Source organism: Meles meles, chromosome 2, assembly GCF_922984935.1.
Source record: "Meles meles chromosome 2, mMelMel3.1 paternal haplotype, whole genome shotgun sequence".
Taxonomy (NCBI): domain Eukaryota; kingdom Metazoa; phylum Chordata; class Mammalia; order Carnivora; family Mustelidae; genus Meles; species Meles meles.
In genome coordinates, this window is record NC_060067.1 from 141,789,625 (window position 1) to 142,077,982 (window position 288,358).

The 288,358-nt window shown below is 43.9% G+C and overlaps 1 protein-coding gene and 2 pseudogenes across 11 annotated transcripts; 1 reads left to right on the forward strand and 2 right to left on the reverse strand.

The window, feature by feature from the left end:
• Window positions 1-37,395: 37,395 nt before the first annotated feature.
• On the reverse strand, window positions 37,396-198,782 carry TRIM2 (tripartite motif containing 2). 11 transcript variants are annotated; one of them, XM_045994594.1, is made up of 12 exons: window positions 198,578-198,782; window positions 90,643-90,824; window positions 87,024-87,261; window positions 74,436-74,587; window positions 73,073-73,253; window positions 71,265-71,988; window positions 57,903-58,006; window positions 57,509-57,676; window positions 51,484-51,652; window positions 50,331-50,401; window positions 45,970-46,110; window positions 37,396-41,974 (listed from the first exon to the last, which is right to left on the reverse strand). In XM_045994594.1, the coding sequence occupies exons 2-12, from the start codon at window positions 90,774-90,776 to the stop codon at window positions 41,822-41,824; spliced, it is 2,235 nt and encodes a 744-aa protein (XP_045850550.1). In that variant the 5' UTR covers window positions 90,777-90,824; window positions 198,578-198,782; the 3' UTR covers window positions 37,396-41,821. The 11 variants fall into 11 exon arrangements, with proteins under 11 accessions (XP_045850550.1, XP_045850534.1, XP_045850543.1 ...); XM_045994578.1 differs by having other exon boundaries at window positions 90,643-90,827; XM_045994587.1 differs by lacking the exon at window positions 198,578-198,782 and adding an exon at window positions 197,886-198,361.
• Window positions 93,444-93,542, forward strand: LOC123937803 (annotated as a pseudogene).
• A 13,498-nt stretch (window positions 198,783-212,280) lies between the features above and the next one.
• Window positions 212,281-214,465, reverse strand: LOC123934484 (annotated as a pseudogene).
• Window positions 214,466-288,358: the final 73,893 nt, after the last annotated feature.

Consider the following 288,358-nt stretch of genomic DNA (forward strand, 5'->3'; position numbering starts at 1 on the left):
AATCCAAAGTAGGCTAAGGGTTAGGGTATAGGGGCATGGCAGAACGAATCTATCGGCACTGAGGCAAACTCCCCGGGGGGAGGGGGGTGGCGCTGAGTTGAGGGCATGTGTCAGGCTGAGTGTCAGGCTCTGAGTTTGTGTCCAGGAGGCTGCTGAATGTGAGGGTGGCCTCAGGTGGGTATGCAGATTTCTCCTGCTCTGAAACCTTTGCAGAGTTCCAAAAAGCATAGCTTCCTTCTGGGTGGCAGATGCAGTCCTGCAGTATGGCTAAGGTTCCCAATGTGGAGGCCTTGAGTGCCAGCCGGACAGAAGACAGAAAACCCACACTAGGGTGAGTGTTAGGGCATAGGGGCATGGCAAGCTCAATCTGCCTCCACTGGTGCGAGTTTCCTGGTGTATGTGTGTGTGTGGGGGGGGGGGGGGGCTGCTGAGTTGAGGGTGTGGGTCAGGCTGAGTGTCAGGGTCAAGGTTTGTGTCCAGTGGGGCTGCCTCTTGTGATGGCGGCCTCAGGGGAGCATGGCAGATTTCTCCTGCACTGAGCATTTTGTGAAACTCCAAATGGCACAGTTTTCTTCTGGGTGGCAGGTGGGGGTCCTCTGTTATGGGTCCGGTGTCTCTGGTAGGACCTGGGAGCCAGGCCTCTAGAGACAGAAGCCTGAAAACCTAACCTAAGGTTAGGGTTAGGGCTTAGGGGCAAGACAGGCCCAATCTGCTGGCACTGAGGCGAACTCCCCAGGTGGCTGAGTTGAGGGCATGGGTCAGGCTGTGTGTCAGGGTCTGGGTTTGTGTCCAAAGGTGGCGCCACAGGTGATGGTGGCCTCAGGGGGGCATGGCAGATTTCTCATGCTCTGATTGTTTTGTGGAGCTCCAAATGGCACAATTTCCTTCTGGATGGCAGGTGGACTCCTCTGATATGGCTCCGGTGTCCCCAACTGCTAGGGCTTGGGGACCAAAACCCAACCTAGGGGGAGCATTAGGGCCTAGGGATATGGCAGGTCTGATCGACCAGTGCTGAGATGAGCACTCTGGGGGAGCTGATTTGATGGCGTAGGTCAGGCTGACTGTCAGGTTCTGGGTTTGTGTCCAGGGGGCTGCTTCAGTTGTGGTTGTTCTCAGGTGGGCATGGCAGATTTCTGCTGATCTGAATGTTTTACAGAGCTCTAAATGGCATGGTTTCCTTCTGTGTAGCAAGTGGAGTCCTCTGGTGTGGCTTTGGTGTCCATTAGGGCCTAGGGAACAGGCCTCTGGGGACAGAAGCCTGAAAACAAAACGTTTGATTAGGGTCAGGGCAGGCCAAATCTGCCAGCGCTGAGGTGAGCACCCCAGGGACCTGAGTTGAGAGCAAGGGTAGGCTGAGTGTAAGCCTCCGCATTTGTGTCTGGGGCAGGGTGGGGGTGGGGGCGCCATTGTGGGTGTGGCCTCAGGTGGGCACGGCAGATGTCTCCTGCTCTGAGTGTTTTGTCAGAGCTCCAAATGGCACAGGTGTATGCTGGGCGGTACTGCCAGTGCTGAGGGAGAGCTCTGGGGGACTGAGTTGAGGGTGTGAGTCAGCATGACTATCAGGCTTGGCGTGTATGTCCGTGGCGACCACCTCTGGTGGGGGTGGCCTCAGGTGGGCATGGCAGACTTCTCCTGTCCTGAGTGTTTTATGGAACTCCCAGTTTCTTCTGGGTGGCAGGAGGTGTCCTCTGGTCTGGCTCCAATTTCCATGACCACTGGGGCGTGGGGCCATGATTCTGGGGAAAGAAGCCTGAAAACCCAACCTAGGGTTAGGATGAGGGCTTAGAAGCATGGCAGGCCTGTTCTGCCAGTGCTGAGATGAGTGCCCTGGGGGCTGAGTTGAGGGCATAGATCAGGTTGAGAGTCAGGCTCTGGGTTTGTGTCCAGGGGGGCAACATCAGGTGTGGGTGGCCTCAGGTTGGCATGGCAGACTTCTCCTGCACTGAGTGTTTTGCAGAGCTGAGAATAGCACGGTATCCTTCTGCATGGCAATTGGACTCCTCTGATATGTCTCTGGTATCCCCAACCACTAGGGCCTGGGGCCAGGCCTCTGGGGACAGAACATGAAAACACAACCTAGGGTTAGAGTTAGGGCCTAGGGGCATGGAAGGCCTGATTTGCCATCTCTTAGATGAGCACCGTGGGGGGCTGAGTTGATGGCATGGGTCAGGCTGTGTCATTTCTGCATTTGTGTCCATGGCAGCTGTCTGAGGTGGGGTTGGATGGAGGTGGGCATGGCAGATTTCTCCTTCTCTGTTTTGTATAGCTCCAAAAGGTACGGCTTCCTTCAGGGTTGCAGATGAAGTCCTCTGGTATAACTCTGGTATCCATGAGCTGTAAGTTCTGGGGGCCAGGCCTCTGGGGCCAGAAGCCTGAAAACCCAACCTAGGGGTAGGGTTAGGGCCTAGGGATATGGCAGGTGCAATCTACCGGTGCTGAGGCCAGCAACCGGGGAGCTGAGCTGAGGGCGTCGGTCAGACTGTCAGGTCCTGGGTTTGCACAGAGTTGACGGTGGGGATCAGGCAGCATGTCAAACTCTGGACTTTTGGCCAGGGCAGCCGCCAATACTCAGCATGGCCTAAGGGAGGCATGCAGGTTTCTCCTATTCTGAGGGCTCTACGCAGTTCCAAACTGCACAGTTTCCTCTGAGTGACAGGTGGGGACATGCAGTGTGTCTCATGGGTCCCCAATCTGGACAGCCTTGGGGCCAGGACTCTGGGGATGGAAGCCTGATAACCCAACCTAGGGTAAGGATTAGGGCTTAGGGGCATGTCTGGCCTGATCTGCCGGCACTTCAGTGGATCCTCTGGGGGCTGAGTTGAGGTTGGGTTCAGGCGGCTCGGCAAACTCTGGGTTTTAGGCCGGGGGGCCACAGAATTGGGTGATGGCATCAGGGGGCATGCAGTTTTCTCCTGCTGTGATGGTTCTGCACAATTCCAAACGTCATGGTTTCCTCCAGGATGGCAGGCAGGGTTCCAGTTTATGGCTCAAGGTTCCCCAATCTAGAAGACTTGGGGACCAGGCCTCTGGGTCAGATGCCTGATAACCCAACTGAGTATTAGGGTTAGGGTCTAGGGCCATGGCAGGCCCGATCTGAGAGTGGGGATCAGGTAGCACAGGAGACTACGGGTTTGTGGCAAGGGTGGCCACTGAAACTGGGGGTGGCCTCAGGGGGCATTCAGATTTCACCCGACCTGAGGGTTCTGCACAGCTCTAAATGGCAAGGTCTCCTCCTGGGTGGCAGGTGGAGTCCTGGAGTGTGTTTTAGGCATCCCCAATCTAAATGGCCTTGGGGCCAGACCTCTGAGGATGGAAGCCTGAATACCAAACCTAGGGTTAAGGTTAGGACCTAGAATCATGGCAGGCCCAATCTCATGACACAAAGGCAGGATCCACCAGTTTTTCAGTGGAAAATCCACGGTTTTGCACAGCTCCAAATGCATGGTTTCTTCCTGGGTGGCAGGTTGACTCCTGGGTTTGTCTTAGGCATCCCCAATCTGGAGGGCTTGGGGGCCAGGCCTCTGGCGACAGAAGCCTGATAACCCAAACTAGGGTTAGGGTTAGGGAGTAGGGGCATGGGAGGTCTGATCTACACACGCTGATACTCAGAGCAAGAGAAACCTATAGGCCCCGCTGAGGCCACACTCAACTTCAGAGGTCTCTGTGGCCATAATCCCACGGTCAGATGTGGCCTCAGACCCGTGCCCTCAACTCACCCACCAGTGGAACCTGGCTTTGCACTGGCAGATCAGGCCTGCCATGCCCATAGAACCTAACCCAAACCCTAGGTTAGGTTTCCAGGCTTCCATCCCCAGAGTCTTGGCCCCCACGCCCTCTAGACTGGGGAAACCTAAGACACACCACAGGAGCTGACCTACCACCTACGAAGAAATCATGCCATTTGAAGCTATGGAAACCCCTCAGAGTGGAAGAAACCTGCATATCACCCTGAGACCACCCCCAAACTCAGCAGCCTCCCTGTCCAAACCCAGAGTGTGACAGGCCCTTAGACCCGCACCCTCAGCTCAGCCCCCAGTGGAACCTGGTTTTGCGCCAGCAGATCAGGCCTGCCATGCCTGTGGGACCTAACCCAAACCCTAGGTTGGGTTTTCAGGCTTCCATCCTCAGAGTCCTGGCCCCAAGGCCATCCAGATAGGGGACCCCTGAGACACACTCCAGGAGTCCGCCTGTTACCCAAGAGGAAGCCGTGCAGTTTGGAGCTGCACAACACCCTCAGAGTGGGAGAAAACTGCATGTCGCCCTGAGACCACACCCAAATTCGGCAGCCCCCCGGGCCCAAATCCCAGAGTCTGACACACCAACAGAACAGCACCCTCAACCCAGCCCCTCAGAGAGCCCTCCTCAGCATGCGTACATCGGGCCTCCCATGCCCCTAGGCCCTAACCCTAACCCTAGGCTGGGTTATCAGGCTTCTGTTGCCAGAGGCCTGGCCCCCAAGTCCTCCAGATTGGGGACACCTAAGACATACCCCAGGAGTTGGTCTGCCACCCAGGAAGAAACCATGCCATTTGGAGCTGCGCAAAACCCTCAGAGCGGGAGAAACCTGCATGTCGCCCTAAGACCACCCCCTCATTCAGCAGCCCCTTTGTCCAAAAACCCGGAGTCTGATGGGCCCCCTGACCCATGCCCTCAACTCAGCCCCCTGCACCCCCCCCAGAGCAGACACAGATTGAGCTGCCCATGCCCCCAGGCCCTAACCCTAACCCTAGGTTCAATTATCAAGCTTCTGACCCCAGAAGTCTGTCTGCCAAGCCCTCCAGATTTGGGACCCTGAGACACACACCAGGAGTTCGCCTGCCACACATGAGGAAACCATGCTATTTGGAGCTGCGCAGAACCCTCAGAGCTGGAGAAACATGCATGCCCACCAAAGCCAACGCCCATATTCGGCGCACCCCTGGCCACAATCTGGAAGTCTGACGTGCTGCCTCACAGCTACCTTCAACTCAGCTCCCCAGGGAGGCCGCCTCAAGACCGGAAGATAGGGCCTGTCATGTCCCTAGGTCCTAACACTAACCCTAGTTTGGATTTCAAAGCTTCCATCCCCAGAGGCCTAACCCCCAAGACCTCCAGATTGAAGAACCCTGAGACACAGCCTAGCACTCTGCCTGCCACACAGGCAACAACCATGCAGTTTGGAGCTGCGCAGAATCCCAAGCACGGGAGAAAACTGCATGCTCGCCTGATGCCACCCCCACATTCTGCAACCCCCATGGCCCAAAACCCTGAGTCTGACACACTGCTTGACACCTGCCCTCAACTCTGTCCCCAGGGAGACCACCTCAGGGCTGGCAGATCGGACCTGCCATGCCCCTACTCCCTAACCGTAACCCTAGGCTGGGTTTCCAGGCTTCCATCCCCATATGCCTGACCACCAAGCTCTCCGGAATGAGGAACCCTGAGTCACACCCCAGGACTCTGCCTGTCTCCAGGGAGGAAGCTGTGCTATTTGGAGTTGCACAGAACCCTCAGAGCAGGAGAATCCTACGTGACCCCTGAAGCGACACTCAACTTCAGAGGGCCCCATGGCCATAAACCAGGAGTCTGATGGGCCCTCAGACCTGTGCCCTCAACTCATACCCCAGTGGAACCCGGCTGTGCACCGGCAGATTGGGCCTGCCATGTCCATGGGACCTAACCCAAACCCTAGGTTGAGTTTTCAGGCTTCCGTTTCAAAGTCCTGGCCCCTAAGCCATCCAGATGGGGGACACATGAGACACACTCCAGGACTCCACCTGTCACCCAGGAGGAACCATGCAGTTTGGAGCTGCGCAACACCCTCAGAGTGGGAGAAACTCGCATGCCCCCGACCACGCCCAAATTCTGTGGCTGCCTGGCCAAAACCCAGAGGCAGACATGCTGCCAGAACAGCGCCCTAAACTCAGCCCCCCAGGTAGCCCGCCTCAGCGTGGGTAGATTGGGCCTCCCATGCCCCTAGGCCCTAACCCTAACCCTTGGTTTGTTATCAGGCTTCTGTCGTCAGAAGCCTGGTCCCTAAGTCCTCCAGATTTGGGATGCCTAAGACACGCCCCAGGAGTCTGCCTGTCACCCAGGAAGAAACCATGCCATTTGGAGCTGCGCAAAACCCTCAGAGTGGGAGAAACCTGCATGTCGTCCTGAGACTACCCCCAAATTCAGGAGACTCCCATCCAACAACCCAGAGTGTGATGGGCCCCCTGACCCACGCTGTCAAATCAGCCCCCTGGGAGCCCACCTGAGCAGGCACAGATGTTGCCATCCATGCCCTTGGGCCCTAACCCTCACTCTAACCCTAGGTTTGGTTATCAAGCTTCTGACCCCAGAAGCCTGTCCGCCAAGCCCTCCAGTTTTGGGACCCCAGAGACACACACCAGGAGTTCGCCTGCCACGCATGAGGAAACCATGCAGTTTGGAGCTGCGCAGAACCATCAGATTGGGAGAAACATGCATGACCCCCATAGTCCACCCTTATGTTCAGCGCACCCCTGGCCACAAACCTGGAGTCTGATGCACTGCCTGACCCCCGCCCTCAGCTCAGCTCCCCAGAGAGCCTGCCTCAGTGCCTGCCAAGCCCCTAGGCCCTAACCCAAACCCTAGGTTGGGTTTCAAGGCTTCCATCCCCATAAGCTTAGCCCCCAAGCCCTCCAGACTGAGGTCCCTGGAGATAAACCCCAGGACTCTGCCTGCCACACGGGTGACAACCATGCAGTTTGGAGCTGCACAGAACCCTGAGAGGGGGAGAAACCTGCACTCCCGCCTGATGCCATCCCTACATTCCAAGGCCCACATGGCCAAAATCCCTGATCTGACGCACCACCTGACAACTTTCCTCAACTCAGTCCCCTAGGAGACCACCTCAGGGCTGGCAGATTGGGCCTGCCATGCCTCTACTCCCAACCCTAACTCTAGGCTGGGATTCTAGGCTTCCATCCCCATAGGCCTGGCCCTCAAGCCCTCCAGAATGAGGAATCCTGAGACACCCCCCAGGACTCCACCTGCCATGCCGGTAGAAACTATGCAGTTTGGAGCTGCAGGGAACCCTCAGGGCAGGAGATAACTTTATGGGCCCCTGAAGTCACCACCGCCTTCGGTGACCCCCGTGGCCACAAACCCGGAGTCTGATGGGTCCCCAACACCTGTCCTCAACACAGCACCCCAGGGAGCATGCCTCATCGCCAGCAGATCGAGCCTACAATGGCCCTAGGTCCTAACACTAACCCTAGGTTGGGTTTTCAGTCTTCTGATCCAGAGGCCTTGAACCCAGGCTCAGCAGTCTGGGGACCCCTGAGACATACCCCAGGACTCTGCCTGCCTCCCAGGAGGAAACTGTGCTGTTTGGAGCTGTGCAGAACTCTTAGAGTGTGAGAAAATTGCAGGCCCTCCTGAGTCCACCCCCACCTTTGGCAGCTCCCATGGCTACAAACCCGGAGTGTGACGGGCCCCCTAAACCACGCTGTCAACTCATCCCCCAGTGGTTCCTGCCTCTGTGCCATCAGATCAGGCCTGCCACGTCTCTCAGTCTTAACCCTAACCCTAGGTTGGTTATTTAGTCTTCCATCCTCAGAGGCCTGGCACAAAAGCCCTCTAGATTGGGGACCCCTGAAACACACCCCAGGACTCCACCTGCCACACAGGAGGAAACCGTGCTGTTTGGAGCTGCACAGAACCCTCAGAGCTGGAAAAATCGGCAGGCCCCCTGAGGCCACCCCCAGGTTTGGTGGCCCCCCTGGCCACAAACCCAGAGTCTGACATGCTGCCTGAAGCCCAACCTCAACTCAGACCCATGAGGAATCCACCTCAGCACTGGCGGATTGGGCCTGCCATGCCCCCAGGCCCATGAACATGGCAGGCCTTATCTGCCAGTGCAAAGCCGGGTTCCACTGGGGGCTGAGTTGAGGGCACAGGTCTGGGGGCCTGTCAGACTCTGGGTTTGTGAACACGGGGCCCCCCAAAGGTGGAGGTGTCCTCTGGGAGGCATTTAGGTTTCTCCTGCTCTGAGGGTCTGTGCAGCTCCAAACTGCATGGTTTCTTCCTGCGTGGCAGGTAGAGTCCTGGAGTGTGTCTCATGGTTCCACAATTTGGAGGACTTGGGGTCAGGCCTTGGGGATGTAAGCCTTGAAACCTAGCCTAGGGTTAGGGTTAGGTCGTGGGAGCATGGCAGGCCCAATCTTCCAGCGCTGAGGCGTGCTCCCTGGGGGGTTGAGTTGAGGACCGGGATCAGGTAGCCTGTCAGACTCCAGGTTTGTGGCCACGGGGGTCAAAAAGGGAGGGATTGCCTCAGGGGGACATGCAATTTTCTCCCTCTCTGCAGGTTCTGTGCAGCTCCAAACTGAATGGTTTTCACCTGCATGGCAAGCAGAGTGCTGGGGTGTGTCTCAGGGGTCCCCAATATGGCAGGATTGGAGGTCAGGCCTATGGGGATGGAAGTCTAGAAACCCACCTTAGGTTAGGGTTAGAGCCTAGGTGCATGACAGGCCTGATCTGCAGACCCTGAGGCGGGCTCTCTGAGGACTGAGTTGAGGGTGGGGTAAGGCGACAAATCAAAACCCAGGTTTTTGACCAGGGGACTACAGAGTTTGGGGGTGACATCAGGTGGACACTCAGGTTTCTCCTGTTTTCAGGGTTCTGTGCAGCTCCAAACTGCACAGTTTCCATTTGAGTGGCCACTGGAGTCCTGGGGTGTGTCTCAGGGGTCCCCAATCTGGAGGGCTTGGGGCCCAGTCCTCTGGGGACAGAAGCTTGATAACCCAACCTAGGGTTAGGGTTAGGGCCTAGGGGCATGGCAGGCCCATTCTGCATACATGGAGGTGGGTTCCCCAGTGTACTGAGTTGAGGGCAGGGGTCATGCAGTACGTCAGACTCCGGGTTTGTTGCTAGGGGACTGTCGAATGTGGGGATGGCCTTTAGGGTGCATGCAGGTTTCTCCCACTCTGAGCTTCTGTGCAGCTCCAAACAGCACGGTTTCATCCTGGGTGGCAGGCAGACTCCAGGTGTGTGTCTTAGGCATCTCAATCTGGAGGGCTTGAGGTCCAGGCCTCTGAGGACCGCCTAGGGTTCAGGTTAGGGCCTTGGGCAGGGCAGTCCCAATCTGTGCATGCTGAGGTGGGCTCCAAGGGGGCTGAGTGAGGGCAGTGGTCTGGCGATGCGTCAGACTCCCAGTTTTTGCCAGGGGTCCGCTGAATTGGGAGTGGTCTCAAGGGGGCATGAAGATTTCTCCCACTCTGAGGGTTTTGCAGAGCTCCAAATGGCATGGTTTCCTCTTTTGTGGCAGGCAGAGTCCTGGACTGTGTCTCAGGGTTCCCCAATCTGGAGGTCTTCAAGGCCAGGACCCTGGGACTGGAAGCCTGAAAACCCAAACTAGGGTTTGAATTAGGTCCTATGGGCATGGCAGGCCCGATCTGTTCTCTCAGAGGTGGGCTCCACTGGGGGCTGAGTTCAGGGAATGAATCAGGGGGCCTGAAAGACTCCGCGTTTGCAGACACTGGCCCTCCAAATGTGTTGGTGCCCTCAGTGTGGCATGTTTTTTTTTCTCCCGCTCTTAGGGTTCTGCACAGCTCCAAACTAGACAGTTTCCTCTTGGAGTACTGGGTTGTAGCTCAGGATTCCCCAATCTGGAAGGCATGGTGGTTAGGTATCTAGGGACAGAAGCCTGATAACCCAATTTAAGGTTAGGGTTAGGGTTAGGGCTTAGGGGCATGGCAGGCCTGATCTGCCAGCACTGATGTGGGATCCCTGGAGGGTTGAGTTGTGCGTGGGGGTGGGCGGTGCATCATACTCTGGCTTTGTGGCCAGGGGGCCTCTGAAAGTGGAGGTGGCCTCAGGAAGGCATGCAGGTTTCTCCTGTTCTGAGGGTTTGCGCAGCTCCAAATGAAACGGTTTTCTCCTGGGTGGCAAACAGACTCCTGGGGTGTGTCTCCAGTTTCCCCCATCTGGAGGGCTTGGAGGACAAACTCCTGCGGATGGAAGCCTGAAAACCCAACCTAGGGTTATGGTTAGGTCCTAGGGTCATGGCCTGCCTGATCTGCCATTACTGAGTACTGAGGTGGGCACCCCATGGGGCTGTGTAGAGGGAGGGGACTGGTCACGCGTGCACCTGACGTTGAGTTTGCTTTCTTGCAGGGTTTGGGCCGCGAGCTCTCAAGACCTCGGGCCAGGCCCAGGCAACTCCCCTGAAGGCCCGTGCTGCCGGAAGTGAGTTCTCCAGGGGTTTCCGGCCAGTTCTCACAAGAAATCGATATCGATTTGGGCATAAAGTTCATGAGAATTCACTGAAATAAATAAATTAATTAAAAAAAAAAAAAGAATTGGCTGGCGTTTTGCGGGGTTTGGGGCCATGTACCCACCCAGGGTTTGGAGCGCAATCTCGCTAGGTTCCTGTTGCGACTGTCCAGGATCACGGGCCGGGCCCACATGGCTCTCCTGATGGCCCCTCCATGAGGTGAGCTCCTGGGGGCAGAGTTGAGGGTGGGGGTCAGGCTGAGTGTCAGGCTCTGGGTTTGTGTCTGAGCGGGGACCCACCGCCCGTGGGGGTGGCCTCAGGGTGTCACGCAAGTTTCTCCTGCTCTGATAGTTTTCTGCAGCTCCAAAATGCATGGTTTCCTCCTGGGTGGCAGGTGGAGTTTTGGGGTGTGGCTCAATGGTCCCCAGTCTGGAGGGCTTGGGGACAAGGTCTCTGGGGACAGAATCCTGAAAATCCAACCTAGGGTGAGGGTTAGGGCCTATTGGCCTGGCAGGCCCGATCTGCAGTGCTGGGGTGGGCTCCCCAGGGGGCTGAGTGGAGGGAAGCAGTCATTCTGAGGTGATTCAGGCCACACATGTGCCTGGCGTTCAGAGTGCTTTCTCACAAGATTCAGGCTGTGACCACTCATGACAACGGGCCAGGCCTGGGTGGCTCTCCTGAGGCACCCTGTTGCCAGAAATGCTTTCGCCAGGGATTTCCTCTTTTGCCTGGCCCATGGTTCTGGGCAGTCGCAACATGATCCTAGTTAGAAAACACTCCAAACCCCAAATGTGTTCTCAGCCTAAAGCCGCAGAAGGCCATGGTGTTTGGAGCTGTGCAGAACCCTCCGAGTGGGAGAAACCTGCATTCCCCTCTGAGGCCACCCCCTTCTTCTGTGGCCCCCTGAACACAAATCAGCAGCGTGACACTCAGCTTGACCCCTGCCCTCAACTCAGCCCCCCAGGGAGCTTGCCTCAGCACTAGCACTTTGGGCCTTCCATGCCCCTAGGTCCTAAACCTAGCCCCAGCTTGTGTGTTCATGCTTCCATCCCTAGAGGTCTGGCGCCCCAAAGCTCTGGAATAGGGACCCCTGAGACACAGCACAGGCTTTTGCTTGCCACCCAGGAGGAAACCGTGGCATTTGGAACTCCACAAGGGATTCAGACCTGGAGTAATGTGCATGCCTCCTAGGCCACCCCCACTTCCTGAGGCCCCCTGGACATAATCCCAGAGCCTGAAATTCTGCCTGACCCATGCCCTTAACTCAGCCCCCTTTGTGTTCCCATCAGCACCTGCAAAATGGGCCTGCCATGTCTGCAATCCTTAACCTTAACCCTATGTTTGTTTTTCTGGGTTCAGTCCCCTGAGAGGTGTCCCCCAAGCCCTTCAGATTGAGAACACACGAGCCATCCCCCAGGACTCTGCCTTCCACCCAGACGGAAATCACCCCATTTGGAACTCTACAAAGGATTAAGAGCAGGAGACATCTGAATGCCCACCTGTGGCCACCCCCACACTCAATGGCCCCCTGGACACAAACCTGGACCCTCAGTCTGACCCATACTGTCAACTCTGCCCCCTTGGAAGCTCACCTCAGTGGCAGCAGATCAGGTCCCAATGTCCCTAGGGCCTACCCTGTAACCCTAGCTTGGGTTTCCTGGCTTCTGTGCCTGAGGTCTGGCACCCAAGCCCTCTTCTTCTGAAATGATTCCAAAAGGTAGAACTGGAAGGAAAACTTCCAAACCCTTTGGATGAGGCCAACATAACTTTGATCCCAAAACCAAAGACCCCACCCAAAAGGGAGAATTATAGACCATTATCCCTAATGAATATGGATGAAAAAATTCTCACCAACATACCAGCCAATAGGACCCAAGAGTCCACTAAAAGGATAATTAACTATGACCAAATCAAACTTATTCCTGGGCTGCAAGAGTGGTTCAACAACCACAAATCAATCCATGGAATACACTACCTTAATAGAAGAAAGAATGAGAACCATAAGATAATTTCAATAAGTGCAGAAAAAGCATTTGACAAATGAAAGCATCCTTTCTTGGTCAAAACTCTTCACCAGGGAGGGATAGAGGGTACCTCCACATCATAAAGGCCATCTGTGGGAAACCCACAGAGAATATCATTCCCAATGGAGAAAAACTGAGAACTTTCCCCTTCAGGTCAAGAACACGACAGGGATGCCCATTCTCATCATTACTGTTCAACATAGTACTAGATTTCCTAGCCTCAACCATTAGACAACAAAAAGAAATCAGGGACGCCTGGGTGGCTCAGTGGGTTGAGCCTCTGTCTTCAGCTCGGGTCGTGATCCCAGGGTCCTGGGATCGAGCCCCACATTGGGATCTCTGCTCAGCGGGGAGCCTGCTTCCTCCTCTCTCTCTGCCTGTTTCTCTGCCTACTTGTGATCTCATCTGTCAAATAAATGAATAAAATCTTAAAAAAAAAAGAAAGAAATTAAAGGCATCTGAATAGGCAAAGAAGAAGTCAAACTCTCACCCTATGCAGACAATAGAATACTTTCTGTGGAAAATCCAAAAGGCTCCACCCCAAAACTGCTAAAACTTACCCAGGAATTCTGTAAAGTGGCAGGATATAAAATCGACACAGAGAAATCAGTTGCATTTGTCTACAGCAACAATGTGACAGAAGAAAGAGAAATTAAGGAGTCCATCCCATATATAATTGCACCCAAAACCATAAGTTACTTAGGATCTCATCTAACCAAAGACGAAAAGGATCTGTCCTCAGAAAACTATAGAGTAGCCATGAAAGAAATGGAGGAAGACACAAGGAAATGGAAAAATGTTCCATGCTCATGAATTGGAAGAACAAATATTGTGGAAATGTCTATGTTACCTAGAACAATCCACAGATTCAAGCAATCCCTATCAAAATACCATCCACGTTTTTCACAGAACTGGAATAAATAATCCCCAAATTTGTATGGGAACAGAAAAGATCCCAAATAGCCAAAGAGAAGTTGAAAAAAAAAAAAACAAAAAACCAAAGCTAGTAGCCACCCAATTGCAGACTTCAGGCTCTATTACAAAGCTGTAATCACCAAGACAGTACGGTACTTTCACAAAAGCAGACACATAGATCAATGGAATAGAATAGAAGAACCAGAAATGGACCCTAACTCTAGGGTCAACTTATCTTCCTCAAAGCAGGAAAGAATATCCAATGGGATAAACAAGGTCTTTTTGACAAATGGTGCTGGAAACACAGGATGGCCACGTGCAGAAGAATAAAACTGGACCATTTCCTTATACCATACACAAAAAATAGACCTACATGGATGAAAGACCTCAATGGAAGAGAGGAATTTATCCAAATCCTTGAGGAGAACAGAGGCGGCAACCTCTTGACTTCAGCCAGAGCAACTTCTTGCTAGACATGTCTCCAAAGTTGAGGGAAACAAAAGCAAAAAATGAACTGCTGGGATTTTACCAAGATAGAAAGCTTTCACACAGCAAAGGAGACAGTCAACAAAACTGAAAGACAATGAAAAGAATGAGAGAAGATATTTTCAAGTGACATATCAGATAAAGGGCTAGTATCCAAAATCTAGAAAGAACTCAACACCCACAGAACAAATAATCCAAGAGATAGGCCAAAGACACGAACAGACATTTCTCCAAAGAAGGCATCCAAATGGCCAACAGACACATAAAAAAGTGCTCAATATCCCTCAACATTAGGGAAATACAAATTTGAGATAGTTTTTTGTGATGAGATAGCACCTTACACCAGTCAGAATGGCTAAAATGAAAACGTCAGGAAATAACAGGTACTGGCGAGGATGTGGAGAAAGGGAAACCCTTTTAAACTGTTGGTGAGGGGCGCCTGGGTGGCTCAGTGGGTTAAGCCGCTGCCTTCGGCTCGGGTCATGATCTCAGGATCCTGGGATCGAGTCCCGCATCGGGCTCTCTGCTCAGCGGAGAGCCTGCTTCCCTTCCTCTCTCTCTGTCTGCCTCTCTTGTGATTTCTCTCTGTCAAATAAATAAAATCTTAAAAAAAAAAAATAAAAAAAAATAAACTGTTGGTGAGAATGCAAGTTGATGAAGCCATCCTGGAAAACAGGAGGTTCCCCAAGAAGTTGAAAATAGAGCTACCCTACAACCCTGCCATTGCACTACTAGGTATTTACCCCAAGGATACAAATGGAGTGATCTGAAGGGGCACCTACACCCCAATGTCTATAGTAGCAATGCCCACAAGAGCCAAAGTATGAAAAGATACCAGAAGTCCATCTACAGATGAACGGATAGGACAATGAATTGAATATGGCACAGCCATCAAAAAATGAAATCTTGACATTTGCAATGACATGGATGGAATGAGAGGGTATTATGCTAAGCAAAATAAGTCAGTCAGAGAAGGACCTGTCAGAAAAGGATAATTATCATTGTCTTTCTCTGTTGGCTTATTTAATGGATGATATGTGGAATTTAAGAAACAAACAGAGGATCATAGGGAAAGAGAGGAAAAAAGGAAACAAGATGAAACCAGAGAGTGAGACAAAACATAAGAGACACTTAAACCCAGAAAACAAACTGAGGATTTCTTAAGTGGGGGGAGATGGTTGTGTGATGGGCATGGGGAGGGTATGTACTGTGATGAGCACTGTGTGTTGTGTAAAACAGAAGGATCACAAATGTACCCCTGGAACAAATAACACATTATGTGATCATAATAAAAAAGAAGTGAAGGAAAAACATTTAGAATGCAAACGTAAACTAAGTAACATAAATAAATAAATAATCTCAGTGATAAGAAAACAAGCAAGCAAGCAAACAAACAAGCAACTAAGAGACCTGGAGTCACCACACTCCAACTTCAAGCTAGATTACAAAGCTGCTGTCATCAAAACAGCATGGTATTTCCATAAAAACACACAGGTCAATGAAATACAATGGAAAGCTCGGAAACTGATAATCATAGTACTCTTGGCAAAGCTTATTCATCCATATATTAAAGATATATTTAAACTTAGCTCTGAAGGAATTATTAGCTCTGAATGGGAATTAATAATATTGATGTCCTGTTCCAACAGCTGCTTCCAATAAATGCATTTCTTTAAACATGCTGTTTTAGATAAATACATATTATAAAAGAAGGATGATTTAGAATCCACACGTTTAAGAAAAAGTAAATGCACTTTAATAAACCTACCACGGAAAAGGAAACATAGATATCCATCATCACAACTGAGAACATCACAAAAGAAGACAATAGGCCACAGTCTGGTGTCTGATGGAAGAATAGAATACTACTTAAGTAGTTCTGCCCAAATGTTCAACCTGTTGAAAGCTACCAATCCAGCTACTCCTTTACAAAAACACAGATGACAGAGAAAAGTCCTAACAAAGAGTATGAAGACATCATCAATAAAGTCCACACTACATATATTTTGAGAGGAAAAATATTTTCCCCACAAATAAACAGTAAGACAAAAGAAAGAAAGAAAGAAAGAAAGAAAGAAAGGAAGGAAGGAAGGAAGGAAGGAAGGAAAGAAGGAAGGAAGGAAAGAAGAAGGAAAGAAAGAAACCTCAGAAACTACTCCACACATGTATGGTCTTCACTTATGGCATAGCAGCAGAAAATATACAATAGGGAAAGGACTATCTCTTCAGTGTACAGTACTGGAAAACTGGACACTAAATGCAGAAGACTGTGACTGGATCACTTTCTTACACCACACATACAAATTATGAATGGATGAATGATTTGAACATAAGAACAGAATCCATAAACCTCCAAGAAGAAAACACAATGAGTTTCTCGATACTGGTTTTGGTGAAGGGTATTTTACATCAGACACCAAAAGCAAAGGCAACAGAAACAAAAATAAACAAATGGGGGCGCCTGGGTGGCTCAGTGGGTTAAGCCTCTGCCTTCGGCTCAGGTCATGATCTCAGGGTCCTGCGATCGAGCCCCACATCAGGCTCTGCTCAGCAGTGAGCCTGCTTCCCTCTCTCTCTCTGCCTGCCTCTCTGCCTATTTGTGATCTCTGTCTGTCAAATAAATAAATAAAATCTTAAAAAAAAAAAATGGAAGGCCACCAAACTGAAATTTCTGCATGACAAAAAAACTATCAAATCCTTAAAGCCAACCTCCCCAATGAGAAAAAATATCTGCACATCATATGTGTGAGAAGAGGCTAATATTCAAAATACACAAAACACTTCTTCAAATCCAAACAAAAACTGAATAAAAACTCGGGACGATATATGAATACATCCTTTCCAAAGATGGCATACAGGTGGCCAACAGACACAGAAAAAGTTGCTCAACATCACAAACTGTCATCAGGGAAACAAGTCAAAACCGCCATCAGCTATCACCTCACAATGGTTGGAACGCTAATTGTCTCAGATACAGACAGCAGGTGTGGTCAAGGGTGTGTACTTAAGGGGAACCTGTGCACTGTTGGCGGGAATGGAAATTGGTGCAGCCACTGTGACAAACACTATGCAGTATCCAGAAAATACGAATTCAACTACCACGTGACCCAGTCATTGTTCTACTGACTATTTCTTTGGAGAACACAAAAACACTGCCTGCAAAAGAGAGATGCACTCCCCCGTTCGTGGCAGCATTATTCACAATAACCAGACGTGGAAACATCGGCCTTGGGAGCCTTATGCCAAGTCACTCAGACACAGAAAGACAAACACCAGAGGCTCTCGTGGACATTCCATATGGAATCTAGAAAGTACTGAATGCATACGTACTGACAACAGATTGGTGGTTGCCAGATTCCGGGAAGGGGGGAAAGAGGGAAGGTGGTCCAAGGTGCCACGTTTGAGTGATAAAATCTGCAAGTCATGGAATGTTCTATGTGGCATGGAGATGAAAGCAAACCCTGCAGGATGGGGTACAGCCTCCCCTGCTATTTGAAAGTACAGTGTTCCTAGGAAACCTTTCACAGCAGAAATGGTGTAAACTGAAAAGGGAATGACCGTTCATTTCTACAGAAAAATGAGTGGGCATACTCAGACACCAAAAGTTCCTTCTCTTTGGCCCTTCTTAGGCCTCAGGACACACATTCTAATGGATGCCCAGAATAAATGGAGGTAAAGCACAGCAGCTGCTCACAGACACAATTCAAAGTGCTGGTGGCTGGACGCGAAGAGCAGTGCCCAGGAAGGAGCTGACGGGGTGCACGCCACCTCTGTAGTGGTTCCCCACAAAACAGATGTTGACTGCGATGTCCACTTTTTGACTTTTTCCCAAGAGGGAACCCCTCTTCAGGTCTCTTCCTGCTACTGGAGCTGGGTAATAATGTAGATCTTTCAAAAAAGCCAGTGTCTTGGGGCGCCTGGGTGGCTCAGTGGATTAAGCCGCTGCCTTCGGCTCAGGTCATGATCTCAGGGTCCTGGGATCGAGCCCCGCATCGGGCTCTCTGCTCCGTGGGGAGCCTGCTTCCTCCTCTCTCTCTGCCTGCCTCTCTGCCTAATTGTGATCTCTCTCTCTGTCAAATAAATAAATAAAATCTTAAAAAAAAAAAAAAAGCCAGTGTCTTACCACGAACCTTGAGAAAAGTGGAGGAGACATGTACTTGAAAGCTGTTGAGGGAATAGAAGTTCAATGATCTTCCAGACACAAACATCAGCAGGGCCACTGTGAAAGGCACTTCCTCAGCAGGTGGAACATAGTACACCTTCTACCCCAGAAACCTCCTCCTTCGCCTCGCTCGGGACAACCCACAAGAATTGGGAGTTACCTCAATTGCTCCTTTCTCCCATTCCCAATATTGAACCCATTGGCAAATCCTGTGAGCTCCATCTTCAATAGATACCCAGAATAGCACTGAACCCTCCTTCCAAGGCCACCTGGCTGGTCCACTCTGGAGCCCATCTCTTGCCTGAGTTTCTGGAAAAGCTTCATCGTTGACCTCCCTTGCCCGCCCTGTTCTCTGTGTCATCTGCTCTCAGCACTGTGGCCAGGATGGCCCAGTGAAACAGGGTTCCATGGTGTCACGGCCCTGCAATGGGTTTCTGTCACCCAACTGTCACCTCCCTGACGTCATGTCCTAAGCAGTCTCCCATGGCCGCAAGGCCTTCTTGCTGCTCCTGGACATACCTGATATGCTCCTGCTCCAGGACCTTTGCACATGCTTTCCCTTCTGTTTAGAAGGCTCTTGGTGGGACATCACTCACCTTCTTTAGAACTTGACTCAAGCATCATCTTCCTAGTGAAGTCCCAGCTGGCCTCTAGGTGAACAGCAAACACCACTGCCACCTCCCCTTCAGCACCCCAGCACTGTCTCCTACTTTCTATTTCCAGAGCAGTTATCCCAGTCACCAGGCAATCTCGAGAAGGGTGAAAGGGAGGACTACTCAGGTGGTTTCACCACAGACTCCCTCCAGTTTCCCTGAGGGAAGAGGTGACCAGGACACTTGCACAGCCAGGATGCCTGGGACAATCGGTCCACCCACGACACCCTGAAGACCATCAGGAAAAAGACCCCTAAGAGGAGTCCACTTGATATGAAACCTGAAACCAGACACCTTCCTCCATTCCAGGTGAGCACACACACTTCCTCCCCTTGCCTGATGTGCTCATCGGAGAAAGCTGAGCAGAGAAGCATCCCAGGGTCCAAATCTCCCTCTGGCCAATGGAGGGATGCCTGGGAAACAGACATCTCTCCTCCCTGCACCAGCCATCTAGGACTGGCGTCTGGCATCCTCCTGGGGTGTGTTAGAATGGTGCACCTGTCCCTCTTTCCTGGGACATTCTCACAAACCAGGCTTTGCAGCACACTCTTCAGGAAGGAACCTGCAGCACCAGCAGCTGTAGGTTGCCCACGTTTGCTCTCAGTCTTGCTCATCGGGCCCCATATAGAACAAGAGCCTGGGGCACCTGGGTGGCTCAGTGGGTTAAAGCCTCTGCCTTCAGCTCAGGTCATGATCCCAGGGTCTTGAGATCAAGTCCTGCATCGGGCTCTCTGCTCAGCAGGGAACCTGCTTTCCTTCCTCCCTCTCTCTGCCTGCCTGTCTCCCTACTTATGATCTCTGTCTGTCAAATAAATAAATAAAATCTTTAAAAAAAAAAAAAAAAGAACAAGAGCTTTAAGGAGACTGCTGTGCTGTGTGGTCTTAGCACCTAATGTCAGGAACTGAGATTTCAGGTCCAAATGAAAACTGGCCTCTTTCACACGGCACAGAAAAGGGAGGGTTTCTCAAGGGTGTGGCTCTGGAAGAAGTGCTTCTGCTGGCTGAATTCACAGGCACCAGGCAGAGGACACCTGCGATGCCTCATCTGAGGAAGCAAGGGGCACACTGGGCAAGAATGCAGAATGCTGCCTGTGGGCTGCTTCCCACCAAGCCCCCTGCTGGGACGAGGCCTAGAGAACCCAACAGGAAGCAAGTTTCATATCGCATCTGCAGCAGGAGGGCTGGCCAGGGAGCAGAGCCCTGTCCCTGGAGCAAACTGGCCTGCCCATCAAGAGCCATGGCCCCTGCCACAGCCTCACAATCTCCCTGCTCTCTGATCTGACTACCCTGCCAGGCTCACACCTGCCGACATGGTGACTCCTAAGACCCAGAGACTATTTTCCACCCCAGCTCAATGCTGCTCACAGAGATGCAAACTCCAGCCTCAGTGACATGTTCATCATTAGCTCAGGAAGTCCCAGGGTTTGTACACTGGCTCACCCAGGTGTCCCTTCCAGATCATTCCTCCAGTGCCCTAGGGTTTTAAGCCACTTTCAAGCTGCCCTTCAAAAGGCAGGAATGAGTCCATTTAGGCAGACCAACCAAGGGACTCTGTGTACGGGAAACTCGGACAACATTCTCCCTGAACACCAACACTTCCAAGTCCAAGCTTCAAACCTTCACTCACTGGGCATGGAGCACCACATCAGCATGAACATTGCTCTTTCAAATCTCTTCTCTCCCACTCCTTAAAATCAGAAACCAAGCTCCAGTCACCACTCTATTTTCCCCTCAGAGAAGTAAGGAAAAGGATAGAAGAAAACAGTACATGTGAACAGCACAATTCTATCCAAATAGAATTCCTTGTTCTTTCTCATATGGGCAGCCCGACATCACCCATACTAACGAAAGGCACAAGTTCAGTCCTCATACACATACTCGACCTTGTGTTTTACCTTTGGTATTTGGATCTCGAAGTCAATGTCTCAACTGGTTTCTTAAAATAACAAGAATAATAATGACATGGTCACATAAAGGTCCTTGATCTCCATAAACAGACAACATGGCTCTGGTTCAGATAAGGATGAAGACACAACCTCTTCCCAGAAAGCAAAGCCCACATCCTCAGGGATCCTGACACACTTCATGAGTGATGAGTTCCTGTGCTCCATGGAGTTGTCCGAGTGCAAAGTATAGAGGCACCTTCCAGGGTTCATTCTGTTCTCTTCATAAATTCCCCAGTCCTAGTGTAAGTAATTCACCAGTCAGGTTTCAGAGCCCAGGATGGGCCACCAGGTGAGCTGCACTCCTCCCCCCCCAGTAATTCAGCTTTCCACTATTGGAGGCAGTGCTGAGCTCTAGTGCAATAGATGCTGAAAGAGGGGCAGTGTAGCTTGCTGCCAAGGGCAGCAGTGCTGAGCTGCAGTGGGTGAGACACTTCAAGACGTCCCACTGGTGCTTCCTGACAATGGATGCGGTGGGGAGATACAGTGCAAGGCACGGGAAGGAGAGGCAGTGCAGATTTCCACCACTGCAGGCAGTGCTGAGTTGCAGTCTGAGTGACAGCGAAAGATCAGTGTGCCTTAAACCAGTGGTGGCAGTTGCAAGCTGCATTGCAAGAGACTGGAGGACCGGGCAGTTCAGGTTTGCGTCACTGGAGGGAGTGGCGAGCTGCAGAGGGAGAATCACCGGAGGGCATGGCAATGCTGCTTGCCACCACTGAAGGCAGTGGCGAGCTGCAGTATGAAAGACGCCAGCCCATGAGTCCGTGCAGCCTATCCGCACTGAGGGCAGTGGTGAGGTGCTGGGTGAGAGGCCCTGAAAGGCGAAACGCTGCAGCTTGTTTCTCTAGGAGGCAATGGTGAGCTTTATAGCCTCTGTTTCCCCAGGCTCAGGAGCGATGGTAACAACCCGTAGAGCCATCCACCAACTAAGCATTGTGCTCCGTGTCCCAGGTTTGGTGGTAATGTGTTGTCAGGTTGGGGTAGGAGGGCCTCCAGGTGAGGGTCTGGAGTCAGGGGGAAACCAGACTGGACTCATGTTGCACTTGGAACCAATAAGTTGAGCATTTTTTGGAAGAGTATCTTCGCTTCTCCAGAAAGGACCATGGCATTGGTCAACTTTAGAATGAAGGTAATTACTACTTAAGAAACAAGTATGTGAAATGGCTATCAGACACATGAAAAAATGTTCATCATCACTAGCCATCAGGGATTTTCAAATTAAAACTACATTGAGATACCACCTGACACCAGTCAGAATGGCCAAAATTAGCAAGACAGGAAACAACGTGTGTTGGAGAGGATGTGGAGAAAGGGGAACCCTCTTACACAGTTGGTGGGAATGCAAGTTGGTGCAGCCACTTTGGAGAACAGTGTGGAGATTCCTCAAGAAATTAAGAATAGAGCTTCCCTATGACCCTGCAATTGCACTACTGGGTATTTACCCCAAAGATACAGATGTAGTGAAAAGAAGGGCCATCTGTACCCCAATGTTTATTGCAGCAATGGCTACGGTCGCCAAACTGTGGAAAGAACCAAGATGCCCTTCAACGGATGAATAGATAAGGAAGACGTGGTACATATACACAATGGAGTATTATGCCTCCATCAGAAAGGATGAATACCCAACTTTTGTAGCAACATGGACGGGGCTGGAAGAAATTATACTGAGTGAAATAAGTCAAGCAGAGAGAGTCAAGTATCATATGGTATCACTTATTTGTGGAGCATAACAAAGAACATGGAGGACATGGGGAGATGGAGAGGAGAGGGAGTTGAGGGAAACTGGAAGGGGAGATGAACCATGAGAGACTATGGACTCTGAAAAACAACCAGAGGGTTTTGAAGGGGCGGGGGTGGTGGGAGGTTGAGGAACCAGGTGGTGGGTAATAGGGAGGGCACGTACTACATGGAGCACTGGGTGTGATGCCAAAACAATGAACACTGTTATGCTGTAAATAAACAAGTAAAAAAAAAAAAGAAACAAGTATGTGTCTCCCCTTCTCCCCGGAACTGGAGCAGGTGTGCAGGCCTTAGGTCGGAGATGTCTGCTTATCCCAACCTGACAACACTTCTCCACTCTGGCTCCATGAGACCTGAAGCTTTGAACATCAGCGTCTGAGTCAGTCATGCATCTTGTCACGGGACATCAACATTCAGAGAAATCAGCAGGTACATTGGACGCAATGTCACATCCATGTCAGGATGGGAGGTAAAACTTCTCTTTCACCCCAAACCTCCTGGGCTTTTCTTTTGTCTCCAGTGGAGCCACAGAGTCACACTGAAGCAGCTTCAGCAGTCTAGAGTAGGTGCCAGAGTTCCTGAGTTTCCCTGCAGGGAGCACCTGGCAGGGGATCCCATTTTCTCTGTTCATTTCTGTCTTACGAAGTTATATGGAACATCTCTTTCCTAGGCAATCATTTGGATTTGAAAGGGAAGATGAGATTGACTTGGTGTGTGTGGGGTTTTTTTGTTTTGTTTTGTTTTGTTTTTGACAGAGAGAGAGATCATAAGTAGGCAGAGAGGCAGGCAGAGAGAGAGGGGGGAGCAGGCTCCCCGCTGAGCAGAGAGCCCAATACAGGGCTCAATCCCAGGACCCAGAGATCATGACCTGAGCCGGAGGCAGAAGCTTAACCTACTGAGCCACCCGGGCACCCCTCAGTGTGTGTTTTTAACATAGAACGTGTTTCTTCATCTAACAGTGTTTATTCCATTGGGCCTAGGTTGCGGTGGAGTGGCCAGGATCTAGAGTTATGTGACGGTTTGTGGTCAGATAGAGACTTGGATGATATCTTGTCATTTGTCAAAGGTGATGTTTCCTAATTGATTAGTCTTTTCATCAAAGAGTTACAACGAGGACAGAGGGAAAATGCAAAATGATTCTAAGGAGCCTTTAACGATTTAAAAGTGAAGCTTGATTTTCTCATTTCACTAAATGGATCATCTAGATAGTTGGACATTGCCACATTTTCTCTGTAGTTTCATTGGTGGTAAAGTCAGAAGAGTCTTTGGGAATTCTCCCAAAGAAGACCAAGGAATTCTATTTGGATAGAAGTGTGCTGTTCACATGTACTGTTTTCTTCTATCCTTTTCCTTACTTCTCTGAGGGGAAAATAGGGTGGTGACTGGAGCTTGGTTTCTGATTTTAAGGAGTGGGAGAGAAGAGCAGTGTTCATGCTGATGTGGTGCTCCATGCCCAGTGAGTGAAGGTTTGAAGCTTGGACTTGGAAGTGTTGGTGTTCAGGGAGAATGTTGTCCGAGTTTCCCGCACACAGAGTCCCTTGGTTGGTCTGCCTAAATGGACTCATTCCTGCCTTTTGAAGGGCAGCTTGAAAGTGGCTTAAAACCCTAGGGCACTGGAGGAATGATCTGGAAGGGACACCTGGGTGAGCCAGTGTACAAACCCTGGGACTTCCTGAGCTAATGATGAACATGTCGCTGAGGCTGGAGTTTGCATCTCTGTGAGCAGCATTGAGCTGGGGTGGAAAATAGTCTCTGGGTCTTAGGAGTCACCATGTCGGCAGGTGTGAGCCTGGCAGGGTAGTCAGATCAGAGAGCAGGGAGATTGTGAGGCTGCGGCAGGGGCCATGGCTCTTGATGGGCAGGCCAGCTTGCTCCAGGGACAGGGCTCTTCTCCCCAGCCAGCCCTCCTGCCACAGACGTGATAAGAAACTTGCTTCCTGTTGGGTTCTCTCAGCAGGGGGCTTGGTGGGAAGCAGCCTATAGGCAACACTAGGGATTCTTGCCCAGTGTGCCCCTTGCTTCCTCAGATGAGGCAGGTGTCCTCTGCCTGGTGCCTGTGAATTCAGCCAGCAGAAGCACTTCTTCCAGACCCACACCCCTGAGAAACCCTCCCTTTTCTGTGCCGTGTGAAAGAGGCCAGTTTTCATTTGGACCTGAAATCTCAGTTCCTGACATTAGGTGCCAAGACCACACAGCACAGCAGTCTCCTTAAAGCTCTTGTTCCACATGGGGCCTGATGAGCGAGACTGAGACCGAACCTGGGTGGCCTGCAGCTGCTGCTGCAGGTTCCTTCCTGAAGAATGTGCTGGCAAAGCCTGGTTTGTGAGAATGTCGCAGGAAAGAGGGACAGGTGCACCATTCTAACATACCCCAGGAGGATGCCAGACGCCAGTCCCAGGTGGCTGGTGCAGGGAGGAGAGATGTCTGTTTCCCAGGCATCCCTCCATTGGCCAGAGGGAGATTTGGACCCTGGGATGCTTCTCTGCTCAGCTTTCTCCGATGAGCACATCAGGCAAGGGGAGGAAGTGTGTGTGCTCACCTGGAATGGAGGAAGGTGTCTGGTTTCAGGTTTCATATCAAGTGGACTCCTCTTAGGGGTCTTTTTCCGGATGGTCTTCAGGGTGTCATGGGTGGACCGATTGTCCCAGGCATCCTGGCTGTGCAAGTGTTCTGGTCACCTCTTCCCCCAGGGCTCTTGTCTGGGAAACTGGAGGGAGTCTGTGGTGAAACCACCTGAGTAGTCCTGTTTTGCCCTTGTCGAAATTGCCTGGTGACTGGGATAACTGCTCTGGAAATAGAAAGTAGGAGACAGTGCTGGGGTGCTGAAGGGGAGGTGGCAGTGGTGTTTGCTGTTCACCTAGAGGCTTCACTAGGAAGGTGATGCTTAAGTCAAGTTCTAAAGAAGGTGAGTGATGTCCCACCAAGAGCCTTCTAAACAGAAGGGAAAGCATGTGCAAAGGTCCTGGAGCAGGAGCATATCAGGTATGTCCGGGAGCAGCAAGAAGGCCTTGCGGCCATGGGAGACTGCTTAGGACATGACGTCAGGGAGGTGACAGTTGGGTGACAGAAGCCCATTGCAGGGCCGTGACACCATGGAACCCTGTTTCACTGGGCCATCCTGGCCACAGTGCTGAGAGCAGATGACACAGAGAACAGGGCGGGCAAGGGAGGTCAACGATGAAGCTTTTCCAGAAACTCAGGCAAGAGATGGGCTCCAGAGTGGACCAGCCAGGTGGCCTTGGAAGGAGGGTTCAGTGCTATTCTGGGTATCTATTGAAGATGGAGCTCACAGGATTTGCCAATGGGTTCAATATTGGGAATGGGAGAAAGGAGCAATTGAGGTAACTCCCAATTCTTGTGGGTTGTCCCGAGCGAGGCGAAGGAGGAGGTTTCTGGGGTAGAAGGTGTACTATGTTCCACCTGCTGAGGAAGTGCCTTTCACAGTGGCCCTGCTGATGTTTGTGTCTGGAAGATCATTGAACTTCTATTCCCTCAACAGCTTTCAAGTACATGTCTCCTCCACTTTTCTCAAGGTTCGTGGTAAGACACTGGCTTTTTTTTTTTTTTTAAGATTTTATTTATTTATTTGACAGAGAGAGAGATCACAATTAGGCAGAGAGGCAGGCAGAGAGAGAGGAGGAAGCAGGCTCCCCACGGAGCAGAGAGCCCGATGCGGGGCTCGATCCCAGGACCCTGAGATCATGACCTGAGCCGAAGGCAGCGGCTTAATCCACTGAGCCACCCAGGCGCCCCAAGACACTGGCTTTTTTGAAAGATCTACATTATTACCCAGCTCCAGTAGCAGGAAGAGACCTGAAGAGGGTTTCCCTCTTGGGAAAAAGTCAAAAAGTGGACATCGCAGTCAACATCTGTTTTGTGGGGAACCACTACAGAGGCGGCGTGCACCCCGTCAGCTCCTTCCTGGGCACTGCTCTTCGCGTCCAGCCACCAGCACTTTGAATTGTGTCTGTGAGCAGCTGCTGTGCTTTACCTCCATTTATTCTGGGCATCCATTAGAATGTGTGTCCTGAGGCCTAAGAAGGGCCAAAGAGAAGGAACTTTTGGTGTCTGAGTATGCCCACTCATTTTTCTGTAGAAATGAACGGTCATTCCCTTTTCAGTTTACACCATTTCTGCTGTGAAAGGTTTCCTAGGAACACTGTACTTTCAAATAGCAGGGGAGGCTGTACCCCATCCTGCAGGGTTTGCTTTCATCTCCATGCCACATAGAACATTCCATGACTTGCAGATTTTATCACTCAAACGTGGCACCTTGGACCACCTTCCCTCTTTCCCCCCTTCCCGGAATCTGGCAACCACCAATCTGTTGTCAGTACGTATGCATTCAGTACTTTCTAGATTCCATATGGAATGTCCACGAGAGCCTCTGGTGTTTGTCTTTCTGTGTCTGAGTGACTTGGCATAAGGCTCCCAAGGCCGATGTTTCCACGTCTGGTTATTGTGAATAATGCTGCCACGAACGGGGGAGTGCATCTCTCTTTTGCAGGCAGTGTTTTTGTGTTCTCCAAAGAAATAGTCAGTAGAACAATGACTGGGTCACGTGGTAGTTGAATTCGTATTTTCTGGATACTGCATAGTGTTTGTCACAGTGGCTGCACCAATTTCCATTCCCGCCAACAGTGCACAGGTTCCCCTTAAGTACACACCCTTGACCACACCTGCTGTCTGTATCTGAGACAATTAGCGTTCCAACCATTGTGAGGTGATAGCTGATGGCGGTTTTGACTTGTTTCCCTGATGACAGTTTGTGATGTTGAGCAACTTTTTTCTGTGTCTGTTGGCCACCTGTTTGCCATCTATGGAATGATTCTAGTCACATATTCTCTCCAGTTTTTGTTCAGTCCAGTTTTGTTCAGGTCCCTCCTGCACCATCCTGACAGCCCATTACCGCCAAATCCGGGGATGTGGGGCACAATGCTCACCACTGTCCTCAGTGCCAACAGGCTGCACTGATTCATCTTCCAGCACCTTCGCACCACAGGCCTCATGCTCAGTGCCACATTATGATTCATAGGTCAGTGGTGGTGTTTTATTTTCAGGTAAAGTGGGGTGGGGGGGAAGGAAGGACGGAATAACTCTGGTTCCATTGGCAACCTCCCTTCTTCTGTGATTCCCTCAGCCCCCAGCTTGCTGTAAACACAGTTTATAGCTACAGCCGGCTCTCTCATAAGTTCTTGGGGGCTTCTATCTCCTGTGGGTTGCTGGGCAGCATAGAAGGTGAACTCCCTGGCCACCAGCAGGCCTGCCTCTCCAGGCATTCAATGTGTTCCAACAACCTAACAGGGGAGCTTTTAGAGAGATGTTCCATCTGCCTGGTCCACAGGAAATACTGAGTGGAAAAATATCTCTCAGCTTATTCTAGATGTGAAAGAAGTTTTTCCCCATATCACATAATTAGCACCCTCCACACTCTGAGCGATCAGCTTCCAGGAAAGAGAGTTCTGATTCATGAAACTTTCCTGGAGTTATAACTAGAGTTCTCTCCATCTCTTTTAAAAGGATATCTGTCCTTACATTCTGTTTAACTATTCATAAAACAGTTTCACAAACATGATCTCACCTGTCATTTCCTAAAGGATTCTACAGCGAGACTTGCTCACCAAACTTCCCTAACGTACCCCAGCACTTCTAGGAGGGAGGTGTGGGGTGTAGTGGCCAGATTCCAGGCTTGTCGAGTGCTTTCCTCTGTCCTTTGACCTCAGATCCTGAGATTTGGGTAGTTATTGAGTCAGGCCTGGCCAGCCCTCCTCCCACCCGGCTGGGCTAACCACTCACTCTGTGCTTCATGAGTTACCCCTCAGGCAATACATGATATCAGAGGTCGATGAAAGGGGGGGGGTGCGGACAGACACCAGGACACCAGGATATTGGTCCTGAACCATCACCTCTCCACAGCACTGCTTTTCTGCATGAGAGAGAGGCCAGCTTCAAGGTGAAGACTGAAAGATCCCCCACACACACTTATCTTTAATGTATGCACTTTGGGACCTCGTGTTTCACACATGTGTGTGGATTCACTTGTCAAAATTTTATCAAGTGGACAGAGGAGGAGGAGGAGGAAGAAAAAGAAGAGGAAAATCAGTGTCGTTACTGCTATTTCACAGGTAAGGAACCTGGGACACAGAAAGGTTTGGTGATGTTTCCCTGGGCAGCACACACAGCTAGGAAATATCTCCATCTGAATTCATAATAAGCCCATCTGATTCCCAAAGTCCACAGTCTTGAATACACGATGAGGTGTGGTGTTTTTTTTTTGTTGTTGTTGTTTTTGTTTTGGTTTTTTTTTTTTTTTTTTTTTGCCTTCTTCCTTTAAAATATAGGAATCTGGGGAGGAGTCAAGATGGCGGAGAAGTAGCAGGCTGAGACTACATCAGGTAGCAGGAGATCAGCTCAATAGCTTATCTAAACATTGCGAACACCTACAATCCAATGAGAGATCGAAGAGAAGAAGAACAGCAATTCTAGAAACAGAAAATCAATCACTTTCTGAAAGGTAGGACTGGCAGAGAAGTGAATCCAAAGCGACGTGAAGGTAGACCGCGGGGGGAGGGGCCAGCTCCTGGCAAGCAGCGGAGCAACGGAGCACAAAATCAGGACTTTCTAAAAGTCTGTTCCACTGAGGGACATCACTCCAGAGGCTAAACCGGGATGAAGCCCACGCGGGGTCAGCATGGCCCCAGGTCCCGCAAGGTCACAGAAGAATCAGGGGTGTCTGAGTGTCGCTTTTCTTGCAGGTATTAGAGCGGGGAATACGGCTACAGAGACAGAGCTAAGGAGTGAGCTCCCAACCCAGGGTTACCTTGAACCGGTCACAGGCTGGGTGAGCTCGGAGCACGGCTGGAGGCCGGGGAGACGGGAGTGATTGGGTGCTTTTCTCTGAGGTGCACTGAGGAGCGGGCCCCAAGCTCTTGGTTCCTCCGGGCCGGAGACTGGGAGGCCGCCATTTTCATTCCCTTCCTCCGGAACTCTACGGAAAGGGTTCAGGGAACAAAAGCTCCTGAAAGCAAACCCAAGCGGATTACTTAGCCCGGCCCCTGGTAAGAGCAGTGCAATTCCGCCTTGGGCAAAGACACTTGAGAATCACTACAATAGGCCCTTCCCCCAGAAGATCAACAAGAAACCCAGCCAAGACCAAGTCACTTATTAAGGAGAACAGCGGAATTCCAGAGGAGGAGAAAGCAAAGCAAGGAATTCATGGCTTTCTCCCCATGATTCTTTAGTCTTGCAGTTAATTTTTTCTTTCTTCTGCTAAATTTTGTTTTTAACTTTTACCCTTTCCTCTTTTAACGTTTTTTTAAACTAGTTTATTGTAACAATACCTTTCAAAAAAAAATCTTTTTTTTTTAAAGATTTTATTTATTTATTTGACAGCAAGAGAGAGAGAGAGATCACAAGTAGGCAGAGAGGCAGGCAGAGAGAGAGAGAGAGGGAAGCAGGCTCCCTGCCGAGCAGAGAGCCCGATGCGGGACTCGATCCCAGGACCCTGAGATCATGACCTGAGCTGAAGGCAGTGGCTTAACCCACTGAGCCACCCAGGTGCCCAAAAAAAAATCTTTTTTGAACCTTCATTATTATAGTCATATTTTATCCTCCATTGTATCTAACTATATTTTTTGTATACACATAGGGTTTTTTCTTCTAAAAAATTTGGGGTAAAACTTCTCCTAATAGATCAAAATATACCCTAAATCTAGCTCTGGGCTTGTTCTAGTCTCCAGCCCGAGCAAATTCTCTCCACTTTCTTTTTCTTTATTCTCCCAACCAACTTGCTTTATCAACTCCTTTTTTGGAAATGAAAAAAAAATTTTTTTCTCAACTTTATAGATTTATTCCATCCCTTCATTGTGTCTACCCTTATATATGTTTTTCATCCTTTAAAATTTTGGGAGGTAGTTTCTCCTAAGAGACCAAAATACTCCCAAAATTAAGTGAGTGACCCTGTTCTAGTCACCAGTCTAATATATATATATATATATATATATATATATATATATATACATTTTTTTCTTTTTTAATACTTTTTCTTTATTTGTTTTCTTTTTTTAACTTTTTTTTTAACTTCTTTTTTATCCCCTTTCTCCCCCCCCACGATTTGGGGTCTCTTCTGATTTGGTTAAAGCACATCTTCCTGGTGTCTTTGCCACCCTTTTAGTATTTTATTTGCTCCTTCATATATTCTTATCTGGACAAAATGACAAGGCGGAAAAACTCACCACAAAAAAAAGAACAGAGGCAGTATCAAAGGCTAGGGACCTAATCTATACAGACGTTGGTAATATGACAGATCCAGAGTTCAGAATGACAATTCTCAAGGTTCTGGCTGGGCTCAAAAAAGGCATGGAAGATATTAGAGAAACCCTCTCCAGAGAGATAAAAGCCCTTTCTGGAGAAATAAAAGGACTAAAATCTAACCAAGTTGAAATAAAAAAAGCTATTAATGAGGTGCAATAAAAAATGGAGTCTCTCACTGCTAGGATAAATGAGGCAGAAGAAAGAATTAGTGATATAGAAGACCAAATGACAGAGAATAAAGAAGCTGAGCTAAAGAGAGACAAACAAATACTGGACCACGAGGAAAGAATTCAAGAGATAAGTGACACCATAAGACGACACAATATTAGAATAATTGGGATTCCAGAAGAAGAAGAAAGAGAGAGGGGAACAGAAGGTATATTGGAGAGAATTATTGTAGGGAATTTCCCTAATATGGCAAAGGGAACAGCATCAAAATCCAGGAGATACAAAGAACCCCCCTCAAAATCAATAAAAATAGGTCCACACCCTGTCATTTGATAGTAAAATTTACAAGTCTTAGCAACAAAGAGAAAATCCTAAAAGCGGCCCGGGAAAAGACGTCTGTGACATACAAGGGTAAAAACATTAGATTGGCAGCAGACTTAGCCACAGAGACCTGGCTGGCCAGAAAGAACTGGCACGATTTATTCAGAGCACTAAACGAGAAAAACATGCAGCCAAGAATACTATATCCAGCTAGGCTATCACTGAAAAATAGAAGGAGAGATAAAAATCTTCCAGGAAAAAAAAAAACAAAACTGAAAGAATTTGCAAACACCAAACCAGCTCTACAGAAAATATTGAACAGGGTCCTCTAAGCAAAGAGAGAGCCTAAAAGTAGTAGATCAGAAAGGAACAGAGACAATATACAGTAACAGTCACCTTACAGTCAATACAATGGCACTAAATTCATCTCTCTTGATAGTTACCCTGAATGTAAATGGGGACATTTTAGACCCGAAGGCACCTCCAGATTTAAAGTGAGGGGGTGGAAAACAATTTACCATGCTAATGGACATCAGAAGAAAGCTGGGGTGGCAATCCTTATATCAGATCAATTAGATTTTAAGCCAAAGACTATAATAAGAGATGAGGAAGGACACTATATCCTACTCAAAGGGTCTGTCCAACAAGAAGACCTAACAATTTTAAATATCTATGCCCCTAACATGGGAGCAGCTGACTATATAAACCAATTCATAGCAAAATCAAAGAAACACATTGACAATAATGCAATAATAGTAGGGGACTTTAACACTCCACTCACTGAAATGGACAGATAATCCAAGCAAAAGATCAACAAGGAAATAAAGGCCTTAAATGACATACTGGACCAGATGGACATCACAGATATATTCAGAACATTTCATCCCAAAGCAACAGAATACACATTCTTCTCTAGTGCACATGGAACATTCTCCAGAATAGATCACATCCTGGGTCCTAAAACAGGTCTCAACCGGTATCAAAAGATTAGGATCATTCCCTGCATATTTTCAGACCACAATGCTCTGAAGCTAGAACTCAATCACAAGAGGAAATTTGGAAAGAACCCAAATACATGGAGGCTAAAGAGCATCCTTCTAAAGAATGAATGGGTCAACCAGGAAATTAAAGAAGAATTGAAAAAATTCATGGAAACAAATGATAATGAAAACACAACGGTTCAAAATCTGTGGGACACAATAAAGGCAGTCCTGAGAGGAAAATATATAGCGGTACAAGCCTTTCTCAAGAAACAAGAAAGGTCTCAAGTAACCTAACCCTATACCTAAAGGAGCTGGAGAAAGAACAAGAAAGAAAGCCTAAACCTAGCAGGAGAAGAGAAATCATAAAGATCAGAGCAGAAATCAATGAAATAGAAACCAAAAAAACAATAGAACAAATCAACTAAACTAGGAGCTGGTTCTTTGAAAGAATCAATAAGATTGATAAACCCCTGGCCAGACTCATCAAAAAGAAAAGAGAAAGGACCCAAATCAATAAAATCATGAATCAAAGAGGAGAGATCACAACTAACACCAAGGAAATACAGACAATTATAAGAACATACTATGAGCAACTCTACGCCAACAAATTTGACAATCTGGAAGAAATGGATGCATTCCTAGAGACATATAAACTACCACAACTGAACCAGGAAGAAATAGAAAACCTGAACAGGCCCATAACCAGTAAGGAGATTGAAACAGTCATCAAAAATCTCCAAACAAACAAAAGCCCAGGGCCAGACGGCTTCCCAGGGGAATTCTACCAAACATTTAAAGAAGAGCTAATTCCTATTCTCCTGAAACTGTTCCAAAAAATAGAAATGGAAGGAAAACCTCCAAACTCGTTTTATGAGGCCAGCATCACCTTGATCCCAAAACCAGACAAGGATCCCACCAAAAAAAAAGAGCTACAGACCAATATCCTTGATGAACACAGATGCAAAAATTCTCACCAAAATACTAGCCAATAGGATTCAACAGTACATTAAAAGTATTATTCACCACGACCAAGTGGGATTTATTCCAGGGCTGCAAGGTTGGTTCAACATCCACAAATCAATCAATGTGATACAATACAATAAAAGAAAGAAGAAGAACCATATGATACTCTCAATAGATGCTGAAAAAGCATTTGACAAAGTACAGCATCCCTTCCTGATCAAAACTCTTCAAAGTGTAGGGATAGAGGGCACATACCACAATATTATCAAAGCCATCTATGAAAACCCACCGCAAATATCATTCTCAATGGAGAAAAACTGAAAGCTTTTCTGTTAAGGTCAGGAACATGGCAGGGATGTCCGTTATCACCACTGCTATTCAACATAGTACTAGAAGTTTTAGCTTCAGCAACCAGACAACAAAAAGAAATTAAAAGCATCCAAAATAGGCAAAGAAGAAGTCTCTTTGCAGATGATATGATACCATATGTGGAAAACCCAAAGGCTCCACTCCAAAAACTGCTAGAACCTGTACAGGAATTCAGTAAAGTGTCAGGATATAAAATCAATGCACAGAAATCAGTTGCATTTCTTTACACCAACAAAAAGACAGAAGAAAGAGAAATTAAGGACTCAATCCCACTTACAATTGCACCCAAAACCATAAGATACCTAGGAATAAACCTAACCAAAGAGGCAAAGAATCTATACTCAGAAAACTACACTTGATCTTAGCCAAAAGGCCGAGAAGCGATATATACTCAGAAAACTATAAAGTACTCATGAAATTGAGGAAGACACAAAAAAAATGGAAAAATGTTCCATGCTCATGGATTGGAAGTACAAATACTGTGAAAATGTCTATGCTACCTAAAGCAATCTATGCATTTAATGCAATCCCTATCAAAATCCCATCCATTTTTTTTTCAAAGAAATAGAACAAAAAATCCTAAAATGTATATGGACTCAGAAAAGACCTCAAATAGCCAAAGGAATATTAAAAAGGAAAGCCAAAGTTGGGGGGTTGTAGGGTCAAGGGGGGGAAATAAAACAGGATGGGATCAGGAGGGAGACAAACTATAAGAGATTCTTAATCTCATACAACAAAATGAGGGTTGCTGGGGGTTGGGGGTTGGGATAGGGTGTCAGGGTTATGGACATTGGGGAGGGTATATGCTATGGTGAGTGCTGTGAAATGTGTAAGCCTGATGATTCACAGACCTGTACCCCTGGGGCAAATAATACATTATATGTTAATTAAAAAATAAAAAGCACAAAGTTCACACACACACACACACACACACACACACAAGAATTAGAGAAAGCAGGATGCCTGAGTGGCTCAGTTGGTTAAGCGTCTGCCTTTGACTCAGGTCATGATCCCAGGGTCTGCGGATCTAATCCCACATCAGGCTTCCTGCTCAACGGAGAGTCTGCTTCTCCCTTTCCTCCTGCTCCTGCTCTCTTTCTCTCTAATAAATAAAATCTTAAAAATATATATTAGGGTAAGGGACCCTCAGGGGAATCACGCAGACTTGGCCCATAATCCCGTGAGGTCTTGGCCTGAACCTCATAAGAGCTCTTTCCAAACGCCGAGAGGGCACCACCAGACTCGCGGGACAACACGGGCCAATTCTCACGAGCTTTTCTACCCAAATCGATATCGTTTGGGTATAAAGTCTTGTGAGAATTGACCAGAAACCTCTAGTGAACTCACTTCTGACAGCGGGGGCCCTCAGGGGAATGGCGCTGGCCAAGCTGGTAATCCTGTGAGGTCTCGCTGGGGTGGCCTCGGGGAGGGGGGGGGGCATGCATGTTTCTCCTGCTCTGAGGGTTTCCACAGCTGCAAATGGCGCAGTTTCTTCTGGGGAGCAGGCAGAGTCTTGTGTTGTGGCTCAGGGGTACCCAATTTGGAGGGCTTGGGGGCTAGGCCTCGGGGGATGGAAGCCTGAAAACCCAACCTAGGGTTAGGATTAGGGCCAAGGGGCATGGCAGGCCTGATCTACTGGCCCAGAGTTGAGCTCCCTGGGGCGGGGCGGGGGTGGAGTGGGGTGGGTTGAGGACGTGGGTCAGGCTGAGTGACAGGCTGTGGGTTTGTGCCCAGGGGGCCACTGAATGTGGGGGTGACCTCCAGGGAGCATGCAGGTTTCTCCCGCTCTGAGGTTTTTGTGTAGCTCCAAATGGCACAGTTTCTTCTGGGGGCAGGCAGTGTCCTGCGGTGTGGCTCAGGTGCCCCCAATCTGGAGGCATGGGGGCCAAGCCCCTGGGGATGGAAACTTGAAAATCCAAACTAGGATTACAGTTAAGGCCTAGGGGCATGACAGGCCTGATCTGCTGGTACTGAGGCAAGCTCCCTGGGAGGCTGAGTTGAGGGTGATGGTCAGGCTGAGTATCAGGCTGCAGGTTTGTGTCCAAGGAGGCCATCAATGATGGGGGGTGGCCTAAGGGTGGCATGCAAATTTCTCCTGCTTTGAGGGTTTTGCGCAGTTCCAAATAGCACTGTTTCCTTCTTGGTGGTAGTTGGAGTCCTCTGGGATGTCTCAGGGATCTCCAATCTGGAGGGCTTGGGGGACCAAGCCTCTGGGGACAGAAGCCTGAAAACTCAACCTAGGGGGAGGGTAGTGCCTAGAGTCATGAGAGACCCGATCTGCCAGCACTAAGGCAAGCTCTCCAGGGTGCTGAGTTGAGGGCAGGCATCTGGCTGAGAGTCAGGCTGTGGGTTTGTGTCGAGTGGGGGCTACCAAAAGTGGGGGTGGCCTCAGGGGAGCATGCAGGTTTCCCCTACTCTGAGGGTTTTGCACAGGTCTGAATGGTATGGTTTCCTTTGGGGGGGGGGTAAATGGATTCTTGTGGCTCAGGGGTCCCCAATCTGGAGGGCTTGGGGGTCAGGCCTCTGGGGATGGAAGTCTGAAAACCCAACTTAGGGTTAGGGCCTAAGGGCATGGCAGGCCCAATCTGCTGACACTGAGGCGAGCTCCCTGGTGTCTGAGTTGAGGGCACGGGACAGGTTGAGTATCAGGCTGTGGGTTTGTGTCCAGGGCAGGGGGCCACCAAACATTGGGATGAGATGTCGGGATGGCCTCGGGGGGTATGTAGATTTCTCCCACTCTAAGGGTTTTGTGCAGCTCCAAATAGCGTGGTTTCCTTCTGGGGGTCATTAGAGTCCTGTGGTGTGGCTCAGGGAACCCAGCGAGTTCTTGGCCTGAATCTCACAAGACCTCCTTCCAAACCCAGAGTGCATGCGGCCCGAATCACCAGACAATGTAGGCCAATTCTCACCAGCTTTCTACCCAAATCCACACCGATTTGGGTAGAAAGCTGGAGAGAATTGGCTGGAATCCTCCAGCGAACTCGCTTCAGACGGGGGTGGGGAGACTTCAGGGGAATCCTACAGGCTTGGTCCTTCCACCAGGTCTTGGCCCAAACCTTGAGAGAACTCATTCCCAACGCTGAGTACATAAGGCCCAAATTGCCGGACAACGTGAACCAATTTTCACCGAACCAATTCTCACCAGCGTTCTACTCAAATTGATAGAAGGCTCGTGAGAATTGGCTGGAAACCTCCGGCGAACTCGCTTCCAGTGGCGGGGTCACTCAGGGGAATCGGGCAGGCTCCGGCCATAATCACGCCAGGTATCAGCCCACACCTCGAGGGAACTCGTTCCAAACTCCGCAAGGCCTGAATTGCCAAAAAACACAGGCCCATTTTCAGGAGCTTTCTATCCAAATCGATATGGATTTGGGCAGAAAGTTGTGAGAACTGGCGATCGTCCTATAGCAATTCGGGCCACAAGTTTGGAGCGCTTTGTCGCGAGGTTCAGGCCACAACCACATGGGACCACTGGTGGGGCCTACGCCGCTCCCCTGAGGGTCCCCGCCGCTGGAAGAGTTTGCCGGGATGTCCCGCATATTCTCATGAGCCTTCTGCCCAGATGGGTATCATGAGAATTGGCCGGTGTTCTGTGACGATTCCGACTGCGCATGCGCACCACTACTAAAGACAGTAGTCTTTTAGAAAGGGATGCTGCGGTTCCTTTCTAGTTCGTGGCGCACCAATTCTCAGAGATTTCTGCCTATTGATTTGTAGAGAATGCTCGTGAGAACTGGCCGGAAGCCCCTGGTGAACTTGCTTCCCGCGGCCTTGGCTCTCAGAGTAGCCGCCTGGGCCCGGACAATGGCCCTGCGCAGTCACGGCCCAACCTTGCGAGAACGTGCCCCACGTGACTGCCGTGATTTTCTGAAGGTCCCGCTTGTGATTCTTTAAGCACAGTGATTTTGGTCTATTTGACCTTCTAAACATGTGCTAGGCATACCTGTCATGGTCTTCCAAATTCCTAAGATATATCCTAAATGGTAACCAAATTATTGGTATCATAAATGACAAAAATTTTAAAATTTAACAGTTTAGTTGAGGTACTGATACCTGCCCACATATTCTAGAACATTTCTTCATTCCCTGTTATTACAAAAGCAAACAATATGTAGAATAAATATTCACCCCGGAAATGGGAGAAAACAAGCTTTATTATAATGATTTGAGATTTTGTGCATGGTAAAGATATACACACAATTCTTGTTTCTCCTAGGTTTTAAGACAGAATTAATTTAAAGTTTTATTGTAGACTAAAGCATCCAAAATACTGTGGTACGTATGCAGCTACGAACATACACTTTGATGCACAGCGTTCATTCTTTTCTTTAAATAGGCAGTCAGCATTTCGATTCATAAAAGAACAAATGAGATTATATCAGTATCAATGCCAGAGAGTGCAAGACTTAGTGTTCTATACACAAAACGTATGCAACAGACCTAGAAAGATGGAATGTACAAAATTTAAAAAGGAAAAAAAAAAAAACAAAAACAAAGGAAGCAAAATCCCTTAATACTCATACATAGGACTGAAAGGCAATAGAATTGAGAATGATATAAAGAATTCTATTACAAGAATACACTCTGTGATGACAGAACATTCCCATGTCATAAAGCAAAAGCATTGAGTTTAAGGCTGTGTTGCTTTCGAAAGTTAATGGACGTGCTGTACATTCATTGGGACAACATAGCCGATTTATTAATCTATTTTAGAATATGAATAGCTTCCATACATTCTCCACAAACAGACCACACAATCACTGCCACACAGTTCATCTTCAGAACGTTTTAAGATTAACATCATGATTTGTAGCTTACTGTCATTTAAAACAAAACAAAAAAAAATCATTTATTTATACCAAACAAACCTTTAATGGGCACTTAGTTTTCTTTATGGCAATACTAGATTCCTAGTTATCAAAAATATTAAAATAATTGTAAAGTTTAAAACCCTGCAACATTGACAGAATGCAACAGTATTACGACGTTTGACTTTAAGCAAATTAGATGATGTTTGCAGCAAAGAGCTTCAATTTTATCCTACCTGGAAAGGTCCTTTTTTTTAGATTATTAAACTAAAAATACTCCCCCCTCTTCAGAAGCTGGTGAATAGGGAGGATACTATAGAGTCCTAATGTACAAAAAGGTATTTCCCGTTTGAAGTAATCTGCACAGTACCTAATGTTTGTTTACTATTTTCTCCAATTCCTCAGTAGGTATTACCAAAGCATTTACATGAATCCTTCCCTGGGAAGGATCCAGAGACACTTGCTTCTGTACTACTATTCCAGTTAACTCCAAGTAAGGACATACCCTGTATATTTGGTAGTAGAAGCAAGTGCCTTCTAGTTGCATGACCTGTAGTATTTCTTTGTCTCAAATCTAGTCAAAGAGTAAATGAAAATAAGGAAACTCGGGGACTTGTTTTGTTACTGGAGACAAAAGTTTGATCGAAATACTAAGTACCATTAAATCGATGGTGAACAGTCATAAAGGCTTTTTATTCATGTGTTTCTGGATGGTCAAGTGACTACATCCCCAGAGCCCCGAAGGGGAGGTCTGTATCTGGCAGGAATGCGTTGTCACTGACCTTTACATTCGAACTGGCAATCTTTTGCCGTTAAGTGCCCGGGGACATTTGAATGGGTAATTTTTCAGTGCTACTTATCATGAATGTATGACAGGTTCTGTACACTTGACAAAGAGAAAGCAAACAATAATGATAGCTCAGGGAAAAAAGTCACTTATTTTAATATCCTTCTCAGTTTACCAGAAACCCTTTTCCATAGAATGTTGACAAAATTTCATTTAAATATTGTCTATTCGTATCTTATCAGCAGCACTTCCCCCCACCCAATATGCTTACTAAGGAATACAGTAAATGCTCCTATGTATCCAAATGTGAAATGTTATCTATACTTTAACATACACAATTACATATTTTTGGGGGGAAAAAAATCAGTGTTTCTTGGAGTGCCCATCACAAATGTTTTAGCAACAGATGGTGGAAAATGTCTAAATCAAAGTATCTAGTCTTCCATTCCAGTTTGTGTCAATATTGACAGATCAAAAAAAAAAAAACCGATTAGTCTTGTATTCAATCTATTATTGAGATAGCCAACCTATTCTGGTATGATGGCTGGTTAATTTCTAAATTCACAAATACAATTTCAATGCTGTGAAAACAAACAAACAAAGAAACACCTTTTTTAAAGTAAACTAGTCTCAAGACCAACAACCTGTGACAGAATCTAAGTAAGAAGCCATTTTTACTTGTAAAAATAAACCAAAATTAATTGAACCAATATAAAAAGTTTTAAACAGTCTAGGAGCTATCAAGAGTCTAGCTTATCTTGAATGCTGAATGTTAGTAAGTGGCAAAAGGAAATTCCTCCCTAGAGTGGAAGCTCCAAATCGGCAGGGATTTCTGTTGGTTTCATCCATCTCTGCTTCCCCAGTGCCCAGAAAGGTGCCCAACACCTAGGAAGCACTCAGTAAATACAAAATGCTTTGTTTCAATTCAAAGACTTAGTTTGCTGATGTTAGAAACAGTATCTTAGTTTAATATTCTAAAAATGTTATTGAATTTTATAATTTTGTCATAGTCTCAAATATTTTGAAAGCTCTAACGAAAAAAAAAAAAGTAAACCTAAATGTAAATCTTCCTGAAAAATTTTCTTTCAGAGGTTGATTTGGGCATAATAAATTTGATAGACAACTGGAAGTAGCTAGTTTTCCCTTCTAACTTTAAAACAGTCCTATATAAGAGAAAGACTGAATTATAAATTAATAAGCAATAAACATCGTATCATTATATATATGGGAAATGTTTTCTTATAGTACAGTTCTAAGGTGCTTTCAGTGAAAAAGATCCCAAAGTCATTTCGAAAATGCCAAACATGACATCCTATTTGGTAGAACTGAGTAGAAAATTAAACAGTGGAAACAGACCACATCTTATGTTACAGTATCAGTGACAGATTAACAACTGACTAAATTCTTCACATCTCTCCAAATGCATGTATACTTAAATGTAACTCAAGTTCAACGTTTTTTTCTTTCGACCTGTTTTTGTTTTGTTTTGTTTTTGAAAGCACAGAAGGCTGTTTTCTGGCTATAAAAGTTAGCCGGTATCATCATTACTGGAAAATGGTGAAAATTAAACCTGTTTTCAGGCTTACTCTATGAGGACGGCTTTAAATTGCGCAGTAAAGGAATGTGCTGGACAATGCTTCTGTCTTTCAGAGTGCTGCCTATTTCAATACACCAAAGATTCAGCCATATATATATATATATATATGTGTGTGTGTGTGTGTGTGTGTGTGTGTGTGTGTGTGTGTATGTATATATATGTGTGTGTGTATATATATATATATATATATATATGAACATTCTACCTTACCCTAATCATGTATACATAGTCCTTTAATGCCTCTACTATTCATTAGACAATGATAAATAACCATAACATGCCCTTACCTGTAATGCTCTTGGGGTAACACAACTTTGGTAACACTTGCTTTCTAAGGGGAAACCATTAATCATTCACATGCCTTTGGTTGACACCATCAGTCCTCCAAAGGGCTACTTATGGCTCTCTGTCCTAGGATACTGGTGTCCTACTACATGTGCTGACATCTTGCAGGAGGTAAAGCTTTCGCTTTCAGGAAGTGGAAGAGAGACACGTGAGAACATTGGCACATAAAACGTGGCTAATTTTTTCTTGATTACATTCTAGTGCATTAGTCTGGTGTTGAGGGGGCTGTTTGTTTACTAAAAAGTAGCATTTGCTATTGTAATATGATTTTCAAAGCATTGGGAATTTCAGGTTTCCCTGAAGATGGACTTTGTTTTTTGATACACGGTGAGTGGGAGAAAAAGGTGAAAAGAACACACAAAAAGGATCTTGGATCTAATCCAAAATGGATGGGAAGTTTGTAGTGGTTTTTAAGTGCTAAACTCAAGAGGACTGCCTAATCACAGCTGGGAGGATTCTGCAAGACAGTCTTGTTTTTTTCCTAACGTATGTGTAATTATCGATAACCCCAAAAATGTCACATGAGTAATACCTACGGTAAAAGTGAAGTTAGAAGATCCCCCGGGTCTTGTAACCGAAGTTAAATAAAGTATGTAACTACAACAGATTTTGTTTTCATTTTGTTTTGTTTTTGGAAGCTCTGCACAAAAGCTACCATTCACAGGATTAACGAATACCTTTAAATAGTCTAGTTTTTTTGTTTTGTGTTTTAGTGTCTATTCAATTTGCAAAATCAGTTCAACTACATAAATCCCTGTCCAATAAGCCATAGTTCACAGGTGTAAAACTTAGAAGTTTCCATAGATTCAGTAGAAGGGATTTCTTTTCTTTAAACCCTAAATGGTAAATTACAGAAATCAGATATGCAGTTTTTAAGGAAATAGTTACATTCAGAAATAACCTTGAAAAGTTCACCAATGATTCCTTCTAGCATGGAAAGTCTAGTGTAATCTGGTCCCGCGTCGAGAAATCCATTCCAGTTTATAGTGCAAGACCTTTGTAAGGGGCTGTCCGGCTGCCCGTCATTACTGTAAGTACCGGTACACCTTGAAACAGTGGTTTCCAGAGTCTGCAACCACGACATGGCCATCTGAAGTCAGGGCCAGGCCTTGGGGGCCATACAGTGGGTCAGCAGATGTGTTAATATAGGACAAAAATGATCCGCTTCCATCAAAAACCTATAAAAAAATAAAAAGTCAGAGTGCTATAGAAGTTATAGTAATATGATGAAATAAACAGAGGAGTTAGAAAACCCTTGATGCTAATCTTTTCAGTATAAAAGCATGTGTGTAAGGGGCATGTCAGTTAGGCATCCAAATCTTGGTTTCGGCTCAGGTGGTGATCTCAGGATCGTGAGAGCCAGCCCCATGTGGAGCTCCGCACACAGCACAGCTGCTTAGACTCTCTCTCCCTCTGCCCCTCCCTCACTCTCCAAAATAAATAAAAATAAATCTTTAGAAAAACTATACATGTAAGCCCACAGGTTTGTTTAGGTCACTATCACATATCCACTCTCTCCCTCTACTTAACCTTGCTTTTTCTCCTCTAATTCTCTATGCCCCAGAGTCACTGACGAGGAGGATGCCACTGACCAACAGATTTCACTTACATTCTTACAGTAGTCAATTTGAGGGGAACAGCCTTCGATGGCACCTGAAAGTGAATGACCCTTGTTTCTTTCTCTCAGCTTTCACTTTCCCTCCTTCCAGCCTCACATCCCTTTTTATTTCCAATCATAACAGAAAAACCAGCAACAGAAGTATGGTTGCCTTAGTATACTATGAGAAGATCATTTTTTTTCCTTTTCAGAAAAGAGGAGTTTTAAGAAGTCAATGGTTTACTATGTACATTTGTGGGGTTGCTTTTTTTTTTTAAGATTTTATTTTTAAGTAATCTCTACACCCAACATAGAGCTCGAACTCATAACCCCAAGATCAAGAGTCACATGCTCTTGGGACATCCCACAACATGTACATTTGTTTTGCTTTGTTTAGTTTTAGGGGGAGAGAGGCAGAAGGAGAGGGAGAGAGAGAATCTTAAGCGGGCTCCATGCCCAGTGAGAAGCTCCATATGGGGCTCGATCTCACAACCCTGAGATAATGAGTGGAGCCGAAATCAAGCATCAGAAGCTTAACTGACTGAGCCACCCAGGTGCCCCATGTATATCGGGATATGAAATAGTCTTCTTTTGGTCTGTAAGCTTCTGCCATGATGAAATAAAAGGAACCCTTCTCTTTCGTAAGGCCGGGGCTTGTTTCTTTTGACCATTCTGTTAAGCCCATAGGTGTTTTAAAAGGCAGTGTGATGAGGCAGGTGCTTGTGAGGGCCACAATCCAAACAGCTTACCATCTGTGGTCTTATACCGAACTGCTTTGTGAACTTAGTTTCCTGTCTGACTTCTGGCTTTCCATCACATAGAGAATGCCTCTTTCAAATGTAGATGTCAGCTGGCATAATTAAGCAAGGTAAATATAATAGAGAAATAAAAACACTTAGAGTTTCATTTATAGCCTCAATCTTTCTTCTTCCTTCTTTTTTAAATTTTTTTTTTTTTTTTAAGTAATCTCTACACCTAATACGGGGCTTGAACTCACAACCCCGAGATCAAGAGCTGCATGCTCTGGTGGCTGAGTCAGCCAGGTACCCCTCAATCCTTTTTCTGGGAGGTAAATACCTATATCAGATTCAAATTGCTGACTACTGCTGTCTTCACAAAGATATCTGGATGCTACTAGATTTAACCAGTGCATTCTGAGGTCCTAGGACCTCTGCACAGGGCCACATTAGCAAGGATAAACAGGTCCGTCGGCAGACATGTTTAGATTCATGGAGGTGTTTACACAGAGAAATGGGGGAAAGAATAATCTTTCTTTAGTCTGAGGATTCAAAATCTTTGTTCTTAATTTTAAAAAAAATCATACATTTTTTTTGTCTAGCAAAGACTACAGACCCTGTCTGAAAATAGTGTTGTTGTTTTTTTTTTTTTTTTTTTTTATTTGACAGAGAGAGAGATCACAAGTAGGCAGAGAGGCAGGCAGAGAGAGAGGAGGAAGCAGGCTCTCTGCGGAGCAGAGAGCCCGATGTGGGGCTCGATCCCAGGACCCCGGGATCATGACCTGAGCCGAAGGCAGCGGCCCAATCCACCGAGCCACACAGGCGCCCCTGAAAATAGTGTTTTAATACTTTTTTCTAGAACGTAACCACTTTTATTATTCTTTTATACCCAACTAAAATGCCAAATACCATTTACAACACCATTATTGCTCAACCATGACGATGTATTTAAATTCATTATTATTTTTAAAGTTTATTTTTGTTAACTTTTATTTTGTTTTTTTTTTTTTTTAAGATTTTATTTATTTGAGATAGAGAGAATAAGAGGGGGGAGGGCAGCAGCAAGGGAGGAGACTCCTCACTGAAAAGGGAGCCTGACTCAGGACTTGATGCTCCAGGATCATGACCTGAGCCACACAGGTGCCCTGTTTTTGTTAACTTTTAATTTTGAAAAAATTATAGATTCACAGGACATAGGAATCTGCACTGATAGTACAGAGAAATCCTGTGTACCTTTCACTTGGTTTAGTAGAACACTCCAGTAAAACCATCTGAGTCTGGAGATTTCTTCTTGGGGAGTTTTAAAATTATGAAATAAATTTCCTTAGTAGTTTTTGGGGTATCCAAAGTATTTTATATTGGGTGAGTTGTGGGATTTGTACTTTTTGAGGAATTTAAATTGTCAAATTTATGCCTGTAGAGTTGTTCACAGAATTTCTGTATGGCTACAGAGTCTGTAACAGTATTAGTGTTCTGTGTCTTTTCCTTTATCAATCTTGCCAGAGGTTTTCAATTTTATTGATCTTTTCAGCGAACCAACTTTCTGTTTCACTGATTTCTATATTGTTTGCCTTGCATTTCATCGATTTCTGATCCCATCTTCACCATTTCATTCCCTCTGCTTGCTTTTAGCTTGTTTTGCTCCTTGCTTTCCAGCTTCTTGAGGTAGGAGCTCAGAATATTGATTTCTGACTTTCTAATATAAGCACTTAGTGCTATTAATTTCCCTCACATGTAGAATGGTGGTTACCAGAGCTGAGGAGTGAGGGAAATGGGGAGAGATTGATCAAAGGGTATAAACTTCCAGTTAGAAGATGATTAAGTTCTGGGGATCTAATGCGCAGTGGGGGAATTATAGTTAATAAAACTGTCTTCGGTTCTTGAAAGTTGCTAAGAGAGGAGATCTTTATGATGTCACCACAAAAAAGAAATGCTAACAATGGGATGGTGATGGAGGTTGTTAACTAAAGCTATAGCGGTAATCGTTTTGCGATATATATCAAATCAACATGTTGTACACCTTTAACTTACACAGTGTTGTATGTCAATTATATCTCAATAAAGCTGGGGAAAAAAATCTCCCTCTCAGGATTATCCTAGCTGCACTCCACAAACTTCGAGATGATGTTATCTGCGTTTTCCTTCAGTTCAATGTATTTTTAAGTTTTCCTTGAGACTTCCCCTTCGATTCAGGTTATTCAGCAGAATAACGTTTTTAAATGATTAAAACAGAATACATGGGGTTATAAAGGAAAACCATTATAGTAAAATATAGTTATCAAAATTTTACAAAATGGCAATATAGTAATATGTGTACTTTCTTAACACAATAAGGTAACAAGAAATAGTGATGGGTCTAATATTGACTATTTTCAAAGAGTGATGAGCACAAATGGTAATTTGAGATCTTGCAACTGTAATACAGAAATTTCTGTGATTCCTCGTGGTGACAAAGTTATAGGTATTACTAAAACTCCTGTGACTGTTGCCTATATTCATTGTTAAAGAAAATGATAGTTTTTAGTTAGAAGCTAGTAGAAATAGCAATATAATATTTTGGTTCAATGGCCCTCTTGAGTTCTATCCACTACACACTTGGAGGAGGGGTCTATGGGATTCAGGTTAAAAATGCCCAATTCCAAGGGTTTCACTCTGGTAACCTGTTGATGTTTTTTTCTACTCTACCTTCCTTAGTTCAGCACTTCTGGTGAGATCACCTGTGGTCTATGGAGAACCTAACCCATGAAGAATGGAACACATTCCGGTAGGAAGACAGCCAATTCTTCACTTTCAACAAATAACGATCCCTCTCCACAGATACATTTGCATTCCCAGTTACCTGGATCCTGCTGTTTCCCCAGTCAGCCACAATGATGTTTCCATTTGAATCCACTGCTACACCTGTTGGAGCATTAAACTGCCCATTTCCTTCTCCGTTTGAGCCGAACTTCAACATGAATTCTCCCTCCTGATTAAACACCTGTATGAGATATTTTAAAATGGTTTTATTTTAAATTGAGAACAGCTGAGCCAACATTGAGTTATAAAAAATATGTATCGAGGTTTTTTATAATAAGCCCTATGATTTAAGACATTCTTAAAAAAAAAATCTACAAAGTAGACCCCAACATCATTTATGCTTCCCCAATTTGCTATATAAATTTGATCTATTATTTGTTAAATCACTTAACATCTGGTTTTTGAATACTTATATGAAAAATGTTTTGTTATAAATTATAAAATATATACAAATAGGGTAGGATGAGAAAGTGGAGCTGTAATTTTCAACCATATAATTCTTTCTGCCTTTAAATAAATAGCTAGTCTCAAGGACAGGCATCGTGTTTCTAAAGGATGGATGATCAACACTGGATCAGGACCTAGGAGTTTTCGTTAGGCCAGATGCTCAGATTCTATTACCATTTTGCAAAGTCGATGTGAGAAAAGAGTAGGCTGGACTTCACACCGACAGCAGGGGAAATGTACTGGTGTGCACATGTGCATGTCTGTCTGTGCTTAATGGCAAAGGTGAGGAATCAAAAGAAAGGCTTTTAATATATTTTTTCAAAATATATACTTAGCTAAAATAAAGAGTTTATATGACCATAAGGCTTTGCTGGATGGAGTATACTAAGGGGAGGCGGGTTGACGGAAGTGGGCAAAAAACAGAACTCTTCGGCAAATTCTCTAATATCTGATATGGAAAAGCAAAGGGTTGTTGTGGTTAGTTAAATATTCTTATTAATGGAATGTTACTGTATATGTATCAAATACAGATTATTGATTTGGAGAGAACTAAATTTTTAATATGTGTTTAAATATAAGATAGAGCAAGCACAGTTTTTATCTTGATGATTCAGACGGTAGTTAATGGTTGTGAAATATCTCTAGGACATTATTTTAAGCTTCCATTGTCATCTAGCCTACATGTGTAAAAATACTCATTAACAAATGAAAAAGGATTACATGCAAAGCACCATGGAGAGTAACGGTTCCTAACATGTAGAACTGAGGGATTTCACTACACCTGAGGGCAGATCTAATGGGAAAATGATCTCAGGGTCTTTTACAGATTCTCCTGTTGCCACCTCTGTGATCATGAAGGATGAAAACGACTCTTCCTTTTAGTTATATGTACTGGGAAAGTGAAGTGACATACTTCCATCTCTAAAGGCTAAACTTCATTTAAGATGAGAAAGAAGCATGATTGCTTCTTGAATTACCTAACTTGCTAATAAGGAAGCAAGCCACTTCTTTGGTTCTTTGCAAAGAATAAAAAAAGAACCAGCTTTTACTAAGATGTTATAGCTTAAAAAATCTTTCCTGACTTTTATTTCATTTCACACAAAACATTCTTGTTTTAAAGACCAGTGAGAGTGTTTGCTGGCGAGGACACAATCTATCATTCCCTCATCTTTCCCTTATTAAGTCCTACCAATAATCTTTTTGTTTGTTTGTACTGATCTCTCTGAGTAAGTATGTTTTCCTTGGCATGATCCAAAAGACTCAAACACTTCTGCTCTATTTCGAAATGACGGAGAATGCCAAATTTAGTCTTACTTGTTTTGCAATGAAAAGAGAACGCATGCTGAAGGTAGCTAAAGAACTAGACCATTTGTCACCCCTGACCTATGGGCACAGTTTTCACAGTGACCACCAGAGAAGTCCTGGAATCCAGAACCATTTCTAACTGCCACGTGTTGCATGGGAAACAAAAGCCCAACTATTCCATAAAAGCTACATGGCAACAGCTATCAAAGAGAAGAGAAAAAACAAAATAGACTGGTTTTCTTAAATATAAGGAAAGCTGAATTTAAGTTACTAAAATAGTCTACCTCCACTGTACTGAAAACTTGAAGTATTATCAGAATCTTAGGAATTATAAATTTCTCATGGTTTGTTTTTCCCACCTAAGACATCATTTAATTGCTTATAAATTATTCAGATGAAAACATATTAAGAGGCAGATGTGTAAGCTGAAACAGTTTTCACAGCGGTGATATAATGGCAAGTTTTTTGGTAACTGTCATTATCCTTTCCTGATTTCAAAATCCCACTCACCTTAAATAAATAAATCACCACAACCTCCGCTTGGAAGTCTTCCCTGATAAGTCTTAGTTACAGAAATCTGCTCTTTGTTTTCTTCTGGATACTTAGAGAACTTTATATGTACCTCTTTTAAAGAAATCGCTTATTGCTACCTGCCTTGCATTGTTGATTACTTACATCTGTTTTATTTCCTTCTACATTGTCAGCCAGGGCTGGTAAATAGGAGTCCTCCCACATACCAATGCCAGTTGGTTCATAGAGGCTGCCTGGAGCACTGGGACGGAAAGGCTCTGAGGCCACAGTTGCGCTTAGTAGAAAAGAGCAACTTGATTAATAGGACTGTTTTTGGGTGGGGGCTTGGGCAGCATCTATGCCAGGCGTTTGCTGGCCTTTGCTCATCTACACCGGTTATCTCCTGCTTAAATGCCCTCTGGTTAATGATTCCTTTATAAAGAGAGGGAAGGCTGGAAGCGTGCTACCAGACTGTGACTCCTCTCGTTACTCTTTTCACACAGGACTGTTACAGCCCTCTGGGAGGCCAGCCTAGAGCCCAGTCCCTACGGCCCCTCTGAGGTCTCCCTCCTCCCCACCACTACTTTTCTCACAGTCCTCTTCCTTTCACCGAGACAGGTCTTGTAGAGAGAGAGACTGAGGGCGGTGGGGGGAGTGTGGACAGAGGTCTACCACTGTGGCAGCAACTCGGGAGAGACAACACACAGGAGGCAGCCTGAGAGTAAGCAATGGTGGGGGTTCCTTCTCTTCTTCCAGCCCCATCACCACAGCCCACCCTGCTCTAGTCTTTACATAGGGACTTGGTACCCACCAAAAAAAGCTCAAAACCTTTCCATCTTACTCAGGTTAAAGATGCCTCAGGGCAAAGTGGGGAAATGGAGCAATGAAGGACTCAGGGAGATGGGCATAATCTCATCCCTACATAGCTATTCCGGTTATCGACAAGAACAAACTATTTTTTACTTTGGTTGCCCAATGGTTGTCTCTAAATGCAAACTTCAGTCACTGGCCTGTATCACCTCTGCTGTTTCCTTATTATCCTTCCTTTAAAAATGCCTCACTTTAGAGGGGCCTGGGTAGCTAGGTCGCTTAGGCGTTTGCGTTCGTCTCAGGTCATGATCTCAGGGTCCTGGGATTGAGTCCTGCAATGGGCTCCTTGCTCAGCGGGGAGCCTGTTTCTCCCTGGATCTGTCGCTCCCCCTGCTTATGCTCCCGTGCGCGCTCTTTCTCTCCCTGACAAATAAATAAAAGCTTTAAAAAAAAAAAAAAAAGCCTCACTTAAAAAAATGTAAAAAAATTTACTTACAAGGAAAACTTTCTATCATTTCTGTAAGAGTAAACCAGTACCACTTAATGTGAATAGAAGGTAACCCTAAAAATAAACATATAACTCTCCAAATAAAAATGCCTGCCAGTGCTTGGTCCGTGCCCCCTGGCGTCCCTTCAGGGGAACATGCACCACACCTTGAGAATCGTGGTCTAAAATGTGACGAAACATTTCCTCATTTCAGTAAAATGACAAATCTGTTCTGATTCATTTTTATATGTCCTGACTGGATCATAACAAACATCAAATTTTTCCTCCCCCCTCCATACCTAGTAAGGAAGATGTACCACACTGTTCCAGGGAGCTGAATGGGCACTGTATTCTGGGGAACACCCATACTGTGTGAGGGCTAAGTATGAAATAGCTGTAGGAATGTATACTGGGGCTATTTCCCTCCCCAACTCTGGTTGTAGCAGAATCCTAATATCTAATTTTGTTTGAAAGGCATTATGGTGCAGATAACTAAAAAATGATCTAGTTTTAATTTATCGAATAGCCACAAAATATGAAGCTTCAGAAAGTTCTGCCTAAGTTTAAGTGACTGCTTTTTCAAATTTCATTCTGTAGTCATCACCATTTACGCCCGTTTCAAATTAAGAAACTCACCAACCACCCTATTTTGTTCAATTTTCTGACTCTCCGAAGTCTGTATGTCCAAATTAAAACCTGCACCTCAGGGAGAAGCAAAATCTACTCTTTGAGGTTAATTCCTTTAGTTCCTGTGCATATATATCATTATTATATTATTTTCTCTGATTGATTTCCCAATAAAAGCAGTTAGAAGATAACAGTAATTGATGTGCTGATAGTACCTTGACAGAATGATTATGGAAATCCGTAACAATAATCTCATTATTGCTATTTACAGCTGCAAAATGGGGACCTGCAATAAAGGTGAAAAAAATAAGTGACGACTGTAACGATAAAAATGATTATAGCAACACAGCAGTGACACAATTTAACCTATTTGAGACTTAAGAAAGAACAAAGAATCACAGTCTCCGTTCTTGAAAGATTATTCAGCCAGAACTCTGGCTCGAGATCCCCTGGGTCCTCTACCCTTCTACACTTGGGACTGTCCACTCTGGCTTCTTTTAGAGCAAGCTGAGAGCACCAGCAGCCCTAATGAAGTGGAATGAGCAGTAAGCATCAGAATTCATCCTCCAAGCCACCATCTGAAAGTCACGTCTGCCAGCTTCCCTGAGGACCCTTTAATCCTTTCAGGGCCCTCAGGTCCCCGAGGAAAGATGTGGTGATTCTTGGTCCTGGGAAAGACTCCAATATTTAATATTTTTTAAAAAGTAGAGCAGAAACCCATACTCGGTAATTTGGGGTGACATTCAGAACCTGGCAGCACTGGAGACAAAGCACACACACAAAAAAAGATGATGCAAATTGTTGTCAAATGCCAAAAGCATCCTTTCAAAAAGAAAACATAATAACCTGCTTTCAGCCTCTTCTTGCAGATGTGAAAAACTAAGCAGCTTGTGCTTGCAAAAGGGCTACACCAAAAAGAGAGGTAACAGAACTGCCCTTCCTGAACATTCTAAAGTTCTGCTCTCCTATCATCACCTAAGGTGAAAAAAATTCTCATCCAGAAGCTCTTTAGACAAAGCTACAGCTAGGGAAAATTAGGAAGAACACTACTATTTGTCAAACATCTTTATTTTTAAAATATTTATCTTAAAATTTATGTTTTACTTAATACTAATATTCAAAGATCAGACTTCTGAGTTGCACGCGGCTGCCAACAGAAACCACACATGGCCTGCAGCCCGACTTACTGCGGGGTAGAGTCACTGAGAAGCATCCCACCATGCTTTCCCTTAGATTTCATCCCCAGTGTCTTTCCCAAAACCGGCAAACACACTGGGGATTGAGGCATCTTCCACATGCTCCAACATCATGCAAATGTGAGCAGAAGAAGCATAAAAAAGGGGGTTTACATATTACCATCGAGTGTACCTGCAAACTGCCTGTCCCCATTTCCTCGGCTACCAAACCTGGTGACTATCTTCCCATTTGGCTGGAAGATAAACACGCAGCAAGCCTTATTGTCCACCACGATGATGTGCCCGTTGCGGTCCACAGAGACTCCCTTGGGCCCCATCAACTTTCCAGATCCAATTTTTGTCTGTTAGAAACAAGTACAGAGAAGGAGGTTTAAAACACTATGGAACATGAAGGCAGACATCTGTTTTAGTGCAAATGTACCTGAATATTCAAATGGGGGTGGACAACTACTCATGGGCTTCTTCACAGGTCATGGGCTTCTGTTTTTGTCACGTCCATTATCTGCTACTAAGATTTATGCAAAATCCTTACTTTTTAAGGGGATCACCACCAAAAATGTTCTTGAATCCCCCTAGCTGAGGTCACAGTTCCCCTGTAGAGATGCAGTGTGGTCTAGCAAAAGATCACAGGATCAGGAGGAGGGAGACATTCTATACCTGTCTCTTGCTTTAGACACACCTAGAATAGCACAAGTGTATTTGATTTCCTCAAGCTTTGGATTCCTTATACATCAAAAAGTGCTTAAAAAAAAAAAAAAAGACTTCAGTAACTACCAGTGGCATTTTTGGAATACGTACAAGTAAAACAATGTCAAAAGGTGTTTAGTGTATAATATAGCCTGTATTAGGCAGTCATTAAAGGGAAGCTATCATTGTCATTATTGGGATCATAATTAATATCAGAATCACCACTGGATTTCACCAGTGTTAAGTTTCATGAAGGCAGGAATCATGTCCGTTTTATCCATTACCGTGTACTTAGAGCCTAGAGTACTTCCTGGTGCCCAACAGGGACTCAACAAATATTTGCTGAATATATTGACTTCAAGAGCCTAGTATTATTTAGGGTAACCATGATGATTGAATAGTTCCGGTTTTCAGTATTTTAAGATGGGAGAAAAGCATTCGATTTCTCTCAAACACATACCATATGCATTTTAAATCTTATTCATTTTTCTGAGTAGACGATACAAATGCCTGTTTATATACTTTTATAGCAACATTACAAAGAAATATTTTACTCATACACCCATTTATTTACTTATGCTATGAACACTAACGGAGCACCAACTCTGTGGCTGACGATTGCAGGCACTGAGTAGGCAATGCCAAGCCCCTACCCTCGAGGATGTCTCTGTCATATTACAGAGAAAAATACAGTCACTGGGTCCTTTTTAAAGTGCCTGATTTGGGAGATTTGGGAGAATTCAAACAGGCGATGTCAGAAGCCAAAGAGAACAAAAACTTAATAGGATGGGTCACTACTGACAAGGAAGGAGAAGGAGCACCCAAGGGGAGGGAGCAGCCACACCGAGTGCCCAGTGACGAGGAGGCAAGAGCCGCCGCTCTCCTAGGCACTGAGGCTTAGAGGGTAGAGTAGATCTCTGCGTGTTTTTATAAATGCTTCCTCAAACGTATTATTAAACCAAGGTCCTGAACAGTGGGTATAGTCTGAGCCCGCCTGATTTAAATGGGTTTATGTCTGTATATATACTCCTGGAAGAGAAAAAGAAGCCAGTACTACTCGTGGCAGGAGAAACTCTTACTTTTCATTTGATGCTCATCTGTAGGGTTATTTATTTATTTTTTAAATTTTATTTATTTGACAGAGATCACAAGTAGGCAGACAGGCAGGCAGAGAGAGAGGAAGGGAAGCAGGCTCCCTGCTGAGCAGAGAGCCCGATGTGGGGCTCCATCCCAGGACATGTGGGGCTCCATCCCAGGACTCCGAGATCATGACCTGAGATGAAGGCAGAGGCTTTAACCCACTGAGCCACCCAGTCACCCCAGTAGGGCTATTTTAAAAACCTATTTGCATGTATTACTTTTTAAATTAAAATTTTTAATCCCCCCCAAATTTACATATCCATAGGTTCTGTTTTAGTTCTCTTATTTTCTCTCTCTGCCTGGTAGAAATATAACAGGAGCCATATCTGTAATTAAATTTTTCTAGTAACCAACACCGAAAAAACTAAGAAAAAAAGGGAGAAGTATTTAAATCATCTATTGTATTTGACCTAACATATCTAACAGTTATCATTTCAGAAGGTAGTCAATATTAAAATTACTGATGACAGGGGCGCCTGGATGGCTCAGTGGGTTAAGCTGCTGCCTTCGGCACAGGTCATGATCTCGGGGTCCTGGGATCGAGTCCCACATCGGGCTCTCTGCTCAGCAGGGAGCCTGCTTCTCTCTCTCTCTCTGCCAGACTCTCTGCCTACTTGTGATCTCTCTCTCTGTCAAGTAAATAAAATAAAAATAAAATTACTGATGACATATTTTACATTTTTTTAACTAAGTCTTTAAAATCCAGTGTGTATTTCACATGCATAGCACAGCTCAGTTCAGACCAGTCCCATTTCAAGAACTCGGCATCCACTGTGGCTAGCGGCTACCAAACTGGACAGCGTAATTTTCTACACTTCTTCTAAGACCTCATTTATGCAATGGCATCAACTTTCACCTCTGTGTGTAAGAGTCTCAAATCTGTATCTTTAATTCTGACCTATTTTACAACCAGTATTAAGCCAAATTTATCTCATTTCCAGCACTTAAAAAAAAAAACAAAAAAACCAAATTAGTACCTCCTGATTTCCTAGTTCCTTTTATGATACCACAGTTCATTCAAACCCAGGATCAAAATTTCAGAGCCAAATTTACTCTTTTGCCAGTTGGAACCTCAATTTTCTCATCTGTAAAATGGTAGCTATTGCATTTACCTCCTGGGTCATGCAGATTCTGAAGGACAGTGCACCAAGCACAGCAGACGGCAAAAATCTCCTTCTCTCCACCCATTCCGTTGCTGTCATATCTGCCGCTCAACTGTTAACAGAGACATGCAGGTATGTGCAGAAAGAGGGTATGGAGAAAGGGACAGGGACTTTTTCATAGTGGAAGTTCAGACCGTGTGTGATTTTTCATTCTTATAAGCTTATAGATGAGATTCAAATTTGTTGTCTTGAGTACAAAGAGACACATTTACTTAGGAAGGAAACAATGGGATTCTTCCAAGGGAATCTGTTATATAAATTTGATTCTGACTTTGTAAATTAGCTCAGAGATCAAAGAGGCTGTACCATAATGATCTGTAAAGAAATTGTATTCTTTCATGTTACAACGGAAGATATGTCAGTTGAGATCAAAAGGAAGTGAGGACCCTCTGATTATTACAGCAAGAATATTATTACCACCTAACACTATGAACACTAGCTATACTTTAGAATGACTCAGTCATATAATACCAAATAGATGGCAATTACGTAGAACAAAGACAGAAAATAAAGGACTGTTGCCATTCCATCATGCAGTAAGAACTAGAACAGGTCTTAAAAGAAAAAAAAAAGGGCAGAAAACCTGAGGTGCTGAGTGCAAACCTCTTTTTCTGCTACTTTCCCTTCATCACTGCCAATGTAGCTGCACCAGATTTTACCATGTTCGTGTGAATGTGAAACTAAGAGTTACTGCATTTGGCCTGACAACGTGTCCCGTCTTAAACCCAATAGTGAGCAGAGGTATTTTAGACCCTGACTTTGAAACAGGTAAATAGAAGTATCTAACTCAACAAGTAAATCCTTAAATTGAAGGAAGAGATGAGATATTTTAGGATATGCTGGGGCCTCTGTGTCTGTTCCAGGGTTATAAAAGGCTCCTGGGATGGGCCGGAAGATGTAAATCGACAGAAAAGATGACAAGGAAAAAATCAGAAGCAAAGAGGAATGAAAATTAGGGCTAAGAATTTGGTGAGTAGAAGAAAGAAAAGGGGATAAGCGGTAATGTCTCTAGAACTAACTAGGAACAAACACAAAGAATCCACCTTTGTGTTGAGGTTTTGTCTTTCTGAGCACGTGTTTAATTTTACTGAATGCCATGAAAAGAAAATAAGTATCTTTCAGTAAATGGTCAAGCAAATGGTCAGTTGGATGAGCTCCCATTACAGTATTAAAGCATTTTTACTTGCTATCCTTTCACCCCCAATCAACGTCTACTGAAAAGAAAAGGGTATGCTGAAACTCTACCTTATCCATCCTCTAGAGGGCACAAATGTTCTTGTTTATTCCAGTTACTACAACAGTATTCCAACTGTGAGGGTCTGATCTCCCAGCTTAGTCTATTTCATATAGACTACCCAACAATTGAATGAAAAATGTGTAATTCAGGAAGCCCTTCTCTCCTAAATATAAAACTCCAGTTTCAAAATTTCTTAATATAGTAGATATAAAATATTTCAGTATATTAGACATAAAACTGCTGCCTTTATACTTGTTTTAGCATTCGTTTATGAAGTTAGAGACAGGTCATGATTTTGCTAGAGTATGTAACACAAGGAAATGGGTTGTCTCCGAATTAGACGGATGTTGTTGAATAGTTCTCCTTCTGTTCATGTTAAAGCTGTTGTATTTGAGTATGTCTTACTACAAATACAATTACAAAAACACAAAAGAAGGGGAGGAAGTTAGAGATCTAGAAAGGCAAGAGACCTTTCTGTGTACGTGGCCATCATATGGAGTCATCAAATTTGTTGTGGAACAAGAAAAAAAAACCTCAAGGGCAGTTGAAGGATTGTGTGGCACCTGAATTGAAGAATATGGCGGAATTAGAAACTACAGCTTTTGAGTCTCCTAGATTGAAAAGATGCTGCCCCACGTAAAACAGAGGCTCCCATCTGAGGGTTAGTAATAATGGAAGTAACTTGTTTTAATAAAAATGAGGGGGTGACTGTAGTGATCCAACAACTTTAAAAAGGGAAATATAAATTCCTCCAAAAAGAAACTACCGAGTGAACTTCGTGTCATCTTCAGGATTCCAAAACAGATTATGAAGAGCATCAATCTCTGAACAGATGGAAAAGGAAGTTCTGACCAAGTGCTGGCAAGTCCTGGAGTCCAAATCACAGCTGATCAAACAGAATTCATTTTTTGGACGGGGTTACTGGACGCAGATGCCTTTTTCATAGAAGGCAATATAAAATCCAAAAATAAATCTGTAATCCTTACCCAAATCCCATAAAATACATATTTTTTTAATCCAACTTTGACATAGGAGACTATCAAGGCTCAGGGTACTTGTATCAGTAGTTCGTGAGTTGCAGACCTAGGATTCCAAAGGGTTGATCTGTCTGAGTGCAAGTTCATGAGAAGCCTCTAGCAGGCTGGACAGGGCGATACGGGAGGCAAGGTGCTTCCAGACTTCGAAAACATGTTTGACAAAGTGTCTCATAATCTTCGTGAGAACAACAGAAACAGGCTGCATGATAATATTCTTGGAGGACACCTCACAAGAGAGATTCCTGGTACCCCTAGCGGGCTCTCTACTCCTCAGTGACTTGCTGAAGAAAGAGATGATGCTGGGGACAATAGCAAATATGTCAAGTGATGGGACCCCCCCCCCCAAAGTACAACCAAACTCCCCTTTTCTCTGTGCTGCCAGCCGCCATTTTCTTGTCCTCCCAATTCCCATTTACACATTTCACCACTAGGTTTTCAGATTGCACCAAACAATGTATGACTGATTCGAGGCTGACACAAATTGTTCTGTGTCATTCTGGTGTCGTTTTTCCTCAAGAGGCTTGTAGGTTTTTCAAAGATACAAACCAGGTCTTACAATTCTGGTTCTCTCATATCATCCTCTATCACAGGCCTGAGACAGTAGAAGGCAACTTCAAACATGCCAATCTGTGGGTTAAGTGGGGAGATACCAATGGCCCCTTCGATACCCTTTTCTAACGACTATTCTTCACTACATTTAGGTAAATATGATTATACGTAAAAAGAAAGTGACTGAGCAACCTAACGGCTCGATGAAATGAAGCCGCTATTTCCTATGTATAAGATTTATGACAATATCACTGTTCCTCTCCATAAAAGTTAGATGGAACAATGTGAACAGGTCTTTGTATAAGAGAAATTGTCAAAGTTCATCTTTATAGTTCCTATTTCTTCTCTCTACTGTTTAGCAGCCACCTGGCAGCTTAATCTTACCTTAAACTTGCCATCAGAAGAGAAAATGCTAACCCATTTATTATCATAGTCTGCGATGATTATGTCCCCGCTGGGATGCACAGCCACTCCTGTGGGCCGCTGCAGCTGGCCAGGAGAGCGCCCTCGTATGCCAAACCGACTTTTGAACTGGCCGTCATTGGAAAATATCTGCAAAACAGATGACATTCCTTGGACCGTGAACTTGCGCAGAAATGAGTGAGGAAGAAACAGTCAAGAACACGCCCGTCATAGGTACTACAGGCCAGGACAGGCAAATCCCATATGAAGAAAAGCCTATACACAATTGTAGGCTTCTCTCTCTTTCTTTGTACTGTAGATCTGAAGTTGTAAGTAGGAAAATATGCACAGAAAGGTATATAATGAGGGGCCATACCTGTACACATTGGTTGTTGCTATCTGCAATTAGTATCTTTCCACTTGTAGATGCAGCTACCCCCTGGAGATTTGTAAATTCTCCTTTATTTCTTCCTTTGGTACCTAGAAACAAATTATAAAACCACAGAGATTAAGCAACAGAGAATTAGATCTTCCCGTTTCTTCAAGAGAATTAGCCAGGCTTCCACAGGTAACCTGAGAATGTATTTTTTTAAATTATACTTAAAAAAAAAAAAGCACCTCTCCCACCATGACCTAATGCATAGGCTCCTAAACATCTCTTCCAGACCAATAAAGTTTTTGTAAAAATCACTTTTAGGCAAATGCAATCTTGTCTTAAGCTGTAACTACATATTATTTTAATATTATATTAATAATCATATTAAAATATATGTACGATTTCACAAACAATAAAAAACCTAGTACTACAATCGATGATATGCAACAGCAGAGGGCCTTATTTTAGTTTTGCTGAAACCCCACCCTCTGGCTCAGCAGCTTCTGGAAGCTTTCAGTACATTTAACAAACCACAGGGCCTCAGATGTTATAAAACTAGCAGGCTGATGGTCATGTAATGATTAGCTAATGCATTATTTTCAAAGACTCAGTATCTCATAGCGCTTTCTGGATTAAATAAATACAAAAAGGGAAGGGAAGATTATTAATCCAACAATACTCTCATCCATACTAGGCTTTTCAATGAGAGATGAGGCAGGAGGAAGAAAAAAGCCAGGGCGTCTATGGGTTAACAGGTGTCTCTTTTTGTTTCAAAACAAGTATTTGCAACTTATTTCAACAGGACCATGTAAATATTAAGGTACAGAAACAGACTGAGCTTTGCTCAGAAGGGACCAGGAAGGAGGTTTCGATTTTCACAATTATAGGGAAAAAGCTACATCTCAGCTTTTTGGGGGGCACTTTTATCATTTCATTTTATCATTTCATTTCACCCTATCATTTCATTTTTTTATCCTACTCCAAAGATCAATGTGATCTTTTGGCTCTAGGCATGAATGCGGTGCCGTAGGCACACCGATGGTGGCTGGCATCAGACACGGGCTTATGCACTGCTCAGAAATGGTTAGACTCTTCTCAAACAGATCTGTGGGCTTAGGAAGTGACATGGCAATGGAATTCAGCTCAGAATAAACTTGACAGCAGAACTGCTGGGCAGAAACATCTTACTTGGATCACCTGGTCCTCACCATGTAACCGAACCCAAGTTCATCTGCCTGATGTACAGCAAAGACAGACTCTCCGAGACATGGGGTAAGCCACAAGGAAAGGGCTTACTCTAGAGGCAGCCACTGGAGGGGAGGGGGAGGACAAGCCTCCAATCTGCCTCCCTGAAGGAAGAGAGGCAAGGAAATTTAAAGGCAAACAAAGGATCTGGGGGAAAAGTTGCAGCTACACTTCTTAGTCTACAGCTTGGATCAGTCCAGTGAATGCTTTGGTTACCGGCTTCAACCCGATCCACAGGGCAGTTTGCTGTTTTACCGAAATCCAGGACTCCGCCAAGTTTACTTAGCACCTCTATGTCTCATCTACTCTTACTAACACAAAAGAAAAGTTTGAGATCCAGATTCTCAAAAGAACATCTTCCACGTTGTGGAAGAACGAGTTCTATTTGATTTCAAATGTATCAGAAGAGATCATCTTTTATACTTGATCTTCGTAGAATCCTACAGTAAGCTCGTTTATGGTAACAGCTAACATTCTCTTAAAATGACACGTTGCTGTCTGTTGGTGGCAGGGGAAGGGGTGTTGAACTCTTAAGGGAGGCATGGGCCAACATGGTATTTATTAGCTCCTGGGCATTCCTGCTATGTCTGAATTCAGCTTATATATATTTAAAGATTTTATTTATTTTTCAGAGAGAGAGAGCACACAAGCAGGGGGAGTGGCAGGCAGGAGAAGCAGGCTCCTTGCCGTGGGACTCGATCCCATGACCCTGGGATCATGACCTGAGCCGGAAGACAGACACCTAACAACTAAGCCACCCAGGTGCCCCAAATGCATACTTTTAAAAAGGTAGTGGGGGGCAAGGTCAAGAGTTTCTCAAGAATGAGACTTAATTTGTCAGGAACATTTGATAAAAAACAAATGTTGTTATGAGCAAGAGGTTATGAGCAAGAGGAAGAACTAAGGACCAAGTAAAGAAACACAATAAAAAAGCAAGGTCCTACAGCTCAGATTGGAACATAAACAAAAGTGCCTCCATAAAGAAACCCCAGGCTGTTCTAGGTCCTTCCTTATGTAAAATGGGAAGGGCACCCACGGCTTGGAGGACACACTGGGAGGGGAAAGAAATACTGAAAATGGGGAGGGGATTAAGAAACACCTGAACAGGGTAGATGGACACTGGTGCTGTCCTTCTGGCCCAGGCAGGGTCAGAAACCTGCCTGTTGCCCTCTTTTATCTAACCATTTGTCTGACCTGCTCAGAGAAGCCTATTCTACTCAGAGAAGGCTCTGCAGGCAGCAGGTTGATATTTGAAAGGAAGGGAAAAACCATGGGGAGAATAGAGCTTTAGCAAAAGCTAAGGGGTGCCTTAGTCAAAAAGATTTCATTTTCCTTCTGCAAATGTTGAAGGAGAGAATGTACATGAGCAAAAAATACTAACACTTTTATCTTTGCAGAAATGAACATACATTTCTGAGTGTAGGCGAAACTTGGGAAGACATTTCTTTGGGCTCCACGTCAATACCGTCTGGAACAAGGAGAAGGAAGACTCTGCCCAGTGTGAAATGAACGGAGATGCTCAGTGCCTACCAATACCGGGTCACAAGAGCAATGGAAACTTGTTGCCGAAGACCACGCTGTTGGAAAGACTCTACAGCCTCTACTAAGCTCCAGAGCCACGGTGCTGGCCCAGCTCTTATTCTCGGTCTCAACTTAACTAGAGCTTGAGTCTGCTGCCCCACGAATAAATAAAATCACAGGGTTGGAAGAACATCTATTAGTCCAGGTGTGTGTGTGTATGTTTTAAGATTTTATCTAATCATTTGAGAGAGAAGGGGAGATAGCACAAGCAGAGGGGAGGGAGAGAGGGAGAAGCAGAGAGCCCAACTTGGGGCTCCATCCCAGGACCCTGAGATCATGACCTGAGCCAATGGCAGACACTTACCCAACTGAGCCACTCAGACACCCCTTGACTATATATTTTTGAAAAAGCTAAATAGAGCAAACACTGCCATTTCAATTTTATACTTATTTTTAAAAATCTTTAAGCCACATGGCTTAGTATTCAAACAGCTGGGGCTGGCATGACTGATAATACCTTCTGATTCTTTTTTTTTTTTTTAAGACTTTATTTATTTATTTGACAGACAGAGATTTCAAGTAGGCAGAGAGGCAGGCAGAGAGAGAGAGAGGAAGAAGCAGGCTGCCTGCTGAGCAGAGAACCCAATGCGGGGCTCGATCCCAGGACCCTGCGATCATGACCTGAGCCGAAGGCAGAGGCTTTAACCCACTGAGCCACCCAGGCGCCCCAATACCTTCTGATTCTTAAGGGTATCTTTCATCTTGTCAGAAAGTATTGATCATTTTTCTAAAAAATCTATTTGAGTTTTTAAGCATAGCAGGATCATAGTGTTATTCCTGAAGATCAAACAAAACTACCAGCATATTCTTGAGGGATAGCTAATGCTATCTTCACTAAGAGTTAAACTTCAAAAATATTGATGGTGTGTAATAATGTGGAGCTACAGCATATTATCATGCTGAAATGCCCACAACCCAGCTGTTTATAAAGTATGTTGGGACCAAAATAAAATAAATTCCACAAGTTAGAAATAATTTGGGATCATGCTTTACTCTTCAAGATTTTTAGTATATTCTGTTCGGACTACAGAAAAGTCCCCCCTCCGAAGTATTCTTACAAAAGAAAACTAGTTCTTTGTAATGAATATAAATGTAACATATACACACATAGGACTTATAAAATCTTTTCCTGACTACGTTGATGTACAAGATTTCATTTGGTGGTTATGTTTTGGCTAGTAAAATGAGTAACACCAGTGTTAAAAGTAATTATAAACAATTTGGCAACAATTCCATAAGATAATTAAACTGGTTTTTCCCAGATGTTAAACTAGCCCATGAAGCATGAAATGAGTATTTAAGCCAACGGCTTCTCATCTGTGCTCCTCCCGGCCACCTCCACCCATGCCCCCAGAAGATCACTCAAGGAAAGCCCCTGGACTGAAATAAGGATCAAGAACTGCGAATTTCCTCCCACCCCCACTCCAACTTAATAGGAGAATTAACGCTAAACAAATCTAGATACTCAAAATGGGATAATGCAAGAGGATGAACTCAAGCAAAAAACAGGGTCTAACACAGGCTCTTCAAACAAGTAGGCGCTTAGCAAATATTTGTCGAATGAGTGAGTGCACGGGCGAATTATCAGCAACGGAGTAAATTACACCCCACGTTACATCATGGAAAAACAAAATGTTCAGTAATATTTACAGCATTTTCATAATATATTCTCTAATGCACTCCTTGGAACAACCCCAAGAGCTAGCAGGACAAATATTACTGCTCCATTTTATAGATGAGAAAATGAAGCTAGATATATCACAAAGGTAGTAAAGACAGAGAAAATAAAACGCAGGTCTCCTGCTCTTATACACATTCCCCCCCCCCCCTTTTTTTTTTTAAATTTCAAGTGATCTCTACACCCAACATGGGGCTTGAACTCATGACCCCAAGATCAAGATCAAGACTTGTATGTTTTATTGACTGGGCCAGTCAGGCCTCTCCCCTGTTTGCCTTTTTAAAGATTTATTATTTTAGAGAGAGTGACAGAGAGACAGAAAGCCAAGTGGGGGAAGGGGCAGAGGAAAGGGACAAACAGAGACTCCCTGCTGAGCACAAAATCCTAGGCAGGGCTTGATCTCAGGACCCTGAGATCACAACCTGAGCCAAAGCCAAGCATCAGCCACTCAACGGACTGAGCACCCCAGGTGCCCTAGCACCCCTGCTTTTTTCTAATTAGACTTTAGCATACCAGGTTCTAATTAGACTTTAGAATACCAGGTTCCTGATTACCTCTGGGCTCATATGGCTCATGCTTTCTCTCTAAAACCTTTAGGAACTCCATCCCTTAGCACATGGCATTTTAACTGTTTAACTGTCTCTCTCTAAACGTTAGTTCTCCGAGGGCAGGGGCAACATCTGTCCTGTTTGCTGCTGCACTCCATACCCCAGCACAGTGCCTAGCACTCAGGACATGCCTCTTACATTGTAAGAAAGCCCACTAGAATACGAAGAATACAAGGATTGTTTCATTCCATTCTTCTCACTGACACATTAAGGTATGGTGTATGAATTACATAATTTGAAACAATTCAGCTGTGATTCTTTCACTCCCTCCCACGTCTTCTGGCTTCCCTTTTGTTTAATGATTTTCTTCAGTAGCTGACAAAACCAGCTCACCGCTTCTAGTCAGCAAACTCTAACAGTGCAGGGGAAAATAATCCCGGTGTTTCATCAACAGATGCTCTAAGCTACCTCCCTAAGCTCCTTCAGGAGTTTTCCAGCACAGTATCAGAGTTAGCACAGTAACTCATTCACAGTGGGCATATAATTCAGTTTTCAGGCGTGGGAGGTATCAAATCTCTCAACTTTGGAAAACCACGGTAGTTAAAAGACATTTAAGATGAAGAGGAATCGTAATACGATTAAAAAGGCAGGGTTGGGGCGCCTGGGTGGCTCAGTGGGTTAAGCCTCTGCCTTCGGCTCAGGTCATGATCTCAGGGTCCTGGGATCGATTGAGCCCCTCATCGGGCTCCCTGCTGAGCAGGGAGCCTGCATCCCCCCCCCCCCCCATCTCTGCCAGCCTCTCTGCCTACTTGTGATCTCTTTCTGTCAAATAAATAAATAAAATCTTATAAATAAATAAAGGCAGGTGCCTCAGAGGCTCGGGTCCTGCCCTAAAGCTCTCAGAGCCCCCATTTCTTCAGGAGGAGGGATAATTATATGTTGTGGTAATTTGGCTCTTGAGGGGCAGGAACCATGGGAAGAGCTCTGACTTGTAGCTCTCGCCCACTTCTGTAGTGTAAATGGTCCCCTCAAGGCTGATGTCCGGCTTGCTAACAGGAGATCATGGAGCCCAGAGTTAGGAGGTGGTGTGCACACCAGCATGTGCCTCCTATGTTGTGGTAGGTATTCTCTGCTGTGGGGGCATTAGGAACTGGAAGGGTGTCATTCCTACCAAAGATTTTAAGTAAGATTTTTAGTAAGACACCACACAGAAATGGACTGCACAAAGCCTGGCTCAGGGAACGCTTAGTCCTTCCTTCTCTTCCGCTCCCCATCCTTCCCTCCTGAACCACACTGCAGCTCACGATTTAAAGTAACTTCCTTATACATTTCACTCCCAAAAGGATCTCTAACCCTGGTTTCTTTGCTGAGCTCCAAGCCTACGCTCTAAAGTGCCTAGGGTACACTTCAGCCTGGTTGATCAAAACTGAAATCCGCCCCCTTTCCAGACTATCCTTACCTGGGTTGATGAGGATAATAGTAACAACAACAGCCAACAATTACTGAGTCCTTACTATGCACCTGTACTCTCTGAATACATTTTACATATGTTATTATGTTACATATATTAAAATGTTATTTTAATCCTTTCCAGATCAAGTACACCTTAATACCATCCCTATTTTATAGATAAAGGAATTGAGGCACAGAAGGTTACATAATTTCCCCTACATCATATAGCTAATAAATAGCAGGCGGAGATTTAAATGAGGAAGTCAGTCTTTTCAGGTCTTGACTGTTCTTCAAGACTTAGGTTAACTCTTACTTCTATACTACAGCTACGAATAAATGTCAATTAGTATTACCTCCCTTTGCCTCTCTAAAGTGGACTGCGCGTCATTCAGTACCAGTTGTTATGCGAAGCCCCTTGGAGGCAGGTGGTTCTTCTCCTACCCCTTTTATGGAGGACACTGAGGCACTGAGAGAAGAAACCTAGCCCGGCCCGCACAGATGAGGAAGGAGCAGTGCGGGGGCTGGGACCCAGGGCAGCCGGCTTCAGAGTGCACAGCCTTAACTGCCACTCACTCTACTGGCTCATGTCCCTACAGCGCACAAGTCACACACCGAGAATTCAGTCTGGTCCCGGAGCCTTGCCCTCTTCTTCCGGAGCATGCATGTATTTATTTGTTTGCTTATTTATTTATTTATTTTTAAGATTTTATTTACTTGAGAGAGAGAAAATGAGAGAGAGCACAGTGGGTGGGGGAAAAGGTCAGAGGGAGAATCCATCTTGGCACTCCAGGATCATGACCCAGATCATGACCTGAGCCGAAAGGCAGTGCTTAAAGGAAGGATCTGAGCCCCCCAGGCGCCCCTTCCTGAGCCTTTATAAATTGGCCATTTCCTCTCCACTGCATTGAAACACTCTGAACCCTGGCACTTGTATTAGCTCAAGTGGACTACTGCTTCCTGGGGGAGACTTTACATGACCTAGAATGCCTCCAGGCTCTCTGGAAATAAACAACTTAGTAAGCCACACACTGGATCTCCCAGTTCAGGGCGTCCCCAGAGACGGGGCTATGGGTCTCAAACCCCAGTGAGCATAAGCATCACTTCAGCTTACAGAAACCATCTCCCTGGCCCTCCCCAGAGACTGAGACCAAAGTTCAAGCTCCTTATCAAGGAAAACACAACCTTCTCTCTGCTTCTATTTCATTTGAGACTCCAAGAGGATGGTTACAGTCCTTGAACCACTCAGTTTCTCGCCCTTCTGCCTTTGCACTTGCTCTCCCTTCATCTGAAGCACCCTTTCTTCCCTTACATCTGACACTCCCTTTCAGAGCCAGCTTAGGCTTAGAGGCTATCTCTGGGAACCTTCCAGGCAGGACTCCTTGCCACTCCAGCATCTGTGTCTTGATTGATGCTGAAGGTACATTTTTGTACACGTCTGTGTCCTTTGGACGGTCGCCTCCTCTAAGTCATAGTCAGAATCTCATCCCTCTTTGTACCACGACCCAGCCAAGTATCTGGCACATAGTAAGTGCTCAACAGCAGAGTTCCATCTAACTTGGGGGCTGGCTAATTGGTGAGGAGGGTGAAAATGGGAGTCAGATTTAGCCCTGAAAAATCCCTTCCATCACCCAGAAAGTGAGGATTCACTCTCATGAGTACACAGAATCAGCATGTTATTTATGGTTGTTGAATGAACCCTCATACATGTATTATGAAAACTATACATCCTGAAGCACAAATTGAGTGCCTTGACTCTGTGTGAGACCAGTTAAGGGAACAGTAGAACCGCGGTTACCCTGCCAGGTGTATAGCTGAATTTCAGTGAATTTTGGGTTACATGTGGCAGGCTTCAACACAGCACAAAGGGACTGGTCAAACTGTGCGGGTTTTTTTTAAATAACATTTTAAAGGTGTATTTTATCTTATGTTTTTTGAAGATTTATTTCTTTGAGAAAGAGAGAGACCGTGACTGGGGGGAAGGGCACAGGGAGAGGGGCAGACTCCTGGCTGAGTGTGGAGCCCAAAACAGGGCTCCATCCCTTGACCCAGAGATCTTGACCTAGCCAAAGAGTCCTAGGCTGTATGCTTAACCGACCAAGCCACCCACGCATCCCCCAAACTGTGCATGTTCTATTGTAATGCACCTAAAAGCTGAATTGTACAGAGAAACTTAAAGTTTGAAAACAAAATTATAGGGATGCCTGGGAGGCTCAGTCAGTTAAGTGTCTGCCTTTGGCTCAGGTCATGATCCTTGCTCAATGAGGACTCTGTTTCTCTCTGCCTGCCACTCCCCTTGCTTGTGCATACGCTCTCTGGCAAATAAATGAATAAAATCTTTAAAAAAAATAATAAAGTTACAACTGTAAAAAAAAAAGTTGAAAGTCTTCTAATTATTAATATAAACTCTACCTGCTATAGCCTACAGTACAGACGTCAAGAAGACAAGTTCTTAGAAGGCCAGCACTGTCTGCCTGACATTGCGTAGCACAGTTCCAGACATGGGGATACATGTGAATGACTAGCCTTGGGCTTAGCGCCGGGCTGTCTGGTCTGTGTGTTCTTGGACCTCAACACTGAGGCCTGACAGTGGTGAGAGGGAAGTTAAATCATGCGGAAGGTCACAACTGGATCCTATTCAAACGAATAAAGTACTTATGCCAAGTATTCTTTGGGGTATTGTTGGACATCATCTTTGACCTCAAGCAATCTGTGATCTTACTGGGAAATAAGGCGCATGCATGAAGAGTAATCATCACAGCAGACTCCAAAGGAGAAGGTGGAACTTGGGGAAAAGATAAAATTGGGGAAAGAATTCAGAGACCAGGTGCCTGGTATGGAAGCCCAGAGGGTGTTCAGGGAGCAGTGGGCTCCGACACTGACTTGTCCAGCCTCATCTCCAGCCAGTGCCTTCCCCACGTTCCATGGCGCCGACCTTTGTTCCCCTGCATCTTCTCACAGGATGTGTTGCTCAGAAACCTCGCTCAAGTTCACTCCTCTTCACCACGCCTTTCCTCCTTGCACTGGTCCTTCGACCTGGAGTGCTACTTCCACCTGTCAACCTGGATATCTCCTCCTCTTTGTTCGTGTCCTTCTTTAAATTTTTTCTCATTTTCCTAGCTTTCCACCCTCTAACCCATGGTATTAAAGGTAGAGGACGCTTTTAGGCAACAGGCTTGAGGGGTGGAAGGCAGAAAGGGCCCCAGCGAGCAACCGAGCACCCGGCTGAATACAGACACGCCTCTCAGATGACCCACTTCAAGACAGCCTCAAAACAGCTGGAGGCCCTAACTGACCAATGGGCTACATACAACTCAGCCTGGCTCCCCAAAAAAGGAAGAGTTCATACATCCCTGTACCTCCTCAGCTTTCCTCTTTAAAAACGAATCCCACCCACTGCCTCAGTCTCTCCTCTGCTGTCCCGCCACCACTCCAAAAATTTCTTACTCCCTTGTTCTGCCTCAGGTGAATTCTCTCACCTCCTACACGTCTGATGGAGACTGGAGCGACACCACATTTAGTCAAGCAGTCATGCATCTATCACCCACACTGTAAGCTCCTTGAGCGAGATCTCGTTTCTTCCATTTCTAGATTCTCATCACCTGGCATAGTGCGCAGAGGGCACCAGGTGCTCTAGAAACGCTTTTTGAGCCAAATTATTGCACTGTGAGTGGTGTCTTTTGGCTAGCTCTGGATTAAAACATAAAGTTAAGGAGAAACAGGCCTGAAAACCTGCTTTCCTTTCTGCCCTCACGTCTGGGCTGAACCCCCCAAATTCATATGTCCCAACCTCCAGTACCTCAGAATGTAACTGCATTTGGAGAGAAGGTCTTAAAAGAAATGATTAAGTTAAAATAAGGCCATTATGATGAGGCCCTAATCTCTTACAAGAAAAGAAAAAAACACCAGGGGTTCTGCATACACAGAGGGACAGCCCTGTAAAGACAAAGCAGCAAGAAGACCGCCACCTAGAAGACCAGGAGAAAGGCCACAGAGGAAACCAACTGTGGCACCACCTTGATCTTGGACTTCCAGTCTCCAGAACTGTGAGAAAAAAAATTTGCTTTGTTTAAGCCACCTAGTCTATGGAATTTTGTTACGACAGCCCTGGCAAATTAAGACAGCCATCTTTACTTCATGAATAAGGTCAGACACAGTGCCATATGCCAGGCACTTTTCTAAGTTCTTTACGGATGTTTAAACATTTAAACACCTTTTCACCTGTGCCAGTGAATCACCAGTGAATTCGCAATGGGCAGGAGGGAAAAGCATACACCCCCTTCTCTGGTGGGAGCTGGGGATTCAAAATCAATATGGTGGGGGGAAACACCCGAAGAGGTATGTCAAGTGAGAATCACCGGTGGAGATTAAAATTAATAGCAACAGGAAAAGAACAGCTACCAGTAAACTGAGCACTGGTTCAGAAAAGGTAAGCTACTTGCCCAGCTGTTAAGGAGAATTAGAATTCAGACCCAGATCTTTGCCTTTTTCCACTTGGCATACTGCCTGGAGAAATAGGCTGGGATCACTTGGCTGGGGGAGGAGGTCAGGGGAGGAGGTGGGGGAAAGGGTTGATTGAGCAGCAGACCCACTGAGCTTGTTCTCAATGCAGGAGATCAGTGGGAAGCAGGAAGGTAAAAAAAAAAAAAAATTAGAAGAAAAGGGAGTAGGGAAATTTAAGGACCTTCATTGCCTGTGCAAACCAACAGTTCTCATTTATTTAACTGCTACAGCATACCAGGCATTAAGCTTGAAACTCACCACAGCTCTGAGGGAACAGAAGGCTGGCTGAGGACAAAGCAAAAGGCTGACACCCTGCAACCTTCCCCCACCCCCACTCCTAGGTGGGACACGTGACATTCTTTAGGAATCTCCCAACTATCTTAATAGCTTGCTAAAAAGGGCAAAACGACCTTGGCAAGGGCAAAGCCTCTGGTATCTGGTAGGTCCTCTTTAGCATATGAAAGTTCTACTGAAACCTCCCTTTTCCTTCCCCCACCCCGATGGTACAGAACCTGCCACTCCTCACAACCCCCGGACAGCAGCTCTTCCTGCCCACGGGTCCTGCCCCCGTGCTTTAATAAACCACCATTTTGCACCAAAGATGTCTCAAGAATTCTTTCTTGGTCATCGGCTCCGGACCTCACCCCACCCAACCTCACCTGTGTTCTAGAACTTCATCAGCTCCGCGAGGCAGATATTTTTTCTATTCTCATTTTATGGACATGGAAACTGGAGCTCAGAGAAGCTGAGAGACCTGCCTAAAGTTCAAGTTAAGTGGCAGAACCAGAGCAGCAGACCTGGGAGGCTCCCACTCCTGCACCTGCCCAGGTCCTCACCCAATTCCTCCAACCCCCTTCAGCAGGCAGATCGACAACTTCTGCACACATGTGGCACATACGGCCAGTGAAGGAAGGAGGGCCTCCGGGCTGTGAGTGGACAAGTCACATGTCCCATCATGGCCTTTACAAGATGCAGTATTAACACAAGAGCAGCAGCTGACCAAGGAGGTTCCAAGGAGCCTTTGTTCCCCAGGATGTACCACGGAAAAAGTTCTCTGCACGAAAGCTTTGTGGAAGTGCTGCCTGTTATCCCTCTCCTGCCTTGGAGACTTACAGGGCACACTGGCAGATTCTAAAGGTTCTGGGGTTAAAACAACAACAACAACAACAAAAACTTTCCTTAACTGAAGCTAAGGTCTCCCCAATCTATTTGAACCCCAGGCTCCACGCAGTGCCCTTTCAGAGATTCTGCAACACAGGACTGAAGAGGCAGAAAGATAAGCAGGATAAAGATAAAAGTAATTTTGGAAACATTAACCAAAATGCAGGCTTTTTCCTGAAGAATGACAAAGCCATTGATATTTACCTTTGGTTTGCTTTCTACTGAGAGAATAAACAGTTAAAATCAGAGGCAATAAAGCAGACAAGGGAATTTGAGATTTGCATTCTCCAATCTATTGGCTCATCGCCTGGTTTCCGCCCCAGCCCCATTCCATTCTCCGTATTTTCCATCCACCCTCCCCTCTTTGGGGCTGCTCTCCAGATCACACACCTGGAAGTGACCACGACTTGCACTGCTCCGTGTCCCCCATCCCCAGCCCTATGGTACAGAAGCAGTGACAGGGAGGCATTAGGTCCTCCGCCCACAGTGCAGCCGGAGCCGGCAGATTCAGAGAAACAATGGAGCGATCTCAAATAACAATCGCTCTGCCTTTAGTTACAGCTGAAGACATTCCTTTGGCGGGAGTGGGGGGGGGGGTCAGGGGGCGGTGAGTTGGTCAACAAGTTCTTCAAAATTTCGGGTAGAGTGCTGTGATTTTTTTCTGTTTTCTCTTTTTGCTTATTTTCCTTTCTAATTTTCTACAATGAATATGCAGCACTTGCGTTACAGAGGAGGAAGTGGGGAAGGAGCAGCGAGGAAGGGGGAGAGAGGAGAGCACAAGGAGAAGGGGGGAAGGGAAGGGGGAGAAAGAAGGGAAAAGAGGGAGGGAGTGATAGGAACCAGAGAGGGGGAAACTGGAGAGATGGGAGGCGGAGGGTGGGGAGGAATTGGGAGGAAGGAGGAGGACAGAGGGGAGAGAGGCTGACGGGCGAAGAGGAAGGGAGGTAAGAGAAGAAGGAAGAAGAATGAGGAGGGAGAGAAGAAAGAGGGAGAAGGAGGGAGGAAAGGGGAGAAATAAATCCTAAAATTTCCGGATAAGACTGCCTAAACTCACCTAATAAAATACCCCAGTGTCCCCCAGCGCCTACAGGTCCAAGTCCCGATCCGCAAGGTTCCCATTTGCCACAACCCTTTCCCCGGCGCCCCTTAACCAGAGCAGCGCTCAGACCATGGGGCGCGGCGGCGCCTTCTCCTTACCCACTCGAAAGATCAGATCGTCTTCGATGGGATTCTCTTTTCGTTTCCCAGTGCTGTACATGCTGGCGGGTCTCTTCACCGCTTTCTGCTTTACATGGCCGCTCCCCGGGGATTTCACGCGCCTCTTCACTCCCTCGGTGGTGGGAGACACGTCGGCTGACCGGATCACCTTCAGCTTGAACGGGCTGCCTCGGATGTGCTGGTCATAGAGCCGCAGCGACAGGGTGAAGTCCCCTTCCTTCTGGACAGTGTACAAAAACTCGTAGGTGCCGTTCTTGTTGTCAAGGATCTCCCCGTCCGCCACGCTGCCGTCGGGCGTGCTCAGCTCGGCGGTGATGTAGGCGTTGCCCGTCTTGCACAGCTCGCCGTCTTTGTCCTTGGTCGTTATGGTAACGGACATGGGCTGCCCGATGATGGTCTGCCGCAGCCCCTCGCCCGTGGCCACCGTCTCGGAGGCGACGGCGTTGGTGGTTAAAATCGTCCCGAGGTTGTGGATGGACTTCTTCAGCCCCTCGGTCTCCACGATAAAATCCAGCTGATCGTTTTCGCGCGGGTGCAGCGGGAAGTCCTGGTCGGCCAGTTCGTTCAGCTTCTCGCTCATCTGCTTCTTCACGAGCAGCACCTCCGTCTCCGTGCCATGGTTGAGGGCCTGCGCCGTGAAGTTGCTGCAGCTCTTTATACTCTCCTGCCCCTCGAGCAGAGTATCCAGCTGCGACTGAAGGACCTGCGGGGGTGGGGGTGGGGAGTTGGGGGGAAGCGAGGTCGGGTGAGCGCTGGCCGCGGCGCACGAGCTCAGCGCATCGAACGCTGCGCGCTGGCGCGCGGGGGCACTGCCCTCCGCCGGCCGCCACGGGGTCCTGCACCTGCCCACGCCGCTGGCTCTCCCGGGGGAGGAGGGGTTCCTTAATCCGGCCGGCCCAGCGAACCCGCTTCTAAAGCCTGATTCTGAATTGCGTTCCCGGTACCTCCTCTTTCCCTTCCTCCTCGCCCAGACTCTCCCACACACATATTTTTTGGGTCATGTGTTTTTGATGGGGCGAGCGGAAACGTCACCACTAGGAGCCGAGAAAACAAATTGCTATGCCCGGCATCCGAAATATTCATTATTCAGTATCTCTCCGTAAAGTCCCCAAATCCCCTGTTGCCACCTAAAGGAAAAGAAACCAGACTAATGAAAACCCTCCACACCCTAATAGCAGAAGCTTTTGATCCCTGGTTTTGTGATTGGACATGTTGAAGGCCGCAGTCAGGGTTCTCTTGGAAGCTGACTAACAGGTTGGTGTGGATGAGAGAGCAATTAAGAGATTATTAGACGTTATAATCAAGGAAGGAAAATAATCCAGCTTAAACCTAAATCCTGAAAACATGACTTTATATTCAATCTTGTCTTGTTTCAAATTATAAATTGGACCTTATGGTTACAGAATCATAGAATTTGCTGAAAAGACGATGGAAAAAATAGCTGGATGTGCCATTAAATGAAAACTATTGTAGGGGCACCAGGGTGGCTCAGGTGATTAAGTATCTGCCTTCAGCTGGGGTCGTGATCCTGGGATCCCAGGATGAAGCTGGCATCAGGCTCCCTGCTCAACACAATCTGTCCCTCCCCCACCCCCTCGTTCTCTCGCTCTCTAAAATAAGTAAGTAAATTGTTTAAAAAAGAAAACTACTGTTTACTATGCAACAGTGACATTAAGGACGCATCTGAGTCCCCTTTGCTATTATTAGAACCCAGTAAGCTAGTGCAGAGAGGTGCCCAGGATACCATGTCTCTTACTGTGTATCTATGAGAATGGCTGGAATCTTACTTTATGTTTGAGGCCATAGTTGACTTCCAGTTCCATAAGCAGCACACTTTTGCGCACGTTCAGAGTCTTCTGGAGCTCATCAAAGGTAGAATGGATGTCATCCACAATGCTGGTCTTTTGGTTGGTTAACTGATGAATGATTTCTGAGATGAACTGAAGGGCAGAATCTATTTCTGGGAGCCTGGAGGACAATCATTAAAGATCATTATTTAACATCAACCCAGAAACAGAGAAACATCTATCTAAACACTATGTTTTGTCAAAAAACATTTTCTCTGCCTTTCATCATCTTCAAAAAAGTAATAGCAGAAGAACAGAATAAATAAGACATGACATAATTAACTGCTTCTGAGAGAAGAGACTTTGAGGGTCCACGTCTACTTCATCTAATCAATCATCTAATTTTAATAATTGATGGTACAAAGTTTTGAGGCTCTCTAAACAGCATGGCTTCTCCTCATTCTGAAGCAAGCCTTCTCCAACTTGACACTATAACATTGTAGGCCACATGCTTCTTTGTGGCAGGGGACTATCCTGTGTGTCGTAAGATGTTTAACAGCATCCTGTCTTCTGCCAGATGCCAACAGCACCCCCACACGCAACTGTGACACCAAACTGTCTCCAGGTCATTGCCAAATGCCTCCAAGGGTATAACTGCCCACAATTGAGAACCATTGTTCTAAATATATAGTTGTATCTTTCCACCTAATCATATGAAAAACTTATCCAGACTCTGAGTTCCCTGGGAACATTTGCAAGCTTCCAAGTTCCTTTAATTATTATAGAATAACCATATTTTCTCACTACAACTGTTGGTGATGACAGATTTTCAGCTGGTTGTTTACTTCCTTTCTTTGGTCTTTCTCATGTATCACACAACTACCCTGTCCCTTCATTTCCACGCCATAGATAAAGGCTGGAAGCAGGGAAACATAAGGAAAATTGAACAATCACTGGTTGGTACTATTTTGCTGGGCTCAAACAGAGACAAGCTAGTGACAGTCAACACAATGGTCCAGTATACCAGTATATGTCAGAAAGAGCAACTAAGAAAAACTCAGAGAGCCTGGTTTCAGGCACGGATTTCAGGGATCTCCCGGGTACATTTTCCCTGAAAGTATTTTATTCATTTAATCATTCAAAGGTACTAAAACAAAAATGCCACCACTCATAACATAAGGAGGTTGAAATTTTACCAAGGGGCAGGGGATGACCCTTATCACTCACTAGTTTATGACTACAGATCCACCATCAAAGGAGAATTTATTTAAGGTAGCGTGAACCTATCATCCCACTGAGGCGGGAGATCCAGAGGCCAAGCCTCATGCTCAGCCAGTCGGGAGTCTGGGGGAGGCGTGTGCACCTTTTGTTGACAGCGTCCAGCTGGACCTGGAGCGAGGCCTTGTGCTGCTCCACCACGTCCTTGAGGGGGACTGTGGGGTGTTCCGCATGCTCCCCCTCAGTGCACTCCCGACACATGGCGGTCTCGCAAGACTGGCAGTAAAAGTCCATCACCTGTGGGTAACACAAAAACAGGGTCTGGTTTGCCACTAATCGGGTGCTTACTACACACTAGGCCTTTAGTCGGCCTTCTCATGGCTTTCGCAGGATGTAGGCAGTATGTCCGGTGTCACAGAAGTAAAGGAAGGGTAAACTGTGCAGGTCTCAAAGAGAGGTGGGTCAGACTCCAAAGCTGCTGCTGTCCTCACAAAACCAGCTCTTCCGTGGCTATTACCTGAGAGCCAAACAGCATGGGACTGTGATGCTCAAACTCTGTGATCTTAGGACACTTTCCCACTCTTTATAAATGACTGAGGACTCCAAAGTGCTTTTATGTATATGACTTGTATCTACAGATATTTATCGGAAAAACTGAAACAAAAATTTTAAGTATTTATTAATTTATTAAAAGCAATAATAAGCCCATTAAATGTTAACATGAACAATACAATTCATGAAAGATCACTCTATTTGGCAAAACAAATGTTGTGAGAAGAGTGGTATTGTTTCCCACTTGTAAAATTTCCTTCAATGTCTGGCTTAATAAAAGACAGCTGGATTCTCATATCTGCTTCCGCATTCAATCTGTTGTGATAGCACAGATCATGTTGTCTCTGGAAAATCGCACTGTACACTCCTGAGAGAATGACAGTGAAAAAGGCATATAATGCCTTAGTATTATTATAAATATAGTTTTGATCTGTGGACTGCCCTCCCCACAAAGGGTCTTGGGTCCCAAAGGGTTCCTGAACTATACTTTGAGAACTGATACTCTTTTTATAAGAGATAAGCTGTATGGAGCAATTTGTACTCTGGCTCTACCACTTAGGTAACTTCATTGTGTCTCAAGTTTTCCTCTGTTAAATAAAGACAATAATAGTAACCTACTTCCTAGGGCTCCTTTGAGAATTCAGTAGGTTAATATGCACGAAGAAGTAGATGATGCTTGGTACTGGCATGATGAAGCAGCAGCAATGACGATATGATGATGATGATGATAATGAAGATGAAGATGAAGATGATGGTATCATCCGCTTCCACGAAAATAAAGCCACTTATCCTGATTATGATGAACTCTCAGTAACAATATAACATAAAGCCTTTCAAAAGTCAGTTTCCAGGTGAAGGCATTCCCCTATTCTCTCAGCTGAAAATAACTTCTTCCAATTTTGAATTCCCGAAGTGCTTCTTGAAGGGAACTTTTTCTTAAAGTATAAGACACATATAGAAAAGGGCAAAAGTCTTCCTAAAGATTGGTGGATTTTCACAAAGTGAATGTTCCCTCCAAAGCACCTTTATTTATACCCCATTTTATGAAATATTTATAAGATATTAAGTTCCTGAACACAGGAAGTCTCTTACCCAGAGCCTAAGTAATTGCTTGCACAAAGTAAGTACTCAAAAATTGCTCTTTGAATGAACTGTATGCTGTCTATAAGAGTCTCGTTTTAGAGTCAAAGACACAAATAGAATTGAAATTAAAAGGGTGAAAAAATATTCCATGCAAAGAGTAATCAGAGGCGAGCAGGAGTGTGGTGCCTGGGTGGTTCAGTTAAGCACGGGATGCTTCATTTCAGCTCAGGTTTGTGAGACGGAGGCCTGGGCTGGCAAGCTCCACCCTAGGTGTGGAGCCTGCTGAGGATTCTCTCTCTCTTCCTCTCCTTCTGCCTCTCCCTGCTTCCCCCTCCCCCAAAAAGAAACAGAGAGAAAGAGAGAGGGAACTGGAATGGCTATTCTAATATCAGACAAAATAAACTTCGAGACAAAAGCTGTTACAACAGATAAAGAAGGACATTATATTATAACTAGATGATAAATTTATCAAGAAGATATGACAATTACAAGCAAATGTGTACCCAACAACAGAGCCCCAAAATATATGAAGTAAAAAGGGACCGAATTAAAGGGAGAAATGAACAGTCCAACAACAGCTGGAGATTTCAATACCCCACTTTCATTAACCATCTAACACTTAGATGGAAGATCAATAAAGCAACTAGGCCTAACAGCCATCTATAGAACACTCTATTCAATAATAGAATACACGTTTTTGTCAAGTACACATGGAAAGTTCTCCAGAATAGACCATATATTAGGTCACAAAAGTCTTGATAAATTTAAAAAGATTAAAATCACACAAGTATCTTCTCTGGCCACAATGGAATTAAATTAGAAATCTGTAACAGAAGGAAACCTGGAAAATTAAATAACTTACTCTTGAACAATGAGTCAAAGAAGAAATCACAAGGGAAATTTGAATATATTTTTGAGATGAGTAAAAATGAAAACCCAATATACCGAAACTTATGAGACAGCACTCAGAGCAAAATGTTAGTTATAAATGCCTACTTTAAAAAGAAGAAAGATCTCAAATCTGTAATCTAAGTTTCAACCTTAAAGAACTAGTAAAAGAAGAAAAAATTAAAACCAAAGCAAGAAGAAGAAAGAAAATAATAAAGATGAAAGTGGAGATAAATAAAACAGAAAATGGAAATACAATAGAGAGAATCAATGAAACCAAAAGTTCGTTCTTTATAAAGATCAGCAACATTGACAAACAGGATAGTAGGGACAGTTGTATGCCAACAAATTGAATAATATCGATAAAATGGATAAATTCTTAGAAACACACAAACTACCAAAACTGACCCAAAGAAGAAATAGAAAACCTGAACAGACCTATAATCGGATATTGAATCAGTATTCAAAAAACAAAGAAAAGTCCAGGACCAGATGGCTTCACTGATTAATTCTACCAAACATTTAAAGAAGAATTAACACCAATCCTTCCAAACTCTTCAAAAAATAGAAGATGAGAGAACATACCCAACTTATTCTATTAGGCCAACAACCCCCAACACCAAAGCAAAAGACATCACAAGAAAAGTTCATATCCCTTATGAATATAGAGGCAAAAATCCTTAACAAAATACCAGTAAACTGAATCAAGCTGTATATTAAAAGGATTATACAGTATGAACAAGTGGAGTTTAACCCAGGACTGCAAAGGTAGTTCACATACAAAAATTAGTATATGCAATACATGACATTAATAGAATAAAGTCGGGGGAACTCACATGGTCATCTCAATTGATGCAGGAAAAAAAATTTGACAGTATCTAATACCATTTCATGATAAAAACACTTATCAAACTAGAAATAGAAGAATACTTCCTCGACTTGACAAGAGGTTTCTACAAAAATCCTACAACTAACATCATACCTTATGGTGATCCCCTAAGATAAGGAACAAGACAAGGATGACCACTCTTGCCATTTCTACTCAGCAATGTACTGAAAGTTTGAGCCAGGGCATTTAGGCAAGAAAAAGCAATAAAATGCATACACTTTGGAAAGAAAGAAGTAAGAATTTCTCTATTCCGAGATGATATGATCTTATATATAGAAAGCCCTAAAGAATACACCCTCCACCCAGGCCTCCCCTCCCCACAAAACTATTAGGACTAACACATGAATTCAGCAAAGCTGTAGGATACAAGATCAACAAACAAAAATCAGTTGTATTTCTAAATACTTTACAATGAACAATCCAAAAATGAAATCAGGAAAATAATTCCATTCATACTAGCATCAAAGGAATAGAAAATACTTAAGAATAAATTTAACCAAGAAGGTTTAAGACTTGTACACTGAAAACTACAAAACATTGTTGAAAGAATGAAAGAATACCTAAATAATGGAAATTAATGGAAAAGTAATTCATGCTCATGAACTCGAAGACTTAAAATTGTTAAGAAGGCAACATGCCCAAAATTGATCTATTGATTTAGTGAAATATCTATCAAAATTCAAGCATCCCTTTTCACAGAAGTGAACAAGCTGTTCCTAAAATTCAGATGGAATTACATGGGACCTTGAACAGCCAAAACAATCTTGGGGGAAAAAAAATTGGAAGAGTCAGACTTTCCAATTTCAAAACTTAATACCAACCTAGAATAATCAAAATACTATGTTACTGACATAAGGCTAGACATATTGAACAATGGAGTAGAACTGTGAATCCAGAAATGAAACCATATGTTTATGGTCAACTGATTCTTGACAAGGGTGCCAAGACCACACGATGGAGAAAAAAAATAGCCTTTTCCGCAAATGATACCAAGACCACTGGATATCCACATGTAAAAGAATGAAGTGGAACCTTTACTTTGCTCTATCTACAAAAATTATCTCAAAATAGATTAATGGCCTAAACATATAAGCTAAAACTATAAAACTCCTAGAAAAAAAAAGGGGTAAATCTTTACGACTTATGATTTCGCAGTGGTTTCCTAGATATGATACTAACAACAACAAAAAGCTGATAAATTGTACCTCGTCAAAAAATCTTGGGCATCACATTGGGGAGGGATGTGCTATGGTGAGTGCTGTGAAATGTGTAAGCCTGATGAGTCACAGATCTGTACCCCTGGGGCTAATAATACATTATATGTTAATAAAAAAAAATCTGGTGCGTCAAGGGCACTATCAAGATACGATTAAGAAAGTAAAAAGAGGGGCACCTGGCTGGCTCAGTCAAAAGAGGATGTGACTCTCCATCTCGGGCTTATGAGTTTGAGTGCCACATTGGGTACAGAGATTGCTTAAAAATAAAAGCTTTTAAAAAGAGAGAGAGGGAAAAGAATAGGAAAAAGTATTTGCTTGCCATATATCTGATAGGACGAAGTACCCAGAACACATAAAGAATCCCTACAACTCAAGAACCCAATTCAAAAATTGGCAAAGGACTTGGAGAGACATTTCTCCAAAGAAAATACACAAATGGCCAATTTGCACAAAAAAATATGCTCAACATTATTAATCACTATGAAAATCCAAATCAAAAACCATGAAGAGATACTCCATACCGACTAGGATGGCTAGACTCAAAAAGTCAGATAATAACAAGTGTTGGTGAAAATGTGGAAAAATCAGAACTCTCCTACTTTGCTGGCAGGAATGTAAAATGGAGAAGTCACTATGAAAACAATTTGGTGCCTCCTCAAAAGCTAAGTACAGAATGATTATGTGACCCACTCCTAGGTATATACCCAAGAAAACTGAAAACATACATCCACACGAAAACTTGTACACAAATGTCCATAGCGTTATTCACAGTAGCCCCAAAGTGGGAACAACCCTAATCTCCAACAACTGATGAATGGACAAATGAATTGTGGTATATCCAGATGATGAAATATTATTTATCCATAAAAAAGGCACAAAGTTCTATATACTACAATGTAGATGAACTTTGGAAACATTATGCTAAGTGACAGAATCCAGATTCAAAAGGGCCCCTAATTTATGACTGACTTATATCAAATGTCTATAACGGACACATAGAGATAGAACCCACACTAGTGGTTGCCAGGGGTTAGGGGAAAGAGAGAATGGGGAGTGACATGATGAAAAAGTTCTGAATTAGTGGTGATATTTGCACAACCTGTTGAATATACTAAAAATCACTAAACTGTATATTTTAATTTTTCTAATTATTATTTTTTTATGGAGGGAGAGTAAGCAGGCAGGAGAGGGGGGCGGGGAGAAGAGGCAGAGGGAGAGAGAGAATCTTAAGCAGGCTCCATGCCCACTGAAGATCCTGATGTGGGTGGGGCTCAATCTCAGGACCCTGAGATCATGACCTGAGCCAAAATCAAGAACCGGCCTGAATTGTATAACTTGAAATGGCTGTTTAATCTTACGTTATGTGAATTTTCCCTTAATTAAAAAAGAAACGCATCTTTGAAGAGATAGCAGTGTACCTGGGTAATTGTCCCTGGTTTGGTCTCCTAAGTGATTCTTGGAAACAAAGCCCCTAGAATCATTCTGAAATGTGAATGACCAGTCATTCTCAAATGCTTGTGCTCAGGTTCTGACCTCTTTGACTGAGAGGTCACTGTTCGAAGTGTGAGACTCAGTGGAGCTCATCCATTGTGAGTGACATGATGCTGGCGTTCCCAGGGTAGATGGGCCAGAGGCTAGGACTAGCTTATTTTTGTTGACAGGTAGTTACCATTTGTGAAAATGACAAGGCAAGAAGTATGCATTACTAATATAGTGGGAAGGGTGGTCAGGGCCTTGTGGAAGTGGGGATTTGTTAGTGGTAGGGCATTCTTAATGAGGCTCTCTCCTTTGCACCTCTTAACATCCTCATTAGTAAGGTGCCTAAGCAAGCCATAACAGGGTTTAATGATCATTTGTCTTCCAGGGACTGCAAGCATGAGTGCAAATGTCTGCTTTACGTGCAAAGAACCTCTTAAACCCCTGACCACTATTCCCATTCTTCTTTGTATTGGACAATACAGCCATGACAGTTTAATTAGAAGACAGATAGTGTCACAGCACTTAAAGCAAATGACAGGCTTTCATCCACGTGTGCTAATCAGCACCAGGCAGTTATGAGGACAACATCCTGCTTTATTGTTAATTACCAGATTTTATTAACCTTCAGATGCTTGAATTGTTTTTAAAGATTTACCCATGGCAATTAACTGCAGCAATTTATCTGCAATATTGCGTGTATTTGTACATGTACTGCGTGTATTTGACTTGAATATGCAATGAGGACCCCTGTTTCAAAGCAGCAGCAGTGAACTCCTACAATCTTTGATGAAACAATAGAATGATTGAAGACACATGCTGTTAATTTCCAAGGCCTTTTGCTGGTTTATAAATTATATGATTCCAGCACAGAGAAAGCACCCAAACAATGCTTTATTTATTTTTTAAACTTTTTAAAAAAGATTTTATTTATTTATTTGAGAGGGAGAGAAAATGAGAGAGAGCATGAAAGGGGAGAGGGTCAGAGGGAGAAGCAGACTCCTTGCAGAGCTGGGAGTCTGATGGGACTTGATCTTGGGACCCTGGGAGCTTGACCTGAGCCGAAAGCTAAAGGCAGATGCTTAACCAGCTGAGCCACACAGGCGCTGCCAAAACATGCTTTAAATAGCATCATCTACCTCAAGAAGGTTCAAACTCTAGATAGATTTTTTTAGTGGATTTGATGTGATGCGTTTTTTGTAGAGGGACAAGACAAAGTTTTAACCTAAAGGATTCTTTAACTTTGCTGGAATCAGCATCTCTAAGAGTGATTCTGCTTAGCAGCTTGCGGCATCCAAGGGTCTCATTTGCTGAGCTGTGCTCACGAAATACATCTTTAGAAATTCTGTTTGTGGGGCGCCTGGGTGGCTCAGTAGGTTAAAGCCTCTGCCTTCGGCGCGGGTCATGATCCCAGGGTCCTGGGATCGAGCCCCGCATCGGGCTCTCTGCTCAGCGGGGAGCCTGCTTCTCCCTCTCTCTCTGCCTGCCTCTCTGCCTACTTGTGATCTCTGTCAAATAAATAAATAAAATCTTTAAAAAAAAAAAAAGAAATTCTGTTTGTACCTCAGAATATGTTTGCACAGAATATCCTTCTCCTTTCTATACTGCATATACAGGGTGTTCTCACTAATTAAAAACAAAGGTCTATATAAACACACAATCATATTCACATATTGGAAAAATGTTACTTGTTACCATAACATCAATTTCAATGGCTACCCAATAATCAGTTGTAGGGACTTAACCATCATGTAACCATTTCCCTAATATTGCACGTTCAGATTATTTCCAATTTTGCTATCACATAAAATTTTCAATTAACAGTCTTCTATCTTCATTCTCTTCTCCAGCAGTTTCCTCAGAAATATTTCTATTCGTGGAATTACTGAATGAAACGATAGCAAGTTGCATAAAACACTCATTGCAGTTTGACAAATTGACACAAACTTTCTGTAGAGCAATTCACGCTCCCGCTCACGGCATAGGAAAATGTCTCTCCTATCCTCATCAGCACTACCTATTATCTTTAAAAACCTGTACCTAATTTGAAAAGATGTGATTATTTGTGAAGTTTGACATTTTTTCTCATATGATAATTAGCCATTTTATATCCTCTGTGAATTTTCTGAGTTCTTTGCCCATTTTCTCTTGTGATACTCATAATTTTCTTTACTTATTAATTCTTACATAATATGAATTTACTGGGGCATTTTAATTAAGAATTTTACAGTTACTGTTGGGGTGCCTGGGTGGCAGGTCATGATCTCAGGGTGCTGGGTCAAGCCCCAGGTCCGGCTTCCCACTTAGCAGGGAGTCTGCTTGTCCCTCTCCCTCTGCCCCTCCTTCTTCTCATGTACTAGCTCTCCCTCTCAAATAAACAAATAACTCTTTTTTAAAAATCCTTTTAGCTGTACTGATATCTCTTTATTAGTCCTAATTTGATATAGGCACATTTCCCTTTTGTTGGTTTATCAGGTGTCAAATTATTTCATTAATTTAAAAAAGAGTCAGCTCATAGATTTATTAACTCAATTGTTTCATTATCTTCAAACTAAGTTTATCTTTATTATTTTCTTGCTCTTGGGTTCCATATACTTACTTTGTTTTCCCTAACTCTTTGAATTGAACTTTTTAAATAAAGGAAAATAAACCTATAAAATTTCCTGAGTACAGATTGGACTTTACCCTATACATTTAATAGATAAGGTTTTCACTTTCACTATGTTGTAAATCATCTAATTTTGCAGGTTTTTTGATTAAATAATTATGAGCTTTAATAAAGGTCTGGGGTTTTCTATCATGTATGTTACTAATGCAACTTCAGTGCATTGTGGTATATGAACTTGGTCTACACAAGGGAAAAAACACTGACGGATTTTGGTGACCTAGTTTATGACCAATTTCAATGGCTCAAATTCTCATAGTCTTAACAGCTTAGTTGAACAGATTTTAGCATATGATGTTTTATTTGTGGGAGGCAGATTCTCAAGTGAAAGTGTTACTCTCTTCTCTGAAATTCATCCTCTCTTCTCCAGGCCCACTGATGTCATTCTCCCACCCCTTAGCATCTCTTATCTGGAGCACTCAATAAACTCAAAATTGATGTTGCAGCCTTGCATCTCTGCTACTCCATAAGTCCAGGAAAATATCCATCTCCTACTTAAAAGGTTTTCATGTTTCCCTATTGCATACGAAATTTAGGTCAAACATTTTCTCCATAATATTCATAGCTTTCACAGTCTCTCCCCAGTTGTCTTTCTAGGCTCCTCCCAGTATCCTTCAACTCACCTATGCTCCCACCCCCAGCACCCATCTCCATGCTCTCACTGCAAGGAGCTACAGGCTGTTTGCTGAATTCATGACCCTCTTACCTTCACTTATTTTTATTATGATTTTTTAATTTATTTGACAGAGAGAGAGAGAGAGAGAGAGATCGCAAGTAGGCAGAGAGGCAGGCAGAGGGGCAGAGGGAAGCAAGCTCCCTGCTGAGCAGAGAGCCCAATGCAGGACTCGATCCCAGGACCAGGACCCTGAGATCATGACCTGAGAGGAAGGCAGAGGCTTAACCCACTGAGCCACCCAGGGGCCCCTACCTTCACTTAATGATGTAATCTTTACAGTTGTCAATATTTTTCATTCTATACAATTGCTCTCTACATCCCAAATTTAGACCAGTGTCTAGAGTAGATTTCCCAATATTCCTAAAACTTCACTCCTCTATCAAAGCAGATTTCCAGAGAGCTCCATACCTGGACTAACTTCAAGACAACTCTTGTACCTGGTAGAAATGCCCTCACAGTCTAGTATTTAGAATGTGAGCTCTAGGAGGAGATAGCTTCAGCAGGAGCCATTGTGAGAGACAGTCATAAAAAGAAACTTAAACAGGGACACCTGGGTGGCTCAGTCATTAAGCATCTGACTTTAATTCAGGTCATGATCCCGGGGTCCTAGGATTGAGCCCTGCATTAGGCTCCCTGCTCCAAGGGAAGCCTGCTTCTCCCTCTCCCACTCCCCCTGCTTGTGTTCCTTCTCTCTCTCTCTCTGTCAAATAAATAAATAAATAAAATCTAAAAACAAAAAATACTCAAACTAATTGAAGGCACCTTTTAAAGTTCCTTTTACAAAACTTACATGGTAATTCTCCCTTGGAGAACACTGCATAGAAAACCACGGTTATTGACAGCCTGATGTGCTTTCAATTAAATAATGAAAGATATGGAATCCGTAATGTCTCTCTTATTTTGGCTACCTAAAAGCTCAGGATTTTATTGCTTCCTGGTCTAGCTTTTACGATGTGTCAATCAGTTTTGGGACTTAAAACTGTTCAAACTTCAGTTTCTTGGTCTATAAAATGGAGGTAAGTAAAAAGAAATAAACAGAAAGACAATCAGATAAATAAATAAATAAGATGAAGGTAACTAATACCTGCTTTGCAGAGTGGTATGCACAAAGTCAAGCATGGTATCTGGCACATTCATTCAAAAATATGTACCGACTAACTTCTAAGAGACTGAATTCACAAATGGACAAAGGCCAGATCATATATAAAAATAGAACCCCAACCCACATCCTGTCCAGGAAAGCAACCCCTTAACCTACAATAAACAAGCCAGGAAGCCAGCCTGCTACTTCCTACAGAATACTATCTCTACTAACAATCCAAAAAGCTAAACAATAACATCTATGACAGTTGGCCCCAAATGGCTAGGAATGCATTATGGAGAGCTTCAGCAAATTTGTCCCCACTTCCACTTAATATCAACCAGAGAAAACCAAATATATACCCCTAACCAGTCACATGCAATGCCCCACTTCTCGTTAGCCTGCTTCCAGCTTCCCCATGCCAACAGAGTCCAGTCAGAGCAACCCGAAAGCCTTCCCTTTTGTCTACTGTAGAGCTTTCCCATTCCTCTGCCTGCCTTTGAGTCTCTGCCAAAACATAAGCGGTGGTGGCTGACTCTTTGCTATAGCAAGTTCAGAATACATGGCCTCTGTTTATTTCTGTATTTCCATGTATAAGACACTATGCTTAGTGCTAGGAATATAATGGTGAACATTGTCCCTGCCCTTCTGGAGTTCACTTTCTTTTTTAATCTTTTCTCAAGATTTTAATTATTTATTTGAGAGAGAGATTTTTTTCAAGATTTTAATTATTTATTTGAGAGAGAGAGAGAGTGACAGTGCAGGTGGAGAAGAGAGGGAGAAGCAGGCTCCCCACTGAGCAGGGAGCTGGATGCGGGACTCGATCCCAGGACCCTGACATCATGACCTGAGCTGAAAGCAGGCACCTAACTGACTGAGCCACCTAGGCGTCCCTGGAGTTCACTTTCTAAAAGTAACACCAGTGGATCAACTGGCCAGCAAATACACAGATGAAGGCAAGCAGAGCGCAGTGAATGGCATGAAGGAAACCAAGAAAGTGATGTAAGGCCCAGGAACTGGGTGTCAGAGGTGGTCCGCATCAGACAGGCAGTTAGAGAAGACTGCTCTGTGTAGAAGAAATCTGAGTTGAAATATGAAGGATGAGAGTGAGCTAGCCACATAGAGAGGGAACATGGAGCACTGTAGGCAGAAGGCTTAGAGAACAGTCAAGCCCCAAGGTGGGAAACTACTTGGCAAGTTCTAGGCCAGTGAGGCTGGGGTGTAGTGGGCAGACAGAGTGGTATGAAACAAAGTAAATAAGTAATTGTTATGGCTAATAATTATTGCTCTGCTCTAACAATAATAATTGACAGCTTGCTTGATAGTGATTTTATTATCTGTAGGCCTTCTAATATAAGCAGTTTCTAATACTTTTGAGGTGGCCATTATAAAGGAAAAAAGTAATAAAGTCATTGATAAGAAATTATTTCAATAGCCAACATTTATCAAGAGCTTACTCTGATGCTTTCTGTGCCTTAAACATCTAATTCCCCAAGTAATCCCACGCAGTAAATACTATTACTACTTCCTTTTTACAGACGAGGACGTGAGACACAGAGAGTTTCATAAACCTGGCAGAGCTGACACAGAGAAGAAGTCAAAGAGCGGGATTTGAACCAGGCAATCAGAATCCAAAGCCAGTGCTTAGGCAATGCAGTCTCTCCATGGGGCTGAGCTATTGTGAATCAGTTATTTGATGGTACACACGGGTCCTTCTAGGTTTCTAATAGTTATGCTTGCTACTAGCAGGAATATGTTTGAAATTCATCATCTATAACCTATTATCAAGGATTCACACGTCTTCAGATTCTATGCATTGTGAAGGATTAGAGCTTCACGGAGCATGGGAAACATTTCCCTCATAAGAAAAACAAAGAATTCTAATTAATTAACATTTTAATCAACATTCTCAATTTGGAAAATTTATCTATTATTGAGTCTTCATCCATAATTTACTCTACAGATGTTTATGTGGGTCTAAGAATACCCACTTTGCAAATAGTTATGGTTCTGTCTCCTGGGTGCTATTAGACCCAATGAAGGCTGATTTTATTATTTACATGCATTTGATCAGAGCACGTTAGCAGGCAAAACAGTCTGAGCGTTGCGAAGAATACCTTTTAAATGCCCATTTTCGGGATGGAGTTCTGAGCGCCTAACCTCTGACTGCCTGAAGCCAGGCCATGCCCGCGCTGCACTCACTTACATTCCCATCGTGGTTTGGGCAAGAGAGAGGCTTTCCCGCAGCCACCGCGGTGACCGTCTCCAGGATGGAGGACTCCTCAGCGTCGCTGCACGGCGTTCGCTGCAGCACGTCCATCAGGTTCGTGATGAAGAAGTTGTTCTGGAGCGCGGCCACCCCCTTCTCGGGCAGGATGGAGGTCTGGCGGCACACGGGGCAGGAGAGGGTGAGGCTGTGGGCGGGAATGTAGTTCTGCAGGCACCTGTCGCGGGGGCAGAAGCAGGGGGACTGTCAGCACAAGGGGCTCACGGGCTAGAAAGGGACCACCTCCCTTCACAGGTGGCACGCATGTTCTCTGCACCTGTATGGGAGACTCCCACTCGAGTCTCCTTTTCTAGGAAAATAAGATTTCCGGAACCAAGAGGTAAGGTGTACTCACATGGGCGCTGTCAGCGGATGTGGTTCGTGATGAGGCTCAAGGAGAAGGATAATATCATTGACTCTGGTGGTGTTCCATGGAGCCTCGCCATGCTCAAGCAGCACTGGCTTCTCCAGGAAGTTTGGAAGAAGTGCAGAATCTTGGGTCCTACTCCTGCTTGAATCAGCTCCCCCGGGGAGCTTTAATTTATGCACAATTAAAGGTTGGGAAGCCCTGGTCAAGACTATCCAGTGTCGTGTTCACAGGCTTGTGGACTTTTACAATAGAGAGAAACAGGTCAAAGTTTTCCATTGGTGTTGAAATGCTTTTTACGTACAAATGCATAAGCAGATCTCAGATGTTAAAAACATATCCCAAGGGGTGCCTGGGTGGCTCGTTGGTTAAGTGACTGCCTTCTTCTGCATTGGGCTCCCTGTTCAGCGGGGAGTCTGCTTCTCCTTCTGACCTCTCCCCTCTCATGCTCTCTCTCACTCTCTCTCTCTCAAATAAATAAGTAAATAATCTTAAAAAAAAAAAAAAAGAAAGAAAGAAAGAAAGAAAGAAAAGAAAAGAAAAGAAAACCATATCCCGGGGAAAATATTGTGTTTGAAGCAGGGATAGGACACCCAGAGACACATCAACATGATCTCTTCTCGCCTCTACTCAACAGGCAATTGATTAACTCAATCATATAATTAGCAAAATGCATTGTTAATAATGACTTACATATGTGTTGCTCGCTAGATTCAAAGTACTTGCAATAACCCCATGGAGTAGGTACTTTAGACACATGAAGGAACACAGGCAGAGGGAAGCGAAGTCGTTCTCAGAACTCCAGTGGAAAAGGGCACTGGGCAAACCCAGTGCAAATCCAGGCAACTGGGCGTTAGAACCTACGCTCTCCATAACTACTGTGCACAGTTTCCCTGTTGCTCCACCAAGTGGAATTTGAAAACCTCTGATCTAGTCTCATTCCCCTTACTATGTACATAAGGAAACTGACATCAAGGAGGTTAATTGACTTTCCTATGTCCCAGAAGTAGCTACCTCTGAATCAATACCAGAAGCAAAACAGCTTTTGCTAAGGTCACTGAGGGCATCTACATCCAGACAATAGACATTTTTTACTCCTTTCTCAGTAGCACTCATCAAACTTGACCACTGCCTCCCAGCTGTTCTCTTTTGAAACTTTATCTTCCCTTGTTTATGACAATTCACGGACTTGGTTCTCCGATGTGCTCTGTCTTTTCTGCTGAGCCATACAGTGTCTGTGTGTCTCCCAGGGACATCATATCCACATGCATGGCCATACGTACAACACTCCCATATTTCTATTTCTTCCACAGATGTCTCCTCTCGGCCCCGATCTCTACACCAACAGCTTTCTTAGCATTTCCTCTTAGATGTTTCGCGGGTCCTAAAACTTGGTATGTCCAAACCCAAAGCTGTGTTCTACCCCCAAACCAGGTCCTCTTTCTCTCTCAATGAGCAGTACCTCCATCCATTCATCTAGGCAAAGCAGGTACTGGGAGCCGTGCTAAAAACAGTCATTTCCTTGGTGTCCGTTTTCCACATCCAACCCACCACTGAAGGCTATAAATGCCTAAATACTTCCAATGTTTCCAGTTCTTGTCATTTGATTTATACCATCCTTTCCTGGGTTTTTAGAATAGCTCTGTACACTGTCACCCACCCTCAAATCCTCTAACCTTTCTCCATATCGCAACCAGAGTGACCTTCTCAAAAATCATTCTGTGTATTACATAGGGACTTGTGAGAGGATCTTTAAAATCTCCACCACCGGCCATCAGATGGAGGAACCGAAGTGGATCGGGCTAGACCCAACCAAGAGGGCTGGGGGCAGACCCAGGACAGCCCAGAAGTGCTGCTTCTTACCTCTCAGAGCAAGTAAATGGGGCCTGGCTGGGCACTGAGCAAGGGCAGACAGGCAGCTCAGCGAAGCTCAGACTGAGTGGCCCTCAGTGCTGTATAGAAAGAGGCTGACTGCTGCACATCAAATAATGACCGTACCATGTAAGCCCAGGGGCAGAGGGACATTTAGCTGGTGTTCATGTTTTAGAACACCCATTAGGTGGGGAGGAGAAAAATCACTCTCCATTTAGTCATTTTGGAATATGAATTACAAAGTACATACATCAAAGTATAAAATGAATAAAGTAAAAGGTGCTAGTGCCCTAAATAACACCCTAAAACAAACTCTACACACACACACACACACACACACACAAAGTAACCCTCTAAAAAGCAAACAGACAAAGACCACAATGACCAGTAACAAATCCACCTTCTCCCTCTATCCATGGCCTGGAAGGTATGGTTATTCTGTTGCAACTGACATCTTCCAAAGTAAATCACCTTTAACAAATGTATATGAAATTGATGGCAAATGTAATTAGCAGTGATTTAAAGCCATTGGAAATGCCAATTTCCTCTTCTATAATAATAATGCGTTTTAATTATATCTGTTTAATAATAATAGAAAATATATTTAACAAGATGCTGTAAACATAATTACCATATTTGTTTTTAAGGAAAAAAAATACAACCTTATTACCTACAAAATTTATATGCTTAATTGCTTACATGCTAAGTTAAATAAGAAGGTAAAGATGTATTTTGATAACTGATTAACTCAATGGAAAAAAACTATTCAAGAAGGACAAAGAAATGTGTTTTCATACCTAGCAAATTGCATATTCAGGTAATTTACAATTACTTCATACACGCAGTCTTTTCTTCATCTGAAACATCCCATGTTCCTTAGTATATATCTTCTGAAATATCTTTGAGAGGAAGCGCTCCCTTTTAACTAACTCCTCAATACCTAGGTATCTTACTGATGTGTTCTTTGGAAGGAAATAACAGATTTTTCTCACCAAAGATCCTCTGTGAGGGAACTGTGGTTAGCAAAAATTGTTTGACAAAGAACAAAGGAAAAATCTTAAATTTTTAAATTTTAAAATATTTAATGCTCCATGTCTTGGGGAGATGAATCTATAGCTACTGGACTGCTTTCTCTCACTTATAATGATTTAAAATAGAGTAAATTATTGGCAACTCGTGATTATGTTTCTAGATGTCTATCATAAGTACAAAAGACTTATTGTGCCCCCAGGTAAAAGGAGAATTCTGGAAAGAACCCTTTAGTGGGTTGTAAGAGATCAATCTGTGAACCTCTCTCCTCTGGGGACAAAGGAGGCTTACCTCTCGCAGAAAGTGTGCAGACAAGGGAGAACCTTGGGATTCTTGTACCGTTCCAGGCATATACTGCAGATCAGAAACTGCTTGTCAATCTGGCGCACCACAGGACTTGGGATGTTGGTGGCTTCACTGGCCATCCTAGACCACTGACATGGGAGGCCGGCTGTCTTTGACCCTGCACGCTGCTGCTGTCAGACAGGAAAGATACATAATAACTTGTAAGTACGCATCAATCAATGGTCCATTCCTTATAGGCATTGTGCTATGAATACAGGGAGAAGTCCATGCGGGTGACCTCAAAATGACCATAACCAACCCTCAATGCCTGTTGATTTTGTAAACCAGTAAAATGGCCACATGCTCACCATGCAAATGAAACAAATTAGAAGAAGTGTGTTGTCTAAAGAGGCGTGTTTGCCAGGTTTCAAAGCAGACACAGTTGAGGCATGAACACTGCCTGTTCATGTCTTCATTCGTGACTATATTTGACTATATGCCTACAGTCTTATTAAAATATAGTCTGTGAGGCACCTGGGTGGCTCAGTTGATTAAGCGGTTGCCTTCGGCTCAGGTCATGATCCCGGGCTCCTGGGATAGAGCCCAACGTCGATCTCCTTGCTCAGTGGGGAGCCTGGTTCTCCCCTGCTGCCACCCTCCCTGCTTGTGCTTGCTCTCTCCTTCTCTGTGTGTGTGTTTGTGTGTGTCAAATAAATAAATAAAGCCTTATATATATATTCTATATTAGGGAAACCTGGGTGGCTTAGTCCTCTAAGCATTTACCTTTGGCTCAGGTCGTATCTTGGGATCCAGCCCCAATTGGATTCCCACATCAGGCTCCCTGCTTCTCCCTCTCCCTCTGCCTGCCCTTCCCCTTGCTTGTGCTTGCTCACTCTCCCACTCTCCCTGATAAATAAATAAATAAAATGTTAAAAAAATATGCTCTATATTAAATAGTATAGTCTCATTAAGATAAAATGTTTTCCCGACTATTGTGCTTGGAGAGGATCAAAATGTCACTCCGGAATACGCCATCTTGACATAAGGATTATTTTGAGCTGAGAGCAATCGGAAATCAGGAGACATGGTGGGGACATGATGGGGTGGCAGAGGGGTTGGCGGGTGGGGGAAGGGGGGTGTGGGTTCTCTGCCTCTCCCATCTTCCTAAAAACAGAGCATAGACTTTCCATTTGTAAAGGAAGCCCCACTCTTGCAAACAAAAAAGAGGAGACTTAATCATCCCAAGAGATGGCACGGGAGGGGAGTCTGCATAACAAACCTTACTAAACCACCCTTATGTACCATACATTTCCTGGTCGCTATCCCACAACGTACTGCTCCTAAACCCCCCTTCCCTTTGTCTGGCCACATCTCCACAATTTGTCGTCCTTTGTTAAAATAGTACATAGGCTCCCAGGTCGAACTGCCTCTTTGGGTTTTCACTTCCTTTCTGTGAAGCCCGCATGCATGTAACATTAAAAATATTAAATTAGGGGCGCCTGGGTGGCTCAGTGGGTTAAAGCCTCTGCCTTCAGCTCAGGTCAAGATCCCAGGGTCCTGGGATCGAGCCCCGAATCGGGCTCTCTGCTCAGCAGGGAGCCTGCTTCCTCTGCCTGCCTCTCTGCCTACTTGTGATCTCTGTCTGTTAAATAAAATAAAATAAAATCTTTAAAAAAATATTAAATTAATAAACATCCATAGAATACAGTATATATACTATTTTGGAAAAATGAACTACCAATAAAGTGTGTACACCTTTTTCTCCTGATAGTCTTTTTGTCAGTTTAATTCACAGGCTTCAGTGATAGAATTTAAGTGTGGTCTGGACCCTGTGTTTAAAGCTGGGCAATCCATCAATCACATTTACAGAATCAACAATTCTACACTTTTTAATGGAAATTCTTTTCAAATGTGAATGATAGTTCTTTCTCCCCACCAAATCACCAAATTTTTTTTAAAAGCATGTCAACTTTTATTAAGAAAATTCTACTATTTACATGTATTTGAGTATAATTACATATGCGACACACCCATTTTCCAACTCTACGTTTCTAGATAAGTTCATTAAAAAGCATGATTAATAAAAAGATAGAACCTTGTAAAAGCACCTGCTATACAAGAGTGTCACGCTCAAGTAGAACTCTCTGCATTTGTTAAAACAGTGTGTGATATATCTAATCAGCCCGCATTATCTGCTAGCTCTTTCATAAACTGTCTCCCTAAAGAACTAGCATAGGAATGATAGTCATTAATTGGATTAAATGTGGCTCATCTCTCAGGAGCTCAAAATGTTGACACATCATCTGCTTTTCTTTAACCACATCCCTATGACATCAGAATAGGGAAGGGAGAGCGCCTGGGTGACTTGGGTATTAAGCGTCTGCCTTTTGCTCAGGTCATGATCCTGGGATCCTGGGATAGAGCCCCACATCAGGCTCCCTGCTCAGAGGGAAGCCTACTCCTCCCTCTCCCACTCCCCCTGCTTGTATTCCCTCTCTCTCTCTCTCTCTCTCTGTGTCTCTGCCAAATAAGTAAATAAAAATCTTAAAAAAAAAATAGAAAAGGGAAGGAATGGATTTGTCTGTCTTTAAGATAAGGAAACCCAAGCTGAGGGTTTAAATGACTTACCCAAGGTCATCCAGTAAAATCAATGAATCTAGAAGCTCAGACTGCAAGTCTTATGCCTTATCTGATACCTAATCTTAAGCAAGTTTAACACTTTCCAGTATGGTGTGTGTGTGTGTTTGTTTGTGTGTGTGTGTGTGTGTGAGAGAGAGAGAGAGAGAGAGAGAGATAAAAATTATGGAGTGCTCACTGCAATAGCACTAAAATTGGAATGATACAGAAGACTGGCTTGGCCCCTGAGCAAGGATGATGCCCAAATTTGTGAAGTATTTCACATTTAAAAAAAAAAAAAAGCATACGAACTTTTCAGTTAAAATCAATTAAAAATAATTTTAATAGCTTTTGAAAAGTTTCATATAGTCCTTTGAGTTTCATATCGCCCTTTGAAATAATCAGTCATACTGAGTATTGAAAAAAGAGAAAACATCATATTGGTTTTAGTCTTTTTTTAATCTTAGAATTTTAGAGTTTGGGCAAGGAAAAAAAATAAAAACATTTGTTTTAATCAAATGATATATGTCGGCTAAATGAAATTTCCTAAGGTGACATTTCTATCCTCAACACTGAAATAAAAACATTTCCTTCTAGTTTTTATCCTAATTTTATAATCATTATTGTAGTGGGTGAGAGTATTGCTAATTTATATGGTAAATTAAGTTTAGTCCTGAACACTGATTTAAAATCATGACAATATTACCGATCTGTCACAAGTGACTTGTTGAAGACATCTGGATTTGCAGGACTCTCAGAATCAGCACAAAAGCTTTCAACTTTTTGAACCAAAAGATTCCCCAAACTGAGACTTTGCCAGGGTAATGATCATTCCCTGAGTATAACTGGATACCCACAATAGAAAGCCACTTTGACTGCTCCTAAAGGAATAATGTGCTGAGGAAAACGGAGGCACAGAATGTGCTAATAAGCACCGTGGGAAACTCTCCATCAGTCTGAATACGCCGCAAGGAATACATATAAAATGCATGACAGCCTTTAATCACAGAGTTTGGGCCCTACCAGTTTCTGGTCATTTTGATTAGAAAAGCAATAAATAGTCGTCTAGATTCTCGGCTGTTCTCCTTTCCCCCATGTTGGTTTCTGAAGTGTCAGAGATCCTTCTTACTCACAAGAACAGCAGAAATAAGCATGTGATAGAGAGATCAGAACACTGAATGACTCTTCTCTTGGAGGACCGCAAAATCAGTTTCTAGAGGGGAGCACCCCAAATATGCCACGGGTGGACTTCTGTCTCTGAAGGAACCTGAGTCCTTTCGGATGTAGGACTTAGCACCACACATACTGACAAAAGGCCAATAGAAAGGAAGTGGCAGAGGAGGGGAGGCAAGCAGAGTCATTTTTAAACTATATAAACAGCCCACAGAGTGTGCTGTTGACATTAACCAGCCATGAGAGCTCTCCCTGAGTGAGGAGACTGGCTGAGATTCCTTGTCAGAGGAAAACCAACAGCAATACTGCTTACAGAGCGGTTCGGGTCTCCTCTCAATAGCATCTTCTCAATCAGACCATTCCGTTTAAACTTGAAACTTGCCCCCCTCACCCCCATCCCCTGGAACTTGCTACCTCCTGTCCTTGCTCTATGTCTCTCTGTAGCAGTGGTCACTTTCCGCTATAGTATGTAATATGTTTATCTGGCACATTGGCTCCTCCCCACCTCTCCAGAATGTAAGATTCACGAAGGCAGGGATTTTTGTCTGACTGCTCACTGCAGGAGTCCCAGCACCTAGAACTGCTCCTGGAACGTGATAGACACTCCTTTCTTTGAAGGAACTGAACAAGTCAAGTGTCCCATGGGAATGGACTCCGTCCCAGTAGCAGAAAAGAGTGGCGTGAGCTGACTTACACAGCAAAGAGCATGGTTGTCACCAATCACCTGAATGTTTTCATTTGACATCAGACATTACCTGCCTTCCCGGGTGGTCATCTAATCTCTAGCAAGATAAGCCATCAGCCAGAGGGTAAATATTCAGGGACATACTTTAACACACTCACAAATGCAGAAAAGAAATTGAGAACAACTGAGGACACCTCTGTGCGGACATACAAAGTCTAAGAAGGTTGACCCACAAATTCCTCATTAGTGGGGTGTGCCAACTCAACAGCTTTTGAGGGTAACAGCAATGCAATGAGCGTGTAACAGAATCCTGGGGCAGAGAAAAACCCCATCCCAGCATTTCTTGCCTCGTGTCATCTCTGGTTTTTTTCCTGGCACATGTTCTCAAATCTCCTAGAACTTGATGGAAACTACAACCAAGTGGAAAAGCAGAACTTGAGAGGAGGGGAGGAAACAAAAGGAAAATGCCTGTGTCCATAATTCTAGGGTTGAGACCACAATTCCCACCCCAGATTATACCATTTAGATCAGAAAATGATCCCAATGTTTTATTGCTGACACCAAAGTGAGGAAGAGCAGGAAGGAAGGGTAGAAGACCAACGACAATCCGAAAGCCCTCGTCTTGAGAAGGGGAGAGTTGGTGACAACTTGTTGGCCGGGCTAGGAGACATGGTTGGGAAACAGGTCAAGATTCCTTTAGAAAATAAAGTTTGGGGGCGCCTGGGTGGCTCAGTGGATTAAGCCGCTGCCTTCGGCTCAGGTCATGATCTCAGGGTCCTGGGATCGAGCCCCGCATCGGGCTCTCTGCTCCACAGGGAGCCTGCTTCCTCCTCTCTCTCTGCCTGCTTGTGATCTCTCTCTCCGTCAAATAAATAAATAAAATCTTTAAAAAAAAAAAAAAAAAAAGAAAATAAAGTTTGAACATGTGATTTGCGGGTAGGAGGCAGCATATTTGATTATATACCATCATCAAGGCACTGGATTCCATTTCTATTTAATTTTATGGCATTTGTGGGTGACTGCTTCTCTTTGTCGCCACTTAGTCGGCTTTATCTATTAGCAATGTTACATTTTTGCTATTCTTGGACCAATGACAATGGTCCAGACACACTAAAATCAGCTTCCCAAGAAGTTAAAAATCTGATGGTGGATTTATAGAAAGAAAATCTCAAACTATTAGGATTATCTGTAACTCACAATGTTCTATCTTTTACCGGCCAGGACAGGCGGTACCTAGAACTCAAAGCACAGGTGAAAACATGATTAGAGAAACAAGTATTCTTAGATTTCAAAATTTATGAACATATTATTATTCACCTGCAACTGAATTTGCATTGTTACGGAGGACTTGACTAGAAGAAAGAAAGGAGGACATTCTTCAGTGAAATTAAAACAGGGTGACCTATTTCTAGTTAAATCAAGAATCTATCCCAAATAGGCCATTTTGTAAATTAGAAGGCCAGATGCAGTATCTTTTCTGATAGTATGTGCATAACATGTATGTCTGGGGATAAGGGGGTGTATATTCAGGAGGCCTTCCGCTTTAACTTCTGTCTCCAGGCAAGGAGGTGCCCAAGATTTCCAAGGGTTCCTCTTGTTTCCAGGATCAGATGTATGACAGCTTCCTCAGGTTGCTGGGTCTTACCATAGGGAAGCTGAATTTTGCCAAGCCCTCAACTTGTCTTAAGGAGATTTATACCTATTTCCTCCACCTCTTAGTATAGATAACTGTTTCCCATTGCCTTCTTCATAGAAGTCCTCACCTTTTACAACATCATGAAGTCAGTTCTTAAGGTCTGCTTTGGGTTTTCTAAGTTGCAGAAGGCTGTATCTGTGTGATGGACTGTTAAGTGGTCGAGCTAATTGACATTCATCTTACAGTGCCCTGGGACAGTCAAGATGGTGGGGTCTCCTCTCTCCTTGCCACGCCTCCTCCCTTGCTCACCTTTGGGACTACAAGGAGGCTGCATATTCTGGGACCACAAAAGAGGCAGAGGACGGCCACGGCCCTAAACTCTGGGAGTTGGGTGAGGTTAACAAGAAGGGGAAGAGAAATGTATTCCACATCAGAACCTCACAAGGCATAGTCCCACACAACAGCAAACCCCCTTTCACCCCTCGCGGATAGGAAGTACATTATTTAATTCTATTGTCGATTAGAATAAATGTTTACCTTAATACGTTTTCAAGAAAAAGAATAAAAAGCACTTAATGGAGAAATGGAGGTGATTGCAAACATGAAGGCAGGCGAGGGTAAAGTAAAAGAGAGTAGAAAGACTAGCATGCAGATAGCAGTAATAAAGCTATCCTCCACGGTGCACTTTGAATAATTGTACGGGGCTCATTTTTACCTCAGTCTCTGGTTTAATCTAAACCTCCACATTCGAGGAAGAAACCTGATCTGATCATTTCAGATAATCCTCACAATAATAATATTCAGAGAACTCCAACAGCCAACCCCATTATAGAACAAATTCTATTCTGACACTAAAACCCTTACATAAGTAATAAAGGGCACAGATGGCACCAGGCATTTAAAAAAAAAAAAGCGATCACAGGTGTGTGCAGATTATAATTATGCCACAATTAGAAGTAATTCAGTCACATTTTTTAAACAAAAGAACTATGAGAGTAAATAATTTGGCAGCAAATTTTTCAAAGTTTGAAAGTATTTCTCTTCAATAATACATGCAAATATTTTGTTAAAGTCTTAGTTTTAATCGAGAGATAAGGAAGAGAAGCGAAAGGGAGTCTTAAAGATTAAACCTAGGTTAAATTTTTTAAAATTGCTACATAGTTATAATTTCTTTGACTTAAAGATAGATAGAAGAAGGTCATAAGTCTGGAGAAATTAATGTCTCCAATAACCAAATGAAGGACATTTTCAATTCTTAGTAAAACAAAGAATGGATATTTTTACTTATTTCACAAGCAACAAAATCCATAAAGCTTTTATTATATAAGTTAAAAAAAAGTAAGTCCTCTCAGGATTATAATATTAACTATGGTGAAAAATAGGTATGATTTTACTCTCCATTTTTAAAATATGTGGAACATATATCATGCATTCATACTTCTTGCAATAGGCACATTCTATCAGAGAGCGTTTGTAGATTCAGTCCTATTTTAACCTTTCCAATGCAAATCACTTGGGTCTTTCTAGGAGAAAACTGGAAAGAAATAGAGGTTTAGGAAAGGCCACTACTCACGTCTCTGTAACAAAAAGCTGCTTTCACAGCACACATGAAACTTCTCATTGTGTGCTTGCTCGGGAGGGGCGTGCATTATTTAACATTACAGCGGGTTAGGACCCATGCTGCTAAAGCATGTGCCGGAAAATAATGAAAGGCACCAGAAAATAGGTTCACACTAAGCAGAACTGAATCCTAGTACTTAAGAAATCATTTTAAGAATCTGGACAAACAATGCCTCTCCTTACGTATTCTGATCTAAAAATAAATAAATAAACAAAAAATTAACAGTTTATTCACAAGGAATAAAACCACAGTAATCCGAATGAAGCCAAAGAAACAAACTAATAATTTTTAAAATGCTTCATTCTGAATCTAGGTCTGCTCCTTAAAGCAGTGACATTGAATCTATCTTAAGACAGAAATATCATTTTACCTTTTGGTTCAGAAATCCGCTTATTAACATTCAGTATTTAGCTTAAAATAAATAGCCTTTCTGCTTGCTTTCCTACCCTCCCAAAATAAGGAATAATGACAGGGTGGGGCACACTGGTAGAGAAAGCTGTCAGAAAAATCATATCCAGTGTTTCAGGAAGCAAACCTAAGGTCCAACCCGAGGATTTTTTTTTTTTTTCTCCTGTGTAAAGCTACCATTGAACTCCACCCAGATTTGAGTCTACTTCAGCAGAAGGGAAAAATGTCAAAAAACAAAACAAAACCCCAAAACAAAAACAAATCATCTTCTGCATATTTGCTGAACATCAATGGCATTCACAATTCAGAGGGTCGAGTCATGCATTATGAATGAATGGGTTTCCAATGGTAACTGGGAACCGAAGCCCTCAACCCCAGGGTTCTCCGACTGAGGACCGGGTGGGGGAAGGGTCGAATCGCACATTTTCCTCCACCCTGGGGTATGGAGGAAGGAATCCTGCAACTAAAATATTTCATCCCCATCCTCCCACCCAACGGAGAAATGCTAGGGGTTGGGGGAATCTTCTATTTAAAATAAGCTGAATACACATTAAAATGGAAGACAAGTAAAAATAAAAATCTAGTCAGATCACACTAGGAACTTGAGAAGAAAATCTTCCACGACTTTCTCCCTATTCTCAATTTGGTGCCTTTGTTTAAGCAAAGAGTGGTCTCCCTCTGTCTGATAGTTACAGAGTATGCAGCATCGCCGAGAGAGAAGGGCGGAGAAAAAAAAAAAAAGAAGAAAGAAAGAAGGGAAAGAAAGAAAAAGAAAAGGAGGGGGAGGAAAAAAACCCAGGATAGAGAGAGCAGGAGAAATCAGTTATCCACCTGGCAATATACTCAGCAATTGGAACATTTAGGACCTACCCATTTCTGCAGACAGACTAATCAACGAGGCAAAGAATTAAATCCTCCCAAAGCCTGTCGCGGCAGCTCCGCGGCCATCCACAAGAACAATGCACATTCTGCTAACCTCCCAAGTTTGGAAGCACCATGCAAAGAGACTGGTTAAAATTCCCTACCATGCAGTGCAGCCATCATCAGAAGCCCAGCATATCTTCTGCTCTATGGAGTGATGTACCAGCTGATGAACAGAACAGAGGAGAAGAAAAATGGAGGAAAAGAGAGAAGGCTCAGGAAAGTCGCCAGGAATGTTTCTGGGTCATTAACAAGTGGGAGACCCCTTTCGGTCTTGAAACCAATCAATCTTTATCTTACAGGACATCTTTTTCTCACTCAGCGTCTGTTGAAAAGACTGCAGCAAACCAAGCAAGGGATTGTGGGATAGGGATGCAGCAGCGAGCTGCAATGAGATTCGCGGGTGGCTTGCTTTCCCCTCTGAGTCAGCAGTCAGCTGTTTCCACGCTCTCGCGCTGGGCCACCGAGGTCCATCGCCGAGCATGGGGCTGCACGACTAACCCCCGAGAGGCACCCCCGCACGTTTGCCGGCGCCACGCAGCAAGGACGGGCACCCGAGTTGCAAATCAAAGAGGGGGTGCTGATGAGCAAAAAGGGGGATGCAGCGAGAATGCATTCTAGAAGGAAAACCAGGTATATGAGACCTCAGTTCAAATTTAGAGGTGTGTTTTGTTGAGTGTGTGCGAACACACGTTTACTTCCCTGAGTTAGGAGAAAGGCATCATCTGTTTCCTCTGGCTTTAAGTAGCTTGAAACACAAATGGAAATGGATAGAAATGCAAAACAGCCCAGCTCAACAAGCATCTACTATCTTTTCCCCTCTTGGTATGTACCCAGAAATGGGTCTATAAAATACAGTTCCCCAACATGGAATAATGCAAATGACATTCCTCTGCTTTTTTGCGGTTCTAATTATTTGACAAAAATCATGTGGTACATTCATTTGCTTCAGGGGGTAAACAGAATCAGTTGTTTTGCTGTTGATGGGAAGGTTTTTCAGTCAAGCATTGAGAAACCTGACAAACCTTACATATATACATAACTTGCTTTCCTAGCAGGTGACTGAACTTATTTTGTAAAAGGTTTTACTAAAATAAAAATGATAAAGTAGCCATATAAAAACAATTAGATCGTCATAGTACAAATAATACTTTAGAATTTAAAAAGCTTACGTATCGGAATGGAACTTAACAATAGTTCCCTTTTCTAGAGCAATGGAGGCAAGGAACCATATTGTATTCTATATGTTGTTTAGTTACTAGCTTAAAAGTGGACACTCAACATTTTATCTAATTATAAAATCATTGGGGCACCTAGGTGGCTCAGTTTATTAAGCGTCTGTCTTTGGCTCAGGTCATGATCCCAGGGTTCTAGGATTGCGCCTGGTGTAGGGCTCCCTGCTCAGCGGGGAGTCTGCTTCTTCCTCTCCCTCTGGGCCTCCCCCTGTTTGTGCTCTCTCTCTCTCAAGTAAATAAAATATTTAAAAAAAAAATAATAAAATTGTTAATTCTCATATTTGATTACATTAATATTCATCACATTCTCTCCATGCAGTCAGGCACTGCATTGAGCCCTGCGATGGGGCTGTCAGCTCTGCAGAGCAGTTACAGTTACCTTCCGGGGAGCAGGTCATAGAGAATCCAGTGAAATCGACAGACCCAGGACATGCCAATTTTGTCATGCTATTTCAGATGGTACCCAGTTCTCAAAAGCCCAGGTTAACACCCTGTTTTAGAAGTTATGTTCTGTGGGATGCCTGGGTGGCTCAATCAGTTAAGAATCTGACTCTTGATTTCCGCTCAGGTCATGATCTCAGGGTTGTGGGTTTGAGCCCCATATCAGGGCTCCCCGCTGAGTGGGGAATCTGCTTGAGATTCTTTCCCTCTGCCCTTCCCTTCACTGATGCATGCCCTCTCTCTCAAATAAATAAATCTTTAAAAAAGGAAGTTTTGTTTTTAATAACTTTACTGGGATATAATTTACATACATACAATTAACCATTTAAATTGTACAAGTCAATAGCTTTTAGTATATTCACAGATGCAGGCAACCATCACCGAGGCCAGTTTTAGAACATTTTCAACATCTCAAAGGAACTCTATGCCCTTTAGCTATCACCCCCACCTTCCCACTGCCCCACAGTCTTAAGCAGCCATGAATCTACACTCTGTCTCTAAGTCCCCTCTATAGATTCTGGACATGAATTTGGAATCCTATAGTGGTCTTGGGCTGTCTGGCCTTTTTCACTTAGCATAATGTTTTCAATGTTCATCCATATTGTAGCTATCAGGATTTCATTCCTTTTTATGGTTGAAAAATATTCCATTGTACGGATATAGCCTGTTTTGTTTATCCATCTATCAGATGGTGGTCACTTGGGTTGTTTCCACTTTTTGGTTATTGTGTATAATGCTGCTATAAACTTTCCTGTACAGGTGTCGGGTGGACACATGTTCTATTGTAAAAGTTTACAATTTAAGTAGCAGTGACTCCTAAAACCACAAGCAGGCTACCCCTGCTCCATTTTACCGTCCTTGTCCTAAGACAGTCCAGCACAAAGGAGCCTGAGCTGCATGATAGGAACGTCCCTCTTCTTTCCACTTGTGCTGCGGCAGGCCCTATCTGAAGCCAAACTCATTGAATGCTGACCTCTCCCCCAGAACATCCTCTTGGCCTCTCTCCCTCTCTCTCTCCACTCAACCCAAACTCTGGGGCACACAACTGGAGCGCATCTCTCTTCTCGGAAGATGACGGGAAAGGGGAAGAGCTCCTTGGTTTTGTGGCTGGGCTTGTATTCACAAAAGGTTCACTTACTCATGTGGTCATTCATTCCAATGAATATTTATTACATGTCCAGTGTGTGCCAGGCGCTGAGCAGGCATTGAGCATCTCAGCCCTCAAGAAGGTTGATATCTTGTGCGGAAGGCTGATGAGCAAGCAGGCAATTGCTACACGGAGTGGTGAGCGCTTTGACAGGAAGAAGTGGAGGCTCTGGGAGCCCACAGGAGGGACACGCTGGGGCAGGGAGGTGTGGGGTACATTTCAGGCATAGAGCACAGACAGGCAAACACTTGGAGGCAAGAGATGGATTGCAGGACTTGACAGCAATAGTTCAGTGTGGCTAGAGCCTTAGGTGAAGGTAGAATAAATGGTGGTCAAATGTGTTTCTGATCTTTTACCCAGAACTGGGAATATCTCTTTCTCGGAAACAGCGTTAAATAGGACAGTTGGGTTCCAAATACCTTCAGCACTATGGCTTCACTACTGTATGAGTAAATGGGTTTGGAGGGCTCAGTCTGCAACCTAACAAATATAACACTGTTTACTATAGGAAAATGCAGCCTCATTTTTAGTGCATGTCTTGGCAAAGGACTGTAACTATTTATAAACTGGGCCTTGGGTTACCACGGGCTGTGTTAGCAGACCACAGCATCTTCTTCTTGGCACTCCCTGGCAACAGGTGGATGTTGGTGGTCGTGGCTGTTGGGATACCACGGCTCTCAGGTTCTTTCTGAGATGGAGCTTGCTTAATTGAGGCCTCACACAGCTAGACTGGAAGGCTGCAAGGGCAGAGAAGAGTCCCAGATCCTTGGGATGGAAGCTGCCGCACACCTCCCTGACTTCTTGGAGCTGTCTCGCCCCTCCCCACTGTTTCCCTCCCATTGAACAGTTATTAGCAAGTTCACTGTCATCAGCCACTTTGACTGTGATGTACACTCAGGACACAGAGAGTGAATATGAAAAGAACAGAACATGTGTTAACTAAACTGGGCTTGGCAAGATCCTGGGAGACAGAGATCCAAAATGTACTGACCATGTATTATGGGCTAGCTTCCACCCAAAGCCCTTTATATACAGCCTACCTACCCCTGATCAAGGAACTTTTTTCTAGAAAGCAAACTCCTTAGGATGGCATACAAGGTCATTTAGGATCTGGACTCTGCCCTTCCCAGTCATACTCCAGCTCCAAGACATGCATGCCACCACGCTTTTTTTAGTAGTGCTCTCAACCAGAAAGCGATACCTCCCCTTCATGAGGTGGTTGGGTATGCATTTGCAAATGTGAAGGGGCATTTTGGGTTGTCATATTGATTGTGGGCTCAGGGAGTGGGCAGGTACTCCCAACATTTAGTAACTGGGGCAGGGATGCCAAACATCTTCCAATACGTGGAAGAGCCACATACAAGTACATTTGTGCCCTCCAATTACCAATAGCCCTCCCTTTAAGAAACGCTAATCTCTCAGGGCACCTAGGTGGCTCAGTCATAGGGCATCTGCATTTGGCTCAGATCATGATTCCAGGGTCTTGGGATCGAGTCCCAAGTCGGTCTTTCTTCTTGGCGGGAGGCCTACTGCTCCCTCTCCCACTCCCCCTGCTTGTGTTCCCTCCCTGGCTGCATCTCTCTCTGTCAAATAAATAAACAAAATATTTTTAAAAAAGAAAAAAAGAAACGCTAATCTCTAGTACTGGGAATGCTCTTATTCTTTTCTGACTCCTTCCCCTGTTTAACGCCACTGAATTCTTCAGAACTCAGCAAAGACACCATTCACTTTAAGAAAAATTCCCTGAGTCCTTCTCCAATTCCAAACCCTCCCACACCCAGTGTAGATTGGGTGTCAGTCTTATGTGTTCCATAGCATTCTCTGCTAAAAATTATTGCTGGCTTCATATTTTACCTCTAACTCCCCAGCCCCTAGTATAGTGCCCATCACACAGTAGGTGCCCAGAACGATGAAAGTCCTTCTAGAAACAAATGAATAACAAAGGTAAAGTTCATCTCTGAACTGGAAAATAGTTGGAGCATTAGGGAGAAGCAATTCTTCATATCTGATTGGTGGTTTATAATTTATTTATTTTTATTTTAAAAAATATTTATTTATTTATTTTAGAGAGAGACAAAGAGTGCAAGCAGGGGGAGGGGCAGAGGGAGAGGAAGAGGGAGAGAGAATCCCTAAGCAGATACTCTGCTAGGCATGGAGCCTGATGCAGGATCTGATCCCAGGACCAGGAGATCATGACCTCAGCTGAAATCAAAAGTCCGGTGCTCAACTGACTGAGCCACCCAGGAGTCCCTAATTGATAGTTTATAATTCAGAAATCACCTTCATAATACCTTTTCTCTTTGATCTGCAAAGCTATTCTAGAAACAGAGGAGGCATCATTATTATTATAGTGGAAACTGAGGCTCAGAAAGGTTACATGGGGCATCTGGTTGGTTCCCTTGGTTAAGCGACCTACTCTTGATTTTGGCTCAGGTCATGGTCTCAGGGTGGTGAGATGGGGCTCCGTGCTGGTTGTGGAGCCTGCTTAAGATTCTCTCTGGCCGACACAGTGCCAACCCACTCTCAGAAAAAAAGAAAAAAGAAATGAAAAGAAAGAAAGATTACATGACCAGGTCACGGTGGAATAGCAGTTGTGTGTAAATGTGAACTGGAGTTCGGTAGGGTCAAGCTCCTTCCAAAGACTCTAGGGGGGGATCCTTCCTTGTCTCTTCCGGCTTCTGGTAGTCCCAGGCACTCCTTGGCTTGTAGGGGCATCACTCCAGTCTCTACCACTGTTGTTACATGTCTGCCTTCTCCTTGTGTGTCTCTGTGTCTTCACATGGTGCTTCCCTCCCTTGTCTCTCTTTTTTCTTCTTAAAGGACCCATGTCTTATGGGATTAGGACCCACTCACATGAAGTATGACCTCATCGTAACTTGGTTGCATCTGCAAAGACCTTATTTCCAAGTAAGGTCACATTTACAGGGACAGTGTTCGGGACTTCAGCCTGCCTTTCTAAGGGATGTAATTCAACTCACAACACCTACCATGGGTGAAAGGTAAACATGAGACCTGGGCTGATGCAGGCCTGCCCGAGAATAATCTAGTTTTCCCACAGCAGTGTTCCTTTGAGAGCAGTAGAGTTAAGATAAATGGGGAATGTTATGTGTGTTTCCTTTGTGGGGTGCGCCAGTAAGACTGTGAAGTGGCTACATAACTCGAATGATATAAAAGACTGGTGGGGGAAAGGGGTATGACCCCCATATACCTTGGCTCTCATCCCTGGTACGTACCCTAAGTGGGTAAGGAAACAAAGGAAGCTGCTTCGTCTCCAGTGGGATAAAGGTGCCATGTGTCCTGGTCTGTATTTGATGCCAATGTTTCCTAACCATAAAATTATATTAAAACTGCGCCTTTGAGTCTGATTGGCAGCTGGAACCCACAACCACAGCTGCCTGTTGGTCAACCCAGTCTGAATTCCTTCCCATTGATCTTCCCAAGCCCCTTCTCAGCCTGAAGATGTCCCTTACAGAGAAGCCTGACGAAAAACGCAAGGCTCTGCAGTCCATGGATATATCAGACTACCCAGCGCCACACTCCCCTTCTTATTCTTTGTCTTGCTCTGACAATAGCAAAAATAAAAAGCAAAAGCAAGCAAACAAAGCACTCTTTTTCTGCCATTGTCTCGCCTGGATAATTCAAAGTTGACTCTATCTGCCCTGAGTTTGTCTGGAAGATAACCTCCCAGTCTCCACTGGACATTACATTAATGTCCACACTGATGGGCATATCAGTATCAAGTGCTGTTTTTCCCTTCAGCGGACTTTCATGATCACACTTTTCATTCTGACAATTAAATTCAAGGCGGTGCCAAGTGCCTGCATGCTTGGGCGGTTTACCATGTTTAATTAATCAGTGCAGGGGCTCAGACTAGCAGGTTGGGATTGAGCTAGAGTTGGGGATTCTAGACCGCAGATGTCCCTCACGGGCTGAGGCCAGGCCCAGACCTGAGCCGGGCAGGACCGCGCGCGGGGAAGCCGCTAGTGGACGTGGGCGCGCCGCTACGCACACCTCGCTAGGCGCTGCCTCCCCTTTCCCCACATTGTTTCTTCTCTACCCCCATAAAACGGACTGTTTGCAAACCAGCAGGTAGTGCAGAGAGAATCTGGGAAATGTTCATATCTGTCGACTGGATGGTGCCATGGGTAGCAACCTATTCCAAGGTAATAGTCACAGACACGGGACAGTCTCACCCGGCCAGCTGGGGTTCCCAGGCCCGAAGAGCCCCGAGAGCATTCAACGCAGGGCGGGGCGCCGCCAGCGGTGGTTTCCAGGGTAACAGGCTCCTCCCCCAGGGCGCCGAACCCCGCCCCCGCCGAAGAACAGCGTCTGGCCTTCCGCACTCTCGCTTCCAAAGCTCTGCTTGTATTATGAATCTCTCTTTCCCCCTTCTCTGTAGGTTTCCTTTCCTTCCCCCCCCCCTTTTTTTTTAAGATTTTAATTTATTTATTTGACACAGAGAGGGATAGCGAGAGGGGGAACACAAGCCCGGAAGCGGGAGAAGGAGAGGGAGAGGCAGGCTTCCTGCCCAGCGGGGAGCCGGGTAGGGGCTCCCTCCCCAGGACCCTGGGATCAGGAACTGAGCCAAAGGCAGACACCCAAGGACTGAGCCACCCAGGCGCCCTGCAGGTTTCCTTTTGTAACCTCATTTCTCACCGGGGAAGAGGACCACTCCGTAACTGGTTCAAGTGCTGGCAATGGGAAAGCCCGGGGAGAGAAGGGAGTCAACCCCGGGGGTGACAGCAATAAAAGCTGTGAGCTGGGGGATCGCCCTGGCCTGGCCACCCCTTGCATGTGGGTGCCCCAACTGTGGCCCTTTCCCATTTCCTGGGACTGCGGCTCTCCTGCCTTCCAGCCCTCCTGCGCTAACATGACCTTGGTGCTACAGAGTTCACATGGGACTTTCTCCCGTCAATACGTCTGCATGCCAGCATTTAAGAGGACTTCTAGAGCTCAGTGCTTTAACCCGGATACTAAAGTAGGAGTCTGGACACCTGGGAAGAAAGGTAATATGAGGTTAGAGGAACTTGACATCACCGGCCAAAGGCTGCCTGCCCCATACATGGCATCAGGCGAGAGTAGGATTAGAATCAAACTACCGTGATACCGTAATTCAGGCACAGACTCTGGAGACACATCTGTATCTGCTCTATCTGCAGGTTGCTCACTGCCTCTGTAAGCTCGTTTGTAAAATATGATCTCATGAGGTTGTCCTGATGGTTAAATGGTATAGTATCCCAGGGTCTTAGCACTGTGCTTAACACACAGCAGTCTCACGTGCTGTAATCCGAAGCTGTGTGGTGTGGTATAGACTATGGGCCCCAATGACCAGCTCGGTTTGAATCTTGGCTCTGCCACTTATGACTTTGAGTAAGTAAATTAACCTCACTGGGCCTCAATTTCCTCATCCACATAGTGGGAACAATAGTCTACTTCGCAGTGTTATTGTGAGAAATAAATGGTTTCATCTATGGAGAGGACCTACCATAGTGCCTGATATATAGTAAGCAGTCAATACACATCTTACTATAGTAGCCACCCTAGGAGTATTGCCACTGAGAGATTTCTGAGTTCTTTTAGAAATGCCTAATGATTTAATTTTGTATTTCTAGAACCCGGCTCATGTAGGGATTCAATAAGCATTAATTAATTGATTAATTTTTAGATGAATGAATAGACTAGTTAATACACTACTGCCCATTCTTTTCTTCTGCCCAGTAAAATAAATCAATCAATGAGAGTGGGCAGAGTCATGCAAAACCAGAAAAAATATATCTATTCATTATGTTATCACCCTCGGATGGACACAGCCTCCCTTGGCCTTCTTACCCACTTAGTGCTGGCTTGACACAGTTGGGTGAGAGGCTGGAGTGCTACTTTGTTGCTCTTGGTGAGTCCTTACCCTAACTCCGGATCCCAGGCCAGCCCCAGGACCTGCCGCTTGTTCTTTTTTTTCCCCCAAAGATTTCATTTATTTATTTGACAGAGAGATAGAGAGAGAGCACAAGTAAGCAGAACGGCAAGCAGAGTGGAGAAAGAAGCAGGATCTCCACTGAGCAGAGGCCCAAAGCGGGGCTCCATCCCAAGACCCCAGAATTGTGACCTGAGCCGAAGGCAACCATCCAACCAATTGAGTCACCCAGATGCCTCTGCCGCTTGTTCTTATGAGAAACAAGCTCTGCTACTTTGTGCTATTCATCTGCCCTTGGAAGTGAGTCCTCCCTCACCGGCCAGCTTCTTGCCTTTAGAGTGGGCAGCCTCCTTGGAAAGATATGACAAGAAACGATTCCTTATGGTACCTTTCCAGAGTCAAAGTTTTCCCCTCTGATGACAGTCATCATCTCCGGACATGAGAATGGGAGGCCCTGCTTTCCTGTCCTCCTCTGAATGGACATGTTCTAATGCAAATACTAACTCGCCTAGCTCTCTATCAGGAGGCTTGGCAATGTGTCTAGGCTAGATGCCAGGAAGCTATGGGACCACTGGAGGCAAGGGGAGCAGGAGCAGAATAGTAGAGGTAGGCCGGGGCAGAGGGCAGGGGAGGTATGCACATGGGTCAAGTTGGGCCTACCAGGCCCAGGGTATCCTACTGACATCTGTGGGCCCTGGTATGTGGTGAGCCAATTGTAGCCATCCATGGACGGGGGAGGGTCAATGATGGGGGCACCCCAACTCTTCCTTGATAATATTTTTCCCCTTCCTCTCTCTTCTTCTCCATTTCTCCTGCCCTCTCTCTACTCCCTGCCCACTTACTCTGCTCGGCAAGCTTTTAATTTAGCGTCTACTATGAGCTGGGCACTGCACTGGCATTAGGTCACTATCATTAACGAACATATGCACACTCGTGAGAGACACATAAACATAAATCTCAAATAATAAACTGACAAAAAGAAGTTTGATCTCAAATAAACAATTTTGATCTGCGGCCACCACCTCAGACCTGCCTCATGGATGTTGCTCCCCAATGGGATGGTTTTCTGTGGTGGAGGTATTTGGACTCTGGAATCAGACAAATGTGGGTAAAAAAAAAAAAAATCCCAGCTCTGACACTGACCAGCAGTGTGATTTGGGGAAAATGACACAACCTCTTGACTCTCCTTGTCCTCATCTGTAAAATGACAGTGAGAGTACACATCCTAAGGTCACTCTGAGGATTACATAGGACAATGCCTGGAAGCTTCTTAGCACAGTGTCTTGCTCAAAAGAGTCAACTACTGTTGTTCTAATTACTCAAACCCAGTGGCCAGCAAACTTTCTCTGTAAATGGCCCCCATTTTCGTTTCAGGTTTTGTGGGCCAAACAGCCTCTGTGACAAACGTTCAACAATGCGTTGTGTGAAGGCAGCAGTAAACAGTATAGAAAGGAATGTAGCTGTGTTCCAATAAAACTGCGTTCACAGAAACATATAAAATTTTTTATAAATTTCACATGTAATAGAATACCATTTCCCTTTCACTTTTTCACCAAACATTTAAAAATGTAGAAATGGGGGCACCTGGGTGGCTCAGTTGGTTAAGCATTTGACTCCTGATTTCAGCTCAGGTCTTGATCTCAGGTTCATGTGTTCTAGCCCGTATTGGGCTCCACCCATGCTGGACCTGCAGTCTACTTAAAAATAGAGATAGATGATAGATAGATAGATAGATAGATAAGTAAATAAAATTCAGACATAGAAAGTGTTCTTAACTAACAGGCTATAGAAAAAAAAAAGTCAGGGGGCGCCTGGGTGGCTCAGTGGGTTAAAGCCTCTGTCTTCAGCTCAGGTCATGATCCCAGAGTGCTGGGATCAAGCCCCGCATCAGGCTCTCTGCTCGGCAGGGAGCCTGCTTCCCTTCTTCTCTCTCTGCCTGCCTCTCTGCCTACTTGTGATCTCTGTCAAATAAATTTTTTTTAAAAATCTTAAAAAAAAGTCAATGGGACAGATTTGAGACACAAGACATAGTCTGCCCACCCTGATCAAACCTAATGAAGTGGCTGGCACTGCCTTTTATGGATTTTGCTTCAAGGGAATGGGTCCCTAAGACCCTAATCCAGAGTCTGAATATTAAGACACAGAATATTAAGACAAACTTCGACAAGCTTACAAACTAACCCAAGGACAGCAAAAATCTCATAAAAGAAAAATAATAACTGTAATTTATTTGTGCATAAACAAAGACAATTAGGTAACCAATACCAAAATATCTGTGATTTATTTGTGCACAGGAAATGGAAAAGATGATCATTTCCTCAGATGCACCACCCCCTTACGTTCTGTGGGTGGAGGCGAGCTCTTCCCCACAGGTGTAAAAAACATCACGGAAGATCCCCTAAGTTTTACACTTGGAGGATGAGAGAAGACACAAGGTATAGTGGGCAAAGACCAGGGAAATTTTAGGAGGGCAGGAAGAAACTACCAGAAAAGAAGCCAAGTCCCACCGCTGTGGAAATCAGAAAGCAAGTGAATGGGTTGGAAGACAGTCAATTCCATGGCAAATAATGCCATATAATTCCTAATTCCTTCTCTCCTCATCTCTACTCCTACATTCTATCTGTGAATGGAAATAGGGAGATTTTGCTTTACTACCCATGGCAAATCAGGAAGATTTTTACTCTCTAGTTCATATCAAATTCCTCACAGGCTAGAAATCCTTTCTCTAATGCTATAAAAAGGCCATATTCCAGACACATTGCAATGAATAATTAAACTTACTTCCGTTGACTTAAAGGAAATGCAACGGCTATCTTATAAAACTACTCCAAGAATCAATTCTACTCTTGCACATCTTTAAAAAAACTATCCATGTCTTGCTTTCATTGCCAGATAACGAACCTGCTAATCCAACCTCATTGGAATGTTGAGCAGTCCACAAAATCAGATGTCCTTATAATGCCCTCTAACTCGGTGGGAATTCTCCTTCTGGAAAGAACACAGCCCAGGCACAGGTTTATATATAGCTTGAGTCATAGAGATCATCTGCTGGCTCCCTACAGAATCACCTCTTTGTTTTAAGTGCTATTTGATGTGGAAAGAAAGCAAGACTTTTTGAGAAAGGAAAAAGTGAGGAGCTGCGATCTGTCAAGGGGCCTTGGCCAGGATATACGCAATAGCACCCAATGTTCCTTCCCTACCCATCAAGAAACACAAGCCTAAATTCAAAGAACCTGGTACTGTCTTTCATCTTGACCCAACCATGTGGCATGACATTTGTACTCTCCAAAGGCATATGAGCCACCATGCTGTCATATGGCTCTTTAGTCTCAGACCAACAACCGGATTCAAGAGCACAAACTCCATCATTTTCTAATCGCATGGGAGACTCAGTTCACTACCCCAGCTCCCCTGACTGGCTCCGAAGTCACCTCCCTTCTTGTGCAGGCAGAGCCTCTCGAGCAGTGACTGGAAACAGCAAGGCACAGGACTGTCATCCTTCCATACAATCTGAGATATTTAAAGTTGCAAAGAACCAAAGAGATGATACAGCCTCTGGGGGTGCCTGGGTGGCTCAGTAGGTTAAAGCCTCTGCCTTCAGCTCAGGTCATGGTCCAGGGTCCTGGGATCGAGCCCCGCATCAGGCTCTCTGCTCCACGGGGAGCCTGTTTACTCCTCTCTCTCTGCCTGCCTCTCTGCCTACTTGTGATCTCCGTCTGTTAAATAAATAAATAAAATCTTAAAAAAAAAAGAGAGAGAGATGATACAGTCTCATTCCAAGAATTCCAAAGAATTGGGCCTGGGCCTGGGGGCCCTGCCAACACACTCACCTCTCACTTTGCCGTCTTCCCCACCTCCACCCCGCACCGTGCATCTCTTCAGAACACCTGGACCTCTCTGGTCCTATCCTGTCTGATCACCATCTTGTAGACAAAGAAACAAGTCTAGGGAGGTGACGTGACTCCCCCCAGTGCCATACAACTAGCAAGTGGCAAAGGCTGACACAGACTCAGGCCTGACTGACTGCGTGCCTCTCCTCACAGGCAGGCCTGGGGACCTGGCGATCTTTGCAGGCTGTGTGAGGTTCACCATGACTACATTAGTTCTTTTCTTTTTTTTTAAGATTTTATTTATTTATTTGACAGACAGAGATCCCAAGTAGGCAGAGAGGCAGGCAGAGAGAAAGGAAGGGAAGCAGGCTCCCTACTGAGCAGAGAGCCCCATGTGGGGCTCGATCCCAGGACCCTGGGATCATGACCTGAGCCGAAGGCAGAGACTTTAACCCACTGAGCCACCCAGGCGCCCCACTACATTAGTTCTGTAGGATGGTTCAACAGAAATGATTAGAAACACAAGCACAGGTCTCACTGGATGAAAATAGAAAACTGAATTGAATAACAAAGAGCCCTCACAGCCCAGCTGGTCTGCTTTAAGAGTTAATGGTTTCAAGGGGATGGAAACACACAAGCGCCACAGTCAAATGGCAGGAGTTCCCAAGATAGCAGAGAAACAGGAACCCATCACAAAGCTTGAGAGGACTCAAAGGTTAAGACTCTGGCTGTCCACATGGCAAAGGGCAGGGAAAAAATAAACCATCACATCCTGTTAGAGGGGGAGTCACAGAGAAGGCAGACTCCAGGGAATAAAAAGAAAAGAAAAAAAAAAAAAGGTATAAGACATAATAGACCAAGACTATTTACCAACTTTGCCTAGTTGAGAAACTGCAGATCTTCAGAATGACCTTGACAGTACAAATCCAACCCCAAAATAAACACAGAGGACCAGAAGTCATTAACCAGTTGTACAGACAGTGTGTGAAACCCCTCAGTCTAGTCCAGTTTGAGAGTAGGGTACAGTAAGGGAAGCACAAGGAGCTACTCAAAGACCTGCCTTGTTGGCATCAGATGGCCAGTGCCTCCGGGCCTTTCTCTTTCCTGTTCCCTGCTGGGCCTCGGAAGAATTTCCATTCTATTTTTAAAAAGCTATTAACACATGTTTGTTTGTCCCCAGAAATGGAAGTGGAAGAACCCAGCCTTAATTTAGACTTGCCCAGAAACTTATTTGTGATAAAAACAAGGTTTCATTTCTGGTTTTCTATTTGTTCTCATGGGCTTTCCTAACAGCATTCTGGGACCTTTATCCAGACTTCCTGTGGTCTCTGGATCCTGCTCCTCCCCCCATCATTCTCTCTCCACTATTTCTGGCTTTTCAAGAATGGGTCGACCCATTACCTTAAGTTCAAAATCCTGAGATCTTACACCCAGAAAGGGAGGTTGCCTCTTGTTGGTAAAAGGCAAAATCACTGAGTCTTCATGAGAAAGGCACCAGCTTTCAGGGGTGCCTTATGCTCCACCCCACCTCCTCCCCCCACCCCAGCCTGGAGGTCCTGCTGTGAGGCTGCCCCTGTGCCCTCAGCTCGCTGCCCAAAGGCTGCCTCCTCTCTGAGGCCTTCCCTGCCTCTCCCATCCTAAGTGCCCCCCTTTGTTACTTGGCACTCCACCGTATTTGAATACTTCATGACAACTGTCACAGCTTGTAATGACGGATCTATTAGCTTGCTCGGTTAGAGCTGCTTCTCCACCAACCTGCAAACTCCACAGGATAGGGTCACAGCTCAGGCCTGATGCAGTTCCTGTGTACGTGCCTTCCGAGAATGCATGCTGAAGAATGACTGAGTGTCAAACCTGCCCGGACACGACCCTGGGCTGTGCGATCAACGCTCCTCTGGAGAACACACTCTCGCTGGCCAGGTCCTCAGGCGACACACCTTCCACACTACTTGTTATGAATGAACCTCTGTGAAAGGTTACCTGAGAGCTATATGTATAGAGGGACTCTACTAGGAAAATGGTGTGAGAGAAGATTTCAACCTAAAATGGAACTGGAGGGGGCACCTGGGTGGCTCAGTGGGTTAAGCCTCTGCCTTCGGCTCGGGTCATGATCCCAGGGTCCTGGGATCGAGCCCCACATCGGGCTCTCTGCTCAGCAGGGAGCCTGTTTCCCTCTCTCTCTGCCTGCCTCCCTGCCTGCTTGTGATCTCTTTCTGTCAAATAAATAAATAAAATCTTTAAAAATTAAAATAAAGTGGAACTGGAGGGTATGAGATGGAGAATCTCACCCACGTGCCCTCAGAAGAACAGAACTGAAGAACTGAGCAACTGATTTCTGGTTAAGGCCTGCCTTGCCGAGGACCAAGTCTCATCTCCTGACCAACACGCATCTGCCAAGCATCTCTCTGCATCCTCATGCCAATGAACCTACTGCTTGGGCTCTGGCTGGACTTCCCTGCCTTTGCATGCCTTGCACAGAAACACAGCCCACCCCAGACCCTCAACAGATGGCCTGTAGCTTGCCACAGCCTGTGTTTCCCGAACTGCAATTCCTTGGCTATTCCCAAATTAACTCAACTTCTGGCTGTTTGAGCTTGCCTTGGTTTACCTCTTTATCTAGGCTGCCAGGTAAGCAAGATTATCAGGATCACATACCCTGCCCGAGAGTTTGATACTCTACAGGAAAAGATTTTCAACATTTGGTATACTTTTTTTTTTTATGTAAAAGAAACAGACTTACTATTTATACAAATGTATAGTTTGAAGGAATAGTTCAAACTACAATGTAAAACCTCTTCCTTCAAATGGGGAGTCTAAAAACATACTGGAAAGAAAACACTATCAAGTAAGATGTGGGATCCCGTTGTTTTTATTGTTTGGCCTGAAGTATTTGCAGTAGGATTAAAGGAAAACATTTTCCAAAGTAGTCTAGGGATCCTAATATGCAGTTGGCTGATAATAATCTTTTGCACAGAAGCCAAATAAGGAATTAGGGCCATGACAGCTTTTAGTGATGCTCCCTACCACTGTGGGAAATTCAGATGCTGCCATGCAGAGACATTTTATGTTGCTCTAAAACTTTGCTTCCCATTAAGCCCAAGATGGACAAGGGACATATTCCCTGATAAGAGTCATGTTTTTTGAAGAGAAAAGAGGAAGGTAAAGAGAAAAGATGAGGTGCAGGCCACTTTTTTATGACATCCCTTCCTTTCACTTTCATGCAACAATAATGGGAATGCGCACTTGGCCCAAAGTAGTTTTGTACTCGAGAGAATTCAAAGAGGTTTTACAGCAATTGCATTCTTTGATAATTACAAATAAGGAGATAACTTTTTTTCCCTTCCTCAGAAAGGAACAGAAAGAGAATAACAGAAAAGCAAAAAGAAAAAGAGAGCTATCTTTATGATAAAATCTCCAAAACCATTCTATCAAAGTCAAAGTTATTGCCTAACTAGAGGCTGAGCACTAAACCCATCATGAGACCCCACCCTTCATGGCTTCATCAAACCCTAATTTTCTCCCCCAAAGCCTCATCCCTGAATATCATCACATTGGGCTTAGGGTTTCAACATATGAATTCGGGAGGGGGATCAAACATTCAGTCCATTACAAGGGGCCTTTAAGGTTTTGCACAAGAGGGTCTGGCCCTCTTCTGCCTCTGTGAGCCCATCTTCTGGGCCTCATGCTACGGCGAGAGCATCCAAACCACTTTCAGTCCCTGGATACACTGAGACTCCACGACCAAACCATGGGACATGGGACACTTAAGCCCAGCAGCTCCAGCACATCCAGTTGTAGCCGGAACTGCTACACTTGCTGGATCCAGGCTTGTCCCTCAACAAGCCTTCCTTAAAGAACTTGAAATGCACTCATTCTAGGCCTCCAGAGAGTCCTGAGTTTCTCTCCTTTCCCGTGTGCCATTATGCATGTTATCCCTCTGCCTGGAAGCCAAACTTTCTCCTCTTGCTAGAGAGTCAATTGATACCTCACCACGATTTTCAAAACTCTCCTGATAATCCTTTAACTCAGGCAAGGTATTCACCCCTCCTTTGAGTTCTCGTCAATGGTCATACAGACTTCTATTGCACGTACCACTCTCTGCAGTAATTACTAGTTTAAATGTCTGCCTCTCCTATGAGAGAATGAGCTCTTGGCCTACACCTTACCTGACTTTTTATCTCTGGAAATAGCGGGGCCTACGTATAAGTGAGTGCTCAGTAAATATCACCCATTTAGTCTATGAATATTACTTTTTCCCTATACACATTCTGGTTCAAGATATATGAAGAGGAAAGGAACTCACATTTATTCAGTACCTACTATAAAGCAGGTTCCGTGTTAAATAGCCCATTTTGTTTTCAAGACAATTTTGCAAGATAGGAGTTACTGGTTTGAATAAAACAGAGATTGAAGAACAGCCTTATTAGAAACAAGAGAAGAGTATTTATTCAAAAATCTATTTTGGGTTAATAACATTTCTGGAGCTTAGTTGTCTTTTATTTATTTATTTATTTTAAATATTTTGTTTATTTATTTGACAGACAGAGACAGTGAGAGAGGGAACACAAGCAGGGTAAGTGGGAGAGGGAGAAGCAGTCTTCCCGCTGAGCAGGGAGCTCAATGCGGTGCTCAATCCCAGGACCCTGGGACCATGACCTGAGCTGAAGGCAGACGCTTAACAACTGAACCACCCAGGTGTCCCTGGAGCTTAGTTGTCTTAACTCTAAAGAAGCACAGCTGGGGTCGCCTGGGTGGCTTAGTCATTTACGCGTTTGCCTTCAGCTAAGGTCACGATCTCAGGGTCCTGGGATCAAGCTCAGCATTGGGCTCCCTGCTCAGCTGGGGGCCTGCTTCTCCCTTTCCTCCCTGCTTGTGCTCTCTCTCACTCTCTCTCTCTCTCTCAGATAAATAAAATCTTAAAAAAAAAAAACCAGTACAGTGATTGAAAATTGTGCTTTAGCAAGTGACATGTTTTATGTGTAATAGAAACTCAATGTCTTAGCATAGCTTAGACCTACCAAAATGTGTAAGTGACCAAGAACAACCCAACTCAGCATTAACAGTAAGCCTGCCATGATGTTGGTGGCGCAGTCGTCTGAGATCTGGTCTGAGATCTGGTTTACCATATATCCAATGGATCCTGCCGTTGCTTCCAGTCACTTGCAGCTGTAGATCACAGCGTTACCACTCATACTGTTTCTCAGAGTAAATGCTCTGCCATTATTACACTGGCATGATTTTTAAAAATTGGGTGAAAAATCCTTTAAAAACAATTCCACTACTTGGATGCTTCTGGTGTTTTTTTATTTTTTTTTTAAGATTTATTTATTTGAGGGGCGCCTGGGTGGCTCAGTGGGTTAAAGCCTCTGCCTTCAGCTCAGGTCATGTTCCCAGGGTCCTGGGATCGAGCCCCACAACGGGCTCTCTGCTCAGCAGGGAGCCTGCTTCCCCCTCTCTCTCTGCCTACCTTTCTGCCTACTTGTGATCTCTGTCTGTCAAATAAATAAATAAAATCTTAAAAAAAAAAAAGATTTATTTATTTGAGGGGGGAGGGGCAGAGAGAGAGGAAGACAAAGAGACTCCCTGCTGAGTGGGGAGCCCTACATGGGGCTCAATCCCATGACCTGAGCCAAAACTGAGTTGGATGCTTAACTGACTGAGCCACCCAGGCGCCCCTGGATGCTTCTGGTATTTAGATGCCCAAATAAATGATCTTTTATTATTCTGATTTTGTGGTTTCTCAGGATCAAGGGCAAAAAGAGATGAAAATTATTTTTTGGTTGTCACCCATACATTCCACGTATCATTCCTGCCTCCAGTAAGGGCAGATGTGATATTTCAAAAGGGCCGATTCATTACCTTTACCTCCATGAAATCTGCTTGGGTATGGATTGTGAAATGTGTATGCCACGTGTCATACTTTATTAATTTTGAAAGTTAGTCCCCATCAAAGCTTGTAAACAACTGAAAATTGGCAGATTTCCCTTAAAAAGTTAATATGGTTTGTTGACTTGTTTCCAAGAGTTGCGTGGAGAGGGGACTCAGACACATAAAAGCTATGACTGCCACTGCCTGAAGGCTCGCCTTTACTCAGGGTTACATGGGGAGAAGAGTGGAAGGACAAAAACCTGAGAAGGACCCAGTCTGGGTCCTTGTGCTTGCAGGAAGGTGGAGCAATTTCATGTGGACAAAAGAAACTGAGCTTTGGTCCACCTGGACACAGGACCAACTCTCGAGGTCATTCCCACTGCCACTTGCCACCATGGCAGATCGCCTGCCACACACCACAAGCTTTGTGTAGCTGGGGAACTTGTCGGTCACAAAGGAACAGAGCTGGAGAGCAGACTACCAATGGGCCTTCTATTCTTTGAAAAAGAGATAAAATGAGGTTTCAATATTTATGAGACCAAACATAGACTGTCCTCATCCTCCAGGTTTTTTTGCTCTATAATGTAAGAAACACACACACACACACACACACACACACACACACATACATATATATAATTGTATACACACACACACACCCTCCACCCAGTGATGCGTTTGTGTATTTACATCTTCATACCTCATATACTTTGACTCTTAACTCATCTTGTTTTAGTAGTATGCACACTAAGTAAGAACTACAAACACCAGACTTGAAGGCATATTAATTAAAAAAGAAAACAAATTCTACTGGGGCTCCTGGGTGGCTCAGTCCATTGAGCATCTGCCTTCGGCTCAGGGCATGATCCCAGGGACCTGGCATGGAATCCCAAGTCAGGCTCTGCACTCAGCAGGAAGTCTGCTTCTCTCTCTCCCTCTGTCACTCTCCCACCTCATGCTCTTTCTTGTGCTCTCTCTCAAATAAATGAATAAAATCTTAAAAAAAAAACCAAAAACTGGGGCGCCTGGGTGGCTCAGTGGGTTAAAGCCTCTGCCTTCAGCTCAGGTCATGATCCCAGGGTCCTGGGATCGAGCCCCGCATCGGGCTCCATGCTTGGCGGGGAGCCTGCTTCCCCCTCTCTCTCTGCCTACTCATCATCTCTGTCAAATAAATAAATTTAAAAAAAAAAAAAAGGTTCCTTTCCATTTAAAAAAAAAATGGATCAAGGGCTGGCTGGCTCAGTTGGCGGAACACATGACTCTTGATCTCGGGGTTATAAGTTTGAGCCCCATGTTGGGTGTGGAGATTACTTAAAAATTAAATCTTTCAAAAAGAGAGAAAAAGGATCAAAAAAGGTTCTGGAATTGTTGTGTGGGTAGCATTTGAGGGGGTTTCCAAGGTTGTGGGACTGTGACAGGTGAAGATGAGCGGGTGAACAGTAAGCCATTAAGATGTCGGTGTTTCCACGAAGAACGAGCCAGCACGGATAGGCACAAAGGGAGTGAAAACGGCCAAGTTTTGTCTAAGATACAAGATATGGGGAAAATAGAAGAAAAGGCTGGAACACTAAATGGAGGCCATCTTGTAGAGGGCCCTAACTGCCAGTGTTAGTAGAGTGCATTGACAGAGCAAAATCTGAGAGGTACAGGCAAGCGACAGAACCCTACCTTAAAGGAACAAATTTGGTCGCAAGGAACAGGATGAGTTTCTTGAAAGAGAGAAAGCAGGGGTACCAGTAAGGAAGTAATTACAAGAGTTTGCTAATTCATTCATCAAAGAAAAATTTACTCATCAAGTACTATAGGGCAGGCACATGCATGTACTGAGGGACCTTGGTAGGCAGCGAGGAACCAGGCATGGAGCCCTCAGGAGGCTTGGAATCTGGGGGCAAAGAGTATATCACTGTTCAGGCAGCCAAGAACTCTGAAGGAGGTAAGACTACCCTGAGAGCCCAGAGGATTGTGAAGAGTCCCCAAGGAGGTAAGCCTTGGCTTGAATCCTGAGAGACAGGCAAGGGTTGGTCAAGGGAAGAAGATAGGGAAGGAGAGTCAATCGGGAGAGACAACTCAGCTCTTGAACAACCTGACACATTCAGGTCTATCAGAAGCTCTGGCCCAGAAGGAAGTGATCTGAGACTTATTTTTTTAATTAAAAATAATTACTATAAACAAAATAACAGTCAGCCATTTATTTATTAAGCACTTATTAAGCAGGTGCCCAACACTGGTCTCTACACATGATCATTCATTTAAGTCTCACAACTCTCTGAGCCAGGTATTGTGATACCCATTTTACAGATCCACACACTGACTTCAGTTGCTTCGAAATTCACTTCTCAGAATCACATGGCTATTAACTATTGATTGGGGGGATTCAGACCTAAGTGTCTCTGACTTGAACATCAGTCTTGAGCCGTGAAGGCCAAGTAAGAGTTAGCCATACAAGGAAAGGTGGAACAAGCATTCCAGGCAGAGGAAGTCTGAAGGTATGTGTGTCAGCAGGGAGAAGACCGACCACAGGCTGTTGGGGATCACGAGCACGTGCAGTACAAGGCTGGGGCAAGAGATGAGGGTGGAGGGGCCGGCAGAGGCCAGGCCACGATGGGCCTTGCTTTGTAGGCTGAAGGCATGAACTTTGACCTGAAAGCTATGAGAGCCCCTGAAGGCTTAGAAACATGACAGATTAGAAGGGATGGACACACTCCAGTTGAGGTGTGGTGAACGGGGCAGGACTGAGGGCAGAATTTCAGAAGTCAAGTGTGCGATGATGGTGATCCAGGCTTAGAATTCTCTTATGAGAAGCATTAGGAAGATGATGCTCAGGCAACCTAGGTTGGGGGTGAATGGCAACCCCCCCCCCCCCCCCACACACACACACAGAAAAGTGAATTCAGGAGGAGGAGCAGAGGAGCCTGCATGCTTGGAGGCAGGACAGGGAAGGGGGTGGTGAGGACTGGAGAGAGAAGGTGGAGTTGAGTTAAGTTCAAGTTTGGATATAGATATGGAAATGACTGTGGGACCACCACGTGGAGATGTCAAACAGGTTGCTAGGTTCATAGTTCTAGGCTCAGAAGAAAGATCTAGGTAGGAAACAAAGATTTGAATTGGAAATTTGGGCAGGAAAAGAGATAGTAATAATTAGCATTGACCACTAACCAGATGCAGTTCATAAAACTTTTCTAAAAAATATTTATTTATCTGAGAGAAAGTGACAGAGAAGGAGATACAGCATGAGCAGGGGGCAGGTACAGAAGGAGAGGGACAAGTGGACTCCACTGAGCAGGGAGCCCGATGGGGAGCTCAATCTCAGGACCCTGGGATCATGACCTGAGCCAAAGGCAGACACTTAACCAACTGAGCCACCCAGGAGCCCCTCATAATGCTTTTCATGCATTTTCTCTTTAATCCTTTCAACAACCATATTAGATATGGTTATTATCCCCATTTTACAGACTATGGACCTAACTAAGCCACAAGGGCGTTCAGTAACCTGCCTAGGGCCACACTATTCTTGGAGGATCCATATACTTCTACACCAGAACTTGCCAAATGTTTGTGCCTGTGATCCACGTAGAGACATCTCTTATGTTGCCGTTAAGTACAGATATATACCCTTCCCTGAAACATAAATTGCACACGATCACACTGAGTCTTCTGCTGTTTCTTATTCTGTTTCACCTTTGAAGTAGCCTGGTTACAGCCCACGGTTTGATTCCCCAGCACTCTTGAAACCCACAGTTGGGAGACTCCCACCCCTGGCTCCGGTGATGGCAGTGGGACAGCCGAGATGACATCACAGATGTTGGGCAGGAAATTGACTTCAGGGTGATTTTTAAGTGAAAAGTGAAGTGATTTCACTTTAAAAAGTGAAGTGATTTTAGTGAAAATCAGAACAAGATGAGAAGCAAATCTCTTCCACCGCATCACGCCCAGAGGACACGTCTGTGGAAGCTCGCTCTTCACTGAGTCATTTACGGCTGTCACACGCATTTATGGGGACTGAAGCCATTTCTGCTGCCAGGGTTTTCCACTGTGAGGAACAGGAAAAGATGCAGATGCCCTTAACTCTGGGGAATGTTGAAATGTTGGTCCTACAATAGCTCCAGTACTACACGGTGGCAGGATTTGGGCACACAGCCCAGAGAAAAGCAGCCGTGGGTCTGCCCTCCGCTTTGATGTAATTCCCGTGGACAGTAATTGCAATAGGAAATAATACCGCCAAGGCGGAAGTTATGGAATATGACATTTACCATCTCGCTCAGCAGGAAACAGCTTTGTTGGCAGGACTCAAGGAATTCACCCCCCCAAATGTATCATAGATCCTGAATGTACACATGTGTCTTTCCTTCCACTTTAGAGGAAGGGGGTAAATGTTCCTTTTCACTCAAATTAATGCCTTCTGAGTGACCCATCTACCTCCTCGCCACATCTGGGGCCTCACTCCCCCGGTTAAGCCTTTCTTCCCTCTAAATTTAGCACCATCACTTTCTCCTTCTGCAGGGCTCCCCTCCCCTCTGGCTTCAAACACACATGAGTACCCTCTAGAAAAGCCCCTCGGCACGAAGCCATGATGGGGGTGACAGACTGTTCTCTGTCTTGAGAGCGGCGCTGGTTCCCCAGCCACGGGCAGTGTCGAAGCTCCCAGAATTAAACACCAGGACGGGTGATGTTACTTACTCTCCGTAAACTGTATCTCAGAAACACCACTGCAAAACGAAAGCCTCCTGACCCTTTTCCTTGATCCTGCCACCCCGTGAAGGCCGTCCTCTCCCTCCCTTCCTCTTTCTCCTTCCAGTGCCCAATGTAGATAAACCCCCAAGTCTTCCCCACAGCTGCTCCCCAGCCAGTTCTCTTCCTGTTCTCTTCCCACCTTCCTGTGGCTCCCGGCGCTGAAACTTCCGCACAAAACCGTCTTTCTCTTCAGCTTTGGAGGTAGAGAACTTGCCAGTTTCTCCTCTGCCTCTTTATTATTATTTTTTAAAGATTTTATTTATTTATTTGTCAGTACAGGCAGTCAGAGTGGCAGGCAGAGGCAGAGGGAGAAGTAGGCTCCCCACGGAGCAAGGAGCCCGATGTGGGACTCGATCCCAGGATGCTGAGCTGAAGGCAGCTGCTTAACAAACTGAGCCACCCAGGCATCCCCCCTCTGCCTCTTTAAATGCTGCTTTGACTCACTAGTAATCCTCTAACTCTGGGAATGTGCCCAAATACCAAGCCCACCGCTTTCTCTAAATTGTATCCTGCAGAGATCGCCCCACTCCCAAGGCCCAAGGACCACCTGAACACATTTGACTCCCCAGATCAACAACTCTGAGAAGAGACACATGGTTCAGATCACCAGTGACTGCTGAGGACATCTGCACTCAGCTGTCCCCACCTCACATGTTCCCTTTGCCAGCTGCCCTTAACCACGCCAATGACCTCCCCAAGGGTCCTTCCCCCAGACTAGAGACCCCAGAGACTCCACTCAGCCTTTTGTATCATCAAGACCAAAGGAGGTAGAGTGCTCTGTAAACTGTCCTGTTCTCGACTTTTAATGTATTAGCATTGCATCTACTTAAATCTTTTAAACTCTTCTTTAAAATGTCTGCAGATTTTACCCACTTTTTCTCCAACCACTCCCAGCCCATGGCACCCTTCCTTCCCCACAGTGTGTTACACATTCTGTCGATAGTGCATCTTTATGAAACAACCTTTTTCCTCTTACTCTGCAACTCAATACTCTTTAAAGGCTCCTGTTATGGGCTGAATTTGTCCCCCTGAAAAAGATATGTTGAAGCCCTCAGTATCTGAGAATGTGGTCTTATTTGGAAATAGGTCTTCACAAAGGTAATCAAGTTAAAATGAGGTCACTTGGGTAGATCCTAATGAGGTATGACTGATGTCCTTATAAAAGAGAAGCACTGGACACAGAGACATCCAAGGAAGACAGTGTGAAGACACAAGGAGAACACCCCCTTCAAGCCAAGGAATGCCACCAGGAGTCAGGAGAGAGGCACAACAGATTTTTCCCTCACAGCCCTCAGAAGGAACCAACCATGCCCACACACTACAGCACCCAAATATCAGTTCACATTTCTATGTCTGGCAAACAGATCCTCTTTGGTGTGGCCCTGTCCTCTTTCTTCAACCTTAGTTCCCAAGACTTCCCTACCTAGACCTACTGGTCAGTCCTCCTCCAGTCAAAGGTGTCTCCCTGCTACTCTCCACCTGGGCCAGAGCTCTCTACCCTTGCTTGGGATGTTCCCAACCTATCATGCCCTACCCACCTCTCTCTTCCATCTAAATCTTGACATTCTTCAAGCTCAAACTTTCATCCCTTTTCCTCAATTATACTGTCACGGCTTTCTTGGCCTATGTTTTTCTCTCTCTTCTCTGAAACACCATTGGACTTCTCATCTATATCATGTAAGTTGACTCTTGATTATGTCTTGTTTACATAGCTCCCTCATGGCTTTTTTGTGTAGTATTCTCAGATCTGGGATTAACTTTTAAGTGACTATTCTCTACTGGAAACCACTTTTCCAGACACCTTCCTAGATTTGCTTCCTTGAGAAAAAAACATCCTTTCATCTAGAGAGTCCCACAATTTTTGTATTATTTTATCATATGTCATCCAATCAAGTTCTACTGTGCATTTTGGTTCGGTGAGATCAACATTGTAGGTGTGAGTCCCAATTCTTCCTTTCCTGGAAAAGTCACTGGAATTCTTAGAGTCTTGGTTTCCTCATCTCTGAAATGTTATCTCTCAGAGCCATTGTAAAGGTAGGATGGAATAATTTATGTGAAAGTGATTGTTAAAAGGTAAAGATGTGCTCAAACATGAGATTAAATCATGATTACCATCTCAGTGCCAATTTAGCTCAGCTAGTTAGCTGCCGTGCTGATGAAATCATGCACGTGAGCCAAGCGAGCTGGTTCATAGGGACCAATAATTTTCATGACTAATACAGAGTGAGCAGAGGGATGGAGAAAGCTGCAAAGTACATCCTGGTTCATCAGCAGGGTTATGTTCTTAAATAAAAGATAGATAGCATACAGTGCCCTCAATCTACTTAAGGCACGCAGGATCCCAGGATTTTGGCAGAAATAACGGGCAGGCCCTATCATAATCAACTCTGGTGCATTAAATCCACAAGATAATATATTATGCCTAATTCAAGAGTTTAATGGGTTGTTTTGTTTTGTTTTGTTTTTTGCTTTGGTAATTGTATTCTACTGGTTTTAAGACTGAAAGATAACCAAGAATTGCTATATCTGCCTGCATTACAAAAAGCAAGTCAATCTCTGTCAATTTAGAATTATTCCAATATGGCTCATCCCATAAGCATATTGAAACAGAGAACAGCCAAACCCTTATTCCAATTTCCAATGAGGATGAATGCAGACTCCAAGTGTTTGGTTAGTATTCACATCCTAAAGCCCCCAAACCTTCCCTTCAAAACCAGCCATATGAATTTAGACTTCTTCTTGTTGTTGTTTTTAAATTTAAATGTTTTTATTTTAAAGGAATTCCAGTAACTTTCTCTTTTACTTCATCTTTCGTATTTGTCCCACGAACTTTATACACTGGCCGATGATTTCAGGTGAATCAAGTGGTGATTCTTAAGTTGCAGACACCAAATACAGCACGCGTGGTAAAAACATAAGTATTACAGCAGAGATTATGTGTAAAATCCAGAAAGTTGAGCCCTGGGTCTCTGGGGGGGCACCTGGGTGACTCAGTCGGTTGAGCACCTGCCTTTGGCTCAGGTCATGATCCCAGGGTCCTGGGATCAAGTCCTGTGTCCATATCCCTGCTCAGCAGGGAGTCTACTTCACCTTCTGCCCTCTGCCTCTCCCTCTGCTCATGTGCTCACTCTCTCTCAAATAAATAAATAAAATATTTTTTAAAAAAGGAAAGAAAATAGATCTACGGGGTGCCTGGGTGGTTCAGCCGGTTAAGCATCTGTCCTTGGCTCAGGTCATGATCCCAGGGTCCTGGGATCAAGCCCCACATTGGGCTTCCTGCTCAGAGGAAACCTGCTTCTTCCTTTCCCACTCCCCCTGTTTGTGTTCCCTCTCTCTCTCTGTGTCTCTCTCTCAAATAAATAAACAGAAAGAAAGAAAGAAAGAAAGAAAGAAAGAAAGAAAGAAAGAAAGAAAGAAAGAGAAAATAGATCTAGGACAAGAGCTGGAGGTCTGAGTGTCTCCACCTGGAATGACTCCCTCCCTCTTGGTCTGCTGGTGAACTCCTGTGACCCCCCAGACTACCCATCAACAGATTCTAGCAAAATGGCTGAACAATGAAGACTGAAGACCAACCTAGTTATAGACAGATCTGGCAATACTTTGGTGAGTGGATTTATCCAAGGGACTTCGTGAAGGGAAAATGGCTTAGGGGGGAAAACATATCTAGGAAAAGAAAAGCAGTTCTATCTAGATTTAGTCCTAGCGGGGAGCATCCTCTATGAAATAAGTCCCAAACATGCCAAGAATATTTTGTACTGCATTACAAATGAAAACCAGCTCCTATGCAGATGGAATGAAGAATTTCATAACCCAATAAATCTGCCTGCCTCCCGGGACGGAAACTGCTTTAACTATTCCAAACAAATTCTTACAGATTTCCCACTCTTGATGTGTAAAGGCTTTTTAGAGAGTCGGCTGAATTTGGTCTGTGATAGATGCTTATTAAAAATTCAGAATCTTTGTTTAAACAAAACATTGTACGTGGACCCCAAGTAAAATCCTCGTCGAGGAAATCCCTGAGAAATCTGGGGTTTTTTTCTCTCAATGAAGTTGTGTTAAAAATGAAGAACATCCATTCTTCTGGGGGATCTGTAGCTGAGGTGGAGATATTGGAGTAAATGTCAGAACCCCCACACCCTTCCCTCCCACCCCTTCCCTTCCCAAGCTTCTCAATTTTTTCATGTTGTTTTGGTGGGTGGTTCGGCAGCTTTTGTGGGCTTTAGACTTCAGGCTTCCATTACTTTGTACTTTAGGTTTCTGGATTGAGAGGTTTGTGGAGGAAAGGGGTGAAGGACACTCCAAGGGTAATTGCTCCTTAATAGCCCCAAATTGGGAAAAATAGCAACAGGCGCGCAATTAGCCTACGCTCATCCTTCCTCTAAGCAAATGGCACCCATCACAGAACCTCATCAAGCAACATGATTGTGTGGCTTCTGTGTGACCTCGGGCAAAACATAGGATTTCCCATTTAAGGCTCATTTGTGGTAGAGTGCATGGCCCATCAGACCCAGGAAGCATTCATTGCTTCTCTAAAATGCAAAGAGCTTTGTGAAGATTTTAATGGTACTGGAAATCCGGAGACCATGTTCTGTAACTACTAAATTTGGTTTTCATCAGCGGCTTCATTATTGGCTGAGATTTAGAAGCAAAAGGCCCCTATTTTTTGCCACCTGTTTTCTGCAGCAATCAAGGCGCAAACATCCAGCCCATTCGAGTACCCTTTTATCCACTTTCCTTGGGGTGACCTGATTGACCATGCTAAATACGGGGGTATCCAAGAAACACTAACATTTCAGGAGAGGTTCACTTTTTACATTTCCTTCTTTGACTAAAATGACCATTATTTTGCCTTTCCTAACAGAATCCAATGCACAGAGTAAGCAAAGGAAACCCCGAACACAGGCTGAAGGATAAAGGGGGGCCAAGTGGTCCAGTGCTGCACGGAGACAATTCACTCGCCAACAACACTGTGGAGACTGCTGTGCACAGAGGTAGCCTGTGCTGTTGCTAAGGCCAACGGTGCCACTGATTTTGAATTACAAATGCACTTCCAGTTCTAAAATAATTAAGTCACGGAGATGAAAAGTACAGAAAAAAAAGGGGGGGTGGTATTAGACTGACCCCCAAGTTCCCGTTCTTTTGAGTCTCCTAAAAGTTCCTACCTCTTTCCTCCCCCGCCACCCCACTCCTCATGCTTCTAGTTCACTACTTTAATTCCCAGCAGAATCATTAAATACGACAGGCTGCCCAGCTACAAAGCTGGACGTGCACACTCCCATTGTGTCCGGTAGTCGAGGACACGCAGGCAAGCTAACAAGATGCAAATCCCATTCAGTGTGGCCAATGTCTTGTTCTATCCCTATGCAAAGGCCCAGAACCCTCATTCTTTTAGGCAGTTTTATAATCTGGCTCTGACACCACTGCTGAACGTGTAACACTAATTTAAATAAACCACAGGTGGCTAGCAAAAGAGACAGCTCTGTCTTTGTTTAGTCTGAGAGGTTATTTTCCCGATGAAAGAGACCTGGTCGCATGTTCGTAGGCGAGGTTCAAGGATCTCTATCATTTACCCTCTAGGAATGTCCGCATCGTGAGTCATCTGGGTGCGAGTCACCCGACTAGTCACCCTGCTGAACTGCTTGGTGACTAGGGAAGAAACATTCTAGGAACAAAAGCACGCATCGAATAGGGGTCTTGGAATTATGAAGCAAGGGTCACTTCACCCAGGTTGTGTTGAAAGAGGCAAGAACACAACTTACTCTGCTGACGGAAGCAAATCTCATGTGAATCACCATGGTGATTCCCTCAGGATGTGGTTATAGGTAGCTGAACTACAGACGGGGGTCTTCCCACAGCCTTGGACCTGCTTTCCCAGGCAAGGAACTCAGTGCAGAGGTGGGAGAATGCACACTAATGTTTAAAGTTACCACTGAGGCTTGAAATTGCTTCCATGGCAGATGCTCACCTTTTACTCGAGTATACCTTTCAGATCATAAAGCAGGGGGCTTGAAACACAGTACGTGTTAAACAATCCTGTTCACTGACAGACTGGGCTTAAAAACACCTTTCCTTTCTTCTACCTGATCGGACAGAATAGTCGGAAACATAAATGGGTCTAGTCTTTCACATTTTTGGTCTCATGTCGGATCTCTCTTTTCAGGAGTCTTAATCAGAAAGATTTTTCCAGTTGGTTTACTTCCTGGTCTTCAAAATCATCATCCCTGAAGGTCTGTATTGAGAGTCCTAAAGTGCTAGTCCTTTCCCTAACAGGAGATAAGCCAGTCAGCAAGACTTTAATGCCTCTCTGGATATTTTGGTCGGAATCAGTGACTATATTTAAACTAAACAAGATGTCCCTCAAACAGCAGACATTCTGAAACTTGGGAATCATTTGCAGTAAGGAGACAGCAATTTAAGAGGCTAATCTCCTTCCAGAATTCCAACTGCCTCCAGCATAATTCTACAAACGGCTCTGGCTCCTGAAGTCTGCACTTCTTAGGTTCCTTCGTTTTCCTGCAGTTAAAGCAGAAGGAAAGTTGTACCCACAGCTTCTATTTGAACACTTCTAAGCTGTCCTCAGTTAATAAAGATGCTGACAGACACAGTGTTTTTGCTTGCCTCAAGGACACATCCTAATCTTCCTGGCCAGCCCTTCTGCCTCCATAAATTGCATCCAGACATCCAATATGTTCAGAAAAAAAAGAATGGAGTGAAAATTCTAGGAAGGGGATATTTCTGTTCAGGGATTAAGATGAGATTCACAGGCAGGATATGCAATGAGAGTTTTACACAGGAAAAAACCAGCATTTGTATGACAAAATATTTGCCCATGAAAGCTCAGTTTCTGAGGTTCAATTTCCATTAAATTCTCAAAAAAACCCATAAAAACCCACATAAAAGCTGAGTGGCTAGTATCCATGGTTCCATATCACTAAATTTCCTCTCCTTCATTTCCCCTCCACTTACTTATCTCAGAGATCACACTTGTCAATTCTTCTAAAGCCAAGACCAAATTCTATCCATATCAAAGACCTACTAATCTCTTCCAGAGAAAATAATGAACTAAACTCAACAGACTTGTAGGAGCTTATTCCCACTTTCCAACTAATATATAATTCTTGAGAATTATATATTCTCAAGGTCTAATATATACGGGCACAAAAAAATAATGTTGATAAAGGAGTATGATTATACATCAGCCTTGACTCAAGGCTTTTTGTTTTTAAGGTTCTATTTATTTATTCTGAGAGAGAGCAAGAGTGAAGGCAGAGGGAGAGAGGGAATTTCATGCAGATTCCAGGCACTCAATCTTAGGACCCTGAGATCCAGGCCTGACCTGAAACCAAGAATCCCACGGAGCACCCCTCCCCACCCCGCCCCCTACCTCAAGGCTTTTAAGATAACAGTCTCAGAGAAGCTTCTCAAACAGACATCCAGGAATATATCTTCTCATGAAACCCAAAAGAAAACAGTCATTGTTCCTACCCACATCATCAGCAGAAGCATCAAAAGAGTCTTGCCTGTACCTGCCAGCATAAACTTTTAGGGCCTGAATAAATCAAGCTAAAAATTGTCTTTAGGGAATTTGTAACCCAAGACAGATTTGGGGTGAAGCGAGCAGTGGAGTGATGAGAGGAGAAAGTTCTGATAATGTCATCTCCCTAGAATTTCGGGATAGCATTTTCTTTCTTCCTTCTTTCCTTTCTTTCTGATTTTATTTATTTTACAAAGAGAGACACAGCAAGAGAAAGAACACAAGCAGGGGGAGTGGAGTGAGAGAGGGAGAAGCAGGCTTTCTGTTGAGCAGGGAGACCAATGCAGGGCTCGATCCCAGGACCCTGGGACCACAACCTGAGCGACCCAGGCGCCACTCAGGATAGCATTTTCAAAGGTTCCTTGGGCATTACTATATTAACCAATTGGTTTATTTCCACTCAACAGGCAAATTCTCACCAAGCAGCTCTAAGAGAGTAGTGAATTACAGCCACTCTGAAAAGGTCAAATAAACAGATCACTCCTGAGCCCCGAGGTAAATATGCAGCTCTTTCTAGTGTAGTCAGTGGACAGAAATTCAAAGGACAGAATTCAGTCCAAGGGCAGACCAAAGAAAAGGTCAGAGTCTATGCTGTTAATTCTCAAGAAGACTCCCTACCCCATTTATATTCCGTGTCTTATGAGAAGTTCCTTCCACTTGTGTACTAATACGAAGCAGAAATAACAAGCTGACCAGGCAATTAGGAAATCAGGGAAGACAACATCAAAATGAAAATGCAAGAAAAACAATTCAGGATATAGACTCTGTGTCACTTTTGAAAGATACAGTAGAATTTCCAATGGAGGATTTAACAGACATAGAATTTTCCAGGAAAATAAAGATAAGATTTGGGGAAACCTGAGAATACTGATAAGGAACCCTGTCATCTAAACAAACCTTGACTCTGAAAGGTAATGATATCTTAGATTCCATGATCCAAAATAGAGTCATGTATGTACTAAAAGGAATAGTGTAGAAAAGGGTAGAAAGAAAAGCCAGCGCACAGGGAAAAAAAAAATTGTGCACATAGGAGGGTGAGTGAGGGGGTGGGTGTGGTATTAACCCTCTACCTAGTCCAGAATAAGACTGAGTCATCTCACAGTGAAGACTTTTCATTAATGTATGTAGCCTCGCCCAACTCAGCCAAATTCCTACTTACCTTAAGGGAGGAGGAAGGCAGAGGTTTTTTTGTTATTTTAAATTGATCCTTGATTGCTAACTGTACCTAAATTTGCAGAGGAGGGAAACATAACGTGCGTCATAAAGAATTCAATCAAATTCTTTGCCTCTTTGGTGGAGGTTGTGATAGTCAAAGTGTTCTGAATCATTCCTGCTCTTTTGTCTCAGCTGAAGGACAGGTACTACTACACCTGCCAAGGATGAAATCAAGTGGAAATCTGAAACTAGAGGTCAAGTAGGGCCAGGAAGTAGTGACCTGGGGCACAGTCCTTCCTCCCATCCCCTGGTAAAGGAACCTGGAAATACAAGTTATCGGGTGTCAATCCCATAACCACATTCTAAAAATTTGATGAAAAAATTAATCTCCATTTTTACACGCAAAAATTGTCTAGTGAAAAAAAGCACGGGGGTGCGTAGGGCACAAGAACAGTCATGCCTCTTTCCCTAGGGGCTAACCTAATCTCTGGATGTCTGGAACTCTAAGGACTTTACAATTAACTAGGTAAAAAAGCATTGAATCTAAAGCTGTCTCTGTTTCATAATTTAAAGCTGGTGATTTCCTGAGGGAGTGGAGGAGTAAAAATGCTACCAGTTGCTCTATGGGGTTGGATTACAGGTGGGAACAAATTTGGGGTTTCCAAGAACTCTTTGGATCTGACAGGCGTTTCATACGACAATCGTTTCTCCTCACCCCGATTTGTCAGCAACATACGGTTTTCAACGCGGGGCATGCGTGTTCGAAATAAACCATATCCACCAAAAAGAGCCCTGCAAACCCTCCAAAATCAACATGTCCCTCCTCTAATAAGCTAGAACTGTAGCATGCCCTCGAGTTGCATGGAAGCTAATAGGAAGGAAACCTATTTGAGTGGTTTTGCAAAACGACCAAAATTTAAGAGAAACGGAGAGGAAACCCATCTTTAAAAAAAAAAAAAAAAAGTCATTAAGGCAAGCCCTTCTAAGATCGCAGAATATCCATTTTTCCCCCACCTCGGTGCACAATGACGTTAACAGTTTTACTTCCGAAGTTGTGCACAGATACGGCAGGCAGGACAGAGGGGCCCGGTCCCCCTGGGGGACTTCGGCCGGCCCGGGCCTGAGTGAACGCCGAGTCAAGGCTCAGCACCATCCGCGGCCGGGCTGACAGCGCCGGCCGCCGCGCGTCCCTACCGACGCCCGCTCCAGCCTGGCATCCCCGCACCGCCGGCAGGATCCGGAAGCGGACCGGCAGCTCCTGCCCCCGCCGCGGTTCGCGGGGACGCGGGCCGGAGCGGAAGGCTCCGGGTGGACCCGGCCGCGCCGCCCCAGCCCCGGCGCTGACTTACTGCCCGTGGGCGCCTCGCTCGGCGGAGAACCGGCGCGCTGGCGAGAGGCGGCGCGCGGCGGCTCCGCCTCCGGTCGGGCGGTGGCCCCCTCCAGGGCCGGGGTTTGCTCGCGTGCGGCCCCTGCGGTGGCGGCCGGCGACCTCGGCCGGCGAGCTTCTCCCGGAGCGGTATCTGAAGTGGAGCCGCTTCACCGCCTCGTGGGGTCCGAGAGCGGGGCTGAAGGGGCACAAACAGGCGAGCGGGAGCAAAGCTGCCTCCCAGCTGGCTTCTGGAGGCCCTGGGCTCGGTGTCCCGGGTTCCAAAAGGCTCTCTGGTTGGTCATTTCCATTCGGTGCCGAGGCGCGGAGCGGCGAGACATCTGTTTTCCATAAGCCGCGAGGCAGGGGCAAATCCTGGATTACGGGTTGCCCAGCCCTCGCAGCATTCCCAGACCCCGCAGGGCAGCTAATCCCCGCACAAAGAGCAGGAAAACAACTCGCAAGTTGGTGCCCAGTTCCAGAAAGATTTCCCAGTGCGATGACTAAAGGCTCTTGCGCCCAGCCTCCGGGGAAGGGCCAATCGCAGCCCGGGGGGGGGGGGGGGGGGGCAGAGAAGGGGGGGGGCTTGGCTGGGTTTGCAGGTCTAGTCCGGCAAGCGCGTCCTCCCTGCCAGTCCTGTAAACACAAATGCAAACTCTGGCCCTCCGGGGGAAACGACTTCAGCTGGATGAGGCTGAGACAACCCAAAAGGGCCAGCGTCCGTTTTGGGACGGTTTACGCTACTGAAAGCAATCACGACTCCTGAATGGGAGACAGGAAAAAAATCTCTGCGTTTACTTTAGTAAATTCTGACAATGAGTCAACTGCGACACAACCATCTCTGAAAATGATAAGAAGTGACTGCCTCTTGGGAACTTACTGTTTATTCTATAAAATAGGTTTGGGTAGGAAGTCTCCCCCAACTCATCATCCCCGATTTCCTTGCTTCCTTCTAGAAACTTTTTTTTTTTAAAGATTTTATTTACTTGACACACATAGAACGAGAGAGAGAGAGAGAGAGAGAAAGAGAGAACGAGATCACAAGTAGGCAGAGAGGCTGGGAGAAAAAGAGGGGGAAGCCGGTGTGGGGCTCAATCCTAGGATCATGACCTGAGTTGAAGGCAGAGGCTTAACCCATTGAGCCACTCAGGTGCCCCTCTTCTAGAAACATTTATGAGTGCCTCCCATGTGCCAGGCACTAGGCTGAGAATAGAAATCTGCAAAAAGCTTTCAGTCTCTACTCTAAAGCGCCTTACTATTGAGGGGCCGAGGGGAGGTGGGGGCTGAGAGGAGAAGGCCAACAATTTCAGCCCATGGAGAAATTCCTATGATAGAGTGTATGGCCAGAGGGTTAAGGGAACATAGAAGCAGGCTTTTGATCATGCTAGAAATCAAGGAAGGCTTCCCACAGGAGGATGCATTTGTGTTTTGAAGACTGAGCAGGCATTAGGCAGGATGGAGAGAGAGAGAGGCAGGGGAAGATCTGAACTTCTGTATGGCTGCAGAAAACAGGTGAGAGGAACAGAGGTGAGAGGAGTGGTTATGGAGTCAGATGATGACGGTCTCATCTGCTAAAGCTGTGGGGTTGGACCTTTGGAAGCTGTGGGGACCCTTGTGCTTCACACAGATTACTGAGGAAGGCGCATGGAAGGAAGATAACCCAGGAGGGGGGTGTAGGTGGGTGGGGATGGATGGGAAAGTCTCCAAAGATGTGAGAGAGACAACACTTTTAGGACATGCCTGGGAACAAGGAGGGGAGTGGAGCTGGAGGCTATCACCCTGATAGGCATGTGCACCAGAGTGGATGGAGAGTACCATCTGCCAAGACAGAGAAATGAAGGGGGAGCTAGTGGGACCAGAGAAAGGACGAGCTGAAGTTTAGACAAGTTGAGTTTATGGCTTTTGTAGGAAAGCCAAATGCAAATACTCCAACAGGCAAGACAGTGCCATGGATCTGTAAGGCCTTGTGGACTAGCAATGCAAATTAGAGAGTTATCCACCTTTAAGTAGAAGGAAAATACAGGAGTAGAGAACAATTCACTTACTTTGCTAGGCTGCCATAACAAAGTACCACAAACAGAGGCTTCAACAACAGAAATGTATGGTCTCATGCTTTTGGAGGCCAGATAGACAAGACCTGTGTCAGGAGGACCAAGCTCCCTCCAACAGTGCCGGGCAAGGATCTGTTCCGGGACTCTCTCCTCACTTCTGGTAGTTCCTTGGCTTGTGGTATCATAAGTGCAGTCTTCACATGGTACTCTCCCCGCCTGAGGGTGTCCACATTTCCCCTTCTGTCAGGACACCGGTCATATTAGATTAGGCACCCCCCCCCCCAGTGTGATCTCATTTTTAGCTCAGTACTCTGTCCTTATCTTTAGTTCTTATCTGGAGATTACCTTATTTCCACATAAGGTAATGCTCTGAAGTAGTGCCAGTTAGGATGTCAACCTATCAATTTCAGGGGGACACGATTGAACCCATGACATCCACACAATTTGGTTGAGTTACTCGGAGCAGGACTGAACATGTGAGGAGAAACATCAGCTTTAAGCGAGCAAAGACAGCAGCTCCAGAGGGAAACTGAGAAAAAACTGATTAGAAAGGCACATGAGGGCTGACCCACACACAGGGAAGAGAAATGTTTTTTAAAAAGAGTGATTAGGGGCGCCTGGGTGGCTCGGTGGGTTGAGCCTCTGCCTTCAGCTCAGGTCATGGTCTCAGGGTCCTGGGATCAAGCCCCGCATCGCATCGTATCCAGCTCTCTGCTCAGCGGGGAGCCTGCTTCCTCCTCTCTGCCTACCTCTCTGTCTACTTGTGATCTCTCTTCAAACGAATAAATAAAGTATTAATAAATAAATAAAATAAAAAAGAGTGGTTAATAATGAATCATGGAACACTACATCAAAAACTAATGATGCACTGTATGTTGGCTAACTGAACATAAGAAAAATAAATAAAATGAAATTAAAAGAAAAAAGAGTGATTAACATTGCCAAATGCTTAACAAGCAAGAAATGATAAAGCTAGAAATTGCCCACTGTCTTTAGATTGCTGCAGTCATGGGACCAAATGGTCAGCCTAGTAGCTGAACTTCAAAGGGCCCACTTAACTCCCAACATTTTATGACTTTAAACCAGTGTCCAGCCAAACCCATTGAGAGAAGTGTGGGATAGTGAACATTTGTTTGAGTCTCACCTCCCAAACCTCCACCCACTTTCTCAGCCTCCCTTGCAGGTGGGGCTTGAAACTGTGATGTGGACTCTGGCAGTCCGATGGATCAACATTAGACTTCCGTTGGAAGGAAGGCAATAGGAGAAGACGGACCCCAGAGAAACCATTTTCTGTCTTGTGGCGGAACTCAGCAGAGATACGGACTCTAAAGGCCCATAAGGCCAAAGGTCCAACAGAGCATCTGTGGTGGCTGTGTTCAGAGGAACAGAATTAGGGCTCATTCTGGAACCATCTGTGGTATAATTTAGGTATTACTCTCAGCTGAGTAGCCTCCGAGCCTGATTCTCTAGATTTCTTAGAGATTCTCTGAGCCACTTAATATTATTCTTTTTCATTTATTTTTTTAAAGATTTGTTTTTATTTATTTGTGAGAGAAAGAGAGATAAGAGATAGCATGAGCAAAGGGAGAGGGAGAAGCAGGCTCCCTGCTGAGGGGGGAGACTGACGTGGGGCTCCATCCCAGGACCCTGGGATCATGACCTGAGCCAAAGGCAGATGAGTGACCAACTAAGCCACCCAGGTACCCCAATATTCTTCTTATTGAATAGAATAGTTTTATTTAGATAAAATTCACATACTATGAAATTCATCTATTTAAGTGTACAGTTCAGTGGTTTTTAGTATATTCACAAAGCTGTGAACTATCATCACTATCTAATTCCAGAACATTTCCTCACCCCAGAAAGAAATCTCATACACACTAGTGGTCACTCCCCATTCCCCTTTCCTCTCAGTCCCTAGTGATCACTAATCTACTTTCTATTTCTAAGGATTTGCTTATTCTGGACATTTTATATACATGGAATCATATAATTTGTGACCTTTCATGTTTCCTTACTTTTGCTTAGCCAATTTTTTCCAAGGACTATCCCTACTGCAACACATTCCAGTATTCCATTCTTTTTTATTGGCAAATAATATTCCATTGTATGAATAAACCACATTTTGTTTATCCATTCATCAGTTGATGGACATGTGCATTGCTTCCACTCTTTGGCTAGTATGAATAAAGCTGCTATGAACATGTGAATACAATTTTTAGTTTGGACATGTATTTTCATTTCTCTTGGGTCTATCTAAGAGTAGTGTTGCTGGGTCATAGGATAATCCTGTGTTTATAATTTTGAGGAACTGCCAGACTATTTTCCAAAATCAGTTACATCATTTTACATTACTGCTAGCAATATATGAGGGTTCCGATTTCCTAGTGGGGGTGAAGTTGTATTCATTATGGTTTGGATTTGTATTTCCCTAATGACTAATAATGTTATCTTTTCATGTGCTCATTGGCCATTTGTGTATCTTCTTTGTGAAGAAATGTCCTTTGAAATCTTTTGCACATTCTATTTTATTTTAAAGATTTATTTTAGAGAGGGCACATGCACCTGGGAGCGTGTGCATGAGTGGGGAGGGGCAGAGGTGAATGGAGAAAGAGCAAGAGAGAGAGAAGCAGACTCCTTATTGAGCATGGAGTCTGACACCAGAGTTCTATCCCAGGACCCTGACACTGGAACTCCATTCCAGAACCCCAAGATCATGACCCGAGTTGAAATCAGAAGTCGGATGGTCAACTGACTGAATCCCCTAGGCACCCCAGAAATCTTTTTCATATTTTATGAAAAAAAGTTTTTAAAATTATCGTTAAATATACATAGCCTAGAATTTACCACTTCAACCAGTTTTATGTGTGTGTTCAGTGACATGAAGTACATTCACAATGTTGTGTAACCATCATTCTTTCCCCATTTTAAAAAAACATTTTATTTATTTATTTGACAGAGAGAGAGAGAGAACACAAGTAGGCAGAGCGGCAGGCAGAGGGAGAGGGAGAAGCAGACTTATCATTCAGCAAGGAGCCCAATGTGGGGCTCAAACCCAGGATGCTGGGATCATGACCTGGGCACAAGGCAGACAATTAACTGACTGAGCCACCTACGTGCCCTTTTTCCCCCATTTTTAGTTGTCTTTTACAATTTATCTTTTACTATTGAGTTTTTATATTCTGGATACAAGTCCCTTATCACATATATAATCTGAAAATATTTTCCCTTATTCTATAAGTTGTCCTTTCACTTTCTTGGTGGTGTCCTTGTATTTTTTTAATAAATTCATTTTTATGGTCAAACTACTAGAGTAGTTTCTGTTGTCAGCAGTTAAGAACATTGACAGATGCACTGAGTTCTACTAAAGACAATCCTTTTACTATTTTGTTTTCTATGATAACTTGTCTCTTTTCACATCTTCTATCCAATATTGTCTTAGAATTTTGGTTTTTCCCCCCTAGAGCTTTTTTTGTTTTTTTTTAAAGATGTATTTAGTTATTTGGGGGAGGGGCGGAGGGGCAGGGGGAGAGGGAGAGAGACTCTCACACAGACTTCACGCTGAGAGCTGAGCGTGTTGTGGCGCTCAATCTCTTGACTTTGAGATCATCACCTGAGCTGAAACCAAGAATTGGATGCTCAAATGACCATACCACCCAGGCATCGCAGAGTTGTTTTTTTTTTTTTTTTTAAGCTTTCAAAATTCTATCTGAATCGCACCTACCCACATCTTACATTTCCGGGGCAACAGATCCAAAGAATCCATGACCACCCCCAACACAGTTACAGCTACCAGCAGCCCTCCCAACTATTCCCACCTCTATCCAGTCCTGATCCAGAAGCTTGGAAGTCCTGTGCAGTGTTCTCCTTCTCCCCAGACCCCTTCCCCACCTCCGCTCCCTTCCCTCAGTTACACTGCCGTCAGCAGGTGGGATGTTACGAATGAGCTCAGTGTCACACCATCCACAGTGCCCAGGACAAGGCTCTGCAAAGACCTGGAATACAACGTGTCAGATTAAACTGAATCTTGCGACTTATTTCCTCCTTTTTGTATTCTAAAACATTTATAAAATCTAATTTTTAAACTCTTCTCTTAATGGCCACATTTGTAGGACTAGGGCCTAACCTGGGGTGCAGAACAGATCTATGGTGCTCAATTTATGACTGGAAGAATGGGATTCTTTTGGGCATTAATCTCCAAGAGTTTGTGAAATGGTGAAAAAAAGGTAAAGCTTCCAGAAAAAGTTCTCAGGACCCAGAGAGGAGCAAAGACTATTATCTGGGGCACTATGAGTTGAGGTGAACGCATTTCCTGGCAGATTTTTCTAGTGGATTAGGCTTCACAACTTCCACTGCTCAGTGCTTTGAGTCTGCTTAGTTTTTGTAAACTCTCTTCTCCCAACCCCTGGCCCCATGCCTGTACAGCAACCTTAAACACCTCAGATTCAAGGCTAACTGAAAGGCACCCGTTTGAAATAGCTGGAAGGGGCCCAGGTTCATTCAGTCATAAATCCAGCTGATGTTTACAGAGAACACACTTTAATGCAAGGCACCTCTCTGGGCACAAAAGGAAACAAGGTTCGTTTCCTGTAATAAGAAGTCGGATGATGAAGAGGCAGGCAAGACAAACACAATTAACCATTAAATTAAAAAAAAAGCTGAATTAAAGAGGCATAAAAACCTGTTTTGAGGACTCACGGAAAGAACTCACCCACTTTTTCAAGTAGCAGGAGTGGCTTTATGGAAAAGGTGGGGAAGGACAGCTAGGCTTTGCTCATAAACTTAGGACCTCTGAGCCTGGTCCCTGTTCCCCAGGAGCTCCCATACTAGTTGGGAAGAAAATCACATGTACAAGCAGCTGCAATTCAAGCCCATATGTGATAAAAGGGATCTGAAAGTCAGCGAAAAGCGAGAGATCATTTCCTACTACAGTAACCAGAACTTTACGCAGGGTGGACTTGGGCCCTAAGAGATGAAATGGATTTATTAAAATGCATATTTCAGATAAAAAGCAATTAGATACTCTAGATAATTTGGAAAACCCAGAAAAATATAAATAATAAAACAGAGGTGCCTTGGTGGCTCAGTTGGTTAAGCGTTTACCTTCGGCTTAGGTCATGATCTCACGGTCCTGGGATCAAGCCCCCTGATAGGCTCCCTGCTCAGCGGAGAGTCTGCTTCTCCCTCTCCCTCTGCCCCTCCCCACTGCTCATGCTCTCTCTCACGCACTGTCTCTGTCAAATAAATAAATAATATTAAAAAAAAAAAAAAAGAATAAGGCAGAAATCTATCTATAGACCTACTACCTACAGATTAATAAACTGCAAGACATATGCTTAGTACATATTTGAATATGAATAGAATTAGTAAATGACATTACCATTTACTGTCTTTTATTCTTATGTATATTTTTACTATATAATTTGGAAACTTTTTAAAAAAGATTTTATTTATTTATTTGACAGAGAGAGAGAAAGCAAGTGGGGGAGCAGCAGGCAGAGGGAAAGGGAGAAGCAGACTCCCCGCAGAGCAAGAAGCCTGATGTGGGGCTTGATCCCAGGACCCCAGGATCCCTACCTGAGCTGAAAGCAGATGCCCAACCCACTGAGCCACCCAGGAGCCCCTGGAACCTGTTTTTATTTTTATTTTTATTTATTTTTTTTAAGATTTTGTTTATTTATCTGACAGACAGAGATCACAAGCAGGCAGAGAGGCAGGCAGAGAGAGAGGAGGAAGCAGGCTCCATGCCAAGCAGAGAGCCCCATGCGGGCGCCATCCCAGGACCCCGGGATCATGACCTGAGCTGAAGGCAGAAGTTTTAACCCACAGAGCCACCCAGGCGCCCATGGAACCTGTTTTTAAAAAAACATATCCTGTAAAGGGGCCTGGCTGGCTCAGTCAGTAGAGCATGTGACTCTTGACTTTGGGATTGTAGGTTTGAGCCCCATGTTGGGTGTGGAGAGTACTTAAAAATAAAATCTTAAAAAAATTTTTTTTAAATCCTATAATGTTCACTTTGTATCAGTGAAATTATTAGAAAATACTTTTTTAAATAACTAAGAAAATACTGTTTAAATTATAATATTCACTTTGTATCAGTGAAATTATTAGAAAATACTTTTTTAAATAACTAAGAAAATACTGTTTAAATAAATATCAAAAATTAATTGATATATCATTTCTAGAAGCAGTTTCCAAAGTGTTCACATTTAGATTTTTTCTAAACTTCCAATCATTATAAATAAAACTTCAATGAAACTGCTCAACACAAATCTTTGTCGACATCTCTATATTTTCAAGGTAGTGGAATTATCAAGTCCAGGTGTCTTAACATTTCTAGGGCTCTCAAGAGAGTAAGACATTGCACAATTACTTTCTTGAAAGGTTATACCAATTTACATTCCCACTAGCAATGTATGAGATTGGGATATGCACCTTCATCAACAGTGTTCCTTTAAAATATTTGCTAATCCGATGAGAGAATAGTAAATCATTGCTTTTTAAAATTTTGTATTTATTTGTTAGTATAATATTGTCATCCATACTTCAATTAAAAATGAACTTTTTAAAAATTTGTATTGATTCGATCACTAGTGATGTGGGACATTTTAAATATGATCATTTCCATCAATATTTTAAGTTTCTAGTTCATGTTCTTCGTCTCTTTGGGGGGAGGAAGTTGGAGAGAATCTGCAATTCTCAGTCAGTCTGGGCTCTTCCATGGTTATCATTGTGTGAGCATTTGCCACGGTATCATCTCATTCATTCACATTACTCTCTCTCCCTCCCTCTCCCCCAACTCTCCTTCCTCCCCAGGCACCCCCAAGACACCCCTTAAACATAGCCAACTACTTTGCCCAGTGCTCAAAGAAACCATGCTCTGTTGCAACACTGGAGGAGAAACTGGTGCTTTTGGGACAATATGTTCAGATTGTCGAGGGCCATTTAGTCATTGAGCCTCTCTTTTTAAACACTGATCTTAGAACCTAACCTCCCCCAAGACATCAGATTAAACTCCACAGCATTCCTCTCTTGATTTCCCAAGTTTCAACTGAACCTTATCCTCCTGCCTTCATCATGTCTGTTTCTGCTGAATCTGGTGTGGACCTTCCTACAGTCTCCCTAGACCGAATCCTGCCTGTTGCTGATTATGAAGCCCTTGGCTGAGAGTAATCTCTTCCTCTGAATCCCGTAGCACATCGTAGATCACGGACAGTGTTTTCTAACATCCCAAATGTTCTGATTATTTGTGCATGCCATTCTTCTACTTCATTACTTTATTAACCTCTGAAGAGTCTGCTTGTGTAGGGTCTGTGTCTTCTTTATGTCTGGATTCTCATGATGCAGTTAGCAGAAATCAAAAAATGTTTTATGAACTAAAAGATTAAATGTCATTTAACCCTAACCCTAACCCTAACCCCTAGGAAAGAGAGCTACTTTGAAAGAGAAACCAAACCTTAATTTTAATTGTATTGGCTGTGGTAATATTACAGACTTAATCGTGTACTCTTACCCCACCCTGGCGGGGGGTAGGGGCGGCTAACCAAATTCATAATTGAATCCCTAAGTCCCACGTTAGGATATTTAGAGATAAGGCCCTTGGGGAAGTAATAAAAGTTAAATGAAGTCAGAAGGATGGAACCCCAACCCAGTAGGATTAGTATCTTTATAAGAAGAGGAAGGGACACAGAGCTCTCTCTCTCTCTCTCCACTTGTGTGCACAGTAAAAAGGCCACGTGAAGACATAACTGCTATCTTCAGACCTGAATTGGATTCCTTATCAGAACCTGATCATGCAGGTGGCTGGTTCTGAGACTTCCAGCCTTCAGAACTCTAAGAAAATAAGTTTCTGTTGTTTAAACCACCAGGCTGTGGCATTTTGTTATGGCAGCCTGAGCTAATATGGAGGTTGTGGTAAGATGTTAGGTGGAAATGGGAGAAAGTACGTCTAAACAAAGGAATATTAGTAACCTAATCAAAGAACTCACAGGATCTCATGATGAGACCACTTGGCGGTGGTAAATAAAGGAAGAGTTGGGAAACATGCTTCCTTTTGTCTTGTCATAAGGGCACAAGATACTCTCTTATTCTGCATCCTTTTAAATCCCCTGTGACGAAGCAATAAAAAACTGATAGAAATTACAACTGGATTCCAGGGACTGAGAAACTGAATGGGGCTAAGCGATTAATTTTAGATTAAATACAAAGTCAGGAGAGGGAAATAAGCACTCAAATAATATTTCAAAACAACTGGAAATCTGACAAGGAAATTGCCACTGGCTTCCATGAGAGTAAGAGCCTACTCTCTTATAATGTTTTCTTGATGATATATTGATTTTCTTGAGCTGATGCATTAGCCACGGAAAGATGTTCCTGAGTCTCCAGGGACATTACTCGATCTGGGCATCAGGCCAGATCACAGAACCACACATGACTTCAAAACCAAGTATTAAGGAAGAACACATTAGAAAGCCAAGAGAGAAAGAGAACAATTCTCTCTGGGGTCTTAATATTTGTTCTCAGGTCCCTGCCAAAAACTCACCATAAACTGCATATGTTAAATACGTGTCATGCTTTTGAAGTTTCAAACAAAAAAAAAAATCTTACTCGGATGAAACAAAAACAATAAAGACAGGCAAAGAGCTTTTTGAGGACCCTACTTCTTGGAACTGTTGTAATTCAATGTCTTTTCAATTCTTGCATTAGCAATTAAAAACAGAAGAAACCATGAAATGTTTTTTCAAAATTTCCTTTTATCCAACATGTGGAGAAAATATGGGGACAATTGAGTTGTTTTCTTATCCTTTATGATAGATTTCAATGTATTCTGTGCCTAACCTCCAAAATATGTATATCTGATACATAGATTCTTTTTTAAAAATTTTTTTAAAAGATTTTATTTATTCGTCAGAGAGAGAAAGCACAAGCAGGGAGAGCAGCAGGGAGAGCAGCAGGCAGAGGGAGAAGCAGGCTTCCCACTGAGCAAGGAGCCTGATGTGGAGCTCGATCCCAGGCCCCTGGGGTCACGACCTGAGCCGAAGGCAGAGGTTTAACTGACTGAGCCACCCAGTTGTCCCCAAATAAACTTCTAGGGGCGCGTGGGTGGCTCAGTCAGTTAAGCATCTGCCTTTCACTCAGGTCACGATCACAGGGTTCCTGGATCGAGCCCCACATTGGGCTCCCACTCAGCGAGGAGTCTGCTTCTGCCTCTCCCCCTGACTCTTGCTTTATCCCTCTCGATCTCTCTCAGTCAAATAAATAAGTAAGATCTTAAAATAAAATAAAATAAACTTTTAATAAGTATAAATTACAAACAGGAAAGTGCCCAAGTCTAAAGCAACAACTCTATGAATTATCAAAAAGGAACCACAACAGGGTAAGCGCCAGCCAGATCAAGAAACAAGAAACATTACCAGCAACACAGACGTTCCTTTCCAAGTATAGTTTTAAGCTAGATATATTTTTTCATAAAAATATTATTAATGATAGTGAGTGCCTAGATTAGTCCACAAAAGCTAAAAAAAGTTTATGAATACATTGCCCAGGGGCTAGAGGGACATCTCCATTTACCAGGGCCTATTCTAACTTAGATTCCTTAGTCAATTGCACAGCTCCTGGGAACACAAATTAGCATAACCACCCAGTGTTACTGGAAAGTAGTTTACAGATATGTATCCACATCCTTAAAAATATGCGTATGTTATGCCCTAGTGATTCCAGCTAAAAAGTTTTTCTCCAAGCAGTAGCAGAGGTGTGCTGATGGATATTTGTCCAAACAACATCATAAGGACAGTAGCCCTGGGATAGTTCTGTCACTTCCTAACTGTGCGATCCGGGACAAAATATCTCACCAACCGCTCTGTGCCTCAGTTTCCTCATCTGTTAAATGGTAATAATAGTAGGTTGTTTCAAAGAGTTGCATAAAGAACTTAAAAGAGTGCCTGTCACAGTGGTTTAACATTTGTTAAGAACTTAGTTATTATTACAAAACCATTCATCACAACATTATTCATAAAAAAAAGAATTTTTGAAAGATGTTAAATGACCAGAAATAGGGCAATGAATGCATACGCTTTTGTGCATCCACACAAAATGTCTCCCTCGGGGGATGGCACAGGGGTTAAAAATGCAGACTCTGGAACCCGAAAGCCAGCCTGGCCCTGACCAGCTGTATGACCTTGGACAACTTTCTTAACTCTCTGAGCATCAGTTTTCTCATTTGAAAATAGAGACTAAAAGGGTGCCTGGGTGGCTCAGTCATTTACAAATCTGACTCTTGGTTTTGGCTCAGGTCATGATCTTAGGGTCGTGACTCAAGTTCCGTGGCTGGCTCTGCGCTCAGCTCAGAGTCTGCTTGAGTTTCTCTCCCTCTGCCCCTCCCCCTGCTTGCTCTCTCTCTCAAATAAATAAATATTAAACAAGAAAAAAAGAGGGGTGCCTGGGTGGCTCAGTGGGCTAAAGCCTCTGCCTTTGGCTCAGGTCATGATCCCAGGGTCCTGAGATGGAGCCCCACATTGGGCTCCATACTCAGCAGGGAGCCCGCTTCCTCCTCTATCTTTGCCTGCCTCTCTGCTTACTTGTGATCTCTGTCTGTCAAATAAATAAATAAAATCTTTAAAAAAAAAAAAAAGAAGAAGAAAGAAAAAAGAAAGAGAGAAAATAGAGATCAAGAGACCTATCTTGGAGTGTTCACTAGCTCATAAACATAAAGCACTTAGAACAGCCCCTGTTATACAGTTAGCACTTAAGCAGTGTTGGTGCTCTTCATGGCTAAATTGATGGCCTGGTGATCCACCACACACACAAAGCTTTCCGGTCGGTGGCTGAGAATGTACGTGCTCTGCGAGGAGAAGGCAAATGGAACAAAACCTAAATCCTTTTCAGAATTAATAGAGGGAATTACAGACACAGGCCTGGGCCTGGATGCTACGTGCACGATTTCCGTGTGAAGGAACTGGAAAGAGTTGTTCTGTTGGCGGCACCAGAATGCATTGCTTTGACTAAAAGGGGGGGGGAAAATCCCCCAAACAAAAACTCCCACCACGCCACGGCAACAAACAAGTCTTGGGCAGAGAAAAAAGCTGGGCTGGTTTCCCTAATCTCCAGCACCCCTTACCCCCTCTTTTCTTCTCCCTGTCCCCCTCTCCTCTCCCTTGTCCCCGTGGGCTTCCCAGGGACTGCAAGACTGGGAGTAGAGATTTCCATCCACTTGGGGGAGGAGGCATGCATACAACATCTCCCACAGAAACATCAGGGGGGGTTGTGCTGAGGTGACCCCTGCCCCACTTTTAAAGCCTTCGGTGTGAGTGTGGACACAAGCCAGACATGCTTTTGTTGTAAAGGAGCAGGTTTCTAGGGAGCCTTGGAAAGTCACAAGGTATGGCGACATTGCTCTGACCCAGTAACCCCAATTTCTGAATAGGATAAAGGCCAGCAGTTCCCAAGCCCTATTCCCTTCACTATCAGCAGCTCCCATCCCCCAAGAACCTTGCTCCTCCAAAGGGACACCAGAAACTGTGACATCACCAGCTGTGTGTGCAGAGGGTAGCCGTGGTGCCCTGGGTACCATGGCCTGTGAGATAAAGGAAGCTTTGCGCTAGAGGCCCGTAATCCCTGAATACCCCTGGACAGCAATGGGGAAGGCTGGGTGGCTGCCAGGGCCCCCTCCCCGCCCTCCAGTGACAGTTCGGACAATGGCACTGCTTGGTTCACTGCAGGCACTGAGTGTGGAAAGAGAGTGGCTTTGTTCAGGCCTTGTCACTATCTTTCCTCGCCACGGTTCCAACCAGGCTTCTGGGACTTGTAGGGTCACTGCTACCTTACAGGGTCTTTCCATTCTACTTTCTTAGTGGACTGGCATTAATTAATATTTATTCTGTGTCCCCAGTGTGCCCAAAGCACAGATAGCATACAGAAGACCCAATAGCTATCCTCGCGGAGGAGATAGTCAAAAGGGCCATGTTTCTAAGAAATCACTGATGATTGCTATGTTTTTGTTGTTGTGGTTGTGGTGGTGGTGGTGGTTAAAAATACTCTTAAGGAGGGGCACCCGGGTGGCACAGCTGGCTCAGGTCCTGATGTCAGGGCTGTGAGATCAAACCCTGGGTCGGGCTCTGTGCTCAGTGCAGGAGTCTACTTCAGACTCTCTCTCTCTGCCCTGCCCTCTCATTCTCTCTCTCTCAAATAAATAAAATAAATCGTTTTTAAAAAATGCTCTGAAGGAAATAGAATGACCCAGTGAGGAGTGCAGATCAAGAATCGTGTCCTGAGAGCCCTAGTTCTTGTTGCTCGGGTCCCAGTGGAAGAACCTGTATGTCAGTGACATATTAAAGAGATTGGGCTCTCCCGGGTGTTCCTAGAAATGCAATTATTGCCAGTTGCTGGGGAGGCACTTGTGGGCCCCAGAAGGAGCCAGCCTTGCAGATTTCACAGGACTTGTGTAAAAGACAGAAGCTCCTCAGCAGCATTTTGCTTCAAGCTCTTGCATTTAAAATTAAGTCATCCAGGGGCGCCTGAATTTTCCATATGATAAGATTATTCTCATCTGAGAATTAATAGACGGGCCTGAAATAGTCTCCTGGAATCTGCTCATTTGAGGGTATCCTTTGGAAAATATGTTTCTTGTTTTCTCAGGAGGTAACACATTCAAGTCGGTTACTTTATATAACAGGAAGGCACCTATTTTTTAGATGATCCTTCAGATGTTGAAAGATCGTTGGGAAATGAGTTAAACAGACATGGTTTTCTGGAGGCAAAAAGCTCTAAGTAGCGGGGGACCTATGTGTGTTCACAGGTGCTAGTCTCATATTTTCTTGCTGCTTCTCTTTGCCCACCTTCTGGCTGGTGTAAAACCCATCTGTACAATGGCGACAGGTCTTGTTATGCCAAACGCTCCCAGAAGATGTGTGAGGGGCTCCTCATATTCAGAGACCTGCAGGGTTCGGAACTCAGGTGGTGCCACATCCATTCCTTTCTCTCCTGTTACTCTCTTCCTCTTCCTCCCTTCCTCACTCAAGTGTTTACTGATCACTAGTCACTACGTGCTAGTCTCTGGGAATATAGAGCTCAAAACCATGGTGTTGGCCCTAGAAGAATCCACATTCTATTGAAGAATTTCATGGGGTGGTGTTATGACAGACGTATGTACAAGATGCTGTGCGAGGGAGCACCCTTAGCCAGACTTGGGACATCGGTGAAGGCTTTGTGGAGGAACAGATGATGCTAGAAGTGAGGGAGTATGGAAGATTGAGGAGGAGTGTGTCAAATGGAGATGGAGAGAGGGGTGATGAGTGCTTGAAGTTTCTGATTCGGTTGGTCAGTGGTGGGTCTTGTGGACAACAGCGTATCAGGGGTGGAAGCCACTGAGTCAAGGGGATCTGCCAGTGCAAAGGTCCAGAGGCAGGAGACAATATTTAGGGAACAACCAGTTGTTTGGTCAGGTTGACATCCAGCATGTAAGTGAGTGAGCGATCCTGGATGAGATGGAACTGACAGGAAATGGAGCCAAAGAAAACTGTCTTACGAGGATGAAGCAAATGTGGCTAAGGTCTTGAGTGCTGACTATTTAGGGATCCATTGTACAATTGGGTCTACTTCTGTGTTTATTACAAATACTCATAGTAAGTTTTATGGAAAAGTAGAATATCCCCAAAATGCACCAAGACCAGAACATAGCTCAAACAGATCTGAACTTGAATCACAGGTCTGTTGGTTTCTAGTTACTACTGAGGACTCCAGGAACCTCAGGGAACCTCCGGGAACCTCTCCAGTTCTCGTTTTCCTCACGTGAACATGGGATAATAATCATGCCTACCCTCTTGGGCTTTTATGAGGATTGAAAAGATAGAACATGGGGAAGGTCCTCCATAGTATTTGGCATGAAGTTATCCCTTTTCTATCGCAGAGAGATCATCTCATTCATTCTGATTGAGATTTTTGGATGATGTTCTGAGGGGTGCCAAGCAGAGAACATTTAAATATTCCATATGTTTCAGAAGTATGAGCCTGCAAGGCAAGGTCTGGAGCTGGGAGCAGACCTGGGGCAGTGGTGTGGAGTGAAGAGCATAGCCACACCGCAGACTCGCGTATGTAAGTTCAGAGGGGTTAGCCCCTGCAGATGATGGCTGAGGAACAGAGAGCCTGCTGAGCTCCCTAAGTGGAGCAATGGAACACTAATTGCATTCATAATCCTTTGCATTCTCTGTATTTTCTGTTCACATAAATTCTCAAACGAGACACACAGACACCATCACACATACTTAGTAGGTAGGCTATTTTGTTATCCAGGATGTTAAACGGACCCATCAAAAAAGATGGGAGGCAAATCTGGGACTGCATGCTCTGGAGAGCCCCTGAGATCCCTTGAGACATAGCTCAACCCCGATCACACCTGTATCACACCTCCAGTCCTGAGCAGCTTTTCAGGGAGAACGGCTCCTGGTAGGTCTTTAACGACCAAGTGTGTTTGCCCACTCTCAGCCTGCGCTTTCTAGTACCGTACCTGACAAGCCGACAGGCACACTTCACGTTTTGCAGCTGAGAACTGCAAATAGAACTTGAGCAAAACTACTCAGTTGGGCCAAAGGGCCCACCTCTGACTTGACAAACAGCAGATATGCTCTTGGACACCAATCTCTGGAACTCCCTTGGAAAATGCTATGTATCTCTTAAGGGGTGTGTAGGAGGAAAACATTTAGATCTGTGAGCTCGGCGTAAATAAACTCAGGGCTGGCAGTTTCTGTGTGTTCTTTGAAGTGTTAAAGAGCTAAATACGTCTATCCTGAGCTCCGACCGAGGGCCCTCCAAGGATGGAGTGCTCACAGCGTGGAAACATTCCTTCCACCAACCTCTCTGCTCTTCCCGGAAGGGTAAAACACAGTGTTGAAATTGAACTTGGAAGCTGTAACCTGACTTCAGAACTATTTACCCTAAAGAGTGCCATGTTCTTTTCCAAGATAGCTTCAAATCATATAGCTCCCCAAGGCATTCTCAGTTGTAACATTGGAAGTCTTAATTTTATTTTTTTTAAAGATTTTATTTTTAAGTCATCTCTATATCCAACATGGAGCTCAAACCTACAACCCTGAGATCAAGAGTGACATGCTCTATGGACCAAGCCAGCCAGGTGCCCCAAACACCTCCCCACAACTGGCCCTTCCTGGCCTTTAGCTCAGTGGGGCAAGACTATTAGGCTTCAGCACTTTAAAGGAAGTTGTTTAAAGGAAGTGGTCTTGGCTTTCCTTACCGATTGCCAATTAGCTTCTACAGGAGGCCACATTTTGGTACCAGTCACTAGATGAATTCTTAAAAAGCTATGAATATAAATGCCAGCTCTATTCCACAGGAACTCCTCAGTTCATAACACAAGGCTATGTCCTGGACACCTTCGTGGTGACTCACACTTCAGGTGGCTTACTGGCTGTGTGACTTTGTCCAAGTTACTTAAGCTCTCTGCTTCAGATCCCTTCTCTGTAAAGTAAGGAAAGGAACTGTTCTGACTTTAAGGAGTTGGTGAGGACCCAGTGAGATAAAGGCCTGGCACGTAGTAAATGCTCAATAAATCATCATCTTTATTACCTTTGATACGTGCCATTGTCACAGTATTTCATCCACACATGCTTTCTTGTTTGATTTTGTGGACCCATAAGAACAGCCCTTGGTATGTAAGAGCTGTAGAATATTGTTATTGTAAATCTCTTATGTAAGCATGAAATTATGTAAATTCTGTCTCTGAAATGCCAAGAAACTGGCATGTCCACCATTCTGATAAAAGATGCTGGATAGGGCGCCTGGGTGGCTCAGTGGGTTAAGCCGCTGCCTTCGGCTCAGGTCATGATCTCGGGGTCCTGGGATCGAGTCCCGCTTCGGGCTCTCTGCTCGGCAGGGAGCCTGCTTCCCTCTCTCTCTCTACCTGCCTCTCTATCTACTTGTAATCTCTCTCTGTCAAATAAATAAATAAAATCTTTAAAAAAAAAAAAGATGCTGGATAACAGCTGATTTTGTGCCTTGTGGGGTCTCCTGGAATTCTCCCCATCTTCCCTCTCACTGGTCCTCCTCTTTGTCCTTCCTTATTCTGCTGTCTTGCCCTCTGGGGGTGCTTGCCCAGTGGGAATGGAGAGTGCACTGGTCTGAAGGAGGTGAGGGCGGGATGAGTCTCTGCCCCGCCTGCCGGTCCCTTTCCAAGACCACCCATGGGGCAACTCATCCTCCTTCTCCTGGGCTCTCAGACCACTTCAGGAGACCCTGGCTTCACTCAGAGACCTCCTGGTATTTTCATACACTGAGCTGAAATGTTCAGGTTGCTTTGGGTGAAATTCATTCAAAAACCACCTCTGCATCTGAATTAATTCCTCCAAGAGCACCCAAATGTGTTGGCTTTAAAGGTGGTGTAACCAGATAACAAATACAAACTCTGGGGCTTAGGAGAAGTGGAAAGATTTAGAAAGCACCAGATGTATTCAAGTCCCATGAGTCACCTTTAGTTTCACTAAAAGTTAAACTTCACCTTTTCAGTTTTTTTGGCTTGTGTCCATATCTAAACGCTGACTGTGAGTTCACGGACCCCACACTCTGAGGCTCCTCAGAAAGGACAGAACAAAATCCTCTGATCAAAGCTGCCATAGGCGATTTTCCGTTTAGCAGGAGGCAATTATTCCCAAAGCAATTTCCAGGGCTCCAGCTGTGCCCTCCCCCTTGTGATCTGAGACCAGCACTCCCCCTTCCCTTGACCCCGCGCCCCTCTGCACCACGAAGGGCGTCTTAGCACCAAATGGAACAGCCAGGACGATGACATCAGTCAGCAAAGGCTGGAGCCGAGCAGTTTTCCTCCCTCACTCATTTATTTACAAGCACGAAACCAGAAAGAACGCCCAGGTGGGCTGGCTATGCTCATTTCGTGTTTCACTCCCTCTCACAGGGTGTCCTCGGGCTCCACCGCCTTCTCTCTTGGGTAGTCAAGGACAAATGCTCTAATCGCCGGGGGTTGTTCCTCCATTCCTGAGCCCCACTGCAGCCGGCCAGAGTACCCTTTGAGCACTTTTATGGGCAATAAAACTTTATAGCATGCCAACTTCAAACCGTTCCCACATTTCTGAAAAGAACTATTTATGACATACAAGACGACTACGGTTTGCCCTTTGAAAATACCAGCAGATAGGAGACCCCTTCACAACAGGGTCGGCTGAGTTCTACCGGCGAACAGCTGGCTCACAGAAACCCCACCGTGGCAGAGCCCAGCTCCTGACCGTGAACACTTAAGTTAGGAAACAAACGGCCTCTGAGCCTCACAACATTACCCACGCAGCCCTGAGCTTTGCCTCTCCCCTGTTGCTTTGGTGTCAAACCCACCTGTGTCTCTCCTCTCGTTTTTTTTCCTTCCCTGCGCATTTCTTGCCTGGGTTGACCAGGATCATTATGAGCCTTATGAGCCTTGTCAGCAAACCCCAGAGAAATGATTTTCTCCTTCCGCGGTTAGCAGGCAACAAATGAAAACCAAGAAAAAGCTAGCGATTCCATAGCAACTCGCTTCTCTTAAACGGTGCCCAGGATTAACCGGCTAGCCCATAGAAAGCATCATCACACACTCCGAACCGTCCTTACCCGTGTTCCATAACGGCCACTCCTGGACATCAGAGACTGGCCCCAGCCTCCTCGGGATGTGGGGACTCAGCTCTCTGCAGCCCACAGACAATTGGGCCCATTATAGTCATCAGGCTGCTGAGTTAAAGGGTGGCCCTTACAAAAATATAAACAGCTCGTCAGCACAAGCCAAAGGGGCAGGGCTGCAGTATCAGGGGACAATGGGAGCCAATGACCAGACTCTTCGGCTCTGTTAGCTTAAGATATTAGGTTTCATTCTGAAGTCGGGAGACCAGAGAGCTGGAGAGAGAGCCAAAGAGGAACAGCCAAGTCCTCGTCTTTATAGCCAGCAGCATGAAAGGAGTCCAAGTTGAAAAGTTTAATCACTGCCTGCAGACCAGTTTCAAGGAAAAGTTCGTATGTTTCCCACATAATAATATATATTTTAAAAGTCACAAACATTGGTGTTGCATTAGCCATCTTCATTCTTCTGGGGTCAATGAATGGTCTATTTATTGCGGCCGGTAGGAGCTTTCCAATTAAAGAACAAAATCCAAGGAGGATGCCTTTATGACATACTTATTCTGTGGAATAAAGTGTCTGATGAGAAGTCTTCACTACCTCCACAGAGAAAATGTTTGATTTGATGGGTATGTCTTCAGAACCCAGAGAAATAGGCTTATCTTTGTCCCCAAATATAAATGGTTCACATTCTTTTTTTTTTTTTAAGATTTTTTTTTTTTTAATTTACTTTTTGACAGAGAGACAGCAAGAGAGGGAACACAAGCAGGACGAGTCGGAGCGAGAGAGAGAAGCAGACTCTCCACAAAACAGGGAGTCCCACGGTGGAAGTGGGGCTCGATCCTAGGATGCTAGGATCAGATCTGAGCTCATTCACCCAGAATGAGCTCCCACATTCATTTCTTAAATACCCACTTTATCCAATCATACATATGCAAACAAAGCAGAAGTTAGCTCAGTACGTTTGGAAGAAGACAGGATAGCCATGACTTTTTTTTTTCCTCTTTTGATCTTAACTAAAATTTGCTTTTAAAGCTACTATGCCAACTTAACCTTTCAATACCCTATGATAATAACCAAGAACAAGAAAATAAACTGGGCCTTTTTTTTCTGTGTATGATTTCTAAATAATACACTGAGGTAAAAATAAAGTTAAGAGCTATTTGGTTGATTTGTGGCATTGCATAAATTATAGCCATACAAAGTTTCAGAAAAGTACAGTCATTACAATTTGGAACCGCCTCATTATTTACATAGGGAAGCACAGCCACTGTCAAAATTAACTAGCAAAGAAACAGAAAAATGTTGAAATATACTCATTTTCCACAAATTCTGTATGAAGCCCTTCTTTGATCATAAAAATAATAAAAGGCACTGTCCTTTATAATCTCTGTCAGTTTAAAAATATTTATGATTCTGTCACTGATATTTAATTTGTATTAAAGTAAGATTCCTCTGGTGGTCCTTCCAAATAGGGTATGAAGCTGCCTTGGATTCTTCTCTTCTCCTAATGATTCCAAAGGAGTTGTTGTATTTGGACGCTCATAGCTCTTGACTTGAAAAAACAGGTTAACTTTTGGGAAAGGTCTAGTTTTCCTCTAAAACCTTATGATCCTGCCATAAAAAAAAAAAAAAAAAAAAAGCTTCAGGACACCAAAAGGAAAAATATATAAATTTAACTTCATCAAAATTAAGACATTTTCTACATCGAAGGACATTATCAAGAAAATGAAAAGGATTTTATACATCGAAGGACATTATCAAGGAAATGAAAAGGTAACCTACAGAGTAGGAGTTTACAAATCATATATCCGATAGGGGGCTAATATCCAGAATATATAAAGAATTCTTAGGACTCCACAACAAAAAGAGAAACAACGACCCAGTTAAAATATGAACAGAAGTCTGGAATAGACATTTCTCTAAAAATGATCTACAAAAGAGGCGCCCAGGTGGCTCAGTCGGTTGAGTGTCTGTCTTCAGCTCAGGTTATGATCCCAGGGTCCTGGGATCGAGCCCCACATCAGGCTCTCTGCTCAGCGGGGAGCCTGCTTCTCCCTCTCCCTCTGCCTGCCTCTCTGCCTACTCGTGCTCTCTATCTCTCTGTCAAATAATAAATAAAATCTTAAAAAAAAAATTTACAAAAGGCCAAAAGCCCATGAAAAGACAGATACTCAGTATCATTATTCATCAGGGAAATGCAAATCAAAACACCATAAGGTACCACTTTACAGCCATTAAGGATAGCTATTTTAAAAAAAAAAAAAAGGAAAGAAGGAAAGAAAAAGTGTTAAAAAGGATGAGGCAAGGGTGCCTGGGTGGCTCAGTCGTTAGGTGTCTGCCTTTGACTCAGGTCATGATCCCAGGGTCCTGGGTTCGAGTCTCAGGTCCACATTGGGCTCCCTGCTCAGTGGCAAGCCTGCTTCTCTCTCTCCCACTCCCCCGGCTTGTGTTTCCTTTCTCACTGACTCTCTCTCTGTCAAATAAATAAATATAATTTTTTAAAAAAGGATGAGGCCAAACTGCAACTCTGCTAGTGGGGACGTAAAATGAGGCAGCTGGTATGGGAAACACCACAATTCTTCAAAAGGTCAAACAGAGAACTACCATATGACCCAGCAAGTCCACTCCTCTGTATATACCAAAAGGATTGAAAATAGGATTGAAAAAAAAGGACTGCATAGGACTGAAAATACTCAGACCGTTACCTGTATACTCATGTTTATAGCAGCATTATTCAAGATAAAAAGGTGGAAACAACATAAATGTCCATCCACAGATCAATAGATAAACAAATTGTGCAATGGAATAGTATTCAGCCATAGAAAGGAACACACTGATTCATACCACAGCAAAGACGAACCTCAAGAACTTTGTGCTAAGTGACAAAGCCAGACGTAAAAGGTCACACATTATACGACCCCATTTGTATGAAATACCCAGAATAGGTAATCCATAGGGACAAAAGCAGATTGGTGGTTGCCAGGGATCGGAGGTGGGGGTGGGAATAGGGAGAAACTGCTCAGTGGGTGCAGGCTTTATTTTGGAACTAAATGGAGGTAGTGTTTGTATAACATTGTGAATATACCATGTATGGCGGCATTGTTCACTTTACTTTTTTAAGATTTTATTTCTTTGTTTGATAGAGAGAGACACAGCGAGAGAGAAAACACAAGCGGGGGGAGTGGGAGAGGAAGAAGCAGGCCTCCCCCTGAGCAGGGAGCCCGATGTGGGGCTCGATCCAGGACCCTAGGATCATGACCTGAGCCGAAGGCAGATGCTCAATGGCTGAGCCATCCAGGTGCCCCTGAATTGTTCACTTTAAAACAGTTAATTTTATGTTTTTTGTTTTTTTTTAAAGCCTCAGTATCTTCTGGGATCCTTCTTTGTGAGGGCATCCCACAAGTTTACTGAAAGTATTTTTTCTAAGATTCATTCATTTATTTAGTATTTATGCATTATTCAGCATCTATTAAGCACCAGATACTGTAGGGCAGCTGGGGGCCAGGAGACACCCTTGCACCCTCTCTACCAAAGGTGAGAAAGAGCAGGAGCGTCTGATGGGGAAGGACAGTAGCAAGCAGGGTGGCAAGAGCAAATCCATGGCTGGCAAACGGCTGCTGCATGTGAGCTCATCTCATGCTTGATTCCACTGACTGGTCCAACCAGTTGGAGGAGTGGTGGTAGGAATTTTTATTCCTATTTTATTGTTACAGAAACTGAGAATCAGAGAGTTTAATTAACTTCCCAAAGTCACCCAGCCTGTAGGCAATGAAGCCAAGTCCTTTCTCTTCCACCATGCTGCTCCCTGACCAGAGGTGTGAGAGAAATTGAATTTGTAGGGGAAAAGATGGTTCCCAATGTGACTGAATGGAAACAACTTGTTAAGAAGCATTTTAGGTATCAAAAAGAGCAGTGTGACTCTCTTCCTAGTGGTATAAACACACGAACCAGGGTCAAAACAAAACAAAACAAAACAAAAAAACAACCAATTTGTCAAACTTTTCCTCAGAAAGTCTCATTTTCAGAAAACCACCATGGAACTTCAGAGATTTTCTAAGTAATCTGACCAGACACCCTCATTTCTCAGATGGAAAATCTGATGCCCTGCACAATTAAATGACACGCCCAGAGTTACATGGCAAGATCGTTACAGAACCAGAGCCAGGACTCCGGTGTCCTAGATCACGGTCCAGGATTCTTTATACTATACCATACACAAAAATTTAGAAATTGATCCCAGATTAATCTTCTACTGAGTAGATCTCTAATTCTCTACCTCTCCATAGAAGCAGTAGACAAAATTCTTATTCTCTATAAACTCTTGAGTGTAATGATCTGCAGACTATGTTTGACATTCTCAGTGAGTTTACTATTTCTTTCACCACATCTTTTGTTAAAAACTAATAAGGAAGAGAGAGATTCACAAATTGTAACCTGGACAGGACAATATTTATCAGTTCATTTAGACAGAGGTAAATCTTTTGGAAAGTTGGAATAGGAAATGAACTGAGAACAAGGAGGACAGGAGGATTTGAAAACATAAAAGACTTGGCCAGGAATCCATCAAGAAAATGCAACTACATGGGACTGAAACTCTGGCAAAGCTGTTGCACACATCCCTGACCATCATCTATCCCTTGGTGTTGGTCTACTGCTGTTATTAAAAATAATAAACAAAATAATTACAAAGGGAGATGCATGTCCTCTTAAAAGTTGGGGAGATGACATCACTACTTTCTACATTTCAAACTACTAGATTATGCAATTCAGAAAATTGCTGTATGCCCTTTGAGAATACCCTTCATCCAATTAAAATGTTGCCCTTGATCTGCAACAGTCACCTCTTAGTCACCCACCACTTGGCGACCTGAAGCTTCAATTATCCATAAGGTAATCTTCACCTAACCCAATGATCTTCACCCAACCCTTCGAAAGAGCTGAAGCCCCAACTAACTGACTTAGTTCAACATCCCACAGTGCATTCATTATCAAGTCCCTGATTTGCCAACATACAAAACACTGTACTGAAGGGAGAATATCTAATTGCCTGTTGATATTTTTTAATAAGGGATACACACATAATACTAGATTCTCATCTTAAGAGATCATGTAATAATACAGTTAATAGAACTGGGTGAAATCACAGAAGCTGTTTGGATAATATATGGATGAATGGTCAGATCCCTGAGGCTTCTTGGATGATTCTAGAAATTACTAACTTCAAGACCTAAATTATATATTTTAAAAACCTTTTACTTCCTTTTTTAAGGAAATGAAAGGGATGCCTAGCAACGTGACTTAATAAAGAGGAGAAGCTGAAGACTTAACCATCAATGACACTGAAGGACTTTGCAGATAGAAGGCATGAAAGCTACAGTCTTTCTTCACTTTGACAAGGGTTTTGATTTTGTTCTGCTTAGCTGTTGCTCAATGCATTGTAAATTATGGATAAAAATCACTTACTCTTAGGTCAGCCCACAACCTGAAATGAAATGAAAAGTTCTAAACACATTCCATTAAATTTTTGTTATCTTCAAATGTATTTATTCTTTTAAGATGAGAAAATTAATAACTAATTATGTGGATGTTCCATGTTTCTTATTTCATATGATTTCTTTGTATCTCCCTGAGAAAGGTAAGGCTTAAAGTCAGATGTTGTATGAATTTAAGCTATGAAGAGGACTCTGTCAACCACTCACCAACATAAACATACTTATATTTTTCTGACCATGCCAATGAATTTTTATAAGCCTCTTATAGTCTTTTACTCTGTCCCTACATGATCCATGGCCCACATTTGCAAAATAATGCTTAAAGTCAGGCTGTATATGGATAAGAGCAATAAACTTATTATACACTGGACCAAGCAATGGCCTTGGGCTCATTTGCTCATCACCCAGTCCATTGAGCTAAACCATGACAGGTTTCAATACCACAAAAGTTTTCAATTAGTTGGTGAAGACCATGAAGAGATTTGCTGAATACCTAGTTCAGAATTGATCCCACGAACCCCTAAAAGGGTCCTTCTAGACTCAAGATTAATGCAATAATCTCAATAACCTAAATGATAGAAGAAAATGTGCCATTAATTTTGAAGAATGTATAAGCTGAGCCACTCCCTCAGAACTGGGGGAAAAACTTAATAGTAATGGTAATAATATATATCCAGCATCTGCTGCATGCCAGGCACTGTTCTAAGAGTGTGTACACGTATTAGCCCACTTAATCCTCCCAACCAACTCTAGGTGCTAATAGGCATATTCACTTTATAAATGAGAAAAGTGAAATTTAGAGGAATTAGTGAACATCCATAAAGGAGAAGTGGCCAGATACCAAGAGGGGAAAATTCTAACAGGATTAGTTTGGAGAAGGAAGAGCAAACAGCAAAAATAAGATATGGAGGTAGAATTAATTGAGGATAGTAAGGAGTAAAAATACCTAGGGATGTGGCATTCATTTGCTAGGGTTACCATAACATATTACTACACGCAGAAAACAGAAATTTTTCTCACAGTTCTGGAGGTGGGAAGTCCAAAGTCAAGGTGTTGGTAGGGTTGGTTCCCTCTGGAGGTTTTGCCGGGGAATCTGTTCCACACCCATCCCACCTTCTAGTGGCTGCTAATAATTCTTGGCATTCATTGGCTTACAGCCGCATCAACCCAATCTCTGTCTCTATCTTCACAAGATGTTCCTGTGTCTGTGTTTTCTCCTTTTATGTGTCTTGTAAGGACACTCATCGTTGGATTTAGGGTGGGTCCTAATCCAGGATGTTCTCATTTTAAGATCCTTGCCTTAATTACATCTGCAAAGACCCTTAATTTCAAATAAGGTCATATTTTGAGGTTCTAGTAGACATATCTTTGGGGGGACACAATTGAACCTATTGAAAGCCCCAAGAAACCTCTGGGGCCAGAGAGGTTTCCTCATGTAGGAAAGGGAGACAGGAGCAAGTATAGTCAATCCTGTATGAGGAAGATATGCTGAGCAAAGAAAGGTGTTTTCAACTATTACTCTTCATCCCCAACTTAGAAAAAAAAGAAAAAGAAAAAAATATTTATTAATTTTAGGAAAAGATGAGAGTTCTCAACTTAAAAGCCTTGAGAAAACCTTTCAAAGGAACAGATTTATAGATCCGATCATTCCCATTTTTTGGTGTATTTTTTCATGAATTTTGACCTAAGTGTATTCCTTTGAAACCATTACCACAATCAAGACAGGAATATACCCATCACCTCCAAAAGCTTCCTTATATCCCTTTATAATCCCACTCTCCTGCCCCTTCATGCAGCCATACTCCTAGCCCCAAGCAACCATGGATCTGCTTTCTGTTACATGGATTAATTTGTTTGTCTAGAATTTTATGTAAGTGAAATCCTACAGAATACACTTTTTGTTTGGCTTGTCTTCACCTGTTCATAATGTTATAACAAAATACCAACAGACTGAGCAGCACATAAACAGAAATTTATTTCCTATAATTCTGGAGGCTGGAAGTCCAAGATCCTTGTGCCAGCATCAGAAAGGGCCCTCTTTCAGGTTGTAGACCTCTGCTCGTGTCCTCACATGGAAGGGGTAAGGGAGTGCTCTTGGGCCTCTTTTATAAGGATGTGAATCTCATTCACGAGGGCTCCACCCTCACAACCTAATCACCTCCCAAAGGCTCCACCTCCTAATACCATCACCTTAGGAATTAGGATTCGCACATATGTATTGGGGGAGGGGTTGGTACACAAACATTCAGACCATTGCAATTTCTTTTATTCCACATTTTTTTGAGAGTCATCCAATGTTTGGGGGTGTATCACTAGTTCATTCTTTTTAGGCTGAGTGTTCCATTACAGGAACATACCACAATTTGTTTATCTATTCTTTTTTTTTTTAAGATTTATTTATTCATTCTAGAGAGAGGGTATACACAAGCAAGCAGAGAAAGGGGCAGAGGGAGAGAGAGAATCTGAAGCAGAGCTCTGCACAGTGCAACAGCCCGATGTATGTAGGGCTCCATCCCAGGACCCCAAGACATTCAACCAACTGCGCCACCGGATGCCCCTACCTACTCATTTCTTAAAGGAGTTTTAATCAATAAATTGATTTGATATTCCAAGATGAGAGGAGAGGTGAGAGAACATGAATGATAATTTCTCAGAATCGAGGTTTTCTTCTTTTTCTCCTCCCTTATGGTCTCCCCACCTCACCTCCGAAGCCCTCTCATATGCTTAGCCCCAACCCATACTTCTTCTTCTTCTTCTTTTTTTTTTAAAGATCTTATTTATTTATTTGACAGAGAGAGAGAGATTGACCACAAGCAGGGGGAGTGGCAGGAAGAGAGAGGGAGAAGCAGGCTCCCTACTGAGCAGGGAACCCTATGTGGGGCTTGATCCTAGGACCCCTGGGTCATAACATAAGTCTAAGGCAGATGCTTAACCAACTGAGCTACCCAGGCACCCCCATACCCATACTTCTTTCCCCAGCCCTTAGCTGCTGAAATCATTGGCCCAAAGTTGACCCTTTGCTCCTGAACTCCAAGCTGCAGTGATGAATCCCTGTGGGACATCAGCTGAAGTCTCGGTTGGTTCCTTCAGGCTTCTTGTCAGCCCCTCCATGTGCTTGCCCTTCTCTCCAGGGAAACCATGTCAGCCCCACCCCACCCCCATTTCTGATCTCCCTCTTATTCTTTTGCCTCCTCTCTGTCTCTGCCTTCTACTCTCCTATGCTTGGATGGTACCCACTGCCTCTTCTCCACTGTCTGTGCTCCATTCACCTTGTCCAAAAGAACTACAGGTTGGCCCCAGCACAAATCTGTTTGATCCTGGGTTTCTGCCAAATATATTCCAGTTATTTAATTCAGGGAGCAGCATGGTAGTGTCTGAGAGCACAGACTCTAGAGCAGGCTGCCATGCACCAGTTGTGACTTGGCCATGTGCCTCTGTTTCTTCACCCATAATTGAGGACAACAGTCTTCCCTCCTATGACTGTCATGAGGTTTAAATGAGATAAAGTAAACATTATATACACAATCCATAAAACAGATACAAATAAACGTTCAAGAACTCTTCCTCACCACAAAAAATTCTACTTGCATTCAGAGATTTATTCAGTCAAAGATGATTTATCAGAGAACTCTCTCTGCTGGGAACTCTTCTCAAAAGGGGGGAATAAAGCAGTGAACATAACATATACAAACTACATTCTACTAGGGCAGACAAACAGTACAGAAATTGACAACTAAAAGTATAGACCATGTCTGTTAAGCGCCACAGGAACCTACAAAGTAGCCTAAAAGCAGGACTGGGAATTTCCAGGAGGGGGTCTGAGTGGGCTGAGCTGAGTTAGAGAGTTGCAGTCAGGGTGATCTGGAAAGCTCTCGTCGCCGATAAGGCAACCTCTGAGAGCAGACCTGACTGGTCTCAGGGAATGTGCCACAGGCCCATCAGGGGAAAGAGCATCCTTGGAGGCAGAGACAGGTGCAAAGGTCCTTGCAGCCTGGCCATCCAGCAGCTATTGTAGATTGGTTGACTGCAGACACACAGATTATGTTGAACTTTCATTAATTTCACTCATTCTACTTTTAGTTAGAATCTCTCAATCTTGATGTATGTTTTTCCCCCAAAATGTTCAGAGATGGATACTTTGGCTGTGAATTTAGAGCCTCAACACTTTTCAGCATACAGATACAATGCTGGTTAGGGTGGAATCCAAAGGAAATGGGTTGGCCTCATCACCGCTGTGTTTAGACAGTCACCATGATGCTGGGATGCTTGGGGAGCAGTGGGCCCTAGGGAGCACCCTCGATGCCCTAAGGGCTTTGCTAGGAGTCTGGCCACTTAGCTCTGGGCTTAGCATCCAAAAGGGGATTGGGAGAATGATGAGAGACTTCGCAGAGAGCAACCAAGATAATAAAAGAATCAGAAAATGAACCCAAAAGAAGCGTTTCAGGAACTGAGCATGCAATTATTTAGTTTGAAGAAGAGATGCTTATATGTTCCTTTCCTAAGCCTATTTCCTGAAAGAAAACAGGCTTAACTTGCAGCATGATGACTTTACAGATGTTTGTGAAAAACAAACCAAAAACAAAACCCAGAGCTTCCTTATACAAAGGCTTGTTAAACAGTGTAGAGTGTTTGAATCCCAGACTCTAAAATTATTGAAAGGAAGAGGACTATGAAAGAAAAATCCCCCACCTGTAATTTTTAACCTTGTTGACAGTTTGACTTATTCCCAAAATTATATCATCATGAAGAAATTAGTTGTTTAAAAAAACACAAAACCTACCAAAAATAGGAAACTGAGCTAACATCTTCCTAGACTTTCTGCCTAACAGCTGTCCAGTCCTTTTCTGGGATGACCCCTGGTGGGTGGGGGTGGGCACTGGTCCTCCTCTGCCTTTGGATGGACTCTCAGGCAGGTCCCCAGGAAATTTTCCAGTTACTCTTAGGTAATCAAAAGTCTTCTGAGCACTTTCAATAGCAGAAACAATCTCATTTCAGTAATTTGAATGTCTCATTAAAAAAGCATAAATAGAGTTTTCTCAAATTTAAAAAATCTGTTCTTCAAAAGGCAACACTAAGAAAATGAAAAGGCAAATCACAGACTGGAAGAAAATATTAGCAACATGTATCTGACAAAGAATTTGCGTCCAGACTATACAAAGACTCTAATTACTGAGCTACATAACTCAATAGAAAATAGAAAACTAATAGAAAATAGAAAACTAATAAACCAATTTTTAAAAATGGGATAAAATATTTGTCAAGAGACATTGACAAAAGGAAATATACAAATGGCCAATAAGCACATAATCAAATGCTAAACATCATTAGTCATCTGGAAAATGATAATTAAAATTGTAATGAGATGTCACCACACAACCACTAGAACAGATAAATTTAAAAATCTGACATGACCAAAAGTTGTGAAAGGTGTGGAACAACTGGGATTCCCATACGCTGTTCATGGCAGCAAACAAATGGAACAACCATTAAAGATGAACATGTGGCAATTCTTTATAAAAGTAAACACCCAGCTACCATCTAGTTCAACAATTTCCACTTGTAGGTAATCACCCAGAAGAAATGAAAACATGTCTGTGTGGAGACTTGTAAAAGAATATTCATAGGTTATAAATAATAGCTCAAATCCAGAAAAAAAAAGAAAACAAATGTCCATCAGTAGGTGAATGGAAAGTAAACTATAGTATACCCATTTAATAGACCACTCTTCAGGAATAAAAAGGAACAAACTGCTGATACACACAACATGGATAGATCTCAGAAATTTTATATGGAGGAAAAGAAGCCAAATACCAGAATGAGTACTGTATGATTCCATTTATATGAATTTTTGTAATTTTCATTTTTCTATAAAATTAAAATTAATCTACAGGGGCAGACGGTAGATCAGTGGTCACCTGGGCTGGAAGAGGCTATTAAGGGGAATGGCTATTAAGGGAGACAGGGAACTTTCAAAGATGACAGAAAAATTGTATGGTGGTTATGCAGGCACACACGTGTCCAAACTCATTGAACTGTCCATAGAATGGGTGGCCTATTGTATGTAAGTTGGGCCTCTTAATAAAGGTAGTTTTAAAAATACCTCATCCAGTATAATAACAACTCCAACCTCTTATTTTATTTAGAGCTTCTCCTTCCACAAGTTGTTCTATGCTTTCACCTTGGAAACCTGAAGTGGTGCTATGAAGAAAGACTGGATTTTATTCTTTCTTGTAGACTCTACTTCCTCCTCCCATATCTTCTGTTTCTGACCTTCCAGATTTGGGCTAAGGAGGGAGAATTCGGGAAAGATGGTTACGGCCTTTGGGAACAGACATAACAGGACATTTGTACACTTGGGACTTGGCAGATGTCTGAAGCTGGAACTTAGTCTCCTGGACAGTTTTTGTGGTCTGGGAGATTGCTCTGTTGGGCACCCTTGCTGAAATTCCCAAGACATGGCTGACATTTCTCTACTGACATTGAGCCTCAGCGCCTTACCATGCACGGATGTACCTCACACAGACTGTTCGTTTGTCAAGGTCCCATCACTCCTCCACATAGCCCTCCTGGACAAGGCTCTCTTGAAATGACTCCTCAGTGAACCCTCAGGAGAGGTGGCCTTGGCACAGTGGAAAACTCTGCATTCTTGCCCCCACCACTAGGGGGAGCAATGATGGACATGTGGTCTTCCTCTCTCAGGTCTTACACCAGCCCTCATGCTCTCACAAACTTTGGGATGAGTATTAAGCCTCTTGGTTTTTCTTGAATTCCCCTTTGACACTTGGTTTCAGATGGGGAGGAAGCACCCCTCACCTCCGCCACTGGGTGGGGTGGGACAGGAGGCTCACACACTGATAAACTCTCCAAAGATCCTGAGAAAGCTTCATCACAAAACAGTTCCTGGCTGCCCCCTTAGCAAGTCCTTCATAGTGGACTTACCTTGCTTTGGCTCCTGAGTGTAGACGGCTACTATTCATTTTTTCTTGACCTTTGGGGCCTCTTGTTTACATTGGTACAAAAAGCATTCTGTTTTAGAATTCTAATTACATATATATGATTTCTTTTTTTTTTTTAAGATTTTTTATTTTATTTATTTGACAGAGAGAGATCACAAGTAGACAGAGAGGCAGGCAGAGAGAGAGAGAGAGAGAGAGGGAAGCAGGCTCCCTGCTGAGCAGAGAACCCAATGCGGGACTCGATCCCAGGACCCTGAGATCATGCCCTGAGATCATGACCTGAGCCGAAGGCAGCGGCTTAACCCACTGAGCCACCCAGGCGCCCACATATATATGATTTCTGAGGGTAAATACCTACAAATAAATTCTGATCCTTTATGAAAATGTTGCTCAAACATTCTGAAATTCAAATTTATCATATTATGGCATGGTACAAAATCTTTTTTTTTTAATATTTTATTTGACAGAGAGAAATCACAACTAGGCAGGCAGAGAAAGAGGAGGAAGCAGGCTCCCTGCCGAGCAGAGAGCCCCATGCAGGCTCGATCCCAGGATCCCGGGATCATGACCTGAGCCAAAGGCAGAGGCTTTAACCCACTGAGCCACCCAGGTGCCCCCAAAATCCTTTTTTTAATTTGAATTTGACTTAGGTAACATACAGTATATTATTAGTTTCAGGGTAGAGTTTAGTGATTTATCAGTTGCATATAACATTCAGTGATCATTACATCACATGCCCTCCTTAATGTCCATCACCCAATTACCCCATCCCCACACCCACCTCCCCTCCAGCAATCCTCAGTTCGTTTTCTAGAGCTAAGAGTATCTACAGTTTGCCTCCCTGTTTTTATCTTATTTCCTTTTTCTTTCCTTTCCCCTATGTTTCTCTGTTTTGTTCCTTAAATTCCACATATGAGTGAAATCATATGGTATTTGTCTTTCTCTGACTGAATTATTTTTCCTTAGCATAGTACCCTCTAGTTCTATCCACATCGTTACAAATGGCAAGATTTCATTCTTTTTGTTGGCTGGCAATATGTACCACATCTTCTTTATCCGTTCATCCATTGATGGACATCTGGGCTCTCTCCATAGTTTGGCAATTGTGGACATTGCTGCTATGAACACTGGGGTGCATGTGTTCCTTCAATCGCTATTTTTGTGTCCTTTGGATAACTACTGAGTAGTACAATGACTGGGTCATAGGGTAGTTCTGTTTTTAACTTTCTGAGGAATCTGCATACTGTTTTCCAGAGTGGCTGCACCAGCTTGCATTCCCACCAACAGTGTAGGAGGGTTCCCCTTTCTCCGTATCGTCACCAACATCTGTTATTTCCTGAGTTGTTAAGTTTAGCCCTTCTGACCAGTGTGAGGTGGTATCTCACTGTGGTTTTGATTTGTATTTCCAGTAACAGATCCTTAATTAGAGTTATCTTCATATAGAATTTTTTCTTTATAAACACCATGTTTCACAAGCATGATTTGAATTTTTAATGTTGGAAAAAAGTTTTAACAGTAGGAAAAAAAAGCCTTTACTATTTTGTGGACAAGGATTTTATTAGAAGGTATTGCTTTTTCTGGAAAGTACTGATAAATGTAATACGACCAATCTACGGGCAACACTAACAGTTTGTGCTTCTTTAGGCCTAAAGACATTTAGGGAGCTTCCCTGAGTAGGCAAATGCTGTTTTCTCAGCGTTGCCCTTCTGGTCAATTCTTACAGTCTAGAAGAACAGGGGTCTTTTGATAGGAAGAAGACCTGTGGCAGACAGGGTGTGGCTCTAATTCAGTCAGAGGACTTGGAAGAATGGCCCAGGCCAGGGAAGGCTGTGCTTCCCCTTTCAGGAACTTGGCAGCTGAGACAATACTTGAAAAGCGGCCCTCAGGTGTGCCTGGCTGGCATCTTAATTTCTGTGAAATTCTAGAAGATTCTGCTCTGGACTGTCCCTTGAGCCCCAATAAGAATTCCTTCCATAGCGACAAAGCAGGAGAACAAGGCTCTTCCAGTTTCTTTTCCAGGTTTTTTTGAGGATAAAATGGTTCCACTTTTTTAAAGATTCATCTGAGGTTTAAGCACTATTTCCTAGAAAGTCTCCTAAAACTCTCCATGTTTCTTTTTCTTCTTCAAAAAGCACAAAATTCTGAAGATATTCACATCTCATCTTTAATCTCCCATTTGTTAGCTTCACTGAATCACAGAATTGTTAGAGCCGCATGTAACCTAAGAGCTTGTTACGTCATAGATAAGTAAATGATGACCCAAGGAAGTGAAGTGACCCAGTTCCCACCACTCCGACCAGACTGCGGACTCTCCCTCAGCTGGGTTTCTCAAGCTCAGGACCATTAACATTTGGGACTGGATAATTCTTTGTTGTGAGGGATCATCCTGTGCATTGTAGGATGTTTCTCAGCATCCCTGGCCTCTACCCACTGGGTGCCGGAAGGACGTCTTTGCCCTCCTTCATTGTGACAGCCAAAAATAACTCCAGACATTGCCCAAGTGTCCTGTGGGGGGGGGGGGTCTTCTGCTGGAGAACCACTTGTCTACCGATTTCCTCAGCCCCCTACCACAGTGAGCTAGTGGACGGTCATTTTTAATTACAGCAGCTGTCTGTAAAGGGGCACCATGCTTGCTTTGCTTCTCCCTCTCAGCTGCTAATTGAAGCCAATCTCTTATCAAATGCCTCCTCAGTGAGAGAGAAGATGTGCTCATGGTTAAGAGGTTCACAGGAATCACGAAATCCTTTTCTGCTCTTGCAGTTCCCCTTAGGTAATTTCCAGTGTTTCTGTCCTGCCTCCCAACCCCTTTCTGAGCTCCCTGACAGTGGAGGCGTGTCCTCCCTGATTGGCATAATTCCTCCCAGATCAACAAAGCAGAAGCACAGTAAGTGCGATAGGCTAAACAACTCTTCGGTGAGGCTGGCTCTTGGCAAACACAAAGGCACAGCTGCTCCAATGTTTCTATGTGCAAACATCAAAGCGAATGTACCCCGAAAGTGACTGAGCAGCAGTCCCCTCTGTGGCTCAAGATCACTGAACGGAGTCACCCCCAGAAGGCGGAGTGCTATGGAGCCCGAAAGGTTAAACCCTCTAGGACTCATGTTCTTTTTTGCTTTCTTTCTTTCTTTTTAAGATTTTATTTATTTATTTGACAGAGATCAAAAGTAGGCAGAGAGGCAGGCAGAGAGAGAGAAGGGGAAGCAGGCTCCCTGCTGAGCAAAGAGCCCGATGTAGGGCTCGATCCCAGAACCCTGAGATCATGACCTGAGCCGAAGGCAGAGGCTTAACCCACTGAATCACCCAGGCGCCCCGCTTTCTTTTCTTTTCTTTTCTTTTTTTTGCTTTCTGTAAGCAAGATTGGAATGGGGTAAACTTGGGAGTGAAAGAGACCAATGCAGTGAAAACAAAAATATTCCCGAGGTTGCCACATATATGTCTTAAGTGACTAGCTGTTTTGAGGAGAAGCCTGTCAGGTCGGGTACTCTTTTGGCCAGAATGCTTCTATGGAAAGAGAGAATAAACTCTGTTCTCGGGTAACTTACGGTCAAAATGAAAGAGACTCCGATCATAAGTTGACTCTTGGGGTGATCGTTTCACAGTGGATACCATTATTGAATCATTATACTGTACACCTGGAAACAATATGATGTTATATGCCAATTACACTTCAATAAAAAAGACCCATTCATTCACTCATTTGTTTTGTAATTTATGCAATAAATACATAGGAAGAATGTATGTATCAAAAATGGGCACAAAAGCAAACCACTATGGAACAATGCCACAGAGGGAACATCAAGAATGCCTCGCAAATAAATAAATAAATAAATAATAAGTTAATAAATAAAATGCCTGGCTAGGGTTCTGGAAAACAGTATGAAGCATCCTTAAAAATAGAACTGCCATACGATCCAGCAATTCTACTTCCGGAAATACACCCAAAGAGGAGGAAACCATGAATTGGAAAAGATACCTGCAGCTCCAAGTTCACAGCAGCATCATTGACAATAGCCAAGACACGGAAGCAACCTAAGCGTGTATGAGTGGTTGGACGGCTAAAGAAGTTGTGGTACTGGGTGCCTGGGTGGCTCAGTGGGTTAAAGCCTCTGCCTTCGGCTCAGGTCATGATCTCAGGGTCCTGGGATCAAGCCCAGCATTAGGCTCTCTGCTCGGCGGGGAGCCTGCTTCCCTTTCTCTCTCTCTGCCTGCCTCTCTGCCTACTTGTGATCTCTGTCTGTCAAATAAATAAATAAAATCTTTTTAAAAAAAAGAAATTGTGGTACAGATATACAGTGGAATACCATTCAGCCATAAAGGACAAGGAAATCCTGGCATTTGTGACAACACGGATGGAACTAGAGGACATCATGCTAAGTGAGGTAAGTCTACCGCTGGCTCTGCTGCGTGACACATGGGAAAATGAAGAGAGTAGATCCTAAGAGTTCTCATCACAAGGAAAATAGTTTTTTCCTTTTATTCTTTCTTTGTATTGTATCTGTATGAGATAGCAGATATTAGCTGGACTTCTTGTGGTATCGTCCCACAATGTATGTCAATTAAACCGGCAAGTTGTATAATTTCAACTTACACAGGGATAATGTCAATTATTTCTCAAGAAAACTGGGGAGAAGATTAATTAATTTAAAAAGAAAAAGAAAAAGAACTCCTAGCGAGGGAATTTGTCCCAGAAATGGTTTGGGGTGGAATAGGACACTACGGCTCTCCAAAAAGAAGGAATGGCTTTCCCCAGCACAGTGAAAATGACAGGGGCCGATGGAAGCTCTGGATGGAGATGCGTCACCAGGCAGGAAGGATAGCAGCCGAGTCTGCGGATCTGTTGAGGTTTCTCCTATCTGAGAGCCCCCACTCCACTTCCTGAGGATGGTGGAAAGCAGCACATAGATGGTAAAGTCCCGATTCTCAAAGGGCCGATCTTTGCTGAACACGCAGTGGGAAATCACCACAAGGCCAATCACAGCGGAGCAAGGCCCCTGCTCATCCACCCTTACCCTGAGCTCAAAAGCCTGCCCGGGCCACAGCTGGGGAGAACAGGCTGTTCTTGAAGTGCCCAGAGGACTTCTTGTCACTCAGGTGTTCCCTTATCCTCCCATTACAGACTGGATATTTGTGCCTCCCTCCTCCCCGCCCCCCCCACCTCCCCAACTCGTATGTTGAAACTCTGACCCCAGCGTGACTCTATTTGGAGCTGGGGCCTCTAAGGAAGTAATTAAGGCTAAATGAGGTCATAAAGCTGGGGCCCTGCTCCAACAGGACCATGCTGGCCCCTTGATCTCAGACTTCCAGCCTCTAGAGCTGCGAGGAAACACATTTCTGTGGTTGAAACCACACAGGCTATGGTATTTTGTTACGGCAGCTCGAGCAGGCTAAATTACACTCTCTCTCCCCTCCATGAGCCGGAATCCCTGGCCAAGGTAAAAAGGCCCTTGGTCTACCCATTCTGTTCAGGAAGTTCATTACGATTCAACTCGGCTTCCCCTTGTCACAGATAGTACATCATTGGGTAGTTCTCTGTGCTCTGCCCCAACTCTGCCATTTAATCTTCACGAGGTTGGGGACTATTCTCCTCATTTTACACATGAGGAAGGTGACGCCCAGAACAGTCAAGAAAATGGCCCAAAATAAGACTAATCTAAGTGGTGGAGATGAAACCAGGCCACAGATCTGAAAGTTCCTTATGATCGTCTGACATGCACCTGCAAGGGATCCTAATCTTTGCTTGGCATGTTCCTGCTATCACCAATCTCTGACCTTTCTTTTTTACTTCGTTGGGTTGCCCTTGGATCTTTCTCCTCCAGGGCCTCTCTCTTGAGTGAGTTCACTAACACTCTCATAAACTCAACGAATCTGGCCCTGATCCCAGAGCCTCCTTCCCCTGCCTCTGTAGCCCTCTGGACCACCCTGTCCCACCCCTTGGGTGTAGCTCAGATTCCCAGAATCTCCGTGCAGAGCTGGGGCCTCAGACACTGCTCCCACCTTTGCTACAGTCCTCTGCCACCCCTCATACACACCCTAGCAGATGCTTCTTTTTTCTACTTTACCCAACACACACTCCCCAGGAACATTTATCATCCAGCTGGGGCCACGGACCCTTGTCGCGGGAATGGGAAATAATGCAATCGCTAAACCATAAAGGCAAGTGTGAGGGGTGAGAAGTGGCCTGTACAACATTACTCAGGGATGGTACAGACCACAGAGGTTGTCCGTGTGTGTTCAGGGGGGAGCAAGGTGGCTCTGCACCAGCAAGGGCAGGGAAAGTTCTGGAGCAAGTGTCATCTGTAACAGCATCAGGCGGTGAGGCTCAGGCTTGGGGGCCACACATCAAGAGCCAACCTTGTCATTTACCCATTCATTCTTTCATTCATTCATCCACTCATCAGATCTTTATTATGTTCCAGCTGCTATGCTGAGTGTTGAAGATAGAGCAGGGAACAAGCTCCCTGGGGAAGTCAAATGATAAGATCATGGGCTGGGACAATAACTCTGAAGGAATAAGCAGGGTGATGCAATGAAGGTACCAGGGGAACAGGAAAGGTGTCTTGAGGAGATGGGGGGAGGGGAGCACCCTAGGCAGAGAGAAGGAACAGCCCTGAGTTAGGGAAGCACTATCTGAGAATGACTGAGTCCAAAGGAGGATAAGTATGCCAGGGACTCATCGCTGTCACTCCCCACCTTCTGCTTCCTGGCCCTAAATCCAGACATGTTATCCTTGGCGGATGAGGGAAGGTCGAAAGCCATAGCTGTCTTCAGAATGGGAGGTGGCAGGGTCTGGGGCCCTGAGCCTCTCACATTCTGTAAGGTCTTTGCTTGGGATAAGTCTGCCTAATGTGTCCACTGAAGGCAAAGGGGTCAGTGAGCCCCTCGTTCTGTTCAAATGGCGCAGTTGGTACCTTGTGTGCTCAAGCCACTGCCTTCACCTGACACTTGTCATCAGAGCCCATTGGGCTCCCAGAACCATTTCTTTTCCTTCCCTCGCCTTTTTTTCTAGAGGTTTTCTAAAGAGGCACTATGCCAAATGGCTGAGTTCCCACCTATTCTGTGTGAACCGGGCAGCTCAACCACTATTTCCTCATCTGTAATATGGATTAGTAATGGTAGCCACCTCAAAGAGTTGTTACAAGAATACCTAAGTTAGTACAGTTTTTAAGCTGTTTATTGTTTTAGTAATCTCTACACCCAACATGGGGCTTAAACTCACAACCCTGAGACCAAGAGTCACTTGCTCTACCAATTGAGCCAGCCAGGTGCCCTGTAAGATAGTACTTAGAACGGCACAAGGCTCCTTATTTAAGAGTTAGCTCTTATTATCATTATTATTACAATTACACCCGTTCATCCTCCTGAGGTCCTCTCCCTTAGCCCCTGCCAGAGGGCTCAATGTGACATAAGCATATCTCTGTGAGAACAGGGGCATATCCAGTAGTCAGGACAAGGCCTCATGCGAGTGGGTACTTGATATATATATATATATATATATTTTTTTTAAGATTTTATTTATTTATTTGACAGATAGAGATCACAAGTAGGGAGAGAGGCAGGCAGAGAGAGAGAGAGAGAGAGAGAGGAGGAAGCAGGCTCCCCGCCAAGCAGAGAGCCCGACGCGGGACTCGATCCCAGGACCCCGAGATCATGACCTGAGCTGAAGGCAGCAGCTTAAACCACTGAGCCACCCAGGCACCCCTACTTGATATATATTTGTAGAGTGAATCAATGAATGAATGCATGAATGCCTTAAGGAGCAAGCAGGAGTGGTTAATTAGTATTTTTCCCAAGGGATGATTTTTTTTTTTTCCCTAGGCAAGATTGCAACACTGAAAACTTGCCTTTCAAAGGCCATGTGCTAGACAGCTAACACTTGGGACCAGGGAGCTCTTGCCTCTGCTTCTGGCCATCTTCCAATTAGCTGCGCAACCTGAGGCTGTCTAGAGCCTCCATTTTCCTGGTAAGAATAATAATACAAACTTCCTAGGGGTATGGTAAAAATTAATGAGATGGCATGTGAAATGTGCCATGAACTTCACACAAGAAAACCTTCTGTTACAATAGAGCAAAATTATTTAAAATGTACCAAAAATGCATTGAGTTAATGGGGCTCTTAATTTACTGAGGGCAAAGTATTCCTCTTGTTTAGTTAGCTTCACAGAGGCAAAATTATGTTCATCAGTTAGCGCTCTGAGGACAAAACAAGTTCATTTTATTCATGGCAGGTTTCAAATGGCAAGGAAAAATATCTGTCCTCATCTCACCAGCTTAAATAAAACTCAATTGAGTATTCTGAGAATTTGGCATGATTTGGAAGAGAATTCCAGGGCTGTGATGCTTGTCCAGTTAACCATAGAGATCTGGCAACAAAAGTCTATTATAGTTAAAGGTTGTCCTCCTCCTAACTAGCATCCAAAACACAGAGCAGCTGCCTGTCTGCACTCAAGTCCCTGCTGGGAGTCGGGGGTGGCGGGGGGGGGGGGGGGGGGGGGGGGGGGGGGAGGGAGGGATGGGGGAAGGAGGGGCAAGGGGGAGGGGGTGAGGGCGCTGATGACCAAGGCTCACATGCACAGTGACTCCATCCCGTCTTGCTGTGATACTGCACAAATAAGGTGTTGACTTTCTAAAGATCCCTTAAAAAGCTCTTAGGTGTCAAGCCACTGATCCCCACAGGACTGCTTCCATTTGCTTCCAAATTCAGCCATCTGAAAAAAAATCCTTATCACTATGCTTAAATGGGGATTGAAGTCCCCTTTTCTGTGAAATACAAAGAAGCAGAGACTGGAATGAGTTTTAGAATGAAGCGAAAGGCAGATCAATATGAGCTTCAAGACTCAAAAGATGCCTTGGCAGAGCATTTTCCAAGGTAGTCTCCCCAGGAGAGAAGTAAATAAGTGACTCTGGGAAAAAGACAAAGTTGTAATTAAGTTGGATGATTCTGGGGGCGCCTGGGTGGCTCAGATGGTTAAGCGTCTGCCTTCAGCTCAGGTCATGATCCCAGCGTCCTGGGAGCTAGCTCCACATTGGGCTCCCAGCTCAGCAGGAAGCCTGCTTCTCCTTCTTCCCATCCCCTGCTCATATTCTCTCTCTCAAATAAATAAATACAATCTTAAAAACAGAAAAAAAAAAAAAGACTGGACAATTCTGAATGAAACAGACTTCCTTACTGCAGAACTTCTCAGCGCCCTTAACATATTAACACGCGCTGTGAATATCCAAGAGAAGATTACAGTATCCATGATTGTTAAGTTTGTTTGACCAAGAATCATTTCGTATTACCCCTTGCCTCAAAGTCAACATCTCAAGGAACTAGAAAAACTGCTTGTTAGCATAGCAAACTCTCCCACAAAATAGGCCTCTTCACCCTCTATCAAATGCAAAATAAATATTATTCCTATTTCCCTGTAAGCATGGGAAGCAGCCCAAAGGCACTACAGCTTTTATTCCGGCTCACAATATCCTCTCCAGCAATTTTTTTTTTCTTTGTTCTCTCAGACCAAAGCCATTTGAGGGATTAATCTTCAACAAGTCCAGTAGTCGGTCATTAGCAAATGGGTCTATGACAAGTCCACAGAGTTTGGCTATTTGGAATGGAGGCAGACTACGCAAACTACAGCCTACAAACATTGCCTGCTATGGTAACAGATGGCATTCACGTGGTAGGACCAGCCTCATGCCCAGCAGGTTCTTGGATCACAAGTTTATGTGATCCTACTTGGGCAGAAGCTGGCTTCTTTAAGGTGACTTCATTTGGGAGAGACTGTTAATGGTTGGTCCACCATCGCCCTCCCTTTCTTCCACATGTTGGAACCCCTGCTATGTATGTGGGCCAGGAACACTAGAATAAAGGTTTCATTTCTTAGGTTCTCTTGCAGCTAACTGTGGCCATCAGACTATATTTTGACCAATGAGATGCATATGGAAAGACTGAGTGACATCTTACTGGAAACCTTGTGTTATCACAGCTGACATGGACCTTTGGGTCCCCCTTGCCATTTTCTTCAAATCTTTCCCCTTCCTGCTGGCTAGAATGTGGGCAATGGCTGGAACTTAAGCAGCCCTCTTAGACCATGAGGTGGAAGCCAGTTACCAGGGTACACAAATAACAAAAGCAATGGAGCCCTCGACACTGACAACTTTATTAATTAGACTAGTCACTTCTGGATTCCTTCTGCCTGGGAGAGGAATACATTTCCCTCTTGATCAAGCTATTGTGAGTCTTCTGCCACCACTGAATTAAGTCTTAACCAATACAACTGAGAACACACAACAATTTTCTTATTGGGAAATAATTTTAAACTTACAGAAAAGTTGCATGAATAGTACAGAGAATTCTGGTATACCCTTTATCCAGGGTTAGTAAATAATAGCATTTTTCCACATTTGCTTTATTGTTCTTAATTTTATCACACAATTTTTAATCACTTTAGAGGGAACTGCATACATCATGTTCCTTTACTCTTTTTTTTTTAAGATTTTATTTATTTATTTGACAGAGAGAGAGAGAGAGATCACAAGTGGGCAGAGGCAGGCAGAGGGGAAGAGGGTAGCAGGCTCCCTGCAGAGCAGAGAGCCCCATGTGGGGCTCGATCCCAAGACCCTGAGATCATGACCTGAGCCAAAGGCAGAGGCTTAACCCACGGAACCACCCAGGTGCCCCATGTTCTTTTACTCTTAAACACTTCAAAATGAACAAGGAGAAGGACAAAGGTCCCACACAACCATAATTACCAAATTCAGGAATTCTTCATTGATACAATACTACTACCTCATTTAATAGTTCGTATCCAGTTTTAACCAATTATCACAATCATGTCTTTCCCAGCCCAGGATCTAATCAGAATCACACATTTCTTTGTCATGATTCAGATATCAAATTTTAAGGGAATATTTCTTCTTCTTTTTTTAATAAAAGGAGAAATCCAAATTTAAAAGAAATCATATTGTTTGCATTTCTAGCTTATTGCCGCTTCTATCTCTTTTCTCTTTAAAATTCATGAATCTTGGGACGCCTGGATGGCTCAGTGGGTTAAGCCGCTGCCTTCGGCTCAGGTCATGATCCTGGGGTCCTGGGATCGAGTCCCACATCGGGCTCCTTGTGCAGCAGGGAGCCTGCTTCCTCCTCTCTGCCTGCCTCTCTGCCTGCTTGTGTGTACTCTCTCTGACAAATAAAATCTTTAAAAAAAAAAAAAAAATTCATGAATCTGCCATTCTCCTCCTATCAGCTCAATTCTGGGCCCCTGAATTGCAGTGGCTTCCACCAGTGTGTTTTCCTAGATTTATGAGACAAGATTTTTCTCTTATTATTCCCCAATTCTGTTTCGATGACTTCTGCCCTTTCCAGTCACAGTGGGGTCATCATTATTGCTGTGTTAGAAATCCTCACCTCTGCAGTAGTCAAGAGTGGAAAATAACCCAATGTGCACATCATTTCCAATAACTGCCTGATAGAATCAATACACTAGAAAAAACTGCACAGGCCCTTGACATAGAGGTGGGAACACGGATCATTTAGGCCCTCTGAATGTAACTAGCCATTAAGTAGTTGAGTTTTGTTCGGATACAGTAGCAATCAATATCTTTCAATGAGTTTGATAAAGGTGACTTAGAAGATACAATTTATTCGTTCTTGAGAGTTTATTTGCATCTTATCTGTCTATATGGCAAGAACTAGGTTTGCTGATAGCCTATTTACTGATATACAACAGAACTCTCTGCAAGTTCATTGAGTTTATTCATTAGGCACTAGTCAATTACCTGCATTTTATAATGAAAAGAAACTAATGAAATTAAGGTGAGTAGGTGACTCTCTTTCTCTCTTTTTTTTTTTTCATTTATTTATTTGACAGAGAGAGGGAGATCACAAGTAGGCAGAGAGGCAGGCAGAGAGAGGAGGAGGCAGGCTCCCTGCTGAGCAGAGAGCCCAATGCAGGCCTCGATCCCAGAACCCTGAGATCATGACCTGAGCTGAAGGTAGAGGCTTAACCCACTGAGCCACCCAGGCGCCCAGTAGGTGACTCTCTTACCAAAATAATCAGCCTGTACTCGGTAAATAGTTACTAAGGAGTCACAGCGTTGGGGGCTGGCCATCAGTCTGCTGCTGAGGGGTGGAAAGTCTGCCTGATACATGGGCTAGCAAGAACCAACTCCTTCAGACACCCGTGGTGGGCCTGATGAGGAGGTAGGGAAGCCACACACCTAAGAATAACCCCATCTGTCCTGACAGATACTTATATCCCTCCACTCTCCGTTTAACTATGGTCTCACAGCCTGCTGGGATGAACAAGAGACAGGGTGGGAAGGTAAAGTTCTTTTGTCAAATTAAATACATTCATTACACTTTTAGGGAAGGTCGCTGTCTTCTGTAATTTCTGCCACATCTTCAAACTACAGTACCATTGACTTAGAATCATCAGAAGTGCAAGGAGAAAGAGAAAGAAAATCACAGGCATTTCCATGCAAGCATTTCCATGGAGAACAGGGCCACCCTAACCACAAAATCCTTGAAAGTCCCACACTCTGCAGCCTAGCACCTTAGGCACCCTTTGTGTTGTGTTGTGGTTATTAGTGGCAGACTGATTCCAAGTGGGAAGAGATTTCCAGTCAAGCTTCTGAAGACCAGAAAGGAGAGAGAGGAGGTATGGAGAGTGCAAGGAGGAGGTGGGAGCCCCAGTCCAAACAGGACTGGCAGCTGGTGGGACTCCTCCTCTGGTTCTGGCCACCGTGAGAATGCGTCACCTGCATTTCTTTTCTTAGGCCTTTGAACCTGCACATGGAGACATCAGTGCTCTATCTTCCTTGACCTAGCTCTCCCTCCTCAGCCCCTAAATCTCACTACTCTGAGGGAACGTGTCCATCTTATAGGCCCTGGACCCAGACCTGAAGACTGTCACTCCACTCCAGCCACATCCCCGTGCCTTCACCAAGGCAGGGAATTCTTTTTTTTTTTTTTTTTTTTTTTTTATTTATTTATTTGACAGAGAGAGAGAGAGATCACAAGCAGGCAGAGAGAGAGGAGGAAGCAGGCTCCCTGCTGAGCGGAGAGCCCGACGCGGGGCTCGATCCCAGAACCCCGAGATCATGACCTGAGCCGAAGGCAGAGGCTTTAACCCACTGAGCCACCCAGGCGCCCCAAGGCAGGGAATTCTTAAAACAGCTTTAATCCAGGCTCATAACACATCAAAAGTCCTTTGTACTCACGTTAAAATCCATTCTCCTCCCAAGCCCCCAGGAAGAAGCCCCAAGGAGCCCTCCGTCCTCCTCGCACTTGCTCATTGTGCTTGTTTCCCCTGCCCTGACCCACCAAGCTCCTTCCCTCCGCCCTGGCACTTTCCGAGGTCCTGTCTTCCCCAACACTCCACTCCACTCCACAACTTCGCTCCTGAACCCTCCAAACATCCCCTCAGCATTGCTTCTCAAACTACCCCAACTCAAGGGCACAGTCTTCCTCTTCTGAGCCTGGTGGTTCTCTGTGCTCTCAAACTGCTTCTATGCAACTCATCACTGCAGTAGGATGGGCACTGGGATGCGCCCTATCTTCACGCGGCCGCAGTGCAGGCACACCGCAGCCTTTCGGCACAATTTGCACGCTGATGAAACAGTTAAGATGGAATCCAGAATCTATCTCATCAGTACAAACACCATTCCAGAGGCCAGTGGGAATGAAAATCTGAAAATTGGTATCATCGGCCTCCTTCTGGAAGTGTTCCCAGAGTCAGTGAAAAATCACTGTAATGGGCAAATGCCCTGGCTTCTAAAGAAGAGAAAGGAAAGGAAAGGAAAGGAAAGGAAAGGAAAGGAAAGGAAAGGAAAGGAAAGGAAAACGGAAAGGAAAGGAGGGGAAAGGGGAAAGGAAAGGAGAAAGGAAAGGAAAGGAGAAAGGAAGGGAGAGAGAGAAAGAAAGGAAGGGAGAGAGAGAGAAAGAAAAGAAAGGAAGGGGGGGAGGAAGGAGAAGGAAGGAAGGGAGAAGGAAAGAAAGGAAGGGAGGGAGGGAGGAAAGAAGGGAAGGAGGGAGGAAGGAAGGGGAAGAAGGAATGGTAGGAAAGAAAGGGAGGGAGAGAGGAAGGAAAAGGAAAGAGAAAGAAAGGAGGGAGGGAAAAAGAAAAGAAAGGATAGAAAAAGAAAAAGTCACTAGAAAAACGGGGGCAAGTGGAACTATAAAGAAAAAAATATGAGAGACTTAAAAACCAAATGAAAAGTGCACATAACTTCCATTCTGATTCCACATACCATCAAAAGATGGCTTTGAGATATTCAATTTGAATATGGATAACATATTAGATGATATTTAAAAATTACTATTAACACTGTTAGGTATGATAATTGAATGGTGGTTATAATATGTCGTTAGACAAATTATCCATATCAAAGTATTTTAGGTGAAATGGCATATCTGGGATTCATTTTAAAATATATCAGCAAAAAATAAAACAGCAAAAAGTTGTGGGAAGGAGGGACAAGGTTGGCAAAAGGTTGATAAATGTTGACACTGGGTTTGGACTCGTGAAGGCTTATTATACTCTTCTTTCTACTTTTGTGTAATTTTGAAATCTTCTGAAAGAAAAAATATCGTAAAAGTCACTGAATCCACAATCTCTAAACCTTGAACTAGGAATTACCATCTTTTTTCTGTTAGTTAATTAAATGCATATTTATTAAAACTCTGCTATGTGGGGCACCTGGGCGGCTCAGGGGGTTAAGAGTCTGTCTTGGCTCAGGTCATGATCCTGATCAAGTCCTGCATTTGGCTCCTTCTCGTTGGGGAGTCTGCTTCTCCCTCTGCCTGCAGCTCCCCCTGCTTGTGTTCTCTCTCTCCCTCTCTCTCTCTCTCTCTCTCAAATAAATAAATAAAATCTTAAAAAAAAAAAAACAACTCTGCTATGTTAAAAGCATTGCGGCAGGAACTATGAGAGGTACAGAAAACACAAGACACAATCAAATATCAAATATGTACTGGGTAAATATCTATAATGGCTTATATTTGGCCACTTGAACATGGGGAAAAAACCTTGCCCCTTCTCAGATAGTGGATATGCTGATCTGTAGTCTGACAGCCTCTGTTCTAAAGCTGGTTACACCCATACTAACCAGAACATTGTGGGCATGCTACCTCTTCTAAGTCTCCCTTTCCTTATTTATTATATCCTTCTTCCTCTTCCCTTCCTCCTCCTCAGCCCTCTTCTCCTCCATCTTCTCCTTTAATGAAAACGCTAACACTGTTAACCCCAGCAGTTGGGCCATTCACTTCAGCATGTCCTTTGCTATGCAATGGGTTGAAACGTACCATCCACACATCCCATTAATGTGCCAGTGCAGGTGCCATTAATGCCTCCACAGGCAGTGACACAAGGACGCATCTGTCTTGTAGATGCAGATGGGTCGAGAACATGCCTGTCTGTGTGGATGGCATTACTGCATGACACACCCCTCACTCACACTAAGGACTGAGATGTGGAGGGAAATGTACATGGTTTACATGTACCGTATTTAGGCATGGATAGATGCCAGACATAGACATTGAGAAGTCAAAAATCCAAACACATTCCAATTACAGACAGTCTGGAAAGCTGGAGAAACTTCACAAAACTGGCGCTTTTGTCAATGTTATGGTGAAGGATGATGGGGAACCTTCATCAATATAAAAATCTTTATAAATGCTGTGGTTTAGGGATATCTCTTTGAGTAAAACACCCTATGAAACATATAGACTCATACATGCACTATACATATGCATATATATTTGTATATGTTTATAAAACTTGAGTCACACAAGAGAAATGACAAGTAAAAAAAATACTACCTCGGGCGCCTGGGTGGCTCAGTGGGTTAAGCCACTGCCTTCGGCTCAGGTCATGATCTCAAGGTCCTGGGATCGAGTCCCACATTGGGCTCTCTGCTCAGCAGGGAGCCTGCTTCCCTCTCTCTCTCTCTGCTTGCCTCTCTATCTACTTGTGATCTCTCTCTGTCAAATAAATAAATAAATAATCTTAAAAAAAAATACTATCTCAGTCACATAGAATTATATCAAAATTCATATATCAAGGTAGAGTGCAAAAAGCAGGGCATATTACACAGTTTTTCTTTGTATAACTAAGACTCTTGCCTCCCAGATAACAAGTGTAAGGATAATTAAGTAAAGCAAACAAGGTATGTTCAATCTGTATAGTAAAGCATGGTGTGTGAGTCTGCATTTTCTTTTTTTTACTATGCTTTATTTATTTATTTACTTACTTACTTATTTACTTATTTAATTTTTTCATTATGTTAAGTTAGCCACCAGACAGCACATCATTAGTTTTTGATGTAGTGCTCCATGAGTCATTATTTGCATATAACCCCCACTGCTCATTACAACACATGCTCTTCTTTATACTCATCACTGGGCTAACCCATTCCCCCCCATCCCTTCCTTGAAACCCTCAGATTGTTTCCCAAAGTCCTTAGTCTCTCATGGTTCTTCTCCCCCTATGATTTCCACCTCTTTCATTTTTCTCTTCCTTCCCCTAATGTCCTCCGTGCTATTCCTTATGTTCCGCATATGAGTGAAACCATATGATAACTGACTTTCTCTGCTTGACTTATTTCACTCTGCATAACCCCCTCCAATTCCATCCATTTCGATGCATATGGTGGGTATTCATCCTTTCTGATGGCGGAATAATATTCCATTGTATGAATGAACCACATCTTCTTTATCCACTCATCGGTTAAAGGACATCTCATCTCCTTCCACAGTTTGACGGTAGTGGACATTGCTGCTATGAACACTGATGTGCATCTGCCCCTTCTTTTCACTACATTCGTATCTTTGGGGTAAATACCCAGTAGTGCAATTGCTGGGTTGTAGGGTAGCTCTATTTTTAACTTTTTTAAAGATTTTATTTATTTATTTGACAGAGAGAGATCACAAGTAGGCAGAGAGGCAGGCAGAAGAGAGTGAGAGGGAAGCAGGCTCCCTGCCGAGCAGAGAGCCTGATGCGGGACTCGATCCCAGGACCCTGAGATCATGACCTGAGCCGAAGGCAGCGGCTTAAACCACTGAGCCACCCAGGCGCCCTATTTTTAACTTTTTGAGGAACCTCCACACTGTTTTCCAAAGTGGCTGTACCAACTTGCATTCCCACCAGTAGTGTAAGAGGGTTCCCCTTTCTCCACAACTACTCCAACATTTGTTGTTTCCTGCCTTGTTAATTTTTGCCATTCTAACTGGTGTAAGGTGGTATCTCAATGTAGTTTTGATTCAAATTTCCCTGATGGCTAACGATGTTGAACATTTTTTCAGATGTCTCTTAGCCGTTTGTACGTCTTCTTTGGAGAAGTGTCTGTTCATGTCTTCTGCCCATTTTTTTGACTTGATTATTTGGTTTTTGGATGTTGAGTTTGAGAAGTTCTTTGTATATCTTGGATACCAGCCCTTAATCTGTAAAGTCTGCATTTTCTGCAGCATTCCAGTCACAACAATACATTGCTTTCAAGAATCTGCCTGAAATTTTCCCAAATATGTCATGAATAGCAACTTCTATGCTCTTCAATATAGATTGATTTCTTGAAGGGAACAAATTGCTTCCAATACTATAGAATTTATGTCAAATGAAAATCTTTTCAAGATTTTTAAATAAGTGCTAGATTATAGCTGGAAAAACCAACACTTTGAGAATGTATTTTAAAGACCTTCTAACAGTGTAATTAAATCAACCACCATTATATGTACCACATGCTTTCTAAATTAAGACATTATTTTAGATATTTTAGCCAATTAAACTGGTTTCATTTGAGGAAGCAAAAAATTAACATTTTGAGTTATTTCAAGGAAAGTCTATAGTTTTAACCTCAATCAATCATGATCATCCAGCATGTATATACGAAGGTCAATTTCTTCTAACTTTGTGCTTCCTGCTGCCTGCCTTTGTCACTTTTATAGCTATATACATTTTTTTTCTACTTTCAAAAGCAATAAATGTCCTTTGCAAAAATTCAATTATATCTCTTTTCCTACCATATAGAAATAATTCCTTAACAGTTTAGCATCATGCCAGGTGATTTTTCTAAACAAACATATTAAAACAGTGCTTACTAAGGGGTGCCTGGGTGGCTCAGCCAGTTAAGAGTCTGACTCTTGATTTTGACTCAAGTCATGATCTCTGGGTGGTGAGATCAAGTCCCGCTGCATAGGACTCCATCCTCAGTGGGGAATCTGCTTGAGATTCTCTCTCTCCTTTTGCCCCTCCCCTTGCACGTGCTCTCTCTCTAAGATAAATAAATAAATCTTCTTAAAAGAACAGTGCTTACTAAAACAAAATAATTCACAGTAATTTATAATTTCTTTATCTTACTACCAATAACATATCGTGGATAACTCTCCTTATGGAAATGTTAAGCTCTATAAGCCCATTTCTTGGTGTGTATTTGCATGGTATGTTATTTTATGAATGTAGCACAATTTATTTAGCCCAGCCCCTACTGTGGGTAAATTAATATATTACAAATGAAAAAAAAATCCTTGTATATACACTTGTGCATATTTTTCCTATTTAAAATGTTTTTGTTACCTATAAGTAGCTGCCTATATTTTCCCTTTTTTTTTTTTTTATCAGCACAGATAAATCAAGAATTAAGTAAATGACAAGGAAAGTGGCAAATGAGCCTTGGAAAGTACATATTTTTATATTTCACATTATTTAAACACCTACATATTTTGTCATATTCTATGCTTCTGAGCCAGAAAATCTGCAGAAGAAAAATTCTGGGTGAAGGGATTTAGGACCACTTTCAACAACCTCAGAAAGCCTAGGCTCACTGGGGGACAGAGCTCTAGGACTGTGTCCTCCCTAAATTGTGTTATTTGTGAAGGTTTGATCGAAGTCTGTCTACATCTCTTCTCTCCTGCACTTTTCTCCCAGCAGCTGCTTCCCTTCTTCGGCTCTTACTATGGGAGGTGAAGGGTTCTCTGTACTCCATAGTCTTATTCTTATCCTAGAGGCAGAGGGAATTCAGGAGCTGAGAAATCTGCCATGATGATTCTAAGAATGGTGGTGAAGGAAAAACAAATAACTCATTAAAAATTCCAAGGGTAAAGTCAAACATGAAATCTGAATAAGACTTCAAAACAAATATTGTTTCTTTGCCATTTTTTCTGGACAGCTTTTGATCCCTTTGTAACACACAATTTTCATTCAGGATTTCTTTCCATGTTGCCATTTGCCATTGCATCATCCTCATGTAATGGTATGGTATTCAAAGGGATATTTGTTTAGAGACTTTTTCCTCTCCTTATTGCCAATTCTGTGAACAATGAATTACTTCAGTGGAAAACTCCATGCCATCTTTGCCGAAAAATCATGTGTGCAATCGTATTCCTTTGTGCTTTCATTGGTTTGTGTGTTATAAAAGAAAGCATTTAAAAAATACAAAATAGCCCAGGGATGCCTGGCTGGCTCAGTCAGTGGAGCATGCGACTCTTGATCTCAGAGTTGTAAGTTCGAGTCCCACGTTAGTTGTAGAGATTATTTAAAAAAAAAAAAAAACATAAAAAGACAAAATAGCCCAGACTAAAGAGAAATGAAATCCAAATTATGGGCTCTTTTCCTCCCTGGGCATTGTACCATTTACCTTTAGTATGATGTCACCAACTACAGGGTTTAGGGAACTTGAGAGAAGTCAGACAGCTGGTAACTAGTGGAGCCAAGATTTGAACCCAAGCATTCTGGCTGCAGAGTCCAAATTCTTGATATTACTGTATAGTTCATTCCACAACACACACAGAGCTCTGTGGTTAGGTAAGAACGAGAAATTCTCCCAACCCTACCTTTTGGGTCTCCCAAAGAAAACCTGGCTTACTGCCAGATCATTCTTCAAAGAAGTTCTACTAAATGCCATACCCACCAATCACACAAAGACTGCAATCCAACATTTTAGAGCTTCACGATTAAGTATGTAGGCAGTCAAAGATTATCAGACATTTAAGAAAAGAGAAAGTCTAAATAAGCAAAAAAAAAAAAAAAAAAAAGAAAAGAAAGAAAGAAAGAAAGAAAGAAACTCAGAGGCCACAGAAACAATACAAGGACTAGAAGAAATGCTTTTTAAAATTCACTGTATTTAATATCTTCAGACCCCCCCCAAATATAACATCTATGAAACAACAGGATATTTAAGAAAAATAAAAGACAGAAATGGCACCTTAGAGGGGCACCTGGGTGGCTCAGTGGGTTAAGTCTCTGCCTTGGGCTCAGGTCATGATCCCAGGGTCCTGGGATCAAGTCCCACATTGGACTCTCTGCTCAGCAGGGAGCTTGCCTCCTCCAAACTCTCTCTCTCTGCCTGCCTCTCTGCCTGCTTGTGATCTCTGCCTGTCAAATAAATAAAATCTTTAAAAAAAATAAATGAATGGCACCTTAGAAATTATAAGTTTGAAAACAGAAGATCTCAATAGCATAAAGGACAAGAAAATTAGAAGATCAATTCAAGTGGTATGATGTTTAGCTAACTAGAGTTCCAGAAAACAGAAAGAAATAAAGGGGAAGAAATTAGCAAAGTGAGAGGAATATATTTTCCCAGAAAGGAATAGCATGAATTTCCATATTAAGAAGGGCTAAGTGATATGATTTCACTCATATGTGGAATTTAAGAAACAAAACAGATGAGCATATGGTAAGGGAAGGAAAAAGAAAATAAGATGAAATAAGAGAGAAAGACAAACAGTAAGAGACTCTTAACTCTAGGAAACAAACTGAGGGCTGCTGGAGGGGAGTTGGGTAGGGAATGGGGTAACAGGTGATGGGCATTAAGAAGGGCACTTGATGTAATGAGGACTGGGTGTTACATGCATCTGATGAATCACTAATCACTAAATTCTACCCCTGAAACTAATAATACATTATATGTTAACTAAATTGAATTTAAATAAAAAAATTTTTAAAAAGAAGGGCTAAGTTACCAAAATAATTAATGAAAAAACACTTGATTCATGGCAAATCACTATGAGATATCAGAATACATGGTCTAAAAAAGACTGAAGGAAACAGAAAGGGAATGGTAAAGGACTTTGCAGCAGCAATAATAGGGACTAGAAGGCAGTGGAGGAGGCTTCAGCATTCTGAGAAAAACCGATTTTCATCTGGGCATTCTATACCCAACCAAACTACAAAGTGTGTGGTAGAATAAAGACATTAAAGACAATAAAGGACTCAAAAATTACCTGCATGTGCCCTTTTAGAAAAACTACTGGAGTATGTATTTTAGAAAAACAGAATGAAGTCGAGAAATTAAAAAAAAAAAAAAAACAGTGGGGTCCAAGAAAAAAAGAATCCAACACAGAAGAATGATAACAATGAGTCCCAAAGCAATAGCATACTGGAAGTGGAGAGAAAGAAACCATCCAAACTGGAATAGAACAGAGGCATAAGACAGGAAAATTTCAGAGGTAGGAAAGTAAAACCAATAAAATGTTTGGAAATTTTTTAATGAAAGAAATGTTTAATAACCATGTGACCTATCTCCTGGAGCATTTGAAAAAATACTGACAATAGGTCCAAAGAAAAGCTAACGAAAGAATGAAGTGATGATTAGCTCTGGGTAAAACAAAATGCAGTACATTAAAGGAAACATAATTATAGTAACCTACGTGGCTTTGCAGTGACAGTATTTATATAGTCATAATAATCTAGTGATTTAGTCAAGGCTTGTACGGGAAGTCGTGGGGAAGGAAAGAGAAAATAGAGTGCAAGAGAGAAGAGAAATTTCATCTACTGTGATTGAGAATCAATAGCTAACACCTGAAATTGATCAATAAATAGTAGTGTAAAATCTCAGGAAGGATAAATGAGAGGCTGGTTTATTGGTCTCCTCCAGAGTCAGAAGGAGGGAGACCAGGGAACAGGGTGAGAAGGAGACTTTTCTTTGTTTTTATCCTTTTTTTCTTTCAAATCTTGAACTATGTATATATATTAGCATTTTTTAATAAAAAAACAATTAAAAAGAAATAGAAGAAAGAGGATAATTTTTAGAAACATGAAACAGTGACTAGAAGAAGGGCTAAGAAATGTTGAAAGGGGTCATCTTTAGGGAGGAGGACAAGAGGATGGGGGAGTAGAGAGGTAAAAGCTGTATTTAGGTGTAAGCTTTTACAATTTCTATTTTATTTTAAAAATTAAGTCTGTGTGTTTATTTATGTAAACAAAAGGTTATTAAAGCAACATCAGAATATGAGAACACTTCAGGGAGAAGCTAAGTTTAATTGGAGAGGTAAATTAAGTTAGGTGAAAGAAGTAATAACACCCCCCCCACTTTTTGTCTAAAAATGTATAGTATTAAGTACATAAAAACAAGAAATACAACTTAAATCACAAAGCAGGGGCATGTTTCCTAGCCTTCTTTATTTTGTAGCACATTTCTAAAGTGTCAGTCTAGAATACTGATCTCAGACTATGTAACATGAGTTATAATTTTAGAGAATCAATGATCTATGAGTTTCAGAAATTTACCAGAACCACCTAATTGCATTATATCAATGAAACAAATTAGTCTTAAATATGGCTAAATACACTTGGGTAGCATAGTTTCTTTTTACTATAAGTTCTTGGAAAAACTAGGTAATTTCATGTATTTAGGATTCTACCACCTAAAAAAATCTTACCCCTTATAAAGATACCCTGTCATCTCTCGATGCTGGAGACCATGGTACATGCCTCAACCCCTTTCTTTAATTCACTTGGACACAAGTGACCAAAGGAAGATCCACCCGGAATGCCATCATGGTTTCAATCTTTGTAGTCTGTTGGGGCTGACTCAAATAGGAAAGAGGATGTCTTCTTCGTAGCAAGCCGTCATTTTAACTGAAGCCTACAATGATAGAGACCAATGCCTGCCATCCTACTTGCTCCACTACAGCTCAGAAATCGCTGGTTTTCATTTACTCATCCAGTTACTATGATGGTTAATTTTATATGTGAACTTGGCATAGCCACAGTGTGCCCACATATCTGGTCAAATATTATTCTGGGTGTTTCTGCAAAGTTTTTTTGGATGAGATTAATGATTTAATTGGTCGAATAAGGCAGACTGCCTTCCATAATGTGAGTGGACTTCATCCAATCAGTTGAAGGACTGAATAGAATGAAAGATGGCCCTTTTGCTGAGTAAGAGAGAATTCACCAGCAGACTGCCTTTGGACTTCATCTACAACATTGGCTCCTCCTGCCTAATGGCTTTTGAACTGGAAAATCGACTCTCCCTTCTTCTCCAGCCTGATGTCCCACTCTACAGACTGGACTTGTCAACCTCCATAATCATATGAGTCAATTCCTAATAATAATAATAATAATAATAATAATAATGCAGGGATGCCTGGGTATCTCAGTCAGTTAAGCATCTGCCTTCAGTTCAGGTCATGATCCCAGGGTCCTGGGATGGAGCCCCACATCGGGCTCCCTCACTGCTCAGCAGGAAGTCTGCTTCTCACTCCCCCTCTGCCTCCCCACCCCGCTTATGCTCTCTCACTCTCTCTGTAAATATAGTCTTTTAAAAAATCATGATAATACACACACAGTAGGCTGTTTCTCTGAAGAACCCTGACCAATATATTCATTCAAACAAACATTTATTTAATACATACTACATGCCGAGTAGTAAGCTAAGTAGCAGAATAAAAAGTTAAAACTATAGTCCCTATCCTTGAAGATTTAGGAATTTGGCAATAATAGAAACAATAAACAGTTTCCTCCCCTAAGAGTAAGTTGGCGAAGTTGGCCCCATACAGATACAATGTGCACATGGATTCCATTTAGGAGCTTTAGGCTTCTTTGTGGGCTTATTCATGATGAGAGCTGACCAAGTTTGCTTAAGCACTTGGGTTTTTCCAGTCTTGCATTATCCATTTTTTTCTAGAGGATGAAAATTTCCAGTGCAGTACCATAAATTTCCATCCCCTAAGAAGGGGGCAGTGCATTTATTTGCTAGCGGTCCATGGAGTAACCTTGCTTGTGCTTTTGTGTGGCTCTCAGACATAGTTTCCACCTGGGAACACTCCCAGTATTCAGTCATCTGGGACATTTGTCCAACCTCCCTTACAAGTGGCTGGCTAGTGAGAGCTAGGTGATACTAAGAAAACTAGTAAGTATATTGGATCTTGTCTGTGAGAGTTCTTTGAGCATGAACCATTCACCAGGTAGGGAGCTCAAAATAAAACCCAACACGGGCAACAGACTATTCCAAGGGATTCTGCTGTGCACCATATGGTGTGTAGAGTATACTGGAAAGAGGAATGTCTTTAAAGTCAGACAGGTCTGAGTCAAACTCCTGCACATGTTTCTTAGTAGCGAGGAACCTTGGAGAGTTTATCCAACCTGCCGGCTTCCGTTTTCTCACCTCTAAAAGGAGGACAGCAATACCTTGTCATGGGATTCCTGTTAGGACTGAACAGAGTGGTGCACACCCATGATAGGAATGATGCCTGCCCTGTGGTACATATGTTCCTTCAGCAGAGGTTACTTTTTCAAAATTTCTAAAATGATTTTATTCATTTTTTTTTTTGAGAGCGTGAAAGCTAGAAAGAGAACATCAGTGGCAGGAAGGAGCAGAGGGAGGAGGAGAAGCAGACACCCCACTGAGCAGGGAGCATAAGGATGTGGGGCTCCATCCCAGGAGCCTGGGATCTTGACCTGAGTAGAGGGCAGAAGCTTAACTGACTGAGTCACCCAGGTGCCCCAGCAGGAGAGGGGACTTTTAACACAGAGCATGGGTTTATCTTTGATCCACCTCCGTGCGTGTAAGAGCAGTAGGGATTGGTCATAAACAATTGCTCACAAAATGTTTTTTTTTTTAATAAAAGAAGGATTACGGTCTCCGTTTCAAAAATTTGTATTGCACTTTTAGAACAAAGGACCTATTTTAGTTCAAAGTACAACAAAATCTTTGTTACTCAGAATACTAGAGAATCCTAGAGAATGGATGGTAAATGGAAGTCCAAAAAGTGTGGTCAATGAAGAGTTACTTCACATGGCAAGATGATCATACCTCCCCCTCTCCTTCCTGGGGAAACATCAGGGTAACTGAAAGACCAGAAAATTCAAAGCGTTATTGTTTGTAAGGCAGAGAGCTAGCTCCCAATCCCTGCAAACGTTTTTACACAATGAAGCCAGGAAAACAATCATCTTCTAAAAATCTGAATACCAACTTACAAAACTACTTTGTGTTCCTCTGGGGAAACAAGTGAGATCAGTGATTTTTGCTGGACTGAGAAATGCTTATTCCTAGAACCTTGATGAGGTGGTGAGTGTCAGATAACACAGTTTATTCTGCACAGTGATTATGCTTAACAAAGACAAACCCCAAGGAATTAAGGAAAGGAGGGAGGGGAAGAGCGGAGAGGACAATTTCAGAGATATACTGCAGTCAGCAGGGTCATAAAAAGGTGTTTCAAAACCACAGTGTGAAGACTGCAACTGACTCATATTCTAAAAATTGCCATGAACAGTTCTGGAAAGTTGTATAATAAAGATACGACAGTGGAAACGTATTCCTCGTTGTCAAACCAAAAGCACAGTAAAGTTGTAACTTTTACTCCAAATAGCTCAAAATAATGAGTTGTGAAGACATGACTGAGAAGAATAATATACTCATGGAAATTAGGTAATCTTATACGATAAAAGTTTTGAGTACTAAAGTTCCACAAAGTTCCTCTGCAGTAAATAGTAGTAATCGGCTGTCGCAGCTTCCTACATTACTATACTCAGAGCTGCTGGCAGTTCCCCAGAAAGGCTGGAAGTCAATGGGATTCTGATCAGGGATGACAAGGTCTCCCGGCAAACCATCTTGGGAGATCATTTTTTACAGATTTAGGGTAGTATACTTAAATCCTGATTAATATGAAATTATAGTACTAAAGTTTGAATTATGGGCACGAGAGAGAAGACAAAATCCAAGCAGAGATTCAAATGTTCATGCAGGAATCTGTGAATAGGCCATATGTTTTTGTGTAAGTGCTACAAGAAAACTTTCACTTCCTAAAGTCTAAAGAGTCTATGGTGGCTCCGTATTGTCATGGAAGCAAGTTTAAAGTCTTTATTCTGATACAGAAGCCAGGCAAAGTCCCATCTTATGTCATGTCTTGCTAACAATACTCATCACAGGCTAATCACCTGTGTGCCATGAGCCGGGCTGGACCCCTGACATCCATTCTTCCCTTTCTTTAAAATCATGCAGTGGTTGTCCCCATTTACAGACGAGGAAACGGAGACTCTGCATGTTACAGCAAACTGCTAAAGGTCACACACCTTTAGAATACAAATCCCAATCATCCGACTCCAGAAAGAAGGCCTCTTTTTCTTCCTACCCATTAACCACCCAAAGTGAGAGCCAAATACTGCTCATTCAGTCTTTCAAGCCACTGCACGAACCGTTTGCTTTTAGGTGACAAATGCCTCCACTTCTGCTTGTCTTTCCAGTTCTGGACCCTCCCTCAAAGTTCAGGAGCCACCCCGGAGTCCCCTGACTATACCTGTAAACATCAGTGTCCCCCTCTGTGACCTTGGCAGAGAACAGACCACCTATGTCTCTTGGCCCATCATTTGATGAGTCAGGCTACCACTCTAGCTAACACTTTGTTGCATTCTTTTTCTGTTTTTTTTTTGTTTTATTTTGTTTTTTTTTTTTGGTGTGCAATCTTTTCTTCTAAACACGCTGGCAAGAACTAATTTCAGAAATTATCATATGCTTCCCCATTTTTATACTCAATGGGAAAAATAGTAATTCTTTAATAGATTTAATTTAAAATATCCATTCCAATTTTTGAGCACTTTGTGCCTCACTATATATGACTACACATTAAAAGGATAATTTACTTCTTAGCTTGCTACCGTGTGATAATAATCTGTTTTAAAATAAACTAAAACTTCGGGATGCCTGGGTGGCTCAGTTGGTTAAGCGGCTGCCTTTGGCTCAGGTCATGATCCCAGCGTCCTGGGATCGAGTCCCACATCGGGCTCCGTGCTCAGCGGGGAGCCTGCTTCTCTCTCTGTCTCTGCCTGCCTCTCTGTCTGCCTGTGCTCACTCCTGCTCTCTCTCTCTCTGACAAATAAATACAAAAAAAAAAAATTAAAAATTAAAAAAAAATAAACTAAAACTTTGAATGGAATTGCTTTTTTAAAATCAGTTATAGTTCATAGTATCACATAATTGAGCTTTTCTAATATTCTTATTCATCTCTGTAGGTGTGTTAACAACAGTGACTTCATCTTTGGTCCTCCATCTTGTTCACACGCACCCCAAGACCTCCCTTGAGGCTACATGTTCCAGGCCCCATGGAGGTTAATGTATGACCTGACTGGAATGCCGGAAAGCTTGTTCTCATCATCCCTAAAGTGGCTTACACAAGGCGTCACTTAAGTAACTAGTTGAGATGACTGTTGCCCAGAAGGCCCTACTTGAGGTAGCTAGTAGAGATCCTCTGGTGCCAGATGGCATCATTATCCTGTGACCTCACTACCATGCCCCCTCCTCTATCAAAGCTGGTGACTTGATGGAGACTAGAGGCAGAGGGTGGCTGTCTACTGCCCGGATCATCTACCCACCTGCCCAAGCCCCCTATCAGTAAGTTACACTGAATAAAATTTTGTGTAATGCTATGGAGTGGCTTGCTTTGTTCTGTGGTCTTAACATGCCTTCTCAGTCTGGAGGATACTTTACTGATACTCCTCTACCTTCTAACAATCTCTTTATAGTAAGAATCTTCAATTATGCAGGGTGGAGTTGAATAGTCATGAGTATACAGTTGCATTTTAACCAAGAGTATCAAATTTCCCCTTTGCCATTTTTTTTTTTACACCCAACACAAAGTTCCAAAACTTGGATTGGTGTGTTTTACCTTTTCTCTTTGTCCCTGGACACACTGAAGTGGATCTTCTGTTAGGACTGAACTTGCCAAAAAAGGAGGAGCCAACAGGTAAGTTCTGGAATGGAGAAGCAATCAGAGGAAACACCTCAAGTCGAAAGGCTAGACGCCCGTGTGAGGCCTGGTGGACAAGTCCATTGGCCAGGACTTTCCATAGGCGACCTATCATTATCAAGCCAGAAATGGGCAGAACTTGTTCCAGGTCCTGGGGCAAGGCAATTGACATATTTAATAAGCCGCCTGGGCCACAGGAGGAAGAAAGACAGACATCAAGCAAGGCTGATCCCAAAGGACCCTCCACAGGTTGGTCCCTTGACTAAAAGGAGCATGGAGTAGGAAGGAATCTTATGTACTGACTTTTTCTGGGCCATAGTCCTGAAGCTGGACTGTCAGGTTCTCAAACAGGCCTCATGATACCCATCATACTGCCTGGTCCTTGGAAGCTGGTTCCCAACTGGCTTATGAGGTGAAATGTGTTCATTTAGGAATCCAGTACAAGAATCAACCCTTTTTTTCCCTGCACTCACTGGGAAAGAGGGGGGATTCTACCAGAGTGGAGCACCTGGGTCCCACCTACGATCTAGGCAGCCCAATATATCAGGATTGATGTGACTTCTGCCCCTCCAAGAAACTCATTTCTGGGTCTTGCAACCAGAAGCCAAGGAATGCCTATTTCCTTTCCTTTTTTTCTGGGAAATAGGCAGCTGCTAAAGAATGTTGATTTCTTTTTTTTTTTTTTAAGATTTTATTTATTTGACAGAGAGAGATAGATCACAAATAGGCAGAGAGGCAGGCAGAGAGAGAGGGGGGAAGCAGGCTTCCTGTTGAGCACAGAGCCCAATGAGGGGCTCGATCCCAGGACCCTGAGATCATGACCTGAGCTGAAGGCAGAGGCTTAACCCACTGAGCCACCCAGGTGCCCCAAGAATGTTGATTTCATTTAGATACAATGCCACCTGGTTTGACAAAGCTGTTGTGAACAAAGCTGCCTTCTGCTCATCAGCGCTGAGGTAAATGTTCATCTCCTCTACATCCAGTCCCTGCCACCTTTGAACACATGGGCCTCTGGTCAGTGTGGAAGGCTCTCAGTGCTTCATCATTGGGAGGGGAGGGAGGTACCACCTGGTCTTAGCCCTACAGAGAGGAACAGTCAGAAAGATGCAGATGTCCTGCCTTCCTGTTACTTTATCCCCTGCCTCCAACACCACACAAAATAACAGCACCCCTCATCCTATGGGAAGAAGCAGGGGGAATCTAGTCGAATCACATTTTTAAGTTGGAATTTTTCTACCTCTGGTAAAGGAATGCTTATCTTTGGAAGGTGGTGCTGAATGCCTCCTCTTTGCTCATGGAGACATACTATTTTCCATTGCTTGTGCAGCTCAGGGAAAAGTAGGGAAAATTTGAAAAGATGTGTGAATGGAGAACTTTCTTTTTTTTAATTTTTTTTTAAATTTGTTTGTTTAAGAGAGAGAGAGATCATAGGTAGGCAGAGCAGCAGGCGGTGGGGGGGGGGGGGGAGCAGGCTCCCTGCTGAGCAGAAAGCCCATTGCGGGGGCTTGATCCCAGGACCCTGAGATCATGACCTGAGCCAAAGGCAGAGACTTAATCCACTGAGCCACCCAGGAGCCCCGAATGGTGAACTTTCAAAGTCCCATTTATATGGCTCATGGCTCATGCTTATATGCATGTTTGTTTTTTCCAAATCAAAGAGACACCAGAAGGCAGCTGTGAGGCAGTTCCCAGCTCCCACAGAATGGATCAAGCCTCCCAATCTTCATTTACCCCATCTCCATGACCAGCAGAGGGAGGCAGAGAGTCCTGAGGGGTTATCTCCTACCTTAGGGTCCTGGGTCACTACCTGTCTCCAGGGGCCAGCCTCTTAACTTGAAGTCAGGGGAAGGTTAGGGAACTAGGCACATTTTCCTCATTCAAATAATTCAAAGAGATCTACTGAGGAGTAGAACGCTTAAAACAGGAAGACACATACCTTCAGAGAGAATGAAGCCAAGAAACGTTTAAGTTAAAAAGAAAGCATAAACAGGGGCATCTGGGTGGCTCCGTCCGTTAAGCATCTGACTTCTGATTTCGACTCAGGTCTTGATCTCAGGACCATGAGATTGAGCCCCAAGTTGGGCTCCCAGCTCAGCGGGGAGTCTGCTTGGATTTTCTCTCTTTCTCCTGCCCCTATACTGGCTCATGCATCTCATGCATGCTCTCTCTAATATATAAATCTTCAAAAAAATTTTTTTAAAAAAGGAAATAAACCAAACAGAACTGAATAAACTGAATAAACAAAACCAGAACTGAAGCTAGAAAAGGTCCTAGAAGCGCAGGTCCTAGTCAGCACCTGCTCCTTCCTCAGAAGGAAGAAGTCTGTGGCCAGGGTTGCCTAATCTCGCCTGTGGGCCAGCTTCAGCACAATGTACTTTTTTTTTTTTTTAAAGATTTTATTTATTTATTTGACAGACAGAGATCACAAGTAGGCAGAGAGTCAGGTGGTGGGGGGGGAGCAGGTCCCCCGCCAAGCAGAGAGCCCGACGCGGGGCCTCATCCCAGGACCCCGGGATCAGGACCCCAGCCGAAGGCAGAGGCCCAACCCACTGAGCCACCCAGGCGCCCCAGCACAATGTACTTTTAAATGCTTTACTCTTAATTAGTTACTAATCTTTAAAGAGCTGGAGAGTTCATATTAATAAATTTGAAAACCACATTTCCGGGGCGCCTGCGTGGCTCAGTAGGTTAAACCTCTGCCTTCGGCTCAGGTCATGATCTCAGGGTCCGGGATCAAGCCCCGCATCGGGCTCTCTGCTCGGCAGGGAGCCTGCTCCCCGCCCCCCCCCCCCCCCCCCCGCCAGCCTCTCTGCCTACTTGTGATTTCTCTCTGTCAAATAAATAAATAAAATCTTTTAAAAAAGAGAAAAAAAGAAAACCACATTTCCAGATTCTTTTGGTAAAGCAGAAGATCTGGCAAACCTTGCTGACAACCACTCAGGGATCACACCTGCCCTCCCCAGTTAACCCCACCAAGCCCATGGCCTTGCATTTTAACCAAGAGGAGAATTCAGCAGTGGTATTTATTTCTGGTTGAATGTCATACTTAAAATCTCAGAATCACATTAATTTCCTTTCACAACACTTTTTTTCTTTTTTTCACTTAATCATCCCCTGGTTTTTGTTAACAGGGAACTCAATTGTAAAAATCCGAGAAATCACACTCTGTGATGGAAAGAAAACCAGGATTTGGGGCAAATTAAAGCACCAAATATCAAATCTCATTTTCAGCTGAGAGAGACACCTTTCCCCAGGGCCATAACCCGACACATAAAATTAAAGGGGACATAAGCATGTCCATAATGGTTTTAGTTCTTTAGTTCTTTGCCTGTAAACTAAATTACAATCAATCGACCAGCCTATTTTTAGGCAAATTCTAAGTTTTTTTGTTTTTGTTTTTGTTTTTTTGTTTTTTTTTTTAAGTAGACTCCACATCCAGGATGGGGCTTGAACACAGGACCCGGAAAATCAAGACCTGGGCTGAGAGCAAGAGACTCACGTTTAACCAACTAAGTTACCCAGGCACTGCCCCCACTTTTTGAAAAAATTTTATTTTTAAGTAATCTCTAAACCCAACATGGGGCTTGAACTCACAACCCTGAGATGGAGATTCACAACCTCTATGGCCTGAGCCAGTCAGGCGCCCCTCTAAGCTAATTTCTAAGCTAATCCTCAACTGTTGAGTTATAACAGAAATGCTGCTTAGTGTACGATGGAACTGGAAGACTAGCACAAATGGTAGCCTATCTCAGTGAGAGAGTAATTTGTTGTACCCATTTTAAAGATTAAGAAACTGAGGCCTGGAGAGCATAAGCAGCTTGCCTGCAGCTGACTGCCCACACACCGAGCACCTGATGGGTCCTGGCTCTGGCTGGCCCTTTGGAGAAGGGAAACCCTTCCATAGTCATCAGCCCCTGACGCTGGGTACCAGACACCACATCAAGGAATCGAGCCTTGGAGACAGCACCTGCTAGGCTCTAGATCCAGCAAGAGCAGACACTGGGTCTCAACATCACACATTCGGGCCTGAACCAGATCATCATCAAAATGCACCTGAAACCTTGACCGTGACATGGTCACTGGAGCAAATGGACTCTGTTAAATGCTCCTTGGAACCCCTCAGGAAAAGCCAACGTTCTCTCAGAAATACATAACTACGCTGCCGACACTTGCTTGCATAATGCCAGCTCTGTGAAGCTGGAGATCTTATCCAGAGAAAAAAATACATCAACACGTTGAACTATGAGATTCCCTCTCGCAATGGATAGTAAGAAAAAGCAAGCATACAACAACAGCAACAAAACCCAAAACACCACACCCCTCCACACTCATAGTTTGAGGAGAAAGGACGGAATTAATGTTTTATGTCTGTTCTCCCAAAATGTCTACCTTAGAACCCAATACGTGAGGCGGGGAAGGGAAGGTTTGGGTGTGGGGCTCGGGGAGAGTGGGAGGCCCACGAGGCTCGGAAATCCCAAAGGCGCTGAGATCCCAAAGGAGAACGGACGCCCCGCCCTCCGGCACCGCCCCCACGCCGGGGGCCTCTGCAAGGACGCACCGCGACGGTCACTGCGCCGCGCACAGGTTCCCGGGCGGGAAGACACTGGCCTCATCTCGAAAAAGACCAGAGATAACAAGGCTACGCCGGCTGCCTAGACCCGAGGGCGGCTTCTTTGTGCATCCGTCGCCAAGCTCGGCACTAGAAACCGGGCGCTCACGCCCCCTTCTACAGTCCCCCGAGCGGTCGCCCCCTCACCGCGCCGGCGCGCACCACTTCCAGACGAGGCGTGGCGACGTGCGCGGCGCGGCCCCCGGCAGCCCGATCCCCGCGCGCCCGCCTGTGCTTTGGCCGCCTGTGCGTCCGCGCGACCGGGCTGGAAGCTGTGCCCCTGAGCCGAGCCGACCGCCAGCCTCGCGGAGCCCGGGATACTCACGCGTCCGAGTGTTTTCGGGAAGGGCGCGCACTGCCCCCGCCCCCGCCCTCGCCCCTGCCGAGGAGGCGACAGAGTGCGGAGAGTCGCCTCTCGGGCCGCCTGAAGGGACTAGCGGGCGGCCGGCTGAAAGCCCCTCATGTTCTGCAGGCTCGCTCAAAATGCTCCTTGGTGCCGCCGACGCAGCTGCCAGGTTTAATTACTATGTCAGGCAGCCCCTCCCCCCCATAAAGAGACACAGAGATGACAGGCTGGGGAGCGAGGTCCGCATGTTCCACCGCAGTCACCCTGCCTCCGCCCCAGCGGTGCCGCGGCGGGAACGACTGTGCAGGGACCGACCGGGACAAAGGTTCGAGTGCCAGCCGTGACCGGGGAATTCTCCTGAAACCTCAGTCCTTGGCTCTTCGCTCTGAGCGTAAATCTGATACCCTTCCCAGCAGTATCTGTGAAACAAAAGGAGAGGCGGGCGCCTTTCTGGTTAACCTGACCTGCGTCTCAAACATCAAGGGGACTTTTACGTAAAGGAACGCAGCAAACCTCAACCTTATTTATACTAGATTACTGGGCATTGATAGGATAATCTGGCACCTTGCTAAATGCACGCAGGAATCTCATCGAGCTGTTTCCCATCACGTTTTAGGGGCTCCCGCTAACGTTCCCGCCTCTGCAGAGAATTCTGGCCAACAAAACCTTACTGTCTGGGGGAGCTCCTTTGCAGATCCTCCTTAACCTGGACCATCTCCGACGCGCTGACAGCTCCTCGAGAGCGACTGGATTTTGTTAAGCCGGAAGGAATTCGTGGTTCTCCTTTGCAAGTGAAATATCTCTCGGAAAGTAGTGCTTTTTAAATACAGGTGTATCTAACCTGTGCAGGGCGCACTGCAGCCTGCCAGCCACGCCCCGCGGCCTCCCCGCGGCCCCGCCCCGCCCCGCGGGCTCTACCCTGCGCGGCCCCGCCCGCCGCACCTGCCTCTGTGGGGAGCGGTTTCCGTGGAAACGCGGAGAGCGGGTTCTCCCTTCAGACTCGCTGTTGCCCTGACAACAGAGACCTAGCATTAGGCGGTGCAGGGAGGCTGTCAGTGGATGCCCGTTTTAAATCGCGGATTCCGATTCACGAGGGTAGTAGGGCAGAAATAGGAGGGCCGTGGTATTTGGGAATGGAGACTGAGCAGCGCGAGCCTGAACGTAGATGGGGTTAACGGACATGCAGACCCCGGGGCACAGCATCTCTCACCCCTCCCACTCCCCAGCAAACAAATTTATACTTGGTTTTAGAATAAATGCCGTCATCCCCTTCAGCGTATTTACTTTTCTCTATTCTGCTTAAGATACTGGGTAAAGGTTTTTTTATTTTGTTTTGTTTTTTTCACTGAGTACTAGCTAGCTCCTGGGAGAAGCGAGGAGAGGCACATAAACATGGGTGGAGCAGGGGGAGACCTCGTGGGAATAATATTTGATTAAGGATGATCTCATGCACATAAATTAAGGAATTGTTCAGAATACAACCTTACACTATCAGGCTATGATGAACGCATGGTTATAAAATTCAGCTCTATTTCAGGTGAAGTTTTAGGTGGGTAAAATGGGAAGGGTGGATGAGACTATCCATATCCGTATTTGGTAAAAATCAAAATTGTTCATAAGCCATCTTGTTACCTTTAGTATGGATATTTTATACTCATCAAACTGCAAACAGGTACTAAAAAGATAAAATGAAAGAAGTTAATGCTTTGTGCAAATTGTAACAGGATTGAATAGACACACATACCCCATACTGGTTTCTCCTTACTATAAATTGTATATTTTATATCTCAGTAATTAAAAGATTGAAATTCGTGGCATATTTGAATTAATGAGATTTTACCATTCACATTATAATAATACGATGATAATTAACCTCTGGCTTGAGACTAAAATATGTATCTCTGCACATATGTATATGTGTATACATATATACGCATATAAACAAACTTTTAAAGTGACAAATGCATTTATGTAAAGTTCCATATGCATATGCATCTAATTTTCATAAAGGAAGTGACATTTCTATTATTTTAAGGAGACAGCTTCTGTAAAGGAACACATACTGGAAAATTTTGTCATAAAGCAAAGACTTTTGTCAAGAAGACTAGCTAATTTGTATGTTTTGAAAATCCACATTGGGTATCTTAAAACTGCTCTGAAGCACATAATTTTTTAAAATTTTTTATTTCTTATTTTTTTATAAACATATAATGTATTTTTATCCCCAGGGGTACAGGTCTGTGAATCGCCAGGTTTACACACTTCACAGCACTCACCATAGCACATACCCTCCCCAATGTCCATAACCCCCATCCCCCTCTTTCAACCCCCCCTCCCCCCAGCAACCCTCAGTTTGTTTTGTGAGATTAAGAGTCTCTTATGGTTTGTCTCCCTCCTGATCCCATCTTGTTTCATTTATTCTTCTCCTATTCCCCTAATCTCCCATGTTGCATCTCCACGTCCTCATATCAGGGAGATCATATCATAGTTGTCTTTCTCCGATTGTCTTATTTCACTAAGCATGATACCCTCTAGTTCCATCCACGATGTCGCAAATGGCAAGATTTCATTTCTTTTGATGGCTGCATAGTATTCCATTATGTATATATACCACATCTTTATCCATTCATCTGTTGATGGACATCTAGTGCAATTGCTGGGTCATAGGGTAGTTCTATTTTCAACATTTTGAGGAACCTCCATGCTGTTTTCCAGAGTGGTTGCACCAGCTTGCATTCCCACCAACAGTGTAGGAGAGTTCCCCTTTCTCTGCATCCTCGCCAGCATCTCTCATTTCCTGACTTGTAAATTTTAGCCATTCTGACTGGTGTGAGGTGATATCTCATTGTGGTTTTGATTTGTATTTCCCTGATGCCGAGTGACGTGGAGCACTTTTTCATGTGTCTGTTGGCCATCTGGATGTCTTCTTTGCAGAAATGTCTGTTCATGTCCTCTGCCCATTTCTTGATTGGATTGTTTGTTCTTTGGGTGTTGAGTTTGCTAAGTTCCTTATAGATTTTGGACACTAGCCCTTTGTCTGATATGTCGTTTGCAAATATCTTCTCCCATTCTTTCAGCTGTCTTTTGGTTTTGTTAACTGTTTCCTTTGCTGTGCAAAAGCTTTTGATCTTAATGAAATCCCAATAGTTCATTTTTGCCCTTGCTTCCCTTGCCTTTGCCAGTGTTCCTAGGAAGATGTTGCTGCGGCTGAGGTCGAAGAGGTTGCTGCCTGCGTTCTCCTCAAGGATTTTGATGGATTCCTTTCTCACATTGAGGTCCTTCATCCATTTTGAGTCTATTTTCGTGTGTGCTGTAAGGAAATGGTCCAATTTCATTTTTCTGCATGTGGCCGTCCAATTTTCCCAGCACTATTTATTGAAGAGGCTGTCTTTTTTCCACTGGACATTCTTTCCTGCTTTGTCAAAGATTAGTTGACCATAGAGTTGAGGGTCTATTTCTGGGCTCTCTATTCTGTTCCATTGATCTATGTGTCTGTTTTTGTGCCAGTACCATGCTGTCTTGATGATGACAGCTTTGTAATAGAGCTTGAAGTCCGGAATTGTGATGCCACCAACTTTGGCTTTCTTTTTCAATATTCCTTTGGCTATTCGAGGTCTTTTCTGGTTCCATATAAATTTTAGGATTATTTGTTCCATTTATTTGAAAAAAATGAATGGTATTTTGATAGGTATTGCATTAAATGTGTAGATTGCTTTAGGTAGCATAGACATTTTCACAATATTTATTCTTCCAATCCATGAGCATGGAACATTTTTCCATTTCTTTGTGTCTTCCTCAATTTCTTTCATGAGTACTTTACAGTTTTCTGTGTAGAGATTCTTAGCCTTTTTGGTTAGGTTTATTCCTAGGTATCTTATAGTTTTGGGTGCAATTGTAAATGGGATTGATTCCTTAATTTCTCTTTCTTCTGTCTTGTTGTTGGTGTATAGAAATGCAACTGATTTCTGTGCATTGATTTTATATCCTGACACTTTACTGAATTCCTGTACAAGTTCTAGCAGTTTTGGAGTGGAGTCTTTTGGGGTTTCCACATATAGTATCATATCATCTGCGAAGAGTGATAGTTTGACTTCTTCTTTGCCGATTTGGATGCCTTTAATTTCCTTTTGTTGTCTGATTGCTGAGGCTAGGACTTCTAGTTAGGCTAGGACTATGTTGAATAGCAGTGGTGATATTGGACATCCCTGCCATGTTCCTGACCTTAGCGGAAAAGCTTTCAGTTTTTCTCCATTGAGAATGATATTTGCGGTGGGTTTTTCATAGATGGCTTGGACAATATTGAGGTATGTGCCCTCTATCCCTACACTTTGAAGAGTTTTGATCAGGAAGGGATGCTGTACTTTGTCAAATGCTTTTTCAGCATCTATGGAGAGTATCATATGGTTCTTGTTCTTTCTTTTATTAATGTGTTGTATCACATTGATTGATTTGCGGATGTTGAACCAATCTTGCAGCCCTGGAATAAATCCTACTTGGTCGTAGTGAATAATCCTTTTAATGTACTGTTGAATCCTATTGGCTAGTATTTTGGTAAGAATTTTTGCATCTGTGTTCATGAAGCACATAATTTTGTAATCATATGACACAGATGTTTATCTGCAAAGACCTCTAAAACAAAAATGTGTATGCACAGCCATAGAATAGCCACCTCCCTCACCTAATACATTTCAAATTTGAAAAAAAGTATTAAAAAATATTAAGCAGATGATCCTCACTTCTAACAAAAATTGAGAATGAACATTGTGGAAGACAGAAGAATAGAGGTTAAAAAATACTAAGCGATGCAATCATTTAAAAATATCTTTCTAAAATAAATGAAACTAAATGGGATCGGGAGGGAGACAAACCATAAGAGACTCTTAATCTCACAAAACAAACTGAGGGTTGTGGGGGAGATAGGGAGAGGGTGGTTGGGTTATGGACATTGGGGAGGGTATGTGCTATGGTGAGTGCTGTGAAGTGTGTAAACCTCACAATTCACAGACCTGTACCCCTGGGGCTAATAACACATTATATGTTAATAAAAAATTTTTAAAAAAAGAAAAAAATATCTTTCTAAAAATAATTAAAAGCAAGATGACTTTTACATTATTGTATTAACTGCTAATATGAGATTCAAAACAATAAATAGGTATGATCCCAATCTTTTTCAAAATCATGTGCTGTGTGTGCTGATACATATGACAATGATGAGTCAGCGGAATTCTTGGCTTTATGCTTGCCTCCATTGCGTGTCTCTATTTCTTTACAGTTGTCTGTATTTTCCACCACCAGTTATTGCCAGTGAGAGCAGAGTGGCTGCGTGCTCAAGAGAGTAGGCTTGGTATCTGCTAGACCTGGCCCAAGTCCCTGGTGATACTTTAAGGCTATGTATGTTTTTTCATTTGAAACATGGGCTAATAATAACACCTTCCTCATTAAGGTGGTTGGAAGGATTAAGTGGTGTAAGTAAGACCTGAAGAACAGGAGAATGTGTTCCTTATATCAAATACATTCATTCTAGTCTGGGGGCTATTTTTTCTAGGTTCTTAATTCTCCTTTGGATAATTCTTTTATGATTTATTAACTGATTTGAGGGGGGTGGGCAGAGGGAAGGACACTTCAAGCTGACTCCCTGCTGAATGCCTGATTTCAAGATTCGCAACCTGAGCCAAGAGTCCATGGCCCAACTGACTGAGCCACCCAGGCGCCCCTCCCTTAGATATTTTCAACCCTTCAATTAGACATTATCAAGTTCTATATCAGTATTATTTACCTCTGTCCACAGTTTTTACCATTTCTCCTCATCATTCCTTTTTGCATATCAGAAACTTCTCATGAGATCATTCTCTTTTTCCTTAAAGTACCTCCCTAAGAAGATTCACGGTGATGGTTTTTGTCACTCAGATCTGCTGGTTTCGGTTCAATAATATCTTTATTTTGATTTTGTTATATAAATATAGTGTTATGACATATAATTTTAGGTTCATGGTTATTTTCAATTGGCACTTTGAAAATATTGTTCATCTGTCTTCTGGCTGTGTTACTGTTGTTGAGTAACCAGCTGTCATGTAATTTTTACTTTTGTTCTAGGTAATCTGTCAACCTTGACTGTTTTTTTCCTTGTTATGCTTTTATTCTGTTATCTTAGCTCTTTAAAAATATTAAACACACTTATTTCATATTCTGTATCCAATCATTCCAATATTAATAGTCTTTGCCATCCAGGTTTACTGTTTCAGACGACATCATTCATGATATCACTTGTTTATTCAGTGATTTTTATTTATTGTGAATTCCTGTACCTTGGAACTTGATCTACAGGACCTCTTGGAGTCCCAGGTACTACGTAGATGAAAAGGGGAGGTGCGGGCACTTCTAACTTGGAGCTGCTTTAAAATAAAGTTTCGGTTTAGGGATGCCTGAGTGGCTCAGTTGTTAAGTGTCTGCCTTCGGCCCAGGTCATAATCTAGGGTCCTGGGATCGAGCCCCACATTGGGCTCCCTGCTCAGTGGGAGCCTGCTTCTCCCTCCGCTGCTCCCCTGCTTGTGTTCCCTCTCTTGCTGTGTCTCTCTCTGTCAAATAAATAAAATGTAAAGATCTTTAAAAAAATAAAAAATCAAGTTTCAGCTGAAAGTTCTCAGGTCCATTTACATTACATTCTCTAGAAGGTCTAAGTGTCAGGCTCAGACACTTGGGAGTGGAAGTCTGAAGTTGGGACAACTTTTTCTGTACTTCACCCAGCATGGCTCAGATTGGCCACATCTCCTGCAGGCAAGTCGTTTTCTTGTATGTTGTTTTGTGGTCTTTTAGGGGTTCTGGTCCCACCTGCTCAAGCCACATGCTTTTTATCTCCTGCCCCCTGCATGTGACTCATTTAAACTCAACTGTGGGGCTGGCAGACACCTTGCCTCCAGCCCTTTCACCAAAGGCCTGCTCCGCCCTTGCTTCTCCTTGTGCAATCCAGCTTTCTCATACTTTTGCCTTCTATTCCCTTTACTTTGCCGCCAGCTCCAGAAGTGCTTTGAAAGCACAAGACAAACAATACCCTCTGAAAAGTAGGTAAAAGGTTTGGACAGACATTTCACTAAAGATACATGGATAGCAAATAAAAACACGACAAGATGCTCAAGATAGTTCACCGCTGGGGAAATGCACATTAAAACCACAATGAGGGGCACCTGGGTGGCTCAGTGGGTTAAAGCCTCTGCCTTCGGCTCAGGTCATGATCTTGGGGTCCTGGGATCAAGCCCCACATCGGGCTCTCTGCTCAGCAGGGAGCTTGCTTCCCCCTCTGTCTCTGTCTGCCTCTCTGCCTACTTGTGATCGCTCTCTGTCAAATAAATAAATAAAGTCTTTAAAAAAAAAAACAACCCACAATGAACTATCACTCATAAGAATGGCTAAGAAATGAAAAAGACAAACAGCAGCAACTATTGGCCATAATGTGGAAGATTGGGAATTTGCATACATCCCAGGTGGGAGGATAACATGGTACAGCCACTCTGGGAAACATTCAGCAGTTTATTAGGAAGATAAACATACTTATGCCTTATATATTAGTTTTCTTCTGCTGTAACAAATTACCACAAATTTGGTGACTTAAAACTGCATCCCTTTATTAGCTCATAGTTCTGAAGGTCAGAAATCTGAAACAATGTGACTGGGCTGTCTGCTCATAGTATCACAAGACCACAAAACGGCAGTCGAGGTGTTAGTGGGCTGAGTTCTTTCCTGGAGGCTCCTGGATGAAATCTGCCTGCAAGCTCATTCAGGTTGTTGGCAGAACTCGGTTCGTTCTGGTTGCAAGTCTGAGGTCTCCATTTTTTTGCTGGCTGGCAGCTGGAGACTCTTCTCAGCTCCCTAAGGGTGTCTACATTCTTTCCTTGGGGCCCCCACCATATTCAAGCCAGTAAGGACTCACTGAATCTCCCTGCGCATCACGTCTTTCTGACTTCCTTTTTTGTCTGCCACTTTTAAACGGTGCGTGTGATTAGATCAGGCACACCCAGATAATCTCCCCTTGCCAGGTGAGTGACAAATCATTATAATCACCTGTTCCACTTACAGTCAAAGGGCAGAGGTTTATACAAAGGTGAGTGCCCTTGGGGGGTCATTCCTAGAATTCTGCTTGCCATGAGATATAGCCATTTTGTTCCTAGGTATTTACCCAAAAGAAATAAAAAATGTATGTCTACCCAAAGACATATAGGTGAATATTTATATCCACGTTATTCATAATAACTCAAAACCAGAAATAACTCAAATGTCCATCAGCTGGTAGATTAATAAAACAACTGTTGGTATATCCATCCAGTGGAACACCAGTCCTCAGTAGAAAGGTTCAGACTCCTGATACGCACGACAACCCGAAGACATCTCAAAAGCATGATGCTAAGTGAAAGAACTCAAACACAAAAAACTATGTAATGTATAATTTCATTTATATGAAATTCTAGAAAAGGCAAAACTAGAGCAACAGGAAGTGGATCAATGGTTGTCAGGGATCAGGGGGTTCTCTGCAGTCTTACCATAAGCATCTTTGCTGCAAGCATTTTTGCTATAAACAATTTCATTGCATAACTAATTGACTGTAAGGCAATTTTGCCATAAAAGGTTAAAAATTTAACAGTTGGGTTGCATTTCTCCATTGATGCAGAACTCCCATTTTTATATTATGTAAATCTTAGCCTTAATACTGATCTATACAGTGGTGCAAAGTTTTGAACTCACCTTTCCTACAGGACTTTGGAACATCTATCTCTGGACATGTGACATTGCTCCAAGAACAAACACCACCAGAAGGCTTTCACAACGTGACACAAAGCTCATTTACAAATATGCATCCTACTATGTGAAAACTGATACTTCTTTTAATGAAGGAAGAAATTTTATCTTTTTTAAAAGATTTTATTTATATATTTGACAGGCAGAGGTCACAGGCAGGCAGAGAGGCAGGCAGAGAGAGAGGAAGGGAAGCAGGCTCCCTGCCGAGCAGAGAACCTAATGCAGGGCTCCATCCCAGGACCCTGAGATCATGACCTGAGCCGAAGGTAGAGGCTTTAACCCACTGAGCCACCCAGGTGCCCCTGGAGGAAGAAATTTTAATGAGAAAATAAAAAGTGTGGTGCTGGGGCACCTGGCTGTTTTCAGTTCAGGTCATGATCTCAGGGTTGTGGGACTGAGCCCCAAGTTCCCTCTTTCTCTGTGCCTCACTGCACCCGCCATGTGTGGTCTCTCTCTCTCTCTCTCAAATAAATAAACAAATAAAATCTTTATTTAATAAAGTGTGTTGCTGAACAAGGGGAGGAATCAACAAGCTAAAAAACAAACAAACAAACAAACAAAAAAGAATGAAAAGATAATACCATGAACAAAAGGTTTGAAAGATAAGTGCTTGGATACGATCAACAAAATGAAATCAGTTATTTGCAGTTTTGCCATGAATCTATACACATTTTTCATATACTCAAATACTTTGTATTTTGCAATAAAGGCTTTATAATTTTGCTGTTAATTTTCATGTTTCATTATGTCCTTTTTTTTTTTTAAAGAATTCATTTATTTATTTATTTGACACAGAGAGAGAGAGAACACAGGCAGGAGGAGCAGCAGGCAGAGGGAGAGGGAGAAGCAGGCTCCCTGCTGAGCAGAGAACCCGATGCGGGGCTTGATCCCAGGACCCTGGGATCATGACCTGAGCCAAAGGCAGAGGCTTTAACCCACTGAGCCACCCAGGCGCCCCCATTATGTCCTTTTTAATGAATGTCTCCCTTTTATTTTTTGTGATTTTACAGGGCACAGGGCACTTGGTGGGGTGATGGAGTTGTGCTCTACCATGATTGTGCTGGTGGTTACAGGACTGTATACATTCATTGGTATTCACTGAATTGTACAATTAACATCAGTGAATTTCATTATATGTAAATTATACTGTAATTGAAAAAAAGAAGACTGTAGTCTTCGTATTTTGTCCAGCATCTTAAGGTGTTTTATATTGGAAGTTTCTCTACACATTTAACCACAAAATTTGTCTAAGACTTTCATAAGAGTGTCTAAATATGTCTGTATTTTTTTTTAATTTAAAGATTTTTATTTATTTATTTGGGAGAGAGTGAGCACACAAGTGGGGAGAGGGGCAGAAGGCTGGGGACAAGCAGACTCCCCGCTGAGCAGGGAACACAGGACCCTAGGATCATGACCTGTGCCCAAGTCAGATGCTTCACCAACTGAGCCACCCGGGCACCATGCCTATATTTTTTAATTCATAGCCCTTACACAGTGGAGTTGCAGAGTCATGTGGTTATTGTCTATCTCCCTTGTGTTTGACTATAAACTCCATGTGGACAGAATCATGTCTGCATTCACCACTGTACCCCACTTCCTGGGGCCATAGTGAGTCTTTGACAAATATTTGTTGGATAAATGAATAATGCCTCCTCCAGAGCAATTTCAGACATGAAAGATCTGATTACATATCTTTTCTCTAGCTGATCTCTTGAATTCTGTTACTAAAAACTTTTCTAAGCTATAATTGAAAGTTAGAGTTAGGGACCTTTCCTTTAGCCCCATGATGTTATAGAAAGCATGTGTCCTGACTGCCGCTATCTGGGCTGGAAGCCCAGGGTACCTCAGTGTCGCCATATGGGCTGAGAGAGGAGGAACACAGCAGCAGAGAGCTAGCTGGCTGACCCTGCTGTTTTCTCACCATTTCCAGTCTTCGTTGTCAGGGCAAACTAAGCACCCTGTTTCACTACAAAGCTTACATTCATGGTTTTCCTTTAAGGCATACTTGATTCATCGAAACATTAAAAATGTATATTAGTATTAGAGAGCAATGTCCTTTGGGATTAAGGGAGACATTCCTAGAAGCCAAAGACTGCAGAGCCCTTTGGATTGGAGCCAGCAGCCCCCTCAGAAGACAGCAGGGCCAGGAAGGCACCAGACTGTTCTCTGTTGAGGAAACTAATTAGGTCCTCCGTTCATTCGACCTTGGCCTTCAGTTACTTATCTGTAAATGTCACACCCTCCCCCCTTCCAGGTTAATATGAAGGTGCAAAACTACCAAGTGCTAAAATCATTCATGATTATTATAACCTATGAACTGGAAAAAACCATGTGCAAAATGGGCATTTCTTTCACCTCTGGTCTTAGTATATGACTCTGTAAGCACAAATTGTGAATTTGATGGTGCCTCTTAAAAATATCATATAGCACAGATTGACTACTTGCTACCGAGCATCTATTCCCTCTATTCCTATTGGCAATAGGACCTCAAATTTCCAGAGGAAATTTGGCTTGGGTGGGATCACACATACCACAAGTTCCAGGAGGGAGCGCTGGTGGGCTTAAACCAACCGGCACACCTACCTGTGCCCCCAAATCATCTGGATTGGATTGGACATTAGCACTAACACAGTCACAACCAACAAGCCAGGACAAGATATTTGCTGGGGCTCTTGAGAAAAATAAAACATCTTTCTCTTATTGTGGTTCTGGGAGAAGAGACCATTCCTTTTACTCTGGATGTGTGGTATGAAGAATACCCCTCTGATAAGGACGACCCCAAACTCCCTTTGGAGCTGCCTTGTGAAACCTGCAAATAAAGTCAACACTATACAAGACAATGTGGGGAGGAGAGAACCCTGGCCTAGGTGGCAATTTTTTTGAGCAGCTGGATCCAACCTGACCTGAAACCAGTGTCTCTAGATTTTCAGTTACCACTGAATCAATAACATCGCTTTATAAGGCAGCCTTGTTTCAGCCATGATTTGCAATAAAAAGTAAATATGATGTTTCATTTTAAGATTTTCAGTTAATACTAGAATGCCATTTAGACATCACCCAAAAACTGGAGGAACAAAGGAAAAGAAGTAATTGTTGCTACTTAATCTGACCCATCGGAGAAGACTGAATCCTCTAAATGGATAGAACGATTCTGGAGAACATAATAGCTTACAAAATATATTGTACTTGTTAACCAGAGACAGATCCCCAGAGTCTGATTTGCCAACTTTACCTTAAAGTTTCCATTAGTGATGTGAATGTAAAGAAACTTAAAATCATTTGTTGAGCAAATGCAAGTTTTTTTTCCATTTCTGCTTCTCCAATGATAATAGTAGGCACATGTTGAATGCTCTTGAATACTCTATGTCAGGCTTGTGATAGGCCTTATCTCATTTACTTCTCAAAGAAACCTGAAGTTGCAATCCCATTTTATAGTTGAGGAGATTGAGGTTCAGAGAGGTTAAATAAGAGATCACATGACACATGTGAGGCAGAGGTGGGACCCACATCTGGGTCTGAAGCCAAAGTCTGTGTTCTTTTTTTTTTAAATATACTTTTTTTTTTTAAGATTATTTATTTATTTGACAGAGAAAGAGAGATCACAAGTAGGCAGAGAGTCAGGCAGAGAGAGAGGAGGAAGCAGGCTCCCTGCTGAGCAGAGAGCCTGATGTGGGGCTCAATCTCAGGACTCTGGGATCATGACCTGAGCCGAAGGCAGCGGCTTAATCCACTGAGCCACCCAGGTGCCCCCAAAGTCTGTGTTCTTAACCAGTTCTCCATACTCTCAAGTCAAGCCTGTAGCCCTGTTGACATCCTATCAGTATTTCCTCTAAGCCACAGCCATTCATGACTCCTTTTCCCTCATACAACCTGCAATCACAAAACTCTTTCTCATCTGTGAGTGAGCCATGCTCCACCTGGTCTGAAATTCTCCCACCAGTTTTCTCTTAGAGCAGGACACCAAGGAAGGGAGGAGCAGCCTCCCCTAGGGGGGTACAGTTGTCAGTGTGGGAGATCCAACCTTTGTGCTCCCATCCATCAAAACTCCCATGCACCCCTTGCCTGAAACCTCTCATCTCCGACCAAAGGGAATAGCTCCTTCTGGAGAAGCCCAGAGCCCTGTTGCCTCCTCCTGGTCTGTGGGGTCTCCAACAACCAGGACTGTGCACCTACCATGTGCACGGCACTCCACCGGCTTTCTTGTGTTCTTGTCGGATTCTTTCCATTAAAGTGCTGCCTCTTCTTGTTACAGCCCCAAAAGTGCAGACATGGACCCAACATATTGAGTAATAATACTTTTTTGAAATAGAAAAATTGGAAGGAAAAGAAAAATAAAATCAGAACCGCAATGAGCTTCACTGCTGGCACAAGCTCTGGAGGTAGGGAGCTAACACCCATTTCATAGATAAGGAAACAGATGGGACTAGGCTAGGGGCACATAGCAGTGTTGGGGCAAGGCTTTGAACTGGCCGTCCGGCTCCACAAGCTCAGTGTGCCATCTTAGGCACACAGAGCGAGGACCATGGGCTGGAGGAGGCTGGGAATGAAATCTGAGAATGAGAAGAACTATAGGTACCAAAGGCTCCTGGGTTGCAAAGTGAAGCAGGAATTAAGGCCCTGCACGACCAGCTAATAAAAAGCTAAGGGAAACATGTCCTTTGAGTCAGGAACATGATAGAAGGAAGTAGGGGACAAGCAGTTTGGCAAAGGGCCAGAAGCAAAACCTAATTCATTTTCCTCCATTCTGCCACAGTGACCACAGCTCTCACAGGGCATGAAGTCAGCAGGAACCTGGTGATGGCTGCATGACCCTAGAGGCCTGAAATCCCAGTTTCACTCTTCTTCCAACTCCACTGGGCAGCCCCTTCCTCTGAATTCCTGTTAAACTGCAGTTTCTCCTGATTGTATGTATGGACACATGGGCCATGGGTTTATGACATTTTTTTCTAAAGGTGTATTTATTTATTTTGAGAGAGAACAGGAGGGAGACAGCAGGAGGAGGGACAGAGGAAGAGAATCTTGAACAGACTCCCCATTGAGCACAGAGCCCAATGTGGGGCTTGAACTCAACGACTCTGAGAGAGATCATGACCTGAGCTGAATCAAAAAGCAGACACGTAACTGACTGAGCCACCCAGGCCCCCTAGGTTTCTGACATTTTGTTGAATAAAATTTCATCTTGATCCCCAGTCTCCAACAACCACAATAAAAATGTGCATTTCTTGGGGCTCCTGGGTGGCTCAGTGGGTTAAAGCCTCTGCCTTCTGCTCAGGTCATGATCTCAGGGTCCTGGGATTGAGCCCCACATCGGGCTCTCTGCTCGCTGGGGAGCCTTTTCCCCCCTCTCTCTGCCTGTCTCTCTGCCTACTTATGCTCTCTCTCTATCAAATAAATAAATAAATAGATAAAATCTTTTTAAAAAATAAAAAATTTTTTAAAATGTGCCTTTTTGGAAAGGGGTGGTGGAAATGGCGGGACCTCAGTATGAACGTACTTAGTGCCACAGGACTGCACACTGAAAAATGGTTAAAATGACAACTTTTAGGTTATATATATATATATATTTTTTTTTTTTGGTGCCAATTTAAAATACAGTTTTATTTAAGACATTGCATTTTCCACTTAACAATACAGTGCTTATAAAGTGCAATGTTTATTTCCTTTCCCTGTGCACATATTCCATATTCAAGTATCAAGAATGCCCAGTTTTTTTGCTATAGCAGCTCAACGTTATAACTGCCATGGAATTTGCTACAAATTTGGGTCCTTTGAATATTGTGTGTGGAACAATGCTCAACCTATTTGTTCTCAGGTTGGTTTAGTCAACCTCTTCAATGGTGGGCCCAGAGGAGGCACCACCAGAGGGAGGAGCTCCACCACCAGGGAAGCCTCCAGGCATTCCTCCTGGCATGCCTCCTGCACTCTGGTACAGCTTGGTGATGATGGGGTTGCAGACTTTCTCCAACTCTTTCTGCTGGGTTCAAATTCTTCCTTCTCTGCAGTCTGGTTCTTATCAAGCCAGTTCATGATTTCATTGCACTTGTCAAGAATCTTCTGTTTGTCTTCATCATTTATCTTGCCCTGAAGTTTTTCATCTTCAACAGTTGCTTTCATGTTGAATGCGTAAGACTCAAGTGAATTCTTGGAAGACACTTGTCCCGCTATTTCTCATCTTCAGCTTTGTACTTCTCAGCTTCCTGGACCATGCGCTCAATATCTTCCTTGTTCAAGCAGTCCTTGTCATTAGTGATGGTAATCTTGTTCTCTTTTCCTGTGCTCTTATCCATGGCAGAGACATTGAGGATACCATTAGCATCAATATCAAAAGTGACCTCAATCTGAGGGACACCACGAGGGGCAGGAGGTATGCCTGTGAGTTTGAACTTTCCAAGTAGGTTGTTGTCCTTGGCCATGGCATGCTCACCTTCATACACCTGAATAAGCACACCAGGCTGGTTGTCGGAGTACGTAGTGAAGGTCTGTGTCTGTTTGGTAGGAATGGTAGTATTACGCTTGATGAGAACAGTCATGACTCCTCCAGCAGTTTCAATGCCAAGAGAAAGTGGAGTGACATCCAACAGCAGCAAATGTTGAACATTTTCAGATTTGTCTCCAGAAAGGATGGCTGCCTGGACAGCTGCACCATAAGCAACAGCCTCATCAGGGTTTGATGTTCTTATTCAGTTCTTTTCCATTGAAGAAATCTTGGAGAAGTTTCTGGATCTTGGGGATAAGTGTAGAACCACCCACCAGGACAATATCGTGGATCTGAGACTTGTCTGACTTGGCATCCCAAAGGGCTTTCTCTACAGGGTCCAGGGTGCCACGGAACAGGTCAGCATTTAGTTCTTCAAACCAGGCACAAGTGATAGATGAATAGAAGTCGATTCCTTCATACAGAGAATCAATCTCAGTACTGGCCTGGGTGCGGGAAGAAAGTGTACGCTTAGCACGTTCACAAGCATACGGAGACGACGAACTGCCCTCTTGTTTTCACTGATATCTTTCTTATGTTTGCGCTTGAACTCTGCAATAAAATGGTTGACCATTCGGTTGTCAAAGTCTTCTCCACCTAAGTAGGTGTCTCCAGCTGTGGACTTAACCTCAAAGATACCATCTTCAATAGTAAGGATTGACACATCAAAAGTGCCACCTCCTAAGTCAAAGATCAGCACATTCCTTTCAGCTCCAACTTTTTTGTCTAAGCCATACGCAATAGCAGCAGCAGTTGGTTCATTGATGATTCAGAGTACATTGAGACCAGCAATAGTTCCAGCATCTTTGGTGGCCTGACGCTGAGAATCATTGAAGTACGCAGGTACTGTGACAACTGCATTGGTAACCGTCTTCCCAAGATAAGCCTCTGTGATTTCCTTCATTTTCGCCAAAACGATGGAAGACACCTCCTCGGGATAAAAACTTTTTGTCTCTCCCTTGTATTCTACTTGGACCTTGGGCCTGCCAGCATCATTCACCACCATGAAAGGCCAGTGCTTCATATCAGACTGGACAACAGCATCACCAAATCTCCGTCCAATCAGGCGTTTGGCATCAAAAACTGTGTTGGTGGGGTTCATCGCAACTTGGTTCTTCACAGCATCACCGATCAATCGTTCGGTGTCCGTGAAGGCGACATAACTTGGGGTGGTCCGGTTTCCCTGATCATTGGCAATTATTTCCACTTTCCCGTGTTGGAAGACACCCATGCAGGAGTAGGTGGTGCCAAGATCAATGCCAACTTCAGGTCCCTTAGACATGGTTGCTTCTCTGTGGGCCTGGCTGGGGTGGAGAACAACACAACAATCCAAAGATCTAGCCCCGCGCTCAATGAGCAGGTTATATATATATATTTTTAAGTGTGATTTAAAATGTGCTTATCATGGAGTGTCTGGGTGGCTCAGTGGGTTAAGCCGCTGCCTTTGGCTCAGGTCATGATTTAAAATGTGCTTATCATGGAGTGTCTGGGTGGCTCAGTGGGTTAAGCCGCTGCCTTTGGCTCAGGTCATGATCTCAGGGTCCTGGGATCGAGTCCCGCATCAGGCTTTCTGCTCAGCAGGAAGCCTGCTTCCCTCTCTCTCTCTCTCTCTCTCTCTGCCTGCCTCTCTGCCTACTTGTGATCTCTCTCTGTTAAATAAATAAATAAAATCTTTTAAAAAAAGGTGCTTATCAAAACTCTTCACAGACTTGGGGCACCTGGCTGGCTCAGAGTAGCATGTGACTTTTGATCTCAGGCTCATGAGTTTGACCCCATGTGGGGTGTAGAGATTACTTAAATAAATAAAACTTAAAAAAAAAAAAAGACCACTTTTATATTTAGGCCCCGTGACTTTAGGGCCACACCAAACACGGAGAGCCAAGGCTTCTAATTGTGTACTACCCCAAACATTCCCTGCTCACACCTCTCTTCCTTTATGTTCCTTACTCAAAGGACATGTTTTTGCTCCCCTTAAGGAGCCCCATTCATACCTTTGTACTCCTACAAGCTGGGGCCAGTCCTGTGGCCGCTGCTGTCTGTGTGCTTGGGGAAGCCTTTTGCCCGTGTCTGTAATTGCAGACACAATGTAAATCATGGCTTAACATCCATTGGCCTGCAAAAGCTCAGTGTGTATACTGAGAGGCTGGTGGCCTGGGCATTTCTAGGGCAGATACTGGATGTAAAATCACTTCGCCCACAGATGCTTTTGAAAGCAGTGAATGTTCTGCATTCTCTTGGCACCTGGTAGGAGACAACCCTGAGAGTAGAGACAGAGGCCCCTTTCAGATTATGTGTTTTATGGCATCTAATTTCTTTTTTTAATTCACTGGATGTAAGAATGTTTATGATGCCTATATTTGCCTTTACTGGTTTGTAAAATTCAGAAATTGACCCAAAACCACCAGAGTACTAAAGCCCTGGCGATATGATTCTGTGTGATAGATCTATTCCCAAAGACAGGGGAGAGAAACAGTTGTCAGGCTTGGTAATAAAAGCTGACATTTACTGGGGGGGGGGGGGGGGGGGCGCCTGGGTGGCTCAGTGGGTTAAAGCCTCTGCCTTCAGCTCAGGTCATGATCCCAGAGTCCTGGGATCAAGCCCTACATCAGGCTCTCTGCTCAGCAGGGAGCCTGCTTCCTCCTCTCTCTCCCTTCCTGCCTCTCTGACTAGTTGCAATCTCTGTCTATCAAATAAATAAATAAAATCTTTAAATAAAAAAAAAAGCTGACATTTACTGGGTGTTTCTCTGTACCAGGCACTGGGCTGATTTCCCCCCCCAGGCTTTATCTCACAAAATCATCAAGGCGGCTCAATGCAGCAAGCTCATGGCACCAATGAGGAAGTTTGGCACAAAGAGATTATTTAGCTCACCCCAGATCGCGGTGGATACAAATGGCAACGCCAGCTTTGAGCTCAGGTGGCCCAATATCTGAGCCGCCATGAGCTCTTTCTTACCATAAAAGAACAATGGACCCTGCTCTGTACAAGGTTTTTGATAAATCCTTTCCAGGAGGAGGGAAAAATTCAGTACTGAAGATAATTGTACCATTCTGTGTGTTCAGATAGTTATTTACCAGATTTACACACTTTCATCTAGTCCAACCAAGACATTTTCTGGCACATTAAATATTTCATTGTCACAGCAAATGATCATGATACGGTAACCCTCAGAATTTGGAAGAGGTGCGTATATTTCATGCTTTGGTAGAAAACAAGAGGGAAATGAGCATTTCTGTGACCAAAGGCTTTGTTTAAGAGAAGAAAAGAAGCACTTAGCTCTCTGACTCATAGAAGCTTCTGTCATTTCAGATAAGCCGCAGGCCACCAACCAGATCCCACAGACCAAGGTTGGGGGAGGGTGGGGCGTGTCCTTGTTCAGATAAGGGCTGCACATGACCATAGCAGGAAATCAAATAAAACCCAAAAAGGAGTTCAGAGGGTGATGATAAGAATGCTGATACTAATGAGATGGTTTGGGGCTTTCTCTCTTTCAGCCAACGCCGGTCTTTGTTGTTTCCTGGGAACACTTGATCCCATGTTTGTGGTCAGTGATTCTTGGTTAGACCTGGAGCGTCAGTCGCTCTGGGGCAGATGCTGCAGGTCCCATGGAATCCGGGGCTGGACTCCTGGAACCTGGGGAGCGCATCTGCTCTCGGGAGCCTCTCAGCTGCTCTGGCTGGAGAAACGGGTTAATGCTGTCTGCTCAGGACTCATGCTCCCCCTTACCCTCCCACACCCCTCCTTGAGCCTGAAATGCTCATACCCAGTAAATCAGATGGAAGTAGCTTGATGTCAAACACCTGCCATGCATCTGTCTACACTCGGCCACTGAATCCATGAAAAACAAACAAACAAACAAACAACCATCTTACAAAGTTCAATAATGAGAGGAAACCAACCCCTTGAAACTTTCCCTTCCTTCTTTCTCCTACTGAAATAGTTTTTAAAATAAGATAGAGCGCTCCTGAGACATATCGAATAGGATTTCATTGAGAAAAATTCCGTTTTTCAGATACATAGCGATTCGTTATCCGAATTTGGTAAGTTTGATGCCAAGTGGACACCATGCTCTGTTGAGCAGGTGCCCCCAAAATCATGTCAGTCATGGGCTATTGCATCGCCTTGACGCTTGAGGAGGGGCGGGAGACGTGGGCCAGGGGACACCGTGTTTAGAGAGTGTCAGCCTCAGGAGGCGGCCAGGTTTCACTCAGGGTTCTGAGATCCAGTCCAACTGAGCAGGGAAGAGGAATACCTGCTTCCTGACGAGGAGGTCTTATGTCCTGACAGAGCTGGAAACGCAAGCAGGCGCTGGAAGCGGGGAGCCAGGCTCTAGGGAACTTCGTTTGGTGATTCTACAACAACCAGAATATGACCTCTAGTGTCCTGACTGACAAGCTTCCTAGATTAAGTCCAAGGTTAACTGAATGTCTCTCCCTTTCTAACATAGCTCAGACTCTCTTCTTGGGTCTGCTTGAAGAGTGCAAGTGAGTCATTTTCTCTAAAACCCCGCACTAAAATCCCCCTGCTTTCCCCAACCTGATGCAGCCAGAGGGCGTTGGTGGACTTCTGGGGTAGTCCCATCTGCGGTCCCTCTGTCCCTCTGCTACAAAGAGCCTGCGAATTCCCCACTGCCGCTACGAATTCCCCACTGCCGCTGCTCCACACGTGACCATCCCTGGGAGTCTCTCGAGTCTCTTGGTTACAAAGAGGCTGCCTGGCAGGCTTGCTGGAAGTCTCATTATGACTCGAAAACATCTGCTTGGCATTTCCCTTCTTCAGTGTCTGCTTCAAAACCATCCTGTCTAGGATTAACACCACACTCCTTTTCCTCTGCAGCTTTCTTTTTAGTTCTTCCCCCTTTTGAAAAGCACAGTGATGGTGACACATTTAAAAATCCCTCGCTATTTTCCAGCTGTTCTATAGAGGAGGAAAAGGGGATGAAAACCTTCCTAGGTGTCTACCATCAGGGCCAAGAGGTTTGCTTACCAATATGTGAAAGTGCATCAACAAAACAGCTAGGTCACATTTATACATGTGTATGAATGTGTGTGTGTGTGTACATGTATAAAACAATATTAAGTGCTGAACACATTACTGAAAAGTAATAACAATAAGAAACTTAATGACATAAAACACCCATTATTCTGCTAATGCAAAAACTATTTTCATAATTGTGTGTTCCACTCTCACCTTTGCCAAATACATACATTTTTATGATAAGACTAGGGAACATATGTAGTTTTATTTGCTGCCATAGGAATTCCTATGAACCGTTGCTCCTTTCTTCGCCCCTCCCCCATCACATATCCTATGACCTGCATTTCTGTTCTAACAATTATTTCCCTGCATCACAGTTAATACTGGTGTACCAATCTCCTCTATAGGAAGAGTAGCAGCACATCATATTGATCTCTATCTTCTTAGAATGCAGCAGTGTGTGCCTGGTATGCAGCTGGCACTTAATAAATGCCTGTTAAGCTGGTGATTACAAGCACAACGCCATCAGAGCAGATTAGCCCAGACCGAGGTTATCCCTGTTCTAGAGGCTGTGAGCTTATAGAAAGTCCACAGTCCATTGGATCCCAGACATTTAGCACACGTGAGAGGGGAAATCCTGAAATTTTCAAAAAACCATGTCCCTAGTAAGTTCTCAGCAAGAGGAAATCTACCAGCAACGTGTATATCAGACATTCAAAAGGACCAGAAAAAATGAGTCGAGTCTGATCTGGTGTGGCTCTGCTCTTGGTCAGAGACCCAAGACAGACCTGCTGAATCCCTGGCCTTGAGGACTGCTGACTGCTGTGTGTGATCTGAGAGAACCCGGAGCGCCTGTAGCATGCCGCTGTGGTGATGGAGAACATACGCTATTTGAAGGAACTTGTGGTCCTGGATATGATTATCAACCTCAACCTGGTCTCCATTATACAGATGAATTAAGTTCAATGTAAATAGCAATAATGAAAGGCAAATTAAATTTCATTGTCGGTGAAATGGTCCAAGAGGGATTCTGGAAAGGCAGAAGTGGTGACAGCTGAGAGTTTGATCGTTTGTTTTGTTTTTATTTATTTTAAACTAAGCTCTACACCCAACGTGGGGCTTGAACTCGCCAGGCACCCTGACAGCATGGGTTTTTGTTTTGTTTTGTATTTTTTTAAAAGATTTTATTTATTTGACACAGAGAGAGAGATCACAAGTAGGCAGAGAGGCAGGCAGAGGGAGGGGGAAGCAGGCTCCCTGCTGAGCAGAGAGCCCAATGCGGGGCTCTATCCCAGGACCCTGAGATCATGACCTGAGCGGAAAGCAGAGGCTTAACCCACTGAGCCACCCAGGCGCCCCATGATAGTATAGTTTTTAAATCACACCAAATTTCCTGGTTAAGACAAACTGAGCAACTAAGTAGTGACACCCAGAACCCATGAACAGCTTATACCCTAAGACTAGAATTTAAGCCATCCCCACAAACCCCAAACTGCAAATAAATAGCCTCAAGGCCTGCATGGCATCCGTGCAGAAGAAAGCAGAGGGAGGCAATGAGGCCTCTGACAGAGCTTTGGACAGGAGAACCCCACAGTAGGCATTAGGAGTTCTCTCAGAACAGTTTGAGAGGGGACAGGACGCGTGGGTGGCTCATTCGGTTAAGCAGCACCTTGGGCTCAGGTCATGATCCCAGGGTCCTGGAATCAAGCCCCGCATCAGGCTCCCTGCTCAGTGGAGTCTGTTTCTCCCTCTCCCTCTGCCTGCCACTGTGACAAATAAATAAATAAAATCTTAAAAAAAAAACCAAACAGTTTGAGAGCACAGCTGTGACTTGGAAGGGGCTTGTCCAGTCCAACGGTAGGCGAACGCAAGAGGTCTGTAGTCGTCGGTTCAGTCTAACTCCCATGAATGCGCGGAGTCCAGTCAAAGCCCCCTTCAGGCAAAGAGCGCCACACAGAGGAAAAACTGTGCAATCACACAGAGCAAGACATGAACACCATGAAGAAGAAAGGAAGGTCTAGATAAAAGTGCTGGAGGGGAAGAGAGCCAGACAATCTCAGAAAGCAAATTACACACACACGTACAATCAAAAACCAAGACGGAGCTCTTTGAAGATAGAAAAGCTACCCTGCCTGCCTCCTTCTAAAAGTTAAGGAAAACTAATTTTGCTTAAAAATAAACAACAGGGGCGCCTGGGTGGCTCAGTGGGTTAGGGTTAAAGGCTCTGCCTTCAGCTCAAGTCATGGTCTCAGGGTACTGGGATGGCGCCCCGCATCGGGCTCTCTGCTCAGCAGGGAGCCTGCTTCACCCACCCCCCACCCCAGCCTGCCTCTCTGCCTACTTGTGATCTCTGTCAAATAAATAAATAAAATCTAAAAAAATAAATAAATAAATATAAATAAACAACAGAAAAAGTCTAATTCCATATAAAGTCTCTAAGGAAAAAAAGGGGAATAAATGCAGAAGCGCTATTCCACATTGTAAGCATACCAGAAAAAAATATCCACCAAAAAAGACCATAACTAGAACTTCCTCTTGCGCGGTGAGCTAAAAGTCATTAAGAAAATGATAAGGTGGGGCGCCTGGGTGGCTCAGTGGGTTAAAGCCTCTGCCTTCTGCTCAGGTCTTGATCTCAGGGTCCCGAGATGGCGCCCTGCATCGGGCTCTCTGCTCAGCAGGGAGCCTGCTTCCCCCACACCTCAGCCTGCCCCTCTGCCTGCTTATGTTCTGTCTGTCAAATAAATAAATATTAAAAAAGAAAAGAAAACGATAGGGCACCTGAGTGGTGCACATGGTTAAGCTTCTGACTTGTAGTTTCTTAGCTCAGGTCATGATCTCAGGTTCATGAGATCGAGTCCCACACGGGGCTCTGCACTCAGCGGAGTGTCTGCTTCTCTCCCTCGCCCTGTGCCCTTCCCCCTGCTCCCAGGCTTTCTCTCTAAAATAAGCAAATCTTTAAAAAAAATTAAAATGATACAATGAGGGACACCTGGGTGGCTCAGCTGCCTTCAGCTCAGATCATGATCCCAGGGTCCTGGGATCAAGCCCCACGTCAGGCTCCCTGCTCAGTGGAGGGTCTGCTTCTCCCTCTCCCTCTGCTCTTCCCCACCCCCCTGTTCCTGCGCTCTCTCTCTTTTTCACTTCCTTTCTTTCTCTCTCAAATACATAAATAAATAAATAATCAATCTTGGCGGGGGGGAAGGAAAGGAAAGAAAATGATACAACTGAACAGCTCTTCCTTCAAGGGAGACATAGAAATGGACAGTAAGCACAAGAAAAGATGCTCAACATCATTAGCCATAGAGGAAATGCAAATCAAAACCACACCCCCTGGGAGGGTTATAATCACAAAGACAAATAACAAGGGTTGGCAAGGGTGTGGAGAAACCTCATAAACAGCTGGTGGGATTGTAAAATGATGTAGCCACTTTGGAAAACAGCTTGGCAGTCCCTCAATAGAACATACAATTACTATAGGACTCAGAATTTCTACTTCTTTTTTTTTTTTTTAAGATTTATTTATTTATTTATTTATTTGACAGAGAGACATCACAAGTAGCAGAGAAGCAGGCAGAGAGAGAGAGAGGGAAGCAGGCTCCCTGCTGAGCAGAGAGCCCGATGTGGGACTCGATCCCAGGACCCCGAGATCATGACCTGAGCCGAAGGCAGGGGCTTAACCCACTGAGTCACTCAGGCGCCCCCAGAATTTCTACTTCTAAGTAGACTTCTACTTCTAAGTAACTTGTAAGAAAACTGAAAACCTAAGTCCACACAAGAACTTGTGCATGAGTGTTCATAATAGCTTTATTTTAAGAGCCAAAAAGTAGAAACAATGTCAATGTCCATCAACTGCTGAAAGGATAAGCAAATAATGGTATATCCATACAATGGGCTATTATTGGACCACAAGAAGGTAGGAAGTGTTGATACCTGCTACAACATAGAATCTTGACAACACTATGCTAGGTGAAAAAGCCATACACAAAAGACAAAATATTTTTTTGTTTCATTTATATGAAATATCCAGAATAGGGAAATCTATGAAGCAGAAAGTATTCTGTGGTTGCCTTAGCAGTTGAGGGGAAATGAAAAGTAGCTGCTAGTGGGCACAGAGCTTCTTTTGGGGGGTGGCAAAATGTTCTAACACTGTGATGATGGTTGTACATTTCCATGAATATACTAAAAAACATTGAACAATACAATACATGAATTGTATGATATGAGAATTTTATCTCAAAAATTGCTGAAGAGAAGAAAATTATAAAAGACATAAAAGAGCAATGTAAACCAGAATCAAACAAACTCAGAAATGAGGTTATAGAATTCAGAGTTAGAAATTTTTAAAAAATCATCTCAGAAGTGAGGACTAGAGGACAGAAGAACAGACTGAGCAATAACAATAGAAAATGCTTTAGAAAGAGAAGGTGAAAAGGAAGATATTTTTAAAAATCATAAAGAAATGAAAGAGACGGGGTGCCTGGGTGGCTCAGTCATTAAGAGTTTGCCTTTGGCTCAGGTCATGATCCCAGGGTCCTGGGATCGAGCCCCACATGGAACTCTCTGCTCAATGGAAAACCTGCTTCCCCCTCTCCCACTCCCTCTGCTTGTGTCCTCTCTCTCGCTGTGTCTCTCTCTGTCAAATAAATAAATAACATCTTTAAAAAAAAAATGAAAGAGATCTTAAAAATTCAGGAGAGAGTGACAAGTATTGGAAACAAAGAAGCTCCAGAAGATCCAACATATGAAGAGTATGAGTTTCTAAAGAAAAAAATTCCAAGCAAGAGAAAGGAGCAAATACAGAAAACCATCATTTGAAAAAGACTTCCCTACAGTAAAAAAGATTAAGACTACATAATGAAAGACCATAACACGTATCTGGAATATGAACTCCAAACAACCAACACCAAGATCTAGTCTAGTAAAAATAATGGATTTAAAAAGAAAAAAATCCTTTGCTGTCTATGCTGTCTTTCTTAGAAAGAAAACCAGATTTTCATCACAAGAAATTGGAATAAAATAATATATTTAAGACACTCGAGAAAGGAAAATGTGAGCCAAGATTTCATAGCTTGCAAAACTGACTCTTAGATAAAAGGTACAAACAAACAGTTATCAACATGCCGGGATTCAGGAATATTGAGCCTTTGCTGACTAGAGAACGAGTCTCGGAAAACCAAAAGGATTAGAGATACATTGAGATATGGACTGGTGGTTCACTTTAGACGTATATAGGTTACTTATAGAACTAAACATGGGTTAAAAGGAGAGGATATCGTATGTTAAGGTTGTATGTGCAGATAGTGTAGACGTAGAAAAAGTATAAAAAGTAAATGAAGGAGAAAGGAAAGAGCAAACATTTTCAGGCTATTCTCAACAATCTTATTGGTGATAGTAGTAAAGTTATCCTCAGACTGTTACATATGTTAATATGGGCTAAAGTAAATGACTAATTACAGGCTCTACTAATTCTGTCATCCCCTCAGAACCAAGATTGTTCGGGTGCAAGGAGATCCAGCATAACAGATAAGAAGTTAAATAAAAAACTTGAAGGATGCCTGGGTGGCTCAGTCGGTTAAGCATCTGCCTTTGGCTTGGGTCATGATCTCGGGGTCCTGGGATCAAGCCTGGCTTCTCCCTCTCCCTTTGCCCCTCCCCCTGCTTGTGTGCTCTCTCTCTCTCTCATGCTCTCTCAAATAAATAAAATCTTTTTAAAAAGCAAAAGCAAAAACAAAATCTTGAAGTCCTGAAATGAATCAGAAATATCAGAATGAATTCATGAAGTGATGTATCTGTCTATCAAGTCTTTCGAAAGAGGCCTGGGAAACAGTCACCCAATCTAGTTGTGAAGAACATTTTTTAGATTGTGGCTTGAAATGCCATTTTCCACTAAAAAGCCCTCAGGGTTTCTTGGAGGAATGATGAAATCCTGGTACAGTTTGAGCCTAGATCATCTTGCCGTTCCAAATAAAAGTAAACTACCAAAGACTAAAGGACTCAGAGTCCAACCCTGAAGAAGCATCTTTGGCCACATATGGGAAAATCTGAGTATCAAAAATCATAATAATTGCCACTGATTAAAATCAGAACATATTTTAAAATCCAGGAGTTCATAATGATATTTTAAAATCTCATTGGTCACCTTTAAAGGGTGGTAAGGAACTATTCTGATTAGCTATTGTGTATAACAAACTCCCCCCAAGACTAAGTCTTGTGATACAACAATTCTATTACGTTAGTGGATTCTGTATTTCAGGACTTCATCAAGACCTAGTTTTAATGGCTCCTTGATGTCTGGGACCTCATCTGGGAGGACCAAACGGCCGGGGGCTAGAATTAGCTGATGGCTACTCCACTTGTGTATCCAGGGCTGGTGGCTGAAATGACCCCAAGCCTGTGCTCGGTTGGGGTGGTCAACCAGAGTCACAGATACGTGACCTTTCTGCTCTTTCTGACATGGTGGCGTCAGGGTGGTAGGATTTCTCATAAGCTCAGGGCTCCAAGAGCATGCATTCTAGAAAAACTCTTATGACATGTGCACGGAAGTCACAAATTGTCATTTTCATGCACTGTGTTGTTTGAAGTGGTCATATGCCCTCCCAGGCTCAAAAGGGGAAACAAAGATCCCACTTCTTAAATGCAAGCGCCAAAGACGTTGGGGCCTTGTTTTAAAACCACCACAAGGGGGCGCGTGGGTGACTCAGTCGGTTAAATGTCTGCCTTCAGCTCAGGTCATGATCTTAAGAATCCTGGGATCCAGCCCCACATCCTGCTCCCTGCTCAGCCTGGAGTCTGCTTCTCCCTCTCCCTCTGTGATCCCTCTTGCTCTTACTCTCTCTCAGATAAATACATAAAAATCTTAAAAATAAATAAATAAAATAAAACCACCACGAGAACGAATTCATTTTCTTGAAAACTGGTTAATTAAAGCAAAGGAGATTAAGGTTTTTCCGAGTGAACTGTGCCACTGAGAAATCAAATACAATACGAAGGGATGCAACCCTTTATAAAAATATTCCAAATAGGAAATGAAAAATAAATGGTGAAATTAGAATATCAGTGTTTCACAGACCCCAGGGAATTAATGGATCTTGACATTGAGCATTAACAGCTCCTATCACCACAACATGTCAAGCAGTGATGACCTGCCTCCTGAGGAAAGAATACACCGCCACATTCAGTCCTGTTGAAGGGATCTACAGTGAGTCTAATCCAGTGTCTGGCTCCAGCTCCCCATTTGCAGGACATTCAACAGACACGGAAACATACTGGATTGCACCATGGATATGCAGTTGGCAAATTACAGACTCTGAGGGGCTCTACAGGTCAAGGACCCCCAGGTTCTTCAACAGATAAACTGAAAAGGAAAGAAAGGAATGGAGGGGAGCCTATAGATTAAAATAAACTTAAAAAAATAGAAAATTGTAAAAATAAGAGGGGGTGTTCAAATTAAACTAGTGTAGAGGTATGCACATGGTAAGACCATGAAGAAGTAAGGACATTACTACGATAAGAGTCGGCATAGTGGTTACTTCCTGCAGAAGGGAGAGAATTGAGCTGGGAAGAGGGGAAGTGGGGGCTTTGGGGATGGGAAATTTTGGTGATATGGGTAGTCACCTTATAATGACTCATTAAGCTCTGCATTTGTTTTGGGGTGGTAGCTAACACTTATTGAACGCTTAAGGAATGCAAGGCACGGGGCTCAGCGCCTAACACGAATTATCTCATTTAATTCCCACCATTATCACCACTACAATCCCTGAGTCTCTTATGAGGAAACTGAGGTTTGCGAAGGCTAAATAACCTACCCAAGGTCTTCAGTTAGTAAGTGGTAAATCTGAAATTTGCTGATGATCCACAAGCTGAAAATTCCCACAAGTAAGGTTAAGGGAAGAGCAAGGCCATGAGGATTCTATTCTCTCCTCCTCCGCTGAGTGAAAAAAAGCAAATAAAGGAGTATTCGCTCACTCTTCAATGTTTATTATGGAGAGATTCATTTTTGGTAAACAGCACTTCAGGGAGTGGAGGATATTGTCCTAGGTACTTTGTGATGAACTACCGACAGGTAAGACAATAATTTGCCTTGGGATTTGAAAAAAAAATTTATCTTATTATAGTGATTTTAAAGATCCAGCTATCCTTACTGAAAAAAAAGTCCTACATGCTCTTCATCTTGTTTCTAATCTTTAAAAAAAGAGTTTTAAATTATACATTTAAAAATAATTTAGATGGAGCAAAAACCAAATCACTAGATTTTAAAATGAAATTTTGGCTATCAAGTGATGTCATACCTTTGTAAGAAAAAGTATTAAAATAATTGAAATACAGGTCCTATTTGGTAACTTCAGTGCTTCCTGAATTTGTAATTAGTGAATTTTCCAGAAGAGGGCACTCATTCCCCAGGCTACTCGAAGGAGCCCCTTGCCAAACGCTCAGTAGCAAAGAACAAAAGAGGCGCATTCCACCCACAGAACTAAGAACAAAAGGGCAAATTTTTAAAAAGGAAAAGAAACTCAATATTTATTGTTGTCTCCCATAATCTCCACAAACAGCCTATAACTTGACCACAACTTGTCACAGACAGGCCAAATATTGCATTAAAAATAAGCTGGAAAGCAGCTCTTTCTTTGTATTTTAAAAGACATTGTTTGCTGTAATAATATCATCCTAGTAATGCCTATTTAATCAACAGTCAATTTTGCCAGAATTGTGTTTTCTCAGAATGAAACGCTGGCAGGCATTGCTGACTCCAAAACCAATGTATTTTAACGTGAATCGTGTTTGGTGGGACAAAAGCCTATGTTCTTTGTTTTGTAAGATGGGGTCACTCAGCACTCCACCCAATCATGACACCCCCCCCCCCCTGCTTATCCCTGGCCTCGTTGATTCCAGTGTGCTCCTGAAAACATATCTCATCCACACAAATAGCTTTACTCAAACCATTAGGCTTTTAAAAACTCAGAGCCCCATCCAACGGTCTGTTTTTAAGAAAACAGTAAATATTCCTCAGCAAACACAAAGACAGAAATACCTCAGAGCAACCAATTCAAAGCAAACACACCAGTGGAACCCAACCCTCCCTCCCCCCTTGTTTACTTACAGGTCTTTAAGCTCCTAATATTGACATGAGTTTCTTAGGTCTCCCGTGCATTTTCTTTCCTATAGCAAATAGTATAAAGAGGCAGGCTTTGCTGCTCCAGAAAGATGGGTTAATTGTCCCCCCAAGGACGAAAGAGTGAACAGTGCTGAAGAGTTGTGTTATTGGGAGCAACAGGCGAGAAGGCTTGGTTAGCAGAGTAAGTTCTGCTGCATAGACTATGGCCGTGCATTTCAGAATCCTGGATAAAAACCGGGCGAGAGAGAGACAGACAATCTGACGAACAACAGTAAGTGTTCGAGAAGGCTTTGGCCACAGCTTTTTCTTAGGATCTATTTGAAAGTATTACATTGAACTTCAGCATGCCTTTCCGAAAAGTATTTTTAGAAGCAATTAGGTTAAAAGCTTCGAGCTCTTTGGGGTTTTATCTGTACGGATATCTCCTGGCCTAAGGGACCTTAAGGTATTGAATTAAGTGAGACTCCTCTTAAAAAGCAGGAGCTCCCATGTATGGAGAAGGCAGCCAAACGTGGAGGGCGCCAGCTACTGCCAGCCATTTGGAAAAGGCCAGGTGTGTCAGGTCGGAGCTGCTACTGAGGCCCTGGGAGCTGTTTAACAGTCGTTTTCCCTGCCTGGGCAGATTGGTCAGGAAGGGCCTGTGAGGTCTGGCTGAAGGGCTCAGGTGTTCCTGCCCCTCCCCCTTCCAGGAGGGGCCCGCAGGAGAGGAGTTCCCGGCAGACCCGTGGAGAGCCCCGCAAGGCATTCCTCCCCGCTGTGGCTGGGCTTCCTATCTGGACCCACTAGGAAACCAGCACGAGGCTGGGCACCCCTGCTCCCCTCCCCTCCCACCCCAGACCCAGCATCCACCCAGCCAGAGCTCACCCTTCCCCCAACGCATCCTCTGTCTGGGCTGTTTTCAACTTGGGCTATACTTCCTGCTCATGGCCTGGGGCAGGAGATTTTATCCCCGCCCCTTAAGGATACACTGCTTCAGGGTCAGCCACGTCCTGAAGTCACGTGTGAGGTGTGTGGTTATAAACATGTAGATTGCGGGGAGGGCCGGTTGGTCCAGTCGGTTTAGTGACCAACTCTTGGTTTTGGCTCAGGTCATGATCTCAGGGTGGTAAGATGGAGCCCCGGGTTCGCTCCACACTGAGTGGGGAGTCTACTTGAGATTCTCTCTCTCCCTCTGCCCCTCCCCCTGCTCACACAGGCGCTCTGTGTCTCACTCAAAATAAATAAATCTTTTTTTTAAAGGTACATTTTTTTTTCTTCTGAGAGGATGAGACTTCAGTTTCCTTGGACTCTCAGAGGGATTTACAGCTCCCCAAGGGCCATGCAAACCTCCCCAAAGGGATTGTGAATGAACTAAAGTCAGAGAAACAAACACGGACTGAGTGATAAGCCTGGCTATCAAGACTTGGTTAACAGAAGAGCCAAAAAGAGCTGGCAGGGCCTCCCACAGTGTGTAGCCGACAAAGGGGTCTAGAGGGAACCTAGTCCAAGACCTTTATCTTCTAAATGAGGAAGCTGAGTTCAAAGTCATGGGTGGGGCATCAGGCCAGCACCTGGGTCTGCTCAGTCTCAGAGCTCTTTCCATAATACCATTCTTGTCATTCTCATCCTGGAAATTGTGGGAGGATGCGGCAGGAGAGAGATGACCTCGAATATCCTTGAAGTTTTTCTAGACTTCATAGGGTTTATTTAAGCAGTGTGGCCTCTGGAACATGAATATGAGTCTTGATTCTGCCTCTTCTGCCTTTAGTAAAATTATCTCACTCTATGTGCCTCTGCTTTCTTATCTGTAAAGTGGGAATAATAGTGGCACATACCATTTCAGATTTTGCTGTGAGGATTAAATAGGCGAATATATGATATATATTATATATACTAAATATAACATATAATACTTAGGCTTTGACACATATTAAGCACTCATCCTCACCTATTTACATTTTAACCAGCATTTATTGAGCACCTGTAACACTCAAAGCATTTTACCAGCCACCAAAGATTCAAAGACGAAAGACCCACTTTATTCCCTCCAGACTGGAGTGGGATGTGGGCAATCACAGTTAATTAAAATATTTCATGACAAAACCCTCAAGAGAGGTAACTGGGAAGGGCAGTCATTAATGCCTGTTGTCTTAAATTTTCCCCGAGACTCAAAATGCAAACTTGGGTAGGTGAAACAACAGTGTGCTCTCTAGATGTACCTGCTGAGGGACCCTGGAAGCATGGAGAGTATGCTCTGTGCAAATGCAAATAGCAGCTGCTCTAGCTCCCCTTGGGGCAGGGCTGCCAGAAACTGGCACTTGGCCAATTGGGATTGAAGGTAGGAGCAAAATTGAGCATGAGTGCAACGGGCTGGGAAGGGCTGCTTGAGGACCAAATATAGCAAAAGGTGCCAGGATTTCCTGGGATCTGGTTATGCCCCACAGTTAATGAGTCAGCCAGAGCAAAGACACAGGGAAATGGAGCTGGGTGAGGTCGAGCACAAGTCTGGGTTTACATCTCTAGGGTGGCTGTGTTCTGTGCTCCCTTTTTGAAGGCATCCAGCTGGGACCGCAGCCTACCAATCCTGTGGTTTAGCTAGAAGGCCCCCTGTATTAGCATTATCCAGGGAAAGGGAACCAATAATATGCATATATACTTTAAGAGATTTATTTTAATGAATTTGCTCATGCTACTGTGGGGTTTGCAAGTCTGAAATTTGCAGGACAGACTGACGGCCTGGAAACTCAGATAGGAGCTGATATCGCAGTCTTGAATCTGAAGGCTGGAAACTCAAGCAGAATTTCTTTTTTTTTTTTAATCAAAATTTTTAATTAAAATATAATGTATTATTAGCCCCAGGGGTACAGGTCTGTGACTTGCCAGGTTTACACACTTCACAGCACTCACCATAACACATACCCTCACCAATGTGCACAACCCAACCACCCTTTCCCTACCCCCCCGCCCCCCCCACAACCCTCAGTTTGTTTTGTGAGATTAAGAGTCTCTTATGTTTTGTCTCCCTCCTGATCCCATCTTGTTTCGTTTATTCTTTTCCTACCCCCCAAATCCCCCATATTGCTTCTCTACTTCCTCATATCAGGGAGATCATATGATAGTTGTCTTTCTCTGATTGACTTATTTCGCTAAGCATAATACCCTCTAGTTCCATCCACATCATCGCAAATGTCAAGATTTCATTTCTTTTGATGGCTGCATAGTATTCAATTGTATGTATATACCACATCTTTATCCATTCATCTGTTGATGGACATCTAGGTTCTTTCCATAGTTTGGCTATTGTGGACATTCAAGCAGAATTTCTACACTGCCATTTGGAGGAAAACTTCCATCCTCTTTGGGGGAACTCAGTCTTTTCTCTGAAGGCCCTCTACTGATCAGATGAGGCTCACCCACTTTAGGGAAGTTAGTCCACTTTTCTTTAAGTCTGCTGATTTAAATGTTAATCACATCTTTGCAGCAACATCTAGACTGGTGTTTGACCAAATAACCGGGAACCATTGGTACCAAGGCCTAGCTAGGTTGATACATAAAATTAACTGTCATGGGACACCTGGGTGGCTCAGTGGGTTAAGCCGCTGCCTTCAGCTCAGGTCATGATCTCAGGGTCCTGGGATTGAGTCCCACATGGGGCTCTGCTCGGCAGGGAGCCTGCTTCCCTCTCTCTCTCTGCCTGCCTCTCTGCCTTCTTGTGATCTCTCTCTGTCAAATAAATAAATAATTTAAAAAAAATTAACTGTCACACCCTCTGACTCTAACACTCACCAATAACTGTGGGGCCACATGAAGTTATGAGGGAAGGAGAGCCTTTAACATTTGCAATCCCAGCAAATGTGCTTCTTCTTTTCCAACTCTCTGTTCACTCGACACCTCCTCTGGGCAGGTGCTCCCTCCCCTGTGCCATGAGGTCTGGGTTCCTCTTCTATGACCCAGTGTCATTGCTAGCCCTACAACCCCGGCAGTTTGGGGTTGTAAGCCTATGTTTATTCTTCCCACTGTCTCTCATCCTTGTGCCCCTAGGGTGTATTTTCATTGCACCTACTGGGCACAGTAGACACTTAGTAAATGTTGGTTCAGTGATGAAGCTTCTGCTTTTGGAATCTCAGCTGAGCCTCCACACCAGTGAAGCAGAGAATTCAAGTTTCCTGACAAACCTTGATGCCAAGGAAAGCCCAGGATCTGAGATGACAGATGGCCCTTATATTGATGTTAAACATTAAACTTATCAAAACACACATCATGCCCAGTGATGAATACTACACTTCTATGTAATGTGCTAATAGAAACACATATTCTTCTTATTCACCATCAGATAGCAGCTCTGAGTCACTTCCTTGGGAGTGGGAGTTCAAATTAAGGATCTTGACGTGAATGAGGTTCCAGACTCCATCCTCTGGGCTTGCCTGTCGTTCTTTCCTTCCTCCACTCCTAAAGCATTTCTTGGGTGCTGACTATGTGTCAGGAGTATGGTCCCAGCCCCTCAAAAAGTTCATGGGCTAGGGCTCAAGATGTCACTTTTATGGTCATAAAGAAATGCCAGATTTGCTTGATATTTTTTTGCTAAGGGAACATAGTGAATCTTAGGTCAAATTGTCATGTTTCTTGACCTCTTTTTTTGTGTGTGAGATTTTATTTATTTATTTGATGGGAGAGAGAGAGTAGCAGGGAGAGGCAGATTCCCCCACTAAGCCAGGAGCCTGATGTAGGGCTCGATTCCAGGACCCCGGGATGATGACCCAAGCCGAAAGCAGACACTTAACCCACTGAGCCACCCAGGGGTCGCATGACCTTGTCTTTAAATCTGACACACAGTCGAAGCTTTGGACATTGTAAGCCACTGCACACTTCAAATTTTGTGCCATCTCTTCTCTAGCAGGATGTGATACATAAAAGCACCCCTGTATCGGCCTATAAATTTTGCTCCATGGCAAACTTAGACAGACCAAAGGCAGTGGAGAAGAATCCCCCACCCCTTTCCCCTCTCTCTGACAAATACCTCAAAATCAAACTTGGAAAACAAGGGGGGAATAGAGAAATGTGTCCTTTGTAATTATCATACAATTGGAATAGGGTGGAATTCCAGATTACCAACTAGAAAAAGAAATGTGTCCAGGGTGATACTTGATAAAATTCAATATGCCTCAAAATACCAAAAACTCTCTAGTTGTGTCTTATATTCATATGTGCATCCGTGCACATGTCAGCTAAGGATATGGTAGGGCCTAATTCCCAAACTGGGACAGGAAACGTGTCTGGGCATGCACAAGACAACAGGCCTGGCAGGGGCCCTGGAGGGTAGCTGCTCTCTGTACCCAGCAGCCCAGGTAAGGGCAAGGAAGCTTATCTCTGGCCTGAGCAGTTTTTTAAAAAGTCTCATGAGAAATCAAAATCCCAAGCTTGTGTCCAGTGGGTGTGAGGTCCAAATTCACACTCTCTGCAAGATGAGGGAATAGCAAGTTAAAAAATTAGTATAAAAACTATTCCTTGGGGCACCTGGGTGGCTCAGTCATAGAGCATCTGCCCTTAGCTCAGGTCATGGTCTCAGGGTCCAGCATCGGGCTCTCTGCTCAGCAGGGAGCCTGCTTCTCCCTCTCTCTCTGCCTGCCTCTCTGCCTACTTGTGATCTCTCTCTCTGTCAAATAAATCAATAAAATCTTCAAAACAAAACCAAACAAAAACAAAAGAACTATTCCCGAACCAGCAAAATCCTAGGGCCCAGAGTAGAGGATGACATTTTTTCCCCAACAGTTTCCAAGTTCCATGTCACACACTGGGAGAAGATATTTGTAAAGCATAGAACCAATGAAGTGTTTGAATCCAGATTTCTTTATGACCATAAAAGTGACATCTTGAGCCCTAGCCCATGAACTTTTTGAGGGGCTGGGACCATACTCCTGACACATAGTCAGCACCCAAGAAATGCTTTAGGAGTGGAGGAAGGAAAGAACGACAGGCAAGCCCAGAGGACGGAGTCTGGAACCTCATTCACGTCAAGATCCTTAATTTGAACTCCCACTCCCAAGGAAGTGACTCAGAGCTGCTATCTGATGGTGAATAAGAAGAATATGTGTTTTTCAATAAGAAAAAGACAAGGGCACCTGGCTGGCTCAGTTGGTGGAACATGAAACTCTTGATCTCAGGGACGTGAGTTTGAGCGCCACATTGGGTATGGAGAGTACTTAAAAATAAAATCTTTAAAAAAAAAAAACCAATAGAAAAATTAGCAGAGTATGGAATTAGCAATCCACAGAAGAGGAAATATGTATGGCCATTAAAAAAGGGGAAAGAAAAAAAGCCCAAGGCAATACAAATTAACGTAAAAATGATAGCATTTCATACCTTATAGAATCAGCAAAAATGTTAAAGACTGTTAAGAAATATTGGCAAATGTGGGTGGTTCAGTCAGTTAAGCATCACACTCTTGATTTCAGCTCAGACCTTGATCTCAGGGTGGTGAGTTCAAGCTCCGCTGGACTCCACGCTGGGCTTGGAGCCTACCTTTAAAAAAAATTGGCCCGCGGAAGGAGAAATGAGAAGCCTCTGTGGGACTGTAGGTGGCTCCACCACACGGAGAAACACTTTGTTGTCCTTGCAGTTGCGGAAATGGAAGTTGGAGAAGTGTCAATGAGTAGGGGATGGCTAAATAAATCGTGACAATACTCACCCATTGTGACACCATATATAGCCTTAAATGGACAAAGTGGAGATACAGGTATTAATACAGATATATTTGGAAATATTAATGAGAAACAAGTAAGGTACGAAAGGCTTTCTACCTAAAAAAGAACAGAAATACCATATACTACAGTGACTATGTTTGCTATATGGCATTTCTGTTATTCTCTTTCTTTCTCCATATATAGAGATATATAGTTTTATAACTAGTTTATATAAATACATACATATATATATAGGTTTTTTGTTTGTTTTTTTTTACATATAGTAATTATTCTTTCAAAATTTAAAACCACAGGCAGGGGGCGCCTGGGTGGCTCACTTGGTTGAGCAGCCGACTCTTGGTGTTGGCTCAGGTCCTGATCTCAGGATCGTGGGCTCAAGCTCCACAAGAGACTAGACACTCAGCAGGGAGTCTGCTTGAGATTCTCTTTCTCCCTCTCCCTCTGCCCATCCCCCCACTCACACGCATGCACGCTCATGCTCAATAAAAAAATAAAATCTTTTTTTTTAAAGACAAATGGAAAAATAAAATCTTTTTAAAATAAATAAATAAAACAAACCATGGGTGAAGGACACATACCAGCTTCAGGATCACTACTTTTGGGAGGAAGGAAGGAAAGGAGATAAATGGCATGGCAGTGAGGACTCCACTGCATTAATAAAGATCTCTTTCTTTAAAAATAAAATGTATAAAGGGGGTACTTGAGTGGCTCTGTGAGTTAAAGCCTCTGCCTTCAGCTCAGGTCAAGATCCCAGGGTCCTGGGATGGAGCCCTGCCTGGGGCTCTCTGCTCAGCAGGAAGCCTGCTTTCCCTCTCTCTCTGCCTGCTTCTCTGCCTACTTGTGATCTGTCTGTCAAATAAATAAATAAAATCTTTTAAAAAAATGTATGAAGGAACTGTTACAAAATGTTAAAATGTGTTCTCTTATTAGTATTTGGCAGGTGGGTATCTGTCAGATTATTTTTGTGTGTGTTTAAACATTTTTTTGAGGTGTGCCTAGGAAACAGTCATGGCCAAATTGACTCACTCACTCCATAAACTGTAGGAAACTGGAGCTAGAAGACCCTCCAAGTCCATCTGTTTGGCTCCCTCATTTTTGAAGACAGAAAAAATAGGAGGGCTAATGTGGGTTTTAAATGGAAAGGTTTCTGCATATTTTCTGACATGGATTTTGTATGTGATAGATGATTAGCAAATACCTGTGATGTCAATGGGAGATGCCTCCCAAGTGTGTGTTTGCTGCTCACTGCATTCATTTCATCCTTACTTACCAGGAAGTGTGTGGATTGAGGCCTGTGACTTCATGTCCTATTCCTGCCCTGATTCCTACAGACAGTCTGTGTCAGTGGCTTTCAGATGAGAATGGACAACTGTCTTCTGGGAACTTAATAAAAATGCAGTTTCCTAGGCTCTACAGCCAAAGACACAGATTGGAGGGGGTAGGTGGTTAGTTGGGGGGAAGGCTGGTAGGGAGTCAGTAATGGAGTTATTTTGAACATGTACTTCAAGATGTTGCTAATGTGGGTGGCTTGTAGAATTCACTTTGAGAACAACAACTTCAGCATTTTGGCTCCCTTGGCTAAATACCTGCCTTGGTTTCCTTTCCTTTGAATAAAACAGGGGGAAAAAGGAGGCCTGGCTTACCGCGGGTGAACATGAGACCTCAGAAACCAGGGCAAGGCTCATCACTCAGCCTCATGGAAAAAAAAAAAAAAAAATCCTGGACTTGTCGCCAAAATGAAAGCAGATTATTTATCTAGTTAGAAATGGAAGAGGCAAGTTTCCACTGTAAGTGCCAGGGGTGGCAAGCAGATGGTAAGGTAATGCTTGAAAGAAAGGGGAGTCCAGTCCCTTCCCCCCGTTCTTGATGGGCAGAAGGAGAAAACAAGGAAGAATCCACTGAGAAAGTCCCTGCTGATTTACTCAACTGTGGACTCATGTCTTATCATGTATTCTTGTTTGCAAAGCACTCTCAGCCTCCTGATAAAAAAGAAGGGAACAAAATATTGGCAATGTGTTCACTATTACTACATTGAAGGAGCGACTCAGCATGAATATTGACACCCCAAATGCAGAACTGGCTAGCAAGACAGACAAACAGATGGATGGGCAGTTGGCCAGAACTTCAGACTGACATAAACTAAACCTTATTCTACATGCTTCCCCACCACCTTCCAAGTCACATTCTCTCTCCAAAGTCCCAGAGTCTGCAATAGAGTTGTTAGGGCTGGGGGCATGTCTGCTAAAAGGTGACAAGATCTGGGAAAGCCCAGAGCACCCATGGTGCCATGATGCCATGGGCATCAGTCATCTCGGAGGCTGCCCAGGAGGTGACACACGACAAGTCTTGGGGGAGGCTGTTGCAGTGACCCACATGCCTTTTCCCCATTCTCGGGAAAGCAGGACACAGGACCCACACTCAACTGGGCAGTTCCTTCTACTCAAGGTTTCGAACCTTGAGTTAGTAAAGCAAAGAGTCAGGGATAAGGAGACCAGCTTTGAGACAGTGGCAATGATGGCAGCAAAGCAGGGACAGTGTCCGAAGTCTGGTGTGGGCAGAATCTTCACAATCAGTTTCTAGAGCATGATTTTGGCTGAGTTCTGGCCTTGAGGCTTCCTTTATTTCCACAGATTTTCATTCCTCTCGATGGCTCTGTGAGCTACCCAGTATCCTTTCGGTACCTCGTGTCTACCTGAATCAGCTGGAGTTGGTGACCATTGCTTGCATCTAAGAACCTAGCTGATTCAATCAATGCCTCAGAGGAGGAAGGTTCCAGGTAAAGGAAACTACCTACTTAAAAAGAAGAAGAAAAAGTCCCTGTAATTTGTTCCAGAGATGGTAAAGTCAGGAGCTTCAAAACCTCATTTATTATTTATGACAAATGTGTGTCAAAGATCTCTACACTTTTAAGAAATGGCACAAGCCATTTGACTCAGCATTTCCTGTTCTAGAACTTTATCTCCAGAAACACTCCCACAAGGATGATGCTAGTCGCTGGGCTTGAATGACAAGAAAGATGGTAGTACCATTTTCTGGGGCCCAATAGAGGAAACAGGTTGGGTGGAGGGGGTGGGAATCAAGGGCAACATTTGGGAAATGTTGTTGGAGATGCTCCTGGAGTATCTGAAGGAGATACCAAGCTGGTACTGAGACTGGTGTAGGAATTTGGAAGCCAGGGATATTCCAATCAAGGAATAAATTTGGAAGTCATCAGTAGTAAATGGATGGTGTTTAGAGCCATGGTTGAAAACACCAAGAGAAAAGATTGAAAGAGAAGAATGAGAGGGCACACACAGAGATCAGGGAGAGACTGACTCGGTGAAGGAGACTGGTTAGAACTGTCTTGTGTACTAGGAGGAAAATTTAGAGGGTATTGGATCAGGGAAAATGAGAGAAGGGAGTGATCCAAGGGAAGAGAGTAGACATTTGTGTTGCACCTTGCAAGATGGTTACAATAGATAAAGTTGGATTTGACAACATGGCAGTCATTGATGACCTTGATGGGAGGAGTTTGAGGACAGCGATGGAGCCAGAAGCCAGATGGAGGGTGGGGGAGGGGGAACTGAAGAGTTAATAATGGGTAATTAAGTAATTATGTGTTGTAGACAACTTGGTGGAGAAGTTTTGTTTTGAAGCAGAACAACATGGGAAGAAACTAAGGGCTTGTGGAGTCAAGGAAACACTATTTTTTTTAATGGTGGGTGATTCTAGCCCATATTTGTATGTTAGTTGGAATGATCTAATGGAGAAGAAATTGATGGTGTAACAGAAGGAGAGATAACTGGAGAAAGGAAGTTCTTTGTGAGGCTCCTGGGAGGGGCAGTTGGTTGGGTGTCTGACTTTGGCTCAGGTCACGATCTCAGGGTCCTGAGATCAAACTCCGCATCAGGTTCCAGGCTGAGTGGGGATTCTGCTTCTCCCTCACCTTCTGCCCCAATCCCCATTCATACTGGCTCTCTCGCTCTCTCTCAAATAAATAAATAAAATCTTTAAACAAAAATAAAAATAAAAGGAAGTTCTTCGTCATTCAACATTTAGCACTTACCACATGAGATGCACTGTACTGGGCACCCACCATAGAGCACTGAGTGACGCAAATAAGGTTGCCATTTTCATAAACCTCCTTCTGGGGTGAGATCAGGTGAAGGGATGACTTTTGATAAGATCAAGACAGGTATAGATGTAGGTATATTGTACGTTTGGGATGGGAAGAGAATTGAGTTCCCCCTCTGGTGGTGCCTGCTTTCTCGGCAAAGCTAAGTGTTAAGAAGGTCATCAGTAACATTAGGGGGAGGAGGGGGTCATATGGGAGTTTGAGGAGAGAGGAAACATATGACAGTGCTGCTTGGGGCAAGTAAACTCTTGAGAGGAACCAAGAGAGTAGCTCAGTAGTGCCCGTGGAAGTTGGAGGCCATGAATTTAAAGTAAAACCGGTCATCCTGATCGGGTGATTATTTTTCCCGTCGGGGTCAGCTGCTCAAGGGCAGGCAGGTAGAAGGTCAGTGTTTGAATCAGTTAAGGTTGGGGTTTTGCCATAAAGGTGTGACTTAGAGAGGAGAGGAGCATGGAAGTTGAGGAAGTCTGCCGGGGAGAGGTTATAATGATGGAGCTTGGAATCCAGGTAGGTCTGGAGGGCAGTGATGAGGGAGGGGGTTGTGGATAAGGCAAGGTCGGGAAGGTAGTGTCATCAATGAGTCTGAACTCTTAGGGTGGGGTCCTAGAGCATGCAGGACAGCTGGGAGCTAGGAGCTAGTGGTTGGAGAAGAGGATATTTGAGGTGGATAGTTTAGAGGTGGTGGAGAAGCTTCTGGGACAAGGGCTATGGACTGTGATACTGGAGTAATTGAAGTGGGAACATGACAAGGCTGAATGGGAAGCCTCCAAAAGACAAGTTCATGCCCCAGAAACTGTGAGTGTGACCTTGGAAAAGGTCTTTGCGGATGTAATTCACTTAAAGACCTTGGATTACCAGAGGGGTCCCTGCATCCAACAAGTGTCCTTATAACAGAGAGAAGAGGAGAAGACCTAGACACATAGGAAAAGGCCATGTGAAGGGGTCAGAGTTACACAGTTACAAGCCAAGGAATGTCCAGTGCTACCAGAAGCTGGAGGGGCAGGGAAGTCTTCTCCGTTCGAATCTTCAGAGGGACAATGGCCTGGCAATACCTTGGTTCGGGACTTCTAGCCTCCAGAACGGTGAGAGAATAATTTTCTGTTATTTTTAGACAGCCAGTCTGTCGTACGTTTTTGCAGGACATAATACAGAAACCCAGCAGCGGTGACTTGGGTGGGTTCCTCCACGTGGATACTGAAGTCATTGCAAATGAGGCGGGAGCAGGGGTGGAGGAGAGATCAGTGAGCCAGAGCTGGAGTGCATAGTGGGAAGCACAGACCCTGACCCGTAGTCCTCCTCCCTCTCGGGACTGCAGGCCTTGGTTCAGGTCTCAAGAGCCTATCCCCTGGTCCCATGAGAACCCCAAGCCTCCTGGCAACTGCGGGAAGGATGGTTGGTGAAGAGTCATGGAGGAAAGTGGGCTGTGGGATAGCTGGATGGCACGCGCTTCAGGGGAGCTGTGGGTTTTAAAGAAAAGAGAAGAGAAATAATTTGGAAATGGCAACGGGGAGGGCTCCCAGGGAAGTGATTCCGCGGGCGGGGGTAATAAGGGGGGCAGTGTGGTGTCAATCAACAGAGAAAGGGAGAGAGCACTCAGAGAAGGGGTTGACAACGTGGAGTCTGCCAATCACAGCCGGCGGTATTGGCAAGAGGAGACAAGGGGCCCACTTAGGGGACACAGAGGGCAGAACAGGAACAAGAGTCAGGGGACAGTTGCCAGGAGGCTTGGGGTTCTCATGGGACCAGGGGATAGGCTCTTGAGGCCTGAACCAAGGCCTGCAGTCCCGAGAGGGAGGAGGACTACGGGTCAGGGTCTGTGCTTCCCAACACTCAGCTTGCTTGTTTGGGGCCTTGGGGGACAACTGCCTAGGACAGCTTGATAGCTGCCTTGGCAGCATGGTCCCAGGCGCACCTGTGCATGGCTGCCTGGGGCGGGGGGGGGGGGGGGGGGGGGTGTTGGGGGGGAGGGTGTGGCGTCCAAGGCACAGCTGGCTTTAAACTCCCCACAGTCGTTTCCTAAGGGCAGAGCTGAAGCATTTGAGCTTGTTTGTCTAGATTCATGGCCAGATTACCTCTCAAGATTCATCTGAATGCATGTCTAACAATAAAGGGTCTGTTAAATAAATTATGATACATTCATACAATGGAATGTTATGCGACATTACAAATTATGTGGTTGAAGAATATGGGGAAATGTTCACAAAAAATAGTTAAGTGCAAAAAGCAGTTTACAGAACATAGACTATGATCCCAATTTGGCAAAACAAACAGAGGTTTCTCTACAGGCATAGGTAGGCCTGGAAATAGACTATATTCTACTGTAATATTATAAATAACAGTCTGTTGAAAATAGAAGTATGGGAAATTTTTATTTTCTTCCTACTAGTCTGTATTTTCCAGAAAGGACAATGAATGTTTATCACTTTTTTGATCTGAGGGATAAATGAAAGACAATCAGTCCTATTATACTTCTCCAGAAAAAAGCTTTTTCTCCCCCTCTCTGAGAGGAACATTTAAAGAAACTTTTGAAATTTCTTTGAAAAGTTCAGGGACTGATGGCTGTGAGTAAGAAACTAAATTGTAAAATAAATAAATAAATAAATAAAATTAAAATTAAAATAAAAAAAAGAAAATTCTCGGGGCTTCCTGTGGCTCACAATAATTGGGAGACACACCCCTCGAAGCTCTGTCCCTTAACTACCCCTTCAACACTGAAACAAAGTATCTGGAGTTGAAGCAGCTGTCCTGGTCTGGATCTGTGGGTCTTTTCCACAATGTGCCAGACAAGTGGCCCCCTGGACAGAGCTCATTTCTGTTTGGCTGCAACACCCAGGCAACATGCAACCTTTTATTCTAAAACTTGCCTACCTTCACCTTATACCTGTAAGGGAGCCCAGGGCCCTCAGGCTTTCCTACTGGGCCACTAACCTTGGCCGCTTCCAGGTTGGGGATGGGACCCTCCCAGCCTCCTCCCTCCCTCCCCATCCTGCTCCCATTCCTCTCTAGCTTCGCCCATTCCCTCCTGGCCCTTGGCCTCAGCTGACCTTTCTGGCCGTGCTCCTGCCCTTGAGACTCACCCTGTATTAACTCTTCTTGGGTTTAGACTTATCCTCTGGCTTCTTCTGCTCCGTTCTACTCCAAGAGTATGCCTAGTCCCCTCTTGGACCCCTTGGGACTGTCCTTCTCACTTCCTCCCTAGGGAGGACTTTGAAATCAGAGAGGAAGGGAGGAGGTAGCCCACTTCCGATGGGCTAATCTGCATTTGTTTCAGATTGGCCCATTTGTTAAGAATTGTTGATCCTAATTCAGTTTCAAGCCACTTACCAATACAATTTGCGTGCTGTCTCTGCCCTCTACAGACACTGGCGAGCTTGTTGAATGGGCTCAGAACAGAGATCAGGTATAGACCTCCAGAGACTTCCCAGGGGACTGACACTCACAGAGCATGGTAACAACCCATCTAACGTGGATGATTCGGCCCAAAGTCCTCCACATACTTAGAAGGCTAAGGCCTTACCGAAATCCCAGCACAAACATCCCAGTGCCCCCCAATCTTCCAGACCAGGGTTATTCCTCAATCACTACCCTGCTCAGAGACTTAGAACCTTACCCTTCTGGTCTGTAAAATGAGGACATGTGGTAATATTGGCCTTGGGCTGTCATGAGATAATGTATGTGAAAGCACTTTGCAGCCCATAATTTATGATTGTCACCCCAAATGGTAGTGGTTGACAGTTGAAGCTCTACCGAGGCGAGGCTGAGAATCTGCCCCTACTTGTTTTCAGTAATCTGTGCCCCTCCCAATGATCGGGACCCCCCTCTTCTAGATATTGACAAACCATCCTTTGAATAACGTTTTCGAGTGTTGCCAGGAGTTTATTTCAGACTCAGTGGTCTAGAGCTTATGAAACCAATCCGCTCCTCCCCCTTTTTTTTTTAAAGATTTTATTTATTTATTTATTTGACAGACAGAGATCACAAGTAGGCAGAGAGGCAGGCAGAGAGAGAGGGAGAGGGGGAGAAGCGGGCTCCCTGCTGAGCGGAGAGCCCGATGCGGGACTCGATCCCAGGACTCTGGTATCATGACCTGAGCCGAAGGCAGGGGCTTAACCCACTGAGCCACCCAGGCGCCCCGGTCCCCTTTTTTGAAAATTGAAGCAAACCATCACACCCTGTTGTGTCACTGACACGAGAGTAGGATCCAGACTGTGTATAGAACTAGGATAAATCAACAAGAAAGAGAGAAACAGCTCAACTGGAAAATTGGCAAAGGGCTCGAATAAGCAATTGATGGAAGAGGAGACCTGAAGAGCCCTTAAAAATACCAAAAGGTGCTCCTCCTCTTTTGCAACCAGGGAAATGTAAATTAAAGTCATGATGAAAAACTACTTCACCCTTTAGATTAGAAAATACAATTCCAAGTCCAATGAGGACATGGAGGAGGGGAACGCCACACACGGTGAGGGAGGGGAGCTGGGCAGCTCCAACATCGAGTTAGCTACAGGCGTGCAGCTCCAGCCTCAGCAAGATGGTGCCCAGGTGTAGCCCAAAGACCAGTTCTTGCCCATGCACCCGAGGAGACATGGACCCAGATGGGCACAGCAGCAACGTTTATTAGGAGAAGAAGGGCAGGAGCACCAGGGGGCTCAGTCAGTTGAGCGTCTGCCTTCAGCTCAGGGCCTGACCTCAGGGTCCTGGGATCAGAGCCCAGGGCAAGGGCTCCCTGCTCAGCAGAGAGTCTGCTTCTCCCCCAGCTCCTGCTGTCTCTCTCTCACACAAAGAAATAAATAAAATCTTTAAAAGAAAAAAAAAAAGGAGAATAAGTGCAAATAAGTTAAATGTTCCATCATGTAAGAAAATGGACTTTAAAATCATAGTCTTTACGCAAGGAACTCTATTCCACAATTAAAATGAATGAACATCCCAGCACACATAAGGAGGGCTTATAAGTCCTTGTAATGCGCTATGCATTTTTTTAAAGCAATGTCATGGCTACACAGATGCAATCCCTTTGTAAAAAATTCCTTTAGCTCTATCTTTAATTTTCAGCGGTCTTATCGAATAGATATCACACATCGATAAAAACAGTGTGCAAAAAGATGAATGAATGTGAATTGTATATATCACCATAGATCAGTTCAAAAGACCTAGGGTTAAGAAAGACAGATGTTGCTGAAGGCTACATGGAGTGTGGTGCCATTTATATAAAGTCTGCAAATGAGCCAAATGATTAGGTATGTTGTTTATGGATACACACAGATGTGGAGAAAGTATTCAAACACACATGGGGTGCAGAGGCAACGGAATGAGCTTAGAAGGGCCACACGCAACAACATACCTGTAAACTTTTGTTTTCCAACCTGGGTGGTAAGTACACAGGTATGTCACTGTATTATTACGCATATTTTTGTATACATGAGGAGGGCTTCTAAGTGAAATGTCTTATTTAAAACATTTTATAGGAGCGCCTGGGTGGCTCAGTTGGGTAAGCGTCTGCCTTCAGCTCAGGTCGTGATCCCAGGGTCCTGGGATTAGGTCCGGCATTGAGCGGGGAGGGTCCGTGCTCAGCGGGGAGCCTGCTTCTCCCTCTGCCACCCTGCCCCCAGCTCATGCTCTCTTTCTCTTGCTCACTCTCTCTCTCTCAGATAAAGAAAATCTAAAAAAAAAATAATAATAATAACAAATAAGGCATTTTGTATAAAATCAGGACAGATTATGTCTCTTTCCAGTTTTCTGGTTCTCTCCCTTTCTCCAGACTTCTCACAGGTGACCTCAGAGGCTGAGAGTACTTACTGTCTGCGTGTTTTTCTCACACCGAGGGGAGGTAGTGGTCAAAACTCCAGAGCCAGACCGCCTGGGCTCAAATCCCACCTTGCTATTAGCTAAATGTGTGACCTTCAGCAAGTAATATAGCCTCAGTTTACTGATCTGTGAAATGGGAATTATAACAACACGCACCTAGTAGGGTTGTTGACAAAACTAGCAGAGCCAAAGTGCCCAGGGCTGTGCCTGACACACCGTACACACTGTATGCGTGGGTTCTTCCAGTGAACTTGCCAAGACACAAGTGGGCACTGTGGAGAAGCCCAGTGTCACTCGGGTCTACCCTTAACATCATCGTTCACCCTTTCCAGCTCTCCTCTGAGCAGAAAGCACCGAACTGAAAAAAGGCGGAGTATTCTTACATTCTGGTTTCTTCAAGGTCCATCACCGTGAAAGGCTTGCTCCTGCTCTTTCTCCTGCTTTTGCCTTTGTCTGCCCCTCACTCTAAAGCCCCATGGCTGTCATTTCTAGCTCTCTTCTCTGGCGTCAGGACATTCTGGGTCCGGCTCCCTGATCTCTTGCTTCAGAGGCTATTAGTTGTTTTATTGGGTCCCCATGGCATTTTAAAATAACTTGAAACAGTTGCCTACATTTATACAGTTATCAGGAACGTTCACATTAAAGTCTGGATCCGGGGCACCTGGGTGGCTCAGTTGTTTAAGCGTCTACCTTCGGCTCAGTCATGATCCCAGGATCCTGGGATCAAGTCCCGCATTGGGCTCCCCTCTCAGCAGGGAGTCTGCTTCTTCCTCTGACTTCTCCCCTCTCATGCTCTCGCTCTCTCTCACATAAATAAATAAAATCTTTAGGAAAAAAAAAGTCTGGATCCTTAGCTTCTTTCGAAATATTGGAATCTCTGGCAGTAATCTTTTATCTGGGCTGAGTGACAGCCTCAGATAGCCCTCTCTCCTGCCCTTCCTGTGGTGCCACACACAAAGGACACATGTGCCCACGCCAGGGCATGAGGGGCACTGAAATATAGCCAGGCTCTGCTCACCAAGCTGTGGCCCTGAGGATGGGATGTGTTTCCCAGAAGAAGCGCCCCAATTTCCTCAATGACACAGAGATGCCGTATGGGCTTGAGACGGACCTGTTCTGTCACCTGACTCACTCTGGGTATTTGAATTAGCAACTGCCACTTCGATTGGAGGTCCCACACCCTCCTGTATGACCCCATTCTGTTCTGTGTTGTCTGCCCATCTTTGCAACTTGAACTTCCTGCAAAGTGTATATCTTTCAGGTCCTGTGAGGAAACACCTGAAGATGATTCCTGTGTGGAGAAAATATTTCACTGATGTTATGTCATTCATCAAAAATTCCCCTGGACATGTGAATTATCTGTGATGAGTATAGGTTGGCACTTCTCTGCACCTGGGCAACTACTCCCATTCATTCCCCCGACAGGTGCCTGGAAGAGAGGGAGGCGGTGGCGGGCGTGGGGGGTGGGGCGGGCAGGCGGGGGGAGGGGCGCAGAGGAGCCATGCAGGAGAGGGTGAGGCGGGACCGCAGTGCCTCGGTGTACCTCCTGATGATGGCCTACTGAAGGACCCTGAGATGTTTGGAGCCTCTGGGATGTCTTCATAATTGCATGTGCCTGACCCTCATCTGTTTTTCTCAGTGATTTACCAAAAAAAAGTCTTAACCCAAAGGGATTCAGTATGCCCAAACTCAACAGATGGCTTTAGGGGAAGCAGAGAGCAAAGGGATGGTGGAACAGTTCTGACAAGGAAGCGCAACCAGGCCAAATTCCAGGCCTTCAGGACAGCAGGAAGAAGCAGGGTCCCAGAGGAGGGCCTTGGGGCAGAAGGAGCGGGAGGTCGGCGGGCTTCTAAAGACTCTGCGTCTTTCTCCAGCAATAGGCTCCTTCATATTTCTCTGCTTGGAACTTTATTTCCGAGAAGCTCCCTTTTTTTCTTGATGAGCTTATTTTTAGAATCTCAGACATTGAAATCTGCCATTCTAAAGTCAGCAATTTTTTTTAAAGGTTTTTTTTTTTTTTTATTTCTTAGAGAAAAAGAGAGAGAGAGCACAAGTCAAGGGCAGAGGGAGAGGGAGAAGCAGACTCCCCTCTGAGCAGGGAGCCTGTCATGGAACTTGATCCCAGAACCCTGGGATCATGACCTGAGCCGAAAGCAGACGCTTAACCGACTGAGCCACCCAGGCACCCCTGAAGTCAGCAATTCCTAACGAATACAGCAAACATAGATCTCTGCATGAGAGCCATACTGTTATTTATTCTTGGGGTACACATGGAATCAAGGGCCCCAGCCCACACCTGCCAGGATCACCAATGCTCTTCTCCTGTGGCCCAAATGAGATGCAGACCAGAGCCCTCTCCATTGTCTCCGGGTGTCCTTTTAGCAAGCCCTTATGCTCAGATGAGAATTGCTTTAACTGGGACTTTGTGAATTAGACGGGAAGGAAGACTGGGACATGATTTGCAAGCAGCTGGAGGTGGCAGACATATTCACGTCTCTTTGACTTTCAAGTTTCAGGTTTAGGTTTTTTTGTACCTTTCTTTCAAAGGAAGAACTGCAAACCCAGTTATCAGATTTCTGCCCCGGACTGAGCATGCACTGATGGGCTGCCAGGGGCTGGGGCGGCGGCGGAACAACAGGCTGAGGCGAGCAGGGGAGACGTGGTGACGACGTCTCGCCTTCCCAGAGAGGGGCAGAGAGGGGACACGTTTTAACTTCCACATGTTGTTTGCCCACATAAGGAGAGAGCCTACAGCACGGGTCACTGCCTGTTTTAGGAAATCATTTCAGGAAAAAAATGAAGGGCAAAAAGTGCTTTCTTGATTTTTTTTTAATCTGTCAGAATACAGGTGAAGAAAAATAGTGAAGGGAGCAACACAGAAGGCCATGCGAATCTGATAGTATCCATTTTACTTAGTGAATGGACACGAATATTTGTGAAAGCAGTTCAGTCAAGCTCTGAATTCCTGTGGCCTGGGTCCTGGTTCCTGTGTGAAGCCATTCTAGAACAGAAAAAAAGAATACACTCTAGTTCTTCAAGTGTTATGGACTGAATGTTTGTGTTCTCCCCAAATTCCTATGTTGGGACCTTCCCCGGTCTTTGGGAGGTGATTAGGAGGAAAGGAGGTCATGAAGGTGAACTCTCACAATGACATCACTGCCCTTAGTGTCCTCCTCTCTCTGTTCTCCACTGTGTGAGGACACAATGAGAAAAAGGCATAGTTGAGCCTGTTCTGATTAACACATAACTTTGTGTTTGTGGATAAACAAATAGGCTTGTATAGAAAACACATATACTTCCCCTGTTAAAACAATTGCTCGTTCTTTGGGTGGGCCACTACCTTCTCACAATACAGCCTCTGTTGGCTGTGACTGGGTCTCGCTATCTCTGTGGGGAGAAAGGAGATGCCAGTGCAGACCAAGGCAAAAATGTGGAGAGAACAGACTAGAGCAAAAGAGCAGCCTTCTGAAAGGACACTTGAGCATTTGGGGAGCACTGATTTACAAGTGCTTGTAGCCCTCCCCATTCCATAATCAGCTTACTGAAGCCTGGAGCTCAGAAATGGATTGTGGGGGTGCCTGGCTGGCTCAGTTAGTAGAACATTCAACTCAGGGGCATGAGTTCAAGCCCCACATTGGGCATAGAGCTTACTTAAGAAAAATAAAAGGGAGCACATGGGTGGCTCAGCCAGTTAAGCATCGCCCTTGCCTCCAGTCATGATCTCAGGTCCTGGGATTGAGCCTTGCATTAGGCTCCCTGCTCAGTGGGGAATGTGCCTCTCTCTCTCCCTCTGCTTCTCCCCTATGCTCCTGTTCTCTTTCTCTCTCTCTCTCAAATAAATAAATAATCTTTATTTTAGAAGAAGAAGGAAGAGGAGGAGGAGAAAAAGGGGAAGAAAAGGAAGGAGGAGGAGGAGAAGGAGAAGAAGGAGGAGAAAGAAAAAGAGGTCTGTAGGAGGACTATGGTATTTAGTGGAAATATATCAGAACCAGGTTCAGACCCAAGTTCCCTGGCTCCCTCCATTCTTTCTTTCCCATCTCACCTGTTACTTTACCCATATAAAAGGCATGGCAAAAGCCAACAATTTAATCTTGATTTCAGTGTGTCTGACCCTGTTCTAAGCACTTTATAAGTATTGAATCTTTTGATGTTCCCAAGAATGGTCTGCAGTCGTACTCCTGTTATTCCTTGTAGGAGGCTGAATAACAGGTATCGGGGTGTACTCCAACAACCCGTAAATCTTACTTCATATGGAATAAAGGATCTTAGGAGACGTGGTAAAGGATTTCGAGGTGGGGAGACTTTCCCGAATTATCTGGTGAGTCCTAAATGCCATCACATGTCCTTATAAGAGAATAACAGAGAGAGAAGACAGACACGCAGAGAAGAGAGTGCACAGGGAGCACGGAACCAGGACTGGGGTGACATAGCCACACGCCAAGGAATGCTGGTCAGCGTCCATAGCTGATTCTCCTCTAGAGCCTCTGGAGGGACACTGATGTCAGCCTTTTGGTCTCTAGGATGGTGAAAGAATACATTTCTGTTGTTTGAAGCCACTGAGTAGATGGTAATTTGTCACACACATCATACATGTGTTACAGCAACCACAAAACAAAACAAAAACAGCGTAGCCTCATTCTACAGATGAAGAAACAGAGGCATAAAGAGATTATGTAACCTGCTGGGGTCTCCCAACCGATACATAGCAGAGTCGCTTTGGAACCCAGATCAAGGTGTCTCTGGGCTCTGCACACCCCTGTCTGCTGCTGAGGGAACGTGGGAGCCCAACGGATGCCGAGACCCTGCCATCGCCCATAATATGATCAGCTCTGCCCAGGAGACGGAAGAGCCATTTAGAGCCACCTTGGCTCTGTGTGCATGGCAGTTTCTCACCGTCCCCTGGCACTGTTGTCTCTGCAGACAGAACAGGCCAGGTGGGCTGCAGTGACTGCTAGCCATTCCCTGGATGGTTCACTTCCCCAACAGACCAGCACGATGGCAGAATGGTCATGGTGAGGGATACAGCTCTCTCGTTGAAGCACCTGGAACTTTCTGGTGGGTTTTGAGCTGGGCTGAAATGCCCCTGAGAGTGAGTTCATGTGATTCTGCAAAGAAAAAGTGAAAACAGGCATCAGAATTCAGCTCTTCCTTAATAAGGACATGAATGCAAAGCTATCAATACTATGCAGGAAGCAAATGGTAGGGGAAAGGGGTGCTCATTTCCCATCCTGGTAGGGGCTAGTGAGAGTCACAGGCTTTCGCCTTCTGCAAACACGGGCTCAGTACTTTTCCCTAGAAAAGCAGGAAAAACTATGTCTCTCAAGAAATGGTGCCCAGGCTCCCTCCTGCATTTTTAATTCCTTATGGCAGAGGGTCCCATGTCTGTTTTCCCCTTCTTGCCTCCCAGGAGAGGCCCTGCTTGTAACTGGGTACATGGCTGCCCAGAATGAAGACATTTTCTCACCTCCCTTGCAACTAGGTAAGGCCATGTGACTAAGTTCTGGCTGATAGGATATAGGTAGAAATGCTGTGTGAAATTCTCAAGATGCAACCTTAAAGGATCAAACATGCCCTTTTTCTCTCCCTCCTCTTTCCGGCTGCCTAAAATCCAAACATAACGGCTGGTGCATCACATCTTGGGACAATGAGGTGAAAGCCTCACACTGAGGGTGGTGGAGGGGCAAGAGAGGAGAAGGCTGGGTCCCTAGGCACAGACCGCCTACTTCGGTCTTCCTTTATGCGAGACCACCGCCATCGGGAGTTTTTGGGTTTTTTAAAAAAGATTTTATTTATTTATTTGACACAGAGAGAGAGAGAGATCACAAGTATGCAGAGGCAGGCGGGGTGGGGTGGAGTGGGGGAGGTGGAGAAAGAAGGTTCCCTGCTGAGCAGAGAGCCAGATACAGGGCTCCATCCCAGGACCCAGAGATCATGACCTGAGCTGAAGGCAGAGGCTTAACCCACCGAATCACCCAGGAGCCCCACCATTTGGAGTTTTAGCCCAAACTGATGGGCCCCTTTTTCCACAGTTACAATCTTCGTTGTCTAAATCAGTCACCACAGTAACCTTACTTGGCAAGAGACCCTTGGCCTCCAAACCCAGCTAAGTCAGCCAGCTTTGTTTTTCTCACTTAGAGTTAAAGAAAGTTAAGGGAGGGTATATGTAGGGGAAATGTTCTTTGTCTATGTAGGGGAAATGTAGGGGAAATCTGTCTTAAAGAAAAATGAACCTGAAATACAAAAGCTTTTCTTTTTCTTTAAAGATTTTATTTATTTGAGAGAGAGAGAATGTGAGAGAGTGTGCACAGCATGGGGCGGGGGCAGAAGGAGAGGCAGAGAATCTCAAGCAGACTCCCAGCTGAGTGTAGCCCGCTGTGGAGCTCCATCTCTTGACCCTGAGATCATGACCTGAGCGGAAATCAGGAGTCCCATGCTTAAGGGACTGAGCCACCAGGTGCCCCACAAAAGCTATTCTTAAGTAACATTAAAGCCAGGCCTGTTACGCCTCCGTCGCCCATTCGCTAAGATGCACGACCCAGGGGCGCCTGGGTGGCTCAGTGGGTTAAAGCCTCTGCCTTCCGCTCAGACCATGATCTCAGGGTCCTGGGATGGAGCCCCGCATCGGGCTCTCTGCTTCCTCCTCTCCCTCTGCCTGCCTCTCTGCCTACTTGCTATCTCTGTCAAATAAATGAATAAAATCTTAAAAAAAAAAAAAAAAGATGCACCACTGGCTTTATGACGCAGTGTCGGTTTCAAGAGAGGCTGAGGATGGATTCTGATCATACTCCATGGCTGCTGGGGGGTGTTAACTGTACTTTTGCACTCACGCGGATGCTTGTCTTGCGTCCTGGGGCCTTATGCTCCCAACTACAAGGTAAGTAAACTAAGGAAGCCGCCTCCAATGCACATTTTTCCTTTCTGAAGAGCTGGGCGCGCTGCCTCATATGAGCATGCGCAAGCCGGTGTCAGAATGGCTTTGGCTATGCCAACGCCCTGCCTGGTAACGTCTGTTTCACTTTGTTTCCTAGCTTTGTTTCCCTTCTCCTAGTTTGCTCAAAGAAATTCCTAACAATGTTTAAAATTTCTCCTGGAAGTAATAGTTCATGGCTTTTTTCTATGCTTGAGAATTAGATGCAAATAAGTTTTGATTTGCAAATTCTAACTTAGCTGCTGAATGCTTCAAGCAGAAGTCCTGTATTCCTTTGCGTTTCTCTATGTAGCCTCCTTCAGGAAGGTAATTTCATTGTCTTAAAAGGCAAAGAATTCTCATTTCGAAGGCACCGTATTGTGATCGCTTTGTATTATGAGTATTGTATACAACTTTTGTTGGAATTGTGTTGGACTGGCCATCTACCTGCAAAAACACACTCGAATAAATGTGTCTTGCACTTATTTGCTATCTTACAGTTTTACTTCAACAATTTGGCTTTTTTTATACTTATAGCTAAGACACTTACTACTGCATGAAGCTATTTCATTGTCAGGTTTTTAAAAAAAACAGGTCCTGTCAGAATCCTCAACTATATGCTTTAATCTTACCATTAACAACCAGAATGAAAATTATATCGGTGTTTTCAAAACAAACTTTTCGGCTTCAAAGGTCAGCTAACGTTAACCCAGTCTCACAGCTCACAGGTGTGGGAGGCCCTCTTGAGCGCCCACTGTGGAGAGCTCCAAAACCGCCCTCCTGAGACTTCTCAGGGTATTTGGGAAGAAGCTCCCAGACAAAGTGGTGAGCAGCAAAGTTCATTCCAAAATAGTTCTTTTGGAAGCAACGCTGAGTCTTCGTAATATGGGTATAAACTCAGGGGCTTGACAGGCAGTTGTCAATGGTAAGTCAGGTAAGCTTGTTGAGTCAGTGTTTTAATCTTAGCTGTTCCATATCAACTAACAGGAAGAATTTTAAAAGAAGATGATCTAAACAAAGCAGCCAGGATGCCCTTTGCCTCCCTGAAGGCAATGATCTGCACTGGTGTCCACCCCACAAATAGCCAGGGCAGAGACATCCATAATAACCACGACTTGAGATTTTAGGGCACTGGCCCTTCTCCGTGCTGCTTCTAAGTTTCAGCCCAGCCAGACTTCCCAGGGAGCCCTCAAAGGTCCTGTCGTATCTCTTTGATATCAAGTAGAAATTGGTGGACAAAATAGGTGAGGGAGACCCCATATTCTTTAAGGAACAGATATTCATCTAGAAAGGGTTTTTCTCTCCTGTCCGTGTTAAATTTAAATGAAACAGGTAGCAAAACTCCCAGAGTAATCCGTGTAAGCAGAAGACCAACATTACTTGAGGCAGAAACTGAAGCTGACGTTCTCAAATGCCCTTTCTCTTAGTTGTCTTCTCCTAGACGGTCATCTTTCCTTCTTTATCTCTTATTGCCTGCTAAAGTCAGGGTTTGCCATCAATCACTCAGTTTCCTATAAAAACCTGTTACACCCATTTCTCAACCCTCGTTCAGCTTCCACACTATTCTACCACGGTTGTTTTTATCAATGGCGTTCACCAGGCTATTTTCACAGGAAGTCCTGACACATTCCTGTTGCGTTCAAAATAAAATTTCAGTCCTTGTCTCAGCCCTCAGGTCCTCTCTACTCTGGGACCAGCATACTTCTCCGAGTACCTCTCTAGGGCTTTATACACACTCTTTGCCTTGGTCTTTCAGAATTGGCCCTGTTTTATGCTTTTGCTCAAGACCTCCCTTCTGCCAGATATGTCTCCTGTCCCTCCTCTCTCTTCAGCTATTAATCTCTTGGCCCCATACTCAGTTCCTAGGAGTTGACTCAGGAAGCCTTCCTTGACTTTTCAGTATCCTCCTTTGGTCTCCCTCTGCGTCTTGGGCACATCTCTCTCAGGGAGGCTATCTTGTGTGGTAAATGTGAACCGCTGAACACCACGAGCACCAGTAGAATGTAGACTGGAAGATCCCAGTAGGCAGGCTGTACAATATTCACCAATTGGCACAGTGTCTGGCACAAATTACATATCCAATAAATATTAATTAAAAACATAGTCAATAAATACTAATTAATTACATGAGTGGATCCATGGCCAAATAGAAATAGAGCAAAGGAATGATAGCTCTGATAGCTCTGGTGTCTATTATAAAGCAAGACACAATGGAGCCTTCCCACCTTTTTCCTTCTCAGCGATTCTTCCACGTCACCCTCTGTTTCTGCCTTTTCCTCCTTGACTCTTAGGCACCAGCATCGTGAGCAGGCACCTGAGAACATACCAAAGTTGGGAAAAGTGAGGAATGTTCTAGAAGGTGCATTTGTCTGTTTTACTATTTCTGTGTAAGTTCCTAATATTTCCATTCATATTGGATATTAGCTTTCAGCCCTGATAAAAATTTGGAGGATAGGAAAAAGGACGGGGAAAGAAGGGAGGGAAATCCACTATTTTTCAGGTAATACCAGTAAGAATACAGTCCCATATGATGAAGTTATGAAGAACCTCTTCAAATTGAGAGATCTACAGTTAATTTATAAGTAACAGGAAAATGTAAATTTGTATACACACACGTAAGCCATTGGATGTGCATATTCTTTTTCATTGCTCCCTCAAATCTATTTTCTGCACTGCCCCTTGCCCTGGGAAGCTGCCATCTCTGGGCTGCATCACCTGGGCTCCTTGCCCCCTGGCTCTGACTTAGGTTGGACCCATGGGAGGCACCGTTAGTAGATTAGAAAGAAGGCACAGAAAGAGGTAGAGATATCCATTTCCTATCTGCCTGGCTTCTGGCAAAGTTCACTTGTCCTATTTTCAGCAGAACTGTCAGACCAGTCACAGACAGGATGAAGGCATCCACGCTTACTTAAAGAATAGGGTATGCGTAGCATTAAGTAAGTGGGCTTTGTATATGTCATTACTACAAGAACAGAAAAAGCCAGAGAGGTTCAGCTGCAGGCGTTCCCCACAAGCCCTATGCTTGGGCCTCTTTACCTTCACTCATCTTTCTTCTTCTTCTTCTTTTTTTTTTTAGAGAGAGAGTTTATTTATTTGAGAAAGAGAGTGAGTGAGAGCAAGAGAGCGCCAGCCTAGGGGGCTGCAGAGGAAGAGGGAGAAACAGGCAACCTGCCAAACAGAGAGCCCAACGTGGGACTCCATCCCAGGACCTGGGGATCATGACCTGAGCCAAAGGGAGGCGCTTAACCCACTGAGCCACCCAGGCACCTCTACCTTCACTCATCTAACAAATCTTGATAGAGTACCCAAGACATTTAATCTATGGTAATGAATTTAAGCCATGAAGGGACCCCAAGGTCACTTTCACTCCCCCTTTGGTCATTGACCAAAATCAGTATGTTCTAGCTGAAAACCAAATATCTGCTTCTGCTTTCTCCAGTAGGCTTTGAGATTCTTCCTTTTCCTACTTTCAGGTCAAAATGAGAAATCTGAAGACTGTTATCCATTGTAGGGAAAATTATAAATACAGATTAATTGCTATAAGAGAGAGGGCTCTAGAGATGTATCTCTCATTGAGGTCGGACATAGAGCTAAGCACTTACACATGCGCGATCTAATTTAGTCTTTAAAACCCTTGAGGTAGTGAGCATTATCCTCCGTCTCATAGATAAGAAAACTGATTACTGAGAAGTTACAAAACTTGCCCAAGGTTACACTTGCTCCCCGCTGCCAAGTCCGGATTCAGACACAGAGACGCCAGAACGCTTGTTCTTAACCACCACATTCTACCACTGTGAGAACTCAGACAAGCCTGTCATGTTCTCTAAGCCTGAACTTCCTCCGCTGAAAGTAAGAGCGCAAAATTAAATCATTTTAAAAAGTCCGTTTTGCTCTCAAACTGTGTTCTCCTCGGGAAGCTGCTTTACTTCCATCGACCACCAGGTGGCGAAGAGCCAACCGTGCAGTCTGATTGCCAAGACCTACCTACCCCCTCAACCCTCTTAACTGTGGCCTGGGAATGGAGAGGAAACTTATTTCCAGCAGCGATGGGTGGAAAGCCACACAGCCTCCATGTGGCAGAAGCAAGAGTTTAACCATCTGGTCTGACTCCTGTGGCATATTTCCATCAGCTGCACGGCTTCCCCTCTTAGTTGACAGGTAAGGGGGAGATCTGGGCTGTCAGTCACTCCCTGCTAGCTCCTCTGCAGCACCTTTATGTTTTGTGCAAATAGCATGTAGAATCAACATTTACATAAATAAGGGGAAGGAGTAGATGCGTGCCATATGAACGTGAATGTTCTTATTCCATGAAGGAGAGAGTTACTGTCAATAGCACACCCAAACCCTAGCCTCGGAAATCCCTGTGAGGCCTCTGACCAGTAGCCCCCATTTGTACATGTGAAAATAGGAGAAACCCAACTTGGTTTGCGAAGATGGAGACAGTTTGCAACAGAAGCACAGCAGGGGCTTGCTGCTTTGGGAAGGGATTTCAAGTCCACAAATGGCCTTTTCAGGGAGAATGAGTCACCGAAGTAAGGATGGTCTGACCATGTCTTCTTCTCTGACAACATCGGGGACTGAGAAGCTGCAGGAGTTGTCATCAGTATGTTGAACCTTCCTTGCTGGTGGAGTAAATGAGCCCCAGGCTGGCTTAGCCATGACCGGCCTGTCTCCACGGTCCGAGACAGACAGCGGAGAAGAGACACGAGGCATTGATGCCCAGGGACTTGGGAAACGGAAGGGTAAAGATGGAGACAAGGGTTCTTCCTTCTTCATGCCCCACCTAAGGTTCATGTGTGTATGTGCTCCAACTGGCGGTGACAGTTGTCAGATGTCAGAACATCTCCAAGGACAGAAGCCACCACTGGAGGAGGCCAACCAAGCCATTTCATGAGAGCTACCGACCTTTACCCGTACTGCGCTATCAGCTCACACCCACTCTTCAGGTTCTGCGAAATCTCATAACTCAGAGCAGTCTGACCAGTTATCCCGGCTAACTGGGAGATCCTTGGGAAAAGCCGAGCAGAAGTCTGCTGAAGAGAAGAAAATGATAAAGGTCACTGTGCTCGTTTAGAACCGAGTTTTCCAATTTGGATTCTTGTTTTCTCTCCCGAGTGGAAAATTTGAAGAAAAAGAAAATTATTTCAGTCTCAAAAAGATCATCTTTTTAAGAAATTAGCCTGATGTGATTTTATTTAGAATGTCAGCATGGTTTTGTAAGAACAGAGTTCATCTCCCTCTACAGCAAGGTCACCCAGACACCCCAAGAGCTAGAAATCAGCTATGAATCCAGCATCAACATGCTTGGTGGGAGCAATTAACACTGAGTCAGAGCCAAATGCATGTTGGGAGCTGATAGGACTTTAATCGCGGCACCCCACCGTGTGAAGAAACATGCATTTTACTAGTTCTAGGTCAGTGACTGTAGCTCCCCACATTTATGAGCTTGGAGTCTTGCGGGCTGAACAAACAAAATCGTATCTGTGGCCCCTCTGGTCCCACCATCCTCCCTGGTGTTGACCATTCTTCCCCTGAAATGTCTGCTCTCATCAGGAGAACAAAGGAAGCCGAACATTGACTTGAGGAGGGCTAAGACACCATCTGGTGGCCATTCGCTATAAATTTTTGACTCAGATGCAAATTCCTTGCACAAATGAGCCTGACCTTTTGATTTGCATGCTGCAGGGAACAAGTCTGTATTACCTGGGAAGGCCTGGGAATACCCAAACTTCCACAGCACAGGCAGGCCTCTTTTCAGATTTTTCCCCCCAATCTAAAGTAACCAGGCCCAAGTTTTCTAACAACATTCTAACCACGCAGCACGGAGGGAAGAAGTTTCTCTTTGAGATCGTGCAGAGCATGAGAAAAATAGTCATTTCAGTTGTGATGTTTTACCCTCTTGTTGTGACAGTTCTAGAAAGGACAAAATACCTGAGAAAACCTGGTGGTTTTTTTTCTATGCATATTCTGCAGTAAATAGAAACTCTCTGTCAGGTTCCCCTTCTCATTTAAAACTTCCTTCACTGACTGAAGACCATTTTTTACAAGACTAATGCATTACAAGTTTAACCTTCCCCACATCCAACCATCCTGCCTTGGGTTCCCTGACACAAACTGGCCTTTGTCCTCTTTGGTAGACGGCAATGACTAAAGTGACCCCAACTTGACATTTTCTGATTCGTAACCGCAGAACAAGGCTCTCCGTGAGCAAAATGCTTGAGCAAAATTCTTCTCCAGGGTCCCTTACTCCCCCTTAGCTGGGATGTGTGTTGTGGGGCGGGGGGGTGATCATTTCCCTGACCAATTCTCTCCCTGGTTCCACAATAGCCCATCCTGACACAAACATGACAATTTTGGGTCCCAATTTTGAAAAGTGTTGCTCGCTAAGGTAAAATACTCTCTGCGATTATCTTCCTTTTCAAAGGAGTTCCACATGGGACACCTGGGTGGCTAAATCGGTTAAGCATCTGCCTTTGCCTCAGGTCATGACCCCAGGGTTCTGGGATTGAGCCCCGTGTCAGGCCACCTGCTCAGCGGAGAGTCTGTTTCTCCCTCTCCCTCTTGACTCTCCGCCCTGCTCGTGCTCTGTCATGCTCTCTCTGTCAAATAAATCAATAAAAAATAAATAACAGGAGCTCCACAGAACCCACATGAGCCAAAGAATAAAATTTCTAATAATGGAATTGGATGGGGGAGCGGAGGGGGTTGTTGATAATGTTGTGAAAAGTAGCTATGGGCACTAGACCTCACCTGAAGCAACCCCCCCACCAACCTATAGCAAGCCCCTCCTCTCCATACTGGTAGGGCTGACCTTCCAGACAGGATCTCAAAGACCCTGAACTTCACGTCCTAAAAATGAACACACTTCTCCCTGTCACCAGCTCCCCAGTGCCCATGGCTCTCCTCTAGACGAGTCAAGTAAGTTTACCTCTTCCTTCTCCTACTGTGTTTGGTAGAGCTGTGTTCAGACTTGCCTGTTCTGAAATAAATAGCTGGGCACTTCTCAGAAACGGGTACTTCACGTTAATTAACAGGAAGAAGATGAAACAGGAACCCAACTCAGAGGAGCCATTCACCTCAGGGATCAGGAGTAACAAGTTGGGGGAGGGGGCAGGAGGCCAAGGTGTGGAGGAAGCAATGGGGTGCAGTTCAGCAGGTAGTTGTTTTCTCAGGCATAAATTGGTTTGCTTTTCCTTGTTTGGGACTAGAAAAGGTTGAAATGAGGGTGACTCTTGTATCAATCACTTTCCCGGACACTTTCCCAGTCACCAAAGCATCCCCAATGGCAAAGGCCAAAGGCCAGGAAAGTCAATTCACTTGTTTCAAGAGGACCGAAGCACCTGGACTTCAGGTAACTGGGGTGAAGAGGAAGAGACGTCTACAAATAATTTGCTCCTCTCAACTACAATAATTCCTACATACCCCAATACGGATGTCTTCATTGCCACTTACTATTCTCCAGATTCTGACTGGGATACAGAGACCCAGCCCCAGGGCAGCTCAGAGTTGAGGGGAGGGGAACCAGAAGGGGAAGACCATGACCAGGGGGCCATTCACAACCCTGCCTAGACTTCAGCAGCCAATGTTCCTGAGATCCTGGGGGGAGGAAAGCCCAGGCTTCTGATCTCATGACTTCTCTGATTTTAGGAACTCCCTGTAAGCAGAGATGTGAGTCTATCAAAAGTACTTATCCACTGAAAAGGTTGACAGAAAAATCATGAGGTGGTAGTGCCAAGTCATAACAGAACGAGAAGTCAAGAGAACCACAGTGTTATGGAATGAATTCTGTCCTCCCATACATATATGTATGCATGGATGGATATACAGGCTTCCTAACCCCCATGGTACCTCAGAATGTGACCTTGTTTGGAAATGGGGTATCTACAGAGGTAATCAAGTTAAAATAAGGCCAATAGATTGGGCCCTCATCTTATATGGCCTTGTACCAAGGGGAAATTTGGACACCGAGTCAGTTACACAGAGGGAAAACACCAAGCTGAGAAGAGAGACCTGGGGCAGAGTGTCCCTCCCAGCCCTGAGAAGGAACCAACCCTGCTGACACCTTGACCTTGGACTTCCAGCCCCAGAACTGGGAGGCAGTGAACTTCTGTTGTGGAATCCACCCAGCCTGTGGTACTTTGTACTGCAGCCCAAGGAAACAAAAACCCAGGGTTCATCCCTGGGGACTCTCCAGATGGCTGTGTCTTTGCATAGGTCCTTCCAGCAGTCTGGGGAATTTGAAGTTTGGCTGGACACGTTCCAGAATCGTTCCAGCCCAACACTCTGCTTCTTTGGCCTCTGGGCTTTTATGAACCAAGGAAACATCTGTCCCACTCAACACCTTAAAAAGACTGACACCCTGATTTCGTGCATCCCGTTCCATCATCAAGTTCCAAAGAGCAGCAGTGCCCGGAGATGGGAGTAAGGCAGGAGTTTGCTGCCAGGTTCTAAAGCATTATTTTAAATACCAGACGCAGACTTAGGCATTTGAAGCACATTTGGAAAGTAAATCGGTATATAGGCTGAGGAGTATTTCTCCCTTCCACATAAGCCTTGATCTTCCTCTGGCCATGCGTCAAGTTCAGAGCACATTATCCTTATATGCTATTACTGGATGGTAGTAATGAAGAAGCCCACGCCTTTGAACCTACGTTGCTAACCGCATTCTCCATTCCCGCCTCTTTCCCACAGCTTCCACCAAGGGTTCGGTTGGCTTTTGCATGCGGATACTTATGTGTTGGGTGAGCGCTAGTGTGTTTGGATCACAGGTGCAGGCTTGTTGGATGAGAAGGTGCAGGAGGGTGGGTGTGGTGAGGGTGGGGACCGATGTTGGCACATGCAAGCAAGCTGGGGAACATTTTGGTGGGTCTACGGGTTCTCAAAGGTGCCTCCTTCTCCGAATACTTGTATCTTTTCTTTGGCAAGATGAGTATTAAGCCAGCAGCAGTGGTGGGAACCAGACCTGAAATTTAATAGGTCAATTAAAAAGCTTGTTTTGACATTTTGATACCAAAGGCAGTGGTGGGACCATTCTAGGAATGGGTTTAATTGCAAGGCAGCCCCGAGCCCTTCTCCTCCGGAGATGTGTAACCCTGCTCATATTGGAGCAGCGAACTCAGAACAGGCATCCCAGGCCACAGCAAGGACCATGCCTGGGGCTGACCTGATGGAGCTTCTCACTTTGGCTCAGTGGGTGGGGGAAGGCAGAAGCCTCTAATGTGCCAGGAAAAGGGGGGGGGTAAGGAGAAAGGGGGAAGGGGTGAGGGCAGGCTCCTTTGAGATTCAGTCTGTGCTGTGTGACTAAAATGAGGGTGATGTAATGAATAATCTGCAGACTTCCAGCTGCTATAATTCCGTGTGAATAATTCTGATAATGACCCTTTACTCAGCAAGGGTGGCATCCAGATAAGCAGATTGCTGGAGCTTTCCTGTCAGCTTATGTTCGCGGCACATTCGATTGCCATCTGACATGACGTAACACAGCACCGTGACTGACATGTCCCTGTTGGGCCTGCCGGGGTTGTGGGAGGAGTCATGAAAACAAGACCTGTCCAGGTGGAGAGAGGACCGCTCGTGGGGCCCCCGGAGCTTGTCCACTTCCTCTCCTCCCTGTGGGTGGGCACCAGGGGCCCACCAGTGCTTGCCAGTTCAGAGGCAAGGGCAGGTGGACAGAGGCTTCCCCTCGAGGGAAGAGGGTTCAAGATTTTCTTTCTTGTCAGGAGCCTTGTGAAAAGGAGAAAAAGATGGGTCATGAGAAAGAGGCTGGGCTGTGGGGTTTTGGTGCATCTTAAAGTCAAAATTCTGGTACCATCACATGCCCCAAGAGTCATCCGCTGTGAAGTTTTGTGTTAGCTTTCCCAAGATCCCTTCCCTCTCTTTGGTAAGTGTACTTCCAAGCTCTCTTTGGGGAGCTGCTCCTCCCTACTTTCTTAACCCATGTCGTCCCGAGAGACGTTACCCTTACTTCCAGCCCAGGAAGGGAGCACACAGCGTGGGACTGGCCAGTGAGAGGCCTGCCCCCCACCCCAGGCACCATGATTGGTTCAGGCACTGGTCAGTCAGGGACATGCCTGAGATTTTTGTCACCCATTAGGAAACAGGGGCTCTATTTGTGCTGGAGTTGCTAAACTGATAGGATTATTCTAGCATGGCCAGGAGGCACTTCTGCCAACTTGGGAGAAGAGACTAACCAAGAATAAAGACAACACAGAATAAAGCCAAGCAGAACTGAGAATAGAGGGTGGGAGGAGATCTGATGGATTTCTGGGATCCATTCAAGCATCTAGACCCAGTTTTGTTTGAAACTGACCCCACAGTTTTCAGATACATGAACCAATAAATTGTCAACCTATCTCTCTCTCTCTCATTTTGGGTTGGGTTTCCATTGTTTGTAGTGGACAGAGTCATAAAAAGTACCCAAAGCCTGTCACCTCCAAAAGCCCGTGACCTCCGAAAGCCGAGCATACAGAGTACACCATGGTGTCTCTGAGGCACAGTTCTGCTGTCTGGAATGGTGGGAGAACGGGTCACCTCTCCCAGAGGGACTAGGGGATCCGAACCTGTGCCAACAATCTCCCCACAATGCCCTACTCATTTCTCTTTTTCCCTTCCTTTTTTTATCCTGCTGTTATACTTTCTCTTCTTTCCTTCGCTCTTCCCTCTCTCTTGATTTTACCTAGTATTTTTTTAAATGCCAAACATTTGGCATTGGCAGAAAGCAAGTGCTCAGAAAAAGATGGGGCACAAGGACATGGGTGCAGCTGGAAAAGGCTCCTACAACAATTTGAGAACTAAAACAACGGAGTACAGAAATGTATTAAAAAACACTAAAAAATAGAAATTCATGAGTCCTGCCAATAATAAATATGTAAATGATGGAACAAATAAACGCAAATAAACGAGTAAATAGAGGAGAAGGAAAATCTTTTGCTTACAGCAGAATATCGAGTGCCTGCTAATAAATTACAGGCCAAAGAAATCATTGTTGAGAAGGTTTGAAAATTCTCACGTTGAAAAATCATTTTGAAGCTGTCATAGTAAAAATTTATATAGATCAATGGATTCTAATTTTAGGGGGAATTTTGATTCCCCCTGAAGGAGCAGGATATTTTCATAGTCCCTAAGTGTCTCCCCAGAGATTGCTCAAGAGGAAGCAGAGTAACTACCTAGTGGAGAAATAAGACCATCTCTAGATCAAAATTAACATCAGCAATGAGGAATGGGTGGACATTATGTACCTCCAGATAGGATATCCTGAAAAGAACACGTAGTGATTTTAGTGATACTCTTGCATAACTGGAGTCTAACCATGAGAAACCACTCCACAAATCCCAAATGGCAAACAATTTATTTTTCTCTGTTTAATTTTACTGTGTAAAAAACACATAAGGTCTACCATCTTAACCATACTTACGGTTACCATACAATAGTATCAACTATATACTTTGTTGTGCAACAGAACTCTAGATATTTTTCATCTTGCAAAACTAAAATTCTTTTTTTTTTTTTAAGATTTTATTTATTTGTCAGAAAGAGAGAGAGTGCATAGCAGGTAGAGGGAGAAGCAGGTTCTCTGCTAAGTAAGGAGCTGAATGCAGGACTCGATTCCAGGAACCTGAGATCAGGACCTGAGCTGACGTCAAACACTTAACTGACTGAGCCACCCAGGTGCCCTGAAATTCTATATCCATTGAACAACTCCCCTTTTCCCACCTCCCTCAAAGTCTTTGGCAACCACTATTCTACTGGCTATTTCTTTCTTTCTTTCTTTCTTTCTTTCTTTCTTTCTTTCTTTCTTTCTTTCTTTTTTTTTTTACATATAACATCTACAGTGTCTGGTTTTTGTTTTTGTTTTAAGATTTTATCTATTTATTTGAAAGAGAGAGAGATCACAAGTAGGCAGAGAGGCAGGCAGAGAGAGAGGAGGAAGCAGGCTCCCTGCCAAGCAGAGAGCCCGATGTGGGGCTCCATCCCAGGACTCTGGGATCATGACCTGAGCTGAAGGCAGAGGCTTAACCCACTGAGCCACCCAGGTGCCCCTCTACTGGCTATTTCTAAGAGTTTGACAAGTTTGCATACTTTATATATATAAGTAGAATAAGGCAGTATTTGTCTTCTTCTGACTAGCTTATTTCAGCTAGCATAATGTCCTCAAAGTCATCCATTTGTAGCATATGTCAGAATTCCCTTCCTTTTTTTTTTTTTTTAAAGATTTTATTTATTTATTTATTTAACAGACAGAGATCACAAGTAGGCAGAGAGGCAGGCAGAGGGAGAGAGAGGAGGAAGCAGGCTCCCTGCTGAGCAGAGAGCCCAACGCGGGGCTGGATCCCAGGACCCTGGGATCATGACCAGAGCCAAAGGCAGGGGCTTTAATCCACTGAGCCACCCAGGTGCCCCTCCCTTCCTTTTTAAGGCTGAGTAATATTCCATTGTACATATATGTAAACACCATATTTTCTTTATCCCTTCAACTGTTGATGGACATCTAGGTGGTTTCAACCTCTTGGTTATTGTGAATAATGCTAATATGAACATGGGTGTGCAAATATTTCTTCAAGATTTTGCCTTCTATTCTGGGGCACCTGGGTGGTTCAGTTGGTTAAATGTCTGTCTTCAGCTCAGATCATGATCTCAGAGTCCTGGGATCGAGCTCCATGTCAGACTCTGCTCATCAGGGAGTCTGCTTCTCCCTCTCCCTCTGTCTGCCACTCTGCCTGCTTGTGCTCTCTTGCGTGCTCTCTCTCTCTGTGTCAAATAAATAAATAAAATCTTTAAAAAAAAAAAGATCTTGCCTTCTATTCTTCTACATACCCAGAAGTGGGAATGCTGGATCATGTTTAATTCTATTTTTAATATATTGAGGAAACTCCATACTGGTTCCACAGTGGCTACACCATTTTACATTCCCACCAACTGTGCATGAGAGATCTCGTCTTCACATTTTTTAATATTTATTTGACAGACAGAGCTCACAAGTAGGCAGAGAGGCAGGCAGAGAGAGAGGGAGAAGCAGGCTCCCTGCTGAGCAGAGAGCCTGATGAGGGGCTCAATCCCAGGACCCTGGGATCATGACCTGAGCCGAAGGCAGAGGCTTAACCCACTGAGCCACCCTGGCTCCCTCTTCTCCACATTTTTGCCAAAATTTGTTATTTTCTATTTTTTTAATAGAGGCCATTCTGGTGACATGAAGTGGTTTTGTATCCTCTAATGATTAGTGCTGTTGAACATCTTTTCATAAGCTTTTTGGCCATTTGTGTATCTTTCTTGGCAAGTGTCTATTCAAGTGCTTTGTTTTTTTTAAACTAGATTGTTTATTGTTGTTGTTGAGTTGTATGAGTTCTTTATACAATCTGGATATTAACCCCTTACCAAGTATATGGCTTGCAAATATTTTCTCCTTTTCCACAGGTTGCCTTTTCACTCTGTTAATGGTTTCCTTTGCTGCACAGAAGCTTTTAAATTTGATGTAATCTCATTTGTTTGTTTTTTTGTTTGTTTTTGTTTGTTTGTTTTGCCTATTTTGCCTTTCTTTTTGGTGTCATATCCAAGATACCATTGCCAAAGTGAAAGTCATAAAGATTTTCCTCTGAGTTTTCTTTTTCTTTCTTTCTTTCTTTTTTTTTTTTTTTTCAGTGAAAGAACAAGAAAGAGTGAGGGTGGGCATGCTTGCACCCATGCCGGCAGGTGGGGGGAGGGACAGTGGGAGAGGTAGAGAGGTAGAGAGACAATTGTAAGCAGGCTCCACACCCAGCACGGAGTCCAGCATGGGGCTCAGTCTCACACCCTAAGATCATGACCTGAGCCAAAATCAAGAGGGACTTTAACCAACTGAGCCACCCAGGCGCCTCTCTCCTGTTTTCTTCTAAGAGTTTTATAGTCTGGGGTATTACATTTAGGTATTTGGCCATTTTTTAGTTTATTTTTTTATATGGTATAAGGTAGGGGTCCAAATTTATTCTTTTGCATGGGACTATCCAGCTTTCCCAACACCATTTTTAAAAGAGATTATCTCCTCCCTATTGTGTAACCTTAGTATCTTTGTTGGCAATCATCTGACTACACACATGTGTGTATTCCTGGGCTCTCTATTCAGTTCTGTTGGTCTGTATGCCTGTCTATGCCATACCACACTGTTTGGATTGCTGTAGCTTTGTAATATATTTTGAAATTAGGAAGTGTGAGGCCTCCAGCTTTGTTTTTTTTTGTTTTTTTTTTTTTCTCAAGATTGCTTTGGATATTTAGGGTCCTTTGAGATTCCATAGGAATAATTTTAAGATTTTTTGTTCATTTCCCCCAAAAATGCCATTGATATTTTGAGAGGGATTTCATCGAATCTGTAGATTGCTTTCGGTAGTATGGACATTTTAATAATATTAATTCTTCCAATCCATAAATATTGGCTATTTTCCCATTTATCTATGCCTTTTTTAATTTCTCTAAACAATGTTTTATAGTTTTCAGAATCAGTCTTTCACCTCCTTGGTGAAACCTTGGTTAAGTTTAATCTTAAGTATTTTATCCTTTCAAAGCTGTTGTAAATGGAATTGCCTTCTTAATTTCCCTTTTGTGTCACTTATTCTTAGTGCATGGAAACAACTTATTTTTGTGTGTTCATTTCGTATCCTGCAACTTTATTGAATTCATTTATTAGTTCTAAGTTGTTTAGTGTGTGTTTGTAATCTTTAGGGTTTTCAATAAATGAATGTTATTTTTAAAAGTCAAATTTATCTTTATAAATGGTATTATAAAAAATAAAGAAAAACTGCGGAAGTATTTCAGAATAAGGAGACTAAAGGAACACGACAACTAAATGAAATCCCTGGCCCTAAACTGCGTTCTATATTGGGGTAAGGGGGATGCTATAAACATTAACAAAATTAGAAAACAGATGGTAGATTAGGTAAAAGAACAGTATCAATGTTTAATGTTTTTTAAAAGATTTTATTTATTTATTTGTTAGAGAGAAAACACAAGCTGGGAAAGCAGGCAGAGCAGACAGAGAGAGAAGTAGGCTCCCTGCCAAGCAGGGATCCCAATGCGGGACTCGATCCCAGTACCCTGGGATCATGACCCGAGCTGAAAGCAGATGCTTAACGAACTGAGCTACCCAGGCATCCCTCAATGTTTAATTTACTGAAGTGGGTAACTCAAGTCTAGTTGCACAAGAAAATAGTATTATTCTTAGGAAATATAAGTTGAGGTATTTAGGAGTAAGGGGACTTGATATATGTCACTTAGTCTCAGATGGTTCAGGAAAAAAAAATAGAGAACAAGAGTGAGAAAAAGGGGAAGGAGCAAGCAGCACAAATAATAAAATGGGTAAAAAAGTTAAATCTGATCAAAGGGTGTGTGGGATATACTACATACTATTCTTATTCTTAGAACTTCTCTGTAGGGCTTAAAGATTTTTATTTATTTATTTATTTATTTATTTATTTATTTATTTGAGAGAGAGAGAGCACACAAGCAGGGGGAACAACAGGCTGAAGGAGAAATAGGTTCCTCGTTGAGCAGGGAACCCTATGCGGGGCTTGATCCCAGGATCGGACCTGAGCCGAAGGCAGATGCTTAACCAACTGAGCCACCCAGGTGCCCCTCTGTAGGTTTTTAATTATTTCCAAATTGTTGTTGGTTTTAAGATGCTAACGCCTAAAGTGTGAGATTAAAGAGAAGAGATAGAACCAACCTTGGTGAGCACCACTGTTCTGCTCTACGAGAACGACCATAGACATGGAGTATGTTAGGGGAACAAAGAAGCATGAATAGAGATTTAGGGCTGTGTACCTGCCTGGGGACAGTGGCTCCCACCAGCCGTGCACTTTGGTAGACGACCCCTCCTGTCTCAAAGGGCCCTGCTGTAACTTACAAGAGCAGCACATGAGACACCTTTCCACATGGATTGGTAGTTTTGTCAAGTGGAATTTAATCCCTCCAAAGCAAGAGGATTATTTTGGATAAGTCATTAAAATTAATTAAACTGTTAGTGTCAGATTGCCTTTGTTCTTGTTTATAAGAATTCTCCCAGAGGCTGGGCCTGTGCACCTCTCTTTCCTGGCTCCCCTGTTGAATCCAGGCTAAATCCAGGGCCTTGATAGCACCCCCCATTTCTGCCCGTGACTGAGGAACCCTCTAAAGGTGGGCATGAAGTTGAAAGAGAAGAAGTATTTTAAAACATTCTCCAAGTTAAGATAAGACCACATATTTTGGGCTGAATATTTGTGGAGCCTCTGGTATGTGGAAGGCAATTGGGGAAGGTATGGTCATTGTCCTCAAGCAGTTTACCATCTAAAATGAGAAAGCAAGAAAACACACAAAAAGCTGGATAATCATAGGAGGCATATTTTAATAGTTCACGACTGGAGAAATAGTGTCAGGCAACAGAAATGAATTGACTCGTTAATGGAAGACTATAAGGACTCCACAAATATTCAGGAAAGAAAAGGATCCTTGTAGGTAGAGAGGATTAAGATGACATTATAGAATGAAAAGGTAAAGCTGAAATGGAAGGATGGGTACGATCTGTGGTCAGACAGAGAGAGAGGTTTCCAAGACGGAGAACCACAGGAACCAGGATGGGGATGAGAATGCTCAGGTGTGTTCGAAGAACAGGGAATAAACCAGTTTTAGAAGCTGAGAACTTGGGAAGGACAATGAGGGGTAAATGTCCTTGAGGAGACTGGTAATGAATATCCAGAGCTCTGAATACTAGCAACTGAATTTAAAATTTAAAAAAAAGGTTTTGGAAAAAAAAAAAAAAAAAAAGGTTTTGAAGCAGAGGCTGGAGTCGGAGAGCCCCTCAGATGCTACTGACTATTAGAGCTCATATACACTGAGCCCCCACTGTGATTCTGGGATTTTATATACTTATCTCTGATCCTCACAAGAACCTTGCAAGGCGGACATAATCACCTTCACATTGGCAAGGACAACTACAGTCCCTGGGAAGGGCAAGTACTTTGCACGGGGCCATGCAGCTGTGGTGATGCTTGTGGGGGGAGCACATCTGGGGTCCCACGGAGGCCTTTCAGACTGCAGGCCAGAGCTCTGTCCTCCACACCACTTTCCTCTCTCTGTTGATGTAATAGGGACACAGAGTCACAATGCCTGAACCAGGGCAGTGGCAATGGACATGGGAGGAAAAGAAAGATGTGAGGAAAACATAAAGGAAAAGCTGACCGAACTGGGTGAACGATGAAGTGTAGAAGGTAACTGAAAGGGGAGTTAAATAAAGCTTCATTTTGCTCTTCAAGCAAGAACTTCCTGTTGCAACGGTCTATTTGGAGAGAAAAAAAAAATAATCACAGTATCGCCCCCACACTACTGCCCTAAAATATTGTAGCCTAGTACATGATATTGTAAATATACAGAAATACGTATAACACAGGGAGCACTCCGACAAACGCTCTAAGAACAAAATGTACAAAGTGCTGTAGAATTTGTTCCTCAGGAGACAGAAAATCTGAGTGATAAAAACAAGCATTCACTGAAGGGACAATATGTGATCTGGACTTTACGAAATGAATACTGCTTTGAGTGGCAAGAGGAAGAAGTGAGGGGAGGAGAGTCCAGATGCGGGTTTCTCAACCTTGGTGCTACTGACGTTTTGAGCCAGGGTAATTCTTTGTGGTGGGAAGCTGTCCTGAGCATTGTAAGACGTGTAACAGCAGCTCTGGCTTCTACCCATTAGATACCCCTCCCAGTTCTGACAACCAAAATGTCTCTAGACATTGCAAAATTTCCCCTGGAGGGCAAAAATCAACCTTGGTGAGAACTACTGTTCTAATCTAAGAATGATGTTAGAAATGGAGTATGTTTGGGGAATAAAGAAACATTTGTATCAGCCTGTTTCAAAATGTGTTCCTGGGAACATAAGGTCTAGTGAGAGAAGTGGTAGTCCCTTAAATAGGGTTCATGGACAAATAGCATTGAGAAATACCGCATGCTTTTCCCATGGTTGGAAAGTCACAGTATACATTAAAATAGGAAAGGCTTTGAGAGAATGTGTAGGGAAACTGTTTGACGTTAGTTAAATTTGATTATCAAAGAACCTTTTTTTTTTTTTGGTCAAGGAACAAATATTAACCTCTTGAAGAGCACTATTGTATTGCAGAACACAGCTTGAAAACTGATGGTATATTTGACTAAAAGGCAAAATAAATGAAAGACTGAAAGCTGGAAAAATACAGGGGCGCCTGGGTGGCTGAGTGGTTGAGTGTCCAACTCTTGATTTTGTCTCAGGTCATGATCTCAGGGTCACGATATCAAGCCCCACATCGGGCTCCCCACTGGGTGTGGAGCCTGCTTAAGATTTTCTCTCTTTCTCTCCCTCTGTCCCTCTCCCTCGCACTTTCTCTCTCTCTCAAAAGTAAACAAGAAAGTACATAAATAAATAAATAAAGCTGGGAAAAATACATATAGAGACTAGAACCAGATTCAGAGGGCTTGGAACTCAGACTAAGAAGTCTGAATTACATTTAATGAACAATAGGGAGGTAACCAGCAGGTAGTGTAATTAAAATTGTGCCTCAGTTATTCATTTATTCATTCAACATATATTAAGCAACATTAGTCTAGTGGCAGCAAGCCAGATAGATTAGAAGATGTAGAAACAGGAACCAAAGTACATTAAGTTATTGCAAAAATAATAACTTACACTGATAAAGATGGAAGGAAGGGGCACACGCAAAAAGTATTTTAGTGAAACGCTTGGGTGACTCGATTGGTTAAGCATCCGACTCTTGGTTTCAGCTCAGGTCATGATCTCAGGGTCGTGGGATCAAGCCTCAGGGGGGAGTCTGCCTGAGATTCTCTCCTTCTGCTCCTCCCCTGCTTGTGCCCTCGTGCTTGCTCTCTCTCTAAAACAAGTAAATAAAATCTTTTTTTAAAAGTATTTTTTAAAGAGATTGACAGAACATATGTCTGATTTGTTGGAAGGTAGAACAAGAAAATGAAGGGGTCAATCGTGATTACAAATTTTTAGGTGTGAGTTACTGGAAGCTTCTTTAACAGAGACGATAGTCAGAAAAAGAAGCAGATTTGGGGAGAAATCATCTCATTCACACGCTGAATTTGAGGGGTTAGTAGGACATCCATGGACAGATGGTCAGCAGGGAGCTGGCATTATAAGATAAGTGAGTGAAAATGGAACTGGAAATATGAAAATGAAATGGGAAATCATCTGCCTTAAGGTAATAAAAGAAGTGAATGTGAATGTGGCAGCAAAAAGGGGAAAGAGTAGGGAGAGAAGGAAAGGAGATGACTAAGAGCAGATATGAAGAATATCTATACTGAGAGAATGGGAAAAGGATGATGATGTCATGAGGGAGACAGAAAGATCTATTAGAGGAGTACAAGATCCAAGAAAAAATGTTACAGAGGCCCAAGGAGGTGGGGAGGGGGAGTGTCAAGAAGCAACTGACCATGTCACAAAGAGGTCAAAGAAGATGAACACTGAAAGAAGGCACTGGACTTAGGATATAGGTCAAAAGAGGCTACTGAAAAGAGTATCTGTAGAGTGATGGGGATAGAAACTAAATTTCAAGGAGTGAATTGGTGGTAGGAAGTTGAGGCAATGAATATAAATTATTTTTTTGAAAAGTTTGCTACCATAGCTTCATTGAAGTAACAGCCACTGAAAGCAACAGGATTGTTTGTTTCTTTGTTTGGGGATGGGGATATTTGAGGATGTCTACTGACAAAAAAATAAGGAATCAGAGGGTGTTCAGAGATTCAAGAAAGAGGAGTAAGAATTGATCGGGCAAAGCTTAGGATGAGTCAATTAAGACGAGATCAAGGTCAGAGATTCTTCGACAATAGAAGAGAGACCTGTCTTCCTGAGTTAGAAGCAAAGGAGGAGAAGACAGATAAGAATATAGAGAAATCTTGAGGTGGAGCCCTCAATAAATTCAAACTGTAATAAATTCAGAGATCTAGGTCATAAGCTGACAATGAGAGAAGCAGGAATGGGATTGAATACTTGAGGTATAGAAAATAGTTAGCAGTTTTGAAGAATAGGAGAGAGTTAAATAGAGATGGCTAAAAAGGTTGTCCCAGTTGGAATGAGACCTAAAATTTGTTACGTGAACTTGTAGCTGACCCAGTTGATATAATTTGGTGACCAGCTTCAGAAATGCTCAGAAATAAAGTGAAAAATGGGCAATAGAAACAGATCCACAAGTGATCCAAACACTTGTATTAATCAGAGAGAAGCATTAAAATAACTGATCAATATAGTCAAGAACATAAATGAAAAGGAGCCCCTGGGTAGCTTAGTTAAATGTCCAACTTTTGATTTTGGCTCAGGTCATGATCTCAGGGTCATGAGATTGAGCCCCACCTCAGGCTCCACACCTAGTGTGGAGCCTGCTTAAGAGTCTCTCTCTTCCTCTCCCTCTGCCCCTCCCCCCCCCAGTATCTCTCTCTCTCAAAAATGAAAAAAAAAAAAGATGATAAAATGGAAATTTTTACAGAAGAATTAGAATCCATTAAAAGTAACCAGGACATTAACACATTATTGCAATATGTACATACATAAAATTGAATTGTTATGTTACATATCTAAAAAACTACAATGCTACATTTCAATTATATCTCAATTAAAAGAAAGTAGCCAAATAGAAATGATTAAACTTAAATAAAATAACTGAAATTAAGAGCTTAGTTAATGAAATTAATAGTAAATTAGATACACTCAAGTGGAGAATTAGTGATCTAAAATAAAGTTCAGAAGAAAATATTGAAAATAAACGAAGGAGATTTAAAAAATGGGAAAACTTAGGGAGGACTATAAATAGATGGAACACAATGTAAAAAGACTGAGCAAGCATATAATCAGAGTCCCAGAAGGGGAGGAAAGAGGGCATGGAATAGAAACAACATTTGGAGATAATAGCTGAGAACTTCCTAAAACCTACAAATTATATCTAGCTATAGATCCAAGTTCTACAAACCCCAAGAAGAATAAACTCAAGAGAAAAACAAACCTAAACACAACATAGTAAAAACAGCTAAAAACAAAACACAAGAGGGGTGCCTGGATGGCTCAATGGGTTAAAGCCTCTGCCTTCGGCTCAGGTCATGATCCCAGGGTCCTGGGATTGAGCCCCACATCGGGCTCTCTGTTCCCGGGGGGAGCCTCCTTCCTCCTCTCTCTCTGCCTGCCTCTCTGCCTATTTGTGATCTCTGTCAAATAAATAAATAAAATATTTTTAAAACACACACACACACAAGAAAAATCTTAAAAGTTACACATTATCCCCAAAGAACCTACGAAGACAGTGATAGTTAACATTTTATCAGACACACACAGAAGCAGGAGGTAATCCAATAGTATCTTTGATATGCCAAAAAAATAAGCAATATCATCCTAGAATTCTATGCCCAGCTGAAGTATCTTTCAAAAATTTAAGGGAAAAGAGAAGACATTTTATACACAGAAAATGAGAGAATGTATTGCCAACAGAACTGTGTAAGAGAAGTACAGGAGGAAGTAGTGTTTGAGACACAGAAAATGATTTCAGATGGAAGCATAATAAACTAGGAAAGAATGGAGAGCAGTGGAAATGGTAAATATTTTGTTAAAATTAAATGAGTATTAAATGTTTGCAACAACAATAAAGTCTTATGGGTTTAGAATGTAAGCACAAATATGGGGGACCTGGATGGCTCAGTCGGTTATAAACATCTGTCTTTGGCTCATGTCATGATCCCCGGGGTCCCAGGATTGAGCCCCAAGTGAGATTCCCTGCTCAGTGGGAAGTCTGTTTTTCCCTCTCCCTCTGCTCCTCCCGCTACTCATGCGCTCTCTCTCTCTCTCTCTCTCTCAAATAAAAAGATAAAATCTTGAAATATATATATGGGTGCCTGGTGGCTTGGTTGGTTAAGCTCAGACTCTTGGTTTCAGCTCAGGTCATGATCTCACGGGTTGTGCAATAGAACCCAATGCCAGGATCCATACTCAACAGGGAGTCTGCTTGAAGTTTTTCCTCTCCCTCTGCCCTGCCCCCCTATCAAGTAAATAAGTAAATCTTTAAAATATATATATATATATAAGTAGAAATAAAAATATCAGGGCACTTGGCTATCTCAGTTGGTAGAGCATGTGACTTTTGATCTTGGGGTTGTAAATTCAAACCCACATAGGGTATAGAGATCACTTCTAAAAAAATAAATTTAAAAAAAGAAAGAGGGGCACCTGGGTGGTTCAGTGGGTTAAGTCTCTGCCTTCGGCTCAGGTCATGATCCTAGGGTCCTGGGATGGAGCCCTGCATTGGGCTCTCTGCTCAGCGGGGAGCCTGCTTCCCCCTCTCTCTCTGCCTGCCTCTGCCTACTTGTGATCTCTCTCTCTCTCTGTCAAATAAATAAACAAAATCTTAAAAAAAAATAAAATAGGTTGCATGTTGTAATCTCTAGGGTAACCACTAAATTATTAGTAAAAAAAATTATATATATATATATATATATATTTTTTTTTAAACAAGCTTATCAGGGAGTGAAGGAATAATAAAAAATTTTAAAAGTTTGATGAAACCAAAACTAGACAAAAAAGAAAAAGGAGTAAAGAATAAGAAGAACAAAAAAATTAGCAAGATGGTAGATTTAAACCAAGATATATATGCAATTGTATTAAAGATAAATGGATTAAAAAAGATATACCAGTAGAGATGGAAAATGAAATACCACACAGACACTAAAATAGCTGCTGAAGCAGTACTAATAACACACAAAGTAGGATTTAATATAAGAAGTGCTACTAAAGATAAAGAAAGGATATTTTATAATGGTAATTGGGTCAACCCACCAGGTAGATATAACAATTCTAAATTTGTGTGTTCCTAGTAATATAATTTAAAAATATATAACACACAAAAATTGGCAATCCAAAAAAATTAAATAGACACAATCAGAGTAGGAGAATTTAACACACATTTCTCAGAAACTGATAGTACAAACTGACAAAACAAACAGAAAAAAAACCAGTTAGAATATGGAAGACTTGAAACACACAATTCACAAATTTGACTTAAATGTTCTAAATACTACACCCAACAACTGTAGAATACATTTTATGCTCACATATATATTTTACTAAAATTACCCTAATGCTGGGTCACAAAACATATTCAACAACTCCAAAGGATTGAAATCATACAGAGTATGTCTATGACTGAAATGGAATTAATCAAGAATTAATAACAAAACTTGAGCAGAAAATTACCCAATGTTAGTATATTAGACAATGCATGACAAGATAACCCATGGCTCAAAGAGAATAATCTCAATGGAATTAGAAAGTATTTTAATCTAATGGTAATGAAAGCATTACATAAAAAAATATGTGGGATGTAGCTAACGTCTCTCTTAGAAGAAAATATATAACCTCAAAATGAATAATTTAGAAGAAAATATTTGAATAGTAAAGAATAAAGACTAGAAATTAATGATCCATTATCTTAAAAATTAGGGGAAAATTCAAATTAACCCAAACAAAGTATGAGAAAAGAAATAATAAAGGGCAAAAATAATGAATTGGAACTAAGCATGCAATAGAAAAAAATCAACAAGCTATGACTGATCAAGAAAATAAAGAAAGAGGACATATATTACCAGTATCAGGAATCAAAAAAGGAATATCACCACAGATTTTGCAGACATTATAAAGCTAATAAGGGGCTATTATAAACTTCATGTCACTACATTATAAAATGTGGGTTAAATAAACATATTCCTTAGAAAAATACAACTGAACAAACCAACAAAAGATATTAAAAGATCTGAATAGTCCCTTTTCTATTTAAAAGACTGCCTCTGTTAAAATCCTTCTCATTTCTATTCTAACTGGCTTTGTGACTAAAGTCTCCCAAAAAATTTAGGGATAATATCCCGTATCATAATGCATAAAATTTTCTAGAGAATTGAAAAAAAGTGAATACTTCCCAAATGGTTTCATGAAGCTAATATGAGCTTGATAACAAAATCTGACAAGATAGTAAAAGAAAGTAAAATTATAGGCTGATTTCTCTTACAAACATGCATGTAGAATTCCTAAACAGAATATTAGCAAATTGAATTCAGGAAACTGTATTACAACTAAATTGATTTTATCTCAGAAATTCATATTTTATCAATCAATATGAATCACCATATTAAAGGAATAAAAGAAGTATCTTATAATCATCTCATTAGATACAGGAAAAGATAAAGAATTTTATAAAATCTAATACACATCAATGATAAAATAGAAGAAAACTCTTAGTCTGATAAAAGGGATATACAAAAAAAATCTATAGTAACATTACATTTACTCATGCAACACTGAAATCCTCTGAGACTGGTAATGAAACAAGAACACTCTCCTTATCACTTTTATTTAATATCATATTGGAGGCCTTAGCCAGTGTAATAAGGCAAGAAAAAAATAGATAGACCAGATAGATTGATAGGTCAAAGAGAAGCCATGAACAAACTATTAGAATTAATAAATAGATTAAGAAAGTCTGCTGGAACAAGGAAGGCCAATACGCAAAAATCAATTGTATTTCTAAATATCCACAACAAATAATTAGAAAAAAATCTAAAACGTGATATCATTTACAATAACATAAAAAATCAAATAGTTAGGAATAATTCTAAGGTATTCTAATAATTATATTATTTTATTATATTATTAGAATAATAATATAATTCTAATTAGATTAGATATTAGAATATTATTATTAGATATTAGAATTAGATATTAGAATATTAGAATAATAATAATATTCTAATAATTATATTATTAGAATAATACTTATAATAATTTATATAGTATAATCAAATACATTATATAAAATATTATGTATAATATTATATAATAATAATTATATTATTGGAATAATAATTATTATTATAATAATTCTAAGACTTGAAAGATGTCTACACAGAAAATACAAACACTATTTGGAAACATTAAAGAAAATCTACCTAAATGGATGGATATACTATGTTTGTGATTTGAAGCACATAATATTATAAAGATAACAATTTTGCAAAATTGATCCATAGTGTCAGTGTAAACCTCAAAAATATCCTGGCAGGATTTTTTTTCCTTTTTAATGTAGATCTTGACATTTAAATTGTGGCATTTAAATTACATATGGAAATGCAAAGGGCCAAGAATAGTCGGACAATCTTGAAGAACAAAGTTGAAAAACTTAACATTAGCTATCACAAGGTATTGTAATGCTCAGTAATTAAGACAGAATGGTATTGGCCCAAGAGAAAAATAGATCAATGGAACAAAAAAAAAGAGGAAGCAGAAACAAAGATGATACTGTAGTACAGTGGGAAAAAGGACGGCGTTCTTAAAAGTGACTCTGGTCAATGGAGAGCTGTATGGAGAAAATCACATCTTAATCTCTACCTCACATGATTAAAACAAAAACAAAATCACCACCACCAAAAAAAGAAAGAAAGAAAGAAACCACAGCTGGATTATAGATCTTCTATGAAAAGTGAAACAATTATATTTTGAGAAGATAGCACAGGGAAATATTTTTAAGCTATTAAGATATGCAAATATTTCTTAAACAGGACATGAAAGTCACCAACCATAGGAGAATACACTGATAAATTAGATTGCCTGAAAATAAAGAACTTCTGTTCATCAAAAGATACCATTTTAAGAGAGTGAAAAGGCAAGCCACAGACTGAAAAAAGAGATATGCAATATACATTTCTAACAAAGAACTCATTCAGAATGAATAAAGAAGTCCTTTAAGTTACTAAGAAAGAAAAAAAAAAAGGAAAAAAAACTTCAGAAAAATGGGCAAGGGACTTAGCATGCACATCACAAAAGAGAATCCAAATGGCCAATAACAGGTCTGAAAAAGTGTTTAATCTCATTATTCATCAGAGAAATGCAAATTTAAACCACAACTAGATTCCACTTTCACCCACCAGAATGGCTAACAGCAAAACAGCAAAGTGAGGTGAGGATGTGGAGCAACTAGAACTCTTATAGATTATTGGTGGGTATGCAAATTGGGCCAACTTTGGAAAACAAAGCACCTAGGAACATTGAGTATATAAATACATTATGACCCAGCAATGCCACTCATCATTCAACAGGCGTGCATACATGTGTGCACAAAAAGGCATAGTTGTTCATAGTAGTACTCGTCATAATAATCAAAAACTAGAAACAACACAAAGTTTCTCAATGTTAGAGTAGACAAATAAATTACAATAAAGTTACCTAATGGAATGTTATAAAGCACTGAAAATTAGTTAAGTATTTTTCTTTTTTAAAAAAGATTTTATTTATTTAAGACAAGGGGCGGGGAAGGAGAGAGAGAGAAAAAAAACGCAGAGCGAGAAGCAGGCTCCCCTGTTGAGCAAGGAGCCAGATAAGGGGCTCAATCCCCAGAACCCCGGAATTCTGACCTGGGCCGAAGGCAGACGTTTAACCAACTGAGACACCCAGGTCGCTCCTTAATTAAATATTGTTCTATGCAATAATGTAGATGATTCTCACAGAAATAATTTTAAAAGAGGTCTGACACAAAATAATACATATGGAACGGTTCCATTTTATATAAAGTTCAAAAACAGGGGTGCCTGGGTGGATTAGTAGGTTAAGTATCTGACTCTGATCTCAGCTCAGGTCTTGATTTCAGTGTCATGAGTAAACCCCACATAAAAAAAAAAAAAAAAAAAAAAAAAAAAAAAAAAAAAAAAAAAAAAAAACAACGAAAAAAGAATCTTGAAAACAAAAAAAACACCAAAAACAAAGGCAACCACCTTACACACATTCGGATGCCTACTACAGCAAACAAACAACAACAAACAGAAAATAGTAAGTGTTGGTAAAGATATGGAAAATACAGAGCTCCGCGTGCTGTTGAAAGGAATGAGGTACCTAGAGGAGTCCAACTTACAGAGACAGGAGGTAGGAGGCTAGAGGGAGGGCATATACAGAGATACAATTTAATGGGTATGGAGTTCTACTTTTGCAAGGTGAAAAGAGTTCTGCAGGTGGGTTGCACAATAATGTGCATATACTTAACATTGCTGAGCTGTAAAAATGACTCATGTGGTCCATTTTATGTTGTATGTGTTTTACCATAATTTAAAACTTTTTTTTTTTTTTTTTAAGTAATAAAGGTGAAATGAACATGGTGACACCATGCAGTGTTACTTTTGGTGAGGGTCTAGGGACTGGGAGTCATCAGGGAAACTTGGGGGTTCTAGGGATGCTCCTTGATCTGGGTAGTAAGAACACATTTTCACTCTTAAAAATTGATCAAATTATATACTTTGACTCGTGCACTTTTCCATAGGCTTCAACCAAACCAACAACAAAAATTACTTTAAAAATAAGTTGAAGTAGGGGATACCTGGGTGGCTCAGTCAGTGTATGTCCAAGTCTTGATTTTAGCTCAAGTCATGCTCTCAGGGTGGTGAGATCAAGGGAACCAAAAGTTTATTTTAAATTTTGATATAGATTATTATTCTGCCCTGTATGATTATAATCCCCACACCAGAGTATGCGAGTACATATTTCTTTGTACGCTTGCCAACACCAGGCTCTGAGATTCTTCTTAAACTTTGTCTATTCGATGAACCCATATACATAATAGTTGTAATTTGTATTTCTTTGAGTATTTGTGATACTGAACTTATTTTCATGTGTTTACTAACCACTTGCTTTTATCTTTTCTTTAATTTCTAGCAATTTACCTTTAAGTAATCACTCGAATATCCAAAAGATGTCAATTGTAGTGTAGTTTATAAGAATGAAATATTAGAAAAAAACTGAAATATGTGTCAAATCAGAGTTGGCTAATAAATTATGATACTCACATATGATGGAATACCAAGTAGTCATGTGAAATGGCTATACCTATTGTCATATGTTGATGAATTTAAAAAGGCAATTATATAAATACAAACATAAGTTCACCCGTAATGTAAATGTTCTTATAGGTACACACACACAGACATGCACAGACACACACCCTTGCCTGGAAAAATGTTCACCAAATTTTAATAGTTGTTATCTCAGGGTCATGGAGTTCAGCTTTCTTTTTAATACTTTTCTTCATGTTTGAGTTTGTTCAGTGAACAATACATCACTTTTATGATAAGAAAAAACAATGGTATTCTCTTTTTTAAAATCGAAAGTTCTAGGGAAAATAATCTGGTCTGTGTTTTGGTCATAGGTCATCCTTTCACATTCCCACGTTGCTTGCCGTTTTCCCCACTTGGCCTACTAACCCCTGTGAAGACCTGAAGATCGCAAATCAGACTGAGAACTGTATTAAAGTCTCTGCTTCATTAACAGCAAGTGGTACCACCATAGTCACCAGAATGTTGCCTCCCCTACCCCCAGCAGCTGACTTCTGGGCCTCCTCCGGGAGCTTCCAGAGCAGGAAATCAATGCCTGGGCGTCCCCAAGCACTGCCCCCGCCCTTGTTTTTGTTTTTTGCTTTTTCTGTGTTTTGAGGAGTTGAGGGATGTCTGGTCATTTACATTTCTATAGGCCTTTCAGAAGGGATCTAAGAGTTGGGAGCCATTAATTCTCGTGCAAATTCTGGAGGCCCAGGGGGGCCAAGAAAGGACTAGTTGGTTTGGGACTCAGGGGAGACCGAATGCTCTCTACCCATGACAGAGCGCCCTACCAAAAGAACTTTGAAATGTTCAGTCCCCCCATAATCTCTCTTCCACCATGTATGCAAATCCTACATACATAAACTTTTCATTTTAATTAGCAGCTGGGTGCTGGTAACGGAAGCAAGCACGAGAAAAAAGCAAACATTTAGGATCTGTGTCCCACAAGACCCAAGAATTACCCTGTTCCGATCACATTGCTGAAATAACGAATAATTGGAAGTTTTGACCTTCTCGCCAGTGTCTCCTGCCACTGTAGACATTGCAGCGCACCCGACATCCTTTTCAAGGGGCTAAGGGCTACCTTTAAGGTTACGGTTTTGAGAATCGGAGATGCTCAGAATATTGACTAGAAAGTCTTGAAAACGGACATCAGGGCCTATGAGCTTGCCACTCTCCTCCCAGACCTGCAAGCCAGCACCTGCCCTGGAGACAGCCGCCTGACCCGGAAGCCCACAGGGTCACGTGCTTCCCCCCTGGTGCCAACTCCCCGCTCGTGCAGGGCGCCTCCAGCTAATCTGGAAGTTTGATTGTAAGCCAAGGGGAACGGTTATATAACTCGGAAAGTTTAAACTTGGGAGAACACACGCGCATATCTAAACAAGAGTCCAGTTAAAAGCAGACAACCCTAGCCCTGGATCCCATTTCCCCATTTTATTGCCCCGTAAAGCGGTAAAAGACTTTTTTTTTTTTAAGATTTTATTTATTTATTTGACAGAGAGAGAGAACACAGGCAGGGGGAGTGGGAGAGGGAGAAGCAGGCTCCCCGCTGAGCAGGGAGTGGGATGCAGGGCTCTATCCCAGGACACTGGGATCATGAGCTGAGCCAAAGGCAGACACTTAAGGACTGGGCCACCCACGCACCCCAAAATGTTTTAATTGTTACATCTGCCTGGCTTCCAGGCTGCTCAAATGGTCATGTCATCCAACTTATCCAAAAGTACCTGCTGTCTCCCTGGGCCCTTTGCATGTTATCCTCTGTGTGCAAGTCAAAGTGAAAATCATTATAAATGCCCATTGTGCTCATTCTTTTGTTTCTTTCTCATGATTAGTACTGAGAGGTGCGTCTCTCAGCTCAAGACAGTGAAGATGACTCCTTCCTTTCCTGGAGCCTGTGACTCTTGCCGGTCAGCCAGGGGCACCCCTTTCCACCACTGCATGGGAGCCTGAGAGCAGAGCATCTGGGAATCACCTGAAATGGGAAGAAACTGAGGAGGAAGGGCCAAGGTCCGAGCAACATGGCCTGGCTCCCAGAACCCAGCTTCGGGCTCTGTGCTTCTATTTGCCATCACCTCTTTGCTGCCAGAAGGTTCTGTGGAGAGCCACAGGGTCTGAAGGGCCAAGAAGACAGGCAGGCAGCTGCAAGGCGGGCGGCTTCTCCAGGTGGGTGCAGAGGGAAGGAAGGGAAATACAGGCTTGATGCAGAGAGAAAAGGAGACTGGGCCTCAGGCTAATCCCTGTGAGAACTGTTTGCTTGGGGAGACAAGGGCAGGAGTCCAGGAGCCAGGGCCCTGGGTGCTGTCCCATGAAAGGACTAATTCCCCCCACCCCATCCTACCCAGCTCTGTGGGACAGGGTCGTGGGCTGGTCGGGAGACAGCTTGGAACCAGGAGGGGCACCATCCCTGGGAGCAACTGCCCCCGCCCCCCCTCCCCAACTCCCACCCCCCCCCAAAGCTCCAGAAATGGGCAGCAGCTCTCCCTAGTCAAGTTCTTCAGCTCTTTTGGCTGACGCCAGGCCCTACTGCCCCAGGGGGTTCTGTCTCTGAGACTTCTGAAGGGGAAGACAGGCGGTTTAGCTCCAGGCCAATTAGTGCCTTTTGCTTTGACAAAATGAGAAAAATAAGGACATGGCAGTGAGATTTTTCAAAGAGCTAAATGTATTCCATTTAAAGATTGCTCTGATGCTAATGCCAAGTCCAGTCTAATGTTCTGATTTGCTTTATTGAGGTGATCTCCGAGCTGATCATAGTTGCTAAGGCTCTTTCTGGCCAGCTTGCCCTTTTTTTTTTCTCTTTTGATTTTGATGGCCCCTGAAAATCCAAGCTTCCAAGACGAGGAGCATCCCGGAGCATGTCTTTTGGCCTTTCCTTCTGTGACGATTCCATCTGTATCTTACTGCAAACTCCGAGCCCCAAACGTTCATGTCATTTAGTCCTTCAGTGGACATCAAATAAGCTGCCTCTGCGTGCCAGAAAGAAAACTTTGTTGAGATGGAACATTTCGTTGCAGGTGATAAAAGATTTTGAACATTCTGGAAATGAACAACATAAAACAAAAGTATTAAGTGGCTCTCCAATTTATCCTTGACACACTTACAGTGACACGCTTTACCACAGGTTAGCCCTAACATTTCACTGGCCGGCTACTACCAAGAAAATTTCCTCTTTGATCATGAAGCCTAGTTATTTTTTCTTAGCAACCTTATTATTTAAAAAATCATGAATCCAAACCCTCCCCAGTCAGTTTGAAGGGACCACAGCTGCTGTCTAGATGTGCTTACTTGACCAGGGAATGTGTGTGGCAGAGACTTCCAGAGCCTTCCCGGGCTTGTCTGGGACGACGGCACGACCTAGCCCATCCGGACTACTCACACAGGGATGAAGTAGTTTACCCTTCTTTCCCTTGGAGGGCTGAGTAGGACTGACCCACCATCTAGATGAAGAAAACGGTTGCTTCTCAAGTGCGATTTGAAGGTTTCCCACCCCGAAGCACCTCCCACTTTGTCTAAGTTTCTACCTATAGTGATTTGACTTTTTTTTAAATTGCTGCTTCTCACTTTAGTCTTCTCCCTTTTTAAAAGATTTTATTTATTTATTTGAGATAGAGAGTGAGAGCGAGCGTGAGTGGGGAGCAGCAGGCAAAGGGAGAAGGAGAAGCAGGCTCCCTGCTCAGCAGGGAGCCCCATGCGGGATGGGATCCCAGGATCTTGGGATCATGACCTGAGCAGAAGGCAGAAGCTTAACTGACTGAGCCCCCCAGACGCCTCCTCTTTCATCCTCTTTTGAGCCAGAAAGCCTCCTGAACTTCATAGTGCCTGCCTGTGCCCCCAGATGAACTTGACCTGTCGCAGCCGTGACTGTGTGCTGCTCAGTGCCAAGTGGGCCGGGTGGCAGGATGATGGGGAGCTCAGGCTTTGATCTAGATGCCTCTGGGGCTGATCCCTAACCGTGCAGCCTCAGGCCTCTCCAAGCTCCTCTTCCCTCCATTGTAATGTGAGATAATTACAGTCCCTTCCTCCTAGGGCTACAGTAAAAAATAAGTGATATAATTTGTGTAAATCACTTACTATGGTGCCCGCCATGTAGTAATAATGCAGTGCTGATTATTCTCGTTATTATATGTCTTAGTCGGCTAGAGCTGCTGTAACAGAGCCCCTCCAGCTGGGTGGCTTCAGACAGCAGAAACGGACGGTCTCACGGCACTGGAGGCCAGAAGTCTGGAAGGAAGGTGTCGGTGGGGACGGTTTCTTCTAAAGATTGCAAGGGAGACTCGTTCTCTAGCAGATTCCAGGATCTGCTGCTTCGCTGCCAGTCTTCAGTGTTCCAGCTACATCATTCCCATCACGTGGTCTTCCCCCGCGCGTTCCTGTTGTCCCATGTCTGGCTTCTTAGAGGACATCAGTCATATTGGATCATGGGCCCACCCTACTTGGTAAGACTTCATCTTAATTTAATTATATCTGCAAGGACACGGTTTTTTAAATATTTATTTATTTGAGAGAGAGCGTATGAGGGAGAGAGAAAGAGAGAGAGAGTATGAGGGAGAGAGAAAGAGAGAGAGTGCATGGGGCAGGTGGCAGAAGGAAAAGGAGAAACAGACTCCCTGCTGAGCTGGGAGCCCAATGCAGGACTATCCCAGGATCCCAGGATCGTGACCCAAGCTGGAGGCCGATGCTTAACTGACTGAGCCACCCAGGCACCCCGAGGACATTATTTTTAAATGAGGTCATAAATAGAGGTAAGGGGTATTAGGACTTCATGTGTCCTTTTTAGGGGAAGAGAGTTCAACGTATGACATGGGGGGTGGGTATAGAATTTTGACTACTGTTGCTATCATTACTATTGTCATCATTTTCTAGCGCTGGCTCACATGGCACTGTGCACGGGGCACAACGTCACCAAGTGCTGGCTGCATAGCCTTTTCTTAAAGCAATCTCTGCCCAGACCTCTGTCGGTGGCTCCCGTCCACTGTCTGCGGCTCCCCTGTACCAGAGTAAGTTTTCCCCTTCTCTCCAGCACTTCCACCCCGCGAGCACTCTTCCAGCACCACACTTCTCACTGCCTCCAGCAAGTCTCCAGCTTCTGCCTGGCACGCCACATCTGGTGAAGGGGAGGGCACACCTGGGAGCCAACAGCAGCCTGAGCTCACACACTTGCAGTGTGCCTGTGAAACAGACCAGTTCCGTGACCCTCCCCACGACGTCTTCCTGCAGTGTAGCCATTCTTCAACCCACTAACCTGCACAGGTGGTCCTGGCTACCCAGAGCTGAAGGCCAGTGGCCCGACCCTCCTCAGGCAAAGCTTGCTTTTGCAATCCCTGCCCTTCCCCAGGGTCGTGTGCCAATCTTCCTCTTCTTTCACATGATTTCCCATTTTAAAAGCATGAGGGAAATTTCACTAATTAAAGAAAGCCTGTGGTCTATCCAGTTGTCAACAGATGAAGTAATCACTCACAGGTTGCCTGGGGGGCTCAGTAGGTTGAGCGTCTGCCTTTGGCTCAGGTCAGGATCATGGGGTCCTGGGATGGAGTCCCACATCAGGATCCCTTCTCAGTGGGGAGTCTGCTTCTCCCTCTGCCTCCCCCAACTTGTGCTCTCTCTCTTTCTCTCAGATAAATAAATAAAATCTTAAAAAAAAAAAAATCACTCACTACTGTATTTTTTGTGAATCCAGATTTTTATTTTTTTAATTTTTAAAAAAGATTTTATTTATTTATTAGAGACAGTGAGAAAGGGAATGCAAGCAGGGGGGAGTGTGGGAGAGAGAAGCAGAGTTCCTGCCGAGAAGGGAGCGTGATACAGGGCTTGAGCGTGATACAGGGCTTGATCCCAGGACCCTGGGATCATGACCTGAGCCAAAGGCAGACTCTTAAGGACTGAGCCACCCGGGTGCCTCTGAATCCATATTTTTAGATGCGGGACTAGGTTTGCTGAAAGTGGGAGTGCCCCTAGGCAGGGCCCTGAGCTTAAAGCCTTGGGTATGACTGTCTGTGCTAGAGGAAGCCACGACAGACATAACCAGGCCATTGATTTCTGACTTCTGTCAGGACCTGTGGACCTTTCACTACCCAAGATTCAGCCTCTTCCTGCTGTGAAGGGTGGCTTCCATGGCCCATGACACCAGGGATCACATGGTCGCATCCCTATCAGCCACACACGCCCCACCCCCCTTTCCCCCCCACCCCAGAGTCCTCAGGAAGTAGCCCAGCTCTGGATCTGGAATCCCATCTTTCATCTGGAACCCCACATCAGGGGCTGTCAATCCTGGGAGCTGAATTGCAGATCCCAGAAGACCCTTTCTGACTCCATTTATGACCCTGGTTTAAAGTGATGGGGAATGGAAAGGCAAGGACATTGCCTCTGTTTTAGAGTTACCAGATTTAGCAAATAAAAATATATGATAGTCAGTTAAATTAGACTGTCAGATAACACCAGAACATTTTTTTTTGGTCACCCCCACCATTTTTAAGTAAATGGTTCATTTGTATTAAGTATCCATGACAACAAATAGGTTTTTTAATGTAAGCATATTCCACTCCATATTTGGGACATACTTATACTAAAAAATAACTCTGTGTTTATCTGATATTCAAACTTAACTGGGCATCCTGTATTTTATCTGGCAACTCTACCCCATTTGCCCTGGCTTATTTCATTTGTTTGTTTTACTGGTTCCTTGTCTCTATGAAGAGAAAGTATCCCCAGGGATTTGAGGCTGCCCTGCTCCTTGACCTCATAGGTGAGAGACTGGCAACCCCAAACACACATACTTATACCTTATTTTGAGTCATCAAGATCCTGAACAAAGTCAGGACACAGGAACAATGTATCTTTGGCACTTCCCATTTTTCTGCACCTTGTCATCCTGCCTCTCCCTGGCCAGCCCCATTCCAGGTCCCTAACTCATCCTCATCAAGCACTAACTGATGAGGCTAAGGTGTTAGCTGTCTGTATGTTTAAAATGTGACCCGCTCTCAGCCATGCTTCCTCCCCACCCCACGCCCCAGCCCCCACGACAATGTACTCAAATGACCAAGAAAATGGGACGATGACCAGACAGAGTGACAGCTCTGTCGTTGCTCATGAGGGGTGAGCCTGCCCAGTCCCAGATGCCTGGGACTGCTCCCCTCTGCCAAGACCCCTTTTCTTACAGATCTTCTGAAAAGAAAGAGTTATTTGCAAGGAACTCTACAAGGACTCCTCACTTAATGGCAAATTCAAGTCTCCCTTGGTGTTCTAAGAGTCCCAGAGTGGAAGGAGGAGGAGAAAAGAAAACCCCAAATGAAAAATCTTTGGAGAACGAGTAGCTCTAGTCTAACTTTGGGCAAACGACATATGGCCCCAAGGCACAGAGACTGACACAAGAAAAGCTTTCTCTTCCTCGCTGTGCCAGGCTTCCCGGTTAGCTTTGGAAATCCCTGCCTGACTTCTGTGGTTCCAGTGTACATCAAGGTGGTGATGGACAGTGTGTGAGGCACAACTGAAACACACACAGTGACCCACATAAACAACCAGTTCTTCCTTTCAAGACTTTTCTTGCAACCAATTATAGTAGTAATGAAATAAGCCACGTACACATCTAAACAGGTTTCTAACAGCAATTCAGTTCAAAACAGACGGAGCAGGAAACGCCCTGGGCCACGGGATGGAAGCTGCGTATAAAGATGTCGAAGACACGCCTCCTCATGAAGATGTTTATGGGCAAATGGCGAAGATTGACAACCAGCACCACCAATCACAGCACAGAGTGGTTGGGGCGGTGATAGAGGTGGACACAGGCTGGGTAGGAATACAGAGGACAGTGATCACGCAACTGGGGCACGGGGAGATTGGGAGAGGTAGGCAAAGAAGGCTTCTTGAGGGAGGCAATTCATGGCAAGGTCGAAAAGAGCAAGGGGCAAGTTCAATAAAAGCATTCCTTCTCATGGAGCTCTGGGTGTGGTGCATAAAAAATGAATCTTGGAATACTGAAAAAAAAAAATTTAATTACAAAAATAAAACATCCCTTCTTTGGCAGAAAGGGCTTTAAAATAATAGCCAACCCAAGTCAAGGTTAACATCGGGCAGTAGAGACTTGGCCTGTGCCTGTCTCTGGCTCAGCTCTATCAACTCCACTATTCTGGCCCAAGAGTTTCTTTTGAGTCTCCCACCAGTGAGCCCTACCTGCCATGAGTAGACAGAGATGTGGAATCCCCTTTCTTAAGCTTTTCTATTTATTCATTTCAGCCAAGCAGTTAATTAATTTTGGGAGAATCCCAGAGTGATTCTAGTGCTTCCATCCAAGCTTCAGTTAATGAAAAGCTTTACTGAGGTTGTTCTCCAGAGCGTTCAAATTTATTCTTTCTTGTTTTAATCCTGAATAGGCTGCCTTGGCGGCCAGTGGCTTAGAGGGCTGCTCGGTTGTTTGCTGGTTTCCATTTTCTGCAGCTCAGTTGTAACTAAGGATTTTGACCACCAACTGGGCTTTCAATACCACTTCTGCTCAAGAGTCTGGTCATAAAGACAATTCTTGGTTCAAAGAGGCCTTGTCCCACCCTTGCCTTGCTAAGCCATTTCTTCCAACAGCCATGTCAACATTCATCCTGTTCTCCCACTCAACTCACACATGGAGAACATTATAACCCAACTAAAATATCTGAAATTGGGTCAATGATAAGATTCTTGGAAGAGGTTTATGTAATAAAACCTCAAGAGTGAACCCACCAAGTATCAATGTCAAGGAGGAGATGTGAACCTAGGGTCATCTCAGTCCAACCAAGAGCACATGGGGAGCAGTTACCACATGTGGGCCCTGAGGACCCCTTTTGGATCAGGGGACTGCAGGCATGGTACTTCCCTGAACCACACCAGATATAGTTATCCTGAGAAGATCTGCTTGAGGGATGCAATAACCAGATACCTCAAAACTTAAGGAGAGTGAGTAGGAATAACTTGAAGCCGGTGGAGACTCTTTAGGCTGACTATATCTGCTGAGGTCTATGGCATTATATAGCTCAGTAGCCCTCAGAAGTTCAAATGTGATGGGTTCTGCAATTGCCTTCTTCATTAACCAATCAATATAGGCATACCCTCTCTCTCTTCTCTCTCTCTTCTTCATCTCTTCCCTCTTCTTCCTCCCTTTCTCTTTACTTCCCTCCATCACTTACCATAGAACCCCCTCTCCCCACTCCGACTCCAGTTCTTTATGGGTCACACTTTACTATGGCACCTGCTGGGCTTAGATATGATTGAAGTTGCCTTTACCATCTCAATCACATCCTTATTTATTTCACTAAGAGGACAAGGCCCAGGCTCAGAACCATAACACAGGTTAATAAGGCCAAATTCAAACCCAGAGACTCAAAGAGATCTTGGAGAAGAGAGCTTGTGAAGGTCACTTGGGTTGGAAGAACTTATCAAATTAAATTGCAACGGTACTTTTCCATAGAGGAAGCAAACAAAGTTTACATCACTAAAAGAATAGGAGTTCCACCATTTGGGAAGGTGAATTACTGGCACTAATTTTTGTCTCCTGTTATGAAAAACAAATCATCACACAATCCAATGTTCCTTTAAACGACCTTTGTGGTTCTTTCCTTCCTATGATGATCAAACTTCTCAGCCAGGTGTTAGGGACACCACTGTTTCTGTCTTTCTACCGCCACCTTCTCCTTCTCCTGAAACCTGAAACCAGTGGCCTCTCGAGTCATTCACTTTTGGACCCTGTGTTCACCTCTAGTCCTCATCTC

Coding starts and splice junctions, on each gene's coding strand:
- TRIM2 (XM_045994537.1), bottom strand. CDS start 152,593: ATGTCCAGGAGTGGCCGTTATGGAACACGG. Junction 58,007..71,264: donor CGATCTGATCTTTCGAGTGG/GTAAGGAGAAGG, acceptor ATTTGTTTCTAG/GTACCAAAGGAAGAAATAAA. Junction 57,677..57,902: donor GCAACAACCAATGTGTACAG/GTATGGCCCCTC, acceptor TCTGTTTTGCAG/ATATTTTCCAATGACGGCCA.